The 214,783-nt window shown below is 41.2% G+C and overlaps 1 protein-coding gene across 2 annotated transcripts; it reads right to left on the bottom strand.

Moving 5' to 3' along the window:
- Window positions 1-14,001: 14,001 nt before the first annotated feature.
- glcci1a (glucocorticoid induced 1a) lies at window positions 14,002-203,042 on the bottom strand. 2 transcript variants are annotated; one of them, XM_078238205.1, is made up of 9 exons: window positions 202,364-203,042; window positions 193,984-194,135; window positions 116,465-116,554; window positions 113,253-113,327; window positions 92,543-92,659; window positions 66,655-66,807; window positions 51,313-51,523; window positions 27,668-27,788; window positions 14,002-16,288 (listed from the first exon to the last, which is right to left on the bottom strand). In XM_078238205.1, the coding sequence occupies exons 1-9, from the start codon at window positions 202,761-202,763 to the stop codon at window positions 15,937-15,939; spliced, it is 1,671 nt and encodes a 556-aa protein (XP_078094331.1). In that variant the 5' UTR covers window positions 202,764-203,042; the 3' UTR covers window positions 14,002-15,936. The 2 variants fall into 2 exon arrangements, with proteins under 2 accessions (XP_078094331.1, XP_078094342.1); XM_078238216.1 differs by lacking the exon at window positions 113,253-113,327.
- Between the last annotated feature and the right edge of the window lie 11,741 nt (window positions 203,043-214,783).

Genomic DNA, 214,783 nt, shown 5'->3' with positions numbered 1-214,783 from the left:
TGAGTTATTCATTTGGGTAACCAATGCAGACACGATGAGGTAAAGGGCTTTCCTTTATGCCATAACCAATTTTGTGTTTCTGTAAGCTCACGACTGCCTCACAACGCCAGGAACCTGGGTTCAATTCCAGCCTTGGGTGAGTGTGTGGAGCTGCATGTTCTCCTTGTGTCTGCGTGGGTTTCGTCCCACAGTTCAAAGATGTACAGATTAGATGGATTGGCCATACTAAATTGCCCCCTAGTATGCCTTGATGTGTGGGTTAGTTGGATTAGCAGGGTAAATACATTGGATAACCGGGATAGGGCAGGGGGTGGGCCTGGTGAGATACTCTGTTGGAGTCAGTGCAAACGCGATGGGCTGAATGGCCTCCTTCTGCACTGTAGGGATTCTATGAGTGCTATGTATATATTCAGCAGCATTTCCCATTTCCAAATCTTTCTCTGATCCAGCAATGATATTAGAGTCATACAGTCATAGAGGTTTACAGCATGGAAACAGGCCCTTCGGCCCAACTTGTCCTTGTCGCCCTTATTTTTTTTAAAAACCCTAAGCTAATCTCAATTGCCTGCATTTGGCCCATATCCCTCTAAACCCATCATACCCATGTAACTATCTAAATGCTTTTTAAAAGATAAAATTGTACCCGCCTCTACTACTACCTCTGGCAGCTTGTTCCAGACATTCCCCATCCTCTGTGTGAAAAAATTGCCCCTCTGGACACTTCTGTATCTCTACCCTCTCACCTTAAACCTATGCCCTCTAATTTTAGACTCCCCTACCTTTGGGAAAAGATATTGACTATCTACCTTGTCTATGCCCCTCATTATTTTATAGACCTCTATAAGGTCACCCCTCAGCCTCCATGCTCCAGAGAAAAAAGTCCCAGTCTATTCAGCCTCTCCTTATAACTCAATACATCAAGTCCCGGTAGCATCCTAGTAAATCTTTTCTGCACTCTTTCTAGTTTAATAATATCCTTTCTATAATAGGGTGACCAGAATTGCACACAGTATTCCAAGTGTGGCCTTACCAATGTCTTGTACTACTTCAACAAGACGTCTCAACTCCTATATTCAATGTTCTGACCAATAAAACCAAGTATGCTGAATGCCTTCTTCACCACTTTGTCCACTTGTGACTCCACTTTCAAGGAGCTATGAACATGTACCCCTCGATCTCTTTGTTCTGTAACTCTCCCCAATGCCCTACCATTAACTGAGTAAGTCCTGCCCTGGTTCAATCTACCAAAATGCATTATTATTGATGTGGATGAAGGGAAGGCGATGGATGTTGTCTACCTGGATTTCAGCAAGGCCTTTGACAAGGTCCCTCATGGGAGGTTAGTTAGGAAGGTTCAGTCGCTAGGTTATACATGGGGAGGTAGTAAATTGGATTAGACACTGGCTCAATGGAAGAAGCCAGAGAGTGGTTGTGGAGGATTGCTTCTCTGAGTGGAGGCCTGTGACTAGTGGTGTGCCGCAGGGATCGGTGTTGGGTCCATTGTTGTTTGTCATCTATATCAATTATCTGGATGATAATGTGGTAAATTGGATCAGCAAGTTTGCTGATGATACAAAGATTGGAGGTGTAGTGGACAGTGAGGAAGGTTTTCAAAGCTTGCAGAGGGATTTGGACCAACTAGAAAAATGGGCTGAAAAATGGCAAATGGAATTTAACGCAGACAAGTGTGAGATATTGCACTTTGGAAGGACAAACCAAAGAAGAACGTACAGGGTAAAATGGTAGGACTCTGAAGAGTGCAGTTGAACAGAGGGATCTGGGAATACAGGTACAGAATTCCCTAAAAGTGACGTCACAGGTGGATAGGGTCGTAAAGAGTGCCTTTGGTACATTGGCCTTTATAAATCGGAGTATCGAGTATAAAAGTTGGAGTGTTATGGCAAGGTTATATAAGGCATTGGTGAGGCCGAATTTGGAGTATTGTGTACAGTTTTGGTCACCTAGTTACAGGAAGGATGTAAATAAGGTTGAAAGAGTGCAGAGAAGGTTCACAAGGATGTTGCCGGGACTTGAGAAGCTGAGTTACAGAGAGAGATTGAATAGGTTGGGACTTTATTCCCTGGAGCGTAGAAGATTGAGGGGAGATTTGATAGAGGTGTATAAGATTTTGATGGGTATAGATAGAGTGAATGCAAGCAGGCTTTTTCCGCTGAGGCTAGGGGAGAAAAAAACCAGAGGGCATGGGCTAAGAGTGAAAGGAGAAAAGTTTAAAGGGAATATTAGGGGGGCTTCTTCACGCAGAGAGTGGTGGGAGTGTGGAATGAGCTGCCGGATAAAGTGGTAAATGCGGGGTCACTTTTAACATTTAAGAAAAACTTGGACGGGTTCATGGATGAGAGGGGTGTGGAGGGATATGGTCCAAGTGCAGGTCAGTGGGACTAGGCATTAAACTGGTTCGGCACAGACAAGAAGGGCCAAAAGGCCTGTTTCTGAGCTGTAATTTTCTATGGTTCTATGGATACCTTTCCCAGAATGGGAAAGTGGGAGGATATGGGGCAGAAACTTCTTAAGTTATCTGCCGAGGGTGGCACAGTGGTTAGCACTGCTGCCTCATAGTGCCAGGGACCCAGGTTCAATTCCTGGCTTGGGTCACTGTCTGTGCGGTGTCTGCATGAGTTTCCTCCGGTAGCCCCGGTTTCCTCCCACAGTTCGAAAGATGTGCTGTTTAGGTGCATTCTCCTTCAGTGTACCCGAACAGGTGCTGGAATGTGTCGACTGGGGGATTTTCACAATAACTTCATTGCGGTGTTAAGGTAAGCCTACTTGTGACAATAATAAAATAGATAGAAAGAAAGATATAACGGGAAAACAGTATGAATTGTAGGTTGTAACATTGTGCTGCAATACTGGTATTGTAATATTGATGTCAATGACTTTGCAAGCATCCCAACTAACTGGCTGAAAGATGTATTTATCCCCTTGCATGTGTAAATCAAGGATTTAGCAGCTGTTTTAGATCCACCCCACCCCTCACTGAAATGGCTCAGCAGAGCAGCTGGAGGAATCTTCACCAGCCTATGCGGTAACCAACAAAACACAAGTATTAATTTTTGCTCCACCTCACTCCTCTTGGGACTTATCTTTGGCCACTGCAGAAGAGGCAAATGGCCAGATATCCCTCCTCCTCCTTCAGGGACCATGCCGTAAGAGGATGTTGGATTGATCCATGATTATGCTTGGCAAAGTGACTTGGCCTGTCACCTGCTCCTTTGTGCCAGAAATGAACATAATATTCCAAATACATTCTCCAGTATGTTTTACCAGTTAAGCCTAACTGGTTTTCACCTTTAGCATGCGATTGGGCCACTGTTCACTCGCTAGTTCCATTTTGGAATTTGACACTGATCCAAATAAACGGAGGAAAAAAATTACAACGAACTAACTTTGCTACCTCTTTGTGTGAAAGATTAGTGATACGCACTTTAGTATGGATCTGACATTGGTATCACATAGGACAGGTCTTAAGACTTGTTATTCTTGCTAAAACTTGTAGTGTCATTGCACCTACCTGTGAGAATCATACAGCTCAAAATGAAGCCATTCAGTCTGTTGTGTTTATGCTACCTCTTTCAAAGGGCTATCCAGTTAGCCCCATACCCCTGCATTTTCGTCAGAGCACTGCATTTCTTTCTCCCCTTATCCAATTCTTTTTTGAATATTACCAATTAATCTGCTTCTTTCACGCAGGCCTGAATTTTAGAGAACTAAAGTTTAGACTTTCTGCCTCACTGCCAGCTACTTTATCCCCTCCCAGCACTTACCTAGACAGCAAAAGGTGGGCCTAGCATAATGGGGCAAAAAGGAATGCTGTGTAAATGGAAACGCCTTCTGGCTCCATAGCTCAGCTTTAAGATTTTTTTTTTAAAAGAAACATTTTATTAAATTGCTACTGAAGACTGAGCAGGTGAGGCTGGATTGAAATTCAGGTCATTTCCAACCAATTTGAGTGATCGTCAAACAGCTATTTAACTTGCCCCACCTCTCTCTTTCTCCCCCTCCCCTCCCCTCCCCCCCCCCCCCCCCAGTTACAAACTGTCAATGTTGATGGTAACATTGTCCCAATTTCAGGTTGAGTATATTTCAGGCTATCTAGGGGTGTGGGCCCTCAAATTTACCTCTTTCTCATTTTGTCTATAAAAGGGGTGGAATAAGGTCCAATTTCTACCCCTATAGGTATTATTCAAAACAAAAATAGAAATCATTTCAACCTTTAACAATTTGATTTTTGTTTTACAATATCAAAGCATATTCACAAAATTCAACTATATGAAAGCCATTGCTGATGAGGTTTTTGCAGAATTTTAATTAACTCATTCTATATGTAGAAACAGTTACATTTTATCATAAAATATTTCATAAATTGAGGTAGCAATGTGTTAGAGTTGAAGAACTGATGATTATTGAAAAGTTTTTGTCTTAGGTTCCTAATTGAGCCGTGATTCTAAACTCTGTCTGTCTTTGATGAAACTTTTAAAGAGATCAATGATTATCCTTAAAATTTTAAACCAACATAATTTCAAATGCTTGCTTTGGAAAATAAAGGAGTGATTCAGATGGAAAAAGACTGGTTATATCTTTAGTAGAAATAAAACAAATGTGGTGACTTATACAAGGCTGCTTTTGATTTCCATTGAGGGCTGGTTCGTTAGATATGTTCAAGAGGGACATGGCCATTGCGGCTAAAGGGATCAAGGGGTATGGAGAGAAAGCGGGAATGGGATACTGAAAGTGCATGATCAGTCATGATCATGTTGAATGGTGGTGCATGCTTGAAGGGCCAAATGGCCTACTCCTGCACCTATTTTCTATGTTTTTATGAGGGCCTCTCAACCTAGATGATGTATACTAGCAACTATTCAGTCACTGGAGCATCACAACTAAGTTAGATATATGCCAACAATCACTGATAATTCAGAGTGTCTTTCTCCTCCTTAGCTCCAGCGACATAGGCCAATTGTAGCACTCTTACTGGCAACCTGACTGAGACCAGCTAACAGCAGCAAACTGTCTTGCTGGTCTGTATAGTTCAGCACCAACATGGCCACACATTTACCCACAGGATTTTTGAAACACTTTAAATGTTTTGGTGTACAGCTGTTACTTTAATTATTTGTACAGCATACTTTACAGAACAGTATTTACTGGGTCATATTTTCAAATGCTTTACAAAGCTGCCTTCCTTTGACAATTGGATCATAATTTTAACAAGTGTACACAATACATTTTGCACATGAAATATTAGATAATTATCTTGTAATTCAAGTGCAACTTACGATTTAATAGTTTAAGCTTGTCATTGACAGCAGCCAGTTCTATTCAATTGAAGAGCTGGCTGCTCTTTGCTGGTACAAATCTGGTAAGTTTTGAAGACTTTAAAGCCTGTAATGACAATGAATAAAAAGCTATGAATGTTTAATATGCTGATATTGAGTGAGAGTTTATTTTCCTTTGGCAAAAACAATTAGCTTGCTTTAGAATTTAATTCAGCCATGAAAGTAGCAAAGAAAATAGTTTGATGCCAGCACTTTAAGCTTTGGAATGGTAATACCATACTAATTTCTGATATTTGTTTGTTTATGAACATTATGAATTTCTAGTGACATTTTCTTTAAGCCTTAAATGCAATATGTTTTTTTGACCATTTTGTTACTAATTAATGAATATTGTTTAATTAAGGCAAGCTTCCACAAAATGGTGGCTCAGATTTGGTTAGCATGGAAACATTACAAAATGTTAATAGGTGATCATTTATGTATGGTTTTATTTTCCATTTGATATTTAGCTAATTATTCAAAATATATACAAGTTTAAAACTTACATGTAGAATAGCAAAGCAGCCAAAGCAGTTTAGAAAATGCCACCAATATGAATATCCTAAACAAAAATGTATTAACTTGATGCCAACAGTGAGATGTATTTAAAGAAAATCAAGAAAAAAAATTATTCATGGAGACAGTCATTAAAAAGTCACTTCTTAATTGGGTGACTTTGTTTGAAATTGGGATTCTTCCTGTGGTTTTGTTTTGACTTACTGAAAATAAAATGAGAATTCAGAAAAAAACATTTTTTCTTCCATTATTTTATCAGATTCTTCTACAACAGACAGCTCAATTAATGAATGAATGAATGGTCATTGCAGTAACGTGAATGACTCCTCTTTCTAGTCCAGTAACTTGTATCTCCACATTTGGTGCTGAACTCATTGACCAATGAAAGCTTGGATCCTCATATGGAGTAACACTTAGCAACAAATGATTTTATAAATGCAAACTTTTGTTAAGGAGCCGTAGCTGGTGGTAGTGTATCACAATTAATGACAACAGTTTTCTGCCTTTTTTATTCCTTGTGCAACAATTCTGGGAGCGACCACTTACTCCCCACATCACTTGGTATAATTACAGATGCTAAGTTGGCCAGTTTGTCCCTGGAGGCAAAAACTAAGACCTAATGGACATCCACAATGCTTCTTCCTTTCAGTGCAGAAACACTTAAGATCACCAGGTAAGACCATAAGACCATAAGACATAGGAGCGGAAGTAAGGCCATTCGGCCCATCGAGTCCACTCCACCATTCAATCATGGTTGATTTCAACTCCATTTACCCGCTCTCTCCCCATAGCCCTTAATTCCTCGAGAAATCAAGAATTTATCAATTTCTGTCTTGAAGACGCTCAACGTCTCGGCCTCCACAGCCCTCTGTGGCAATGAATTCCACAGACCCACCACTCTCTGGCTGAAGAAATTTCTCCTCATCTCTGTTCTAAAGTGACTCCCTTTTATTCTAAGGCTGTGCCCCCGCGTCCTAGTCTCCCCTGTTAATGGAAACAACTTCCCTACGTCCATCCTATCTAAGCCGTTCATTATCTTGTAAGTTTCTATCAGATCTCCCCTCAACCTCCTAAACTCCAATGAATATAATCCCACGATCCTCAGACGTTCATCGTATGTCAGGCCTACCATTCCTGGGATCATCCGTGTGAATCTCCGCTGGACCCGCTCCAGTGCCAGTATGTCCTTCCTGAGGTGTGGGGCCCAAAATTGCTCACAGTACTCCAAATGGGGCCTAACCAGTGCTTTATAAAGCCTCAGAAGTACATCCCTGCTTTTGTATTCCAAGCCTCTTGAGATAAATGACAACATTACATTTGCTTTCTTAATTACGGACTCAACCTGCAAGTTTACCTTTAGAGAATCCTGGACTAGGACTCCCAAGTCCCTTTGCACTTTAGCATTATGAATTTTGTCACCGTTTAGAAAATAGTCCATGCCTCTATTCTTTTTTCCAAAGTGTACGACCTCGCACTTGCCCACGTTGAATTTCATCAGCCACTTCTTGGACCACTCTCCTAAACTGTCTAAATCTTTCTGCAGCCTCCCCACCTCCTCAATACTACCTGCCCCTCCACCTATCTTTGTATCATCGGCAAACTTGGCCAGAATGCTCCCAGTCCCGTCATCTAGATCGTTAATATATAAAGAGAACAGCTGTGGCCCCAACACTGAACCCTGCGGGACACCACTTGTCACCGGTTGCCATTCTGAGAAAGAACCTTTTATCCCAACTCTCTGCCTTCTGTCTGACAGCCAATCGTCAATCCATGTTAGTACCTTGCCTCGAATACCATGGGCCCTTATTTTACTCAGCAGTCTCCCGTGAGGCACCTTGTCAAAGGCCTTTTGGAAGTCAAGATAGATAACATCCATTGGCTCTCCTTGATCTAACCTATTTGTTATCTCTTCAAAGAACTCTAACAGGTTTGTCAGGCACGACCTCCCCTTACTAAATCCATGCTGACTTGTCTTAATCCGACCCTGCACTTCCAAGAATTTAGAAATCTCATCCTTAACGATGGATTCTAGAATTTTGCCAACAACTGAGGTTAGGCTAATTGGCCTATAATAGGTAAGCAGTAATAAGGTGTACCACACATTATATGTATGAGCAATAAAGATTGCGAAGACTAAGACTGCAATATGTCCCAATTGTTCTTTTGATGTGATGCAAACTATATCCATATCAAACTTCATATCCATACCTCAGCACATCACTATAGAAACTCTTATCCCCGTCACCAATTTCTCTATCCCAACAGCATCAAATGCCTCCCTCTCCTGTGGTTCAATCAGTTCTTCCACAAGAGACTCAGCAGCCTCAAGTGGAGGAATACCCTCAATGGCTTGACCTTTGTCAGCAGTATATACCATCTTTTATGATTTGGCTGAACTGTTTGACAAAGCATACTACCAAAGGAAGCAAGGGGAGGAACAGGTGCTAAAAGAAACCAAAGACGTGCAATTAATCATGCACATAAAAAAGACAAAAAGTCCATTTGAGGGTAGCATATGGGAAAGGGTGAGGTCAGCCTCCTATCATGGACAGCAAACACAGTCTCATGTAGCCCCTATGCTTTGTAGTTTTTAAAACATGAGACTGTGAAAAATCTTATATTTCTTCATTAATCAAAACGTGTTCAGTATTAGGTCAGATTTCAACTTAAAATGACCATAAGAATGGTGATTGCATTTAATAAATGATCTTCATGCAGGATTATGTAGAATTGCATGGGACTGTTGCCATGTTAATAGAATGGCATTTCTATTGCTTAGAAAATAATTGGTATTTTGTAATGTCATAGTTAATGTGAACCATTATTAAGATATTTTATTTCGCAGCTATTTGACAGAAGTACAAACAAATCTTTGCATTTGCAAAACATTCTAAAAGATTACTGAACGCTTTTACATCAAAGGTGTTTAAATACCCAGCAATCAAATTATGACAGATTAGAAAATGTAAGGGTTCCCAAAATTAAGATTTATATTTTTAAACTCTAATGATCATCACTCTGTAACAGTGCTTGATCAAAGACTACCCATCACACAGTGCATTATGTTATTTGGATTGTTGGATAAAATCAGGAAAAGAGATGGTGGCACAGTGGTTAGCACTGCTGCCTCACAGCTCCAAGGATCTGGGTTCAATTCCCAGCTTGGGTCAGTGAGAGTGGAGTTTGCACATTCTTCCAGTGTCTGTGTGGGTTTCCTCCCACAGTGCAAAAATGTGCAGGTTAGATGATTAGTCATGCTAAATTGTTCCTTAGTGTCCAGGGATGCATAGATTAGAGGGATTAACAGGGCAAATATGTGGGGTTTGGGCCTGGGTAGGATTATGGTCAATGCAGACTCGATAGGCCGAATGGCCTCCTTCTGCACTGTAGAGATTCTATGATTACCTGTCTAATGAGGAAACGGATTATTGATCAACAAAATGATCCATAGTCTCTTACACAGTTGACATATCACTTGACTAATGTCTTGCCATCAATGTTCACCATTAACATTGGTAAATACACCTACATCACATGGACTGCAGTGTTTCAAACCAGCAACTCACTTCTGAGACAATTAGGAATAGACAGTGAATGCTGGTCTAGTCAGTGATGCCCACAGCCCATGGAAGAATAAAAAAAACACCCTCAGCGCTATAAGGAAGCAAGTTCCAGAATTTTGATCCAGCAAAAGTGAAGGAACAGTGACATAGTTCCAAGTCAGCATGGCTTGGAGAGGAGCTTACAGGTGATGGTGTTCCCATGCATCTTCTGCCCTTGGCCTTCAAGTTGGTAGAGGTTGAGAGTTTGGAGGGTGCTGTCAAAGAGCCTTGATGAGTTGCTACAGTGCATTTTGTATTTTGATACACTACAGCCAATGTGCGGAGTTTCTATCTTGCAGCAACTGACAATAACTTCAGGAGTTCACACGTGTGAAATAACATGGAAATCCAGAAGTTGCTGTCAGTGAACCCATGCTCCAGATTCCCCTGAATTGCGCTTCCTAATCACTGAATTGACAAAAACCTCCACTTGAGCTTAATTTTACAGTAAAAAGAACTTTAAAAAGATACACCTTAAACTTCCTAGTTTGGAGTATGAAAATACTTTGTGATTAGCTGTTTGTTGATAATGGTGCCAGTTGTCCAGCACCAGTTTTAAACTGCTGTTAAGAAAGAGACATACCAAAGCTCATTGACAACAGCTTTCTTAAACAGATCAATAGCAAGAGTTCTTTCTTCACCATCAAAGTCTAACAATATATCAAGACAGGAATTCTCAACTCTTCTGTTTTCAAGACACTGCCTACTGTTAGAAAAATTCCATGGACCATTTAACAATTGTTTTAAGATTGGCTCCTGTCACATGAAACCAGCAGTAAATTTAAATACAGCAAAATCCAATAACAGAAATGGTCATTACAGCACAGGAGCAGGTAGTCTCCCCTTCACGTCCATGTCAATTCTCTGTAGAGCAATCTACTCAATCCCATTCTTGTAACCTTACAAGCTTATTTCCTTTAAGTGCCAATTTCCTTTTGATATCATCTTGCTCTCATCATCCTCCAAGGAGAATTTATCTTCATATCCCCCCTGCACCTTTTCCCCAAAACTTTAAACACATGTACCCCAGTCTTTACAACATCAGCTGAAAGAACAGCTTTTCTTTGTCTGCCTGTCATAAACTTGTACACCTCTACCAAGTCTCCGCTTAATCTCCTTCAGTCTAAGGAAAAGAACCCCAGCTTTTCAGACTCAACTTCGTAACTAAATTCCCTCACCATGGAACCATTCTGGCAAATTGCCACTGCACATCTTATCATCCTATATCCTTCTAAAATTGTGGTGGCCAGACTCTTGGGTCTAACTACCCCACTTTCGTACTCGATACCTCTATCTTTGAAGCTCTAAGGGAAGCCTATATGCTTTGTTAGCCATCTTTCAACATGTCCTGTTATCAAAGATCAATGCACATGAACCCCAAGATCCTGTTTTCCATGCACGCTCTTAGAATTGTGCCAATAAATCTATATGCCTCTGCCCATCCCTTCTGCCAAAATGCATCACCCCATAATTATCTGTATTAAATTCCAATTGTCACTTCTCTGCCCATTCTGCTACTGTATCCATATCCTATTGCTGTCAATTTGTATTAGATGAATCACCATATACAATGTGCATCTAAGCTCTGGGCCCATACAAAAAATGTTAACTGGCAGAGCCATCTGCACCTTGTGTGACACTTAGCCTTGGGACCCAGATCTGGTCTAAGTGTTCTTGGCAGCCGCTTGATCAGCTGCATGTGCCTTGCCTTATTCTGCCATGAACAAGCAGTGGTCAGCGCATAACAGCAAAATGTGAAGACAGCCAAACATTAGCCATCCTGCAGCAGGCAATGCACAGAATTCACGCATACATTCCCACCACAACAGTGTCTCCCAGCGCCGGATTTCCGGTGGCACCTAGGATTTAAATTCTAATTTTAATATAATTTAAATGCTATCAGCAGGCCTGGTACTGAAGTCTCTGGGCCTCCTAGTATCCCCCCACCCCTCAACCATTGGCTAGGAGTGGTTCACTCCAGTGGGGATTACTATAGCTCCCCGCTTTTGGGGAATTAGCGGCCTGACCCCACTGGAGTTAAGGGGGGGGTGCAATCAGGCCCCCAGGAAGTCGGGTGGCAGGGGGGTGGTGCTGAGCATTGGCACCAGGGCAGTGCCAACCTCTGCCCAAGGAACAAAGGAGGCACCTTGGCACTGTCCATCGGCATGGGGCAGTGCCATAGGGACAGGGTCTAGGGCAGATTGGTGGGTTGGGGGTCCCACTGCCACTCTGCATAAGGATAAGGAAGCAGGGAGGCCAGTGATTGGAGTGGACTTTAGGGTGGGGGGGGCAGGAGGTCAGCCCTGGCTTTTGTGGGGTTGGGGGGTTGTGAAAAGAGAGAGAGGTGGGCCAGAGATCGCGGCGGGCTGGGGGGTCAGAGATGGGCCAGCGAGCAATAGGGAGTCCGACAGTGCGGATGCCATTGGGCATGCGCTGATCTCGGCACTGACAGATTGGCACGTGCACAGTAGCCCACTCAGAGCACTGATTTCAGCCTCTCCAGTGCACAGTGTGGGGGAGATTCTTCTCTGAACTTCCACTGCAAAACAAAAGTGTGTGAATTACTCCAGTTTTCACGCGAATTCGCACTTAGAATTTTTTGGGGGGAGAATTCCACCCTTTGCCTTTTGGAATAATGGACCAAGAATTAACCAGAGTTAACCCCATTGACCTGCTTACCTGATTTAAAGATGCTGGGCATGAAAGTGTGCACCGTGCAGCCTATCTGGGGAACAATCCATTGCCAACGGCCTCGAATGGATCTGGGAGAAGAGGGGATATCCCTCCTTCAACATCATGTCAGTCCAACCTCACATCAATGCACAATGGAACTTTTAAAAGTGATTATTTTTTGGAAGATACTGGCTTGGCAGACTCTTGAAATCCTAAGGGCTCACAAATTGAGAATCCCTAAATTAAGGTAAACAATCACTGCTTTCTACAAAAGATTTTGACGATATAGATTTATTGATATAAAGAAATGTTATATTTAACATTTTATGGAAAAGAACCATTATGAAATTAAAGACTAAAGTCCGGCAATTATAACTTTACTCTTGAAATTAGCGTAATGTTATTCTTCATCTGTCTTGACCCTCACTGGGATAGTTCAATTTTAAACAAGCCAATATTCTTTCACCCCTTATAATTTGTTGCTTCCAGACCTCTTCTGCAATACGACACTCGAAGCGACTTATTCCAATGCTACCCTGGTTGGCCTCCCATCTTCTACACACAAAGTTTCAGCTCTTTTAAAACTCTGTCGCTGGTATTCTAGCTTTGACCAATTACTGCTTTCTGACCTACACTGGCTCCCAGTTCAGAAGCATCTTAAATTTAAAATTCTCATCCTGGTGACCAAATCTCCTCAGCCTTTCCCCTCCCTAACTTTCTCCAGCCCTACTATCCTCAGAGATAAAAATCTCTTCATCTATCCCTTTTCACAGACGCTCCTGAAAACCAACTTCACCTGTTACGATTTCCTTAAACCTGTCTCTATTTATTAATGATGCAATTGACTATTTATTAAATGTATTATAGAATGAAATTCACCAGTTTAACATAGTGATCACATAAAATTCAGAGCACAATCCCTCAACTGAAACTTAACATAAGCTTTATCTGGGAACTTAAAATGTGTGATAGGGTATGTCAATGTCTCTATTTATCCAACCCTGTTTTTTTGGGGGAATCAATTTTGTATTTATAAATTTAATCTGTAGATAAATATATATCAACTTGTATTTATATTACATTATCAAAGGAAAATAGGGGTACTCCAAAGAAGTGAATAAAACAACAGATATAAAAGCTGGCTTCTCCAGTTGAGACCAGTGAGCAACACTGCCAGAGCCCAATTGTGTCATTGGACCCTGATTAACATAGTAGTGAATGAGAATGCCCAGCAACTTTAAGCACCCAGTTAGCTGCTTCCCCATAATAAGGTGCCATAATTGGAAAGGATGGGATCTGGCAGATTCAATGGCATTTTAACTGGCTGCCTGTCCAGTATGTGCATATAGATTTAAAAAGCTGCGCATCCCTCTCTAACCCGAGGTATTCAGGCCAATTGTAGCATCACAATATTAGCCAAGCTGAAATCATTCAGCTCTGACTAAGGTCATCCAGACTCAAAACATTGACTCTATATTCTCTGTCCACAGATGCTGTCAGACCTGCTGAGATTTCCCAGCATTTTCTGTTTTTGTTTCAGATTCCAGCATCCGCAGTATTTTGCTTTTATCTGAAATCAGCTGGGCTCAGAATAGACAAGGGATTGAATATGGGATCCACCTGGTCTGTAGTTACTATGGGCTGATCCATTCCTCCCAATTTTTTTAAGCCTTCAGTTTCCTCACCAATTTCTTTCATGGTGCAAAATGGGAGGCAGAAAATTATGGTAGTCAAATAGCACTTTGCAAACCAAGAATTTACTTTGTGATGAAATTGTTGTGGCCAGTAGCAACCTTGGCAAACCTTTGACTTTAACATCTATGCTATACAAAGAATTTGTTGCCAACTAAAATTATAACTAAAAACCAAATGTGATTATAAAATTGCCAGTTTTTATTCATGCTGTTTGCTATAACTTTATTTTAAATAAGACACAAGAACTATATACTGAAAAAAAATACAAAACAAAAGCCACACTATGCATTATTTAAAGAAACATTGTGTGGAAACTCATAAATACTGTTTAGCACATGGCTAGAAATAACAGCAAAACTATGTACAAAATTTGAAACAAGTTTTTAAACAATGTGTTTGACAAACAAAATTTCTACATCTGGATGTAGGATACACTCTGAGACCAATAATGTTTTAAATTTACATTTCTTTTTAAAGTTCAGCTAATTTTCAACCTATTTGGTTTAAAACCTTTATAAAGATCATAATCAAAACTGATTTGCAACAGTGTTTGGTAAAAATTAATATCTAGTTTCTCAAGTGAAAGATCAAGTTAAAAGGAATTTTGGACACCATGTGCCCCAGTAAGTTCTCTCATAGATATTCACCTTACGTCACTTGTACCAACTTAGAGTGGTAAAATCCAACACTGGCTGCAAACTTTACTTCTGTAGTTGAATGCTGAGTGCTGGGTTCTTGTTCCGCAAAATAACAGGCAAGTTTTTTTTATCCTTTCCAGTGTAACACTTTTCAAATAATAAGTCATTTATCAAACTGAATCCTAAAAAGATAACCAGCCATGCTGAACCTTAGTCCGTTACATTTCTGTACCAAAGTACATTTTAGATAAATAAATACGAAATAACTAGTTTAAAAACTCCTTTAAGAAATGCTACTGTATAGTAGCCACAGAAAGTTGTGCAAATAATGGTTTTAACATAAGAGGTGGGGTCAAGACGAGAAACTAAACATTAATTTTATTTAATTTTTGAAACATCATTTTACTTTGTGTATCTGCCAATTCCAAATTTCACACACAGAAAAGGGAACATATCTAACAAGAGAACCTGAAGAGTCTGGTTATGTAACTTAAACATTTGATCATTGAGATTTCTTCACAACATGGAATGTTTCTTAGATACAGCCCAGTTTTCAACACTACTGTATTTGTAACAGCTTAACAGTCTTCAACACCTGAAACATTTTTTCTTAAATTCTGAAATGTCACAAAACGCTGATACGTTTCAAAACAATGGTTTATGTAAGTTTGTGACCGAATATCCATGAAAACAAGTGATGTCAGACATCACAGTAATGCTGGTTCTTCAATATTCACGCTCGTCCAGGTCTGCCCCGGATCAGAATGCACTTTTAGTTAAAGAAAGTGGAATGTAATGAGGAAAGGTTAATGTAGAAAACTGAAAGGCAAGAGAGTGATGCTTACCCTAAACTCCCCTTAGCTTGTTCAGCCACAAATTGGTTAAAATCCTATGTGGATATACATTCCAAATTACCTGAGTTTAGACTTCAACTGAAGTACCTGAAGCTAGGCCATAGGGTGGGCACTGTGCAACTGTTGTGGCCATTTTTCTTTTTTGCATTGTATGTGTTACAGAATTTATAAACTTAAACAACCTGGATTGTTTGTAAACAATATTTTTTTTCTCTGCTGGACATAACGCAACACAACATCTATTTTTTCTATCTTTTAGACAGGCATATTTTATATATATATATATATATATATATATATATATATAGAGCTTATTTTTACTGTAGGAGATGGAACAGAACACAGGACAACAGTACTAATCCATCCAAACATACCATGTAATGCATAGTCTGCACTTTAAACACTCAAGCACATGTTTTGCAAGCATCACTGCTTCTCACAAACATTTCCTAAAAAAGGAATTCTATCCCTGCCAAGAACAGTGTAAGAGATGCTAAAATTCTAAGAACCTTTGTTCAGAATGCAGGTGCTACTCCATGCAGACGATCAGATATATAGACTACCCCTACACAAGGGCAGAGGCCTGCTCCACCATGGGGAGGGGCAGCAGTGGGAGGTGCACGGGCTAGATTATCACAAAGTTCTGAGCTGAGGAGAATTCTTCTGTTTGAGACTCGTGGAGCTGTTGCTGTGGACGCGATGTCTGCTGCACCAAGGCCTCGGAGTCCCTCATGCTGGTGTCGTCTGACAAAGGTGAGAATGAGACCTGAGATGGAAGCTGCTCAGCAGTAACAGTGTTGGATGCTATGATGGGACTGAGGCCAGAGATTGATGAGCTCTTGAGTAACAGGTCAGAGGTGGAGAACAGAGGTCGGCTGACAATACTTACAGGAAAGAAAGCTGACCCTTTAGGAATGAAGTTCACTTTGTTTCTGTCAGGACAGGAAAACAAAGGGACAGAGCTGGAAGGGCGAGATCTAGGAGAGAGCAAAAATATTAATAAATAAAGGAAACGTATTCATCAAAGGCTCTTAGTGCAGTTTCCAATATTTAGGGGAAAAACATCAGTGAAAATGAAAACAATTCCATGGATATTACATTACTGAGAGATTGCAACACAAGTGGCACCACAGCAGTTTCAACCAAATAACCATTTTGCAAAACGAATCGACAGGATCAGATACAACATGATCATGTCCAATTAGAGGTGAAAGAAAGGAAAATGACATGAACATATAACCTAAATAAACCAGTTTTTTAAAAAAAAAGATTAATTTGACAATTCAAGATTTGAAAATCAAGTATATTTGAATTATTTTTACACAGCATAGACAAGGAGGGAAAATATCATATCACTGAAGGAAGTCATGCAAATAATGGCCAATGGCATTGCCTTCCCCAGAGAAAAACAAAACATACTGCATAGTAATTTTTAAGATTTGCAACATTGTTTTTTTTAATGATTTTTTTTTCGTTCCAGTATATATTAAATGTCATTGTAACATTAAATTCATTGCAGCGTTAATGTAAGCCTACTAGTGAAAATAATAAACAAATGTCTTCAGCTTTTTATGAAAATTAGCTATTTCCACAATGCTGGCATCATGAAAAATAGCAACATTTGGTATTTCAATGTTATGGGCAATCTTGGGAGGCCTTCACTTACTACTGTTCGTTCTATTCTTTTCATATGTTCACAAACCGTATTTACCAATGGAAAACATGTCAAATAAAATTTCCGGTCAATTGGGCTGAGGTGTGGCAGACTGAGAGAAATGAGGGAGGGCTCAACAAAGAAAAGAAAGCTACTTTTGGTTTTTTTTGCTCATTGCAATTTGATGCTTTGTTGATCTTAACAGGTGAAGTTGATTTTAAGGAGCATCTGTGAAAAGGGGCAGATGAAGAGGTTTTTATCTCGGAGGGTAGTAGGGCTGGAGAATGTAAGGGACATTCTTAGCACTTCTAAAAGAATCAGGAAGCCTTTAATGAGCAAAATCACAATGTTGCAACTCCCACCATCTTTGTTGCAGTTGCACACTTCAGCATGGTGAATCACACTACCTTTCTTTGATTGAAGGACATAAAAAATGGGAGCAGGAATAAGTCATTTGGCTCCTCAACCTGCTTCCCATTCCATAAGATTGTGGCCTCAACTCCACTTCCCTGCCTGCTACCCATAACTCATGACTCCCTTGTAGATCAAACATTTGTCTAACTCAGCCCTGAATATATTCAATGACCCAGTTCACACTGCTCTTTAGGGTACAAAATTCTAAAGACTAATGTTTATTTTACATGTGCACACTAAATGCTAACATTGTGGTGACCTTTCACTCCAAGCCACATTGTTTACACCAACAATTCCATGACAAATCATTTTTGCAATGATCTTAAATCAGACAAATATTCTAAAAACAGCAAAGCCAAGTTTCTGAACTATTTGTTTGAAATTACCTGACACCATGATACATACAGATAGGACCATTCTACACCAAAGTATCATTTTACTTCTGGTGAATTGAATAGTTATGGCACGGTAGAAATACTGAAATTTTGTTTACCAAACTGTACTTCAATCATATTAGAAAACTAAAGACTGAATAAAAGTGCTCGTCCTGGATTTATTCGAACAATTCCACAGTAAACAATCTGCATTTTTTTTCTTTCCATTGGTATTCAAAGATGAAAGCAAAAAAATGCAGACTTCAAATACATAACCAACCAGAGCTCTAATTAAAGAGAAATTTTGATTTCTAATTTATTTCATTACAACTAAAGCAGGATTTCCTGTTAAACAACATGCCATGTAAAAGGCACAGAAATGCAATGATGGGATTTGTTTTAATCTTGCTCATACCAAAGGTCTCTATTGTACATTTGTCCATTAATGACAAATCTATCACATCAGCAGGAAATGCACTGGATCGCACACAATGTGGAGAAATCAAACTAGTTTGTGTGTCACATTCTGGGTATGCTCATCTTACCAACAGCGTCATAACACATCAGGTAATAAGCTTTTCCTTGACTCAATCTAAACCCAGTGAACATGAAAGAATCATGCCAGAATGGTTTTTACAATGTTAAATGTACCTTGCACAGAAATTAATTTAGCACACTTGGAACATTCTTTCGGGTTGTCACTGGGGATTTTGTTTCTGTCATTATCCTATTGGATCCAGGTGTTTTCCTGAATCCTGATTTTCCAACCCATCAGATGTAATCTGCAGATTTCCTGATTGATGCCTCATTTGCAATCAGCCTTCAATCCCATGATCTCATTTATTTGATTTCATTGTGCCAAGAGATTGTGACCAAAAAATTCCACAGGAAACAAACTTTGCTGGAGTCAGAGTTGAAGCAAAAACAGGGTTGATGTTTTCTGGTGTAAGGGACTGAGGAAAATTTGTGGGGAAGACATTTACCAGTGTTCTTTGTCCCTTGTGGGTTTCAGTGTCCTGTTTGCCGGGCGGGTGCTGTGAACAGGATGCTGTTGGTTGAGTGATGTGGGCTGGGCCAATGGGATTGCTCTGGGGGCGGGAGGAAAAAAAGGCGCCAGGAAGTGAAGCAGCTGCAGAGCTGAAGAGGCAGAGCTGAAGAGGCAGAGCTGAAGAGGGAGTGTGAAGAGAGAGAGCTTTTTCCAGGCAGTGAGAATTCGGTTTGGAGTGAGAGGCAGCCAGGCGTTCCCCTGCCTGTTCTTTTCATTACTGCCGAGGAGAACTGCCTTCAGCGCACTCGACCTACTTTGCTGCACGGATAGCTCGTGGCACCTCTGCCTCCTAAGGCATCATCTTCCACACGTGTCTCTCTTCTGGACTGTGTGTGTGTGTCATGAGTAACTGGTGGGGACTATACAGTCCAACTGGAACAGTATCTACAAATGTGTTACTGAGGATGAGTTTCCCCATGTGTGCACCAACGGATGGGCCCCAATGGTTATAGATCAGAGCTCACTGTTTTATATCTGTTAATGATGTGTTATTAAATTTATTTTTCATATTCCGATTACAGTACTGACATTTATGGGTAAACAGGGAATTAGCCAAATCAACATCAACCGCTAGGAATTCAGGATCCTGTTGATTGAATATTTAAATAGTAGCCCCATATAGTGGTCAGCAGGGGGTTACACTGGTATTTGGATTACAAAGTTTCCTTCAAGTATTTACGAGCCGATCCTGCACATTTTGCATTGTTTGGGGTTATTAATTCCCTAAGCAGTCACTTTGATCGGAGAATCTAACTTAAATAGAATGCCAATTACCTTGTTCCATTTATTTAAGTAACAAAAAAGTCCCCTCTGATCAGACAGTGTAGTTAGCCACTAAGGGAAAAGGACAAATCAACAGCATATATTCTGAAGTATGCATTCTTTCAAATAAAAGGCTTTCATACCAAACTTCAAAATACAGACTCCTTTAGTTAGATCACTGCTCATAGATTTATGTACAAAACCAAATATTTTGATTTGGACAAATATCACTTTTGTCATTCTGTGGCCACCAGTCTTGTCAAAACTATAGGCAGAAAAACAGCACTAATGAAAATGAATTAATTGTGCCTCAAAATATCTAACTGGGTGATTTCTTTTAAAGTAAAATCTTCCCAGTATAAGGATGACAAAAAAATTAGATCCAAGTATATTCTGTTCTGATGTCTTCAGTTTTATGCAAAACTCTGTATAATGTTGCTTTTTGTCATGAGTTTACAATATGTTAATAAATTATAAAATATTCTGTGATAACTCTCAAACCAACACTACAGTCATTCACCAAACTTGTCAGTGAGCCCTGAAGTCCAGCTCCTTGGAGGACCTTTATGCAGTTTATACTCTGATAATTTTTAATGTGTCCAACATTCCTCTAGGTAAACATAGAACAGTACAGCACAGAACAGGCCCTTCGGCCCACGATGTTGTGCCGAGCTTTATCTGAAACCAAGATCAAGCTATCCCACTCCCTATCATCCTGGTGTGCTCCATGTGCCTATCCAATAACCGCTTAAATGTTCCTAAAGTGTCTGACTCCACTATCACTGCAGGCAGTCCATTCCACACCCCAACCACTCTCTGCGTAAAGAACCTACCTCTGATATCCTTCCTGTATCTCCCACCACGAACCCTATAGTTATGCCCCCTTGTAATAGCTCCATCCACCCGAGGAAATAGTCTTTGAACGTTCACTCTATCTATCCCCTTCATCATTTTATAAACCTCTATTAAGTCTCCCCTCAGCCTCCTCCGCTCCAGAGAGAACAGCCCTAGATCCCTCAACCTTTCCTCATAAGACCTACCCTCTAAACCAGGCAGCATCCTCGTAAATCTCCTCTGCACTCTTTCCAGCACTTCCACATCCTTCTTATACTGAGGTGACCAGAACTGCACACAATATTCCAAATGTGGTCTCACCAAGGTCCTGTACAGTTGCAGCATAACCCCACGGCTCTTAAACTCCAACCTTCTGTTAATAAAAGCTAACACATTATAGGCCTTCTTCACAGCTCTATCCACTTGAGTGGCAACCTTTAGAGATCTGTGGATATGGACCCCAAGATCTCTCTGTTCCTCCACAGTCTTCAGAACCCTACCTTTGACCCTGTAATCAACATTTAAATTAGTCCTACCAAAATGAATCACCTCACATTTATCAGGGTTAAACTCCATTTGCCATTTTTCAGCCCAGCTTTGCATCCTATCTATGTCTCTTTGCAGCCTACAACAGCCCTCCACCTCATCCACTACTCCACCAATCTTGGTGTCATCAGCAAATTTACTGATCCACCCTTCAGCCCCCTCCTCTAAGTCATTAATAAAAATCACAAAGAGCAGAGGACCAAGCACTGATCCCTGCGGCACTCCGCTAGCAACCTGCCTCCAATCCGAAAATTTTCCATCCACCACCACCCTCTGTCTTCGATCAGACAGCCAGTTACCTATCCAATCGGCCAACTTTCCCTCTATCCCACACCTCCTCACTTTCATCATAAGCCGACCATGGGGGACCTTATCAAACGCCTTACTAAAATCCATGTATATGACATCAACTGCCCTACCTTCATCAACACACTTAGTTACCTCCTCAAAAAATTCTATCAAATTTGTGAGGCACGACTTGCCCTTCATGAATCCGTGCTGACTATCCCGGATTAATCCGCATCTTTCTAAATGGTCGTAAATCCCATCTCTAAGGACCTTTTCCATCAATTTACCAACCACCGAAGTAAGACTAACCGGTCTATAATTACCAGGGTCATTTCTATTCCCAAGGAATTCTGGGTCTCTTTGACCATAAGACATAAGAGCAGAATTAGACCACTCGGCCCATCGAGTCTGCTCTGCCATTTAATCATGTCTGATGTTTCTCAACCCCATTCTCCCACTTTTTCCCTGTAACCTTTGATCCCCTTACTAATCAAAAACCTATTTCTGTCTTAAATACACTCAATGACCTGGCCTCCATAGCCTTCTGTGGCAATGAATTACATAGATTCACCACCCTCTGGCTGAAGAAATTCCTGTTCTAAAGGGTCGTCCATTTACTCTGAGGCTATGCCCTTGGATTCGAGTCTCGCCAATAATGGAAACATCTTCCCCACATTCACTATATCCAGGTCTTTCAGTATTCTGTAAGTTTCAATGAGATCCTCCCTCATCCTTTTAAACTCCATCAATTACAAACTCAGAGTCCTCAAACGCTCCCCATACGTCAAACTTTTCATCCCCAGAGTAATTTTTGTGAACCTCCTCAGGACCCTCTTCAAGGCCAGCACGTTCCCCCTCCTCTCTTCCACCACAAACTCTGTTCACTGGTCAACTCGATTCCCTGCCCAACATAAGACTAAATAAAATTATTTGTAACCTTGTCTGCTTGACACTGGAATCATGTTTCTGACCTCATATTCCCACGTTACAAAGAACATCCAGATTCAACTTGCAACATCAACTTTCAGTCTATCCACTGCTAAAGCTCTCATAAATGGTTTTGCCACCTCCAGACTGGAGTACCTCAATGCCATTTTTCAGGCCTCTGATCCATTGCCTTTCATATACTCGAGCTTGTCCAATCCTTTGCTGCCTATATGCCATTCCTTAGTCAGTAGCTCTTGCCGATCATTGTCTCCCAGCATTTCAAATTTACCGCTGGGGAGAAGAACAATGTTGGAATCTTGTCTTTGTTCCCTGCTCTATTGCAGTGACCTCTCCAGTCTTATAACCCCCCCCCCACCCCACCAGCTCTGCACTTCTCCGACTCTGATCTCTTGCACATTCCCCCTCTTAACCACTGGCAGTCTTCAACGACCAAAGTCCCAGTCTCCTGAATTCCCGAAGCCTCTCGATCTCCAAAATCCTCCTGTCAACCCATTTAGTATTACCAAGGTTACAGTAACATAACGATTAACATATTGGACTCAATCCAAAGGCCTGGTAGCTCACCGCCACTTTCAAGGGTAATCAGGATAGGCATCAACTGTTAGCTCACATTCTATAAATGAACACAAACAAGTTAATCATCTTTCTTAATATGTCTCTTAGTCTCTCAATTTTTTTTCATGCATGTTGAATTTATTATCCTCAATATGCACTTGATCAAGACAGTCACTGCACAAAGAGTATTCTTGAAATGAAAATCATCTCAAATATCTTTATCAAGTAAATTTACTCCTGCATTCTCCATTTTTGCCATCCTATTTCCATCGCACCATTTCATTTATTTTTCCTTTAGTTTGTATATTTTTTTCAAATAAATCCTTTTTCTTTCATTCACATTTTATTGAACTGCCATCTGTTTTTTGCTTTTAGATTAACTGGTTCTTCCTTGCCCTTGACTGCACATCCTCATACAATGTTCATTAGTAAATCATGTGATATAGAAATTAATGCGCTTTTATAACTTTTGCAAAGAATGCCATAGGGAAAATGTTAATTAAGCTCAATGCTGCAACCATACAAATGTGTATTGCAGGACGACAGTGTGATCAATTTGTAAACGTGTGCTATAATTTCTGAGGTAATTATTTTATTATTCCTCTTACAGAAATCAACAAGAAATGTGCGCTGTACCTAGTCCTATAAGTTTCTAAATCTTGAAATACTAATACCACAGAAGTGAATGGCTTCCTATAAGAGCCAATCAGTTCACTATAATGGTGGCAAATCTTTGCTAAAGCAATAAACAAATCCCCAACCCCATACTCCCTCCCAGTCGCCCTGCACCACACTGGTGTCTAGCTTCTAGAGTGTTGTTGCAGCTTCACTGAAGAGACTATTGGAGAAAATTCCACCATATTTCTGACTTGAAAGTTGTAGATAGTGGACTGACTATGAGGAGCCAGGAGGTGAGTTATTCACCACAGAATTCCCAGTCTTTGATCTGCTCTTGTAGCCACAGTATCAATGACTTGCCTTCCATTATAAGGTCAAAGTGGGGATGTTCGCTGATGACTGCATAATGTTTAGCACCATTCGTAACTCCCCAAATACCGAAGCAGTCCAGGACCAAATGCAACAAGATCTGGATAATATCCAGGCTTGGGCCGACAACTGGCAAACAACATTCACACCACAAAAGTGCCAGGCAATGATCATCACCAATAAGAGAGAATCTAACCATCACCCCATGACATTCAAAGGCATTACCACCACTGAATCCCTACTATCAACATGTGGGGGGGTTATCATTGACCAGGAACTTAACTGGGCTAGCCATATAAATACTGTGTGTTCTAGAACAGCAGGGCATAAGCTAGGAATCCTGTGGTGAGTAATGCACTTCATGAATCTGCAAAGCCTGTCCACCATCTACAAGGTACAAGTCAAGGTTGTAATGAAATACTCTCCCCCTGTCTGGATGAGTGCAGCTCCAACAACACTCAAGAAGTTTGACATCATCCAGGAAAAAGCAGTTTACTTGGTTGGCACCTCATCCACAAGCAATCACTCCCTCCACCACTGACGCACAGTACCAGCAGTGTGTACGATCTACAGTCTACTAGGGGAGGCGGTGCCATAGTGATATCATCACAGGACACGCAATCCAGAGATCCAGCATAATGCTCTGGGCTACTGGTTCAAATCCCACCACAGCAAATGGTGAAATTTTAATTCAATAAAAATCTGGAAGTAAAGTTGAACGATGACCATGAAACCACATAGGGCAGCACAGTGGCACTGCGGTTAGCACTACTGCTTCACAGCACCAAGGACCTGGGTTCAATTCCCTGCTTGGGTCACTGTGTGGAGTTTGCACATTCTCCCCGTGTTTGCATGGCTTTCCTCCGGGTGCTCCAGTTTCCTCCCACAGTCTGAAAGACGTGCTGGTTAGGTGCATTGACCTGAACAGGCGCCAGAGTGTGGCGACTAGGGGAATTTCACAGTAACTTCATTGCAGTGTTAACGTAAGCCTTACTTGCGAATAATAAATAAACTTTTTTTAAAACTTTGTTGATTGCCGTAAAAAACAATTTGGTTCACTAGTGTCCTTTAGGAAACTGGTCATCCTTACCTGGTCTGGTCTACACATGACTCCAAATCCACAGCAATGTGGTTGATTGTTAAACATTCTCTGAAACTGCCTTGCAAGCCACTCAGCGAATTAGGGAAGGGCAATACTTGCTGGCCCCAGCCATTGATGCCCACATCTCAAAATTAAAAGAAAAATGCACTGCAGGAACTCACCATGAAAACACCAACACCTGGAAGTTCCTCTCCAAGCCACTAACCATCCTGACTTAGAAATACATTGCAGTTCCTTCATTGTTGCTGGGTCAAAATCCTGGAATTCCCTCTCTAACAGCATCGTGAGTATACCTACACTACAAATACTGCAGCATTTCAAGAAGGTAGCTCATTATCCCCTCAAGGACAATTTGGGATGGGCAATAAATGCTGGCCTAGCCAGTGAAGCCCACATTCCATGAATGAATAAAACAACATAAATTGTAAAAAGGTGTTCAATGGATCAGTGGAGTTACACATGGACACAGGAAGCATGGCTGAGATATTAAATTAATACTTTGCATCTGTTTTTACCAAGGAAGATTCTGCTATGCAGGTCCTGGTGGAGTTGGCTCAGACATTCAAATTGATAAGTGAGGAGATATTAGAAAGCTGTCTGTACTTCAAATTGATAAGGCACATGTAATGCATAGGATACAACCAAGAATACTGATGGAAGTGGGTAGAACTTGTGTAGGTTTGACCATAATTTTTCAGTCTTCTTTAGACCTAGGGGTGGTGCCAGAGGACTGGAGAATTGTAAATATTATACCCTTGCTCAAAAAAGTTGCAAAGGTAAGCCCAGGAACTACAAAGTGGTCAGTTAAATCTCAGCCATGGAGAAAATTCTAGAAATGATAATTCAAGCCAAAATTAATAGTTAGCAAAGAAATGTGGATTAATAAAGGAAAGCCCACATTGATTTGTTAAATGTAAATCATGTTTAACTAACTTGGAATTGTTTGGTGAGGTAACAGAGAAGGTTGTTCAGGGTAATGTTGGTGATGTGGTGTTCATGGACTTCCAGAAGACGTTTGATAGATTGCGACACAACAAACTATTGGGAAAAGTTATAGCTCATGGAATAACTAGGACAGTGACAGCATGACAGAAGACAAGAGCAATTGTGAATCAATGTTTTTCAAACTGCAGCAAAGTTCGTAGTGGAATTCTCCAGGTGTTGCTGTTGGGAACCTCTTCTCATTTATTAATGATGTAGACCTTGGTGTACAGAGCATCATTTCAAAATTTACAGATGATATGAAACTTGGAAGTAATGTGAACTGTGAGAAGGATAGTGTGGAACTTCAAAGGTTGATGGAATGGGTGGACAAGTGACAAATGAATTTCAATGCAGAGAATCATAAAGTGATTCAATTTGGTAGGAAGAATGCGAAGAAATAATATAAAATAAAAGTTACAATTTCAAAAGGGGTGCAGGAGCAGACAGTCCTGGGTGTATACGTGCATGAATCATTGAAGGTGGCAGGATAGGTTGAGTGTTTTAATAACGTGTACAGCATCATAACAATAGGGGCAAACAATATAAAAATAAGGAAGTTATCTTAAACTCGTACAGAACACTGGTTCAGCCATAACTGGAGTATTGTTATCTGAGAACGAACAATATGCAGGGATACAGGGAGAAGGCAGGGGAATAGCACTCAATAAATTGTTCCTACAGAGAGCTGGCATAGACACATCTGGCCTTTTCCTGTGCTGTAACAATTTGGTATGATTCTATCAATACTGCTCTTGGTGTGATCTCTTAAGAGATTCATATTCTGCAAACCAGTTTGCTTTCAATTTAAGATGCACTTATTAGTTCTACCAGAGATTTCATTGCAGAATATTGCATTGGGAATAGAGTTCCATTCTTTGGTACAAAAGAATATTCTATATCATAGAAATCATAGAAACCCTACAGTGCAGAAGGAGGCCATTCGGCCCATCGAGTCTGCACCGACCACAATCCCACCCAGGCCCTACCCCCACATATTTACCCGCTAATCCCTCTAACCTACACATCTCAGGATTCTAAGGGGCAATTTTTAACCTGGCCAATCAATCTAACCCGCACATCTTTGGACTGTGGGAGGAAACCAGAGCACCCGGAGGAAACCCACGCAGACACGAGGAGAATGTACAAACTCCACACAGACAGTGACCCGAGCCGGGAATCGAACCCGGGACCCGGGACCCTATATGTTCCAATTGTGGCCTCTAATGTGGATGAAAGAGTAGTTACATATCAGCACCCCATTGAAGTTAGCATCATACTTACCAGTAAGGAAATCAGCAGGCATTTATGCTTTCACACTTACCAAATATTTCAAAATGTGCATGTATAATAAAGAATTTGAACTTGTATTTAGCTATGATAACACCCATGTAAAAGTAGTCTCCAAATGACCTGTAATTCTTTTTTTCTTTCCTAGATTATAATAGCATGTTTTCATACTTTTTGCAAGACTCTAAAAACATAATTTATTTATTAATTCCCAAATGGTGCAGTGTGTTTAGATCATTTCTAAAGTTAAAAGTTTGTTAGTCACAAGTAAGGCTTACATTAACACTGCAATGAAGTTACTGTGAAATTCCCCTGGTCACCACACTCCGGCGTCTGTTCGGGTCAATGCACCTAACCAGCACATCTTTCAGAATGTGGGAGGAAACCGGAGCACCCGGAGGAAACCCACACAGACACAGGGCGAATGTGCAAGCTCCGCACAGACAGAGACCCAAGCCAGGAATCGAACCCAGCTCCCTGGTGCTGTGAGGCAGCAGTGCTAACCACTGTGCCACCCATAGTAATTGGTAATAAAATAATTTTAATCGAAAAATAAAGGGAATAAAAACTTACGTAATTTCCTCGAAGACCTTCACTTTCTCACATCCCTCTGGAGGTTCTCGTTTGAACATGTAGCTGTTGTTTGGTTTGGGTGATGAAGCATACTTGGGGAGTGGCGAGTTACTACCACTGTCTGTAAACACAAAAAGATTACAGAAGATTCTCAGAGTAAAGAAACAAATTAGTCCAGATATGGGTAGTCTAAAAATCAGACACACAGGAGTGGGATTAAAGCCTTGCTTTTGACAAAAAGCAATAATACCCATATGATATAGCGCAAGATATCATCTGTTCCAAACAAGCTTAAGCTTCAAGATGGTATTAATGTAGCACAAAGCTGCATACAGTAAATTGCTTCAGATTTAAGTATTTCTTAGCTGTTTACCATGAACACTTCAAACAGGACAGTGTACAGAAAATTTGGGAAGCTCTATCAAAATAAATGTAAATGCTAGAAGATGCAAAGGTGAACATGGGCCTACATAAAAATGTTTTGTTCTGAAATGTAAAAATAAAATCTAGTTGATAGATAGAAATGTTGAGAGGAAACACAAAAATTCACTGAGAAGGTGATTCTTCCCACCATGGGAAGGACAGCAGCTGATCACAACATATCAATTTATCTTTTAAAAATCGGAAAAGTGCAGAAATTCAGATAAATTTTTTTTGCAATGAGAACAGGATATTAACTGGCAATAAAATGTCTGCCAACACATTTGATGAATACCAAACCTTCTAAAAATATTTACTTTGAATGTCCATAACAGTAATTGTGTCTTTTATTTCACAAAAAGAAAACTAGACTTTAATTTGTTTTTATACTAAACATTCTGCCTCAATGTTTAGCATGCAGCTCAATGGGCTTCACAAAGCTTCTTTTAACAAGGTTCTTGGGGTAACTACATTGCAACGTAACACAAGTGGTACTGAAAATCGACTGTTTGAACAAAAAAAGAACAGCATGCACGATGGAGACAGCCAAAGTAGGTGGAGTATTCAGCACACAAAAGCCAGGGCTGTCATTTTCTTCCTAATAGCAGGACAGTCAGTGACCTTTTCCACCTTCAGTGTAAAGATCCATTCCTGCTGAATACTTAGTTACAAGGTCCTTTGTTACAAAACGCACACAACTCAATACTGCTATCAGCCCAACAATTCTTTTTATCCACTGCTATAAAAATTCTAAATTTAGGTGATGAATATTTTTCACTATATGCATCAGTAAAGAGTTATATTTGAACTTGCTCATAAAAGTGCAAATTGAACTCAGGTAATGGAATTTACAACCTTTTGTCCATTTGTTCATTTCTTTAATGTGCTCATTCATCAGCAGGTACAGAGCAGCTGGGTCAGTCTGTTGCCATATTGAATTTGTGTAACTCTATACATTGTCCCAATTTTACTGATGTTTTTGGCCTCAACATCATCTAAATATTAATCTACTGTAAGTCTCAGTCTCAAAGATTATTTGGAAGAAAACATTCTGAAATAAAAAGTGAACCTGTTCCACACTCACATTTTCTACACACTACACTATTTTCTTTTCAACATTCCTCAAGTATGGCTAAGTATGCTTTTAAGTGTGATTGATTTCTGCTACACTGAGCACTGGCCTACTTACATGTACATGCAGTTTTATTCATAAATTTTGAATTTTGCACACAAGAATTTCATTTTGTACATAATTTTCAATTGAGGACAATCAATACATACAAATATCAGGCACCACCCTAAATGTGGTGCTGCCTTGTAAAATCAGGCCAACACCAAATTAGAATTTTATCCTGTGATTCAAAATGTCAACAATAACAACAGTGTATATGTACATAGTTCCTTCAATGTAATGAAATGTCCCAAGGCACTTCACACGAATGTTGTAAAACAAAATGACATTGAGCCACAAAAGGAGACATCACGTCAGATGATCAAAGGTTTGGTCAAGGAGGTATGTTTCAGGAATGTCAAAGGAGGAAAGCAAGTTAGACAGCCAGGGAAATATAGGGGGGGTACTCCAGAGCTCGGGACCAAGGCAACTGAAAGTCTGGCCCACTACTGACTGAGTCACTGGGGATTCACAAGAAGCTAGAATGAGAGGGGTACAGATATCTGAGGGCTGTGGGCTGGAGAAGATTACAAAGGCAGTGAAGGATGAGGCCCTGGAGTAATTTGAAAACAAGGGTGAGAATTTTAACATCAAGGTGTTGTTTGACCAGGAGCCAATAATGGGGGTCTGCAAGCCCAGGGATTATAGGAGAGCAGGTCTTGCTGTGAGTCAAGATGAAGACAGCAAAGTTTCTGCAGACCTCAAGTTTTTAAAGAGGGTAGACTGTTGAAGACTAGTCTGGAGTGTGTTGGAATAGTTGAATCTGGAGATAACTAAGGCATGAAGAAAGGTATTGTCTTCAGCTGCTTCAATGGCCTTCCCTCCATCAGGTTAGAAATGGGGATGATTGGAGTGTTCAGTGTCATTCACCACTCCTCAGGTATTGAAGCAGTCCTTTATCCATATGCAGCAAGACCTGAACAACATTCAGGCTTGGACAAGTGGCAAGTAAAATTCAAGCCACAAAAGTGCCGGGCAGTGATCATCTCCAACAAGAGAGAAAGTAAGAATCTCCCCATGACATTCAATGTTAAGTTTATTTATTAGTCACAAATAGGCTTACATTCACACTGCAATGAAGTTAGTCTGAAAATTCCCTAGTTGCCACAATCCGGCGCCTGTTCGGGTACACTGAGGGAGAATTTGGCATGGCCAATTCACCTAACCTGCACATTTTTGGACTGTGGGAGGAAACCGGAGCACCCGGAGGAAACCCACACAGACACAGGGAGAACGTGCAATCTCTGCACAAACAGTGACCCAAGCCGGGAATCGAACCCAGGTCCCCTGGCACTGTGAGGCAGCAGTGCTAACTAACCACTGTGCCTCCGAATTCCCACTTTCAACATTATTACTGACCAGAAATATAAATACTGCACCAAGAGGTAGAGGTTGGGAATTCTTTGGCAAGTAACTCACTTCCCAACCCCTCAAAGCCTGCCCATCATCTACAAGGCACAAGTCAGGAGTTTGACGGAATATTCTCCATTTGTCTGGATGAGTGCTGCTCCAACAACATTTAAGAAGTTCACCACCATCCAGGACAAAACAGCCAACTCGACTGGGTCTCCATTCACCATCTTAAACATTCACTCCTTCCACCATTGATGCATAGTGGCATCAGTGGGCATCATTTACAAGATGCACTGCAACGTCATACCAAGGCTCCTTCAATGGCACCATCCAAACCCGCAATCTCTACCATCTAGGATAAGGGCAGAAGACGCATAGGAACATCACTACCTGCAAGCTCCGCTCCAAGCCACAAACCACACCTTCCCTGCTGTTGGTTTAAAAATCTTTGAACTCCCTCCAACAAGTACTATAGGTGTAGCTACACCAGATGGGATGCAGCAATTCAAGGTGGTAGCTCACCAACAGCATCTCCCCAAGGGCAAATAGGGATAAGCAACAAATGCTGGCCCTTGCCGGTCATGCTCACTTCCCACAAAATAATAAAAAATGAACAGAGACAGGGATGAATTTGGGTGATGTTATGGAGGTGGATGCAGACAGTCTTAGTGATGGCACGAATAGGAGGATGGAAACTCATCCTGGGATCAAATATGACACCGTGGTTGCGAACAGACTGGCCGAATCTCAGACTGTGTCCAGAAAGGGATGGAACTGGGAGTTAGGGAATGGAGTTTGGACCGGGGACCAAAGACAGTAGCTTCAGTCTTCCTAAGGTTTCACTGGAGAAAATGTTTGCTCATCCAACATTGGATTTTGGTCAACCAGTCTGATAATTTAGCAACAGTTGATGACTCAAAAGAGGTGATGGTGAGATACAGCAAGGCATCATCTGTATTCAAGTGAAAATTAACATTGTACCTTTGGAAGGACATCAAAGGGCACCATTCAGATGAGAAGTAGGATTCTTATCCAGGTGACAATTTCTGATACTCGAGTTCTGTTCTAGTTACATTCAAAGAAAGGGACTGAACAATGGAGAAGTAGCATTTAATGGAGAAAAACAAAGCTTGCTTTCTCAAGACGAGTTAAAAGAACAGCCCTCATACTGTAATATGTGATCTCCCTCACCTACTTGTATAAGAAACAGGGTTACTGAGCTGGCAGCAGACACTCCACACAATGGAGTATAAATTAGCACATACTTTGGCTGCAAGCCACAGTGTAATATAGTTACAGGAGACTCTAACTTGTTACCACAACACAGCAATAGCTAGGATTTACTGGTGTGCTTGTTGACTCTCAAGCTGGACATTAAATAAAGTGGCAGCATCAAGGTGATTGTCCATGGTAAATTGCCCCTTAGTGTTCAAAAATGTGTCGGTTAGATGGATTAGCCATGGTAAATGTACAGGGTTACAGGGATAGGACAGGGGAAAGGGCTTGGATAAGACACACTGTCAGAGAGCCGGTGCAAACTCGATGGGCCAATTGGCCGCCTTCTGCACTGTGGGGATTCTGATTCTATATATTTAGACTGCAAATCTCAAAACATTTTCCAACATTATTACTGTCAATACATCAACAGTTTACAGAAACAGAATATTAAAGATTTTCAGACACAAGTTCATTATTCCAAGCACGCCATTTAATGCAGAGTACCTTTCTTAACGACACCACGTAAGCTTGCACATTTTATTTCTTGAGCAGGCTAACTAAAGAAAAAAAAATTACAAGCTCAGCCATAAACGTTACAACTGTTCCAGGTCAATACATACATTTCACTATATATTGCTTTTTATTGTCACTGAGTGTGTAAGAGGAAACCAGATTCTTTCCTTTTTCCCCATTTTAGTTTCTAAGAACTCCTTTTTCTCAGGGAAAAATGGCAAGCAAGATTCCTGAAGCAGTTTTTGCCAGCTATTGCTGGCTATTCATTGGCACAAAAAAGATTCTTCTCTTCAAGGGTGAAGACATTATTCCCAGTTTAAACTTATGGGAAATTAAACTCGATTCTTTTAAGTTTGGTGGAGGAACAGGAGAAATGAAGGGTTTAGCAAACCTTTTGTTGTACGGTACACAAGTGAATAGTGGTGCATGATAATCATCACGTCTTGTATTTGTAATTGAAATATATTGCTGATACTCGCCGTCCAGACACTGATTGGGAAATCACTGCCTGAAAAGATTCAATAGTAACTTGCAAAATAGGATTGTACATATAACTGAAAAGGAAACATTTTCAGGGCTTTAGGGATAGAGATGGGGAGCAGAACTAATTAGAAAGTTCTTTCAAAGAGTTGGCACAGGCACGAAGGGTCAAGTGGTTTCCTTGTTTTTTGTATGCTTCCGTGGCATAAAGAGGAAGAACATGTCCCAGCATGCGTCAGCATGTTGAGAAAGAAGAGGTTGTCTCAATCTGGGATGGATGCAATACATCTTTATAAATGGCAATCTTGCATCTTCCTCAATACACACGTACTGACTTTCACATTACCTTGCAGTTGAAGTACCGATTTTACAGAATTGAACCGTTTACTGTTCGGAATACCAACACATCACAAAAATAGATATCGAGTTTGCACCCACAGTGTCAGGGCTCACATCACTGTTTTACACAATTACTGACAATGCAACATTGTTAGATCCTTGATGTACAAGTATACATGCAAGAATCACTTTACTACATTCCCTTGAATGGAGAAACAGTTCCACTGAAAACAAATATTTCTCAAATGGACATACACTGACAGAATGATCAAACTATTTCTACAACAGGGAAGAGGGAGACGAGAAGGTGATGGTGAATATTTCTAAAATACAGACAGTTTGACCAAAAAAACACAGGATTCAAATATAAATTTTAATAACAAATTATGCCCATTTTATGGTGTCTAACCTTCAATAGTTGACTGAATAAAGGGAGGATACCTAGTCCACCTATAGTTTCAATCTTCTTAGCTCCATTTAATTTAATTGTGGCCAAGTAGCACCTTTTTGTTGTCTCTGATTAAACATTTCATATTCACTTGCAATCATGCACGCTAACATGATAATAATCTAACTGGAAATTGCTGTTTGCTACACAGTTCTAGCTAAATAAACAATAGCAAGGGCATCTGAAAAGCATCTTTACCTGCCTTGATGGCACGCAGAAATAAATTTTTCACTGGAGTGCCTCATTCATGAGTCTTTGCCTCCGGTTTCCGACTGCTAATGCTGCCCTTGGCAGGAGAAGCGGAGCTTCCTGAACGTCCACTTGGATATCTGGGTTGCAGGGTCACAAAGGATGGTGGGGCAGAATGCGGATAAACACAGCAGCCGCCAACACAGTGCTTCATTTTTAATGGTAGCAGCGAAAGTTTGAATAAATCTTAATATAAAACCATCAAATGATGCACTTATTTTGAGTTTTCAACAATTGCTAAAGCTCAAGTACTATACTATCCATTTGTGGGAAAGAGTTATGAGAAGGTATCTTATAATAGTAAGTGTACAGAAATAATGTAAAACTGGGAAATACTGAAAGCACTAGCTGTAAACTTTAGCCATATAATTTTGCCAGATTGTTCAATTTTGAACTTCAGTACCTGTCACACAGATAGGTAAAAGGAAATGGTGCCCTCGTATTCCATTTACAATCATTAGCATTTTTCCCCCTTTCTAATTTTCCACAAAATCACTTTCTTTTTTGCATGCATGGAAAGTGATCAACATGGAAGGCTCCAGAACTACATTGCTCTATCCTCAGACGTTTACAGCGTTTCTGGTTTAAAAGATAATCTCTCATGGGGGTGGAGTGGGTGGTGTCATATTAAAATAGATGTGTGCATTGTTTTGTATTCTACATATACATAGCTTTCATACTATGTGCAAACCACTACAAAATTAATTGATTTACATGAAAAATTAAAATTGTTGCTTGAACTACACTTCTATTTGAAATCCCATTTCCGTTGGAAAGTTTCTCGAATGCTACACATGCACAAAACTTCTTATTTAATACTGATAGCAATCACTTCAAGCACTACCACAATTTGTGTTTGCTTCATAGGGGTCCATCTATTCCAATGCAGAATTAACTGAAAGCAGTTTTGGCAGCTAGTCTGTACCCTGCAATGGAATCAAATTTGTGATTCGCTTCACATTAGGAAGGGGACTTTCATTGGTTTGAAAGCAGAAATTTTCATATCAATCATATTCCAAAGAAAGGAATATTCTAGATAAAGTTCTTGTGTTGGTGTACAATAAGGTGAGAAACATGATTAGCCTCAATGGAGACTCATTTAGAAGCTGAACGGATCCTGTCACTTAGGAATCAGTGCAAAGTTGCTCAATGTTAAGTGGTAGCATAACTTGAGACTATTTCATACTGTTGTGATTTTCTAGAGTACGTTATTTATTCAGCCTAAAATAGATTGTGAGAAAGCAAAATGAAACAGTCCAAAGTTAGTGAAAACCAAGAGATAAAATAGAGAATGGAGAAGGTAAAATTTTGCTTGTTAAAGATGGGAAAGAATTTATTGGAGACAGAAGGGGAAACATTGTGAATGGCTTCCCATACAACAGCAGCTGCTTTCTTCAATCTTGGTTGGCAGAATTCCAGAAAGTAGATTTTAAGATGCAGCCTGGCTATGCGAGTATGGTCATTTCTTGCACAACACATATTAAACTTGTGTAAGCATATGCAAAAGCTTCAGGGATGTTTAATCAGGGGATCCTATCTTTAATGGCAACAAAAGAAGGAGTGGGTGGGAGGAGAAGAAATAAGGAGGCAAAGGCCTAAGGTTCTCAGCTGAATGTTTGCAACTGCTCTAGGAGTATCATCAGATAAAAAATAGCTTTCCCATCACCAGGATGTGACACCCTACACGACTGCTACAGACAGGCAGATAAAATGGCCTTGTTTGTTCACTACTTGGGCATTCACTTTTTTGCTACTCTGGTGCATTCACACTGGCAAAATTGATTTTTTTCCAATTTATTAAAGTCTGTCCCAGAAGAAGTTATTACTTTGCATTTTACTTAATTTTCTAGCATTTCTACTTTTTAAACTTAGACATAGAGCTAAGTGACTATTGTCATAACAATGTGATAGAATCTACTTATTGTGTCAAACTCTACATTGCTTTCAGGATTCAATGTGACTCTAGGTGACTCTTAAGAGCTTACAGCATTGTCAAAGAAAACTGAGCTCACGAGTGCAACAAACTTTCTATCTTTTACTTTTGCTGATATGGGGGGATTTTCCACCCCCACCTTTGATGACGGGGGGACCGGGGGGAGATTCCCAAATCAGCTTTTGTGCTGCCAGAATTTGCCTGCTCAATTGTCCCTGCGCCCCCCCCCCCCCACCCACCCCCGCTAGTGACACAAGAGTTAATCTAATTATCAGCAAGCCCCCCCGCCCCCTCCCAACGTGATATCCTATTGGTGGGATTTACAAATATTTTTTTTATGGGGAACTGGGGAACAAAACCCGCCAGGGACGCAGAGGTAAGTACAGCTCCCAGGGGCAAGTAACCCGTCACTGTCCCTTGGAGATGGTGCTGGGGGGATTCTGTGGTGTGTTTGGTGGGGTCGTTCCTCTTCTATTTTTATTCTTTTTACATCGGGGCCACCTTCAGCAGCCGAGGTTTTTGGTGACGTGGGTTCATTCAGAGCCAGCCCTGCCAGCTTCATGGGACTTCATCCCACTTCATGGGACCCACCCCTTCACTTTTTTCTGCTCAAATCTTTAAAAAATATGGTGGAAAAAGCTGCCAGCGCAGCCAGCGGTCAACACTTCACTTTCCCCGATCGAGGTCAGACATGGACCAAAAACGAGAAAATTCTGCCCAGAGTCTTGTATCGAAGAATTATACATAGTGATCTCTTGGAGATTAGATAAAGTCTTTTGGACAACTTTTTTTTAATTAACAAAGTAGCATAGGTGTGTTTCATGTTGTGAAACAAACCAGTTTATTAATTCAACATAGACAACACAATGTTAGTTCACAATAATAGTTCAAGTTTAAGTTAAAATTTAGCACGTCATATGTTTTTCATGAAATGCTCTCCAATATATTATGTACACAAGAGGTTTGTACCATATTGAACAAGTTTTACATGCTGTGTTGTAATTTCTTTCAGCAGTAAACCTCCCATAATAAATATACATTAACACCTGACAAATTCTAGCATTCCTCATGAACTCTCCACTAGTTCAATCTAACACAATTTGAAACATAAGAAGCAAACAGTAAATTGTACTTGAAAGTTAATGCTGGTGCTTTTACGAGCTTGTGTCTCGGATAGTGGATCAAACTACAAAGCAACTCTTAATATAGATATCTACACAAATATATATACACAAACACGCTCTTATGACAATTCACATTAAAATCATTTAGGTACAATAAATTAATCTAGAGCATCCATAAACATAAGTTGGAATTTGAGATATGAGGTGGTGCAGGGGGTAATGTCTTGTCAAACATTCAACTTCTATAACCTGTACACAAATCCGACATGCATACTATCTGTCTATAAAGGTTGAAATACTAGCAAGACTAAAATCTTAATGCATGCACAGTGAGAGAATCTTGGTCTTGAGTTCCATTATCTCTGCATCCAGCCTAATCAGCAAGGGCACCATCTACCAACAAGACAAATGCATATGTCACCCAGTTTCCTACGCAGGTGTTTATTGCCACCACTACTTACACTAATTCTCTGAACACATGATTCCCATTCTGCTGCTTTCCATTTCCTTTTAGAGCTATTCCTCATATCCTATGGACGCGACATTACCAGCCGTTCACACCACATTCCCGTTGCAGCAAAATTGCCATTCAATGCAGATGGATGGGAAAATCTCGCCGGCGTGAATGGCCGTAACATCTCAGCCTGCTGTCTCTCAAGTAACTGCAGATTTAAACAATCAAATTTGTGTTCTGTATTGGGTCAAACATCATTAAATTTACTCTGTATTTCAGTAATTACCTACATTATTAAACTAATGATTTTGTGGGCAAATCATCATCTAAAAGTATTTGTCTCCCATGTAATTTTCTATTCATGGAGCTGGATTAGTTTGTGATTTCAAAAGCTTTGTTCCTCTAATAGCCAAGCAAAACCATTTGCACTCCACACCAACAGTTCCAAAGAATTGTATCTAATGAAAGTCACTTGTATATTTAATGGTTCATAGCTACAATTCTCCTCATTTACTTGCAGATATTATAAAGTAAGGAATAAGCAGAATGTATCCTGTGTCTGCCTCAGAACAACTTTTGTTTTAAAGTATCGGCAATGAGAGAGAAATGCCACCGTGAGGATTCCTTCGAAGTCATGCAGAAATTGCAATTTTATCAACAGGATTCAATTGCTAGCCACCTGTTCATGGCTGAAGATCAGACAGCTGGCAAAGAATAATCTGTCGGGGGTTTGTTTGCTTGCCTGATTCAATTTTCCAGGCAGGGATAGCCAACACTTGTATCCAAAACAGTGGGTAGTGACTGCTTACATATGCCAATCGGGTCCTAAGCCTGTTGCAGAGTTCCCAATTGCCATTTTGTCCCAGGTGTGAAGTAACCTAATCAATGCTCCTTAAAAGATACCACTGGAAGCCACTCCAAAACGATCATTCATGTTCTTCCTGGTCCCACAAAAGTCTTTCATCCAACGAAGCCTGTTCTTGCTCCCACTCGATGTTAAAAAAAACTCCTTTTTCTTAGAACCCGAGAATCCCTGCAGTGCAGGAGGCGGCCATTTGGCCCTCAGAATCTGCACACTCCCGCCGAAAGTGCACCTTACGCAGGCCCAAACCCTACCCTCTTCCCCATAACCCTGCACATTTATCATGGCTACACATTTTTAGGCACTGAGGGGCCAATCCACCTAACTTTGGACTTACAAAGCCAATGCGCAGAGTAGACAGAGCAAGCCTCTCATTAATCTCCATGCTAGCTTCAAAAACCAATTCAAATTCTAATTGAATCCAATTCATGGCCCCCACAAAAGAGATCCAAGCTGACAAGTGCAGCTGATTTCACCTGATCTCTCACTTGATTCTCTGCCTGATATTAGCCAAGTGTTTTCATTCCCTCCAGATTCACTCCCCAACAACCTATTCACTGGGGTTGTGCAGAAACTGACCAATTTTCTGTCACACCAAAATAGCCAGGTGTAGCAGAGCATCTTCTTAGTGCATGAAGCACAACAATCAGATTTAAATGTGGCTTGAATTCGAAAATGGTCCCAATATCCTGACTGTGGCCATAGGCTGCTGTCAGGAACATAGAAATGTCACGCCTACTTTGGACCAAACTTGAAAATCTCTAGGATCCTATTCACAGCCTGTCCAATTAATTGCTCAGCCTATATTCAATCTTGGTCCCTCGCTCTTTCTCTGGACCTCCAGGAAGAGGTACAGGCATGTTGGTTGGGAATAGCATTAACCTAACTTTCACACAGCAAGTGATATGATTAAATAGAAATACCTGTTAAGTCACTTTCATTTTCCCGTTGTAGAAGTGTAATCCTGCATTTGCCAACTCAGCACGATAGGAATGAGGAACTCACCATGTCAGGAATTACAGCCACAGGTCTGCTTGCTTTCAGCATAGGTTGTAACATTCCAAAAACCAGCTCTCAAGTAATTTGTCAGTCAGAAAGTCGATTCAACTTCATTAGTGCAAAATATTGCATTGATGTATCCTAGCTTCTCAAGAAAACTCTTCAACCGGCAGTGTGCCATAGTCATTGAGTCAATATGCAACCATGTGTGTAGATAAGTGGATTTACAAAATAATAAGACTATGACCTATTGAACTGGCATGCTCAAAAGCAGGGATGGTAACATGATCATAGCGGCCTGTGTTGAATTCCATGAAACAATTCCATTATTAACTCAATCAACATACAGCATTGTGATTTTTTTTCGTCTATTGCACTCCTTAACCTCCAATCTTCATCAAGAGAGGCCAACATTTGTCAAACATGTAAAAAACCATTTAGATAAGATTTAATGCTGCCCATATCGGAGACAGCATGAGCAGCATTAAATCTTATCTAAAGATTTAAAGTACAAGAGGAAGATGAAAAGCGATATTGAAAAGGGATCTAGACATCAGCTTGGAGTTTGTCAATATTGGACTATACAAAAAGAGACGGAAAGGAAAAGAGGGGGAGGGGAGAAACAAGGGAAAGAATAAAAGGGGGAGGGGGAGGGAAGTTTTAATACTACAGGTGTTGAATAGTCTATCTTGTTATATTCTGCATCTTATATGTTTGTCACCAATTTTAGCGTGTAATTATCTCAGTCAAGTTATCATGAGCTTTAATCGCACCAAAGGTTGCAGGAAAATTAGAGTCAAACAGAATTGTCTCATGACAAACACTGATTAAAGTATTATCTGTAACCCCATCTGCCCAGAGTACTGTCTTGCAACCACTCCTAGGTTATTCTGCGAGTTATACCAGTGAATATCAGATGTTAGCTGATATTTGTTGGGGAGTGGAGTTATCATCCAGAGAAAACACAAAGAGAAACAGGTTCAATCAGTCTAACTGTGATTGTTCCACAGCACACATTTGTTCTTCCAAATCAACATGTAGATGTGTTTCTGGAACATAACAGGGACAAATTTCACATCCAGAGGCCGAGTCATATTTCACTGGAGCACACTGCACCACCAGCCGATTCCAGAGGGCCTGCTCAGCAAACTCACTTGAGAAGAGGTCCCAGGCCAGTATCCCCAGAACGTGTTGAAGAGCTGTGAAAGAATTATCCTCTTTTCAGACAGCTCAACTTGCTAATGCTGGGACCACACAGGAGGCAACGATTTTGCATGTCACTCTGAAAAACGCAAGTTCCAAACTGCAAGATGGGCCCAGCACTACTGCTGCCTAAAGGTAAAGCACCAAAATTGAAGGAAGGTAATTTTTAGAAACTTATGCTTTTGCAAAATGTCTCTGGAGTGTTATTGGAGGCACTGTGAATCCCTGGATTTACCAGTGAGCATTGCTTCAACCCCAGTAATGACAGAGGAATAGGTGACCAACCCGCACAAGGGCTGCACATGCTCTGTGCGATGCCCTTTACCAATTTGAAGCCAGACTTCGTCATGCTCCTTGAAAGTCACAAGAGGCTCTCTGGAAGGCCAACCAAGCCACCCAGCATTTCTCTGCAAGAAGATCAACGCTCTCCTACATGCTGTTCCATCAAAGTCCTCTGCAGTTTAATTCATTTGTGACCACATCTCCTGTGAGCTGGCAAATGAGTTAACCTTTCACCCTGGGCTGTCTGCAGCCTACTTGTGTCACGTGTTGATCCCAGATTCAATACACGCCTCCAAGAAATGTGCAGTGCCAGTATCTGAGCAGGTGGCTGTGAGTGTCAGATCAAGTGACAGGGTCTCCTCATTAGTGCTGTGCTGCTGCTCACTCTCTCCCTACTGGGGTTGTAGTGTTTGAGCAGGAGGCAGCTCCTGGTTGTCTGAATGAGGGAGATCAGAAGGTTGGTTGGTGTGGGAAGGGGGAGATGAGCGGAAAGCAAGAGGTCCATGTCACATCATCTGCAGCATGTCCATCAGGATGAGGGCAAGCTGGGAGTTGAGAAGGGACATGAGGCAAGAAAAATGTTAACATCTCCAACGTTCTCAGCGATGCCGAATACCACAATCGGAGCTCACTCCATGATGCTGAGAGTTGGGCCCAGGAGATGCAGAGGTCCTTTTAACCTGGTTATGTTCTTCTCCCTCTTGTGTTCCAATTTGTACTGCAAGAGAGAAGACAGAATATCAGTGATAATGTGCTGCTGTGTTTGGTTGGTGGCTCTGCCATAAGACAAATAGCTGGTGATGTGTGAAGGCGTCTGTGAGGCTGGCAACATTGGTAGGTTTGCGAGGGTGATGTGGAGTGTGTGACTGTTCGGAGTGAGTCCGCAGTGCCAGGGAGTGATGCAAGGGGGTATGTGTGCATTGAACAGCCTGAGGAGGTTGATGCTGTGATGGGCAGTATTGTGTCAAAATTAATTCACTGACCTTGGCCACCCATAAGGTCATTTGACCTCTTGTGGCACTGCTGCGTGGTCCTCTGGTCCAAATACAGGGAACTGACATCCCTGTCTATCTGGTTCCACTCTCTGTAGAGGATGGTCCTCCAAAACATCCTGAACCCCAAGCAACCATGGCACCTCCACTTGCCCAACTCCACCACTAATGCCTCCTCTGCTGATACATCATCTTGGATCTTGGAAGCCTTTCTTTGCCCCGGTGTTCCATTTTCAATATTGTAAATTCCAGCAATATTATTCCGTACAACAATGTTTCCTTTAAAAGGGGACATACTACCTTTAGGAAGGGCAGCTGGCTGCATCATTTACTCTCTCAATGTTGCTTGGCCCCTGCTGAAAGCAGAGGCAGACAGCAGTGCCACGAGGACAGCAGCAGTCAGAAACTCACGCAGCCTGACACTACAATTCATGGTAGCTAGGTCAGAGCACCAATGTTTTGGGTTGCCCTCCTCCAATGGAACTGGTGCACACAGGTTGTAAATCATGAACTCCATGACTGAAAAACAAGGCAGACAAATTTTTTTATCCCAACCATTTCTAAAACTAATGCTTCAAGAAAATTAATTTGTAAGTAAAGCCCACCAATTGGCGTTCCTAAGGAAACGCATTGAGAATTCAGTACTTCTAAAAAAAAATTTCATTATGGACAGGTTGACTGCTAATGGTTTCAGCAAATTGAACATTTCATTACTTTTGACCTGGGAACAGTCATACAAACAACAATTTGTACTTGTACAGAATCTTATTGGCAGTGTGAAGACTAAACAATGGACAAGAGGTCAGCATTGGAAGAAGAGGGTTCTTGCAGAATTGGAGAAGGTTACAAAGCTGGGGAGAGTTGAGGCTACAGAAAGGTTTGAACACAAGGATGAGTACTATAAAATGATGACATTCAGACACACACACTAAGTCAGCGAGCACAAAGATGGTGGAATGTTGTGAATCAGGATACGGGCAGCAAAGTTGAGCGAGCTCAAGTTTATGGAGAGTGGAAAGTGAGGGCAGATTAGGGAAGCATTGGAATAATCAAGAAAGAAACTCATCAATGCTTATGTCTATTGAAATTATTTACACTTTCTGACAGACTAAACTATATCAAATTAATTCATCTGGCACTTCACGTTGAAAATTTCCTTCCTGTTACTATTCTTAGTTCACAACAGTTATATGAGCAGTGTGGTGGCATAGCATTAGATACTGTCAACACACTGAACTACAAAGTGCTCAGATGTTGGTTAATAACCAACATTTTCCAGTGGGTAGTTTACTGATCTTGGTGATAACATTGTAGGAAAGTCACAGAGAATCACACTGAAGAGCTCTGCTGCACTTGCAAACAGTACAGTATAGAGAATGCTTAAGAAAACATGATTATAATAACGCCTTGTCATAAGGGCATGGCAGGGGGTGGGAGGGGAAAAGGAGAAGAGTGGGAACAAATGAAAAGGGCGAGTGAGTCAGCCAGGACTGATCTCTTGCACTTTCTAGTAGTCAGCTCAAGAGTTGGCAGATTCCTGGGAGAGAGAAAGAAAAGAAACATTTCATAAGACTTAGAGACTGCAACAACTCATTAAAGAAAAGGAGTGACAAACAATTCTTTTCAGCCAGTTTTCCAGAAACAGACACTCTGAACTTACAAAAATAAGATGAACTTTCTCCTCCAATTATTTCTTAAATTTTAAATTATGCTTATAACACAACTTCATCTGTTGAATAATCTGTCTCTGCCCAAAACAGCCTCGCCCAAAGTTTCCCAATTTGTTTGAGAAAGAAACAAAATTAGGCTGGCTGATTTTGTGCTGCATTCAACATAATGTCTTGCCACTAACGCTGCATCATGAAAAGTTGCAGAGGATCATATGAAACATATTTTATATACAGTAGCCAATTTTCATTAAAAAGTAGCCGCCTGGTTGAAGCAGTGCTGCAATTTTGTTATTTTTTTCATTTTTGAAACAGTCCTGTAACATTTAATCTGTTTGTAAATTGAGTCAGTCTAAACTGATATGTTCAGGCTTGCCTTCTTATACAAGTCACTATTCCCACTGTAACTCAGTGTAACCAGGCTTACGCTGAACATGTTCATCGTTGTTTGTTTGATTCATCACATTTGCCAAAATACTGGGTAACTCTAGCTGATCTACACTGCATCAATCAGGAAATTATTTTGCTGTAGATAACAGAATTTTCCTATTCTATCAATCCACCTTAGGCAACTAGTTTAATCAAAAGTACACGGGCATGTAATCAAAACCTGCAGTTTGCAATTTGATGCAGAAGTTATCAAATGACAGAGGAAAAATTACTGACATAACCATTAACTGTGAATTAATATTGCGTGCAGGGGTAGAAAAGGAAATTGGTATTAAAAGAGATTTTTTTTTTTAAATTAAAAAGCACCCTATCCACCTCATTGGATGAGATTGCACCTCAATGTCAGAAGGCCAATTTTGCCACAGAGGCACATCCCAGTAAGACATTTCTGATGTCAATTCCTAAACATATTGTAACACTTGTGTACATCTCTTTACATACAAAATGCACACTACAATATTATTTTTATTCCAATGTCATGAAAGTAACTCATACTGGCTTGACTTGCTCCATGTGATTGACAGGTGGATATGTCATATGTTGACATTATGAAAAGACAGATCAACAGACCCACCAAGCTTGCTCCATTAAGTAAATGGGGTAACTTTGCACCCACCGATAATGCTATCGCCTGGAGACGCAAAGAAATTCAGAAAAAATATTGGGTTATTCTCCAACGGCTCAATCAAGCTCCATGGACTGATGTCCATGAAATTTCAAATGTTAAACTACTTATCCTTATAATACTTTCCTGCATCATCAGCAACTGTCGAGATAGATGATGGTTTTGAATCAACAAATAAAGAGCTGCATCCTATACATAGCTCCAGATGCCTTGGGAAAAGGAAGACAAATAGCTTCCTGGATAGGAGAGACTCAAGCTGCCAGGACTGATCCAGTGTGAAAAGATTGCCAGAAATAGATATCTCTCAAAAGATGAAACTGTACAAGAAAGACAGGGGAGAGAGGAGAACTCTTGGTCCATTGAGCTGCTCCTATCAGAGTTCTTGCATCCTTCATTATTGCCCTAGCTTTATTTAAAGGTGCAGTCAGTTTATTTCCCTACTAGTCATAGAGGTTTACAGCATGGAAACAGGCCCTTCGGCCCAACTTGTTCATGCCGTCCCTTTTTTTAAAAACCCTTAAGCTAATCCCAATTGCCCATATTTGGCCCATATCCCTCTGTACCCATCGTACCCATTTAACTATCTAATTGCTTTTTAAAAGATAAAATTGTACCTGCCTCTACTACTACCTCTGGCAGCTTGTTCCAGACACTCACCACTCTGAAAAAATTGCCCCTCCGGACACTTTTGTATCTCTCCCCTCTCACCGTAAAGAAATCCCAGCAGCATTTTTCACACATCTATAATCCTCAAAATTAAACATACATCAATTCAACAGCAAAATATTGTAGATACTGGAAATCTGAATCAAAAACAGAAAATTCTGGAAATACTCAGGTCAGGCAGCATCTGTGGCGAGAAACAGGTCAATGACCTTCATCAGATTTTGGCCTGCTTTGTATTTCCAACATTTTCTGTTTTTATTTCAGTTTACATATTAATCTAAATGTGCTGATTGACTCTGGTTCAAATACATTCAAACAGTTTGTTCTGGGAGGAATGAAAAAAACCTTTTCTAATTTCTACCTTTACTCAAACTTGTAACTTTTGTACTTGCATTCTTGAACTGTACTTTTTTGGTCAAGTTACCGCAACTTTTCCTTGCTGCAAACAACATGTGATAATAATAGATAGAATGACATTTCCATACTCTTTTCAATATTGCTAGCAAAGATGATACAATTCCACAAATCTCAAAAGCAGTTGCTGGTATTAGATCAAAAACACAGACTTGTGTTCAACTGTGATCGACCCTGTTTTTTGGGATAAATAAAGTGAAGACTGTAAACTAATGTGAAAGAAGATGGATTGGAACCAGGGTTCGGTGGTAGATGATGTATCCTGCTTTTTTTTTAATGGAACTATCATAGATGGAGGGAGATACTTCAAAAACTCATTCATGTAAATACAAACACATTTGCAGTTGAGCTGCAATGATGGACAGCCATTTTAGGAAAACAGGAAATTCAAATAACAGAGGAAATACTGTTTTGTTATATTCTGCAATGAGGCTAAATTGCAATATTTTAAATTTGACCAATCAGCCTCTTGGCTGAGATTTTCATACCTAAACTGTCTAAAGTTTGGGCCAATCCCAGAAGCAGCATCTCATCAGAACTCCCACTCCACTATAAATGAACATTAGCAAACAGAATTGAAAATCCCCCATTTTGAGAGAACAGTGGTGTATTTGAACAGGAAGCTGTGGTAGCAGATTCTTAATGATATCACCAAAGGTACATGGATGTTTGAATAACTGAGCAATGGATCTTTCTGGGATCCATTCTAAACACACTGTGCTTTCAATAGCTCTGCAAGGAAATAAACACACAAGGGTAAACAAAGGCCTGAGCATTAAGGCTCAAGGTTTCACTGCAATGAAGATGGAGGGAATATAATCTCCATTAATCAGAGAATGGGGATAGCAGGATGAAAAACTATGATTATAAGCTCGGCTAATGGTTATGCAGGGAATATAGCTGAGCAACTGACTTTTGAGAAGACACATCTCAACAAGCAGTTAACAGCTTAAATAGAGAAGGGGGAAGATGACAAGAAAGAGAAATAAAAACAAATGAAATAAGATTCAAAGAAAATTGCAACTCTCAAGCATGACTAGAAATTTTAAGAATTTGTTTAAATTTAACTTTAATTCTCTATGGATATACAAGGTTGCTGGATCAAAATCCTGGAAACCACCCCCCCACCCCGCTCCCTAACAGCACTGTGCGTACCTACGTCACATGGCAACTCACCATCATCTTCTCAAGGACAGTTAGGGATGGGCAAAAAATGTTGGTCTAGCCAGTGTCACACACATCCCATGGAAGAATAAATGAAAATGTCAGGGATTGGAAAATAGCCAACGTAACATCACTATTCATGGAGACAGGGAGGTCAAGCCAGGTAGCTATAGATCAGTTAGTCTGTCATCATGACAGGCCAAATGGAGTGAAGGATAGTCAAAGAGAGCCATCATGGATTTGTTAAAGGCAATTCAAGTTTGACAAATTTGATAGGTATTTTCGCTGAAGGTTTTTTTAATATGATAACTGAATGTAATACATGTTGAGTATGTGAATTTGCAGGTGATCGATAAAATGCCATAGGAGCTCAGCTGCAAAAGGTTTGAAAGAGAAAAGTAGAAAATGAGCACTCAATACATGGAGTGGAGGAACAGTGGCATAAATCGCTGAAAATCTCAATGAAACTACTTAAATCTCCAAAAAATAGACCAACAACATTTTGCATTTTATAAACTGGGGCCAAGTGTACACCAGCAAATAGTCATGGTTGGGTCACAATTAGGATAATGAGAGCCTATTTGGACCTCACATTCTGGAAAAAATAACCATAGACACCATTCAGTACAAATTCACTGGGATGATGCCAGTGAAAGAAACTATAGCAGTGGAGAGGGATAAAAGACTGGGAGCATTTCCACTAGAGCAGAAAAAAAGGTTAATAGGAGATTTATTGGAATATTCTGAAAAACATTAATAGCATGAATAGGACAAGGCTGTACCCTCCAGTTGAGGAGTCAGTGACTAGGGATCATCAATTTAAAATTATGAGGAAAGGTCAGAAAAAATATATTTATGTTGTAAGTATGGAACATTTAATCACAGGGCATACCTCAGCCAGTAGCCACCACACATTTTAGATGAAAAATAGGTCAACATTTGCAGAAAAGATCAATCTCTATAGGAAGAGAGAAGGGCAGTGAGATTAGTTTTAAATTACTCGAGCAAGAAGCAGACCCAAGCATTTTGGTCAAATTGATTTCCTTCTGCTTTGTAAAATTATATGGCTCCCATAAATTTGGAAGGCTAGAAAACCTTCAATAATGTTCCATATGCAAGGCTACAACACAATTTGAAGGGATTGAATAGTTTAATTAACATGAGGGTGGGTAAGAAAATGGCTGCAACAGAGCCTGGTCATACCGGTTGAGGAAACATCAAAACAAAGTCTGAGTCACCATGATTTAGTTGTACACAGCTCTGATCATACTTCTTGAGCACAACAACTATTTATTTACTTTGCATCAAGGCAGTTCACTGGGGCATTATTATGCATGATATGACACTGAGCCACATACGGTGATATTAGAGCAGATGGCAAAAAGCTTGGTGAAATAGTGTCACAAGTAGGCTTACATTAACACTGCAATAAAGTTACTGTGACAATCTCCTAGTCGGCACACTCCAGTGCCTGTTCGGGTACACCGAGGAAGAATTTAGCATGGCCAATGCACCTAACTAGCACGTCTTTCGGACTGTGGGAGGAAACCAGTGCACCCGGCGAAAACCCACGCAGAACGTGGGTAGAACGTGTAGACTCCACACAGACAATGACCCAAGCCAGGAATCAAACCCGGGTTCCTGGTGCTGTGAGGCAACATTGCTAACCACCAATAGGTTTTATGGAGTTTATTAAAAGGAGGAAAGTGAGATAGAGAGGCAGGGAATTCTGGAGCTTAGTTCAGGTCTGGTCACCAAGACACAAAGGAAACATCTTCAAATGACTGGGTTCATCCCTAGTGCAAAATATTAAGTTATGCGGAAAGCTCTGATACAGAGGGAATGCAAGATGGCCTAAAACAGATTTACCAAATATTAAATGGAATAAAAAATATTTATCTAGAGCACTATTTCAAATTAAATGAAGAGTGCAAGATACAGGAACTAAAGTACAAATTATTGAAAGATAAAGGACAGTTAGGAAGCACTTTTGAAAACAATATATGGCTTCCTCATTAGAAGAGGCAAATATCCTGCAGTCATTCAAGAGGTAGCTAAATATTTGATGAGGATCATACATGTCCACAGAACGATGAGTTAAATTAGGCAAAAATGGTTTCTCCATCATCTTTAACCTATACATATCTGAAATGAGTTTCTTTTAAAAGTATACAATGGGGGAAATGGTTCAGAATAAAGGCAATGAAGGACAAAAGCAGTCTAAAATAGTATGGTCGAGGCAGGTTTTGCAGAATCTTACCTCAGGACAGTGAGCAATACATTTAGGAGGGCTAACAAGGCAAAGGATTCCACAGTGAATGGTAGGACTCTGGAAAATACTGAAGATTAGAGGGACCTTGAAGTTCATATCCACAGACCCCTGAAGACAGGATGATTAAGGAGGCATATGGGGTATTTACTTTTATTAGCCGAGACACTGAATACAAGAGCAGGGAGGTCAGGCTGATATAAAATGCTGGTTAGGCCACAACTGGAGTGCTGCTTGCAGTTCTGGTCACCACATTATAAAAAGGATGAGATTGCACTGGAGAGGATGCAAGAGAGTTACCATGATGCTTTCTGGGCTGGAGGGTTTGAGTTACAAAGAAAGATTGAATAAGCTGGGGTTGTTTTCCTTGGAGCAGCAAGGGTTGAGAAGGGACCTTATAGAGGTATATAAGATTAAGAGGACACAGATACAGTGGATAGAAAGGCACTTTTTCCAGGGGTCAATAACCACGGGGCATAAGAGGTAGAAGGCCAAGAGGGAAGTAGAGGAGAAATCTTTTCACATAGATGGTGGTGGGAGTCTGGAATTCATTCCCTGAAAGGGTAGTTGAGTCAGAAACTCGCAAAACACTTGAGAACTATTTAGATATTCACTTGCGCTGCCATAACCTCCAGGGAAAAGCCCTGGAAAATTGAATTAGTGTAGGTAGATCTTTGTTGACCAGTGTGGACACGATAGACTCAATGGTCACCTTCTCTCCTGTAAATGTCTGTGAATCTATGAAGATGCTGAAAAGGATAAGTGAAAGAAAATAGAATGAAAAGGGCAATGAGAAGTACAAGAGAGCCAATGTCAAAGCATCAGAAATAATAATCCAGGAACGAGTAGCATTAATTAGAATGAAGGGTGGACCTGATGTTGCAGCCTTGATTAAATGGTTCAGCTTAAAACTTTCAGATGAGAAGAAAAAAAGGAGCAATGACATTAATCAAGGGTAAAATAATAGCCATTAAAAAAAAGTGTTAGTCTGGATTGAGTTAAGAAATAACGTGGGGCCTGTTAACTCACTGGGAACAGGTTATATACCACTGATGAATTACACTATTTAGGTGGTTTGCAGGCAGTTTAGAAATGCTTGCAGCATTAACAGTTTTAACAACAGGGAATTTGAACTAACCTAACTGGACTGAGACAAGACAAAGTTCGAGATCAAAATAGGGGTGGTTTCTGGAAGGTATTGAGGATTTAGTATGTTGAATGTTCCATGAAGGAGGATGCAGAGCTAGATGTGGTTGAGTAATGACGCAGAAAAAGGTACGATAGCGGTCAGAAATAGTGGGAAATAGTAACAAAAACGTAATTTGTTTCATATTTGCAAGTAGGTTCATATTGAAACAAGGTAAGGTTAACTCAATTCCTTAAAGTTCTTTATACTGGATTAACTTCCCAGGTCATGAAGAAACATCGTAGAACTATTTGAATTCTGGAGTTATCAACTCTCAGTCTATTTCTGGACTTTCAAATCCCACCAGAAAGAATGGCACATAAAAAAGGAGCCATTCTGAACTACCAGCCTTCTCAAAACACCATCAGCCTGGGCTGCCCTATCTGGACTTTTCCAGAGCCTTCATAACCAATTTAACCCTCCTCTCTGCTGATTTCCTGTTCTCACCATGACAGCTGGTGCTGCTACAACTGCTCTCGACTTGAACTTGAAAGTATTTACACATTTCGAATTAAGTCTAAATTTTGAGCAGTGGTAACAGAAAGCTGATGGAAGAGTAGGGGTAATATGGTAGAGGAGACCCTGAGGTGCATCTTCACCTCATAAGTGGTAATGTCATGAAATAGATTGCCCATTATAGTACTCTCATCTTAAGATTTCAATGGGATAACGGCCATACACATTCCACATGATCTGCTCTCCCCAATTACTTTCCCTTCTCTCCTCCCTCGCCTCTTGTTAGAAGTCCACTCCAGAGTTAGCATGGTCATTTCAAGAACCTGAATGCCTGATACCTGAAACTTCAAATCTTGGATGTTTACAACACTTTCTAATAGCAAAATAGGATTTGGTATTGCCCTCTTTACAGCAATAATAACTTCTCTTACTGAGTGTATAGGACTGATATTGTTTAGTTTGACAGGCAAATGACCATGTGCAATGATAGAACAATCTTTGTGTAATTTATTTATTTTTACTCAGTACTGCATGGATCATTATCTCTACACATTTAAATAATGGCTGGTAGGATCAACCCATGTAACATTTTGTAGTAAAGCCCACACCAAATTAGGCAACAGTCCAGTCTAACCGTGTGCAGGTCGTCAATGGGAAGTAAAATCATCAACAGCATTCAGAGACTAATTTTGAAGCCTATTCTCTCACCTTTGTCCCTGTCATACTGAAGGTCTTCTGCTGAGCATGGGCTTCCCTCCTGAGATCCATTCGGGTAGAAAGGGGAGACACATGGAGAGTGGCTGCTGCAGCTACTGCTGCGCTCTTGGACAGAGGGTGTCTGTGTGTCAATACTGCGAGTACTGCTGCTACGGTAGTGGGAAGGGAAAGGTGCTCGGTGGCCATCAGGAATCTCCAGGGGCTAGAACATAAATGAACAGTGCTACATTATTATAACAGCAGCAGCAAGGTTAATGCTAATCTTTCCACAGAACTCAAGATTATAAATCCTCCATGTGCAAGAACTCACACACACAACACGTGCATGTCTTACAGGGGGCATACTTCCCAAAGACCTAACCGTGTCAAATTAAAATCTGTTACATTTACTGTCAAACTAAAGTTCACAGATGTAAAACTAGCCTCAACCGTATTTGTACGAAATTAAGGCCAAAGCAGAGTACTGAAACACAAACAGTGCCCGCCTTACCTTTAATGATTATTTCACAGAAAACCACACAATGATGTGAACGTAACAGATGGGATTTCAAATAAATGCACTCACCAAAATGCCTCATATGATACAATTCTTTCTGAATACTGAGGCATTTGTGCTGGTCTGTGCGCTAAAGGGACATCAACAGACTTATGGCTTTATTCTACAGTTATATTCATGGACATTAATTTAATCGGCCTTCAAAAGGTCCCAGAAATGCAATTAATCAGAAATGCTTGACCCCTTTAAAAGATAAATGACACTCTACACTGCTAAGATCACTACTCAACATGACCTGTAATGCAACAACTTCAAAGGGAACGACCCCAATTTTAGAATGCAGATTAGTGTCACTCATAATGCAGTAAATCCCATTTGACATTGAGTTTGGGTAAGTGTTATCCTTTAGGCCTTATGGCACCTCATTGCTTGCAATACTCATTGAGAAGCACTGGTGCAAATTTTTCATTCTACCTTATTCAAAGGTTTCCAGACAAACCAAGTAACATATTAAGACTTCATCAAGCCCCCTTTCAACTAAGGCCTGTAAATTACAACATCTCAGCAGGGGTGCAATCCATTTCAACAGATTGCCTCAATCAAAGCCTACAGACACTCATTTCAAGTGCGCTGGAAATGAACTGGTACCTGAAAAACATCTCCCTTAGCAGGAACTAACTGAGTTATAAATCCTTCCCTCCAATGCTGCGGTTGGTACATGGTGTCAACAGGCAGACACCGAAGTGAAGCAGTCATATGCAATGCAATTTCCAGTCTCAGCCCCAGAGGGCAGAAGTGGTTTATTATTTTAATATAAAGCACATATATCAATGAGGTGAAAATGCAATCAAACCCATTTTGATTAGTAAAATACGATATGGCAGGAAGATATCTGTACATACCCATAATTCTAAGTATGGAGTGACGTCCAGATATGCAGACAGATTACCTTTCAGCAATTCTCCATTAAGCTGGAGTCATTTGACTTTAATACTGCAATTACTTAGAACAAGCTTAACATCTTTACTCATTTAAAATTCACCAAAATTGAGAAAGCAGAGGCTAGCTTTAAAGGAGAGATACTGTTATAAGTAAAAAACATCACAATAGTATCAATAAAAGTCTACAGTATAGACTTTTCTCATGAAGGATTAATGCCAGGAAGAATTTGGGACTTGCATTCTCCCTGCTCCCAACTGAAATACAGTTTTCATCTATTAAAACACAACTTTCACATACTGTTGGTGACCTAGCTTCAAGTCTCGAAAGAGATGAAGCTACTCACATGGCAATACTAGACTTCTCGAAAGCCTGTAACAAAGTTCCTCATGAAAAGCATTTGTCTGAGCTCCACTACTATGGAATGAGGGAACATTATTAAATTGGATCCGGTACTTCCTAACCAACAGAAGACCAAGAGTGACGTGTAATAGGGAATCAACCTCTCAGAAATCCTCTCCTGAGTACCCAGGGAACTATGCTGGGATCTTTACTTGATATACATAAAGGACTTTCCCAACCAGCTAAAAAAGAGACAGGATGTTTACTGGGTAGTTTACACATCAGGAAAAACTCAAGATCATATCAATTCACTGCATTATCATCTTCTGGAATTGCAAAACTGACAGGACCAATGGGAGATGACATTCAATATCAAAAAATGCTGTGTGCACTGCCAACAAAAAGGATCCACCAACAGACAGCTTAAAGGTTTGTCTTCAAATTATCCAACACTCAGATACACAATCATACCTGGGGGTTGACAATGTTCAATGAGGATTCCACATTCAGCAGATAGCATCTAAAGCAAACAGGGTTTCTAGATTTCTGAGGAAGAATCTTTTGGTATTGCAACAAAAACATTCAAATTGTAGCTTACCAAACATTTTTTTACCTAATCCTGGAGTACACAGGTTGTGTGCGGGATCCTTATATAGTCAGAGATATAAATAAGATTGAAGAGATCTAAAAATTTACTGCATGATTCTGCAGAATTTGAAATGGGAATGGAAATCACTGCAGCAATAGAAGGAAAAATAGACTGACCATGTTCTACAAAATATGGAATGGACAGGTGGGAACTGACAGAAACAAGTACCTGGTACTCTACAGCAGTGATAAAACACAAGGTAGCCATCCACACAAACCACAAAGACTATTTGTTTCCAAGACATTGCTGACACAATCTTTCTTCCCAAGAACAATCCCAGAGCAAAACAAGCTGCCAAAGGAAATGGCCATTGTTCCAATCATTTCAAATCTTCAAGATCTACCTTTAGATTATTTCCATTTATAAATTTTCATCAGGATAACATCTCAGTAGGTCATGTTAGGTTTAGCTAGCATTACCTATATATGAATGTTGGCGCAATATAGATATTAGTCTGTGATGCTGACAGAACTAAAGCAAAGGCAGAACCCTGTTCTGTAATTGGCCAGGTGATGTTTCCTCCATAAACTGATTTAAATAATGTTTGGTTTTGAGGGCACTGTAGTATACCATGTCAGATGGACACTGGAGGGGAAACCCCTTCCCATTTGTTGGTTCCTTTTGCTTACAGTAGACCAAGTTGCTGATAGTAGCTACTTTTTTGGGTGAAAGTTTACCAGCCCCATGATGACAGGCAAGCAAGCCTCTGACACTTTGTGGGACCTGTGAGTCCCATAGGAAATTCAAGTTTTGCAAACTCAGTTGGTTGCCCACCACTGTCCTGTACATTCTCCATCCAGCTACTTGACTGGGAAATTTGCCTGGCCACGGGAAAACATTGGGGACCCACTCCGATAATTCAGCTATATTATCAAGAGGAGGCATATGAAAGGGCATAATTAATATTTAAATCAAAAAGTGACCAGATAAACTTGGTGGACGATTACAGAGAGAGATCATTTACTCAGTCAGAATTGGAAGAATGATTGGAATAAGAAAAGTCCAATGGAAAATTGGTACAGCCCCCCTAAACTGCATTGTTGATAGGTCCCCTTTCACCCATTCAGAATCCTTGAGAAAAGGGAGGTCACACTTGTCCAGAGCCAGCTGATTATGTGCAACTGGCTGGGTTTTGTTTCCAAGATACAATTTTCCACAATTTCCAACAAAGGAGAGATTAAACCTATCAAGTGTTTATTAGAAAATTGGGCAGGAGCTTGAAACATTTATTCATGACTTTCTACAGTCCTCAGATATGCTGCTCTTTGACATCAGGCTCATGCTGCGATTATGTTTCATACCAATTGAAAACATGTAGCACCATGTTACTGGTGCTAGTCTAATCTCCGCTTTACCAACCCTATCATACACACTTTTACAAAAGGAAAAACTTGCAGGATCTCTTCTCCACTCATTTATAATTGAGCGAAATATAGAATACTCATCTACTATTTGAGTCATAGGGTCAAAGGTTTACAGCATGGAAACAGGCCCTTCAGCCCAACTTGTCCATTCCCTCAGTTGGTTGCCCACCACTGTTCTGTGCATTCACATTTCACTAAGCTATTCCCAATTGCCTGCGTTTGGCCCATATCCCTCTATACCCACCTTACTCATCTAACTGTCCAAATGCTTTTTAAAAGACAAAATTGTACCCGCCTCTACTACTACCTCTGGCAGCTTGCTCCAGACACTCCCACCCTCTGAAAAAATGACCCCTCTGGACCATTTTGTATCTCTCCCCTCTCACCTGAAACCTACCCCCTCTAGTTTTAGACTTCCCTACCTTTGGGAAAAGGTGGTGAATATCTAACTGATCTATGCCCCTCATTATTTTATAGACCTCTATAAGATCACCACTATGTCTCCTAAGCTCCAGGGAAAAAAGTCCCAGTCTTTCCAACCTCTGCTTCGAACTCAAACCATCAAGTCCCAGTAACATCCTAGTAAATCTTTTCTGCCCTCTTTCTAGTTTAATAATATATTTTCTACAATAGAGTGACCTGAACAGCACACAGTATTCCAAGTGTGGCCTCACCAACGTTTTGTACAACTTCAACAAGACGTCCCAACTCCTGTATTCAATATTCTGACCAATGAAACCAAGCATGCCGAGTGCCTTCTTCACCACTCTGTCCACCTGTGACTCCACCTTCAAGGAACTATGAACCTGTACCCTAAATCTCTTTGTTCTATAACTCTTCCCAACACCCTACCATTGACAAAGTCCTGCCCTGGTTCGATCTACCAAAATGCATCACCTCATATTCTCAGATCTCACTCTGTGTAAACATTTAGCATGTATGCAAAATCTTTATCTTTCACTAAAGCAGTGGTCTACAACTTCGGGGTATCCTACTTGTACCACTGCACATGTTGCTGATGTTCATTCATCCATTCAATTTCTTCCCTACCCCACCACCACCAGCCAGATGAGGCACATAATAGAAATAAATAGGCGCCAAACGCAACATTTCCTGGTCAAAATTAGTTTGGCGGCTTTCAAGTGACTTTTGAAATCAGATCTTCTTACAACAAGATCTGAAGCGCTCAATTCAGCACTTTTGACTGCATATTCTTTCGAGAGATGCTGTCCTTACAAAATTCTGCAGCTATGGCTCACATGCAGGAAGAACATTCACAAAAGCCACTTTCTATCTTGCTAGGAAGAGGTTTCAGATGTAATGACCAGGGAATGGCAGCATAAGTGGCAAAATCAGATACTGGGGCACTGCATCCTTGTCTCTGCTTTTCAGAGGACCATCTCAGCATTTGAAAACACAGAATGCAGCATAACTCCAGCCCATTGCAAAGTTTAAATGTGTCCAGGTTCCCCAGAAGTCTCTTCTTTAAATAACGATGATGGAAAATTTATAATGTCATAGAAACCCGTCGCTCCTTTCTCGGGAACAAGGTTTGATTGCATACACATGCATAAAACATTTTTGGCAACAACTTGAATATCTAAGCACTCTAATGACCATTTTGAAATGATTTCTAATGCTTTCATATATTTTATGAATCAGTATATTTTTGAACAAAAAAAAGCATGTGTTTGTTAGGAGCATATCCAGTCTGGCCACTGCGTAATATACATTACAAATACCAGCCAGTGACCAAAAGCTTCAGTATAACTGCCACCTAAGTATACATCAGCCAAAGCAGTGTGTCATAATTAAAACATTTCAGTAAGCGCAAGTGTTTGAAGAGGTTATTGGATTAACAAACCAAATTCCAACTTCACATTCCAGTTGCAGCACAGAAGTCAGTTTTGGAAATTGCCACAATAAATCACTTCACATTTCACAAGTTGAAAGATTTGAGCTTGTAGCATTTGCAAACCAGGAGCTGCACAATCAGACAAATGAGGCAAGACAAGGTGCAATGTCGTTCGCAAAACAACAGCTTTGCATTTGAAGTAAACTGACAGCCATTCAACACAGGCCTTTTAATTTTCATGGCCAGCATCTTATACAACACTATCACCTAATAAATACATATCGATGAAACAGTAATCACCCATCAGTGTTGCATGAAAATATCATTGTATAAATAAAAAGGTTGCATCAAATTACAACAGAAAACAAGGCAATTAAGTTTACAATTGATACCACAATAAACTTTATAAATGCAGTCCATTCTTTGAGGAATGCGATTACTCAGGATTTTCCTGGAAATATCATCATACAACATTAAAAAAACCACTTTAAGCACAATATTTATGAGAAGCGCGAAGCAGCAAACCACATTGAGAGAAAATTGTGACTTATCACTTGGAAGAGTGTTTTTTTTTAAAAAAGGAATCTATCTGTAATGGTACAATCTACACATTTTTTAAAAACTTAGCAGATACTAACTTACAAAAACAAATCATCTTTTAACAGTCATAGTCTTAATAAGTGAATAAATGTTGAACACTGTGATATAGTGTTGTAGTGCCAAAAAACTTGATATCTCTCTACCCACAACCACCTCCTCAAAAAAAATGTAAATAAACACGAACTGGTGGATAATGTAGCTTTTCCTCCCAAAAAGCAAATAGACTAAGTCCTGTAGAAAGAAGTTATAGACAGAGTTTGAAACAGTCTTCATACAGATATACAGATCAAAAACCCAACAAACAAACTTTTAAACAGACCACCAATATAAGGACATAAAAACTGAGATAAGAGGAGACGACCAACTGGTTGCTTTTGCTTGTACTGCCATTTAATAAGGTCATGGCTGATCTTCTACCTCAACTTCACCTTTCCACACTATTGCCATATTCCTTAATTCCCTTTATACGCAAAAATCTATCACAATCTTTCTTGAATTTACTCACCATAGTTCTGAGATAGAGAATTCTAAAAAAGACTCACGAGTGAGAAATTTCTGCCACATCTTAGTTGCAAATGGCCAACTTCTTATTCTGAAACTGTAACCCCCCTCACATCCTAGATTTCCCAGCCATGGAAAACATTTTTGCAGCATCTGCCCTGTTAAACCCCTTAAGAATTTTACATGTTTCAATTAGATCATCTCTCATTCTTAGAATCATAGAATCCTACAGGAGGCGGCCATTGTGGGGTTGGAGTCTGCACCAACCACAATCTCACCCAGGCCCTTTCCCCATAACCGCATACATTTACCCTAGCTAGTCCCCCAACACTAAGGGCCAATCCACCTAACCTGCACATCTTTGGACTGTGGGAGGAAACCGGAGCGCCCGGAGGAAACTCATGTAGACTCGGGGAGGATGTGCAAACTCCACACAGACAGTGACCCAAGCCGGGAATCAAACCCAGGTCCCTGGCACTGAGAGGCAGCAGGCCCCAAGGCAATCTAGCCAATATGGTATGAGCCTCTTCATACTCTCCTCATAGGACAATCCCCTTATCCAGGAACTAGTCTAGTGAACCTTTGTTGTATGGTTACACGGAGGTTTATCAGAATTGCTAGAAAAAATAACATTGCTACACAGTCCACACCATAACTTGGAACTGAAGAACAATCTTTCTCAAATGGCCACACGATGGCTTGCGTAGGAAATAGAAATGCCACATTGGTGCAATAAGGCTGGGTTATGATCCACATTGTTGGGAAGAACAGATAAAGCTTTATTCTATGACTAAGCTTTGTTATACGCAATGTGATGTATTAGCATGGATAGAGGATTGGTTAACAGAAAGCAAAGAGTGAGGGGTAAATGGGTGTTTTTCTGGTTGGTGATCAGTGGCTAGTGGTGTGCCTCATGGATCAATGTTGGGACCGCAATTGTTTACGATTTAAACAGATGATTTGGAGTTGGGGACCAAGTGTAGTGTGTCAAAATTCACAGATGACACGAAGATGAGCGGCAGAGCAAAGTGTGCAAAGGACACTGAAGGTCTGCAAAGGGATATAGATAGTCTAAGTGAATGGGCAAGAGTCTGGCAGATGGAGTACAATGTTGGTAAATTTGAGGTCATCCATTTTGGCAGGAATAACAGCAAAATTGGCTATTATTTATATGATACAAAATTGCAGCATGCTGCTGTGCAGAGAGACTTGGGTGTCCTTGTGCAAGAATCACAAGGAGTTGGTTTGCAGGAAAAGCAGGTAATTAAGGCGGCAAATGGAATTTTGTCCTTCATTGCTAGAGGAATGGTGTTTAAGAACAGTGAGGTTATGTTGCAGCTGTATAAGGTGCTGGTGAGGCCACACCTGGAGTACGGCGTACAGTTTTGGTCTCCTTACTTAAGGATATGCAGGCACTGGAGGGGTTATAGAGGAGATTCACTAGGTTGATTCCGGAGTTGAGAGTTTTGGTTTGAGGGGAGACTGAGTAGACTGGGGCTATACTCATTGGAATTCAGAAGAATGAGGGGAGATCTTATAGAAACATAAGATTATGAAGGGAATAGATAAGATAGAAGCAGGGAGGTTGTTTCCACTGGCAGGTGAAACTAGAACTACGGGGCATGGCCTCAAAATAAGGGGAGCAGATTTAGGACCGAGTTGAGGAGGAACTTCTTTACCCAAAGGGTCCTGAAGCTGGAATTCCCTGCCCAGTGATACAGTTGAGGCTACCTTATTGAAAGTTTTTAAGGCAAGGCATTTTTGAACAGTAAAGGAATTAAGGGTTATGGTGAGCAGGCAGGTAAGTGTTGCTGAGTCCACGAAAAGATCAGCCATGATCTTTTTGAATGGCGGAACAGGCTCAAGGGGCAAGATGGCCTACTCGTAGTTCTTATGTAAACAGGGGGTGCTTAAACTGGAGGCTGAATGGCAAAATTGAGAGTGTTCCTTTTCCCACTATTCACATCTGTCACTCTAATGAGCACAAGGACAAACATTTTTAATTCATTTATGGGGTGTGGGCATCACTAGCTAAGCCAGCGAATGGGATTTTCCACCCCCTCCGCCCCCACAGCAGAGCGGCAGAATCTTCTGGTCCCGCCGATGTCTACGCCATTGTGTCTCACACCCATCCCACCGCTGGAAACTCCACCATGAGGAGTGACCTTTGGCAGGACCAGAGGATCCTGCCGGCAGGAAGGGCTGGAAAATTTTTCCCAACATTTATTGCCCTCGAGAAGATGCTGCTGAGCTGACTTCTTAAACCACTGCAGTCCTTCAGGTGTAGGCCTTTGCATTCCATATCAGGCAGTATGCCATTGGCTGACAGGATCTTCCGGTCCCGCCGATGTCTACACCATTTTGCGTCTCACACCCATCCCACCGCTGGGAACTTCACTATGGGGAGGATGGTGGAGACAAGGGAAATGCGTCAATGGGCTTGGTAATTGTTTGGTGAGTCTTTGTTCACTAGACAAAACTAGACACAAGAATAGGATACTCGAATGACTGATTTATCTTCAAATCCATCAGCTGTAGTAAGTCAGATATCCAAAGTAAAGGAGATGAACATCAATCATGCACTATGAATGAAATATATTTTATTCCATAGAACTGATGCTTCCATATTTGGAGCCTGCTTTAAATTCCATTTCTACACAATGTAGATGGAATATCCTGTCGTATTTAAAGTATTTCTTCTTTCCAGGAAGGATTTTTAAAAATTCTCTTGATGTGGACATAGCAGGCCTGCTTTTATTGCCAATTCCCAATTGCTTGGAGGTGATAGTGGTAACCAAGTGGCTTGCTAGTTTGCTCGAGAAGGGCAGTGAGAAGTCAACTATGTTGATGTTACTGGAGTCACATGTAGGTCAGACTGGGTAAAGGCAGCCAGTTTCCCAAAGGACATCAGGGTTTAAATGACAATAGCTTCATGGCCCAAGCTTCTTTAAGAAGTGTCTGGCAAACCTGTCTTGTTCTTGGTGGCAGAAATGCTCTTGGATAGAGACCTGTCATGGAAGGATTTGCAGCCCAAAGTCATTAGCAAACAGATAAATTAAAATAAAATGTATTTTAAGGAAGTGCTTGCTTTGACTAAATTAGTCTTGTACCCAATGACCTATTTCACCTGGGATCTGCTGTTGCTTGGAAGCTGGGTACACAATTGGGAAAAAAAAATGCTACTCTCCTGGTAGAGATAGATTCTTTCATGAGCAGAATTTTCTCCAAACAAAGACAGCAAACAACATGACATCAGTCAGTCTCAAGGGTAAGCTACTGGAAGTTACTATTTTTCTCACATTACTTAACTCCTAAAGTAGTGTGTGCAGGCATGTCTAAAACTGGTCAAGGAACTTAAGTTGATTCATATTTGATACTGTTTCCTTGCCAGAGAGAGAGGAGTACGTATGGCCTACTTGGATTATCCTGACTTATTTTTAGTGATGCAGAGGTTATACAAACAGGAAAGTTTCTTCCAAAATAAACCTTTCCGCCTTTCATTCCCACTGTCATTGCAGCTACCCATGTGAACGAAGGCAAAGCTGTGGTTTACTCCCCATCAGTCCTTTTGTTTCTGCTTGGCTCTTCCAGCTGCTTCACGTCAGCTGGGGAAATGAACTTTTGGAATTCTACTGTTTCTGTGCTTTGAAGTAGAGTAAATGCAGAAACATGGATAAAAGCTGCAGAGTTTGGCAACACGTATACAGGCAGCAAAACTACCAGCAGATACTCACTCCAGAGGGTCCACAGACCAAAGCAGTCATATATGGAGCTTTCCTACACTGTACAAGACAGCTGTAGTCCCCAACCATGTACTCGGTGGGTTATGCCAGTCTTTGCCACCAGAGCTGCACATGTGTTTCCACCCCCCCCCCACCCCACATAATACCTGGGGTTTCTCTTTGCCCTAACCTTGTTAACTCCACTAAATCCTTTGAGAATTTTAGCGCTCTGATGCTCTTGTTCCTCTTCTGCCATCTGTAACCTTCTTTGCTCTCACACGGATTCTACAATTTTCCATGCATCTGATCTTTAAGCAGCAGCATCCTTTCATTGCTACAGATAAACCAATTCACAGTTCCTCTCAGCAGGGAGTGGTGAAGAGAGAGACATTTGCCTTAGGCATATCCTACATATAAAACTAGGGCCCTTGTCCCAAGGAAAATGACCTGACCTGCAGGTAAAATTAGGACCCTTGTCCCAGGGAAAATGCTATCAGTGGAGGTGGTAGTGGCAGAGGGTTGCAGTCATTGAGGTGTACAAATTCCAACCCTGCCATATTTTCAGCGGATCATGACACACACTCAATTACTAGAACGTAAACTTATTTTGCAATTTGTTCATTCTGATCCTATTCACCTGGAAGATTCAACTCTGTAAGCAGTGCAGGCTCCTTTTAACGGATCACAATATTTGACATTTAAAAAGCTCAATTACGTTGGGCATTTTGGTATTCAAATTCGACCACAACTGTCAAAGTCCGAGGAGTGACATATCTCAACATCAACAGTATCCACCCTCCAACTTATTGAAAACACAGCACAACAAGTGAGCACATGGAAAAAGTGACCTGCACCTTTGTATTTGTTTCGATATAGTTTACAGGCAAATCCAAATCCATCCCAGTGCACAATGATCATTTCACTTTTCCTGATGGGATTTATTAAGTGATCAGAACAAACTGGAAGACATATATTTGTTCAGAACCCTAATAATAGAGGGGACAGTCCACCTTACCAAAGTCATTTTCCTAATAACCTGATGCAGTGAATTCCTCATTTGACAATCGTTACGTTCAAGTTTGTTAACAAATCATCAGTTACTGTAATTTATGCATGTTTTGCGCATTTGATTTTTCTATAGTTTAATTTTTCATTTCTTTATCATCTTATCTTCCCCCTACCCCTCAAAAATTGCTAAATTCAGAACTGCACTAAATAACCCACCAGCACAACGTATAATCTACTCTTTTGGCCATAACTGACATGGTTCTGCTGAAATATATTTTTGACATATTATTTAAAGTTTTCCACTAATGTTTTCCTCTCTTGAAGACCATCAAGAGACCATTTAGATTTGGTCATGGGCCAGGCTCAGATGGAGGAGCAGAGGATGCCAGCGATGGCTCCAGTCGAGGCGGGGAAGGGCAGCCACTGAGATCTCCGTGCGCTGGGGAGGTTTACTCAGGTTCTGATCGTGACTCAGTTTAAAGATGGCGCCCCGATTTCAGTGCAGCTGGGTTTTGCTGGTGTGCTTAGGCTCTGCCCCTGCATGATGGAGTGAAACACAGCCCCTTGATGGTTTTTGGCAGAGTGTCATAAGGTCTGGAGAGAAAACGGACTGGTTTTCTGGAGAGGAACATGCCTGTTTTCCCACTGGAAAAACCAAGATTCCCCCCATTTTTTAATGTTTAAAATTAAGTGCAACTAAGGAAAGGCTGATATCTAAACATTATTGACCAGGTGCGTTAATTTCAATTCCCCAGCAAACCATACTAAAATAAGGTTTAGTGGGCACCAACCACCTGATTCAACTGGCTATTCATAACAGAAGAAGCAAAAAAGTCAAGTCAATCATGGGAAGGCATCACAACCAATTTTTATTCTCACTCAATGTTCAGACACATCCACTTTGTAATCAGGAGTGCCAACACTGGAGACTACACCTTCATTCTTCTCCTTGACAGAAATGTTGGGGCTTCATTTGGGATATAGTACCATCATGTCCAGGTTGCAGGTCACAAATTTCTAAACCCATACATGACATGTACGTAAAAAATGTAATTTCATGATGAGTTTCAGTTTGTGGCTTGCTATATTCATGTGTGCATATGCAATTGATTCAAAACTCACTCCTAGAGAAGCAGGAAATACCTGTTCATTGAATGATGTGATTGCCTCCAGAATGACTTATATTTACATATCCACTTACTGTAGAAAACATCCCAAAGCACTAAGAACATAACTAAGAAGAGAAGGCAATTTACCCCTCCAGCCTGCTCTGCTTTTTAATACGATCATGGCCGATATCATCTCGGCCTCAACTCCACTTTACTGCCCGTTCACTATAGCCCTTCCAACCCTTACTAATTAAAAACCTGTCCACATATTCCTTACTCAAATGTTCCGGCATCCACCACATTCTGGGGTAGTGAATTCCATAGACTCTCCAACCCATTGAGAGAAGTAATTTCTCTTCATCTCTGTTTTAAATCTGCCACCCCTTATCCTCTTCTTCCAGATCATTCTCCCCATGCCGACTTTGTCAATTCCCCTCATCTTCTTATACACCTCAGTTAGATCCACACTGATTTTTCTAAACTCCTCTTAAACAAGAGCAATATCTAGAAATGTATGTGGGAGGCAGTGGCGTAGTGGTATTGTCACTGGACTAGTTATTCAGAGACCCAGGATAATGGTCTGGGGACATGGGTTCAAATCCTACCATGGCAGATTTTTTAATACAGAAAATATCTTTAAAAAACCTCAGTGGCAAAATTCTGCTCATCCTTTAGGAAATCAATCCAATAGGTTTTGCTGCCAGAAATCTGACATCTCAGTGGTAGGGATTTGAGTCTTAATCGTTTTGTGCAGCATGCTTTGTTCCGCTATTCCGTGACATTTCACCTCCTCCGCCCAGTGCAGTACTTGCCCAGCAGAGCAGGCCATTCCAATCAAAAGTGCTATTTGTTACTTGGAAGCCATTCTGGGTGCAACATCGCTGCGCCCAGTTCCAGTCGGCTAAAAGTCTCCCTGCGACAATCCCAGCGCTGACAGGTCCACCGTGAGTCCACACAGTCAGCGGGCTTGCTTACGTTTTCCAGCAACACTCTAGTTTTGTGCAAGCCCAACCAGAAGCAAGAGCTTAGCCAAATATCCATGAGGACTTGTCTTCAGTAATGCAGCTGTAAGATCAAGCGAGACCCATGAGAAAAGGTGATGGGGTTGTGGTGGTGGGGGTGACATTGTAGTCGAACAAAGCACGCTGCAGAAAATGATTAAGACTCAAGAGGTGATAAGAGCCTCTTGAACATATGCTTAGCAAAATTATAATTTTTGCGATCAAACATTACCATTTTCTGGGGCACCAATCCAACTCTCAATACACCAGCAGAATGTGATATTTTGGCAAATTATACAAGTGAATGTGTTTTCATTTAAACAAAAACAATCATTGGACTGAATAAAGAGAAAACAACTCAATGAAGAGCAACGAGGTGAAAAAGGATTTTGTAAGTTGACAAAATTGACATTGAAAAAATTGCAAAACAGAGCCAAAATGAAAAGAGAAATATAAAGAAATTCCTTTCCCCAATATGATCCTCTCCCAATGGCGGCACGGTAGCACAGTGGTTAGCACCGCTGCTTCACAGCTCCAGGGTCCCGAGTTCGATTCCCGGCTCGGGTCACTGTCTGTGTGGAGTTTGCACATTCTCCTCATGTCTGCGTGGGTTTCCTCCGGGTGCTCCGGTTTCCTCCCACAGTCCAAAGATGTGCAGGTTAGGTTGATTGGCCAGGTTAAAAAAAATTGCCCCTTAGAATCCTGAGATGCGTAGGTTAGAGGGATTAGCGGGTAAAATATGTGGGGGTAGGGCCTGGGTGGGATTGTGGTCGGTGCAGACTCGATGGGTCGAATGGCCTCCTTCTGCACTGTAGGGTTTCTATGATTTCTATGATTTTAGCCAGAGTCCTGTGGCCTAAGGCAACAATTTATGACCTTTGCAATTTCTGGGCACATCTCTTCTCTGGCTAAGCATTAACATAGAATTCAAAGCTAGTGTGGAAAAGTCCACCAAATATGACACCCAAGGTACGTGCAGAGGGAAACGTGCCACATGAACGGTAAGTCATTAATTAATTCGCTTACCGAGTAGTCTTCATGGAGAAAGAAACATGTCATGTTAACCCAAACAGATTAGATCAATGGCCACAGTCATAAGATCAGTGCAATAACAAGCATGTTAAAAACATTCCCACTAATTAAAAAAACAAAAGGAGAATGATGCAATCAAATTAATGATGTCACCACTGGGATTTAATTCACCCATTACAGTTCTAACAGGATCCAGGCACTTGGAAAAACAGAATCTCACTAGTGATCGAGTTCATTTGTGCAAAAGACTACCGTAGCACTGGTTACTGCACAGCTAACTACATGGGTCTTTGAATATCGTGTTACAAAGTATTTAATCAGCAATGGCGCATCATCTACACTTCTCCGAGAAATAAGGATGCCGCCAAATCAATACATTCAAATCTACAGCCAAGGTGGAACTCACTATTCAAATAGCTTTTGTGAGATGGTTCAACTGTAGCATCGTCAATCTTTTCAATCCATAATAAAACTGGAAAAAGCTTGACTCCTGAAAATAGGTCTGATGAAGATTTCCTATTGGAACACTAACTGATCTTTCCTCCTTCAGATGATGAAGCATTCCTGCATTTCAATAATTTATTTTATTCCTAGCATTTGTACATTTTCCTTTTCTCTTTATAATAAGACTGGCTTGTTTATACGTAGATATAGATAGAGTCATTTATCTCAGCTACATAAATGCATTGGCAATAAAGGCTAAGCCTGCACTTACCCTTGACAGTTCTTCCTTTTCTCCACTGTTTTTAATAAACATTCTTTCTATTTCTTGATTTATGCCTTCAACACTGTTCTGGACCCGTGAAATTGCCGATTTTGAAACAGTAATGTTTGATGCTGGACCTGGGATAAATCTTGCTGCAGTGGCCTACGAAGAATAAAAACATTTTGAAAAGGATTTCAGAATACTAGCATGAACATTCACAAAGCAGCAATGGTACATTCCTGCAAACTAACATATTAAAGCTGATATTGTGTAAATCACAAAACCAATATATTGAGATACGGAGTTCGGAGCCATTTTTGAAATGTAACACATCTCGTTTCACCAGCATTAACTGTGGGCAACTACTATCGGAAGTATGTATGTATATACACACAAAAATCACTCGCACAATTGTGGCACTGAATGCTGAGACTGGCCAAACCAAAGTATAAGGTTGGAGGTCCAGCAAGTATTTTCCCCAAATGATGAATTCTCTCTATCTGGGCTCTAACACTGGGCAGAAGGAGAAGCAAGAAAGTCAACAAGCAGAAGATTTGTCTTTTAAATGGAGGCTTGTTATCACACACCTCCTCATGCCCAGGATTAAAAGCTGCATGAGAAGATGTTTGCGAGAAGGGTGGGTGCTTCTCTGCTGTGTCAATTCAGGAGTATTGCAAGTGTATTTAAAAGGATGTTTGGAAAGTTAGGCAGGAAGGAAAGGAAAAGCAAAGAGCGCATACTATTGAAAGTTTTTATATAAATTTCACACCACTACTCAATTGCGATAGCAACATCAACATGAAACATAGAAACTCAGAGCAGGAGTAGGCCATTTGGCCCTTTGAGCCTGCTCTGCCATTCAATATGAACGCATCTGATCTTTGATCTCAATGCCATATTTCTGTTTTCTCTGCATATCCCTTGATGCCATTAAAATTAAACAAATTATCTATCTCTTTATTGAAAGCATTCAGTGACTTGGCCTCCAGTCTTCTGTGGTAGAGAATTCCACAGGTTCACTACCATTTGAGTGAAGAAATGGTTCCTCATCAGTCCTAAATGGTCTATCCCATGTCCTGAAATCGTGTCCTCTGGTTCTAGATTCCACACACCGGGAAAACCATCCTCCCTGCATCTAGTCTGCACAGCCTGTTAGAATTTTGTGCGTTTCAATCAGACCTCCTCTCAGCCTTCCAAATTCCAATGAATACAAGCCCAGTTGAATCAATCTCTCCTCATAAGACAGTCAAACTGCACGCAATACTCCAGGTGTGGTCTCACCAAGGCCCTTTATAACTGCAGTATGACATTCCTATTTCTGAACTCAAATCCTCTTCCAATGAAAGCTAACATACCATTTGCCTTCTGAATTGCTTGCTGCACCTGCCTCTTTCATTGACTGGTGCGGCACGGTAGCACAGTGGTTAGCACTGCTGCTTCACAGCTCCAGGGACCTGGGTTCGATTCCCGGCTTGGGTCACTGTCTGTGTGGAGTTTGCACATTCTCCTCGTGTCTGCGTGGGTTTCCTCCGGGTGCTCCGGTTTCCTCCCACAGTCCAAAGATGTGCGGGTTAGGTTGATTGGCCATGCTAAAATTGCCCCTTAGTGTCCTGAGATGTGTAGGTTAGAGGGATTAGCAGGTAAATGTGTAGGGATATGGGGGTAGGGCCTGGGTGGGATTATGGTCGGTGCAGACTCGATGGGCCGAATGGCCTGTTTCTGCACTGTAGGGTTTCTATGATTTCTATGGTGGACAGGGACACCCAGATCCCCCTGTACATCCACACTTCCCAATATATCACCATTTAAATAATAATCTTCCTTTCTTTTTTCACACTCAAGTATAATTTCACATTTAACCACATGGTACTGCATCTGCCATGTGTTTGGCCACTCACTCAACTGGTCAAAATCATCTTGAAGCCTCCTTGCATCCTCCACACAATTCTGCCCAATTTTGTGACATCAGCAAACTTGACAAAAATGTTCTCTTTCAAGATGGTGCTGGAGCATGGAGTCTTTTTGCAAGCTGTTCCCAGCATACCCTCAAACTCAATCTTTTACTCTTGTTCTCAACACTATATTCTGCACCCTCTCCTTTCCTTCTCCCCTATGTACTCTACGAATATGTTTATCTGTATAGTGCACAAGAAACAATACTTTTCACTGTATCCCAATACATGTGACAATAATAAATCAAACCAAAAGCCTTCTGAAAGTCCAAATACACCACATCCACAGGTTCTCCCTCATCTATTCTACTAGTTGCATCTTCAAAAAACTCCAATAGATTTGTTAAGCATGATTTTTTTGCCTTTCATAAATACATGCTGGCATTGTCCAATCTCGTTAATGCTTTCCAAATGTTTTGTTATAATGTCTTTTATAAAAGACTCTAGCATCTTCCATGTCAGGCTAACTGGTCTGTAATTCTCCCTTTTTTCTCTCCCTCTCTTTTTCATGGGGTTACATTTGCCACCCTCCAATTGGTAGGAACTGTTTCAGAGTAAATATGGTATAAATTCTAATCGTAAGATCATAAGAAATAGGACCCCACTCAGTCCATCAGGTCTGCTCTGCCATTCGATAAGATCATAGCTGATCTGATGGTGGCCTTACCTCTACTTTCTGCCAGCTCCTATAACCTTCAATTGTCTTGCTGATCAAAACCTTAAGTACATTCAAGGACCAGCCTTCACTGCTCTCTGTGGAAGAGAATTCCAAAGACTAACAACCCTCAGAAGAATTATCTTTCAACTCCATCTTAAATAGAAGACCCTTTATTGCTAAACTGTGCCCCCAGTTCTAGGTTTCCCCACAAGAGGAAACATCCTCTCAGCATCTCTCCTGTCAAGCTCCCTCAAAGTTTCAATAAGATCATGGTTGTTTCAAGTTCCTCTCTCTCCTTTGCTTCTTCATTTTCGATTATCCTTGGCATGCTTTTTGTGTTCTACTATGATGGCGGATACAAAATACTTGTTCAAAATTTCTATCATTTCCTCGTCACTAATTCTCTTCAGCATCTGTCTGTCTTTTGGGTGGGGGAGGGGGGTGCGGGTGGATGATGGACTATGCCCATGGTGTACATCACTTCTAGATTGAACATCTGGTCCAGCTGTAGAGACTTCTTTGCAAATGGCAGTCTCTTCTGCAGTTGGCACAGATGAATGGCATTGCCCGGACATTGATTTTTTTCTTTATTTCCACTAGGTTTGCTTTTTCGCCATCTAAACAATTCCTTGTGCCTCTGCTTTTTCCCATGGCCTTCCCAACTGCAATCCAGTCAGAAGCAAGTACTTCCCATGTATTGACTCTGAAGTCAGACAACTTGAAGTTTCACTTATAGATGTCCTTGTATTATAGATGTGAATGGCCTGTTTATCTTGTACTGACAGCACGCTCACCATTAAGCATGTCTTTGGGGATGTGGCTGTCATCCATTTGCCACACATGACCCAGCCATTGGTGTCATTCCTGACTTCAGAAGGCAAGCATGCTGGAATCCCTGCATATTTGCATACTTTGTATTTGGCATTCTGTCCTGTCAGGAGATAAGATTACGATTGTTTCAAGTTTCCTTCTCCCTCTTCATTTGAGGCAATTCTTCATTTGCTTTGTCCAAGCTTCACTGCTGTAAAGGAGGGTGCAGAGAACACACATCTGGTACACAGAGGATTGCATTTGCAATTAGTTTGCTATTGCTCCACACTCGACCCCTCAACTTTGACATGACGGCTGCTGCCTTAGCAGTCCTGATGCTGATCCAGGGAAAGGTAGATGGGTGGTAATTGTTACTCCGATGTGAAGGCCTGAGCAACCCGCAGAGTGAGGTTGTCGATGTAAGGTGCAGTCTCTATGTCCTGGACCATAAAGTTGGTCTTCCTGTCGCTGATTATCTGTCTAAAGTCCTTGCAGGACCAGGAGGACCCATCTACAAGCTGCTGCAAGTGAGCTTTAGTATGGGATGCTAACAATGCCTCACGGGCAAACAGCAGCTCACAGACTAGAATGCTACACATTTTTGTCTTGGTCTAACACATCTTGCAACACAGCTTGCCATCAGCTCTGGCATTCAGGTAAACGGCCTCGTTTGAGTTGTTGAAGATGTACAATAACAGAATGGAGAAAAAAAAATCAAAGACAGTTGGCACAAGGACATGGCCCACCCCACTGCTGATCTTAAAAGCATCTAATATTGCTGCATTGTAACTAACGGAGATGTGCAGGTTCCTGTGGAATGAAGAAATGATGCTCAGGAGTCCAGCCAGGTAGTCAATTTTCCGTAGCAATTTAAAGAGTCTGTCTCTACTGAAGAAATAAAATTCCTTGATAAGGTCTATGAAGGCAATGTAGATTAGTCTACGTTATTTGTGGCACTTCTCCTGTAACTGCAAAGTGAGAAAAGACCTTCCCCGTGATACTTAAAGAGGCTCCTCAGTAATTGTTGCATTCTACTGTGACTACAAACACAGGTCAAAGACAGGAAATTCTGCTGAGAACAATTCATCACCTGACTTCGCAAAGCCTGTCTACCACATACAAGGCACAAGTTGGCAACGTGATGGAATACCCTCCACTTGCCTGGATGGGTGCAACAACCATCTAGGACAAATCCATCCACGACTACACCCCATCTAGCACCTTAAATATTCACTCGCTTCACCAACAATGCACAGTGGCAGCAATTTATGACACCTACAAGATGCACTGCAACAACTCACCAAACATCCTTCGACAGTACCTTCCAAACCTGTGACCTCTACCACCAAGGACAAAGGGAGAAGATGCCTTTGGTGGGAACACCACTACTTGCAAGCTCCCTTCCAAGCCACACACCATCCTGATTTGGAACCATACCACCGATCCTTCATTGTGGCTGGGTCAAAATCCTGCAACTCCCTCCCTAACAGCACATGGACTGCAGCGGTTCAAGGTGGACGCTCACCACCACCTTCACAAGGGGAATTGGGGATGGCCAATAAATGCTAGCCTCACCACGAATGAATATTTAAAAAATTGCTGCATATCCTTATTTCCAACTGACATACTGAATATCAACTCTGAGGCAGGAAGAGAGCAGGTGGGGAGGATTATTTTTCAGGAAACTCAAAAAATGGGTTTCCCAAAAGTCCTTTAAAGGTAGCATCTGATCAGTATTTTGCGCCTCTGCTCCCTGGTCACACCCAGATTGAAGAATTGAGTCTGCAGCCTTGGGCGAAGCGGTTACTTGCCTGCAACACTCTCACCCCGGACCACCTCGGCTATAAGCAAAAAAGTGAGTAGGTTGGGGTCAGGAGTTATATTTGTAACAACATTTTTTGGTGTTAAAAGTACCCACAATATTTCCATTTTTCAATGGTATATGCACATAACCATCTTGGCTGTCCTTGAATTGCATTGGATTATTTCCATCAGTGTAATATCATCTAACAAGGCTGCCAGAAGGAATCAGTGATCAAGCATACAATAATGGCATTGATGTAGGCTATCCACTTAAAATCTGTTCTTAGCAATAAAACAGAAATTTAGCGCACATCAAAGAATCTGTAACATTACCAACACTGACTTCAGGCATTTTTACCAACTGTTCTGAGCATTTAATTAGGTCCCTAGAGTTACGTCATAACAGCAAATGTCAAATTACATTGTCCTCTCTGTACTAAAAACACAAATCATAGTGGAAAAAAAATGCACCAAGCTTCTAACAATGCTTCAGAACACAGACAGTGTGTTCAGCTACTTATGCAAAAACATTCATTCAGATACACCTCAAATGCTCAACATTGATGATAAAAATAGAATAAGTATGATTACAAGATAAAGATACAGTTCTAATAAACGGTCTCATCCAAAACATAGATCTGGCTTCCCATTTTAAATACTCTTAACAACTTACATTAATATAGTACATTCAGTAGGCTTGAGTGTTCTTGTACAAGGAACACAATGTGAGCATGCAGGTGCAGCAAGCAATTTGGAAGGCAAATGGCATTTTGGTCTTTATTGCTAAGGGATTGGAGTACAAGAATAAAGAAGTGTTTCTGCAAATGCACAGAGTTTTAGTGAGACCACATCTAGGATACTATGTTCAGTATTAGTCTCCACATTTAGGAAAGGATATACGTACGGTGGAGGCAGTACAGCACAGGTTCACTAAATTGGTCCCTAGGACGAAAGGTTGCCTAACGATAGAGGCGGAGTAAATTGGGCCTTTATATCAGGAGTTCAGAATAATGAAATGCCATCTCACTGAAACCTACAAAATCCTAAAGAGTCTTAATAAGGTAGAGGGTGAGAGATTGTTTCTGCTGGTCAGAGAACCTAAAACAGGGGGACACAGTCTCAGGATAAGAGGACAATCATTTAAGACTGAGATGAGGAGAAATTCTTTCACTTAAAGGGTTGCGAATCCTTGCAATTCCCCACCCCAAAGTGTTGTGTATGCTCCATCATTGAATACATTTAAGGCTCGGACAGGGAATTAAGGGATATGGGGAGCAGGTGGGAAAATGGAGTTGAAGCCGAAGATCAGCCATGATCATATCGAATAGCAGAGAAGGCTCGACAGGCTATACGACCTATTTTTGCGCCTATTTCTTGTTCAACATATTAAAACGTCCCGAAGCATTTAACAAGAGTGATATCAATCAAAACATTTTGGCATAAAGCTACATAAGACAACATCAGGACAGAAGACTAAAATCTCTGATTTTAAGGTGCATCTTAAAAAAGAGAAGAGAAATGGCAAGGCAGTGACATTTAGAAAAGGTTTTCCAAAGCTTTAGGGTCACAGCCTGCACTGTTGCAGTGATTAAAACTGGGTTTGTGGCAGAGGCTAAAATTGGAAGAGCACAGACATTTCCAAGGCTGATTACTTATGAATGTGGAAGACTTCATTATAATATGATTCACAACTTTTTACAATGTGCTTTAATAAAGTCTGGTTTTAAAATAAACATCAGGAACAATTTGTATCAATGTCTTGGATGAAGGACCAAATGTATGGATGCTAAATTTGCTGATCACAAAGATAGGTTGGAAAGTAAGCTGCAAAGATGACAAAGAATACACAAAGGGACGTAGATTGGTTAAGTGAGTGGGCAATAATTTGGCAGATATAATGTGGGAAAATGTGAATTTGTCCTTTTTGGCAGGAAGAATAGAAAAACAGCATGTTATTAAAATGGAGAGAGATTGTAGAACTCTTGAGGTACAGAGGCACAGTCCTAGTACAATCAGGAAAAGTTAGCATACAGGTGCAGCACATGATTATGAAGTCAATTGGGAAGCCATTGTTTATTTTGCGAGGGGAATGGAAGGATGTTTTGTTACATTGCTACAGTTGTACAGGACATTGGTGAGAACATATCTCGAGTACTGCGTGTAGTTTTGTGTGGCTGCCTTATTTAAGAAAGGATACAAAGGTGTTAGAAGCAGTTCTGAGAACGTTCACATGGCTGATATCTGGATGGGGGCGGGGGGGGGGCTATCTTACAGGGAAAGGCTGCACAGGCTGAGCCTCTATAAAATGGAGTTTAAAATAATAAGAGGTGACCTTCAGATCCTGAGGAAACTTGACAAGGTGGATGCTGAAAGGATGTTTCCCCCTGTGGGATAGATTAGAACAGTTTAAAAGTAAGTGGTTTCCCATTTAAGATAGAGAGGAGAAGAAATGTGTTCTCAGAGGCTTGTGAATCTTTGGAACTCTCTTCCCCAGAGAGCAGTGGAGGCAGGGTGAATTAATACTTTTAAGGCAAAGGTAGATAGATTATTGACTAATAAGGGAATCAAAGGTTATCAGCGTAGGAGGAATGTGGAGTTAGTCAAAATCAGGTCATATTGAATGGTCGAGCAGGCTCAAGGGGCCGAATGGTCTACTCCTGCTCCAATTTGTATGCTCATTTGTAAATGTGTTGGATGTTGGAATACCCTTAAAACAGTTTTACAAATAATTCTTACAAACATATTTTCTGAGGAAGAGTTCTATTCAACTCAAAGCACTAATTCTGTTTGTCTCTACATATGCTGCCAGATATGCTGAGTATTTCCAGCACTTTGTTTTTATTACTATAAAGCTCCTGTACTTGCTGACCAAAGCTAATGTCTGTATGAATGGTCCCTCTGAGGACTCAAAGCACAGCAGGTTGCAGTAATGGAAAGTCAACTTACAAATATGTTGAAGAAATAGATGGAAAATGTGACTATAATGTGAAAGATTGCAGTAGCATTTTCTATTGTATATAAATGACAATCACACTGTTCACAACTTCCAAATGCAATATTAAATCATTAAAAACTTGCCACACCTTTTCTCTATTAGATCAAACTGAGGAAGGGTTTGTTGCAGGAAATAAGATTATTCCACAAAGCTCGCTACACCTCACCTTGCTTCCTTTCTCCAGGCCTTCAAAATCCTCCAAAAACATGTCCTCATGTTAAAATATTTATTTTCATGCACGGTGCCTAACTTCCCATCCTGTGTCACATTTGGGTTTTCTTTTATGCAAACAGTGTTGGAGTAACGTGGCAACAGCATAAAATCCAAGTAAATGACATTTCCCTGCTCTTTTAATCTAATTATTGTTATACCGCTTTGTCATTGGTTTTCAAACTAGGGACCCCCAGACACAGAGCTTCCAGAACATAAGATAAGAAATAGGAGGAGTGGCTTGCAAAGGGAATTGGATCTGAAGAGGAAAGATTTGCAGGGCAACAATGAAAAGCAGGGGAATGTCACTAGGTGAAATTCTCTCACAGAGCGACACATAGTCTCCTCCTGTGCTGTAACAATTCTACGATTAAGATATTTATTTCCACAAGCTCGCTCCACCATTCAATATGATTGTAGGTGATCTTAGTCTTCAACTCCACTTTCTTGCCTGCTCCACTTATTTCTTGATTTCCCGAGACTCAAAATCCTGGTATCCGAGCCTTAAATTTGTACGGTGATGGAATAGCGGCAACACTTTGGAATTCAATTCCAAAGATTCACTACAGAGCGAAGAAATTTCTCCTATCTCAGTACCCAGAGGCTGTGTCCCCATGTACACCAAGGAGAGGAAACAATCTCTCAATTCTATCCTGCCAAGCAGAATCTTGTATGTTGAAAGAAGACCACTTCTCATTCCTCTAAACTGCATAAAATATAGGCCCAATTCATTCATCCTCTCATTCTAACTACCAATTGAGTGGGCTTTACCGCCTTCAATGTAAGTATGTCCTTCCATAGATATGGAGACCAAAACTGTATACCCTACTTCAATTAGCATCTCACTAAAGCTCTACACAATTGCAGGAACACTTCCTTATTCTCGTATTCCAATCTCCTGGCAATAAAGGCTAGCATGGCATTTGCTTTCCCAATTGATTTCTGTATCTGCATTCTGTTCCTTTGTTCCTGATAAATCCAAGTTCCGATGAGCATAAATTTTCAGACACTCCCTGCCTTTCATAAGAACAGCCGGGATAAGAGCAAGAGCAGACCATATGACCCATCAAGCTTGTTCCGTTATTTAGTACGATTGTGGCTGATCTTAGGCTTCAACTCCATTTTCTTGCCTGCTCCCCACATCTCTCAATTCCCTGAAATACCATTTGTCTATGCCAGCCTTAAATGTGCTCAACAATGGAACATCCACAACCCTCTGGGACAGAGAATTTCAAAGATTCACAACCTTTTAGTGAAAGAATGTCACCTCATTTCTGTCCCAAATGAATGGCCCTTTATCCTGAGATCGTGCCCCATGTTTAGGTACCCTAACCAATGGAAACAATCTCTCAGCATCCACCCTATCAAGTCTCTTCAGAATTTGGTAGGTTTCGATGAGATTGCCTCTCATTCTTCTAAACTCCAGCACAAAAAATATTCTGTTTCCAATTCTTCCTGTCACAAACACTTGAAAAGATGCTTCCCCAAAGATGCCCATGAACAATATATTTGTATACATGTCTGTGTGTATTTTACCCTTGGAGAGAGTGATTCAATTTTAAGATAACCGTGCAGCAAAGCCTTTTTACTTAAATCGGAAACACTTTATCTCACGTTATTGCTCTGGAGGTTACCCAAGGATAGTCACTAACATGTGCACAATGATTAGTTACACAGGAAGATAAAAATGATACTTATAAAGATTGGATCAATTCAGTCTCTGTTAGTCAGTGCAGGCCTGATGTGTTGGAAATAGAGATGTTGCATTGTCTAAAGTGAAGGTCTTGAGGTTGTGGAGATATCTCTATAGCTGCAAAGACTTCCACTAACAAATTGCTGAAGGTTGTTTTAGCAGGTTAGCTTAATAGGTGGAAACAGGAATTACAGGGAGGGGAGAAGAGTCATTTAGTTGTTAGTACAACTTGAATATCGCCGGAGACATGTCGCCAAAATATTTTTTCCTACACTCATCAGAACAAATGCAAGAGTGCCAAATTTCAAATAATCACAACAAGCATACTACGGGATAAATTTGTGCTGATTGGTTGGCAAGTTGGCCCTGATTGGCCAAGACGTTGCCAGGAGAAAGCAATGGGGAACTAACTATAGGCTCCAAGTGCTTCCAAGTAATTCAAAGGGGCACAAAGTTTGGATTTTTTTTATGTTTTCAAAGAACAGCTCCCTGTGTATGAGAGTATTTTGCTTCTAGCAAGCATAAATGAGCCATATAATGAGCTCAACTGATTATCTGAAATTGGTTGCTGGTGCAGTTATTAAAGCACTCAGGACTATTCAGTAAGTGCTTCCCAATTGTAGACTTGCATCTAACAGTAGATGTTTTGTTTTGGGTCTTGCAAAAGCAGGGCTAGTTGAGTGTGGTCAATACTCTGCCTATTATGAACAGCTGGAAGATCATATTTTATGTGATCGGCCAATTAGTGGGGTGTTCGGCCTGTAACGATCTTATCCAAAACTTCTGTGAAAACACAGCTCTAATTTATTTTTGATGAGACAGTGTGTTCTTTGAGCTATGGTTACGCATGATATTGTATTGTTAAGCTTCTATCCTTTGAAACATGACTTGAATCAGAAAGCCAGCTGCTATATAGCATTATATTTTAATCAAATTAAACGCAAAATATCTTCACATTCTCAAAGACAAAACCTTGAGGTTTTTGGATCTTTTCTACCTTTAATTAAACTTTTCAGCTTCTGTATTACCTTACAGATGAGTCACAGCTCTATCACCAACGATATCTTCACTATCCCCGATATCTAGATAGGCTTTCAGTAACATGCCCAGGACAACATACAAAAAACCTCAAGTTAATCACTTCAGCTAGTGGAATAATTTAAAAGCATCATAGGATCTTTCTCCTGTTTATGAAACCGACAGAATTACTACAGTGCACATTGCTTTAGTCCAAAAAAAACAGTAAGCAGATAAATAAACAAATACATTTACAGTAGAAATTGTACTATTTAGCACACAGGATAACAGAGCCACAATATCAAATTCATATTTAATAATTATTTTTAATCAACATATATGGTGTCCCTTATTTTTCACCAGCCTATCAACTATACTGGCCTGAGTAATGATTTCAAACCAAAACTCTAAATTTAAAAATCTAATTTTGTTAAATAGCTCGTCAAGAAAATCTGTCAGGAACATCCAAGATATTATAATATTTTTCTGTTGGTTATATTGTCATATTTTTAAACTGGAATGTGAGAGTTGTAATTAAAGACACAGTGACTGTGTGAATCAAAACTGTGGGAATGATATGGTAATAAGGCTAGCAATACTTCAAATAGATATTCACCCAAGATAATTTAGTAAGAATAGAACCAAAGAATCCCTGTAGCGCAGAAGGAAAATGGTCACAGATCAGGAATAGATTTGAATGGATTGTTGTGATTCAAAGAAGGTATGCAAGGTGTGAAAGAAAAATGGCATAGGTAAAGTACGGACAGAGTGAGTTTAGTTTTGTTTTAACACTAAAAGCTATAGAGATGAAATTAATCAATTCTGGGAGACAGCAGTTCAAAACAGGCTGGGTGAGACAATGGTGAGATCAAAGGAAAGGACTATTTAAGGAGAGCCTATGGAAAGGGCTGTTTTAGATCTCAGCAGACAGCAGAAATTGCTGGTCAAACTCCCAGAAAGCAGTGTGAACGAAGCCAGATCTGAAAAGCCAGCTGTTGTTAATCTCAGAGGGCATTGCAACAGAAATTAAAGGCACTTTGGGGTAAAGGCTACTGGACTGTTATAAACCTTTAAGGTATTGTGGAACAGATGGGGAAGGTTTGCTTTGAAGGTAGTCAAATTAAGATCATTTGAAACAGTTTTAAAATATTGGTACCGTGCAAAGCCATTGTCGTACTTAAGTGTAATTCTATTTTATTTTTTCCCTATTTCTTAATAAACTTTTATTTTACTACAAGATCACACGTAGTCGGGAACATAATTTCCAGACTTCAAAACCTCTCATGCTATACAAATTACAAAAACATAAACGTGAAGACGGTTGTTTCAAGTTTTCCTTCTGGAATATGAACAGCTCGGCATTTACCATCAGACGTGCCCTTTTTAAACACGCAAATCTATAGCTAGGACCTCTTTCTAAATAACCAACTCAGCTCAAAGGAAGCTTTCAACAGTGCATGTTACTAAATTAGACATCTCTATTTATATTTGGATTAAGTAGCTTATATCCGCTCTCAATCCATCTTCAACATTTGCTTTCATGGAAGGTTATGGAATGTAACATTTGCTGGCTTTTATAATCATAATAAAGATAAGGAATATATTTTAAAAAGTCCAGCAAAAATATATAATTTGTGTCACAAAACATAGCTTACTGCTTTTCTGACTAACCAGAGAATGCTACAACACAGAAAGAGAACAATTAATCCATCAAATCTGCACCAGTGCTTTCTCCATGAGTCACCTATCCCATGCTCATGGAATCCTCTGTTTCAAAGAACTAATTTTACTTGTAAAATAATTATGGACATAAACAGGGACACTGCAGAGAATTTCCCATTCTCTCATTGTTTTGCAATAATCGCTGTTTAAAAGGTGTGTATGTGAAACAGGATAGGGCTCATGCAATATCCTTCTTACAATTTATGATGCCTCCAAGCTTCACATCATCAAATTTTGAAATTCTGCCCTTACACCAAGTTGCAGCAGCCCTGCCATTTCTCTGTTACTAAACTTGCTACTATTAAATCTTAATGCTGCGAATAAACATTTATCAATACTAAGAAACCTAACCAATACCAATAAACATTACTAGTATGTATAATTCCTCCTGATACGTGATACACCTGCTTTAAAAAAAAAGTCTCACCAGTTTATTGGAAAATGAATTGGAAATGCTCACTAGTCTATCACCTACTGACCTTTGATATCACACCTCAATTTTGCTTTCTTAATCTGTACACTGACATGAAACGGTCCCATTCCTGCCGCTCTCGCTGCTTTGATTGAACTTTCTCCTTCCCTCTCCATTCTCTTTGCATCCCTGCTGCTCTTGTTGTTTCTTGCCACTTGGACTCTATGCTTTCCTACTGGTGAGGATTCTTCAATCTGTTTGGTTGATTGGCTTCCCTGGTGCCTGGCCACTGCTGGGAGCTACAAATTCCCTGCAGATGCTGTCAAATTCAAACCGCCATTGGAAAAGAAGGCGGCCGAATTATCATTTGCTCATTTTTATCATAACTTCAGTGGGGCCATTGGCATTGTCTTGCTTCTGCTCTCTGGTTTTCTTCAAGCTCATGTTTCAATGTAATTCACCCATTTTTCTTCCTCTTCTGCTTTAACTCTCAGTTTCTCCTTCAATTTTTGCCAGGATAAGGCCACTGGGACTTTATTTCCAATGTCTGTACTTGGTTATCTTTCTAATTGTATTTAAGTAATCCTTGAGATTCCGGAACTACTTCTCTTGATCTCATCCACTCATTTGTCTTTCTGTCCATCTAGCTGATTCTGAGAATCCTCTGCCATACCTACAATGCCAAAGCTGTTATCCTCCCCTGATCCTCTTTCAGAGTGCAATACTCTACACTAGTAACTATAGTAGATATTTTATCATCTTCACACCAATACTGTTGGAACTTCCAGCTGCTACTCAAGTTATTGGTTATGTCTCTCACTGTAGCTAATCTAAATTGGATTTCATTCTTGGATGTGACTTTGATGTTTATCAGCAAGCCAAGATATTTGAAATTGTCCACTGCCTCTATCTCGGTGCTTCTAAATTTGAGTTTTCCATTGCCATTTACAGCCATAACTCATTTAAGTTCAGTCCAAAAGATTCTGTTTTGAGTAGGCCTTCCATAGTCTCTAGATTTCCCTTTGTTCTGGCGATGAATGTGGTGTCATCTGCATACCTGAGATTCTGTATGCTATGGCCTCCTTCAATGCAGCCACATCTCTCTGATTACTCTTCCTGCACCATCCTCATTATCTTCTTTCCCACAGCATTAAACAGCATGGATGACAGAAGGCATTGCACCATAAAGCCAGCTAAAACTTTTTTCAGGCGAATGCCAAGCCTCATTTCTTCACTGCTGACAGCAAAACCTTAGCTTTTAGTTGAGTGAATCTTCACCGAGCTTTCAATGGCTTTAATATCCTTCCTAAAATGTGATGCATAATAATGTCGACAATGCACCAGCTCAGTTTTTCCAATCCCTTTAATTTTACCATTCACTCCAATTAAAATTGCTTTCAGTTTTCTACACCTGTAAGTTCTGAAACAAAAAGCAATTTGCATCGTTCACAATGTTTGCGGCAGAAAGAAAGATAGATCATTCACTGCTTTTCTGTGAAGCAAGCACACATTTATTCAGATGCTAATAGTTATTCAACAGCAAGTCTTCTCCCGCTGGTAATAAACACATCCTAGCTACTGAAGCATGGAAAGCTGCAACTTGATGGGGATTGTGGGGCAAGCTGAGGCATGTGGATGCCATCCAATGACAACAACGCTTTTTTTAAATTAACAAACCTAGCAGAAACTTTTGAACAAGCTGCAAATATATGGTTTGGTTTTTTTTGTACTTGGCTTCCTTATGTAAATCTGGATAATTAATGTTGGATCAGCTAATACCCATCTATACATACAATCTTGTTCTTTAAAATTAAATGAGCGAATAAAAAAAGATTGAGCACCATGTCTTTTAAAGTCATGGATTGCCTAAGTGTAAGCGTTTTATAAAAAACTGAAACACGAGCCATTAAGAACAATAATAATTAGGAAGGTACAGATATTCAGTCTTCAAAACATGATTGAAGCTTTTTCCCCATTTAAGATTTGTGGGGTTTTTTGTTGTGTGGGGGCGGGGGGGGCGCGATGGAAATGTAACCTGATCAGGTTTAAATATTATTCATTGAAAGTATGAACAAAAGCTCAAGGATTTGAATCCATTATCTTTGAAGGTCATGCATACATTTCAAAGAGTTTATCTTGCTAGGCTTCATCCATGCTTATTCAGTTCTTCTCAGTGAATTTAATTGAGTCAGGTTTGGAAATGGAACACAGTCTCCAAAGAAATGATTCCAATGATACATTTTTCTACAGCCAATATCAGCATCAGGATCATCATTCTTGGGTACTAAGGGGCTATAGTTATAAAGAGAAATTTGGGCTTTTATCAGTAGAACCGAGAAGGTAAGGAGAAGTTAATCAAGGGCTTTCAAGATTCTGAATAGCGAACAGAAAAGGTAAGAAAATAAAACTGTGTCTTTCATAACCTCTGGATGTCTGATGATGTTTCAAAGCCAATGTGAACTTTGAGTCAGAACTGTGATCCTCATTGGTACGAATGACATAGGTAGGAAGAGGAAAGAGGTCCTAAAAGCATGTTAGAGAGTTAGGAAAAAAATTAAATGACAGAACCTCAAAAGCAGGAATCTCAGAATTATGCCCAGTGCCACGTGCTAATGAGCACAAGAATAGAAAGATTGAGTAATTGAACTCAAGGCGGAAGAATTGGTGTAGGCATTTCTGAGGCATTGGGACCAGTTCTAGGGCAGGTGGGACCTGTACAAGATAGACAAGTTGCACCTGAGCAGGACTGGGACAAACATCCTTGCAGAGAGATTTGTTAGTGCTGTTGGAGTGGGTTTAAACTAGATTTGCAGGGGGATGGAAACCAAGGGAAAAGCAAAGCTGGTAACTGGAAGTTTAAAAGTAATAAGCAAAGTTAGAAGGCAGACGAAATGACGGCATGCATCAAATAGGATCAGAATGTGGAATAATGTTAAAAATACAAAGTTAAGGGCACTATCAGAATGCATGCAGCATTAGCAACAAGGTGCAAATAGAGGTAAAATGGATATCATTTTGATTTGATTTATTATTGTCACATGTAATAACAGTGAAAAGTATTGTTTCTTGCACGCTATACAGACAAAACATACCATTCATAGAGAAGGAAACGAGAGCGCGCAGAAGGAGGTGTTACAGTCATACCTAGGGTGTAGAGAAAGAGTAACTTAATGCAAGGCAAGTCCATTCAAAAGTCTGATGGCAGCAGGGAAGAAGCTGTTCGAGTCGGTTGGTACATGACCTCAAATTTTGTTTCTTTTTCCCGAAGGAAGAAGGTGGAAGAGAGAATGTCCGTGGTGCGTGGGGTCCTTAATTATGCTGGCTGCTCTGCCAAGGCAGCAGGAAGTGTAGGCAGAATCAATGGATGCGTGATGGATTGGGCTACGTTCACGACCTTTTGTAGTTCTTTGTGGTCTTGGGCAGAGGAGCCACACCAAGTTGTGATACAACTAGAAAGAACACTTTCATGGTGCATCTGTAAAAGTTGGAGAGAGTCGTAGCTGACATGCCAACTTTCCTTAGTCTTCTGAGAAAGTAGAGGCGTTGGTGGGCTTTCTTAACTATAGTGTCAGCATGGGGGGGGGACAAGGACAGGTTGTTGGTGATCTGGATACCTAAAAACTTGAAGCTCTCGACCCTACTTCGTCCCCGTTGATGTAGACAGGGGCATGTTCTCCTTTACGCTTCCTGAAGTCGATGACAATCTCCTTCATTTTGTTGACATTGAGGGAGAGCTTATTGTTGCCACACTAGTTCACCAGATTTGCTATCTCATTCATGTACTCTCTCGCGTCATTGTTTGAGATCTAACCCACTACAGTGGTGTCGTCAGCAAACTTGAAGATCCAATAAGGAGGCATGGTCACAAGGTGACCAAGATTGGAACTGAATATTCGGCGTTTCGGAAGGATAGGCAGAAAGGAAAAGGAGTTGGGGAAGTGCTGATAATAAGGGACAAGATAAGTACATTATTGAAAGGATCTTGGACTGAAGGATCAAGATGTATAGAATCAGTTTGGATGAAGCTACGAAGCAGCAAAGGGCAGCAAATATTGATTGGAATTGCTTCTAAGTGACCAGTGGTGATAATGTTAGGCATGGTACAAATCAGAAAACTAGAGCTGCAGGTAACATTAGTAATGCAGTAACAATTGGCAACTTCAATTTACATATAGACTAGGTAAATCTAATTAGCACAAATGCTGTTGAGAATGATTTCTTGGAGTGAGTACAAGAAGGGTTTCCAGAGTAGCACATTGAAGTACCAACTAGGGCGGCACGGTGGCATAGTGATTAGCATTGCTGCCTCAGTGTCAGGGACCCAGGTTCAATTCCTGGCTTGGGTCACTGTCTGTGCGGAGTCTGCACGTTCTCCTCGTGTCTGCTTGGGTTTCCTCTGCGTGCTCCATTTCCTTCCACAGTCTGAAAGACGTGCTGGTTAGGTGCACTGGCCATGCTAAATTCTCCCTCAATGTACCTGAACAGGCACTGGAATGTGGCGACTAGGGGATTTTCACAGAACTTCACTGCAGTGTTAATGTAAGCCTACATGCAACACTAATAAATAAATTTTAAAATTTTAAGCTATTTTAGATTCAGTATTATGTAATGAGAAAGGACTAATTAAGAAACCTTGCTGTAAGGAAATAGTAATTATGTGATAATATTTTACATTAAGTTTGAAAGTGATATAGTTAATTATGAAACTAGGATCTTAAATCTGAACAAAGTATGTAGATATGGGGGGCAAGTTGGCTTTGGCAGATTGGGAAAATACATTAAAGATTTGATGGTAGAAAGTCAATGGCTAGAAGTATTATACAATCTTAAACAAATATATATTCCTCAAAGACACGGTTAACAAAAATTAAAAGTTTTCAACAGTTGTCAAAAAGTGGTAAATCCGTGGATTGGGAGCAGTTTAAAATCCAGCAAAGGAGGACCAAGAAACTGATAAAGAAAGAGAATATGAATGCAAGCCAGTGAGAAACAAAGGACTGTAAAAGCTTCTTTTGGTATGTGAAAAGGAAAAGATTAACAAAGACAAATGTGGTTCCATTTAAGGCGGAGACAGAAGAATTCATAATGGAAAACAAGGAAACGGTAGCAAAACTAAGCAAGTGTCTGTCTTCATGGCAGAAGATACAGAAAGTCTCCCAGAGACACCAGAGAACCAAGGGACCTTATGAAAATAAAGAACTGATAGAAATTAACAGAGATAGTACTCAAAAAAAAATTAGATTGAAGGACCAGTTCAGCTACGTGTTGAAGGAGGTTGCTATAGAGATAATGGATGCATGGTGATGATCTTCAAAATTCTATAGATTTTGGAAAGGTTCCGACAGACTGGAAAGTGTCAAATGTAGCCCCATGATTTAAGGGAAGGAGAGGGGAAATTGAGAATTTCAGATTAGGTGAATTAGCCATGGTAAATGCAAGGGGTTATGGGGATAGGGCAGGGGGTTGGGCCTGGTAAGGTGTTCTTTGAGAGTCAGCACAGACTCAATTTCCTGAATGGCCTCTTTCGGCACAGTAGGGATTCCATGGTAAAGACCTGTCATTTGACATCAGTAGTAGGGAAAATGATAGAATCTATTAGAACAGATGTGTAAACTAGACATTTAGAAAATAATGATATGGTTAGGCAGAGTGGGGGCCTGGAATGCGCTGCCAGGCAAGGTGGTGGAGGCGGACACACTGGGAACGTTTAAGACTTATCTAGATAGCCATATGAACGGAGTGGGAATGGAGGGATACAAAAGAATGGTCTAGTTTGGACCAGGGAGCGGCACGGGCTTGGAGGGCCGAAGGGCCTGTTCCTGTGCTGTATTGTTCTTTGAACATGGATTAATGAAAAGGGAATCATATTTGACAAACCTGTTGGGATTCTTTTAAGGATGTTGCCTGTAGCATAGATAAAAGAGAAACAGGTGGATCTGCTGCCTGGATTTTCAGAAGGCTTTTGATAAAGTCCCCCACAGGAGGTTAACAAACAAAATTAGAGTGCATGGAATTGGGGGCAATATACAGATTTGGATTACAAATTGATTAACAGACAAAAACAGGAGTGTAGGAATAAGCAGGTTATTCTCAGGATATCAGGCGGTGACGAGTGAGGCACTGCAAGGACGAGTGCTGGGTCTACACCTATTCCCAATCTACACAAATTATTTGCACGTGGAACCAAATGTAATATTTCCAGATTTGCTGATACAAAACTAGGTGAGAAGATAAGTTGAGAAAGATGCAAAGAGGCTTCAAGGGGACTATGATAGGCTAAGTGAAGGGGCAAGAATGTGGCAATGGAATATAACATGAAGTGTGAAGTTGTCCACTGTGATAGAAAAACAGAAAGGCAGAATATTTCTTAAATGGTGACAGGTTGGGAAGTGTTGATGTTCAAAGGGACCTGGGTGTCCTTGTTCATGAGTCACTAACAGCTAGCATGCAGGTGCAGCAAGCAATTAGGATGGCGAATGCCCTCATCACAAGGGGATTTGAGCACAGGAGTAAAAATGTCTTGCTGCCTTGGAGTAGTGTATAGTTTTGGTCTCCCTATCCAAGGAAGGGCATACTTGCCACAGAAAGAGCGCAAGAGGTTTACCAGACTAATTGTGGGTGGCTGATTATCTTATGAGAAGAGGCTGAGGAAACTGAGCTTGTATTCATTAGAATGGGAGGTGCTTTCATTGCAACTTACAAAGTGCTTACAGGGTATTACAGGCTAGACATGGATAGGATGTTTTCCCTGGCTGATAGAACCAAGAATCAGGGGACACAATCTCAGTCTAAGGGCCAGGTTATTTAAGACTGAGATGAGGAGGAATTTCTTCACTCCTGGTGGTGGGTCTTTGGAATCCTCTACCCAGAGACTGTTGGCAGGATATCTGGCACTGATTTGCAGACAATGATCACACACCAGTTGGACATTTGAGGGAGTGGATGCACTTTGAGTTCCACTACATCAGAATTGCCATGCAACATCCACAAAGTGACATGCATGCAGTTAATGGCAATGTGCCTCATGAGGAAACCTACAATCATACCAAAGCAGCTTGCTCACTCTTGGCATGAAAGCATAAAGTGTAGTTAGCTCTCATTGAATAGGAAGCCACAATGACTTCCCTGATAAAAGAGTTATTGGGAAAATGCAAGATACTGTGAATATCTTTAACAAGGAAGGAGTCAGATGAACAAAGGTTTATCATCACAGTCACTGCCATAGCTACTGGCAATGTGGTCCTTTCCCTGCTTTGAGTTTGCAGGTGACACCCTCACTGAAGCACATTTGACTCAAACTATTCCTTGCTGAGCAAAACTGCTCATTGAACATCCTGGGTTGATATGGCCCCTGCCAAATGGCCTTCTTCCCCCAGCTCTTCTCGCTCTTCCAGCAGATTGCCTGCTCTATTCTTTTGCCCTATATCCAAAGGGCAATGACTGGGAGCAGGTTGTTTATATAGAAGCCTTGACGCAAGCTAAAAAGCCTTCAGCACTTGACACAACACCTCCTGTAGACTTCAGCAACTTTAAAAGGAAACATCAAATATTGGTAAAATCAAAGCTACAGCCAGATTGAATCTAATAACTAATTGATGGTTCTTTTAAATAGCATTGGTGAGGGGTTCCTTTCTGCTGCTGAGCATGAACTCAGCTGTGTAAGGTTAAGAGAGCGTGCGAGCTGAAGAAATTATTTTTTCTTGAGCTCCAAAATGGCAGCAGTGGCATCAAATCAACGTTTCACACCAATTGATGTTTTGATCTGCCTGCTCTGCATACTTTCAGTCAAAGTTCACCAAGCATGCACTGCCCGTGATCAGTATGTTTCGTATGGAAAGGGGTGTGTCTAGTCTTACTCTTATGAGTGCGTTTTTCATTATTCATTCATGGGGTGCAAAACATTGCTGGCTGGGCCAGTATTTATTGCCCATCCCGGAGAGCAGCTGAGAGTCAACCACATTATTGTGGACCTGGAATCACATGTAGGCCAAACCAGGTAAGGATGGCAGATTTCCTTTCCTAAAAGGATATTAGTGACTCAAATGGGGTTTACAACAATCGACAATGGTTTCACAGGTCATTAGACTTTTAATTCCAGATTTTTATTGAATTCAAATTTCACCATCTACTGCGGTGGGATTTGAACCCAGGTCCCCAGAACATCGATTAAAAGCAAATTTCTGCGGATGTTGGAATCTGAAACAAAAACAAAAAGTGCTGGAAAATCTCAGCAGGTCTGACAGCATCTGTGGAGAGAGAACAGAGCTAATGTTTCAAACCTGGGTATCTCTTCATCAGAGCGAAAGAGGCCGTCAGACCTGCTGAGATTTTCCAGCATTTTCTGTTTGTTTGCCCTAAAACATTGCCCTGGGTCTCTGGATTACTGGTCCAGTGACAGTACCACGACGCCACCTGGAGTGTGCATACCAATTAAATACTTCAGCAGCAGAGTTTGGTGAGTTTAAACAAGGTTATTTACACGTTCACATTTACCCCAAATTAAGAGTAACATCTCACACACACACACACACAAAGATTGGATGCAGATGAAGGTCATGCACCTTTATTCCAATTTATGATCTTTGGTCTCCCTCATAGCAGGCCTGTGGTCTTTGGAATTAATTTTAAAGTTAAAGTGAGGGTCTTGTAAAGCAAAGGCTCACAGCAGGTTAAGAGGTTTCTTGTAGTCGAATAGCTAGGAAGTTGGTTCTCAGGCAAACATTAAACTGGACTAGGTTACATATTCTAGTGCCTGGTGTCTTGCAGCTTGTTTGAGTCTGGTTCGCAGGTTGGCTGAACTGATGCTTCTGACGTTTTTGGTGGAACTGCCTCCACACAGCTCTTTCAAACTGACACAGAAAACATGATGGTCTCCATGGGGTTTTTCACAAGTTCAAGGCTTTTCCAAATAAGACACAGATTCTACATCCTGTGTTGTTGGTGAACACCTCTGATGATTTGCTTTAGAATGACCCTTTCGCATCCGGTAATACTTTGATTGCTTTTAGGAAAGGGTACTGACTCACATACAGTGTGGTTCTTTGGTTCCCTCAAGCCAGGGGGCTGATTCTAATCCACAAAAGAAGTCAGGTGACCTTGAGTGGCCATTTTTCCAAACTTTTTCTTCAGTTTTTAAAAAAAATATTAGAATATGTCATGCACGGTACTGGGCATGACACAATTGCCTGCAGTATCCCATCCTATTTGCAGCTGAACCTTCTGGGTACAGACCAGCTTTAGCAATCACCTATGTACTCCCTGGAATCCTACCAACCCAGCCCAGTGGATGAACATGGTCACAATCAGTGCAAAGGACAGACAAGGTTCAAATAACATATCCCATGAGCTTATATAAAAAGGCGGTTTAGCAATCAGCTTTTCCTTGTAAACCATGGGTGGGATTTTCCGGCCGCACGTGCCCCAAGACTGGAAATTTCCACCGGAGGTCAATTGACCGTTACACGGTCCGACCGAATCTTCTGTCCTGCCCACTATGATTCCCACAGTGGGTGGGATGGGAAAATTCTGCCCATTCAATTATAAAAAGAAAAATAAAGTGTGGAAATTTTGCAGTTTATGCACCTGTCAGCAGCAAACATTCCTACACAGGTGCACTACAACCAGGTGGAGAGAAAAGCAGTTTGAGACTTCAGCTTCCCATAACTAGCCATGTGATGCAATCATAGAATAAAAGATACCCTACAGTGCAGAAGGAGGCTATTCGGCCCATCGAGCCTGCACTGACAACAATTCCACCCAGACCCTATCCCCGTAACCCCTGCTAATCCCCCTGACACTAGGGGGCAATTTAGCATGGCCAATCCACCTAACCCGCACATCTTTGGACTGTGGGAGGAAACTGGAGCATCCAGAGGAAACCCACGTAGACACGGGGAAAATGTGCAAACTCCACTGACAGTGACCCAAGGCCGGAATTGATCCATCTCTGAATACTGCTGTCTGATGAAGAAAAATGTGAAGCCAGGTAACTACCAACAATAGTATTCAAACAACCAAACTAAGGAATAAGTGACACTCCCAGTTCATTATACTTAAAGCCCTAAAGGCCGCAATTGAACCCAGGTCCCTGGCACTGAGCAGCAGCAGTGCTAACCACTGTGCCACCGTGCCACCTCTAATCTGTGCGTGTAGTTAACACTAGCTTAATTCCATGTCAAACCTTTCCAAGTATGAAAAGAAAGGTACAGGTTTTCATCTGGTCTACATGTTTTCCTGAGCTGAATTCAAACTGGTCCAGGAATTTAAAGGCGAATGTTCCAACTATCTCCGTTTCCCTGGTACTTTTAAAATAAACACATTCTGTAGAATGCTGTGTTCTATTACTGAAAAAAAAGGCTGTTTGAAATGGCAATGTATTGAATTAACCTCCATGTAACAGGTCTTACTTAATTCAAATGTCAACAGAAATTACACAAGCACAAATATTAAAGTTATGACAGGTCCAATACTGAATAGACAATATAGCATTAGAACACCTTTAGGACTTTAAGTATAATGAACTGGGAGTGTCACTTATTCCTTAGTTTGGTTGTTTGAATACTATTGTTGGTAGTTACCTGGCTTCACATTTTTCTTCATCAGACAGCAGTATTCAGAGATGGATCAACACTAACCTGCCCAATCCTTCATAACCCTTCTCATCAGTCACAATTCAATTAAGCATCTGCATAATTTAACTGGCTTAAAGTAAATTTGGATTTGGTGAATTTAATACTGCATTTTTAACTGTGTTTCTTCAATTTAACATGTAGATTCCGCACGCACCCCGCCCCCCCAACCCCACAGACAGCAGACTGAAACGGGCATGCACTACCCAGTCTTTGCAAAACCCCACCACCAGCAACTGGGAAGAACTCTCCATGTGGATGCATGAGCATCTGCTGGAGTGCTGTGAGAGCAACAACTAATATTAATCCATAGACTGCCATTGCATAATAATAGCACGTACTTGTGCTCCACTGTAAAGTTCAGTCATATTAACTGGCAACCACAGTCTGGAACATAAAATATGTATTCTTTTTTTAATGTTCAAGACTGAAAGCAAGACTTAAAGAGGCATTCAGCTTGAATTGTGTGCATTTTGAGTGATCGCATTTGGCAACCGAAGCACATTTTACTCGATATTCTAATGCAAATTATGCTCCAACAGTAACGTAGCTTTGCATTTGTTTTTACAACAGCCAGCACAGCCACTTGGCAAGAGCTCGATTTTACATTCATAGGGTTGGACATGTTTATTCTTGAGCAGTTCTTTTACTAGATACAAGGAATGCATAACATATTCCAACATCGCCTGGATTACTAACAAAGTCCAAAGCAGTTTACAGTGATGTGCATCTCTTCAGAGTTGTAGACAATACAAATTATAAATATTTCAGTGCTAAAAAGGCAAGACTTTGTTCTGGTGGTGAAATGAAATGGTTACTAAATTGTGCACTTGGATATTCTGCTGTGTGAAACCACCAACACAGTAACTCCCATTTAATTGCATAGTGATTATATCTAAAGTTCTGATCTTTCTCCAGTGTTCAGTAGCCAGGGTAGCAGGCTTAAGTTGTTTACGTGCATGAAATACCTGTTAAAACACAGATTGGCTCATCACATGAAATTTTAACCTAGTTGCACGTTCCACCAAAAATGTGCTCTCAGAATTCAGCAATCAAACTGCATTAATAAGCAATACAAGATAGCAGGCGACTACTCGGAGATAAATTCACAAAGAAAATCCAACAAAAGTCTATGTGCTGCATCATTCAATAATTTCCTACCATTTCTTTATATTGTTTTGCAATAGTAGTCCAAACATCAACCTGTTTAATATAAACTCATATCTATATTTGTTCTCTAAGGATAGCCAATTTTCTCTCTCCCTTCATGGGTCCCAAGACATCTTAGATGTCTGGGGGAGGCAGCCAGTTCTCAGGTTGTAACTGCTTTTATTTAGGTAAAAGACACGTTTGTCTTATTGCAACCTTGACAACCAAGTGCACTGTTGTCAACTCTAAAGGAAACCAAGGGAGCGAGTCCATTTTAATGCAGAAATTGAGTATGGACGGTTAACCTTGAGGCAGTGCTATACATTTCAAAAACAAATGGTCTTAAAAAAACCAGAATCACTTGAGGTACATCTATGGCTCAATACGTGCCCGAAGTTACCTTCACCTTTAAAAATGCATGATCTATACCGATATCAATGGTAAACAAAACAGAAATTAATCAACTATGATAACTCACAGGAAAATCAGTACAGGAGATGAAAAAAAACTGAAAATGCTAAAATCCAAAACAAAAATAGAAATTGCTGCGAGTGCACAGCATCTGAGGGAATACAATCTGTTAGAAATTCTAGTTGGAACTATACATCAGAATTGCTGAAAGCTCTCACCCAAAATATTAGCATAGTCATCACTAAGCTGTTTACTAACCAGCTGTGTGTTTACAACATTCACTGCTTTTATTTTACACCAGAAAGCATGTCTTTAGCGTGAAAACGTCAGTGTGATGAAAAACACCTAACTGTATACAGACAAAACACAATTACACTGGGAGAAATACAATCGATTTAGAAGATTTTATACAATTGCAATCTTCCAAAGCAGCTTACCTGAGATTGATTGATAGCAGTGTGATTGCCGTGGAGTGGAGACTGGCGGTCCTTCTCCTTATTGTGCCGACTGCTTTGCTTACTGCGCTGGAGCTGCTGCCTCAGTTTGGCAATCTGCTATAATAAGTGGATACAAATAATGCAAAGTAAGAATTTACAAGCTGATAAAGTAATCGACATTATGTATATTGGTAATAACTTAACCAGAAATCATTTCCATGACACCTTGGCAGAATGGTATCATGGCTGAAGCCAACATTCACCAGAAACCACCCCACCTCCCTCCCCAATAATGTGAATTAACAATTATACTGTCAATATCATGGGTCCCTCTCCTCACACATATTCAGTTACATCATTTGCAATAAATGCAACTCCAATTGCATTCAGAAAGTTGAATAACTTTTTTTCTTTAGTCTCTCTCTTCCAATCTAACTGGCCACCATTTTGAAAATTCCCATTGCATCATCAAACATTTGACATGTTTATAAATATGACAAAACATATTGCAACAATATACATCACTTAATTTGAATTGGCATCTCCATGACGATAAAGAAAGCATCTGTTTTGCTCTGCACAGATGCTGCCAGATCTGCTGAGCTTTTCCAGCACTTTTGTTTTTACAAGGAAAGCATGGTTCTTCTCTCTCTCATTCTCAAATGAAAATTATTTTTCTAAATGCTTTTTTCTGCGCCATCTCCACCCACTGAAGGTTTATCTTCAATTTCAGACTTATTCATCCTGTACTATGGGATTTGAAATTATTGATGCTTGCACCATAGAAGGGCACATGACCCATTCTATCTACACTTGCTGCTTCCTAGCACACTATAGCAAATCCAATTCAAATAATTTGTTCTCTTTCCATTGCCAAGTTATGGAACTACTGTTAAAAATAACTGCATGCACTGGAAATCTTAAATAGGAACAGAAATGACGGAAGAGTTTGCTGTTCCATAGAATCAGGACAGGGCTGGGCAGACAAGATGCAAGGAGGATGCTTTCCTCAGATGGGGAATCCAGAACTAGAGGACACAGGCTCAGGATACAGGGTCAGGATACAGGGTAGATCATTTAGGATTGAGATGAGGAAAAATGCCTTCACTCAAAGGGATAGTGAACCTTTGGACTTCTCTAGCACAGAGGCCATACCACTGAATGTATTCAAGAAAGAGATAGATTTTTTTTAGATTTTAATGACATTATGGGATATGGGGAGAAAGTGGGAATATTGGCATTTAGATAGAGGATCAGCCATGATTATATTGAACGGTAGAGCAGATTCGAAGGGCCAAATGGCCTACTCCTGTTCCTAGTTTCTATGCTGTATGGTATGAGGCCTTTCAGCCCATTGTGTCTGCATTGGTATCATCAATCATCCCTCTTGCAGAAAAGCACTTGACTTCTGCTTGGTTGCTATACTCATTCACACAGCTAAAAATCACAACTTAGGGCATGAAAAAATCCAAAGCCCAGACTCTGCTGTGCAGCATTGACAAACACAGTGAAATAAATTTACGTTAGCCCATCTGCAAACATCTGACTGGGTACAAAGAAAGTAACTCATAAAACAATCATTTAGATTAATATTCAATATGCCAGATACAATTATTGTGCCAAGACAGTAAGTATATCAGCCTTTAACAGTATTTAATGCAATAAAAGTACCACATTGGATGCAAAATAGAAACAGGATAGATGACATATAGCAGTCAGCAATAGCTTAATATAATACAACTAATTTAATCAGCAGGATTCAAAACAGTGCTCATTTCCCAAGGGCCACCCTGAGTAGCTCCAATTTAATTGAAATCGAATATGTTATTTTTGAGCAGATGCCATGTTAGAACAACCACTGATGCACATAAAGAAATTAAAAATACATTTCTTGGGGGTGGAAGAGTAGAGGCAGAACAGTTGGATAAATTCAAACAGTCAACTGTCACTTGCTGAACCCAGATTACTGCAGCATTTGTCACGATACGAGAGATCCAAGTTGCTGGCTTGTAACAGTACAATTAACATCTCAAGTTGTCTTTTGTCTGTATTAATAATAAGCTCACCAGATCAAATTTATGTGACAACTGTCTCTGTAGGCGCCCCAAGCTGTACTTTTGAAACACTGTCCTGCAAAAAACTAAGGGCCACAGTTTACATTAATTCTGTTCTCACCCTCCAAATTCTGGTTTTAACCTACTCCAGAAAAGAAGAAATGCAGTGTTCCATTACTGCTCCAATTTGTGGGAAACAGATTTGCATCCGCAATTTACTCATCTGTTCCAAAGAAGAGGAGCGTACAATATTGAAGGGTCGCTCTCTGTCTCAAGCTATTCTGAGCAGAGACATTGATGAATGTTAGGTGCCCAGCTGACTGGGAATTGGCATAATCTGAATAGAACATGGAAAACCCGAATTTGCTAGCTGCTCAATTTAACCATTGACCAGCTCCTGGATGACTGAAATAGTTGCGCAACAGGTCAGAAGCTAGATTATACACCAATTTCACTGTTCTGGGAGCGATTTTAAGTTAAGACAATAGTTTAACAAGATCAGCTAGTCAATGTTTATTAATGGAGTTACTCTGCAACTCAGAATAGCCAGTTCTTACACATACTGTATGGTAACAACTTGTATTTGCATAGTGCCTTTAACTTACAAAAAATGTCCACAATGGACACGACTGCAGCTGAGAAGAGTGGAGTTTGTTGGGGTAGGCATGTGAGATTGTGATCTAGTAGGCAGTAGCTGTCAATCATGGAGCTGGAAGCAGGGAAGCTGGTTAGAGATAGAGTCATAGAGGTTTACAGCATGGAAACAGGCCCTTCGGCCCAACTTGTCCATGCCACACTTTTTTTTTTAAAACCCCTAAGCTAATCCCAATTGCACACATTTGGCCCATATCCCTCCATACCCATCGTACTCGTGTATCGTACCTAAATGCTTTTTAAAAGATAAAATTGTACCCGCCTCTACTACTACCTCTGGCAGCTTGTTCCAGACACTCACCACCCTGTGTGAAAAATTGCCCCTCTGGACACTTTTGTATCTCTCCCCTCTCACCTTAGACCTATGCCCTCTAGTTTGAGACTCCCCTACCTTTGGGAAAAGATATTGACTATCTACCTTGTCTATGCCCCTCATTATTTTATAGACCTTTATAAGGTCACCCCTCAGCCTCCTACGCTCCAGAGAAAAAAAGCCCCAGTCTACCCAGCCTCTCCCCACAACTCAATACGGAAACATTCCTGCTCCTCCAGCCCAAACAAGGAATTGGTCCTTCTCACCTTTCACCTGTTGTTTTCCCCAAAATAGGTTAAAAATAAAAAGCCTGTTAAAGAAAAAAAGAGGTTCGCAGCCTCCTTAAAAACTCTACCTGACCTGTTCCACCCTCATCCTCCGTTAAAACTGGAAATGAGTGGGCTTGAGATGGGTTGGGATTGTGTTTGAAATCTTTACTAAATTCAGTTTCTCACTCAAGCCAAACCGTCCCATTTTTGGGGGGTTTAAAATTATTGCCCAACATATATAAAAGGTTATTAAAGACACAAAAAACAAAATGCTGGAAAATCTCAGCAGGTCTGACAGCATCTGTGAAGAGAGGATAGAATCAACGTTTCGAGTCTGGATGACCCTTCATCAGGTTAAAGAGCTTAGAATTAATATTTAATGGTTTTTACCAGGAATGGCTACAAAACACAATCAATTACTTTTGAGTTGGAACCTAGTAGGTCATCTCCAAGGACCTTTATAGCAACATGTCAATTTACCACAGCAATTTAGAAAGAACTAATCATTTTAAAATTAAATAGAATATCTGACTGAATTCTCTTTAAGTGATGCAGATTAAAAAAGGTGATCTTGACACCCCGTAAAATCCAATTGTCTCGAACAAATGGACCAACCACAAATCCAGATCTTAAGATACAAGACCTGAAGAAATATACGTGCGTGCGTAAAATGGGTTATTATATTTCAGTGTCTGCTGGAAAAAGACGTTGTCAAAGCTTTTCATCTTGCAGTCATCAGGGCAGTCACAAAAATCGCAAAAGGAAACAATTTACACTGCATAAGAGGGTGCTAACTGGTTGGGAAGTGGACTGATTGGTTGAGATGTTGCCATGGGGAATGCAACAGGGAACAGTTAAAAACCAAGCTTTCCAAATAAATTGTTTTCCCCTTTGAGATTTAGTATTCTTGCATCTATCCTGATGAGTGCAAAATAAAAAGCACGCCTCTTTCAGCAATACGGTATGATGACTATTTCAGCTGCTACAATTTCCAATAAACTTCAGATCTTTTGCTCAAAGTGCAAGAATTCTATTTGCAGGGATTCTCAATCTTGCATATATAGTGTGAAAATGAATGCGGGTCTACAACTTTGATCAGGGGATGAATTTGTGCATAGTTAAGTGATAAAGTGAAGTAAATAACAATCAGTCTAGGTGCAATTGAGGGACACTAATATAAACGAGAAATATTGAACACAATTTTAATTACTTTTTGATGAAGCAAAGAATCAGAAGAGCCTCAGAACACATTGTTGATTCAACACCTCATCTCCAAGAGTTTAAACATTCTTGAGAACAGAAATATTAGAAAGTCTTAGAAGCAATTTTAAGCATTAGAAATTCTTTTGACAATATCCTAATGCATGTTTAAATCAGTCTCCAGGCAGGCATGAACTTTTATTTTTAAATTCATAGACGGGCATAGTCATCTTCTGTTTGAAACTAGGTCAGATACAATTTTGGAATATGTGAAGAAAATCAAATGGATTTAATAGTGGAGTTGGAGAAAACCGATGAAGAAAAATGAACAATAAGGCGGCAGAATTGAACTTTATCCAGTTCAATTCTTGATAATGCACATCTTTGAGTCACAGCATTATAGAAATACCTTGGGCCGAAAGGTATGTAGAAACCAGGAATATCCAGCAAGACAACTTTTATTTTGGTCAGTTTTCATTTCAAAATTGTTTTATTTTGTAAAGGAGGATGTGATACTTCTGTGTTCTTCTGTTACAGACAACAGCGCAGTATAAGTTTATGGTGCTGTGATTCATCCATAGCATTTACTAATTGAGCACAACAGTGAAAGATTACCATATTATTATTCCAGACAATCACAAGGGAAGTGAGATGTCTTTATTTCACTTGGGTTAAACCACACCACCCACCCCTGCCCTCTATTTTCAGTAACTTGTACACTGAACTTCCAGCTCATTAGTACAACCCAATGCTGATTCTTTTCACAAAAGATATTCCAGTATTACTTTAAAATCCCAAAGCCTCACATTGTTCTGCATCAGCAATCTCCGCATGTCATATGTGCCTATTTGTGCACAAGCTAACTTTAAGGCCAGCCTTCTCCTTGGTTCTCTATCAATGACTGTTCCTTCAGCCCATCATGTGAAGCATTCTTCCAAGCACCTCTGTTTTGTCACCTTCCTTCCCCAACTCAAAACAGGTTCCGTTAACAACACTGAAGGTGAATTTGCTATTGTCTGCCAAATACCTCTAAACTCCTTTTCTTTTCCCTTCAATTACTACCCCTTGCTATTTGATCTTTGTCCATTTCCCTGTAAAGCATTTTGAAGCTGCTCTCTAAAAGGAATGCTACAGATAGAAAGCAGTTGTGTGGTGGTTGGTAGGGACAGTGGCATGCAACAAGGTATTAGGCTAGTCATCAGTATGGATGTCTGGAATGCAAAGTGATCATTCTTCAAGGGGAGTAGGGCTAATTAAAATACACACATTCCAGGCAAAGCATACGGCAACAGATGATCTCCTTTGGTCAAGTACAAAGGCTCTTAAAAAGAGGTTCTTCAGCTCAACTGGAAAACTATTTTTACAACATGTTCAAATCTGAACATGGCACCTCTCAATCCTAATGCAGTTCAGTAATAGATTACCCTTTTTCCATCATCCTCCTTTCACATTGCAGTCATGTCAGTGTTATGAGAAATTGTTAAAAATTCTGATAATAAAGGCAACAAGCCTGCATCAACCAGTCATAAACCTTTCAGCTTCTATTATTGCTTGGAAGGTTGCCAAGTCACCCTTACTATTCAAAGTTTTATATATAAACCAATGATACTTTTTTTTTTCCAAATGGCTGTTACCTGAACAAGGCTCTAAAGTAGACATGCAAGATGAAATTGATCTTCAGTTGCACAAAAATGGACTATAACATTAGCAGTCCACTTTACACTATATCAGATTTATATGGGAAGACTGCAAAACAGGCCTTTTTTATATGACTGCCAAGTTTTACCCAGCCCTATTTCTATATGATAGAATTAACATTCTCCAGACAGATGGTTTATCTATCAGATGATCTTTGGCAAGGTAGATGAATGCTACACAAGTCTGAATTGCATTTGATTTAGTTAATTTTAAACATACTGCCTGTCATCCAGCCAATTGGTAACCATTCCCATACTCTTCATTAACATTTTTTCAGCTGTTATATTAGCATTGTGATATTACATTGGATTCTACAACTTCACCAGAATTCACTGGGCAAATTTATGGCAGCACTAAACGGAGAATGAGAATGCACTTGGAGCTTGATGTTTGAACCTACTCCTTTTGCTGAAGTAAAGCCACAGTATATAATGCAGTTGGTTGGTTGAGAGTTACAATTTCAAGACAAATCACACCATGGTTTCAATCATATCACAAGAAAGGACTGCATTTGAAAATATTACATGTTAAAAGAATTAAGCAAAGTTGAAACTAACGTCCTAGTGGATGCTCAGCTACATGGAGTCTACAGCATGGGTATCTGAAACCCTTTACTATTGAACGCCAACGTCCTCAAGATGTTCTCTTAATCAAAGTCCTTTACCTTCCAAATGATAAAATGTAAAATCACTATCTTAATAGATGGCTGAAAAAATGTCAAGTGCGTGCATGGGAATGCTTACCAATTGGCTAGATAACATCCAGTATGCTTAAAATTTACTAAATCAAATTCAATTCAGTTTCATGTAGCATTTGTCCATTGTGCCAAAGATCATCTGGCAGATAAACCATCAGTCTGGAGAACGTTGATTCTTCCACATACCTGGAGTGAAATTTAAATACCATAAAATCCAACATAAAAAACATTTTAAAAATGTATCCCAAGTTGCCCACAGACAGTAAGATGCACACAATCATTCTACTTCACATCGACTCCAGTAATCCAGTCCAGCAATAATATTGCTTAACTACATCAAATATTAAAAACAAAAATAAATTATCTGTGGTGCATTCTACATTACAGCTGCAGCATCAGTCCAAGCAGCTTGGTTTACCACCAGTGTTGCAGCACAAGGTATACGGGTTCAACTCTGGCCTTGAATAACTGTCTGTGTGGAGTTTGCACATTCTCCCCGTGTCTGTGTGGGTTTCCTCCAGATGCTCCAGCTTCCTCCCACAGTCCAAAGATGTGCAGGTTAGGTAGATTGGCCATGCTAAATTGCCTCTTAGTGTCCAAAGATGTGTAGGTTAGGGGAATTAGCCATGGTAAATGCGCAGGGTTTTGGGGATAGGGCAGAGGGAGGGCTAGGTGATATACTCTTTTTGAGTCAGTACAGCCTCAATGGGACAGATGGCCTCTTTCTGCCATATTTGGCTCAGATGCTGGGAGAGCAGGATAATTACTCATTTTAGCCATGTAGTGTCTAAGGTAGAGTTAATGGACTTTTGTTTACAAAACAAAAAGGTTCCGTTTTTGATTAAAGGAATGAAATGTGGGTTTAGATAGGCAAGGTTGTGTGATGATGTGGTTAATGGGAGGAGCTAGGTCTGTAGCAGAGAAACAACTTTTCAGTTCTGGTTGGGAACTGCTTGAAGACAGAGGTTTCCTGCAAGCTGCTGAAGCTCATTAGGCTGAATTTTACAGCTTCACTCGTCCCAAAATCATAAAATCTCACGTGATATCAAAGGACTTTCCCATGGTCTGCCTGCCACTCGCTTGCTCAGGTACCCATGGTCGGCGGGGAGGGGGGGTAAAATTCCGGCCAATCTCTCTCTCTGAAATCTTCAAAATGGACTACACGTGATAATTAGCATATTTATGGGTGTTAACTGTATTTAAAGTGGCACTGTAAGCCTGTAAGAGTAATGTTGATTATTTGGAACCAAAACAGTGATAAGTTAGAAATTAAAGTTATTGCCTTTCATTTTTAAACATTGTTGAACTGCTAATAGTTAAGCTGCTTCATTTGTTAGAGGTATATTTAAACCGTGATATTGAATAAAGTTTATTTTACTATAAAAGATCCCTAATTTGTCAGTGGAATTACTCCTGGAGTGAAACATTCTAATATCACATTTATGCCAAAATAGAAAAATTGTTGACGTCTAGTCTGGCTTCATAATGTACCTCCAAAATCTGTTTGAATGTGAAAATAAAATACAAGCTTCAACGTTACAAGAAGAGTACTTGCTGTTAGAGCCCTGAAGGCTATTAAGAACAATGCCACTATAACATGGTAAACCATTTGTAGTTAACTCTACTTCTATTACTAGGGAAATCATAATTAACTTTAAGAACAGAGGGTCACAGGATCTAAATCTCCCTACAAATTCTTACTTTAACTCCATTTCAAATATCAGACAAAAATTTCTTTTGCAGCATTAAAACCAAAATTGCCGCGTGTATTGGGCGGCACGGTAGCACAGTGGTTAGCACTGCTGCTTCACAGCTCCAGGGACCTGGGTTCGATTCCCGGCTTGGGTCACTGTCTGTGTGGAGTTTGCACATTCTCCTTGTGTCTGCGTGGGTTTCCTCCGGGTGCTCCGGTTTCCTCCCACAGTCCAAAGATGTGCGGGTTAGGTTGATTGGCTATGCTAAAATTGCCCCTTAGAGTCATAAGATGTGTAGGTTAGAGGGATTAGTGGGTAAAATATGTAGGGATATGGGGATAGGGCCTGGGTGGGATTGTGGTTGGTGCAGACTCGATGGGCCAAAGGGCCTCTTTCTGCACTGTAGGGTATCTATCTATCTATCTATCTATTGCAAAATAGGCTTGCAGTTTCACTATTTGTTTATGCGCTTCAAAATGGTTCATTCTTATAACTATACTCAATCTTCTTTGGTAGTCTTCCATCTTGAGAGATGATGGTTTGAACCTGGGGGGCCTGGTGCAACTCCAAAACCCCCCTCTCTGGCATTGCAGTCTCTTGCTGCAGTGGAAGACAATGGACTGGGAAGGTAGAAGATATGTTGTCCTTTGTTTTCTCTCACAATTATGCAAACACAGTTAGAAAACAATCCTATTGTGCCTATTTTGAGTAATCTTGTGTTATTACTACCAGTATCTGGGAAACAATTTCAACTTCATTCAACCATGAAAAGGCCTACCATCTCAAATTCACTCCGTCACATTTTGGATGCACCAAGCCTCTATCTTCAATTCAGGACTCTTCTGATTGCGATACAGTATTTATATTTTTGAGAGTTAAATCCCACTTGATTTAAGGCACATATTATTTAGCAGTTTCTTATTTCTCTTACAGTAGTCACTTAACTGGCACAGGCACTTGAGTTGCCATAATTTTTGTCCCTGCTAAGAAAGCTTGCTCATATAGTGTACAGGTAAGTAGGTATCACTGGGCCACCATCATGTATCTTCTTGTAAAGGTCAAAGAGTATTGTAAGCAGAGGTCTGGAAAGTTACCATGTCATCACATCAATAACAGCGATTAATGGACCTGGAAAACCAAAGGGGATTGAAAGAAGCTGCAGTCCCTGCCCTTATTCAAAAATCACCAGAGGAAATCAAATGTATTTTCAGAGCTCAGAAGAAAATCTGCAGAACCATCTCCTGCTGATCTAAAAGTTGGAGCAGTGAGAGTATTACTCATCAGTGAAGAAGTATGTCTGCTTATTGGTGTGGGAATAAAGCAGGGGAGGAAATAGAAAGAATAGAAAGGGAAATCTCAATAATGAAAAGTCAGAATAAAACTCCTTTAAAAACATTATTTATAACACTTAAACCTTGGGTGGGACTACGAATCACTTCTTCAATTGGTTTTAACTCTTTCTCAAGATAGAGACACAAAGACTGTTTTTCTACTGTACTCAAATTGGAAAACGTAATTTTTAAAAATGTAAATTAAAGTACGATGTCAAGAGACCAATTTAAATTGCAAGCCACATAACCCAATGGCCCCATTAAAAACATCAGTTCAAGAGGCTAAATGGCTGATGGAAATTTAATTTTGGTCGCAATGTCATTTACAAAAGGCTCATGAACAGTTAATTTCTGTTCAGCTCAGAATCTTTCCAGAATATCTAATAATCAAGGGAAAATTGTTCAACACTACCAGTAATTAGGTGCATAAATAATGTTTTGCCGTTTTATTTCAATTGGTACCAGTCAATTGAGAAGTAATAAGATAACCTTCAGATTGGCCACGAAATGTTACAAAATGCTGTAAATACAATGAATAAATGTCACTCTAAAAATGCACGTCTTGGTACTTGAAGGTGCATATTGAGCATTACTCAATTCGTCTCATTTTGTACTCAAAGTAACTCATTACTTTCTTTAAAAATTGTTTATAGGATGTGGGCATTGCTGGCTAAGCCAACGTTTATTGCCCATCCCTAATTGCTCCCAGGAAGGTGGCAGTGAGCTGCCTTCTTGAACCACTGGAGTCCATGTGTTGTAAGAAATACAATGCTGTAAAGGAGGGAGTTCCAGGATTTTCCAGTGGCGGTGAAAGAATGGCGATGTATTTCACAGTCTAAGAATAATGGGTAAGCCATCCAGGACTGAGATGAAGAAGAACTTGATCACTCAGAGTTGTGAATCTGTGGAATTCTCTATTATAGAAAACTGTTGGGGCCAGTTCATTGGATATTTTCAAGAGGGAGCAGGACGTGGCCTTTGTGGCTAAAGGGATCAAGGGATATGGAGAGAAAGCGGGAGTGGGATACTGAAAGTGCATTATCAGCCATGATCATATTAAATGGTGGTGCAGGCTCAAAGGGCCGAATGGCCTACTCTTGCACCTATTTTCTATGTTTCTAAGTCAGGATGGTCTGTAGCTTGGAGGGGAACTTGTGGGTGGTGGCGCTCCCATGCATTTGCTGCCTTTGTCCTTCAAGGTGATAGATGCCATGAGTTTGGAAGGTGCTATCGAAGGAACCTCAGTTACTATTTGCATTGCAATAGCCATGTCACCCGCCCCAGTAAAGAGAGTTAAAAAACACGCTTGAGCGTTATTTACATGGCATTCTACATAGGTGATAGAGTTACATTTTATGTGGATACTATTTCAAAACATGATAGCAATATATTTGCAAGATCACCTTGAATTCAGTTTGAACTTACCAGTTTACAATAAAACTTTAATTAGTCAACTGCTTTCCTACAACTCCTGATACATGTACAATATCATAATTTATTTCATGTATTTCTTCTTTTTAAAAAAGTTCCTACAGCTGTCTTCTTCCTTGCCTTCTCCTTTACCAATTTTCTCAAGGCATTAAACTCATAACTGCGTGCAATTTCAAAAACGGTGGCACCCTCCTCTACCTTATCCAATAAGTCATTCTTCAGGTGAAAGTCTAGACTGAATTACTTCACAGCCAAATCACCCAATCTTTACCAAAAATTCAATGACATCTACTAGGAGGTATTACTCATTGGCAATCAAGAGGAGGAGCAGACTGATTTACTTCCCCTCTACTGAGTCCAGGTTGCAGAGGTCAACTGCAACAAAATGGAAACCACATTTTACACTCATTTATTATACCACCAATTTTTAAGATAATATGACCAAAGTTGCCCATTTAACTTTTGCTTTTATCTCTTGTATAAATGTCTTGATGGATGGTAACTAGAATCAAATTCATTTCACCAAAATTTATAATTGTCTAATCAGCTGAAAACCACTATGCAGAATACTTTCATAAAAATAAAAATAGCAGGAAACCTTCCACAGAGCTTCCATCATTGAGCGCTACAGCTTTTATGTTTACCAAGCAGGAGGTGCCCTGCCAGTCCATTATTTACTAGATTAACTGACTCAACAGAAAGAAACATGAAACTTAAATACTCATTAGCTACTCACTAATTCAAATAGTGACGTCACTATTTTATAAAGAGTTAACTCTTACGACCGATATTCCGATTATAATTTACTCAAAAATTCAGAACTCTTTACAGCTTTCAACCGACAATGTTCTTTTTTTAAATTGTAAACCATTTACAATTGAACACAATATCAAAGTATGGCATGTCACCTCAATACCCATTGTGAAAAGTCATACAATCAACTCTAAATTTAGACTACCAGCTGACTACTATTGCTGTTATATGGTTACCAGAACGTTCCTCCCTACAAGTGAAAAAAAATTAGTGCATTGTTGTGATGGCCCATATACTTTGCATTCAATCTTTACCACAAGGAGTAGTATTTGAGAAAAAACAACCAACCAGTTACCCACTATTTAAACTTCTAGCACCAAACCCCATGCACCCATGGCTGGAATAGAAATCATAGAAATCATAGAAACCCTACAGTACAGAAAGAGGCCATTCGGCCCATCGAGTCTGCACCGACCACAATCCCACCCAGGCCCTACCCCCATATATTTTACCCACTAATCCCTCTAATCTATGCATCCCAGGACACTAAGGGGCAATTTTAGCATAGCCAATCAACCTAACCCGCACATCTTTGGATTGTGGGAGGAAACCGGAGCTCCCGGAGGAAACCCACGCAATACTATTGCAATTCACAATCTCAGCTATACATGAGTGCAGTTCATTGTATACCAGATCTTTTCTATGCCCAACAGACAAAGAGACTCAGAAACTGGGGACAAAAATACAAATTACTGATTAGATACACTTTGGAAAAACACTGGACCCTCTCGCTGACGTCATTATTGTCTGTCGTCATCTGCTTTCCAAAATCTCCCATTCCCTCTGCTCTTCCTTCCCACTCTCCATTGTCTATTTTGCCACTCCTTTCACCATTTTCTTTGTTGTCCCTTCCTTCTCGAGCAGGCGGCGGACAATCTGGGTGGGAGGAATCAGGAAACATGAGGAAGCTGTGAAGGGTCTGGTGTAAAAGACGAGAGAGCCAAGATGTGGGGGGAAGAAGCAGAAGGAAGCAATAGCAGCATTGCCAGTGTAAGTAAAAAAAAAAAATCCATTCTGAACATATCTCTGAAATGGCTAGTGCCAAATCCATAACTGAACAATGCTGCACTTTCTTCCTTCAGCACAGATTTAATAGCTTTGGGGAATTAATTATCAGAAGTCATCAGACCCTGAACCCAACAACTAGAAAGTTCAACTACACTGCTTAGACATGCACAGGCATGCTGTGCTCATGTCAATCAATTTTACAGTTTAAAAATAGTGGAGCCTTGTACAAACAATATTAAATTGCCTTTTAGAATTCTGCAATTGTGTTGATTACCCAAGCTGACATTGACCTTAGCTTGAGATACCAAAAGCAAACAATTAACCTCGTCTATAAAGAATGAACACGGTCTGTTCTGTCTTCACATCCTGCACAATGAGTGTCATTCTGCCTTGATAGTTAGCGTGCTAGCTCTAATTTTATTAGAATAGTTCTCAAATCAAGGCTTCGGTCATTTAGAAGCTCTCAAAGAGACATGCACCAATTAGACAGGGGAAAAAATTGAAAGTTTCCCTCTAACCTCTTCAGGTGATTGAAGCTAGTTCAAGAGTTCTTTTTTGATTTATATCACAGAATGCCTACCTTTTATATGCTCGACTCGATCAGAAATGGATCAAACTCTTTCTTGAATGAATATAGCCCAACATCCAACTTTACCCAAGTTACACTGATCTTGGAACAGGCACGGGGAGAGGGGATCAGGTGGGGGGGGTGGGGTCAAAATATGGGACAATCCCTTAAAATACATACATGACTGTTAGTCACCCAGCATGAAAATGTTGCAATCTGATGTCATCAGCACAACACCACCATTTGAAAGAGAAATCTCGCAAATCAAATGTGGCGCCAAATCTGACAGCAAGACCTGGTAGGAGCCTGTGGGTGTGGCCAGAGGGGATCATGATAAATATCATAATTTCAGATTTCTGAGGAAACCTTATGGACCAAGATGGGCAGAATTGCAACCTATTTCTAGAATTTAGCCCCTTAAGCTCAGTATTTATTCTGGGAAGCTGCACTGTGCCTCCAAGATCAATGTTCCTTCCTAAGGCACAGTGCTCCAAAATAAAGAGATCACCCATTGATACTCCCCTACCCACTATCATACTGACCTCCTCAAAAAATTCAACTAAATTAGCAGTCATGACCCACCCGTCACAAGTTCTTCAAGTGTTTAATCACTGTCTCTGGTTAAGTTTCAGTTTCTCCCCAAAGCTGATATTAAACTGAGGAGTGTGCAGTTCCCAGATTTACCCCTCCCTTTGTAAATAATTGGCTGATATTTGCAATTTTCATTTTCAAAGTTCTCGTTTCCAAATCTACAGAGCTTTGGAAGATTTGTTTTTACTCCTTTCATGGAAGGTGAGCATTGTTGGCTAGGCCAACATTTTTATTGCCCATCCCCAACTGTCCTCTAGAAGGTGGTGGTGAGCCACTGCAGTCCACAGCGCTGTTAGGAAGAGAAAGTCATGATGTGGAGATGCCGGCGTTGGAAGAGAAAGTGCAGGATTTTGACACAGCGACAGTGAAGGAATAGCAATATTGTGCAAGTCAAGTGTGTGGTTTGGAGGGAAACCTCCAGGTGGTAGTGTTCCCCAGGTACCTGCTGCCCTCATCCTTCTGGGTGGTAAAGGTGAGAGTTTGGAAGGTGCTGCAGAAGGAGCCTTGATGAGTTGCTGCAATGCATCTTGTAGATGATACACCGTGTTGTCATTGTGGAGGGAGTGGATGGGCTGTCAATCATGCATCCGCAATTTCATCACCTATTTCAGGTCCTGGAAAACTGTCTATCTTAAATCTCTTTATGTTTTCAATTAGTTTTCTTACTTATGCTCCCTGTATTAAATCGAAAAATTCCCTCGCCACCCTAACCTTAACTTGTATGTGGTTCCCTTAAACCTCTTCCTCCACCTTGAGATGGGATACAAGATATTTGTTTAACAGAATATTTCCTCATTATCTATTACAGTATCGCAGTACTGAGGATAGCATTCGTACCACTGTCCCTTATTGCATTTAATAAAACTTTTATTGTCTGCTTTGCAAGTCATTTCCATTTCATGTTCGCTGCAGACTGTCTTGGCAGGAATTGGTAAAAGCTGATGACAAATAGTCGATGGAGGAACATTGAAAACAATAAACCTTTGATTCAGAAGCACCAGAAAATGCAAGTTTGACTGAGTTATTTTTATTCAAGGTGGAACCCAGTAGCTATATGCTCAGCAGGAAGGGGAGTATTTTCGGCCTGTGATGGGGATATGGTTGACACTGGCCCCCAGCAGTAGCCAGATGAATTTCTTCAGCTGTCGAAAAGTCCTGTAGCTGTTTCCCTCGACTCCAAATAAGATACACTGCAAAATAGGGCAAGGAGTGACAAAGTACTAAGCACTGCCTCAAATACAAAAAAATAGTATTCACCAAATCCTTAAAGCAGGAAAATAATTTTATTCCAAAAGCAAAAGATAAATCCCCATCTTAACAGCCTGTCAGTAAGACCAAAGGCAAAGCTGCTCAGGAAGCAGTAATGGCAGGTTTTTATGAGGGGGGGGGGGGGAAAGATACATTTTCTGATCATTACTGGAGGAAATCTGTGCAGAGCCATCTGCAGGTACTTGGCACAGCTGCAGCCTCTCAGGCACAGTTAAGCAGTTGCCAGAAAAGCCAAAGGAAATTCAGGACCAACAGTAGTCAAAAAAAAAGTAGGTTGTGGAAAATCATTAGCCCTCAATTTCCTAACAATGGATTGTTTTTTGGGGTGCTATCTGGAACAGGGAAGGGGAAAATCTACCATTTCAACTTTAATTTTCTCTCTGCGACTCAATTTATGCAGAACTGATTTTATTCCCTCTGAGGAAATTCAAATAATTACCTCCCTTTAGTGTGTAGGTTGGGAACTTCGGTTCTGGACAATCTGCAGGTCTCCTGTGCATTCACTGGCCGGCAAGTGGCTGCACATGCTCAGTTCAATTGTTTGAAAAGAGAAAACACCATGAAGAGGCAGGTCAGATGATCTGAATGAGAGTGCCACTGAAGTGAGTGTGTTCCAGGGAGCAGGACGCAGCTGGGGAACAGAGAGAAAGTCCCAAACCAGGGACAAGCCACGGTCCCTAAAGGTAGTCCCAGATAATCCACGGGGCAGAAATAGATTCATTGTGATGAAGAAACAGCATTCTTACGAGTGTTAGGTTTTGAATTCAAGAAAGCTGCATGGAGCAGACTTTAGGCAAAGTGGACATTTAGAGCAGTGGTGGTGTAGAGTGGTGTCAAGACTGCTAATTCACATGTACCTCATACTTGCCCCGAATGTTAGAGCATAGGATAGATGTCCCAAATTGTTTCATCTTTCTGAACCTGCATAGTAAAGTTTATTTTCATTTGTTCAAATTCCATGGAATCTTGTGGCTTTATTTACTTAGCAAGTATCTTGAATCTCAAACTTTTCTTATTTCAAACAAGGCATCATTGATCCTTAACCCGATCTCCCCCCACGTTCCGGGGTCTGGCCAAGGATCATAACGCCTTCTTTAAAAGAAAAAAGGAAATACGTTGCTTAAGAGTGCACAATAGTAATACAGAACCCACCTCTAAATACTTAAGTTATTTAAGATGTCACACAGGAAAAAAAATACCATGTTACCTAGCTGAACCACTAACCATGTGCTCATCAAATGAATAGTTATTTGTACAATTTACAAATCTGAAATATTCAAAAACTACCTGTATTTACATAGTGCCATTAGCATAGAAAAGTACTCCAAGGCTCTTCACAGTAGGTGGAATGATTGAAGTCAAAGTGCATTGAAGGTAAGATTTGAATAATTATATAGCAACCACAATGTACTGAGTTAGTCTCGTAAACATTACATTTCAATGAAACGGCTGCCAAACTGACTTCCAACAATCCAAGTATCACACAAACATTCATTGTAAGAGGAGGAGGACATGAAGCTTAGCACCTATAGCAACTGAAACTATAACAGCCAACAAAACATCCAAGGGTCAACAAGCAATTTAGAAACTTAAAAAAGGTATGGATGGCCTCTCAACAGTAAATACATGCAATCACTACAACCAGAGCAAGCACAAATCAAGTGGTAAAAATAAAGCACATGCATAACACTCATCTCTTTAACAAAGAGGGAATTACAACCCAGCTCACCTGTGGAAACCAGGCACTCAGAACAACTAAAATGATGACGATTTGCTCTCTGGTTTCCCACCCTGACTCTGATCCTGGGAAAATTTAAACTACAGACACCGAGGACGCCCACACATAGCCAGCGGGATCTTTCTTTGGAGGATAGATTGGGTCTAGGTCCGAGTAGTAAAGCTCTGCAACTTTCCAAAACAGGCTGAAGCTTGTGGTAGGATCAATTAGAGGCTTTCTTCAGGTAAGCTTACTTAATGAGAAAGGTTAATTCTTTGCTTGGTTATTTCTTTACTTTGTGGATAGGAAGATTGGAATGCTCCTCCAAGCCCCCCCCCCACCAAGGAAAATGTATGCCCCCTCTGCATGGACTCCCCCCCCCCCCCCCCCCCCACCCCCCCCCCACCCCCTTCACTCTCTCACACAACCACTCAAACTGTTGATCTTTCCACTACACACGGAACAGGCCAGTGGCCTTCCAGATTAGCAGCTTCTAATCCATTCTCTGGTTGTTTGGGTCAGAGAATCCACCACTGGCACATAATGATGTCTGGCTGTTAAAAATCCCCTACACCTTGCTGCCTTTCCTGTACAAGTCTGCTGGTTGTTGGACTGCTTTCTGGCATCGAATTCCCAGAATCGAAAACTCTTGTATTCAAATTCTGCCAGCTCAGAGACTAGGAATTAACATGCTACTAAGATTTTTAATGGTTTTCATTTGGCAGAACAATTTGCTGCAGTTGAACATCCAGATGCAGCATGGGACAGACACCGTATTTTGAAGAACGCACAGTGAAAATCCTGTTGCTGCGCGTGCAGATAAAGAGGAACTTCCTCCTTTTCTAAGACACAATTGTGGCACATACCTTGGCAGGTGGCTCCTGATGGGGGCTGAATGTGAGCTCCACGGATCAGAGGATGTGAAAAGTTAACAGATTGAGCTCATCAGGAGTGGCATGGCAGGGAACCTTACTCACCAGGCACTGCAGTAAAGACATTGGCTAAACGCCTCCCCCTCGTGCACTTTGTGGTTTCTAATGTCCCATGGTGGCTGTTTTGGCTACACAATGCACTTTACAGCATCTCGCATGCCCAGGACCATTCCTTTCATTAGGGAACTATTTAACTGAAGGCCCTGCTGACTTATTCATGTTGTAGTTTACTGTTTGATAATACCATTGTATGAATTTAGGGATGGGACCAGTCACTAATGTTAACCACTCATTGCAAGCCTATTTTTCTCGAAGTCAGCACATAACAAGGAGAGGACAAGGATGGAATGAAGCATTGCCAAACTATATTTTCTCTCACTTTGAGGAGCGGGTTCCTGTATAAGGTCAGGTCACACACATTCAGGAGAATAACGATCCGCAAGGGTTTTTGATTCAAGGTGTTGGCAACTCCTTTTTACAGAAGTGCATTGGGGTTGTATCGATGCCATCATATACACCTGGATATTCGGAAATCTAATATATTCTGATACTATTTCCTCATTCTTTTAAATGTCCCTTTCAGATGGGTTCTTCCTACACCTGCCCATCCAGCATAATAGGTCACCCAGAAAGCTCCAGGGAAAGGTACAAAGGAGACATTTCAATTAAGAAAATTAGCCCCTTTGTCTTGGGTGGCGACTTTTTTTTACAAAAAGCAAAATTGAATTTCAACATTTATTACATTCAACATCAGCCATAAAAGGAGTAAAATTTTAGTTCAGTGTTGTGAACTTCCAAGAAGGAACACCACCATGAACATAAACAAGCAACAAATTTGAACCCATTCCAGATTCTGACATCTCCGTGCATTTGATACGTTGTGGGAATTACAAGATGAGATCATTTTGAAAACAGGTACTATGTAGTCAATAAACAATTGGGACGTGTTTACAAACCAGCAAACTTCAGACATTGGAATGACATCATACAGCACCAAAACTCAAGAGGCAACTATCCCAAGAGAGCTATGGCGTGGAATAAACTCTCGCAGTCAGAACAGATAGTTTGTTATACCTTACTTATCAGAGCTTTCCCCATGAGGATGCTTTAACGGATTCACATCTTTCCATCACTCCTGCTAATCAACACCACTCAAGTCACTAATGGTTTATTCTGCACAGTTCTGCCACACGTTAAAAGGGGAGACCATCGCTTTGCGGCATTAAAAACATTAATCATTGAATATAATGAGAATCAAAGCTTTAGTTGAGATTCCCATTTCATAATGGTTTGACATTTATTATTTATAGAACAATTATCCCTATTCTTTGTACCTTTACATGAGGTAGCTGCAACTGAGCTCCTTCAAAACAATCCAACTGAAAAAGCAATGTGGAGCACTATGACACAGCTTTTTAGTCAACTACATTGCCATTGGGAAACATGACCAAATATCATGGAGATAGAAATTGGCGTAGAGGAAAAAGATGTCTTATTCTGATTTAGTGCAGCAGTATAATGGAGTATAATGTGGGAAAATATGAAGTTGTTCATTTTGGAAGGGAGAACAAAAGAGCAGAGTATTATTTAAATGGAGAAAAATCTACAGAAAGCTGCAATATAAAAGGGACTTGAGGGTACTTGTTCACAAAACACAAAGCTAGAATACAGGTGCAGCAGGTAAACAGAAAGACTAATGGAATGTTAGCCCTAGTTCAAGAGGGTTTGAGTAAGAGAGTAGGGAATGTTTACTGCAACTGTACAAGGTACTGGTGAGATCACATCTGGAGTATGGTGAGCAGTTTTCGTCCCTTTAAGGAAAGATATTATTTCATTAGAGGCAATTCAGAAAAGGTTCACTAGGATGATCTCTGGTACGGAGGGAGTGGTCTTATGAGGAAAGATTAAAAAGGTTGGGACTCTTCTCATTGGAATTAAGAATGAGAGGTGATCTCATTGAAATATATAGGATTCTTAAGGGGCTTGACAGGGTAAATACGGAGGATGTTCCCCCTCATGGGAGAGTCTAGGACCAGAGGGTATAGTCTCAGAATAATGGAGCACCAATTTAAGACTGAGATGAGGAGGAATTTCTTCTCTGAGTGTTGAGAATCTTTGGACCTCCTTGCCACAGAGAGCTGTAGGGACAGAGTCCTTGTGTATATTTAAAGCTGAGAGATATTTTTGATCAGTAAAAGAATCAAGATTTACAGGGAAAGGGCAAGTAAGTGGACATAAGGAATGCTGGGATAGCCATGATCCTACTGAATGGTAGAGCAGACTCAAGAGACCAAATGATCTACTCCTATTTCTTATGGTCAGTGACAATGTGGTCTTCTATCTGTCCTTGGGGAAGAAGAATGAGGTGCAAGATCCAGCAAGGAAATAGGGACAAAGCACTGTTGGTATCAAATACAAGATTTGGTTCTTTGAGACATATTTTGTGAAAAGTTCTCAAAATAATTTCTTACATGCATTTTAGCTCTTTTCTCTCCTCCCCATGATTTTCTCTCCTTTTCGCAAAAAGATAACTGGAGTGAGAAGTTCTATAGGTCAAAAGAGACATTCCCATCAACATACATGCACAGAAAAATGGCAGGCAGCAAAATAACAGTTGGTCTTTAAGCATGCCAGCACCCATGACTCCAGAGTATCATGACTAGACACTGCATACACACCCACTGTCATGTGATTACCTGGGCTAGGTAACAAAAGGCAAACCCAGTCCCAAACAGTAAAGGAATTAGAAAATTCCTCACAACCCCACAAATGATTGAAACCAGTCTAGGAGATCACAATGTCCATGTCTGCAACTAGTTATCCACTTACATTTTACATATTATCTCTGCCTCAGCCAAGAATTGGTGCAGCTTCCCATTAAAAACATGCACAAAGTCAGCACACTCTACACAAGCCACAATGCATTCCAGAGGTTCACTGCTCTCTGGGAAAGAAAATGCGCTCATCAACTGGCCTATTCCTACTATACAATTTAAATGTTGGTCCCTGATCCTCCCGCTTTTTCAAACAAAAATAATCTTTCAATAGGTATGCAAATCTAGCTCTATAAACCCCATCAGGTCACCTCTAATTTTACACAGCTCCGAAATAAATAGATCCGGCTTTTGAAGCCCAAGTATAACTGAGGTTCCTTAAGCTAGCAAACATTCGCATAGTCCTTCTCTGAACTTTTTCCAAGGCTATCATATGTGAGGGATAGGTCAACATGTAAAGGATCCAAACCTGGGCGCAGCACACCAGATGCAATCTACAGTCCAACCTGTATAGTTGATTTGTAGTGAATGATTCCATTAACGCAACTGTTTGTTTTGGCTATGGTTTCTGTGAACTGGTGGCAAACCTTCAGTGATCTGTGTAAAATGATACCTAGATGTTTTTCTCTCCCAACAGACTAACAGATAACAATACTGAAAGAAGTACATTCTGTATTGATTCCAGCTACGTGCATGACACTATTTACCTTAGTTAAATACCATTTGTCATTATTTGAATCACTCCCTTCATGCATCTGAATTGATGCACGCAAGACTGTTGATATGAAACCATGTTTTAAAGCAAGAACTGTTTTTTTTAAATTTACTGGCTGGAAACCACAAATTGAAATATTTAGAAGACCAAGGACTTGAAATCAGAGTCAAAGGTGTATGAATGGGGGAGGAGGATGGATATCTGCTATCTCATTAGCAAAGCATTCAGATAATCACCTGTGTAGAGACAAACCATTAGGTATAATCATGTGGACAATGGGACTCTGGCTGAGAGAGCAATTTCCAGCCATGATCTAATCAAGTTACAATTGGAATACACTGACCATATTTGTCACTGGGCAATTGGAGAGAGGGCCATGTGGCAAACCAACCCTTTGTGCTTTCAAGCACCCATCATCTCTGCAGATTGAACAAGCAACTGAGATTCTGAAAGAGCAAGACTGACCACAAGTGGGTTCTCTCTCTCTCTCCAAACAACTTAAATGTTGAACCCTCTCTGCTGAGTTTGACTATCCATAAACTGCAGACAGATTTGAAAAGAAACTCAATCCCACAGCTATCTTCAGAAGAATAGATAAATCACCCATCTACTTCTTTAAACTGCTTCAATGCTGACCTATAGGACCACCAAGTTCAGCCAGAAAAAGTCAAATCAACAACCCTCAAGAACTGTATATCCTGTTAACTTTAAATTGCTTAATCTGTCCTACCACATTGTAATCTTGCTTTTATTTGTTTTTTTAGACTGGGTAAAGTACAAAAAATATTATTTTTCTAAACCAAGGAAACTTGTGTGTCTCTTTTATAGTCACAGCATTTCAACAGTTAAACGTTTACTCAATTGGCAGAATATTCTTTATATAAAACCTGGTGCAGTCAACAGAGAAGTGGGAAAAGAGAGGGGAGCACCTTACTACCCCTCCTCACCTGATCATAACACTGTACTCCTCTACCGTTCTAACACCACACAAATTTTGGTATAATTTGCAAACTTACTTATCTTACTCCTAGCAACATGGCATAGACAATCAATAAAGACAGTGAACAGCAGAAGGTCTAAAGAGCTACATCAGTAGCATTCCTCCAAACTGATCCACAATTGCTGGCTTTTTAAGCTGCTGAACTGGGACAATTTCGAATACAGCATATCAAATTCACGTAGATACCCAAAAGTTCTATCTTGTGACATAACCTATAAAAGCTACCTTATCAAATACTTTTTAAAAAAAATCTAAGTAGACCAAGTCAACTGGATTACTAACCTAGTACTCAATCAAGTTTGTAAGAAACTATTTTATTTTCCAAAACCTATGAGAATATCTATTGTCCCCTTCACTTTCCCAGTGATCCTCTATTAGGATTACCATCAAACCTCTCAATGCTGGATGCTAGGCTGTTCATTACCTGTCTCTGATTTGTCTTTTTCTTTGAAAGATCAGATCTACTTGAGTTAAATTCCAAGGTAACAATTCTGACCTCTTGTTGAAGGGGCCCAGCATACCTGTCCAATCTGTTAAACAGCCTTGGGTGGATATCATCTGGACCTGAAGCCTTCTCTATTCTAAATTTATCTTTTTAGGGAAACTCTGTTATCTTTGAGTGATGAATACCCCTTAAAATAACACACCAGACAACATTATCTCAATTGCACATCACAAGATACACCTTCACACCTTTACCAACAATTATAATTTTTAATCCCATCTTTAACCAGAGGTTGACTCAGTGCCCACTCTCAGTCAAGAGACCAGGACAATTAGCCAACTTCTCAGTGCTGTTATTGATCCACCATTACTTGCCGAAAAATCCTTTAATTTGGACATGGAGTGAGAACAGGGTTGGGCTTAACTGTAGTACCGTAAAACCAAATAACCTAGCTATACTTTTTATCTAATTCACACTGATTGATAAAAACTATCACAATAACTAAACATCGCAGTAAATCAAGCAAGGAATAGATTGCAACTTTAAATGGTATTTTTCACATAAATCAAACACCTGGTACATGGGAGCAAAACAGGAATGGAGTAAGGATTTGGCCTACAATATATATTTATAGCACTTTCGGCCCATTTCAGGATCTACTAAAACTGGAAAACGCACTTTAAGAAATCCAACTGTGGAGATTCACAGTTCAATAATTTAATACTGTTTTTGGACTGCTTGCTCATTACCTCTTTCAGCTGATCAGCACTTCCCCATGAAGCAGAGCGCTGATGTGTGCTTTTCTTTTCTGTTCCTTCATCTGACCAAAAACTGGGTGTCTGGAAAGTGAGAACAAAGCCATAGTTTAAAAGGAGTTCAGCTAACAGGTTTTACCATCAACTGGACTGGATCCATCAGCACGAGGAACTCATATTGGTAGCAAGGATAAAATGTCAGAATGATTTCTGAAAACGTAACAAATTCAAATGGTTTGCTTCATTTTTCATTTTGGATGATTTTTAGGGTTAAATTAAGAAGTGTATGTGAACCAAAAGAGTATGCATTACCATTTCCTGAATTACAAACACTATCCTCCCTTACAATATTAGATTACTCATATCTGATTAATTTCTTGTCAACTTGCTGGCACCTTTTTCCAGCCTTGACATTCTAAATCAGTCAAACGGAATACAGGATCTTATACTGAACTTGAAGTTTCAGGTGTTTAAAAGGTGGAGTGTAAAATTCCAAACACTTTTTTTTTAAACTCCCCTTTGATGACAAAGTACAAAATATTAATCAAAACAGAAAAAAAATTAGTAGTCCAAGAAAATCAGAAGAAATCATAGGAGGGTGGGGGTTGCATTAACCTAGCCAGTACCTAAATTGTCCTTTTTAATGAGGAAAGAACAACAACAGGAGGGAGAAATCTATGCGTCCAGTCTCACTACCAGACTTGTGACGATTCCTCAGGGCTGCCAGCAACGCAGGCTGGTTTTTCAATTATATCAATGAAGAACACAGGACAGGCAGCCTGACATGCTGAATGCCCCTGGGGAACTGAAGCGAGTCTGGGAGTGCGAGAAGCTACGTGCACCAACTTCTTCTCCCTCCCAATCCCTTATCTCTACAAAACACATAATGGTCAAATAGAGTTATTTCCTGATTTGTGTTTTGTTTTCAAAAGGAGCATAGTCATTCCCTGATACGCAAATACCAGAAGATCCAAGCTGTCAGCCATGCATGAGCATGGAAAAAAATTCTTGAGACATAACTTATTGCAGGGGAGAGAGGTGGAATTTGAGAGTGAAAGGTCTTTAAGTCCCCAGAAGAACAAGGAGGGGGAGGAAGGAGGCTGATGAACTGTTACATGCAATCATAGCAGTTCCAAGAGAAAGTCAAAAACATACTGACTATGGAAATTATCCAAATATGAATCCAAAAGCTAAATTAAGTTCAAGTGCCCAAACCAAAACATGTTACAATGCTCATTTGTAAGATCCAGTAGAGCTAACACCCCTTTCACCACCATTCTGTCACAATCTCTTAGAAAACAAAGCAACTCGAACTCTGAAACACAAATGGAAAATTTAATTTCCACAAAATTACACTGAATACACAGGTGAGATTTCAAGTACATTTCCAAACAGATTGTTACAAACTCCAAACACTTGATTAGGTAGATTTTGTTTTGCATAAGGACTCATTGTTCTCAGAGAAAGCCATCTTCTTTTTATTAAGTATGTAGCTATTGTAGTCTGGATATGTACAGAAGTAAATAAACAATGGAAACAGTTTCGAAAATGTCAATACCAAATAGTACAAACAAGGTGTACCATAGGTGGTTACAACGTAGGCATCATACTAGAATCTGAAAGTTGAGTACAACCATACAGATTATTAGAAACAAAGATACATGGGAAAGACAGGTATTTGAGAGAGCAAGATGGAGCGAGAGCGAGTGTGAAGATTGGGAATTGCACAGGGAAATCAAGGGCATGATGGTTTGGGGGGGGGGGGATAGAAATGACTATTCAAATGAGGCAGGTGGGCAAGCACGCAAAAAACGGTGAGATGAAGAGCAAGAGTGAGCAAAGAGAGATGGGGGGGGGGGGGGGGGGGTGGAGAAAGAGCGCAAAAGAGAAGGGTATTTCTTATCCCTAGACATATAGCGCAAACTGAATTCGAGTCAAGTTACAGATGCAGCTCCTTTTGATACACATGCAATATAATGATATTGTATTCAAACTTATCCCAACAGAGCAACTCGGGCAACCACAAAACATGGACAGCAGGGCTCTGTTACAGACCTTTTTAGATGGGAGTGGAAAATAAAATTCCCTTCTTAACTAATTAATTAAAGGGATAAGAGATAATCTGGTCAAACTCATTTAACATTCCCTGGAGCATCAACCATTTATTGGCTGGACAGTCAGCAAAACTGGGTTGTGCAATTATGAAAACCCGTGGCAAATATATTGGTTTACAGTGCAAGTCAGAGGCAACTTTGATTCCGTAACTTTCTGGCTCCCCAGCGTAGGATTTAGGGGGTGCCCCAAAGATGCACTGGGGAACCCCTCTCGGAAGTTCTCAGGTAAGGGCTTATCCAGCAATTTTCCCTGGACAGTTCCGCTGCTCTGGGAACTATCTGACAAAGCAATTTAAATCACCAACTTCAGGAGGTTCTGCCAGTTTTACACTCATTGTTACTCGTTTAACATCGTTAAAAGAAAGAAAAGCACACCTAGGGCCCGATTTTCCCATTGCGACCCGCAACGTTTCTGGTGGGTCTGGCTGGGAGAATCGCGTACCGGCCATTTTGCCGGATTCACGCATGCGGGTCTCCAGGAGTCGGAGAACAGTCGCAGTCGAGACCGCGCTGAAAACCAGTGGGAAGAGGCGCAAGTCATTTGAACCTTTAAATGTAGTTCAAATAGTTTAAATGTATTCTGCATGTGATATCAGGCTCGGCACGGAATGCACAGGATCTGATAGCATCTCCCACTCCGCTAGGAGTACTTCATTCTGACAGGGCTTAGAGTAGCTCCCCATGTTCAGGGAACTAGTGGGAGACCCCGCCGGAATGAAGGAGGAGGGTAATCGGGGCCCGCCGTGGGGTCAGGCGACCGGGGGGGGGGGGGCATTGGAACCCTGGCACTACCCAAGGGGCAAGGTGCCCATGCCCTGGGGGCACCTTGGCACTGCCCACTGGGCATCTGGCAATACCAAGGGGGTGGGGCATCGGTCTGGTCTGGAGGGAGGGCAGCGATTGAGGCAGGCTTGGGGTGGGGGCGGTGGTTGCCTGCCTCCCGGGGGAGATCTGCTGGGGTGAGGGGTTGGACATCGGGGCAGCACTGCAGGGGTCCCGGGGAGACCGACAGATCGGGGCCACTGCACATGCGCAGAGTTCCAGAGCTGTCAGACTCCAGCACGAATAGGCCCCGCCCCCTGTGGTTTTTAATGAGATTCACAATTGTGACCTCTGCATTGCACATAGTGGCGAGATTCAGGTCTGAAGCAGCACTGAAGAAACAGTCGTGATCAAGAACAGTTTTCCCACCAATTCAGCACTTTTGGGACAATCGCCACCCTAATTTCAGTGCAACCACTTGAAATACCTGCGCATCCCCAACCCCAACTAAGCACTCTATCCCCAACGATACCCACCGCCCCATACGGGATTCCCCACCCTGCCCCTCAAAGTAAGGTCACTTGTCAACCATTTTACAATAAAATAATCGATGTACAATTGCTCTTGATACTTACTGCCTCAGTTTTGCTATCATACCCTTGTAGTTTCACTGCTCCCTCTATGATCTTTTTATAACATGAGGCCAGAGCTGTGCACTGTTCTCAAAGGGTGGTCAAGCCATTATTCTTTACAAATTTAACATAGCTTCACTGCTTTTCAATTTTCTCTCTGGAATTTAATGTGATTGCATTGTTTGCTTTTCTTAAATGGTCTTCAATTACACTGTACCTTTTACTCTGATCAGTGTATCAATATCCCCAGATCCATTGCTCCTCAACTCTATATATTTCCCAAGGTGTGTGGCCTCATTCTTCCTAACAAAATTCATCACCTTGCACTTTGAAATTAATTTGCTAATTACATACCTATTCTGTAAATTTAATGTTTTCTTAATGTATTAATCCATGGGCAAATGTCAAACCCAATGTAGGTATTTGCTATTCGTAGAGGATTCACAGGCCACCCTCTATATTGCAATTTACTTGTCTTAAGAGCAATGTTAAATTGCCCCAGTTGCCCCAAATTTTTACTATCAAGTATTATTTTCAAGACTTTAAGATGCACCCAGCTTGCATTGAACTTGATGGACTCAACTCTCCCAAAACAGTATGTATGGCCTTCCTATCAATTGGACATATTCAACCTGCAGCTTGAAACCCCAGGTAAATCGTGATCATCTCCCATTAAATTCCAGTGTGCATCCATTAGCAGGAAGACAGCCTTTGGATTATACATTCCCATCCCATGTATGGCAATCATTACACTTGGAATGAAGGACAGCATGATACACAAGTTAAGACATCAATGTCCTATATTTTAATACAAAATTTCCCTCTCTCGTGTGCCCATTGTACATTAAGTTTTTCCATTTTGATTAGCATATTGCAGAAGTATAATAAGCACCATCTTCCCAAAAGAATTTCTAAGGGCACGATCCTACTGGCCATTCATGCTGGTAATGGGAAAATCCCACGGGAGTGACATTCCAGCCCAAGTGTCATAAAAGTCTGAAACAGGAGTGTTCCACTCCGGTTTTTTAGGCAAATTCGGCACTGTATTCTTCGCACACTTTCAGTTTTTCTGACAGCATCGGACTTCCCCCTCACTGGCGGCATGTTTGTCCCCCACACCAACACTCAGGCCCCACCCCCTTGGCGCTGCCAGTGAGGGGGAAGATTCCAGGAGGCTGAAAGATGCTGCGCAGGACCAAGGCAAGTGCTTTTAACTCTCATTGATCGGTTTTGCAGCCTTGATCTCACCAGCAGAATAGGGCCAGGAAGAAAGCAAACCGATTTTTATCTTCGCTTGCGATCTTCCCAGCTCACCCCATCAATCAACTGGCGCAGCAAGCCAGTAAGATTGTACCCAACATGTTTAAGTTCTAGAGCTGCTGTACAGAAGAATGCATTAATTGCACAAACATTACAAAAAGAATAGCATAAAAATTTATACTAAACATTTTATTGTGGATGATTGATTCCATGAAATGTCTCTACATGTGCAGGAAATAGAAAGAAAATATTATATTCGAAAAAAACTGCCCACCTCCTGAAGTGCCCACCATAACAAATGCCAATAACCATAAAGGAGCTTGATACTATCCAGGATGGAGCAGTTCACTTGGTCAATATTTTACTCCTTGACCCCCAACATCCACTCTCTCCACTTGATGTACTGTGGCTGCCGTAACTCAAACAGCTCAATACCTTCTAGAGCAAAACTGTCTGGTTGACCCACATTTCACCCACTTGCCTAAATATCTACCACCAGTGTACTAACTGCAAGATACTCTCCAGAAAGTCAGCAAAGTTTCTTTGGTAGCACCTCCCAAACTGACGGCCTCCATTATCCAGAAAGACAAGCGTAGCAGTTGCATGGGAACACTGCAAGTTTCCCTACAAGTTGCACACCATAACAACTTGTACATATAATTGCTGTTCCTTCATTGTCATCTGGTCAAAATTCTGAATGCCCTAACAGCAGCATTGTGGGAGCACCCCCCCCCCCCCCTCCGCCCCATCACACAGGTTGTAATGGCTCAAGTATCAACCAGCAACATCAGTCACTCCCTATCAACTAGGGATGGATAATAGATGTTGGTGCCAGTGACAGGAATTTTTACAATCCATTCTCCTATCACCTGAAAAGTAAATAATGGTAGAGTATACTATACCATCATGGCCCAACAGATCCTTGCCTCCTGCAGGGAATTCTGACTAACGGAGCTGGACTTTGCAGTAAAAAGAATGGTGAGCATGAGGCTCAATGCTCAGTTATTGAGCGAACCGACAACAATTTCCATTGTCTGCACATGCGCAGCTAAATGCATAAATTGGGAAGTTGCTATCCTATTTGCCATTCTCCCCACATACTATGCTATAACAGTGTCGCATCGAGAAATTCAGCATCTAAATACATGCAATACTATGAAGTTGAAATGCTCACCCACTAGATATCTACTAAACTCACCAGAAAAAGTTAAGACTTGTATTCTTAAATCTGATAGGTCTGAATTACTGACAAACAAGTTAACTGTGGGGTCTCATTTCTGCAGAATTTAATTTTGTTGAAAATTTAAAATAACATTAAAATCCTTTTATTCATTTTGACTTTAATTCTCTCCCCTGTTATTAACTTTCTGTATATATGATTTTACAGGAAATTAAATATTCTAATTTACATTTCCAGTTTAGATTCTGCAGGTCACAGTAAGGATTCTTCAATCTGATTGGTTCAGGTGAAACATTGCTGCTTGCTCGGTTCACACAGGTCCCCGGGATCGCTTGTAGAGGGCATGGCGCTATTTCAGCTCTAACACAAATCAGTGTAAAAATCCACAGAAACTCTGGGCAAATGTAATGAACAGCAAACACTGTCTGTTGAGCAAGGCAACTACTGTGTACAGCAGCATTTCATATTTAAAATCAACAATACCCTTTACTCAAACCACAGGCAATTCATTAAAAAAAATCAAAAGACAAGTCTATATCCTAAGTGTTAACAAGTAAACATTGTTACAATTCTTGAAATCCAGGAAATAAAGACTGTAACCACTAACTGTTGCACTTTTCATCAGTGTTCTTAATTTAAAAGGAAACTGGGATTTTGCATGTTGGCTGTGGAATGTTAACAAGGATATACAGGCATGTAGATTTTTTTTTAAATCTGTAACAGTGTAGATGGACAGCTTTTGCAAGCCAGTACAGGGAATAATAATATAGCTCTAAACAAAATACAAGAAAAATACCGCACTATCAATCCATGGCCTCTGGCTGCCTTTCTCAGGAAGGGTGGTCACCACCAGAATACCAAAATCTAACAATGCACTAAACTATCAGAGAAAAAAAAAGTTATAGATGAAAACAAGTTAGTTACAAAAGTGAGCAAACAAAAAAAGTTAGGAAACCGTCTGACTAATGAACTTTTTAACTGTTTCATGTTAGAGTAGAAATTCCTGCTTGGCTTTGGCCAAAACACAGATCAGCTAACATCAAAAGCACAAAACCCATAGTACCGTACACAAATACCACCAGGGCAAAGGATTTAGGTTCCCATGAGGGCGGCACAGTGGTTAGAACTGCTGCCTCACAGCACCAGAGGCACGGTTTAATTCTGGCCACAGGTCAGTGTGTGGAGTTTGCACATTCTCCATGTCTGCGTGGGTTTCCTCCAGATGCTTCAGTTTCCTCCCACAGTCCAAAGATGTGCCGGTTAGGTTGATTGGCCATGCTAAATTGCCCTTCAGTATTAGGGGATTAGCAGGGTAAATATGTAGGGTTACAGGTATAGGGTCTGGGTAGGATTGCTGTCAATGCAGGTTCGACTATGTACACAAAACATTCAAAACTAATGTACAGCTATAAAAAAAATAATCAGATAGGCTAGTGGAACGTTGGCCTTATCTCAAGAGAGTTGGAATTCAAAAGTGAGGAAATGATACTCCAATTGTATAGAGCCTTTTTCAGAATCCAAGATAAATACTGTATGGCTTTCAGTTCTGAGCAAAAAACCTCGAGAAAGATACAATGACTTTGGAAAGCGTACAAAAATGAAAAAGACGCCAGTGCCACAAAAGAGGCAACACCAGGCTGTCCACACGTTCCAGAAATACTGCAGCAATAGCTCTCTCCTGGCAATAAGCTGCAATGAGAGAGGTCCCATGATTCTTGGCTCAGCCTGCAGTACAGTACTTCAGATGAATGATACTTAAACGTTTAACGTTCATACTTAAAGAATAAATGATGGACAAATAAACAACAGGAGGAGAAGGTCGTCCAACAAGAACTTAGATTTGTGTAGTGCCTTTCATACAATAAAGCACCCCACTCAAGCCACTTTACAGGAGTATCATGAATCATAGTCTGACACTGAGCCACATATGGAAGTATTGGGTTAGATGAAAAAAGTTTGGTAAAGGAGGCAAGTTTCAATGAGTGTCTTAAAGGATGAAAGTGGGGTAGAGGTGTGCAGGGAGGCAATTTCTGAGCTTAGGGCCGAAGCAGCCCGGCCACCAGTGGTGAAGCAATTAAAGTCAGGGATGCTCAAGAGGCCACAATTTGATGATGAAATACCTCAGACGGTTGTAGGGCTGGAGGAGTATACAGAGATAGGGCAAGACCTTGGAGATAATGGAAAACAAGGATGAAAATTTTAAAATCAATATGTTGCTTGACCAGAAACCAAAGTAAGTTCAGGGTGCTTGGTATTTGATGTGACTCAAGGCAAACAGCAGAGTTTTGGATGATGACCTGTTCTGATGGAAGGTTATCGATCTGAAATGTTAATCTGGTTCCTCACTCCACAGATGCTGTTGAGTGCTTCCAGCATTTTCTGTTTTTATTTTAGATTTCCAGCATCCGCAATATTTTGCTTTGGCATTAGAGTTAAAACTTTTAACGTTTGTTCACATTTGCTGAACGAGTGGATGCTCTCTAACTTGTAATGCATAAGCATTGTATAGTCCAAATGCATATTTTTAATTTGCTCACTGTTACAATTACATTTTGCATTATTTATAGAATAGAAAACATTGTTATGCCAGCATAACTGGAAACAGCCAGGTTAGTAACTACAGTCTTATTTTCTATTCTGATTGACCTGCACCCACAATTCGTACTCGCTGCAGTTAAAATGATTTAGTTTGAATGGGCAACCTTATAATGAGTCACATATACATTGTATTACAGTGTTGCTCTGTTCCGAGGACAGTGCAGAAACAGGTGCAAAATAATCTATTTCTGTAATCTTCTATTGGAGAAAGCCTGCTGATCTCTCCGATTCTGTTAGAAAACACAAGTTTCCAGCTGTCATAAAAAGCTAAATGACCTGGGCTGCCAGGTGGCAATACCTTCATCTGCAGACTAGACCAAAAAACTCCCCTTCAGACAAATGAAATCATGTGGCTAGGCAAAAATATTTGAAATATGAATTGGCACCAGTTACAAATCGATCACAAAATAACAAATTGATCAAAACAAATTTACGACACTTAATTCTAAATTGTGACTCAGGATTTTTGCTGCACACCATGCATTCCAGACAAGTCTGGAAAATTATAAAAAGTGGCACTGAAATGAATTTAATTTTAAATGTTTTTAAAATTCATGGAGTTTCAATCTTATAACAAAATGACATTTGGACTTTTAACAGACCCAAGGATTACCTGACCAGCCACACTGTCAACCAACTCCTCACCCGAGTCCAAAGAGGGTAACCCAGTTAGTTTCAATTTAAAGACACATTAACCCAGCCAACTCCCCAATTCTTTCACCAAAACACTCGCCCCTCCTGCAACCCTCCCAGCTCATACCATCACTCTTTAAGCCTCAGTATCTCCCTCCAAAATGACCAGTTGCTTTTCTACCCTATAACCTAGTTTTAGCTGATACGCTTCTTCCGTATCTCTCCTGTTCAATCTGACACAATTATTTCATGCCCCTTCCCATTCCAGCTGACACACACTTCTTCCCTTTCCTGCCATATAAAGTAAGGAGAAGGGTATAGGAGATCATAGCGATGATAAAAATGATCAATTAATTGGGGAAATGTTATTTCCATTGCTTGTGTGTATTGGTAAAAAGACAAACTTATCAAAAAAACTAAAGTTGGAAAATATTTATTTTTTAAACAACTGTTAAGACATGGAATCCCCTACCTTAAACATAGACAGAAGCAAAATCCATATGTAGCATTTATGATAGAATATGGTTTTAAAACTTGTATTTTTTTTGAGACTGACACTAATTGAAAAGAGAAATTGAGTAAGGAAACTTATCCTTCCAATTACTAAGGAAATTAAGACTGAACCTTAGATTGGAAACCAAAACTTCTGGAGAGACTGAAACTGGTCACAACTACATAAAATGACACAGAGCCAAAGCACAGATTATGAGCCCAATGGAGCAGTACAGGTCGGGTGAAGCAGTCAGATGCTAGATGCAGAAGCTGAGAATTGGCTGGGGATCAGGCTAAATCCAAGAAGAGGAGGTGAAATGCTTTGAGGAAGACAACGTTTTGAAGAACTTTCCAATGAGATTGACGACAAATGCTGAAATGACTGCTGAGCCAATTCATAAAATCTGTTGCATCTGCCATTGTGTGTCATTTATAGTTTATAATTCCACAATTTGCCCTGTTAATGCACATTTAACTTGCGTTGATTTGGTGTTTCAGAGTATAGGTGGTTACCCATAATTTAGTGTTTAGTATGTAGTGTTCCCTGATTAACTCTTGGATAGTAAACATTCTTATGGTTTAAAATTGGAAACTTATGGCTCAATTCTTTCAATAAATAGCTGGGATTTTGGACGACTTTTTTCTTTAAAAAAAAAGTTACCGGTCTCGCACGAGATCATAACACATTTAAAGACAAGGATTGTACTGCGCGATTCCAAAATACTTTCAAATATGATTTTGTTTTAAAATCGGGTCTGCAGATGAAGGATTTAACCCAAATAATTAACTTGCCTTCTCTTTCAAATACTGGAAGAAATGACAGCATGTTACAAATGTTTCATGCCTTCACCAGATTTTAAGCACCTTGTATTTATTTCCCCCTTTTTATTCTCGCAAGCTGCCTGGACTACTGGTTTTTGCAACTATTAAGTATTTCACTTTGAGGTGTAGGCCGAGATCCTGACGATCTTTGAAATTTTCCATTCTTTAAAAAAAATGGAACTCGCCAAGGTTCCACAGACAGCAGCTTCCAAACCCACAATCGCTACCTTCTAAAAAGGACAAGAGCAACAGATACATGGAACACCACCACCTGGAAGTCCCCTCCAAGTCACTCATCGTCCTGACTTGGAAATATATCACCATTCCTTCACTGTCACTGGGTCAAAATCCTGGAATTCCCTCCCCAACAGCATTGTGGGCTAACACCAAATGGACTGCAACAGTTCAAGAAGGCAACTCACCACTACCTTCTCAAGGGCAATTATGGATGGACAATAATCGCCAGTGAGCGACGCCCACATCCCAAAATGATTTTTTTTTAAAGTGCAAAGCTGAGAAGCATCTGTCTCTAACAGTGAGACACACTGGCAATGGGCTAGATTACCAGCTCTCGAGTCAGGTTGGGACAGGAAGCCTCAAAACAGTGGCAGAAGACTTCAGGAAGGGAGCCGATATCTTCCCATCTTCATGGGATATTACCAGCAGTGGAAACCTCAGTGACTCGCCAACCCACTGACTGGAGATGGGTGGCCAACTACATCAACTGTGGTTAATTTAAAGGCTACCTCTTGACCAGTATTGATGCTTTTGCCAGCATCGCATGGGTCCACAACCATGTGGGCTCTTGGGGGTGGTGGAGTGGACCTCCTATTTGGCTGCTCAATGGCCCACAGAAGGCCCCCCACCATGGTAGCAATGGAGAAACCCTACACACCCTCCACAATGCAAGCAATGTACTTAGTTTGTGAGGGCCCCTCACCATGGCAGCATCCTCCTCTTTGTGACCTCAGCAGTAGCCTCCTATCGCTGGCACTGCAAAGCTGCCTGCCCTTTGACTGGACCAACAGCTCCGAGGAGCAGGCTTCCATCCTCAATCAGTCTTGTATTTCGCAGCTACTGGTAAAATACCACCTGGGATCCCTTTGCCCACCCACACAGACATGGATTCTACTTTCAGTCCTCGCGACCGGTCATCTTATTTTGATAAGAATCCAGTCAATAAAACACAGAACTAAAAAGGATGTGGAAAAAAAAGATAGAATTGATTTTACAAAATCACTCTCCCAACTGGGAGCTCACACTTGCTGTTCCATTGTACAACAACAAACTGGTTTATTCTACAAGTTATAATTGAATAAATAAAAAATAGCTTCCAATATATTTTAATCTATATTAGAACACCCTCACAACATATTTTTCTGTGATATATTTCCAGGAGTCTGTACATTTCCAGTGGATTTAACCTCCGAGCTAAATTTCACTCAACAGCATAATAATATCCCAAATCACTGTTAGCTCGAAGAATAAAAATTCGCAGTGACAGAAAAGTCCCTAATTTATTTCCCTTTATTTGTTCAGCTTTGCTACAAACAATGCACTTTATAACTGAAGAATCTATAACTTTGTTTTCAAGAGTATCTTTTTGCAGAGCAGTAAGCAAGCATTAGGGGTCAGAGTCACACAGAGAAATTAACCCTCACGACATGGACACTGCCTACAAGGCTGGCATTTTGTGCCCACCCTTGCTTGGCCTTGAAAGGAAGCGGTGGTGGTGTTGCCTTTGTGAACCATTGCAGTCTCCACAAGATAGATTTTTAGAAAGGTGGCTTCACATTGCTAATGGTGGGAAGTTCGACCCAGTTATAAAGGCACGGTTCGGTGTTTAGCATTGTGTGCACCTTGGAGGGGAACTTGTTGGTGACAATATTCCCATGAACCTGCGTGCTCCTCTTCTAGATATTGCAGGTTGTGGGTTTGGTTACAGTGTAGCCTGTGAACAGTACAGGTACAGTGTTGCAAAATCAGCGACCTCACTAAGGCTGTGCCGGATTTCTGATCATGCCAGATTTCAGGCCAGGCAATTCGGGGCAAGTTGGATTGGATGAGTCGAAGATCCCTCAGAGTGTGGGAATAGACACTCAGAATAAAACAGATAATTAGTCCAGTGCCATGTTGCACCATTGCAGGATCTAGCCAAATTGTTAGGTTAAGTTTCTTTTTTAAATTTACTCAATTAAAATTGATGCATGGTATATTCTAAAAATGTCCAGTTTTGAAACGACCGGATTTGAAACACTGTACCTGCAGACACTGTGGTCACAGTAAGCCTCGTGGGGGTGGGTTGGATATTTTGTTGCGAGAAATCTGAGACCATAAGACATAGGAGCAGAATTAGGCCACTCAACCCATCGAGTCTGCTCCTCCACTTTTCTCATCCTCATTCCCCTGCTTTTTCCCCATAACCCCTGATCCCCTTAGACAAATGTTACTCGGTAGCACAGTGGTTAGCAGTGCTGCTTCACAGCTCCAGGGACCTGGGTTCGATTCCCAGCTTGGGTCATTGTCTGTGTGGAGTTTGCACATTCTCCTCGTGTCTGCGTGGGTTTCCTCCGGGTGCTCCAGTTTCCTCCCACAGTCCAAAGATGTGCGGGTTAGGTTGATTGGCCATGCTAAAAAATTGCCTTTAGTGTCCTGGGATGCGTAGGTTAGAGGGATTAGTGGGTAAATATGTAAGGATATGGGGATAGGGCCTGGGTGGGATTGTGGTCGGTGCAGACTCGATGGGCCGAATGGCCTCTTCCTGTGCTGTAGGGTTTCTAAGATTCGAATTTGCTAAATGCTTAAAAATGTGAAAAATCAGTTTTTTCAGAAGAAAATTGCCTCATTTCATTTTATAAAACATAGTAAAGTGTACGACACTGCAAATATCGTTTTCTTTTATTTTAAAGAAACTGTTTAATCTGTTTTTTTCTGGAAAGTGAAATATTCATACCTTTGAGTTAAATTGTAAACTAACATTTTCCATCCAACAAAACATTCCCCTCCCACAATTTGTTGCCCTCAAGTGACTCTGTTCACTCAGAATATGTTGGGTTAGATACCTCCATAGTTATGACATGACGTCAAAAGTAGTAATTCATGCAGGAAAATTACTTTTCTCTTCCACTGGAGATGGAATTGCTCGCTGCCAAGCAACATTCTAATTAAGGAACCCAGCTGAGACCAGAATGGATGAAATTCAGTAATGGAGCAAAGGAGAGGTCAGTGACTCACAGCCAAAGAGCAAACTTGCAGCTTTCACAATCAATTATGTGAAAAAAATGAGCCATTGTCACCCAGTTATCCTCGTGCAATAGAATCAATCACTCAAAGTCTTCAAAATAGCAGTGAAGGGAACTTATGAACTACTCCTGATCAGACTTGGTCAACAGCTGATAATGCCTAACATCTCCACTCCATCACTTCGCATGGTTGCGTGCAAATTATACAAGCATCAATAACTGTGCTGCTCAACCAGATGTCTGTCCACAGAGCAATAGCTGATATTGTGCAGGCATTTCCCTCACAAAAACTTGGAACGCGTTCTATTTTCCCCACCTAGAAATGAAACGTTAGTGATGCCAAACACATAATTCATTTGGAACAGCTCAAAGTTTCCGATCAAACGGATTACAGGCCAAATGTAGAAATCAGGCTGGCAGCTCTGGAAGGTCAGCTTTTGTTAGAACAGCTGTGCTACAGAGTTAGCATCACTGTTCAACATAAATATATCATTTCAAAGAACAGTTTCCAGCCAGGACAGTCAGCGAATCACGGCAGGTTTTTAAAACTTGGTTCCTGTCGTTTGACCATTCTGGCAATTTCAACTCAGTAGAAAAACTGATTACCAAAATTGTGTTCACTATCCAGAAATATTCACTTTACACTGCAGACTTTGACATCTCATGATTATAAAGTCTTTACTGGGATTAGAGATAGATTTAATGGTGGCTAGAATGAAGGCGAGTTCTACAATTACACTGATTACATCCCAAAGATCGTCTTTAATTGATTTTGTCAATGTCAAAGCTCAGTTTCAAAGGCAAATATTGTTTTAATGAGCATTCCTATAATTTAGGAATGATATGAGGCACTTTAGCCATGTGAACACATGATCAGCATTGTTAATCCCTCCCAGCTTGTTCAGGAATCTGCCAGGGTGGAAGGTTGATCTCCCAGACAGTGCTGCTGGGAACCCAGGAGAAAACTACAGCATGTGCTATGCTCTTTCACTCAAGACTCTGTCATGCCACCTATTCCCACTTCCGAAACATCAGGTTTCAGGTCGTAACCTTTAGACTCAACTATTCCAACACACACTGAGCCGGTCTCCCACATTTCACTCTCAGTAAGCTTGTCATCCAAAACCCTGCTGCCCAGATGTTAACTCGCAGCGAGTTCCACTTTCCCCATCAGCCCCACACTTGCTGACCTATCATAGTGAAGCAACGGTTTAAATTTACAGTTTTCATCCTCATTTTCAAATCCTTTCAATGCCTTATCCCTTCCCATCTTAATAATCATCAACCCCACTTCCCAAGATACCTGTGTTCCTCTAATTCCGGTCTCCCGTGCATTCCCAATCAGGATTGCTCCACCATTAATGGCTCGGTCTGCAATTGTCTTGGCCCCGAGCTCTGGAATTCCCTCTCTAAACCTCCCTGCCACTCCTGCCTCCTTTAAGGCGCTTACTAAAACCGTCCTCTTCAAACAACCTTTTGGTCATCTGACCTAATATCTCATGTGGCCCGGTATCATACTTTTGTAATGCTCCTGTAAAACACCTCGAGATGTTTCCTAATGTTAAGGTACTACATATATTGTAAGATCAAGATCTTTGAATTATTTCTTTACCAGCTGCAAATCATCATGGTGATCACGTTCCACACCAACGAGACGATACACCATTATTTCCCTGAAGAGATGCACATTGAGAGGTCTTTCCTGAACTTCAGCAGCAGTGCTCCATCTGGTTCTGCATTAAAAAATACCTGCGGCCAGCTACCAGCCCATGCTCAACTCTGTGTGGGAGATAGTTGCTCACTACCACGATCTGCAGTCAAACCACAGTATGTTTTACACAGGCTTTGATGAATAGTTCAAAACAATTTCTGGAGTTGCTGAAAGCAGCAAGAAAACACCTCCAGTTTAGAAGAAACCACAAGCAAATGTACTGTTACAGAGGACCAAAACCAAGGTAAATGCAATAACATTTGCAAACAACAATGTAACACAATTGAAGCTCCAAGAATATGTGCAACCAGAGTTAGCTAGCAGATATATATTGCATTCAATACTACAGGCCTTTGCACATGACAAGAGAGTCAGCCTCTCTCTCTCTCTCCTGACATGTTCAGTAAGTGAGAGCAGCATTTGGAATTCTCTGAGACTCATTTCTTTAAAAATATCATTGATTGGGCTTTTCTAATTGTCTGAAAGATGTACTCAGGCTCAGTTTGTCCAACCAGAATGACCACATTGAGTCTAGATTCAATCCCCAGTCTGCTGGATTTCCTGGTCAGAACTGGGCAATATTGGCTTCAGAAGCATGGATGTAGAAAGCCATGAGGTGGAGATGCCGGTGTTGGACTGGGGTAAACACAGTAAGAAGTCTCACAACACCAGGTTAAAGTCCAACAGGTTTATTTGGTAGCACAAGCTTTCGGAGCGCTGCCCCTTCATCAGGTAAGTGAGAGTTCTGTTCACAAACAGGGCATATAAAGACACAAACTCAATTTACAAGATAATGGCTGGAATGCGAGTCTTTACAGGTAATCAAGTCTTAAAGGTACAGACAATGTGAGTGGAGAGAGGGTTAAGCACAGGTTAAAGAGGTGTGTATTGTCTCCAGCCAGGACAGTTAGTGAGATTTTGCAAGCCCAGGCAAGTCATGGGAGTTACAGATAGTGAGACATGAACCCAAGATCCTGGTTGAGGCCATCCTCATGTGTGCGGAACTTGGCTATCAGTCTCTGCTCAGCGACTCTGCGTTGTCGTGAAGGCCGCCTTGGAGAACGCTTACCCGAAGATCAGAGGCAGAATGCCCGTGACCGCTGAAGTGTTCCCAACAGGAAGAGAATACTCTTGCCTGGTGATTGCCGAGCTGTGTTCATTCATCCGTTGTCGTAGTGTCTGCATGGTCTCCCCAATGTACCATGCCTCAGGACATCCTTTCCTGCAGCGTATCAGGTAGACAACGTTGGCCAAGTTTCAAGAGTAGGTACCATGTACCTGGTGGATGGTGTTCTCACGTGAGATGACGGCATCCGTGTCGATGATCCGGCATGTCTTGCAGAGGTTGCTGTGGCAGGGTTGTGTGGTGTCATGGTCACTGTCCTCCTGAAGGCTGGGTAGTTTGCTGTGGCCAATCGTCTGTTTGAGGTTGGACGGTTGTTTGAAGGCAAGAAGCGGGGGTGTGGGGATGGCCTTGGTGAGATGTTCGTCTTCATCAATGACATGTTGAAGGCTTCGGAGAAGATGTCATAGCTTCTCCGCTCCAGGGAAGTACAGGACGACGAAGGGTACTCTGTCCACTGTGTCCCGTATTTGTCTTCTGAGGAGGTCGGTGCGGTTTTTCGCTGTGGCGCGTCGGAACTGTTGATCAATGAGTCGAGCGTCATATCCTGTTATGAGGGCATCTTTCAGCGTCTGGAGGTGTCTGTTGCGATCCTCCTCATCTGAGCAGATCCTGTGTATATGGAGAGCTTGTCCGTAGGGGATGGCTTCTTTAACGTGTTTAGGGTGGAAGCTGGAGAAGTGGAGCATCGTGAGGTTATCCGTGGGCTTGCGGTACAGTGAAGTGCTGAGGTGACCGTCCTTGATGGAGATGCGTGTCCAAGAATGCAACCGATTCAGGAGAGTAGTCCATGGTGAGTCTGATGGTGGGATGGAACTTGTTGATGTCATCATATAGTTGTTTCAGTGATCGTTCACCATGAGTCCAAAGGAAGAAAATGTCATCAATGTATCTAGTGTATAGCATCGGTTGAAGGTCCTGTGTGGTGAAGAGGTCTTGTTCGAAAATGTGCATGGAGATGTTGGCATATTGAGGTGTGAATTTGGTCCCCATGGCTGTTCCGTGTGTCTGGATGAAGAACTGGTTGAAGGTGAAGACATTGTGGTCCAGGATGAAGCGGATGAGTTGTAAAATTGCATCTGGAGATTGGCAGTTGTCAGCATTGAGTGCTGAGGCCGTTGCAGCAATGCCATCGTCATCGGGGGTGCTGGTGTAGAGTGCCGAGACATCCACTGTGACGAGGAGTGCTCCTGATTCAATTGCTCCATGCGTGCCGAGTTTCTGTAGGAAGTCTGTAGTGTGGTGACAAAAACTGGGGGTTCTTTGTACAATGGGTTTCAGGATGCCCTCGACATAGCCGGAGAGGTTCTCGTACAGGGTCCCATTGCCCGATACGATGGGACGGCCGGGTGTGTTTGCCTTGTGTATCTTCGGGAGGCAGTAGAGATCTCCAACATGGGGAGTACGTGGGATGAGAGCACGGAGGATGCTCTGAAGGTCCGGATCAAAGGTCTTGATCAGTCTGTTGAGTTGATGGGTGTGTTCTTTGGTCGGATCTGCAGGTAACTGTCTGTAGTGTTCCTCGTTGTTCAGTTGTCGGTCCACTTCTTTGCAGTAATCCATTATGTTCAGTATGGCGATGGTCCCTTCTTTGTCTGCTGGTTTGATGACAATGTTGCGGTTGGTCTGGAGCACGCGGATAGCGTTGCGTTGTGCTTGGGTGATGTTCGGAGCCGTCTTGCGAGTGCGGCTGATGAATCTGGTGTTGACCCAACTCCTGATGGCTTGGGCATACATGTCAAGTCGAGGACAGCGGCCTTCCAGAGGAGTCCAATTCGACACTTTCCTCTTTGGATGCACTGCGGATCTCTCGGTCAGCTGTTCCGGTTCATTGGCAGTCTCATAGTGTTCGCTGTTGGCCTCTTGGGGTTTGTGGAAGAACTCCCTCAGCCTCATTCACCTGATGAATTCCTCTGGGTCTGCTGCGAGACTGATGGGGTCTATTTTGGTGGTGTGGCAGCCTGCATCCTGAAACCCATTGTACAAAGAATCCCCAGCTTCTGTCGCGACACGACGGACTTCCTACAGAAACTCAGCACACATGGAGCACTCCTCGTCACAATGGATGTCTCGGCACTCTACACCAGCATCCCCCACGACGATGGCTTTGCTGCAACTGCCTCAGTACTCAACGCCAATAACTACCAATCTCCAGATGCAATTTTACATCTCATCCGCTTCATCCTGGACCACAATGTCTTCATCTTCAACCAGTTCTTCATCCAGACACACGGAACAGCCATGGGGACCAAATTCACACCTCAATATGCCAACATCTCCATGCACATTTTCGAACAAGACCTCCTCACGGCACAGGACCTTCAACCGATGCTATACACTAGATACATCGATGATATTTTCTTCCTTTGGACTCATGGTGAACGATCACTGAAACAACTATATGACATCATCAACAAGTTCCATCCCACCATCAGACTCGCCATGGACTACTCTCCAGAATTGGTTGCATACTTGGACACACATATCTCCATCGAGGATGGTCACCTCAGCACTTCACTGTACCGCAAGTCCACGGATAACCTCACGATGCTCCACTTCTCCAGCTTCCACCCTAAACACGTTAAAGAAGCCATCCCCAACGGACAAGCCCTCCGTATACACAGGATCTGCTGATGAGGAGGATCGCAACAGACACCTACAGACGCTGAAAGAGACCCTCATAACAGGATATGGTGCTCGACTCATCGATCGACAGTTCCGACACAGCGAAAAACTGCACCGACCTCCTCAGAAGACAAACACAGGACACGTCATCCAGTACTTCCCCGGAGCGGAGAAGCTACGACATCTTCTCCGGAGCCTTCAACATGTCATTGAAGACAACGAACATCTCACCAAGGCCATCCCCACAGCCCCACAATCTCAAACAGACCATTGTCCACAGCAAACTACCCAGCCTTCAGGAGAACAGTAACCACGACACCACACAACCCTGCCACAGCAACCTCTGCAAGATGTACCGGATCATCGACACGGATGCCATCATCTCACGTGAGAACACCATCCACCAGGTACACGGTACATACACTTGCAACTCAGCCAACGTTGTCCACCTGATACGCTGCAGGAAAGGATGTCCAGAGGCATGGTACATTGGGGAGACCATACAGACGCTACGACAACGGATGAATGAACACCACTCAACAACCACCAGGCAAGAGTGTTCTCTTCCTGTTGGGGAACACTTCAGCGGTCATGGGCATTCACGAAGGCGGCCTTCACGACACACGACAGCGCAGAGTCACTGAGCAGAGACTGATAGCCAAGTTCCGCACACGAGGACGGCCTCAACCGGGATCTTGGGTTCATGTCACACTATCTGTAACCCCCACGACTTGCCTGGGCTTGCAAAATCTCACTAACTGTCCTGGCTGGAGACAATACACACCTCTTTAACCTGTGCTTAACTCTCTCTCCACTCGCATCATCTGTACCTTTAAGACTTGATTACCTGTAAAGACTCGCATTCCAACCATTATCTTGTAAATTGAGTTTGTGTCTTTATATGCCCTGTTTGTGAACAGAACTCCCACTTACCTGATGAAGGGGCAGCGTTCCGAATGCTAGTGGCTTGTGCTACCAAATAAACCTGTTGAACTTTAAGCTGGTGTTGTGAGATTTCTTACTGTGTAGAAAGCCAGCCAGGGCTCCTAGAAATTTCTACCCAGCCATCTACACTGGAAGGTCACATGAGAATGGGATGTGACATTGGTGTGATGCCCCTGCAGTGAAACAGCTGCTTAAGGCAACTACACTACTTGGTCAAACTGTTAAAAGCAAATTACTGCGGATGCTGGAATCTGAAAGCAAAAGAGAAAACACTGGAAAATCTCAGCAAGTCTGGCAGCATCTGTAAGGAGAGAAAAGAGCTGACGCTTCGAGTCCAGGTGACCCTTTGTCAAAGCGCTTTGACAAAGGGTCATGTGGACTCAAAACGTCAGCTCTTTTCGCTCCTTACAGATGCTGCCAGACCTGCTGAGATTTTCCAGCGTTTTCTCTTCTGGTCAAACTGTTTCTGAACTTCAAAGAATGAACTGACACTTATATGGGTCCTTTCAATTCAGGTCTTCCAAAAATACTCTGCAGCCAATACAATATATTTTATGTATATTTTTAAGTGTTATCACTACTGTAGGAGGACAAGACAAATACTTTGGTGCTTGTGGGGGTTGTGTGCAATGTGATAAATCACCAGTTTTAGTGTGGTATGCGTGGGATAAATAGGGAAGTAACTAGGTTTTTACAAATTCAATTCCTTAAACTGCTATGGTGGAGATTGATGTTAAATTCTCTGAATTTTCAGTCTTGCCTCTGGATTACTAGTTTGTTGTCATGCCTGTAGCTGATGATTCAGATCAACAGTTACACTAACTACAACCTACAGTATCGTGGTTGGTAGTTGCTTTTTGAATTTACAAGATACACAACACGGTATCAAAGTTTTCACAGCAAGTGATTATGAAAACCCTATAAAGTCTGGAAGCGCGAAAACAAAAAACTAAAAAAGCTGGAAAAAATCAGTAGTGCAGATAGTATCCGTGAGAAACCAAATCATCTGATTAAGCCTCTTTCATCCTTTGTAAATTAGCTAATTTCCAATGGAGTAGTTTGATCTTCAACAATTCTTTTTTTCTTCTTTCTATATTTTCAACATGAACTTAATTATATTGTGGTCATCAGCGCCCTGTGTTCTTCCACATAAAGTATGTTTTCTAAAACCAGATCTAATACTCCCTCCTTTCATCTTGAACTCCCAACATAATCATCGCCTCTAATTTCTAGACTTTGGGGCAGTGGGGATGTTACCAAAAGAAATTCTAAGTGCCAAGTGAATATGAAAACAGGAGAGAATCGCACCCATTCTTTGGGCGAGCTCCCAGACAGTTAGAAAAAGAAATGTGATTTACGTCAGTAGGGGGAGTGCACGGTGATCACTGCCACCAATCCCTCCACATACTGGGCAATTGCTGCCCCGAACATACTTCAATTCCCTTCTGCTCTATCTAGTTGAAAATCATTCACAATGAAGATGGCAGGACACGTTGAGAATGCAGTTAGTAAAGCATACAGCATACTGGGCTTTATCACTAGACAATGAAGACAACAAAGGCATTCAAGGGTGCAAAAAAGATTCATGCATGTGGTCCCAGGGATTAATAACTTCAGTTACGTCGATAGCGTGGAGAAGTTGGGTTTGTTCTCCTTGGAGAAGAGAAGATGGAGAGGAGATTTGATAGAGGTCTGCAAAACCATGAGGGATCGAGACAGAGTGAATAGAGCAAAACTGTTCCCATTGATTGAAATGGGAAGATTGCAAACCAGAGGACAAAGATTCAAGATAATTGGCAAAAGAAGCTATGGCAACGAGTAAAACCATTTTTCACCCTGCGTGTGGTTAAGATCTGGAACGCATGCTGGAGGCATGGACAATTGAGGCTTTAAAGAGGGAGTTGGATCATTATCTGAAAAAGCTATGGGGAAAAGGCACTAAGTGAATTGCTTGTTTAGAGGTTAAAACAGACAATGGGCTGAATGGCATCATTCTGTGTTGTACCGATTGTAGGATTCTATGATGCGTGCCAATAATGGTACACCCCTTCAAAATGAAAGTGATTACTCTCACCAACTTGCTTGTAAGCCAAGAGTTTAGTGAAGGAAACTGTGTCCATAAAGCCAACATCTCACTATTTGAAGTCTTTGATAATATTCTATGTAAAACTTTGTTTATCCTCTAGGAACTAGCATCACATTCTATTCGTCAGTGAAATTGTGAATTAATAGTTGCCTGTTTATCATGAAACAGCGTGCCTGACAGTGTCATTTTTGCAAATATCAGTCATCTCTAATGAGCATGAAAATAAGCAGTTGTTTTTCCAATTTTCAAACAAAGCAGCACCAACAGGTTAAACAAATCATCAAACAAAATGGTACTTAAATTGACAGTCTACAAATTAGAAAGATACTGGGGGCATTTTGAGCCCACGATAGCCGTCACCATAAAGGCAATGTGGGCCAAAATCTCAAGAGTCAGGAAACAAGGTTCTTGCCGGCGAGATTTTGTTTCCTGATTTTCTGCGCCCCTCATCTGTGATGAGATGAGATTCCCACTGAGAAAAGGCGGGAATCTCATTTCAATAAATGTTATTTAATTCAAATATTATAGGACTTCCCCGAAATATGCTCGGCCCTCACTGAATATTCATTCCTGGCCGACATGGCATCAGATCGGCGAGGTTTATAACAGGCTCTTAAAAAGTTGCAACAGTCGAGGGGAACCCACCGGGTGCAAAGTATAGTCCCAGGTAAGGGGGGGGGGGGGGGATGAGAAAGACATGGAAGGGGGTGCTTGAGCGTCCCAATGCCTGAGGTGCGGGGGGGGGTTTCTTTTTAAGCACAGTCCGGGACACCCTTTAAAGATGGCCGTGCCAACTCTATAAGGCTCTGCCCTGCCGGAGTGACTGCAAAAACTACGCCTCCTGATTCTCTGCACACAGAATGCCAGAGAATCTGGAGAAAATCTGTGCAACTGGAGACCCCGTAAGAAGTTTACCCCAGTCCATCGCCGGCATCTCTACATCATAACTGGAGACCTACAGGCTGTTTTTCTCGCTGAAACCAACACTGAAAAAAAATGTTGGAAGATTCCGCCACTAAGCTGCTAAGAAAATACAACCATGCATAATTTTCAGTTTAGAATTGTGATTAGACCAGCAAGCCTTCCTAATTGGGTGACACTGTATTGAATGTCAGTGAGTCAACAAATGTGATTACTTAATACAGCAAAGACTGAACATACTTTGAATATCCTGAATGTAATCCTTAAGGGATTACTGATGTTTGTATAGTGTGTAAACAATAAGTGAATGAAAGTTCAATTGAGATCTTCCTATTAACTATGTCTAATCTGACAATTACAGTTAATGGCCTAAACCTGAATGAACAAATTTGGTAGTGGTGCTAAAAGATTAAATTTAAATTTTAGATAATTGGAGGAAAATTTGGCCTTTGTTGACTTCAATGGAAAAGCAAATAATAGTGTAAAAAGGGCAGCTGATTTGCTACTGTCCATTTTGGGCGGCACGGTAGCACAGTGGTTAGCACTGCTGCTTCACAGCTCCAGGGTCCCGGGTTCGATTCCCGGCTCGGGTCACTGTCTGTGTGGAGTTTGCACATTCTCCTCGTGTCTGCGTGGGTTTCCTCCGGGTGCTCCAGTTTCCTCCCACAGTCCAAAGATGTGCGGGTTAGGTTGATTGGCTAGGTTAAAAAAATTGCCCCTTAGAGCCCTGGGATGCGTAGGTTGGAGGGATTAGTGGGTAAAATATGTGGGGGTGGGGCCTGGGTGGGATTGTGGTCGGTGCAGACTCGATGGGCCGAATGGCCTCCTTCTGCGCTGTAGGGTTTCTATGATTTCTATGATTTTGCAGTTCCACTGGAGGCCAGTTTCATCCCTTTGACTGACCAGGATCGACATTACAACAGATATAATACATCATGTAGTCTAAAGGTGTGAAGATATAATTCACATGTCATGATTCAAAAAGTGAAAAGCTGGGACACAATGACATTTTTGAGATGCCAGCATTGAGTAACTAATTGGGTCATAACAGTATAGACATAGAATTGTCTGCTAATCACAATTGGTACAGAATTCAATAGACCCTGAAAAAGGCTACTGAGATTATGATGTGCAATTAACACACCCACTGAGAACAACACGCACCTCACAAATTTTGTACTACCTGGTCATTACAATAATTTCAGTTCAAGGCCTCCTGCTGAGAGCCATTCTTTGCTGATCTTTGTGCTCTTTATTCATTCTCCGAAATACAGCAATCTGAAAAGAATGACTACTAATGCACCAATGACAGACAGTAAGTAGCTTGTGCTAAAGTCTGGGTTGGAATTTTTGATTGTAGGGGGGGGGGGCGGAATGAGAGAGAGAGAGAGAGAGAGAGGATATCAGTCCGAAAAGACAAGTGGCATCAGTCTGAAAATGCAAGTAGCAGCAACACATTGGTCTATCACCTGCTCTGAAAATGGCTAGGGCACAGAAGGGGATCAAGATGGTGCCGGGAGGTGGTCATGGAAAGCTCCCTGGTTTTCTAATTCATCCCTGGAGGTTGTGACCGAGACTGTGGCCAAGAGATCGTTTTCCCAGCCTCTGGTCAAAGTAACCACTTCTGGGAGGCCAAGAGGGCATTGCTGGAGGTGGCAGAGGGAGTGAATAGCCACTGTTTCATCAAGAAGACTGGAGTCCAGTGTCACAAGAAAAGCACCTCAAGATCTGGGAAAGAGAGGGGCAAAGGGCACCTGAGTGACAGACCCCTAAACTAAGCACGTCAGCTCAGCAGGGTGCATGCCCATAGAGCGACCTAACATCATCAGAGCCAGTATCCAGTGGCATCACTGAGATGTCAGCCACCCTCACGTGGCAAAAATATGAAGGGGGCACCACTGAAGAGCATAGCAGCTCATGCCAATGTCATGTTGTCAGAATTGAAAGAGGCTGCTCATACATCATTCTCTGCTCATCATTCAGGAGGACCATGTGCATAACAGCAGGGAGATGGCAAAGACAGGAGACCAATTCTCAACCAGTGGGGCAGCAAGGCTAGACACTGGCCATCGGTGAATGCCACAAAGCCTGCCAGCAATTGCAAATCCAGCCCTCCTTTAGCACCTGCTACACTGCTCCCTGGAGACCATTACAAATTCAAACAAACACAGAATCCCCCAACACTTGTAGAATCAGAACAAAAGCTAGAAGAAATCAACCAACAACTAACCTGCATGTAGTTGATGATCCCCTTCAATAGTGCTGGTGAGATGTCCTTCCTGTTGCTGAATGCATGTTCAGCTGTGTGAGATTAAGATAAGGCAGGAGCTGGAGTGTTTGACCTCCCAAAATGGCACCACTGGCTTGAAATCTGAGTGATATCATGATCATCCTGCACTCCACACTTCTGGGAGATATTCTCTGTGCACATGCCACCAAAATGGTGTCCGGTGTGATTCAACCCCAAACTGTATGCATGCTGCAGGTGCCATTTTGAAAGTCTAATGTAGGACCCACAACACAGTCACAAATGATTGCAAAATGAAAGTATCCAGCAATTTGTGGTACACATTATTACAATACTGAGATATGCTAAAACTTTACAGGGATATGCATTCATTTTCCTTATTACAGCAACTTTATTCCCACACTGGTACTTTAACGCAGAACCATCTGCAGTCCTTTAATTTATATTATAAAAAATAAAATTTGGAGCACTGAGATCTTGATAATATTATAACTTTTTGTCCCAGAAACAATGCCAGAGAATTGGATTTAGCTCACTTCTGTGGGATAAGTACTAACTTCCTGCCAGAACCACCAATAAAAGGGTTATACAGATGTGAAAAATTTGCAGCTCTCGTTCACATATGCTGGAAATCTCTAATCAGCCAATTACTTAAAGATAGCACTGCAAACTCCAGTGACTAAAACACAGCTTTTATGAAGGCTTGTATAAAAGTATCTCCCTGGGATAAAGTGTTCAGTGTTTAATTAAAAAAAAGGATTGGGATTCCTTTGTATTCCGCACGTATGAATAATATTATGCAAGTTGCATAAAAAAATGAATAACTACTTTAAAATTGCTTCTCCTTCGTGCGACTGATGTGCCTGTTCTTTAAAGTTTCTTCTCCGAGCTGGACATTGGGAGCCATCCATTTCAACATACACCTTGTGCTTCATGCTGAAAGGACATTTCTGGCAATTATATTATTCACAGACTCAATTGCTATCGCTTCAATCCACTGTTTTTCTCTAATTACATATATTTTCAGGTCTACCACAAAACCGAACTATAGGGATGGCCTGGTGCCAGATTCCAATCTTTATTTTGAAAAAAACTCTTTTTTCTACTTCATAATTATGTTCCATTACTTCAGAACCCCTTATGATGTTTATGTCTTTCTCAGGAAATACTTAACGGTGTAAGATTTGGCAGATTGCAATTCTATTCAGGCTATTTAAGGCTTTTTCAAAATAAAACTGAACAATACCACTGACATTTTATTTATTCATAACTTTCACGAAGATATTGCAGCATACAAAGATTAGATTGTTGCATTATCATCCATTTCCAAACTCAGTATGTTCATCTATTAATAGCCTTATTAATTCTATTCATCAATATTATGTTAAATCTCTCTCCCGGGACTAATACTAAAATTGCCTCATGCTAGTTCTTTTTACATTATGACAGATTTCCATACTTGAGTAACTGTAAAGAGACCATTCTTCTGGACCGTAAGATTTTATTTTTCCAAGCATGCCATATGTGAAAGGGACTCTGCCTCTTTTGCTAATATGCCTCCACCAGTCCCACTATTTTGCCACTCTTCAGCTGACTTATGGTCTATGTGACTTCAGGTTACAATGGGCTTGCTTTTGCCTCAGGTTGGAATTATTCTTCAGCTTTCCTTCTTCCTTTTGACCGTACAAAACCTTTCAAAGTTCTTCATTTGTAGCCAGAGTTAATCTATTCTGGTTTTAGAATAATAGATTACAAAGGTGACAAGCTATCCGGCTCGTTATATTTGCGTTAACTCACTGAAAAAGTTTTGTGCTCCCATGCCACTTCACTATACCTTGGCCATAACTATTTGCCCACTTCCCTTAAAACAGGAAAAAAAATCCTCAGCCTCGTCCTTCATTCTTTTGAAGATCTTAAATCAATTCATAATAGTTTTAGCTTTTGATCTAATTAGGATTCTTGATCATTTGAACATCTCTATCAGATCATCATTAACTTTGTGTTCTAAAATGGTCAGAGCAAACAGATTCTGATGACTCAGCCGTGACCTGCTGAACTGTCGGTCTCTGATTTTAACATTATGACTCCTTGTCCGAGAACTCCCGAGCAGCATAGATAACTTGCCTCTATTGAGATTATCAAATCCTTTCAAAATCCTAAAACGTTCAATTAAATCACTTCTCAAGTTTTGATATTCCAGGGAACACAAGCCTAGTTTATGGAATCTCGCCCCATAATTTAACCCTCCGAGCCTTCATTACATTCTGGTGAATCTGAATTACACTCCTAGCAAAGCCCATATATCCTTGCCAAAATATAGTATCCAGGAGTTTTCACAGTTCTCCAAATGTGGTCTAACAAGAGCTTTGCACAGATGTATCAAAACCTCCTCCCCATTTATGCTTGCATTGGAAAAAGAGGATCAGGCAAGCTAGGAAAACGTTTATATGGAGTAAGGGGAAATATGAAGACGTAAGGCAGTAAATTAGAGAAGTAAATTGGAAGGAGGTATTCTCGGGGAAATGTACTGAAGAGAGGTGGCAGTTTTTCAAGGAATGTCTGTCTAGAGTTCTACAGGACAACGTTCCGAGCAGACAGGGAGGAGTTGGTAGGTTAAAGGAACCGTGGTGCACAAAAGCTGTGCGGGACCTAGTCGAGAAGAAAAGGAAAGCATACAAAAGGTTCAGAGAGCTTGGCAAAGATAGGGATCTAGATGAGTATACGGCTTGTAGGAAGGGACTAAAGAAGGAAATTAGGAGAGCCAGAAAGGGTCACGAGAAGGCCTTGGCAGGTAGGATTAAGGAAAACCCTAAGGCGTTCTATAAATATGTGAAGAGTAAAAGGATGACACATGAAGGAATAGGGCCTATAAAAGGTGAAGGCGGGAAAATCTGTACGGAACCAGTAGAAATGGCAGAGGTGCTTAATGAGTATTTTGTCTCGGTTTTCACAGGGGAGAAGGACCTGGGTGGATGTACTGCGGGCTTGTGGTGGACTGAAAAGATTGAGTATGTGGACTTTAACAAAGAGGTTGTGCTGGAATCTTTGAATAGCATCAAGATAGATAAGTCACCAGGCCCAGATGGGATGTACCCCAGGTTACTGTGGGAGGCGAGGGAAGAGATTGCAGAGCCTCTGGCAATGATCTTTGCATCATCGATGGAGATGGGAGAGGTGCCGGAGGATTGCGGATGTGGTTCCTATTTTCAAGAAGGGGAATAGGGATAGCCCAGGGAATTACCGACCGGTGAGTCTAACCTCAGTGGTTGGTAAGCTGATGGAGAAGATCCTGAGGGACAAGATTTATGAGCATTTGGAGAGGTTTAGTATGCTCAAGAATACTCAGCATGGCTTTGTCAAGGGCAGATCATGCCTTATGAGCCTGGTGGAGTTCTTCGAAAATGTGACTAAACACATTGACGAAGGGAAAGCGGTAGATGTGGTTTTTATGGATTTTAGCAAGGCGTTCAATAAGGTCCCCCACGCAAGGCATCTAGAAACAATGAGAGGGCATGGGATCCAAGGGGCTGCTGCCCTGTGGATCCAGAACTGGCTTGCCCAAAGGAGGCAGAGTGTGTCTATAGATGGGTCTTTTTCTAAATGGAGGTCGGTCACCAGTGGTGTGCCCCAGGGATCTGTTCTGGGACCCTTGCTGTTTGTCATTTTCATAAATGACCTGGATGAGGAAGTGGAGGGATGGGTTGGTAAGTTTGCCGACGACACGAAGGTTGGTGGGGTTGTGGATAGTCTGGAGGGATGTCAGAAGTTACAGAGGGACATAGATAGGATGCAAGACTGGGCGGACAAGTGGCAGATGGACTTCAACCCAGATAAATGCATAGTGGTCCATTTTGGCAGGTCAAATGGGATGAAGGAGTACAATATAAAGGGAAAGACTCTTAGTACTTCTGATCCTTGGGGTCCGGGTCCATAGGACTCTAAAATCAGCCCCGCAGGTGGAGGAGGTGGTTAAGAAGGCGTATGGTGTGCTGGCCTTTATCAATCGAGGGATTGAGTTTAGGAGTCCGGGGATAATGATGCAGCTATACAAGACCCTCGTCAGACCCCACTTGGAGTACTGTGCTCAGTTCTGGTCACCTCATTACAGGAAGGATGTGGAAAAGATTGAAAGGGTGCAGAGGAGATTTACAAGGATGTTGCCTGGATTGAGTGGCATGCCTTATGAGGATAGGCTGAGGGAGCTCGGTCTTTTCTCCTTGGAGAGACGTAGGATGAGAGGAGACCTAATAGAGGTATATAAGATGTTGAGAGACATAGATCAGGTAGACTCTAAGAGGCTTTTTCCCAGGGTGGAAATGGCTGCTACGAGAGGACACAGGTTTAAGGTGCTGGGGGGTAGGTACAAGGGAAATGTTAGGGGGAAGTTTTTCACAGAGGGTGGTGGGCGAGTGGAATCGGCTGCCGTCATTCCTAAAAGTTGTTATGCCATCAATCTTTATTTTCTCAGCAAACTTGCAAAAATGACTTTCAATTGCATTATTTAAGTTATTAACAAATGCAGTAAATAGTTGAGGTTTCAGCACAAATCTCATGGGCACCAAGAAGTTACAATTGGAAATTTAGCAATTAAATTCCATTGCTTCCAATTCAAGTATTTATTCATTATCCCTACTCTGACTTCTTTCACCTAACCAAGCTCTCAATGAGGTCAATAATTGCCCTCAATTCCATGAGCTTTTATTTTGGCGAATTGTCTCAGACAAAACCTTAACAAATGACTTCTGTAAGCTCATACGAGCAGTCCTAGACTTTCCCTCGTTTATTACTCAAGTTTCTTCCTCGAAAAATTAAACTAGTCTCAACAGACATGACATATCCTTTGCAAAACTTCACCAGCTCTCTCTCTAATCAGTTTAAAATTCCTCTAAAGGTTTGGCCACTCTCTCCTTAAATACAGATTCCAATAACTTCTACACAACCGGTAGGCTAACAGGTCTATTATTTACAAAAGTAAAATACTGCAGATATCAGAAATCTGAAATAAAAACAGGAAATACTCATCGGGCCTAGGAATAACTGTGGAGAGAAACAATGTTAATATTTCAGGTCCTTTTATCAGAAATCTCCAAATATTTGCTTTAACAGCCACGAGTGAGGGCTTGGGAGGTGAGTGGCAAGGGCTGTCGGGGTAAGCTGTAGTCAAATGGGTCGGAGGTGACAGAGGTCGGAGAGCAAATGAGCTGCCCCAAAATGGCGATCAGGTCACATGACCCTACATCAGACTCAGCACAAAATGTTAAAAGGTATGCGTATATTGGACCCATTAGCCACGCAATCTTAAAATGGAATGACATAAAAGAGAATAGCTGAAAACAGGATTTACTATACTATAGGTACAAACCATATGATGTAAGCAGGTAATTCAATCTTGGTGTCTCTACTAATGTCCAGCTGTCATACTGAGAGAATAATTCGGAGCCTTTAAATTCCCCCGCAGTGAAAAGTTCCTTCTCGCAGTATCAAATTAAATTTAATACCTCATTAAAAAAACTCACATGGAATATATTTTAATCTAATTTCAGCATTTAATCAACAATCCCTTGTTACTTATATTAAGTGGCTTAGGAGTCAATCTGGTGGCATGGACTGGAGTCACATATGGGCTAGACCAAAGTAGAGATGGTACTTGAAGGACATCAGTAAACCAGTTGTTTTTTTTCTGATCATATCACAGTACAATGGCCATCTTATTTCTGATGCAAGTTAGACAAATTATAATATTGATTACAATTTATCAAATTGCATCATGGCATTTGAACTCAATCTCTGGTAGGTCATAAAGTAATGCTCAACTTGGGTTTAGAATCCCGTCAACATCAACAATTGCTTTTTTCATAGTTTCTATTCCACAATTCAGACAACTGGAAGTTACTATAAAAAGTTGGTTTTACATAGCTACTTTTACATTTACCATCCTATTTTTGTATGACATACAAGATTCCAAGTAGACTGTATTATGCATTGTCATTCATATTTGCAAAACTGCTCCCCATGTTCCCACCCCTCCTTTGACTGTTTTGATTACCAAGATTTTTTGATTACATGCATCTCCATTAAGGACGGTCACCTCAGCACCTCAATGTACCGCAAGCCCATGGATAACCTCACGATGCTCCACTTCTCCAGCTTCCACCCTAAACACGTTAAAGAAGCCCTCCGTACACACAGGATCTGCTCGGATGAGGAGGATCGCAACAGACACCTCCAGACGCTGAAAGGTGCCCTCATAAGAACAGGATATGGCGCTCGACTCATCGATCGACAGTTCCGACACGCCACAGCTAAAAACCGCACTGACCTCTTCAGAAGACAAACACGGGACACGGTGGACAGAGTACCCTTCGTCGTCCAGTACTTCCCCGGACCGGAGAAGCTACGGCATCTCCTCCAGAACCTTCAACATGTCATTGATGAAGACGAACATCTCACCAAGGCCATCCCCACTTCTTGCCTTCAAACAACCGCGCAACCTCAAACAGACCATTGTCCGCAGCAAACTACCCAGCCTTCAGGAGAACAGTGACCACGACACCACTCAACCCTGCCACAGCAACCTCTGCAAGACGTGCCGGATCATCGACACGGATGCCATCATGCCACGTGAGAATACCATCTTCCAGGTACATGGTATCTACTCTTGCAACTCAGCCAACGTTGTCTACCTGATACGCTGCAGGAAAGGATGTCCCAAGGCATGGTACATTGGGGAAACCATGCAGACGCTACGACAACAGATGAATGAACACCGCTCGACAATCACCAGGCAAGACCGTTCTCTTCCTGTGGGGGAGCACTTCAGCGGTCACGGGCATTTGGTCTCTAATCTCCGGGTAAGCGTTCTCCAAGGCAGCCTTCACGACACATGACAGCACAGAGTCGCTGAGCAGAAACTGATAGCCAAGTTCCGCACACATGAGGACGGTCTAAACCGGGATCTTGTCACACTATCGGTAACCCCCACAGCTTGCCTCCTGGACTTGCAGAATCTCACTGGCTGTCCTGTCTGGAGACAATACACATTTCTTTAACCTGTGCCCAATGCTCCCTCCACTCACATTGTCTGTATCTTTAAGACTTGATTAGCTCTAAAGATTCGCATTCTAATCAGTATTCTGTAAATTGATTTTGTGTCTGTGTGCCTTGTTTGGGAGCAGATATCCACTCCATCTGACGAAGGAGCAGGGCTCCGAAAGCTAATGGCATTTGCTACCAAATAAACCTGTTGGAGCTTAACCTGTTGTTAAAACTCTTACTGTGTTTACCCCAGTCCAATGCTGGCATCTCCACATCTTGATTACCAAGAAACATACTTGATTTCATTACTGATTCTTTAAAAACTTGTGTCAAGTTAGGATTAATTGCCTGTACAACTAATTTTTGCCAATAATCCATTGAATATCATCCCAAAAGTGAACTAGATTTGCCATTTTCAAACATACAAAAACCATAACAATGAAGGTTAAGAATACAATTTTCATTAAAAAACCAACAATCCATGAAGAAATTAGTTGGAACCTCTGCAGTCTATTTCAGCATGAAATGGGAGGTCTATTCTTCTACCATTCCATTTCAATAATTTGCTTTCTTCCTTTGAGTGGAAAATGGTAAACCAGCAAAATTTAGTTCAAATTACTCTGTGGCTCTCCAGCCGAATTGAAAAAAAAAGGTATGTTAGCAAGATAGTCCATCAAATTGAAATGCTTCTTAAAAGTTTTGCAAGCATTCACTCATTTGAATTATACAATTATGTTGCAAGAAAGGAGGAACTAGAGTTTGTCTGTCAGCAATTACTGAGTATTTGTGCACTTTACAATGGCCAAACTAAAGCAGAAGGTCATGACCATCTGAAAGGTGCCTAGACCTGTAGAGGCAGTGCAAGGCCAGAAGCTAGAAAGGAAAACAAGTGACAGAGATCATGGAAAGGTGAAGAGGTTGAGTCAAAGGCAGAGGGAGAATCAGTTGTGGAAATTCAACACTAAGGCAGTATGATGCTATGGAAAATGTTTTTCATTAGTTACCACTGTGTTTCCAATAACATGAAAAAAATATAAAACATGGTACAATACAAGTTCACTTCGCAGAAGTTGAAAATACGAGATTGAAATAACCAACCATAGTTAATCTATGTTTTTAAAAAAATACACCTCAAACTCAATTAAGGTAGCACTCAAGCCCATTAATTAATCTGTTTTAACTCATTGTTGAGCCACATAACTAGAAAGGTGCCAGATTCAATACCTAAACTGAGGTCAGCTGCCTGACCTGCTGAGGCTCAGTAACTGATCTGAGCCAGAATGGCAATGAAGGGATCACAAATTGTTCAAAATGTCTTAGTGAGACAGAGTGTGCAATAAATTAGCCAAGGTTCACTAACCTGAAGATAATAACAAATAGCAGCTGAAGTTCAAAATTATAACCAACTGGATTCAATGAAGTCTGTACTTTATTAAGCTAAATTACATCGGTAGCTTTCCACTTGTGTAAGAGTAATTTCTTCTTTACATGGCAATCAAAGAACAAAGAAAATTACAGCACAGGAACAGGCCCTTCAGCCCTCCAAGCCTGCACCGACCATGCTACCTGACTTAACTAAAACCCCCTATGCTTCCGGGGACCATATCCCTCTATTCCCATCTCATTCATGTACTTGTCAAGACGCCCCTTAAAAGTCACTACCGTATTCGCTTCCACTACCTCCCCCGGCAACAAGTTCTAGGCACCCACCACTCTCTGTAAAAAACAAATCTGCCTCGTACATCTCTTAAAAATTGCCCCTCGCACCTTAAACCTATGCCCCCTAGTAATTGACTCTTCCACCCTGGGAAAAAGCTTCTGACTATCCACACCTCTCAATCTTGTAGACTTCTATCAGGTCACCCCTCAACCTCCGTCACTCCAGTGAGAGCAAACCAAGTTTCTCCAATCGCTCCTCATAGCTAATGCCCTCCATACCAGGCAACATCCTGCTAATCTTTTCTGTACCCTCTCCAAAGCCTCCACATCCTTCTGGTGGTGTGGCGACCAGAATTGAACACTATATTCCAAGTGCGGCCTAACTATAAAGCGTCATGACTTGCCAATTTTAAACTAAACTCAATACCCCGGCCGATGAAGGCAAGCATGCCGTATGCCTTCTTGACTACCTTCTCCACCTGCGTTGCCACTTTCAGTGACCTGTGTACCTGTACACCCAGATCCCTTTGCCTATCAATACTCTGAAGGGTTCTGCCATTTACTGTATATTTCCTATCTGTATTAGACCTTCCAAAATGCATTACCTCACATTTGTCCAGATTAACTCCATCTGCCATCTCTCCGCCCAAGTCTCCAACTGATCTATATCCTGCTGTATCCTCTGATGGTGCTCATCGCTATCCGCAAATCCACCAAACTTTGTGTCGTCCGCAAACTTAATCAATCCAGTTACATTTTCCTCCAAAACATTTATATACATTACAAACAGCAAAGGTCCCTGCACTGATCCCTGAGGAACACCACTTGTCACAGCCTTCCATTCAGAAATGCACCCTTCCACTATCACCCTTTGTCTTCTTTGACAGAGCCAGTTCTGTATCCACCTTGCCAGCTCACCTCTGATCCCATGCGACTTCACCTTCTGCACCAGTCTGCCGTGAGGGACCTTGTCAAAGACCTTACTGAAGTCCATATAGACAACATCCACTGCCCTACCCTCATCAATCATCTTCGTCACTTCCTCGAAAAACTCGATCAAGTTCGTAAGACATGACCTCCCCTTCACAAAACCAATCATACGTTTGATGGGAACAAAAACTCATTGCGCTCTCAAACTACTAACACAACCTATTCAAATGTCCTGATAACTGACCAAAGGCACAGGCAAAGATCCACCAGAAATAACTGCGCTGAGCAGGAGCAAGGACTTAATCTCCTTGCAACATTTAGCACTCGGGTTGTTTAATTGACAGAATGTAGAACTGCCTCAAACTGTACAGAACCAAGCTTTTTAATGCAGCCAACAGGAGATTCTATAACCAAAAGAGAAGGCTGTGACAAAGCTTTGACAATGGGTCATTTGGACTCGAAACTTCAGCTCTTTTCTCTCCTTACAGATGCTGCCAGACCTGCTGAGATTTTCCAACATTTTCCCTTTTGGTTTCAGATTCTGGCATCCACAGTAATTTGCTTTTATCCAGGAGATTCTATAATAACATCCTCAGGGTTTTAAAAAAATCTTTACTGGGCCTTCAGGCAGAGAAGCCAAGCAGAGGCCTGGCAACTTCACCCAGTAAAAGAGCAGCATTTTTGCTTTAAACCTTTTATAAGTCACATTGAGTTGGTTTATTTCTTGTAAAGTCCCTAATACTCATTCCATTGGCTACATGCCTGGTGCCAAGAGGGTGAGCAGATGGCCTGCTCAGATACCAATGCCAATGTTTCTAGAGCCAGCATAAGGAGATGCCACAGAACCAGCTCCTTTGACTTTCCCTTTCCAGTCTGGGAGATGCTGCAACCTACAACAGTCAGTCCCTCCACTTCCAATTCAGATTTAGAATTGATCAAAGCAAAAGTTGATCAACTGTCAGATATACTCCCTTGACTGTTGGGCAAGTGTTTGGAAGTGATTCTAAGCTCACTTTACCCAAAGGAATTAAGAAAGACACTATACCAATAATTACAGCACAGCTGACTTGCCTCAGTACCTCACTAAATCATTCTTCAGACTAATTACTATCCAAGAAGTAGAACAAAAGAATGACTATACAAGCATTATTCTTCCATTCGTTATTAGTGAGGCAATCAAGATGAAGCCACGAGTACCAGCAACCATTCTGTATCTCATCCAAGTGATTCTTGTAAATCACACACAGGAGGCCATTCAGCCCATTGTGTTTCTGCCATCTTATTCTAAAGAGCTATCCAATTAGTCCCATCAACCTCCTTTTGCCCATAGCCATGCAACTTTTCTTTAGCTATACTGTGCATCTAACTCAGAAGTATCAGTAAATAATGACCCGGAACATAAATTTTAATCTATACCATCCTTTAGCTGTTGAAATACAGTAAGGCCAATTTTAGCACACTCCCACCAAAATTATTTCAGCAACAATTAGGCATTAAACAGCTTTTGTACTCTTCAGTACTCCTACGAGTCAAGTCACTTCTTAACTTCCATCATAAAATTGTTAACTCGTCACCTTTAAATTTAAAAAACACCAGAGATATTCCAAGAATTTGCAGCTAGAGCAGCAAGAAAAAAAAATTAAACACCTGGCTTGTAAAATTAAAACATGAGTAAATGAATTTAAGCATTGATTTCATGACTAGGCTCAACATGAATAAATTGACCAGATCTGTTCTTTTGTAAAGCGCGTCATCTAAACTTTACTATCAGATTCCTGCTTATTCACATATTAAGATCTATTTAATGATTTTGGATGATTATTTGCTTCCAAAAGAATCACAGTTGGCATAAATTTCACAGCTTTTAGGAAGGTGGCATACCTCTGCAAATTTAATAATTTGTTTGATTTTGGAATATTGGGTTACACGCCATAAAAAGTAAAAAGATAGAGGGTGAATTTCCTCGAGCCTTCGTTCATTGCACCCACAGAAGTTCAGTGAAAACTCATTGGTTTAATCCCTGACCAGCCAGAGAAAACAGGAAGAAATTTATTCCTGCGTTTCAGAGTAAAATTATTGATGGCACAGTCTGCCTAGAGCTTTTGTTCACATACTCAAGTTCGGAGATTTGCATATCAATCTGCCAAAAAGTCTATCTTCTCGTTTCCTATATTACAACAGTGACTGCACTTCAAAAGTACTTCACTGGTTGTAAAGCACTTTTGAGATGTCTTGCGGTCATGAATGCAAGTATAAATAAGTCACTTTTTAAGCTGCAAACGAACAAAATATCTGGGAAGTAGGCACATTGATGTGGTATTATATCACATGATTATTATCCATGTTCTATTCAGGGTCTTACCAGCAGCAGCTACTTCAATTTTGACATAACATTTTCCACAAAGCTAGAATTTCTTTGAAAAAAAAATTACACGGTCAAAAGCAAATTGCATGCAGAAGTTTCTATCTCTAATATAAAATGAATGTTGGATTCATTTTTTTCATATTTATCTGATATTTTTGCACAGTATCAGAACAAAAAGGTTAACTGATCCAACTTCTCAGTGAACATTTTTTTTAAAAAGGGGCAATAACCCAAAATTTTAGTCAATTTGTTTAATTGATTTTTACCAAAAAAGTGCCCTTAAACTATTACAACCAATTCTCCACATGGGAAGCGGAGACTCATGTCCTGAAGCATAAAGTCATAGAGGTTTACAGCATTGAAACAGGCCCTTCGGCCCAACTTGTCCATGCCGTCCTTTTTTAAACCACTAAGCTAGTACCAACTGCCCACATTTAGCTCGTGTCCCTCTATACCCATCATACCCATGTAACTTTTAAAAAGCATTTACACAGACAAAATTGTGCCTGTATTTTATAGACCTCGATAAGATCACTCCCAAGTCTCCTACTCTTTAGGGAAAAAGGTCCCAGCCTATCCATGTTTTACAGTTGCTAAATGAAAGGGGAACTAGATACCAAGAACTTGTAATTGGCACTCGGATGACACACTGACACTGCAACTGAGCACGTGCAGGAAATGCTCCCCTAAACGTTGCAGCACAACAAACATAACCATAATACATCTTATTTTAAATTTGCGTGAACAATTCAAACCTGACTCCATGCTTGCAGCAGTTAATTTTCATAAGATCACAAGTAGCCCTTAAACCTGTTCCACCATTCATGGAGATCATCGTTGATCTGTGACTGATCTTACCCATCAGTTCACCATCTTTGCTCCATATCCCTTAATATTTTTGATAACAGAAATCTCAGATTTAAAATTGACATGATCCAACACCAACTGTCATTTTTGGAAGAGAATCCCAGATTTCCACAACCCATTCTACATAGAAGCGTTCTCTAATTTTCAAGACTGTGGCCCCTAATCCTAGACTCCCCAACCAGCAGAAATAATTTACATCTACCTCACATTTGTTCCCTTCAATAAAATCACCCATTACCTTCTAAATTTGAGGCAATACATCCCTAGTTTGTGTAATCTCTAAGTTTTTTTAAAGTTTATTTATTAGTGTCACAAGTAGGCTTACATTAACATTGCAATGAAGTTGTGAAAATCCCCTGGTCGCCACACTCCGGCACCTGTTCAGGTACACTGAGGGAGAATTTAGAATGGCCAATACACCTAGCCAGCACATCTTTTGGACTGAGGGAGGAAATGGAGCAACCGGAGGAAACCCATGCAGATACGGAGAACGTGCAGACACCGCACAGACAGTGACCCAAGCCAGGAATCGAATCCCAGTCCCTGGAGTTGCGAGGCAGCAGTGCTAACCACTGTGACACTGTACCACCCCATAATTTAATGCTCAAGAGTCCAGACTTAATGCTGGTAAATCAATGCTGCACTCGCTCCAAGGCCATTATATCCTTTCTAAGGTATCGTGCCCGGAACTGGTCTCAGTACTCTAAACGTGGCCTAATCAGGCCTTTGCGTAGCTGAAGCATGATGTCTACCCTTTATTTTGCTAGATAAAAAGGCCATTCTGATTATGGCATTTTAATCACCTATTTAACTGGTCCCTCAAGTCTTTTTGGACCCCTGCCGTTTCACCATTTAGAAATGGCCCTTTCTATCCTTTTCAGGTCCAAAGTAGATGACCTCACACATATGCCTATGCTGAAACCCATTTGTGACCATTTCCCAAATTCACCTAATCTCTGCCACTACATGTTTCCACCTATTTTGTTTACATTGCTTACCTTTGTGTCATTAGCAAATCTGGACAAGTGGATTTTTATCCCAAAGTCATTAATAAGTACTATCGATACCCTAAGACAGATCCCTGTGGACACCACTAGTCAATTAGAATACTTTCCCAAAATCACTATTCTGTCTCTTGCTGCTCAGCCAATTTCTTCACCAGGTGAATAATTTGAATTCAATTCCCTGAGCTTCAGCTTTAGCTAGCAATCTCTTTTGCAGGATTTTATAAAACATCTCTAGAAATCCATGTAAATAACACCCATAGACATCATTGTCCATTACATTAGTCACCTCTTCAAAACAATATTCAATTCAGTTCATTAGGCATCATTTATCCTTTATAAATCCATCATCACTCTCTCCATTCAGCTGAAACTTTCAATTACAGCTTCGAGTAATTTCCCAACCATAGATGTTAAGCTAACTTTCAGTACCAGAGAGGTTGACTGGCAGTAATTAATACAGGTCATTAAAATGGCACTTAGACTTGGAATTACATGACAGCTTTTAGATTACCTTGTACCTATAGTACAAGTACAGGAACTTCAACGCATTTGAGTGGGTGAGAAACCAGACACAGATGTGACTTTCAACAAGCTAATGGCAGAACGATTCATTTCCAACAGAATCTTTTAAAATTTTGCATTTAATGGCACTTCCGCCCTCACCTGAAGCTGCTGTGGCATTTGTATATATAATGGTCAAGGCCATTGGACTCAATGTTCCTTCGACAATAAATTTCGGGTCATTGTTCTATAAATTCTATGCCATAGAAACATAGAAGTTCACAAAAACAAAAGGAGACCAGTTATCCATTGTGTTGGCTAAATTACTCCAATAGTTCAAATCTCTTTCCATAGACATGTGCCATTAGTGGCATTGATAGTCTGACAAAGTTAATGAAGCTTTTTGACAGAATAACTTAGCATATTAATGAAGGGGATTCTGCATACAATTGTCAAAACACATTTAATATGGTGACACTGAGAAGGTATGCCAAAATTAGTCTTGTGATGTTGAAGACAGTATGATAGAGTGGACAGCAAGTTGACATAAACAAAATAAAATCAAATAGTGATGAATGGAGTCTTACAAATGGAGGGAGATAAACAATAGTGTCCCCAGGGGTCAGCGTTGGGACCTTTGCTCTACTCACTGTTTATCTAATAATTCTGGATTTGGGAATAGGAGGCACAATATGAAAATCGAGACAATAAAATTCAGGAGTATGTTTAACTATGAAGAGGACTGTCAAATTAAAGAGGCCACTGATGAGTTGGTGGATAGGGCAGATAAATATCAGATGAAATCTTATATGGTGAAATGTGAGCTGATGCATTTGAGGAGGAGTAGGGAAAGAAACGCTAAAGGGTAAAGATTTAAAAGGAACAAAAAGACTTGGGACTCAAAAATGCAATTCTGAGTGAATGTACAAGTTGATTCAGCTACAAATGAAAATTACATGGAATCTTTGTTTATGCATTCAATACACCTGTCTATAAAATCTAAGTGGTAATGTTAAATCTACACAAATCATTGTTAGGTTACAATTAAAACAACTTCTCCAGTTATTGTTGCCTTACTTAAAAAATTTGAAAAGGTGTGAATAGACTTTGAACACAAGGACAGACTACAGACTCATTAAAACAAAAGGTTAAGAGAAATTCAGAAATTTAACAGTATTCAAAGTGGAGGTTTTATTATTTGGATACCTGGAGGGCGTAAACTTAAGATCAACGCCAAGGAACATATGTAAGGGTTGGAAGCAATTTGTTCATCTTGCACAGGTTGACAGAATTATAAAATACACTAGCGGAAACAATGGCAGAAACGAAATTAGTATTTTTTTCCCCCCCACAAGAAAAGTGCATTCATATTGCTTCTAAAATCCAAAAGAGCTTAGGGAAACAATGGGGGAAAAGGGGAATAAGTGGATAGCTCTTCAGACAGCCAACACAGATATGATGGACCAAATGGCCTCCTTCTATGCTGTAAATTTATAATGATTCTACAAACGTTCATCTTCCCTTTACCAGCTCAGTTCTGTGGAGCAAAGCATTCCACATTCTAATGGTTCTGCATTATCTTTGACAACATACATTACTGATTCTCTATTCAAAATAAATAGGCTAGCAATTTCCTTGGAACTGCTATTGCTGCTCCATTGCCATGACTTCACCAGATGTGCAGTGGAAACTCTTAGTGTTGAAGAAATTTATCCTCATCTCGGTCCTAAAAGGTTTACTCCGTATCCTTAGATTATGTTCCCTGGTTCTGGACAACCCCCATCATTGGGAACATCCTTCCTACATCTATTCTGTCTAGCCCTGTTAGAATTTTATTGGTTTCTACGAAATCTCCCCTCATCCTTCTAAACTCCAGTGGATATAATCCTAACCGACTCAATCTCGCCTCATAAATCAGTCCCACCATCCCAATAATCAGTCTGGTATCTTTCCTCTGTAGCAAGAACATCCTTCCTCAGGAAAGGGAGATCAAAACTGCACACAATATTCCAGATTTGGCCTCAGCAAGTCCCTATATAATTGCAGCAGGACATCCCTGCTCCTGTAATCTAATCCTCTTGCTATGAAGGCCAACATACCATTTGTCTTCTTTACCGCTTGCTGCACCTGCATGCTTACCTCAGAGACTGGTGTATGAGGACACCCAGGTCTCATTGCACATTCCCCTCTCAATTTATAAAGTAAAGTTTATTAGTCACAAGTAAGGCTTACCTTAACACTGCAACGAAGTTACTGTGAAATTCCCCTAGTCGCCACAGTCCGGTGCCTGTTTGGGTCAATGCATCTAACCAGCACATCTTTCAGAATGTGGGAGGAAACTCACGCAGACACAGGGAGAACGTGTAAACTCCACACACAGTGACCCAAGCCTGGCGCTGTGAAGCAGCTGTGCTAATCACTGTGCCAGTCAATAATAATCTGCCTCCCTGTTTTTGGTACAGAAGTGGAGAACTTTACACTGATCCAAATTATACTGCATCTGCCATGCATTTGCCCACTCTCTCAGCTTGTCCAAATTACAGTGAAGCATCTCTGCATCCTCCTCACAGCTCACCCTCCCACACAGCTTTGTCACCTGCAAATTTGGAGATATTACATTTAGTTCCATCATCTAAATCATTCATATATAATGTGAAAGAAATGTTTGGCCTTTAAAGTAATTTAATGGACTGAATGGGTTTTTAAAAAAATCAATGAGAGCGCTTTTCTAAAAATATGACGTTTGAAATAGATACTTAAAAGCTTTATTTTATTTCATCTCAGCATAGCTCTTGAAGTCTGCCCATGGTAGATACTGGGTGAGTGGGTATGGAGAGTGCACAGGGTGGTGGGAAGGTGCATGAGTTGGCATAAGGTTTTTTTAAAAAATTAATTCTTGGGATGCCAGCTAGGCCAATATTTATTGCCAATTCCGAATTGCCCTCAAGCTGCCTTCTTGAACTGCTGCAGTCTATGTGTGCCTGTACATCCACACTGCTGTTAGGGAAGGAGTTCCAGGATTTTGACAGTAAAGGAACACTGATATATTTGAAAGTCAGGATTGCAGGTTGCTTGAAGGGGAATTTCCAGGTGGTAGTGTTCCCATATATCTGTTGCCCTTGGGTCATGTGTTGGAAGGTGCTGCCTAAGGACCCTTGGCGAGTTCCTACCGTGCATTGAGCAGATAGTATACGTTGCCGCCACCCTGCGTTGGTGGTGGTGGGAGTGTATATTTGTGGATGGGGTGCCAATCAAGCAGGCTGTTTTATCTTGGATGGTGTCAAGCTGGAGTGTTTTTTTGCTGCACTAATCCAAGTGGAGAGTATTCCACCACGCTCCTGACTTGTGTCTTGCAAATGGCAGATGAGCTTTGGAGCATCAGGAAGCGAGTTGCTTGCAACAGGATTTCTAGAGTCTGACCTGCTCTTGTAGCCATGGTATTTATCTGGCTAGTCCAGTTCAGTTTCTATTCAATGTTAGCCCCCAGGATGTAGATAGTAGGGGCTTCAGTGATGGCAATGCCATTGAATGTCAAGGGACAATGTTTAGATTCCCTCTTGTTGGATGTGGTCATTGCCTGGCGCTAAATTGGATAGGGGCTGTAGAGGGCCAAGTGAAGAGCGGATTAGCATGGAGCATATGAAAAGCCATGCATGGATGGGGCTTGGGGAGTATGTGTAGGACTAAGGGAATAGAGAGCTGTTTTTTGTTTTAGTTACAACTGGACAAAGCCCCAGAGCACTGAGGTGGGCCTTTCAGACAGCTCCTGGGGCTGCCTCCACACGGTTTCCAGCAGCAGCTGGCCCAACCACAGTTAGCACCAGCTTCTGCAGAATGAACATCTAACCGGTCAAGCTTGTGGAATCAAGAAATTTACTGACTGTGTACCCAACTTGAGTGAAAATTTTGTCTTAACACCTTGCGCAATAAAATCTATGATTCGAGGTAAACTGTAAACACAAGGCATTTATCAAGATATTGAAAGCAGATATATTATCACAAACTGACATCTTTCAGTTTCTTGCATTTAGTTTTGCTTTACAATAACATGTGACGTGCACACATTAAGTACAGTATTAACTTTTAATTTGTAGTTGATGCAATGGCAAACACATTCCCTTCAAACTGTAGAATTCACACTCTTCTCAAAATGATATTGGAAGCAGGTCCTTCATATGTCAATTCCTCAATTGCAGAGAGCCTCCTTTAGCAAGTTATTATAAATTCCTGTGGCAGAATGACCTGAAGTTGTCCCTACAGAAATGTTCAAGCATTGCATGCAACACAATTGACCATTTAAAAATGAGAATGAAAATACTTGATACAATACTGCAAGGTGTGTACAGTACAAAGAAGTGAAGATCCCAACTCAGTTTCTTCATAAACTACAGTCTGGCGTTGCACTATTGTAACCTTTGCAAAATTTTGACAGAGATCCACACTTTTTTTTTAAAAATGTTTCCCTTTCTTGCCGAATGGGTTTTTTAAAAATGTTGAATTGTCAATAGAATTGAAATAGCTGATCCGTTTTGTGTATATTTCACAGCTGTTGACTTACTAATATAGAACTAGAGCAACAGAATTTCTGCAAAGGCCATGTGTGCATTCAGATGTTCATACCAACCAGCCTATCTATGCAGCCTGAACAAACACAAACATGTGTAGGGCTCCATGTACCCCGCCCAGAATGTGACATATATACTTGGCTCTTCTTCAAACAGGAACCTTGCTCATTTCTGTGGCATATCAAAAACAGCAGCAAATTGATTCAATGTACTGCTAGATCAGGACAGCTCCATATAATAGATGGGCATTCACTTCAAACAAAAAGATAACCAACTGAAAACATCCTGTTGATTCCAAACATACCCAGGCATTGAAAACATACATACATTTGCAGATGTTATAAGGAGCACTGAAGGGAAGAGGGTAGTGGTTTATGAAAACACAAGTGGCACAAGATAAGGTTAGCCGGAGCCAGAATTGAAGTTGACTGTGGTAAAACTAGTCAGACATGAACCAGAGGACAAATTACTAGTGTTTGGGATTCAAGACCTAAATCGTATGCCTCAGAGGCTGACGCTGCTCCAGTGCCAATGTTTGATTCACATAGAATCAATTCCTGTGCACATTACCTGACACAAGTAGCTCACATGCCAAAAGCTAGATGGTTAGGTCCAGAACATGTTATGCCTGTGGATACAACATGTGCAGATTCATATGCACTGACAGAAGAAATACACAGTTGATCGCTCAGCATCTGAAAGAGAAAGATACATTAAAATTTCAGAATCTTACACCTTTAATTCATGTTTCTCCTCTGGTTTTTGATTGACCCCCGGTACACTTTCTGCATTCTACTTTATATAGGGGAAGGCGATTACCTAGTGATATTATCGCTAGACTATTAATCCAGAAACTCAGCTCATGTTCTAGGGCCCGGGTTCCATTCCCACCACGGCAGCTGGTGGAATTTGAATTCAATAAAAAATATCTGGAATTAAGAACCTACCGATGACCATGAAACCATTGTCGACTGTCAGAAAAACACATCTGGTTCACTAATGGCCTTTAGGGAAGGAAATCTGCCATCCTTACCTGGTCTGGCCTACATATAACGCCAGAGTCACAGCAATGTGGTTGACTCTCAACTGCCCTCGGTTAATTAGGGATAGGCAATAAACGCTGGCCAGCCAGCGATGCCCATGTCCCACAAGCGAGTATTAAAAAAAAAATCAGCTTTATAGCACTTGTTTTATTTTTCTGTTCATTTCTAATAAAAGCAAGAATTGCACTCTGTTTGACACACTGCAACTATTTTGCTTTGAACTAGCATAATGCCAGTGAGGTTATTGTAATAAACAGAAGAATTAATTGCTTTTCCAGATTTTGGCTCCACAGTGGTTTCATTACAAAACACTACAGCATAAACCAGCATAAACCACTCCAGGTGAAAATAGAAAGCATCAGTGTGTATACAACACACCCAGGCAAATGGGTTAAAAGATGCAAGCTCAGTGCCTGGGTAATCTTTCATAACCTCAAAAATTGAACAAAGAAAACAAATTATCAAAAGGAAAGATGTTTGAGAATTCATTGCCTAATAATTTAAGTATGTACCCTTATACACTAAAAATCTGGTATCACAGTACAACGATTGCTAATTTTCATATTTTGATAATTTTTTTAAAAAACAGCCATTGCCAGAGAACAACTTTGAACAGTTCTGTTCCAGTTCCAACATGGACTTCTGGCATTTTCTCCAAGGATTTTTCCTCGACTACCCTGTTATTTCTCATCTACTTTATGTCACAGCCCTTTGTGACATAATCTACAAACATTTCAGGTTCTGCATGCACGCTTAACACCTATTTCTTATCTTACTACCAACTGTCTTGACCACCTGCCACTGTCTCCAAATTGTCAGACTGCTTGTACAACATCCAGTACTGGATTAGAAGAAATTTCTTCTAACGAGTTGTTGAGACCAAATCATAGTCTTTGCTCCCCACCACAAACTCCATTCCATTATCACTCACTCCATCTCTCTCTTTGGCAACTATCAAATGTTAAGCCAAACTGTTCACACTCTTGGTGCCTTTCTTGACACCATGAAGAACTTTCAATCACCTATCCACCAACATACCACCTACTTTTACCACGCAGATTTGTCCCTCCTTGAGCTCATCTGCTGCCCATGCCACCTCTAGACTTGACCAATCCAATGTTGTCCTGACCAGCCTCCCATCGTTCAACTTCAGCTCATTCAAAACTCTGTTGCTTATATCCCAACTCTCACCAAATGCTCTTTCGCTCAGCACCCCTGTGTTTGCTGGCCTACATTGGTGCCCAGTCTGGAAATGAAATTCCTCAATGTTAAAAATGTCCTCAATTTTTAAAACTCAGCATTCTTTTTCAAATCCTTCCAAGGTCTCTTTCACCCAATATCTCCGCAATCTCCTCCAATCCTAAAGCCTCAAGAATCTTGGTGCTCTTCCAAATCCCTGATTTTAATCGCTCCACTTTCAGCTGCATTAGGGCAGCACGGTGACACAGTGGTTAGCACTGCGGCCTCACAGCACCAGGGACCTGGGTTCAATTCCCAGCTTGGGTCACTGGTTGTGTGGAGTGTGCAATGTTCTCTGTATCTGCGTAGGTTTCCTCACACAGTCTGAAAGACATGCTGGTTAGGTGCATTGATCCGAACAGGCACCGGAATGTGGCGACTAGGGAAATTTCACAGCAATTTCATTGCAGTGTTTACGTAAGTCTTACTTGTGACTAATAAATAAACTTTAAAAAAACCTCTCTAAACCTGTTGCCTTTCTCTCCTCCTTTAAGGCACTCCTTAAAAGCTAACTCTTTTCCAAAAATTTGGTGAGCTGTCCTAACATCTCGTTATGTGGCTCAGCGTCAAACTTGTTCTGATAATCCCTCCGGAGGATTACTTTGGGACGTTTTACTGAGTTAAAGGCACTACATAAGGGTAAGTTAAGTTTAGTAAGCAACATTAGAACATATGGGATTTGGGTAATATACTGGCAGAGTGAGAATTGGTTGCAACAAAAAACAATGAATAAATGGACCATTCTCAGGTTGGCAGGCTGTGACTAATGGGGTACCGCAGTGTTCAGTGCTTGAGCCCCAGTTATTCACAAACCATATCACTGAGACATAGCATTTTGCCACATATCCCATCTGCTAAGAAAACCAGGAATGCAGAGTATTCCCCAAATGGAGAGAGACTGGGAAGTATTGATGTCCAAAGGGACATAGGCGTCCTTATTCATAAGTCACTTGAGATCAGCCATGATCTAGTAGAATGGTGAAGTAGGCATGAGGGGCCAGGTAGCGCAGTAGGGCGGCACGGTAGCGCAGTAGGGCGGCACGGTAGCGCAGTGGTTAGCACTGCTGCTTCACAGCTCCAGGGTCCCGGGTTCGATCCCCGGCTCGGGTCACTGTCTGTGTGGAGTTTGCACATTCTCCTCGTGTCTGCGTGGGTTTCCTCCGGGTGCTCCGGTTTCCTCCCACAGTCCAAAGATGTGCGGGTTAGGTTGATTGGCCAGGTTAAAAATTGCCCCTTAGAATCCTAAGATGCGTAGGTTAGAGGGATTAGCGAGTAAATATGTGGGTGTAGGATCTGGGTGGGATTGTGGTCGGTGCAGACTCGATGGGCCGAATGGCCTCCTTCTGCACTGTAGGGTTTCTATGATTTCTATGCCCCACTCCTTTCTATTATGTTCTGATGCAAGTTGCTATTGGGTGGAAGCTTAGAATTCCACAGGTTACAGCCATCAGAGTGAAGTATTTTCCACTCATCTCAGTCTTAAATGGCCTATCCTTCATCCTGAGATCATGGCCACTTGTTTCAGAGCCCTCCAGCCAGGTAGATCATCCCTGCGTCCAATCTGTCCAGCCCCGTCAGAATTTTACATTTGTTTCAATTAAATCCCCCTCATTCTTCTAAATGGGAGTGAATATAGGCCTAGACAACCCAATTTCTCCTCATACGACAATCCTGCCATCCCAAGAAACACAATCTGGTGAACCTTTGCTGCATCATTTTCTTTTATTCATTCATGGGACATGGGTGTCGCTGGTTGGCCAGCATTTATTGTCCATCCCGAGTTGCCCTTGAGAAGGTGGTGGTGAACTGCCTTCTTGAATCGCAGTAAGAAGTCTCCCAACACCAGGTTAAAGTCCAACAGGTTTATTTGGTCGCAAAATCCACTAGCTTTCGAAGCGCTGCCCCTTCGTCAAAGGGGCAGCGCTCCGAAAGCTAGTGGATTTTGCTACCAAATAAACCTGTTGGACTTTAACCTGGTGTTGTGAGGCTTCTTACTGTGTTTACCCCAGTCCAATGTCGGCATCTCCACTTCTTGACTCGCTGCAGTCCATGTTCTGTGGGTTGACCCACAATGCTGTTTGGGAGGGAATTCCAGGATTTTGACCCAGGTGACTGTGAAGGAACAAAGATATATTTCCAAGTCAAGGTGGTGTGGGGCTTGGAGGGGAACTTGCAGGTGGTGGTCTTCCCATTTATCTCCTGCCCTTGTCTTTCTAGATGAAAGTAGTCATGGTTTTGGAAGGTGCTGTCTAAGGATCTTTGGTGAATTGCTGCAGTGCATCTTGTAGATAGTATTCATGCTGCTACTGAGCATCAGTGGTGGAGGGATTGAATATTTGTAGGTGTGGTGCCAATCAAGTGGGCTTTGTCCTGGATGGTGTCAAGCTTCTTTTGTTGTTGGAGCTGCACGCATCCATGCAAGTGGGAAGTATTCCATCACACTCCTGACTTGTGCCTTGTAGATGGTGGATAGGCTCTGGGGATTCAGGTGGAGAGTTACTAGTCTCTGTTACTAGTGAGTATTCCTAGCCTCTGACCTGCTCTTGTAGCCACTGTTTATGTGGTGAGTCCAGTTGAGTTTCTGGTCAATGGTAACCCCAAGGATGTTGACAGTGGGGGATTCAGTGATGGTTACACCATTAAATGTTAAGGAGCTGTGGTTAGAGTGTCTCTTATTGGTGATGGTCATTGCCTGGCATTTGTGTGGTGCAAATGTCATTTGCCACTTGTCAGCTTTTTGCCCATGTTTGAACCAAGGCTGTAATGAGATCAGGAGCTGAGTGACCCTGGTGAAACCCAAACTGGGCATCACTGAGCAGGTTATTGCTGAGCAGGTGCTGTTTGATAAGCACCGTTGATCACCCCTTCCATCACTTTACTGATGATTGAGAATAGACTGATTGAGCGGTAATTTGCCGGGTTGGATTTGTCCTGCATTGTGTGTACAGGACATACCTGTGCAATTTTCCACATTGTTAGATAGATGCTAGTGTTGTAATTGTACTGGAAGAGCTTGGCTAGGGGAGCGGCAAGTTCTGGAACACAAGTCTTCAGTACTATTGCTAAAATGTTAATCGGGCCCTTGCCTTTGCAGTATCCAGTGCCTCAAACTGTTTCTTGATATCACGTGGAGTCAATCGAATTGGCTGGAGGCTGGCATCTGAGATGCTGGGGACCACTGGAGGAGGCCGAGATGGATCATCCACTCGGCACTTCTGGCTGAAGATTGCTGCGAACATTTGAGCCTTACCTTTTGCCACTGATGCGCTGGGCTCCTCCATGATTGAAGGTGGGGATATTTGTGGAGCCTCCTCCTCCAGTGAGTTGTTTAATTGTCCACCACCATTCTCGACTGGATGTGGAAGGACTGCAGAGGTTAGATTGATTGTGGGATCGCTTAGCTCTGTCTATAACTTGCTGTTTTTGCCATTTGGCACGCGAGTAGTCCTGTTTGGTAACTTCACCAGGTTGACACCTCATTTTTAGGTGTGCCTGGTGCTGCTCCTGACATGCCCTTCTGCACTCTCCATTGAACCAGGGTTGATTACCTGGCTTGACGGTAAAGGTTGAGTGGGGGATATGTTGGGCAATGTGGTTCCAGATTATGCTGGAGTACAATTCCGCTGCTGATGGTCCACAGCGCCTCATGGATGCCCAGTCGAGTTGCTAGATCGGTTCAAAGTCTGTCCCATTTAACACAGTGATAGTGCCACACAACACGGTAGAGGTTATTCTCAATGTGAAGGCAGGACTTTGCCTCCACACGGACTGTGCGGTGGTCACTCTTACCGATACTGTCGTGGACAGATGCATCTGCAGCCAGCAGATTGGCAAGGATGAGGTCAGGTACGTTATTTCCTCTTGTTGGTTCCTTCACCACCTGCTGCAGACTCAGTCGAGCAGTTATATCCTTTAGGATCCGACCAGCTCAATCAGCAGTGCGGCTGCCGAGCTACACTTGGTGGTGGACATTGAAATCCCCCATCCAGAGTACATTTTGTGTCCTTGCCACCCTCCGTGCTTCCTCCAAGTGTTGTTCAACATGGAGGAATCCTGATTCATCAGCCAAAGGAGGACGGTGCGTGATAACCAGTGAGAGGTTTCCTTGCCCATGTTTAATCTGAAGCCATGAGACTTCATTGGGTCCGGAGTCAAATGTTAAGGATTCCCAGGGCAACTCCCTCCTTACTGTATACCACTGTGCTGCCACCTCTGCTGGGTCTGTCCTGCCGGTGGGACAGGACATATCCAGGGATGGTAATGGTGGTGTCTGGCGTGTTATCTGTCAGGTATGATTTCATGAGAATGACTGTCAGGCTGTTGCTCGACTAGTCTGTGAGACAGCTCTCCCAACTTTACACTAGTTCCCAGATGTTAGTAATGAGGACTTTGCAAGGTTGACAAGACTTTGTTTTGCCGTTGTATTTTCCAGTGCCTCGGTCGATGCCAGGTGGTCCGTCCATTTTCATTTCTTTGTTGAGACTTTGTAGCGATTGTTATAACTGAGTGGCTTGCTAGGCCATTTCAGAGGGCAGTTGAGAGTCAACCACATTGCTGTGGCTCTGGAGTCACATGTAGGCCATACCAGGTAAGGACAGCAGATTTCCTTCCCGAAAGGACATCATACAAGGTTCAAAATTTTTCTTCACCATCTTATTGCTTATCACTGCCCATTTTGTTTTGAGTTGTGAAACAAATATGCAAGGAATCAGATTTCCTGTAAACTAACTGACAATGTTAAAGCTCACAGCACATGCAGTATGGTGTAAAGTCTCACTGTAACTCGAGTGGTCGGAGAGAAAAGTTATTTTCGTGTGAAAAACTTTAAATGCAAACATAGCACTTTAATTTATAGCCTATATTGTTATTTTCTCAGCACTACTGCTTTGTCTCAGCATCTTACTGACAGTCTCACTTTCTATTTGGGTTGCAGTGAGTTTTCAGTAATTACACTCAATGCATCAATAGCATTTCAATGAACCATCAGCAGTTTGTCTGCGAGCCTGCAAAAGGTGAAAATAGATCTGAAGACTTGTCTAGTTTCACTTCCTCAGTTGACTATTATATGAAAGGATGAAAACTTTATCACAGATGGCCTAAAACTAAAAATAATTTCACAACAATTTTTTAAAAGTTGTGTTACTTTGATTAAATTTTGCACTGTTGCAACCCTATAAATTTATTTTACTGTTGTTCAAATGTATAAAACACCAGTAATTGTGTCAAAATCATTTAACAATACTAGCTTCAAAAATATGAACTTGGCTTTTGTTTTAAAAAAAACCAGGAAAACATCCATCTTTACATTATTTTCTAAAACAAATCTCAGGCTATCTCTAATATTTCCAACACACAGATGTCATCAAACCTGCTGAGATTTTCCCGCATTTTCTGTTTTTGTTTCAGATTCCAACATCTGCAGTATTTCGCTTTTATCTCCAATATTTCCATTTAGCTTTTAAGTCAAAAGGTAATAAATAGCAATCCATTTATTTTACTCCACTTACTATACAGATTGTAGTGGTGTCAGTAGGACGTACAACATTCAGAAAACCAAGGTTCTCTCATCAGCAAGCTCCAAATGCACATGTCCCAGTCCCATTGATTAGGAATCATGAGTGCCTGGAAAACGTGGGACAATTCCAGTACCTTGGGTGTTATCTCTCACAGAAGCCTGACATTGACCAAGAAATCTAACATCGCCTGAAATCTGCTGATGCTTTCTCGGGTGGCCAAAGAATGCAAGTGTTTGAAGATCACCATCAAAACTGAAACCAAGCTCATTATCTACCTTGTAGCTGTGATCCTTTCCTTACTATACAGGGTCAAAACAAAGCACCTCCAAACACTGGAGTCATAGCATCAGTGCCTCCAGAAGATCTTACGTATTATATGGAAGAACATATGCATCAACATCAGTGTCCTCTTACAAACATCAAGTCTACAATCATTCATCAGCCATCGGCTTCGTTGAGTTGGTAATATTGTTTGGATTTTTGAAAAAAAAATTACTTCATTCTTAAAGTTACAAAGCAAATGCTCAAAGTGAACCAGGCAAATCTGAGTCCATTCCTTGCTTGTTCCAAAAAAAAATTCAAATTCCAATTGAAGCCAATTCAAGGTCCCCACAAGAGTGAAACAAGATCCAAGCTGACGAGATAAGGCATTGCACCCCATCTTGGGCTTGATCTTAGTCAAAAGTCCAAGGAGCTGTTTGGATCTCAGATACTGCAAGAAGTCTCACAACACCAGGTTAAAGTCCAACAGGTTTATTGGATAGCACAAGCTTTCAGAGTGTCGCTTCTTCTTCAGATGAGTGAGGAGTTGTGTTCACAAACAGGGCATATAAAGACACAAACTCAATTTACAAGATAATGGTTGGAATGTGAGTCTTTACAGGTGATCATTTCTTAAAGGTACAGACAATGTGAGTGGAGAGAGGGTTAAGCACAGGTTACAGAGGTGTGTATTGTCTCCAGTCAGAACAGTTAGAGAGATTTTTCAAGCCCAGGCAAGTCGTGAGGCTTACAAATAGTGTGATATGAACCCAAGATCCCGGTTGAGGTTGTCTTCATGTGTGCGGAATTTGGCTATCAGTTTCTACTCAGTGATTCTGCGTTGTCGTGTATCATGAAGGCCGCCTTGGAGAAAGCTTACCCGAAGATCAAAGACTGAATGCCTGTGACTGAAGTGTTCCCCAACAGGAAGAGAACGCTTCTACCTGGTGATTGTCAAGCGGTGTTCATTCATCCATTGTCGTAGCGTCTACATGGTCTCCCCAATGTACCATGGTACATTGGCGAGACCATGCAGACGCTACGACGATGGATGAAAGAACACCGCTCGACAATCACCAGGCAGGAGTGTTCTCTTCCTGTTGGGGAACACTTCAGCGGTCACGGGCATTCGGCCTCTGATATTCAGGTAAGCTTTCTCCAAGGCGGCCTTCACGACACACGACAACGCAGAGTCGCGGAGTAGAAACTGATAGCCAAGTTCCACACACGAGGGCGGCCTCAACCGGGATCTTGGGTTCACGTCACACTATTTGTAACACCCGCGACTTGCCTGGGCTTGCAAAATCTCACTAACTGTTCTGGCTGGAGACAATACACACCTCTGTAACCTGTGCTTAACCCTCTCTCCACTCACATTGTCTGTACCTTTAAGAAATGATCACCTGTAAAGACTCACATTCCAACCATTATCTTGTAAATTGAGTTTGTGTCTATATATGCCCTGTACGTGAACACAACTCCTCACTCACCTGAAGGAGTGACACTCCGAAAGCTTGTGCTACCAAATAAACCTGTTGGACTTTAGCCTGGTGTTGTGAGATTTCTTACTGTGCTTACCCCAGTCCAACACCAGCATTTCCACATCACAGATCTCAGATACCCAGCCCCCAAAGCATGTCTTCTGATCCCAGGTCAGTTAGTGCAGACACACCAGAGGGCAGGAGATGCATTTCAAGGATGTGCTGAAAGTCAACATGAAGAAATGCAACATTGACAATTCCTGAGAGGCCATCACCTCGGATCAAACCAGATAGTGGCAGAGTCTGTGGGAAGGATCCCAGCATTTTGAGGCCCAACTACGACAAGAAGAAGAAAGGTGACAAAAAGAACACACCTTGACCCAAACTGATAATATATGACCAAACATCCCACATGACAACAAATGCCTGATGTGGCAGAAAGCCTGCAGATCCCGAATCAGTCTCATTAGCCATCTTCAGACTTGTGGAAGGCAATTATCCTTGCTAGCGAGGGATAGTTTATAATAATGCCACATGTATAAACATCATGACTGAAATGTCATTCATGAACAGCAAAATCAGAATTGAATAGGTAGGAAACAATACACAAGCAATCCACTCATTCACAAAGTATACAAGTCATTCATCCCACTGTCACATGTACTAATCTTGCAGTGCACAAGATCACTGGTAAACTTGCCAGAACTTCTTCCAACATAAAATGCATGACACTGACAGTTTCAAAGCTGTTACACCTTTCACTTTGGAACAAAATGCTTAGTGCAATTCTCAAAATTGGTATCTCAGATACTCTATTGAGAAAAATCTCTTGCAGTAAATAATTTTCCCTTGGCCTCAGTGAAACTCAAGTACATGGAGGAAAAAGCAGTTAAAGTCCTGAAAAAGTCCTAGATGTTGTCCTCCTTGCTACTGTCCCCATTTCTTGAGTTCACATTTTTGTGCCTTAATCCTTTCCCACCAATTAGTGGCGCTCTCACATCTGGAGTTAGAAGGCTTTGGGATCAAGTCACACTCCAATGATTTCAGCACAAAATCAGGCCAATCGAGTGCAGTCACTGTGGGACTATGGAACTTCTTGGTTAGTGCCATTACTTTGGTTGACAGATGTTCTACGAGATGTCAAAGCCTGTGTACAATCCCGGGGGATGTAAAAATGACATGACGCTATTCTGAAGAGCAGGGGAGTTCTCCCCAGTAACCTCACCAAAATTTATCCATTAACCAATAGTACAAACAAATTACCTGGTTATGAATACACTGCAGTTTATGGGATTAATGTGGCAAATTGGCTGCCACATTACCTACATTACAACTTAAAAGTGCTAAACTGGTTGTAAAATACTTTAAGACATACTGTGATCCTGAAAAGTGACATATAAATTTAAGTATTTTCATTGTTGCATGGTGTATGGCTCCTTTTCTTCTTGTATTATTTGGATTCCAATGACTACTTTATTATGCAGCTGCACAGTTCCTGTAGCTTCTCTTTTACCTGCTGTGCTATACATATATTCCTCATTGCATGTTCCAGAATGATTGAGGATATCAAAATATTAGACCTTTTAATGCTGTTAACTATTCTTTTGACTCTAAGCTACTTGTTAAAAGGCTTTTGCAATCAATTTTTGAAGGTATGCACGGTAACCATCTTGAGGGGGAATTAAATCTCTAATTGTAATTTCACCAAGTAAAAGATTTTTTAAAATTTTTCCTATTCAAAATATATGAAACAATACATATTCCAGCACATATGTGAATTATGACAATTCAAATTAAATCTTATAGTTTAGCGCTAGTCGTAAAAAGCAGACAAATGTATATATTTTGATAAGATTCACTTTAACTTTGAAGAAATAGGTAGGAAGAAAATTTGCATGTTACTGCATAAAAAGGACATGGCATGGGACCATCTGACAACACTGGCCACACCTGCCAGGTGAAAAAATGTGTTTGCAAGGAACTTCTACAATAGTGAATGGTATTTACAACAAATTCCTAAAAAGCTGTTCTTGGTAAGTCGATGGCAATCACCAACTAACTATGGAATTATTCCTCTGAGACATTTGTAATTTTCTCACATATGGGTCAGTTGATACCAACTTCAGTCTGGACATAATCCATAGGGACCATAGAACCGTAGAAAATTACAGCTCAGAAACAGGCCTTTTGGCCCTTCTTGGCTGTGCCAAACCATTTTTTGCCTAGTCCCACTGACCTGCACTTGGACCATATCCCTCCACACCCCTCTCATCCATGAACCCGTCCAAGTTTTTCTTAAATGTTAAAAGTGACCCCGCATTTACCACTTTATCCGGCAGCTCATTCCACACTCCACCACTCTCTGCGTGAAGAAGCCCCCCCCCTAATATTCCCTTTAAACTTTTCTCCTTTCATCCTTAACCCATGCCCTCTGGTTTTTTTCTCCCCTAGCCTCAGTGGAAAAAGCCTGCTTGCATTCACTCTATCTATACCCATCAAAATCTTATACACCTCTATCAAATTTCCCCTCATTCTTCTACGCTCCAGGGAATAAAGTCCCAACCTATTCAATCTCTCTCTGTAACTCAGCTTCTCAAGTCCCGGCAACATCCTGTGAACCTTCTCTGCACTCTTTCAACCTTATTTACATCCTTCCTGTAACTAGGTGACCAAAACTGTACACAAAACTCTAAATTCGGCCTCATATAACCTTATATATGCCTTGTATAACCTTACCATAACACTCCAACTTTTATACTTGATACTCCGATTTATAAAGGCCAATGTACCAAAGGCACTCTTTACAACCCTATCCACCTGTGACGTCACTTTTAGGGAATTCTGTATCTGTATTCCTCTAACCTCCCATGAGGGACCTTGTCAAGGGCCTTGCTGAAATCCAGGTAGACAACATCCACCGCCTTCCCTTCATCCACTTTCCTGGTAACCTCCTCGAAAAACTCTAATAGATTGGTCAAACATGACCTACCATGCACAAAGCCATGTTGACTCTCCCTAATAAGTCCCTGTCTATCCAAATATTTGTAGATCCTATCCCTTATCACACCTTCTAATAACTTGCCCACCACCGACATCAAACTTACCGGCCTATAATTTCCCGGGTTTCTTTTGGAACCTTTTTTACACAATGGAACAACATGCCACCCTCCAATCATCCGGCACCTCCCCCGTGAATACTGACATTTTAAATATGTCTGCCAGGGCTCCTGCAAGTTCAACACTAGCTTCCCTCAAGGTCCGTGGGAATACCCTGTCCAGTCCTGGGGATTTATCCACTGATTTGCCTCAAGACAGCGAGCACCTCCTCCCTTTTAATCTGTAAAGGTTCCATGACCTCCCTACCTGTTTGCCTATTTCTGTAGACTCCATGCCCATTTCCTCAGTAAATACGGATGCAAAAAAACCATTTACCATCTCCCCCATCTCTTTTGGTTCCATACACAGTCTACCACTCTGGTCTTCAACAGGACCAATTTTATCCCTCACTATCTTTTTGCTCCTAACATACCTACAGAAGCTCTTTGGATTTTCCTTCTCTCTGTCTGCCAAAGCAACCTCATGTCTTCTTTTAGCCCTCCTGATTTCCCTCTTAAGTAGCTTCTTGCACTTTTTATACTCCTCAAGCATCTGATCTGTTCCTTGCTGCCTGTACATTTCATACAACTCGCTCTTCTTCTTAATCAGTGTTACAATCTCCCTCGAGAACCAAGGTTCCTTATTCCTATTTACTTTGCCTTTAATCCTGACAGGAACATACAAACTCTGCACTCGCAAAATTTCTCCTTTGAAGGCCTCTCACTTTCCATTTACATCCTTATCAGAGAACAGCCTGTGCCAATCCACACTTCCCAGATCCTTTCTCATTTCATCAAATTTGGCCTTTTTCCAGTTCAGAACATCAACCCGATGACCAAATCTATCCTTATCCATGATCAGGTTGAAACTAATGGCATTATGATCACTGGATCCAAAGTGTTCCCTCACACTCATATCCATCACCTGTCCTAACTCATTTCCCAATAGGAGATCCAATATCGCATCCTCTCTAGTTGGCACCTCTATATACTGATGTAGAAAATTCTCCTGGACCCATTTTACAAACTCTACCCTGTCTAAACCTTTAACAGTATGACAGTCCCAATCTATATGTGGCCTGTTTGGTGAAAGCCTGTTCTGGCCTTTCACAACTTCCTCAACAGCAAAATCTGAATGCAGACTAAATTTACAGCACACATTAATCCAAAAAGTTCTTTACAGTTTAAAACACTTAACCATGCATGGGACTCCTCTGACGCTTGTGCAAAATCCAGGTCCAATTTATGGGATGGATTGGTGGCAATATGAGCCCTCACCAACTCCCCAGACGGAGAGACAGTCTCACAGCTTGCCTTTTCAAAAGTCCCTTACAAAGACTTGAATCAGGCAGGCAATTAGCAACTTTGGTACTTGGCACAAAACTTGGACATTTTGGAGCATAAGGTGGTTTGCACAACACAAGCTACCATATGGATTATGCTGAAGGCAAATACCTGTTGTAAGCTGACGGGGAAACTCCAATTGGAAAGGCAGTTGCTGAAAAGAATCATCTGAAGACTGGATATGAAATAGCACACACTTGTGTACCCAAGGATTGATAACAACTACAACTGAGTCATAGACAGGCAAACTACATTGAACAGTGTTTTTCAAACTTTTTCCCAGCAGCCCTTTTTTTTAATCCATTCGTGGGACATGGATGTTGCTGGCTGGCCAGCATTTACTGCCCATCCCTACTTACCCGAGGGCAGCTGAGAGTTAACCACATTGCTGTGGCTCTGGAATCACATGTAGGCCAGATCAGGTAAGAATGGCAGATTTCCTTCTCTAAGGGCTATTAGTGAACCAGATGGGTTTTTCCCACAATGGTTTCATGGTCATCAGTAGATTCTTAATTCCCGATATTGTTTACGGAATTCAAATTCCACCAGCTGTCATGGCAGGATTCGAACCCAGGTCCCCAGAACATTAGCTGAGTTTCTGGATTAATAGTCTATCGATAACACCACTTCGCCATCGCCTCCCCTTACCAAATGGCCGACCCTCACGGCCCATGCCACATTCCCTTACTACTTAAGGTGACAGGCGAGTCTGCTTAGTCCTCACAATCCCATTCCAATTAGGTTCACAGGATGAGGGAGCAACACACACCACTTCAAGATTGGATGGAATACCTCTATGTCAATGTCGCGCGGTGAATAAAGCAATGATTCCAACCAATGCCCCAGTCAAATTCCTCCTTAATCCTTATTATAACTAAGCTATTTTTTCCAGTCACGTTGGCTGCCCCATCACTTGATTCCTTTGCAATTAACCCAGTTAAGTCTACACTTGACAACCACATATCTATTTAACTCTTCAAAGATCTGTGCCCCAATCATGCTGATCAGTAATGTCAAGCAGCACAACAAATCCATTGTGCCAAACATACCAAAGGTCAATTAACATGATTGTGCAATCTGTAACACCTGTACTTTAATCGAGTTATATAGAGAAATCCTCTGCTAACTTAAACCAAAAAATAAGCTGTATTTCAAAATTCTCATCAACATCACAAATTCAACAAAACATTTATCACCAAGTGGGATGCATTTCAGTTTGTCAGCTGACCTCTCATCGAAGACCTTGCGAACCATGTCTAATACTGCAGGGAGAATTAATTTCTGTTTAAAAGTTTAAAGTTTTTTTATTAGTGTCACAAGTAGGCTTACGTTAATACTGCAACTGATTTACTGTGAAAATCCTCTAGTCGTCACATGCCAGTGCCTGCTTGGGTACACTGAGGGAGAATTTAGCATGGCCAATGCACCTAGCCAGCATGTCTTTCGGATTTGTGGAACGAAACCGGAGCACCTAGAGGAAACCCACACAGACACAGGGAGAAGGTGCAAACTCCACACAGACAGTGACCCAAGCCAGGAATCAAACCCAGGTCCCTGGCGCTGTGAGGCAGCAGTGCTAACCATTGTGTCACCGTGCCGCCAGTTTGGGGCATTTTCTCTTTAGCTACATGTAAGCTACCTCATAGGAGGCTAATTGTGCTTTGTCAATGTTAAATTTCTGATAAGAACGTGAGCTGATGATTTCAGTTCTTGCTACATCCTATGAATAAAATCCAAAGGTTTGTTCTCCAGATTGCCATGCTGAGCCTTCAGACATCTCTGCAGTTGAGGGTTTTAAACTCTCATTCACCAACATTTGACAAATGCGCTTTGCATCCTGATTTGCATTGACAATTGACAAAACCACATCTCAAAATCACCTTTGGAATGTTTTGTTCTTGATTTTAGTTTCTTCTTTGCAGGCAGTTCACCAGAGGCCCTGGCACTCTAACATTAACACTGCTTTATCCTGTCGTGCACCCGGCAGAGCAGCTAGCTCTCCCTCCAGCAGGTTCAGAGCGAGATCCTGGCCACTAGGTTTATCGGCTATTGGTATCTCTGGCCCTCTTTCACAAAGTGATCTGTGTCTACAATTGGCTTACTAGAAAGGGGAAAAAATTGGCACCAAATGAATCGGTGCCAAGTACACATACAGAGCACGCTAACCTGCTTATTATTGCCTCATGTGGTCATAGATTGTCGCTGCAGCGACAATCTATCTCGAGAGAAAATGGAAAAAAGGTCAGGTGATCTTCGGGAATCATTGCCGATGCATATTTCAACATCCCATGACCCACCTGTATTTGTTGAACAACAGAACATCTTTTAATTATAAGTGTACACATACAAGACGTGGTTTGTTTTTGCATGTTTGCACCTACTGTGAATTAATAATTTTTTTTGTGGTTTAATTCTTCAATAAAATAAGGATGTTTCTCAGGGTACCTTCAGTGCTCCTAGAAGGTCAAAAGGTCCCACGGCTGGAAAAGTTTGGAAATCCCTGCGTGAGGCAATGGAAATTTGAAACAAATACATTTACCTGTGGCAAAACCGATAATGTGATAATTGAACCAGGCTGTTTCACAGTATTCCATGGTAATATTGACTAACAAGCTACTCAGCCATACAACTGAAATCTCAGGCAGAAAAAAAGTAATTTTGTCATTAGGGTCTGGATTCTACCTATTCAGGTCCAACTCTGCAAACCAATGCCCTAACAGATAGGGGGATCTTACCTGAGAAACTTACCCATACTCTGTATTAGAACACAAGAAGCAGGAACAGGAGTAGACCATATGGTTCAATCGCCTGTTCTGCAATTTAATATGATCAGTGCTGATCCTGGGCTTCAACTCCACTTTCCTGCTCATTTCCTCATGTCCCTGGATTCCCTGAGAAACCAAAAACTTTTCTATCCCAGCCTTCAACCCTCTGGGATAGAGAATTCCAAAGATTCACAACTCTGAGTGAACTAATTTCTCCTCATCTCAGCCCTAAATGATTGGCCCTAAATCCTGAGACTGTACCCCTATATCTTAGATTTCCCTACCAGCGGGAACAATCTCAATGTTTACCCTATCAAGCCCCTTCGCAATCTTGTATGTTGTAATGAAATCACCTCATTTCTCTAAACTCCAGATAAACTAGCCCCAATTTACACATCATAAGATAACCCTCACCCCAAGGATTAATTTAGTGAACCTTCGCCATAAAGTCTCCAATGCGAGTGTATGTTTTCTTAAATGCATAGACCAAACTGGACACAGTACTTCAAATATGGTGTCACCAAAATCCTGTACAACTCGAGCAAGATTTATTTATTCCTGTGTTCCAATCGCCTTACAATAAAATGTCCAACATGCAATTTGCCTACATAACTGCTTTCTCTATCACTATGTTAACTTGTTAGTGCTCCTTGTACGAGCACACCCAAGTCTCTTTGAACATCAATATTTACAAATCTTAACATTTTTTTAAAACCAGCTTTATTATTTCAACCAAAGTGAATAACTTCCCACTCCCCTACATTATAATCCAACTGTCATCTTGTTTCTCACTCAATTAACCTGTCTACATCTCTTTACAGCCTTTCTCTGTCCTCCAAAAGCTCACCCTTCCAACTCACTTTTTATCATCAGCAAACTTAGATATATTACACTCTGTCCAAGTCATTAATATTGGTTGTAAATAGCTGAGGTCCCAGCACTGACTCCTGTGGTAAATTGAGAGATTTTAACTGATTAAACTCCAGTACACATCAAGCCTGGATATGTCTAAAAGGGGCATGTGCAATGCACATCAGACAAACAGGAACTTTGCAGGAATTGATTTCCTAATCAGGTAGCTTGAGGAGATTATTAAAACTGGGAATGGGTTTCTATGCCTAGATTGACAGTTACTATCTGTAATCCTTCATATTTTGATAACTAAATTCAGCAAGAAATAATTTGCCCTTTTTGTACGTTCATTTGAGTGTATAGAAGGGTCTCCATGACCAATAAGCATTGAACATGACGGCCAGCTTCCATCCACTATTTGTCGCAAACTCAAATTATGAAATTCTGCCCTGAAATCTCATCTCATTCAAAATTTTACAGATATCTGTGCCAAAGTTATGAAATCTAACCAATGTATGAAAACACTTTAAAAATGTTCTGTAACATTCAGGGCTTAACATTTTACATCTTAAACATCCATTCACCATTCCAAGGTACAAAACCACTAACTAGCAAATATTAATTCTGAAACTCAAAGTACAGCTATAGATACTTGAAAGACACTGTAGGCGTCCATACGCATTTTTCAGTTAGGAAGCATACGCCTACATGTTATTTCCCTGCAACATATAACTGGTAAATCCCAGTCTCCCAAGCCAAATACCCAAAGCCAGTTATTTATATTTCAATAATACAACACTGTGGAACACAACCTTGAAAATAAATCATCTTTTACACATTTGCCTTTCTCTAATTGTAAAATATTGATTTAAAATGGTTTGCTTCCTCTTTATGTTTACAATTTGGCACTAAACCATTTCTCATCATCCTGTCAAACATTTTTGTTTTATCTCGTCTCTGTCTTCCTGTCTCAACATTCTCTGAAGAGGAAGGTCTGAGCTACAGAAAAATCATCAACAGATGATGTAACAACATGAGGTGGGATAGGTCACACTCAGCCAAGCATAACAATTATTCGCAAATTCTGGAAAAAAAGACCATCCGTACAATCAGGAGGGTAGCCAATAACCAGAGAAACGAGCATTTGCACCAGGGCCATTGACATGGGAACTCGCTCCTTTTTCTACAAGTTATTGCTGAAAAGGAGAGATGTCAAAGCTTTTCATCTTGCACTCATCAGGACACTTTGCAAGAATAGCAATACAAGGGGAAAACAACAATTTATACTGCAAGTGTTGATTGGTTGGCAAGTGGACTCTGATTGATACAGGTATTGCCATGGAGAAGGCACGAGTTAATGGTGGCTGACAGTTAACTGCCAAGCACTGTTTGAAATTTGAACCAAGCAGCTTGACCCTGATTGGCCAAGGCATTGGCTGAGAAATGGCTCTCACTTTGATTAGCTGAAACAGGCACAATGTGAGTACATGTTCTTTTGTCCACAGAGTCCACTTGCAAAACAATCAGCACTCTCTTGTATAGTAGAAATTGCTGTTTCCCCTTATGTTGGTATTCTCATGAAGTGTCCTGATGAGTGCAAGGTGAAAAGCTTCAACATGTCTCTTTTTAATCAGCATGCTCAAGTTCTGTACTACCAAACAACTTTATATAGTTATTTGATCTTAAACATAATTAATGAAGATTTTAAGATCGAACATTACATTACAGTCACACACACCAGACTATCAGGTTCCAAAAATACCACGGTTGTAAGTATTTTAGCCCCCCAAAACAAGATTCTAGATAGAGATCAGTAAAACTTTTTCAGTAATAAATTACCTTGTATAATGATACTTTTCCAGATCTTTGATTGCTTGATATTCAATTCTAGCTTGATTAACACAACAGATACCTTACGAATAAAAGTCGTTTTAGATCAGTTTGTCCCACAAACATTCCCAGAAATTACTGTTACGACCAGTCCCAAGGCAATGTTCCCCAAATTTGTTATCCCAGCCGAGATCCTTCAATTTATTAAATTCTGGATGGAATACTCAAATTTTTATGCCCCACGTAGGAAAGGGTGCACTGGCTCCCTTTCTTAATTCAACTCCCTCAGTTGGTCGCAACAAGGTTAATTTAAAAAAGGATTCCTTCATTTGCTGATACCTTTTCCCAGCTGAGTGTGTGTTTAAAAAGAGCCAGTTTAGCCAGGTTTCCTTAAAGAAAGAGTTTATTAGTGACTAAATGCGAGAAAAATGATAAAGCACATGCATATACATTCATGCAGATTAGAAATGTGAATTGTGCCCAAAGGTTAGTACACGAATCAGTCTTTGACTTGTGTCCATGAGTAGATGGTGTAATGTCGTGGACATTACAAGTTGCAATTCCAGTGGCTCAGGCGCCAGCAGTGCATAGTTGGTTCTGAGGGTTGAGAGAGAGCAAGAGTGCAAGAGACTGAGTTACCTGCAAAGCCTTTGCAGGGGCCTGTTGCTGTCTTTCCTTGTGCATTAGTCACTGATCAAGTTTTGCAGCTGACTTTTATCTCAGTCTTTGTATATTCCTGGTAGACAAAAATCCACAAACCAGTTTGGAACATTGTCATCTCAGCAGGAGTGATATACTGAGGACAATCAGCTTCCAATATTTCCACAAGAGATAAGTTTTTTCTGATTGCTTTTGTGCAATTGATGTGTCCTTGTCTGGAAACAGGGCATGATTCCATTGTCTTCCTCTTAGTATCACCCACCAGCAATTCAGTCAATGACTGAATTTACATCCTCAGCCATCTTTGGTTTGCATGTCCATTTTTAAAACACAGTAAGAAGTTTAACAACACCAGGTTAAAGTCCAACAGGTTTATTTGGTAGCAAAAGCCACACAAGCTTTCGGAGCTGCAAGCCCCTTCTTCAGGTGAGTGGGAATTCTGTTCACGAACAGAGCATATAAAGACACAAACTCAATTTACATGAATAATGGTTGGAATGCGAATACTTACAACTAATCAAGTCTTTAAGAAACAAAACAACATGAGTGGAGAGAGCATCAAGACAGGCTAAAAAGATGTGTATTGTCTCCAGACAAGACAGCCAGTGAAACTCTGTGGGGGTTACAAATAGTGGGACATGAACCCAATATCCCGGTTGAGGTCGTCCTCGTGTGTGCGGAACTTGGCTATCAGTTTCTGCTCAGCAACTCTGCGCCGTCGTGTGTCGCGAAGGCCGCCTTGGAGAACGCTTACCCGAATATCAGAGGCCGAATGCCCCTGACCGCTGAAGTGCTCCCCAACAGGAAGAGAACAGTCTTGCCTGGTGATTGTCGAGCGGTGTTCATTCATCCGTTGTCGCAGCGTCTGCATAGTTTCCCCAATGTACCATGCCTCGGGACATCCTTTCTTGCAGCGTATCAGGTAGACAACGTTGGCCGAGTTGCAAGAGTATGTACCGTGTACCAGATGAAATCGAAGTTCTCAGCCGAGGGCTCAACTTTTGCCCCACCACCAAAATAGACCCCATCAGTCTCGCAGCAGACACAGAGGAATTCATCAGGCGAATGAGGCTGAGGGAGTTCTTCCACAAACCCCAAGAGGCCAACAACGAACACAATGGGACAGCCAATGAACCGGAACAGCCGACAGAGAGATCCGCAGTGCATCCGAAGAGGAAAGAGTCGAATTGGACTCCTCCGGAAGGCCGCTGCCCTCGACTTGACATGTATGCCCAAGCCGTCAGGAGGTGCGTCAACACCAAATTCATCAGCCGCACTCACAAGACAGCCCCGAACATCACCCAAGCACAACGTAACGCCATCCACGCTCTCAAGACCAACCGCAACATTGTCATCAAACCAACAGACAAAGGAGGGGCCATCGTCATACAGAACAGAACGGATTACTGCAAAGAAGTGTACCGACAACTAAACAACGAGGAACACTACAGACAGTTACCTGCAGATCCGACCAAAGAACACACCCGTCAACTCAACACTCTGATCAAGACCTTTGATCCGGACCTTCACAACACCCTCCGTGCTCTCATCCCACGTACTCCCCGCGTTGGAGATCTCTACTGCCTCCCGAAGATACACAAGGCAAACACACCCGGCCGTCCCATCGTATCGGGCAATGGGACCCTGTACGAGAACCTCTCCGGCTATGTCGAGGGCATCCTGAAATCCATTGTACAAAGAACCCCCAGCTTTTGTCGCGACACGACGGACTTCCTACAGAAACTCGGCACACATGGAGCAGTTGAACCAGGAGCGTTCCTCGTCACAATGGATGTCTCGGCACTCTACACCAGCATCCCCCATGACGATGGCATTGCTGCAACGGCCTCAGTGCTCAGCGCCAACAACTGCCAGTTTCCAGATGCAATTTTACATCTCATCCGCTTCATCCTGGACCACAATATCTTCACCTTCAACAACCAGTTCTTCATCCAGACACACGGAACAGCCATGGGGACCAAATTCGCACCTCAATATGCCAATATCTTCATGGTTCGAACAAGACTTCTTCACAGCACGGGACCTTCAACCGATGCTATACACTAGATACATCGATGACATTTTCTTCCTTTGGACTCCTGGTGAACAATCACTGAAACAACTCTATGATGACATCAACAAGTTCCATCCCACCATCAGACTCACCATAGACTACTCTGCGGAATCGGTTGCATTCTTGGACACACGCATCTCCATTAAGGACGGTCACCTCAGCACCTCGCTGTACCGCAAGCCCACGGATAACCTCACGATGCTCCACTTCTCCAGCTTCCACCCTAAACACGTTAAAGAAGCCATCCCCTACGGATAAGCCCTCCGTATACACAGGATCTGCTCGGATGAGGAGGATCGCAACAGACACCTCCAGACGCTGAAAGATGCCCTCATAAGAACAGGATATGGCGCTCGACTCATTGATCAACAGTTCCAATGCGCCACAGCGAAAAACCGCACCGACCTCATCAGAAGACAAACACGGGACACAGTGGACAGAGTACCCTTCGTTGTCCAGTACTTCCCCGGAGCGGAGAAGCTACGGCATCTCCTCCGGAGCCTTCAACATGTCATTGATGAAGACGAACATCTCGCCAAGGCCATCCCCACACCCCCACTTCTTGCCTTCAAACAACCGCACAACCTCAAACAGACCATTGTCCGCAGCAAACTACCCAGCCTTCAGGAGAACAGTGACCATGACACCACACAACCCTGCCACAGCAACCTCTGCAAGACGTGCCGGATCATCGACACAGATGCCATCATCTCACGTGAGAACACCATCCACCAGGTACACGGTACATACTCTTGCAACTCGGCCAACGTTGTCTACCTGATACGCTGCAAGAAAGGATGTCCCGAGGCATGGTACATTGGGGAAACTATGCAGACGCTGCGACAACGGATGAATGAACACCGCTCGACAATCACCAGGCAAGACTGTTCTCTTCCTGTTGGGGAGCACTTCAGCGGTCACGGGCATTCGGCCTCTGATATTCGGGTAAGCGTTCTCCAAGGCGGCCTTCGCGACACACGACGGCGCAGAGTCGCTGAGCAGAAGCTGATAGCCAAGTTCCGCACACACGAGGACGGCCTCAACCGGGATATTGGGTTCATGTCCCACTATTTGTAACCCCCACAGAGTTTCACTGGCTGTCTTGTCTGGAGACAATACACATCTTTTTAGCCTGTCTTGATGCTCTCTCCACTCATGTTGTTTTGTTTCTTAAAGACTTGATTAGTTGTAAGTATTCGCATTCCAACCATTATTCATGTAAATTGAGTTTGTGTCTTTATATGCTCTGTTTGTGAACAGAATTCCCACTCATCTGAAGAAGGGGCTTGCAGCTCCGAAAGCTTGTGTGGCTTTTGCTACCAAATAAACCTGTTGGACTTTAACCTGGTGTTGTTAAACTTCTTACTGTGTTTACCCCAGTCCAACGCCGGCATCTCCACATCATTTTTAAAACCACAGGGCTTATTTAAAAGATCAATATTTCCATATGTAATTCAGGGTTTTCCTCTAACATCATGACACTAACTTTTTTTTTGAAAAGACGTCAATGCATTTCCTTCAGATTATTAGTACATGCACGATTCATTTAGCATCTACTGGAGAAGTTAATTTAATTTAAAAGGCAAAAGTATCATCCTAATTTAAGTATTAAAATGAAAAGATCTGGAGCTCAAAAATTAAGTGGTTTGTCCTATAGTTCAGCCAGTATAAGCAGAGTAGCTGAGCTACAGAGACAAAGCTCCTACTCCAGAGTTTGGCTTGTGCCAAATTAACTCATTTCAGGCAAGGTAGCAGTTTGGGAATTACAACTGGCCTCTGTGTTATCGAATGGGGGTAGAGAATTTTCTCCCACTCCCGACAGTTATAGTCAATGATCTATGATAGAAATGTATATGTGTAAGCCAATGAGAACTGGATTGAATTAAATTGAAATACCCCAATAACTGATTAATCTGCTGATATGCTTCACCGAAAGCTAAATGTGAGCAGTACCCCTTTAAGTGAAGCACCCTTTCAGCTGCCCAATGTCCATGAAACCACAACTCAGCAAGGAATCAAGCAGAGGAAAGAAAAGTGATGAACAGAAAACAAAACACTTCCATTAATTCCTGCTAAATTATGTGGAAGTGATCTTCTATTTCTCTTAAATAAATGGTCAATCTGTTGCCTGTTTTACTGACTTTACAAATGTCTCACATCCTTTTACATTGTATCAAGTACGAGAAACTATTGGGTGGAAACTAATTGGACTGCCACGCTTAATAATAAGCAGATTTCAATTGAATAAACAGTAGATGTCCTGTGTAAGCAGAGTTTGAATCCATATTTCATGAGGCTATCCCTCCTGGACTTTAGAAAAATATACCATAATCTGCATATAAAAACTGACAATCTTTGCAACATACAAGAGCTTAGGTCCCTGTTGATTATCATGAAATGTACCCAGACAAATCACGCTAAGACAAAACCTACATGATAGAGTCATAGAGGTCTACAAAACAGAAAAGACCCTTTGGCCCATTGCATTCATGCTGGGTATATGCTAACGAATATTACATATGGTAATGTTTCTACTGCTTTCCACTAAAATAAATCAGCCAACACTAGCTGAGTTCAACATGCATGTACACTCACTCTTAACTATAAACTAATAATGAAAATTATGTAGTGTTTTAAAGACTCTGTTATTCAATGAAGGCGCCCAAACCACAGCCTATATTAGTTCATATGCACCTTGCATTTCCCTGGCTTCTAGCCTTCGCGTGGTTCACTCAAGCTATAATTTCAAGCAGTAACAAAGTCTATTAGTTGCCAATTAGGTTGGGGAGGTGCATAGGGAGTGCCTGTTAAAATAAATTGTGCTCACCCAATGTCTGCATCAAGCAGGTAAGGAATACAAGCAAGTAAGATGCAAAGTTTCTTCCGCTCTGTGCCAAAGCCCCAGTCTAGGAGAGTAACCCCAGTTGCACTGGTATGGCACATTTTCATGCCTCTCAGCAACACTTTTCAAACTAATCTGAGTGGTACCACCATTAGTGCTAAATTGGAAGCAGTTGTGTGTTAAATACCAGAGTCACTGGGAAGTGGATAAAGGCTGCCCAAACTCAGATGAACTGATATGACTCAAATAAAACTAAGAAAAGTTCTTTGTTCTAAGACTTTGGGCTGAATTGTATCAAGAGTCAAAGGCCAGTCAGTGGCTTAACATAGTTCATCATCCAGTCCAAAACAGCTTTTCTTGGTGTACTTCCATGTGTATATGTCATTACAAAATAAATATTTGAAGTCAGTTACTTAGCTTGTATGTAATATTTAGTATATTTGCCTTATTTAAATGTATTTGGTATTGTATATATGTGGCTCACTGTACATAAAGTGGCCTATGAAAACAAACATTTTGACACCTCTAATAAACAATTTCTAAAAAATTACTATATTTTGTCACATGGACCAAGACTGTCTGACAATATTCTGAAAGATGCCTAGGTCAGAGTGCACTGTTACTCAGGGAGGCTGTGTGACTATTTAAGAAATTCATATGGGAGTAGTTCAATTTTGCATTCAGGGTCCCTAGATACCATTCATAAACCTACACCAGCATCACTGGCCAGGTTTAATCTAGGGCATGAGTAAAAACATTACAATTGGTTTTGGTTGCCTGCATTTTTGGAGCTGGTGCCAGAGTGCAAAGAGGAGCCATCAGGAATCCTATTCCTCATTGTTATCCAGTTACCGAACCTGGGAGCTTTTATAAAATGGCCTCAATCATTCAGATGTCTCAAAGTCTTTTACAGCCAAATTTTATATTTAAGTTAGTCACTGTTGTAATGTAGGAAATGCAACAAACAATTTTCACACAGCGCGTTCCCACAAACAGCAGTGACCATGACCAGAATTTTTTTTTTAGATAATAATTAAGGGTTTAATATTGGCCAGGAAATTGAGTATTCCGTGGCAGCATGGGAGCACAGTGGTTAGCACTGCTGCCTCGTAGCGCCAGGGATAAGAGAAAAAAGTTGATGCAGAGGCCAAGTGTGAAATGTAGTCAGTTACGGAACTGAAAATAAAACCTAGTCTTTAAATTGGTACTGGGCATGGTTGATGAGCAACCAGCAAGGGTGGGTATGTGGTTGGAGGGTGCAAGACAGAGAAGAACAGAACAAATTAAGTCAGGTAACTAGTCTGTAGTTAAAGTGGATAGAAAAGAAAATAGACTACCACAACCCAGAGAATGGAAGTGGTGGACAACTTGCTGAATTGCAAGAACCCCTGAGTGAGTGATACTGAAACATGTCCTCATTTTTAAACTCAAGAGATATGTCATTTAAGACATGTGGTGACAACATCCTTTCTTTACCCACCACCATTCCATCCAACTAGTATCAAACTGTAAGCTGGGAGGTCTTGTTCCTATGATCCTCCTGGTTTCTTCATGTCTTGTGCTTGTTTCACTTCAGACAGGAGATGCAATGAACATTTATGTAGATTACAGAGGTATTAGTCCAATGCAGCACAAATGAGCATGGCCTTACTCGAGTAAAGAACTCAATGCTTGGGAAGGTAAAAAACAGGAAGGGGAAAAGCAAAACATGACAAGGACAAATAAAATTTCTGCAGGGAGTGCGGGAAGCTAGAAATCCATGGAATCAGATTTGGCCATCAACAATAAATACTTTTTTTTTAAAAAGCTCTACTTTTGTTGCATTCAAGATGGGTTATGGAAAGAAACATTTAGGTCAGTCTAGAGAGAAGGGACGGGTTACATATACAAAACCATCTATAAAACTCAAATCTAGGTAAATCCCAATCACAAACTATGTCACAATGGTAAATAATGAACCAACTATTAAGACAAGCCTACTTTCCACAAATGGAATCAATTTGGTGTTGTTTTCTCTCCTCACCAACATCTTATCATCAGCATTAAAATTCTTCAATACCATATGTTGAGGCAAAGGTGCACATAAAGCAGCCATATAATTGTAAAATATTCAAACACAACATGAAACATCACAGATAATACTGGAGAGAAAATAACATTTGACATACAGACCAGAACAAGGGTTAAGGATTTTAGGGAGTGACAGTTGCAGAATCAGTGATGTTCTCTATGTTGGACAAACATAAGCATCATCTTTGCTTCAATAATGCAACATGTACCCAAAGAGAGTTATTTGTAAGGTCCACTACAAATGATTTTTAGACAACTTATTAATTACAGTACAGGAAAAAGTAAAAACATGCTTTCATGGTAAATAAAATTGCAAATAATTGCACCACTAAATCCACTTTATTTAAGAACTTAAGAAATAGGAGCAGGATGAGGCCATTTGGCCTCTCGAGCCTGCTCAAAGAACAATACAGCACAGTAACAGGTCCTTCGGCCCTCCAAGCCCATGCCGCTCCCTGGTCCAAACTAGACCATTCTTTTGTATCCCTCCATTCCCACTCCATTCATATGGCTATCTAGATAAGTCTTAAACATTCCCAGTGTGTCCGCCTCCACCACCTTGCCTGGCAGCGTATTCCAGGCCCCCACCACCCTCTGTGTAAAATATGTCCTTCTGATATCTGTGTTAAACCTCCCCCCCTTCACCTTGAACCCATGACCCCTCGGGAACGTCACCACCGACCTGAGGAAAAGCTTCCCACCGTTCACCCTATCTATGCCTTTCATAATTTTATACACCTCTATTAAGTCTCCCCTCATCCTCCGTCTTTCCAGGGAGAACAACCCCAGTTTACCCAATCTCTCCTCATAACTAAGCCCCTCCATACCAGGCAACATCCTGGTAAACCTCCTCTGTACTCTCTCCAAAGCCTCCACGTCCTTCTGTTAGTGTGGCGACCAGAACTGGACGCAGTATTCCAAATGCGGCCGAACCAACGTTCTATACATCTGCAACATCAGACCCCAACTTTTATACTCTATGCCCCGTCCTATAAAGGCAAGCATGCCATATGCCTTCTTCACCACCTTCTCCACCTGTGACGTCACCTTCAAGGATCTGTGGACTTGCACACCTAGGTCCCTCTGCGTATCTACACCCTTTATGGTTCTGCCATTTATCGTATAGCTCCTCCCTACATTATTTCTACCAAAATGCATCACTTCGCATTTATCAGGATTGAACTCCATCTGCCATTTCTTTGCCCAAATTTCCAGCCTATCTATATCCTTCTGTAGCCTCTGACAATGCTCCTCACTATCTGCAAGTCCTGCCAATTCTGTGTCGTCCGCAAACTTACTGATCACCCCAGTTACACCTTCTTCCAGATCGTTTATATAATGCTCACCATTCAATAAGATCTTGGCTGATCTGAGTGTGGCTTTAACTCCACTTTCCAGCCTCCATAACCCCTGGACTCACTTCTCGATCAGAAATCTAACTCAGACTTGAATATATTCAATGAGCCAGCCTCCATGGAAAAGAATTCCAAAGTCTAACAACCCGCTGAGAAGAAATTCCTTGTCATCCATCTTAAATGGGAGGCCCCTTATTGTTAAACTGTACCCCCTAGTTCTAGATTTCCCCCGAGGCGAAACACCCTCTCAGCATCCACCCGAGAACAATATAGTTTCAATATGATTAAATTTACACGTGAGTTTTCTTTCAAAAATGAAATGTAAACCGAGATCCTCATTTTAAGAGATGCTTTTGTTACATTCAATATATCAGTATTAATGATCTGAACTGGCTTATTAAAATAATGTAACAAAACATCTAGTGCAAAAGGGGGAGAATGAATGAGAAAGGGAAGAATAGAGAGATAAAAATAACTTTAGAAGACCTAAATGGACAAAGATCCAAAAGGGTATTGTTGTGACTGTTAAGGTGACTCTTCCTAAAATATTTATTTTTAATTTGCCATCCTTTTAGTGTCCCCAAACATTCAGAGGCTACAATTAATCATTTCAATCTCATGATATATATACGGTCTCTTACAGCATGTCTTGTTACACTTCCTGTCCTGTCCTTTCCTTTATGGCTGATCAAATCACTTTCCAGACCTTCGGTCCATCATATTCCTGCTGCACAAACGGTAGTGTGCAGTCCATTTCTCAGCTGGTTAAGTATCTCCTCTGTCTCTGCTCTCAATGGCATACATTTTGGTTCCACGGAAGTGAATGACATTCCCAGCGCCAAGGTCTGAAAGCAAGAGGGATCTAGAGTCAGGGCTGGCAGGAACAGAGCTTAGAGGCCAGGAATCTAGGAGTAAGCCCATAACTAGGCAGGGAATAGGGCAGTTCAATGATCCCGGACTTCAGCCTGGATTTCCACTTTGACATTTGCATTCATCCCAAGTCTCCAGGGCTCCTCAAAAAGGAACAGCAAATGGACAGAGTGAAAGATCCAATGCTAAGGCTCAAGGTAGCAAGAGCACTGGTGGGTCCAGATGTTGACAAAATGGGCTTGGGTAAGAGCATGCATACAAGTGATAATTTAAAGAGATAGAGAAGCAGAGTCAAACAAGACAAACTACTTAAGAGATCAAACATCTGCTGAAGTGCTACAAGATTGGTTCCAGAGTTGGGCAATGAGAGTTGATCTGTGGTAATAAATGATTTTGCCATTCACATGCTTTCCATGGGTAAGCCAAGTCCCTAAAGTAATGATTGTACCATGTAATTCTTGTGGACCATTTGGACCTGATGATTCAATGGGCCAGTCAAATGGTTAAAAGGGGACCTAGATTCATGGATTTTAAACAACTACAAATATACAGCTGATAGTTCAATATGCCATAAATTACCAGGTGGGATTTTCTCCCCCTCTGTGGCATATTTGGCGGCAGCGGGAGGTGGCACGCTACTCACCGGCAACGGGATCTTATGGTCTCACCATCGCCAAAGGGGTATCAGGTTGAATGCACCCCTCACCACCAGGAAGCCTGTGGTGGGAGTGTGCTGTCGGCGAGACTGTAAGATCGCGATGGTGTGAATGGCAATAAGATTTCGGCGGTGGTTCCAATTAAGGACTTACTAAAAAGAAGTTTACAGTATATTTCTGCTGTGAGTGGAGGGATGTTAACTTTGTGTAAAAGGGAACAATATTCTACTTTTATCCACATGTAGAGAAAAGCTCCCTGTGTCATGCCTTAAAAATGCACCTGGCCACAACCCTAGAGAATAATCTAACTTCTTAGCTATACCACAACAAATTGCACTTTCAATAACCTATCCTCTCAAGTGTGTTTCCTGCTACAAACTTAATATATTGTGACTGCCTAAAGTTAATTCATTCACAATCCTTGGAGCCAGAGATAAAACTTACATTTCATCAATCTGGATCAGATTCAACCCCAGCCGCCTCCAAGTGAAATTCAATCGGCCACAAAATGCCCTACATTCTATGTATCAGACATCTAAAAAAAAAATTAACATAAAACAAACCACCCAGAAAATACTGTATAGCACAGGTCAAAATACATCATACATCAGATCACAATTTTATTTTTTTACTTTAGACATGTATCCAGTCCAAGACTGCCAGCAGTACTGTGAAAATAACCTAATTGAACACTTGAGAGCCAATGACACAACTTGTTACAATGCATTCAAATACAATGGAATTTTCCCAACCAGATTTAATGTTCACCATCAAAAAAATTACAAGAAATTTGTTTAAACTAATATAAAGCCCCTGTTAGCAATGATTTGCATATGATCAATAAACTCCTACACAAAGTCAGACATTTACAGTTCCTCACCTGCAACTTAGCAGTAATCTAATTCAAGGGATGCAATCTACAAGCTGTCAATGTCACTTACAATTCTCAGATGTCAATTGTTAACAATATAAATTCATTATTAAACAGCAAAATATACAGACACGTGATTTTATTAGAACTCAGTCTGGAAGATCATATTTCCCTGCATCTAAACACCCTCACAGTTTATTCATATACAAGCTCAAAAGCCCTGAAAATCCAATGGCATTGGAGGAGTATTCCAATATTAGTGTTAAGGTGAGCCAGCTTGGTACATTGATTACTGTCTCCAAACAGATATTGGATTGAGCTCCCTTGGTTTTAATATTACTGGAAGGTCCTGAACTGCTGAGGGCACATCTTTGCCCACAAGCCAAAAGTTGCAGCACAATCTGACCTGGCAGAATTTCAGGTAAGAAAATAACCTCATTGAAATGGTTTAATTTTTCTTCAGGCATCCAGACCACAATCCTAGCCTGGACTTCCAGATGAAGCCAGCCTCTGCCACTCGATGACTGAGAATGACTAATTCTAGTTGGCACAGAGGTGGGTCACTGGGTCTATTGGAGTGTTAAGGAAACAGGAACATCCAATGTCAGAAACTTCTGCTTTCTCACCATCACTGGCTTTGTTTGGCCTGGGCAGAGTCTCTACCACCAACAGGCCATTCAGGAAACCGTCAGGCAAGGCCAGACAAATCACGTGGTCCTGACCCAATTGGAAGTCCTTCCAACACAACACCGCATTGAATAATGGCGGGCGTTTACCGGATAAGGCACAGATTGTGTTTTCAAAATATTTACACATTTAATATAAGTGGGCATTTCAAAATAGTACCGTATTCCAACTTATTAAAAGCTTGTCACACCAATCTGATGTCTGTACAAATCCCTGAACAAGAACATTAGAAATAGGTGTATGCCCTCGTGCACAGCCTCCCATTCAGTAAGACCAGGGTTGAATTCCTACCTCAGTTACATATTCCCATGTTATCTCCATATCCCTTAATTCTCTTAGTATCAACAGATGTAGTGATCTGTTTTGACTATACTCAATAACTGAGCATCTATCTCTGGGACAGAGAATTCCAAAAATTCACAACCCTTACAGTGAAGACATTTCTGCTCATTTTGGTCCTAAATGGTTGAGCCCTTATCTTGAGACTGGGGCTTCTAGTTCTGGATTCCTCAGCCAGGGGGAAATCATCTTCTCAGACCTATCTTGTTGAGCCCATTAAGAGTTTTACATGCTTCGATGAGATCATCTTTCATTCTTAATCCAAAGGGAATATAGGCCTAGTCTACTCAATTGCTCATCTATCTCGTGAATCCTTGCTGTACTCTAAGACAAGTATATCCTTCCTTAGGGCATACTTGTCTCAAGATGGAAGCCAAAACTGTACACAATCCTCTAGGTGTGGTCTCACCAAGTTCACATATAATGCAATAAGACTTCCTCACATTTAACACTCCAAAAAGCTTTTGTAGTAAATAAAAATACTTCAGTCCACTCCTATTTTTTCTCACTCATCTTGAATTTCACGAGGTCATGAATCAGGAACACCATTCTCCACAACCAGCATCTCATCATTACAAGAGCAAGAAAAACCACTGAGCATTTTGTTACCCAGCTATATCACACTACAGCAGTTACAAACTTTTCTGCTTCTTAGACACTGCAACAATATAGCACCCTATTAAGTCTATACCCTTGACATAATTATGCAACAGGAGAAAGGTATTAGCAATGGGCTAAGAGAAATACATCTGTCGGCCAGAAATGCTACAGAGAGGAGGAACCCAAAAAATCAATGACACATGCAGATGAAAACTAAATTATAACTTCAAACAAGAATTGCAGTGCAATAGGCCCTATAATTAAGGTGAAAAGCAAAGCCACTGATGAATTTAGCCCTCAACTACGTGGAATCTCCACAAAGACACCTTATTACTGTACACAATATAGCAATTATTGGTTCCTACGGAAACAATGCCACCATGTTAGACATGATGCTTGATCATGACACATTTTATTTAATAATACTAATCATGTCTAACATTTCAAATCTCAGTTCTTTAATTATCAGAAGATAATGATAGTGACAGTAATTCTGGACTTATGACTAAGAAAGTGGCATTAGTACTGGCGCATCTAGAACTTTCTGAAACCCAATATAGATAACAGCAGCAAGAGTTGAACAACAATTTTTTTTTTTTTAAATCAGCATTCAAAATATGCTCAATGACTAAATAAAGATGCAGCAAGTATTTTAAAAATGAATGGTGGTCATACACTGATCAAGGTCACAAAACATCAATATAGTATAACAAACCCCAAATCTCAATTTTGCTCTTTACCTGTGTAGATTTGTCTTTCATAGATGATGGGTAGTGTATATGGGGATCACGTGGCCACTGTCCTGTGAGATAGGGTCCTGTTATGGTGTCTAGAGATGAGGTGCGCCGGATTGTATTTGAGGTTCTCATCTGTTGAGATTTGGACCTTTCAACTGTGGAAAGTGAAGGAGCAGTAAATAGTACACAGTTCTTGCCTGATGACCAAAATGATTCCTCAGAGAAAATGTAAATCTACTATAAAACTATGTTGTGCAAAATAAACTTCCATACATATTACTCAAGTACATTTGGCTTATTAAACACCCTGCTCAATATTAAAAGCACAATGCACAAGGAGATACTTCATGGTTACCATTGCATGACAGCAAAGCTTTTTCCTTATACTGTGTGCACCGATATTTAAAATAATTGACTGCAACTTACTCCTCCATATCAACTTAAATATGGATAAAATAAAATTAATGGCTGTGGCAACATTCTGGTCCCTTTTCTTCGTCAACCATTACAATTTAAATATGCAGAGTAACTGCAATTCACCCCCGCCCCAATGCTTATTTGCCATATTCCATGATCATGGTATTCTTCCCCAAATTAAAACATATCCTGCAAGCTCCTCCTGCATCCTAAGGTCAAGGTCAATGCTCCAAAGCAGCCTGACCAGAGTGTTTGTGATCGGAACGTCAATCAAATTAGTGACTCCCAAAGGCTCAAATTAAAACACACATTACCCAGGGCCTTTTGATTAAAAACAAGTTTCTCAATTCAGTTAAGTACCATGCAACAATCGATTTATATTCATGATTCACCTTTTGTGAAAGTTTATGTTCACAAATGTCATTCAGAAGTTGAAAGCAAAACTTCTGCCTTCTAACAATCAAGAACAAAGATGTTTTCAAAAAGACTTAGTGTTTTAGTACAGGCAAAGTAAATGTGAACCATGGCAGAACTATTTGATTAATCAGCTAACCACTGATAAAAGATTTTGGCTACTGTATTTACTACAAAAGATTATGCTTCACCTGTGCTACAGGAAAGAAGTCTTGTTGACATGAATTAAAAAGGCTGTACTTTGCAATCAATGGGGAGTGAGGGGTACAAGTGTTCAAAACAGCCCCCAGTATTTTTTTTTAAAAATCAGTTCACATGACTGCTGCCAAATAGATCAGTGTGTCTTCTGTACAGCAATAACCAGCATCATTAACTTCTGGCACCATTGCTCTACTTCGCATTGAACTATAAGAACTGCTGACACAAGCTGGACAAATCACCGACAAAATTATGAGAACTTTCACATTACCAAGAAAGCTTAGGTCATTCTGAAGATGCCATAGGAGAAGCCTGCGGACATACTCATTTCAATCATAACCAATGCGCAGTAACTGGTAACATAGTAACTACAAAAACTCTGTCACTGTCATTCAGTCTGCTTCACTGCCCCTAGCAAACATTCACATGTAATTGGACATCATCTTTGAAGATTACACTGTTAGCATCCAGAACAGACATACAGTATTGACATTACTTTCATCATGTCAGTTCTTGTGACACTGCTAGCAGCAGGCCTCACATGGCAGGACAGCATATTCACACATGGCTGGAGATCATTTCAGAAAGCAAAACAATGAAACAAAACTCATTGTCGCTCCAGTGCGTTTTGCCATGGAACGATGGTTATAATGGCACAGCCAGGAATAGGGATCAAACAACGTAGCAGCACTTCAGATAAAGCGAGTAAAAACCAAAAGGTAAAAATTACGCGCCACTGAGTGGAAGCCTTCCACATAGTAAGCTGCCACTCTGAGTTATGCTATCAGGGAAATAACTTCCTCCCGTCAAATGATATTGTAAGGAAGGAAAGAAAAAATGTTAAAAAGACAAAACAAGGGAATCCAAGCAGCTCTTGCACCTACACCTATCAGCAAGAAGGAAATGACAGTGGCATTGGTTTGGCAGCTAATTGCCTACTAAATAAATCATGCTAAGCAGCAACCTAAAAAAAAGTGTTGAATAGCTACAGAAACAGAAATTATTTTGGCGTTTTCTCTCAAATCACAAGCTGAATGATTTCCACTCCCTCCAATTCCTGCACTATTGCGAGAAAAACACGAGTCCAGAAAATAGAAATCTTCATGGATGTCATTATGTCGGTTCCTTTGACAGTCCCCATGTGGGAACACTTCCAGTCCAGAAAATCAGGTTGACATTTCTTCCCAAATCAATGATAGTCAAACACATCTCGCTGTAAATTCTTATTGAAAATGTTCATTAAGGCTGCAATCAGAATGAACTGAGAATCCAATGCTCCAACATACAGCTACTGAGAACATTTTAAACAAAGAGAGAATGATTAATTAATAATTACCAATGGTATACTTGCAAACAAAACTGGCTTGCAAGGTCAAGTACATTATACTCCAAGTCTGGAGATCAAATTGCAATATTTATACATAAATAAAGTGGGTGGAAATTTAATGTTGTGAACAATACCATGCTAAAAAGAATTCAATTCAAAACACATTTTTCAATGTTCAACAGTTTGAAATGATGAGAAATCGGAGGACAAAGTTGAAATGCTTGTGCATTTAATTTCCATCAAGGTGGGGACAAGTTTGAGCTTAGAGCTATACATCACTAACTCAGTCAGTTCCATGAATTTACAACCGGACAACTACATTAAATGGAGCAGCACAAAGTAGGAATTATTTCATCTTGGTTACCAGTTGGGACACCTCTAAAAATCATCTCTCCCACCTAAATTGGACTTGAAGGAAAAAGGGTGTCCATAGAACCATTTGATCATGGTAAGACAATTACTCTCAATACTATCCTGTGTCATGAGATCTACCACAAAAAGATAATTTAAATAGCCCTAGCTGTGACGATGTTAAATTTATAATTCACCTCAAATATTCTCATGGGTGTGTTCTGAAGCTGTTGCCCATCAACCTAAACAATCCCCAGAAGAATTACATGTTGAGCAAAATTCAAAGCATACATAAAATTTGTTTGACATTTTACATTAGTGATGTTTTAAAATCTGTTTTAGCACTATGCATAAATAATTAGGGTGTGATAGTCAGTACTATGAGACCACCACCACCTAGACATTCCCCTCCAAGTCATTCACCATCTTGAACTTATAAATATATCACCATTCCATCACTGTCACTGGGTCAAAATCCCAGAACTCCCTCCCAGACAGCTCAGAGTGTACCTACACCACAGGGACTGCAGCGGTTCAAGGCGACAGCTTACAACCACCTTCTCAGGCTATTTCAGGATGGGCAGAAAATGCTGGCCTAGCCAGCAACACCCACATCCCATAACCAATTGCCATGGCTCGACTTCTGCAGACAATACTAGCCTGCATACTAAAATCTCATGCAAAAGGAACACTGAAATAGCTCTAACTGTGACATTTGACCAATGTTATAACGCAACACTGGACGCAGAGACAAAGTCCTTAATATGTCTAAGCACAGCCCAATGTCATAATAATATAGCCAATAACAAAGGTTCTTGAAATCATCAGAACCAATCCTAAATCAGTTTGTCTTCTAAGCCTTTTACAGTCCTTATTGTGCATCAAATCTCCTACTCAAGGTTTAGCAAACGAGGTGGTGAATATGGAGATTTCAAGAAAACAGGTTGTTTAGTAGAACGGCCAGGCTGGTGAGTGTGTTCCCTCTAAGCTGCACAGCAACCTGAAAGGTCCAGTGGTGCCATTAAATCACCACAGGTGCAGGATAAAAATTTTTTAATGAGCTTCACACTTGAAGAAATCACCCATGCACTTCAACAACAAAAAATTACAGGGAATGGTGCTGGTGCAGATGCAATTTAACATGGATAATTGTGAAGTGAAGCATTTGGAGGGGCAAAAAAGAAATTGGGAGAATACACTTGCTGGAAAAATATGAACAGATACTTAGGGGTTTAAATACACAATTCCCTAAAGTGCATGGATTCAGAGTACATACCATGGCCATTCAGCTCTGAAATGTTTCTGATATTCAATTACATTAGGTCAGAGATATACCTAAACTCCATTTACTTCCCTTTGTTCCATATCCATTCGTATCCTTACCCAAAAATGTGTCATAATAATTTTGAAAATTTCAATGCATCCTGCAGATTCAGATCATCTGTAATCTAATGGAACAGTGTAATAGGCTTAGGGAATTGGATGATCCACTCTGCAATCTTCCTAAACGCGCACTTGTGTATTTGAACCCCTAGGTGGCTCTGTTCATCAACATCATTTTGTGTCATTCCACTTAGTGCCTACTCCAATTAATTCTTTTATCCTTCCCAATGCTTTATTTCATATGTTTGCAGGTGACATCCAGATTTCAACTACTATCCCTTGCCAGAGAAAATGCTTCTTGATTTCACTCCAAAATGAAATAGCTTTAATTATAAGATTACGCGCTCTTGTTCTAGATTCCCCCACAAGAGGACACTTGTTTATTTGAATCTATCTTAGCAAACGCTTTCATCATTTTGAACAGCTTAATTAGGGCCCCCTTCAATCTTCTAAATTCAAAGGAATACAAACCAAGTTAGTATCACCTGTCCTTATAATTTAACCCTTTAGACCTGGTACTGTTCCAGTGAATTCACACACTGCTCTTCCAAGGTCAAATTTCTTTCTTGAAGTTTGACGCTCAAAATCGAATGCAGTATAAAGACCAATACAATTTTAGATTTTATAAAGTGAGGTAGACTAGAAGAGTTCATGATACCGTTGTGAATGTAATCTAAGCATTAGAAATACCACAGTTTAGGGTGTCATATTCTGTTTTAGCCACAGTTATAGTAGGGACTTTGAAGCAACAGAATGCTTAAAACAATTTCCATCCTAGCATGTCTACAATTATGAGAAAGGATCCCAGATATCATGATGACTTTATTAAATCTTTCCTTAGCCTTTGCTACTGTCAGCCTTTGTTACTCTAGCCAAAGTAGATAAGATTTAATAAAGATTTTTAAATAGTGATGGCGTTGGTAGAGATGAGAGAAAGTAGTTCATCTAACCGTGAAGTCAATAATAAAGGGTCAATTTAAAATTAATCACCAAGACAGCAAAAAGAAAAGGTAGGAGAAATCTCTAAACAGGCAGCTGTGGTTGAAGTAAAGACTGTTCCACTGTTTAGAGGAAAGTTGGATAAATATTTGAAGAAGGTAACATATGACTCTAGCGAGAGAACAGAACACTGATTAGATTTGGGTCATTCTAGCAGAAAGCTGGCAAAGACACCATGGGCCAATTGGTCTCCTTCAAAGCTATAAACTTCTATAGTTTCCATCTATAAATGCTTTGATGTTAATTATTGTGTTAATTGGTACTAGGCCAAATTATTACTGAGCAAAGGAATGATGATATTTTACCCCAATACTGCCAAGCTCTGCCTGTTGCTTGCAAAAGCCCAGACCACAAATCAACTGACCAGTATAGCAAAGTGTGTTTGTTCACCAAAACGCTCATTTGTTATTCGAAATAACTTACACCTGACTTAAATTTAATTAGGTATTCTTTTAAATTAAAGATTTTATCTCTGCACCAAATGCCGGCATTTCCAACCATCACGTGCGTTTATTTCTATTTAAAAGGGGAATTTTAACAATATTTTAATCCAAAAATTGATATTTTAGTTCTGAACCTGTATATAAAAACTGATCCCAGGTATTTATTTCAGTCAAGCTCCGAATAAGATTGCAGGATCGAGGACTCGCATCCCATCCCACACAAATAGCAGGGAGCTGAAGAAGTGCAATATTCCCATATAAAATAAACAGGAATGAAGTGGGGGGTTTTGCTATCCCTTGTAAAGCAGCAATCACCTCGAAAACCATTGTTAAAATCTTGGTTTTCTGCTTGCAATCAAATCTGAGCCCGTGGGGTTATATCCAGCTCCTTCAAACGCTGTCTTAAAAGGTTGAAGTGGATTTTAAAACAATAAAAAAGTGCTGGTGGAATGACATTCGCCTCCAGTTCCCACACAAGGAAACCCATCTTCAGCCCCGCCTTCATTCACTGGCTCCCGGCCCGTCAACATGCTCACAGCCCGAGAGTGACAGCTAGCTGCGGCTTCAGACAGAAAATAACATTTGCCTTTGTTAAAAATGTTTTGTCATCAATGGGGAGATTTGCAAAAGGAGAACGACGGGTCGAACTGGACATCCGTGCAAATTTCGCCCCGATTTAATGTGTTTTGACTTTAAACGCACGAATTTGTAAATTTAAAGGGAAAAAAAACACCATCACCACCAAATGTGCAATCGAGGTTTGCACAGGGTGGCTGATGTGTTTAAAGATGTATGTCGGGGAGCTTTTCTGGAAGCAGTGGGATTACTGCATGAGGGCTCCCCGCACAGACTAGAAAGGCATCAGGAGATCAGAAGAAATTAATGTCCGATTCATGGAAACCAGGTCAGGCAGCAAACATGTTATGTAAACAGTGAGTGCGAATAAACCACCGACTTCTCCTTAAATCACAATATCGAGAGGAGGAAGTGACTCCGGTTAAGTGACCTGAGTCGGCACCAATTAATGCAAAAAAAGTTACCGAATTCAATTTTTATTAAAATGCAAATCGATAGTTAGGCTTGTGTGTAAATTCCACAAGTGTATGGCATTTCACGCAAGCTCGATGTTGCTGCGCTTTAGTGGAGTTTGCGTATTGTCCTTTGCTACGGCCCCCGAATGAATTAAAATGCCACAAGCCCTGGGTCCATGTGTTACTGTCTGAATGCCAAGTGCATTCGGCAGCTCTGCAATAAAGCAGCCCATTCTCTGGCACTGAATATCATTATCGCTCTTTAAAATATATTCTCCCCCTACTTAAATGCATTGCATTGGCAAGGCTGTAAGTGATTAGGATCAGATTTAGAATCGCATTTTATCACACACGTCTGTACCGGGCAGAGACATTTAAAACTAGCGTTTTAATTTCATTCATGTTTTTCTTCGCCTCCCACTTTTTAAAATGATCTTAAGTTTCTGCATCAGCGGGCGTGAACCTGGAGGGGGAGGAAAAATACTTTGCCAGAACCCCAGTAATCGTACCTTGGCTTCATTGCTGCAGCTGGCTCGTAAACAGCCTGAAAGCCAGTGGGAAAATGTAATATATTTTAATCCAAAGTAAATACCTAATACAATGAAGTCTGACATTAATCAAGTCTTGAACTGACCAGCTATGCATATAAAAATCAGATTCCAGGTGAATTACACCACGAGGACATTTTAACCTGCTAACACTATCCAGCTTCAAGTTCAACCGTATACAAATGCGAGATACCCCAGCCATTTATGGTTGTAAGACATTTCATTTTTACAAATATAAGCTTGTCAGTCACGTTGCATTGATGCACATGTCAACATTTCACCATTTCAGAATGTACCTAATTTAATTTCAACGTATTGCTTTATTTAACCTCATTAAATATCTTCTATCTAGTGTTCCTGCCGCTTTGAAGTACGGAGCAAAACGCTGGCGCCTGTACAAAGTGAAAAGCCTTCATCATAACACTGGCTAGAAAGGCAAAGCCTCTCTCCATCCAGTGTCCCCCGCCCGCAGCTTTTCAAGCGGGTTTGGTCTTCAAATCGAGTTTTGCTTTATATGGACGGTGAAAGTGGAATCCGAAATGATGGACACAAAACAATTGGGAAAATATTGAAATGCTGCAAATTGGCATTGAATTTACATTAATGCATTTTGAGCCGTCGGTTGTATTTGCTGGGAATGTAAAATGCCCTGGTTGTAATGTGCGAGATGGATTGCTTAAACTAACATGTAGGTAACCCAACTGTTTACAAGACCAAGAGCTGTTTGAGAGTTAATTAAAAAACCGTTCCAATGTCCTTTATCGTCATTAAAATAATCTGCTCCATACATGCTGGAAAGCTGACATCATGTGGATCAGCCCCAGGAAAAAAAATCCTTCTGGGTCTCTGCCTCGCCTGCATACACAGAAACCCACATGTCATTTAAACCCCCTTCTGCATCAACAAAAACATCACCAACCCTGCAGTCATTTTTTTGCACCATCACACACAAAATAAATATAATTGCAATTTCTTACCCCTTACATTTAAACAATACCAAGCCCTATAGTTGCAATGCTTTTGTGTAGCTTTACAAACTGCTACATGGGTGTTTCTTTACCTTTATTAATTAGGTGGAAAAACATCCCAATTATTTTTTTTTTTAAAGTCTAGGCTTCATACATTTGTACGGCAATAGACGAGAAAAATACTAACCTTTGTAAACAGGTTTGAAGGAAAAAAGTGGTAAATACCCTGACAAACACGCGTTCACATAATGGTATCGTTCTTTTAATTTAACTGTGATAACAATAGACTGCCTTCCTTCTGTACCTTTATAAACAGGAGAGCTGGGGCTCCTTCTCTCAGGTGAGCTCCTACTGTCAGGAGACCGTCTGTGTCTCATGCGTCCGTCGGCGGCGACAATCGCAGCCGGAGCCCAAAGCGAAGAAGTGGGCGACGAGGTCGGGGAAAGTTTCTGTCCGTTGGAGGTGGTGGATGTGGCTGCTGTTGAGGTCGAGGTGGTTGCTGTTGCTGTAAATGCAGAGTGAGTTGCTGCTGCCACTGCCGGGGAGCTGGTGCTGCCGCTGCAGGAGGAGGAGCGGGTCGGGCTGTTATTGCCTTGTCTCAGCTGGAAGGGCACGGTGGCCCTGATGGGCTGCAGGCGGTTCGAAGTCGGCGACCCATTGCGCCGCACTCTTTGAGACGCTTGTTGTGAGGAGGAGGAGGACATGGTGAAATCGCTTTAATACAGGCGCGTTCTCCAAATTAATATCAAATGTATTGTCTGAACAAACTGCAGGAAGGTCTTCACTCCGGGCACGCTGGGGAGCTCAGGACGCTCAAGGATATTTTTTTTGCTTCGGCTGGTTATTGATTATTGTCCTAAATGGTGTTATTTTGTGAATGATTTTGCTCCTTCTTCCCCTCTCCTTTTGCTTGAAGCGGTGCGGTTGCAAAGTGACTCTAGTTAATCCCCGGCTCTGTGTCTCACTCATTCGCCTTGCTGTCCTCAGCCTAGCCTCACAGAAATGACAAGCCAGCTGCAAGTGACAACACAGGAGCCCAATCAGAGGAGAGGCTGCTCTAATGGAACTCTGATTGACACTGCTCCCGTCCAATTAGAAGCCAGGAACTTGGGGTAGCGCGACACCCCCCGAAAGCCCCTCATTCCATTGGCCGATAGCCTCCGGTGTCGTTGTGATGGGCAGTCTTCTGGCCAATAGGTAAATGGGATGGGCGGACCTATCTCCCGACCTTCCTCTTCTATTGGCTGTTCGAACAGCATAATCGCAGCCTGATTAACGTCCCCATCCAATCAGGGCTGGGTGACCAGCTCCGGCGATTGTGACGTCACTGTGATTGACACACTCAACCCAGTGCCCCGAGTGAGAGGTTGGTTCAGGGCCTGGGCTTCTTCTTCATTGGCTGCAGTGCTGCTGATTACAGGAAGATATCGATGTCTTACCCGTTTGCCTTGCATTGTCAGTTCAGTTGTTCAAGTGCCTGGTACGCGAGCTTGAAATGCACGGTATTTTTTTTGCAAAAGTTTACCCTTTTCCCCAAAGGTTCTCACAATCGCAGAATAGTTACAGCCGAGGAGGCCATTCGGCCGATTGTATCTGTGCTCTCTCTCAAAAGGGAGCAATTCACGTTGAGCCACTCTACCAGCCTGTAGTCCTGCACGTTCTTCCTTTACAGATAATAATCCCACTTGAAAGCCTCGATTAAACCTGCCCATGCCACTCCCTCAAGCAGTGCATTCCAGATCCTAACCACTTGTTGCACAGAAAGGTTTTTCTTCATGTCCCCATTGCTTTTTGCCAATTTTTAAAAATCTATGCCCTCTGATTTTTGCTCCTTCAATCCAGAAGATCAGATTCTTCCTATCTACTCTGTCCAGACCCCTCATGATCTTGAATACTGCTGTCAAATACCTCTATCGCCTTCACCTTTTTGCCCCCAAGGAGAACAGTCTTAACTTCTATCTATTTATGTAGCTGAAGTTCCCCATCCCTGGAACCACTCTCATGAATCTTTTCTGCACCCACGCTAATACCTTCTCATTCTTCACAAAATGCCACAACTGGACAGAATAATCCAGTTGAGGTTTAACCTTAGAAACTAGAAACAGGAGTAGGCCATTTGGCCCTTCAAGCCTGCTCCACCATTCATTTTGATCATGTTTGATCATCAAATTCAATATGCTGATCCCCCTTCCCTACATATCCTTTGATCCCTTTAGCCCCTTGAGCTATATCTAATTTCTTCATGATATCAGACAACGGTTTGGCCTCAACTACTTTGTGGTAGTGAATTCCACACATTCACCACCCTCTGGGTGAAGAAATTTCTCCTGACCTCAGTTCTAAAAGATTTACACCCCTTATCTTCAAACAATGACCCCTAGTTCTTTACCCCACCATTGGGAACATTCTTTCTGAATCTACCCTGTTAGAATTTTATAAGTTTCTATGAGATCCCTTCTCACTCTTCTAAACTCCAGTGAATATGATTCAAACTGACTTAGTCTCTCATGTGATGTGGATAACCTCACATTTATTCACATCATACCTCATCTGCCAAGCATGTGCCCACACGCTCAGCCTATCCAAATCATGCTGAATGAAGCATCTCTGCATCCTCCTCACCACCACCTTCTCAAGGGAACTAGAGATGGGCAATAAATGCTGGCCAGCCAGCAATGCCCATGTCCCACGAATGAATAAAAGACCTGCCATACCTGGTAAACCTTCGCTGTACTCCCTCAATAGCAAGGACATCCTTCCTCTGATAAGGACAACAAAACTGCACACAATACTCCAGATGTGGCCTCATCAACACCCTATATAATTGCAGCAAAACATCCCTATCCCTGTACTCAAATCCTCTCGCTATGCAGGCCAACATACCATTTGCCAACTTTACTGCCTGCTGTCCCTGCGCGCTTACTTTAAGCAACTGATGCACTAGGACACCAAGGTCTCACTGAGTATCCACCTCTCTCAATTTACACCCATTCAAGTAATAATCTGTCTTCCTATTATTGCTACCAAAGTGGATAACCTCACATTTATCCACATTAGACTGCAACTGCCATGCATGTGCCCACATGCTCAGCCCTGTCCAAATCACGCTGAAGCATCTCTGCATACTCCTCACAGCTCACCCTCCCACCCAACTTTGTATCATCTGCAAATTGAGTCAATACATTCAGTTCCCGCTTCCATTAATATATAATGTGAACAATTGGGGTCCTAGCACGGATCCTAGTGAAACCCCATTAGTCACTGACTGCCAATCAGAAAAAGACCCATTTATGCCAACTCTTTGCTTCCTATCTGCTAGCCAGCTTTCTATCCATCTCAAGACATTACCTGCAATCCCATTTACTTTAACGTTACATAGTAGTCTGTTATGAGAGTCATCGACTTCAGGAAGCGTAGTGGAGGCCATGCTCCTGTCTACATCAACGGGTCAAAGTGGAAATGGTTGAGAGCTTCAAGTTTCCAGGTGTCCAGATCACCAACAACCTGTCCTGGTCCCTCCATGCCAATGCTATAGTTAAGAAAGCTCACCAACGCCTCTACTTTATTGGGAGGCTAAGAAAATTTGGCAAGTGCATTATGACTCTCAGCAACTTTTACAGATGCACTATAGAAAGCATTCTTTCTGGTTGTATCACAGCTTGGTATGGCTCTTGCTCTGTCCAAGACCATAAGAAACTACAAAGGGTCGTGAATGAAGCCCAGTCCATCACACAAACCAGTCTCCCATCCATTGACTCCGTCTACACTTCCCGCTGCCTCAGAAAAGCAGCCAGCATAATTAAGGACCCACACACCCCGGACATACTCTCTTCCACCTTTTTCCGTCGGGAAAAAGATACAAAAGTCTGACGACACATACCAACCGACTCAAGAACAGCTTTTTCCCTGCTGAATGAATCTACCTCGTATTAAGTTGATCTTTCTCTACACCCTAGCTATGACTGTAACACTACATTCTGCATTCTCTCCTTTCCTTCTCTATGTACGGTATGCTTTGTCTGTATAGCACGCAAGAAACCATACTTTTCACTGTATACTAATACATGTGACAATGATGATTCAAATCAAACTTTGTCAAAAGCCTTCTGAAAGTCTAAATAAACTACATCCACTGGTTCTCCTCAGTTACATCCTCAAAGCATTCTAATAGATTCATCAAGCATGATTTTCCTTTTGTAAATCCATGCTGACTTTGTCTGATTATACCACTGCCTTCCAAATGCTGAGTTATGAAATCCTTGATAATGGACTCTAGCAACTTCCCCAGTACTGACATTAGGCTCATTGGTCTATAGTTCCCTGTTTGCTCTCTATCTCCCTTTTTTAATAACGGGCTTACATTAGCTACCCTCCAATCCAACCAGTGTCTTATACAGGTTTATCATGACTTCCTTGCTTTTGTGCTCAGTGCCTCTATCGATAAAGCCCAGGATGCTGTATGATTTATTAACTGTGCCCTCGCTCAACATATACTGCCAGTGATTTATGCACGTATACACCCAGCTCCCTCTGTTCCTGCATCTCTTTTAGAATTGTACATTTTTTTTGAATACTGTGTGTGTTCTATCAAACAAATCAGTTCACACTTCTTTGCATTAAATTTCATCTGTCACTTAGTCACCTATTCCACCAAATTGTCTATGTCCCTTTGACATTCTACACTATCCTCCTCACAGTTCATAATATTTGTAAGTTTGTATCATCGCAAATTTTGAAGTTATGCCCTGTACACCAAGGTCTAGGCCATTAACATATGTGAGGAAGAGCAGGGGTCCTATTGCCAATCCTTGTGGAACATCACTATAAACCTTCGTTCAGTCTGAAAAACAACTGTTAACCAGTACATTCTGTTTCCTGTTACTCAGCCAATTTAGTAACCATGATGTTGCAACAAATCCTTTTATTCCATGAACTCTAACTTTGCTCAAGTCTGATGTGCAACTTTGTCAAATACCTTTCAGAAGTCCATGTTCCTGGAAAGTATTTGAAGTATTGGGCTCAGCAGACCTGTCAATTGTTACTATTGAAGTTTAAACTGAACCCCTACGTGCACAAGTAACGATAATCCCAGTCTGCAGGTATTGTATTATATTGTCCAACTTCAATTCTTTTTTCAGACTTCATGCTAGCCCTTTATAATCAGAGAAGTGAAGATCACATAAATGTTTACCTTTCAAATAGTGAGTGGCACAATTGCAAACATGCTCATTTCACTTTGTCTCCATTTGCTAGAATTCCTCTCTTTAAAATTAGCCAGTTTGACATAGAAATTAGATGATCTCATTGTCATTTGGTTGTACAGAACTTGAATACTGCTAAAAAGGGAGACATTTTGCTGAAGACTTTCATCTTGCACTCATCAGGACAAACAAAAGAAAGGAACATTTTGCATTTGACCTAATGAGTGCAAAACAAAAAGCTTTAACAACATGTCTCTCATCTCATTGTATGCAGAATTGCACACAAAAGCGTGCGAAGAATAAGGATGTCACAGAGCTTGGAAAGGAAGGGGCACAATTCATGCAGCAAAAGAAAACCAGAAAGGAAGATCCATACTTCTTGATGATAATTGCTAATATGATGGTGTATGGTCCCAAAACTATCTTCTTGTGTTGGAAGCAGGCAGAAACTACTTGAGGAAAACTGATGATATTAACACCAAAAGCGGGGAGCAGTAGCATAGTGGTAATATCACTGGACGAGTCCAGAGGTCTAGGCTAATGTTCTAAGGACATGGCTTCAAAGTCCCACCAAGGCAACTGGTGGAATTTAAATTCAATTAATAAACCGGTTATATAAAACTAGTTGCAGTAATGGTGACCATGACAACTATCACCAATTGTTATAAAACACATCTGGTCCGCTAATATCCTTTAAGGAAGGAGAACTGCCATCCTTATCTGGTCTGGCCTATATACTACTCCAGACTCACAGCAATATGGTTGACCTTAACTCTGCAATGGCCCAGAGAGTCACGCACCTTGAAGGTCCATTAGGGATGGGCAACAAATGCTGGTCTTTCCAGCAACACCAACATTCCATAAAAGAATAACGAGAAAAACTAGCCAAATTGTTGTTGTAACCAGTTGAATCATAGAGCTACTTCACAGCAGGGGGAAAAGCTCAACTGCCACCAATTGCAGAGGAGTGATTAACTTTGGTAGGAAGAATGCAGAGAGGCAGTGAAAAAAGGGTACACTACAAAAGGGGTGCAGCAGTAGAGAGACGTAGTTGGAAATGTGCACAAATTGAAAAAGGCAAAAGAATTTGAGAGAGTGATTAATAAAGCATACTGCATCCTGGGTTTTTTAGTAGGGGCACCTTCCAAACCTGCAACCAAGAACAAAGGCAGTAAATTCAAGGAAACACCACTACTTGAACGTTCATCTCCAGGCCGCACACCAGCCAGACTTAGAAATATATGGTAATTCTTTCATTGTCACTGGGTCAAAATCCTGGAACTCCCTTCCTAACAGCACTGTGGGTGTATCTGCACTGCATGGACTGCAGCAGTACAAGAAGACAGCTCACCACCACCTTCTCAAGCGCAATTAGGGATGGGCAATAAAAATACTGGCTTAGCCAGTGACACTGTGTCCCATGAAATAATTTTTTAAAAGTACAAAAGCAAGGAAATTATATTAAACCTGTGTAAAGTATTGGTTCGCTCTCAACAGGAATACTGTATCCAGTTCTGGGCACCACACTTAAGAAAGATATGAAGGCATTAAGGAGGGTGAAAAAAAGATTCATGGGAATGGCTCCAGTGATTATGTAGATAGCTTGGAGAAGTTAGGACTGTTTTCCTTGGAGAAGAGAAGATTGAGAAGTAATTTGGTAGAGGAATTCAAAATCATGAAGGGTCTGGACAGAGTGGATAGGGACAAAAGGTGTTCCCATGGGTGAAAACATCGAGAAGCAAAAGGTGCAGTTTTAAGGCATCTGGCAAAAGAAGCAACAGCAACATGATTTTTAACATCACAGCAAGTGATTGGGTCCTGGAATGCATGGCCTGTGAATTGCTGAAATCAGGTTCAATTAATGAAAGGAAAAATTTGCAGGGTTATTGGGAGAAGGCAAGGGAATGGCATTAGGTGAATTGTTCCTTTAGAGGGTCAGCAGCAGACACAATGGGCCAAATGGCTTCCTGTTCAGCGACCATTCTAAGATTCAATATTCCAGCTCTCATCATCTGTTCTAAAATAACATTTTTGTTATATATGCATGAAACAATTCATTCTAAACATTGTTTGATAAAGATGCTGCCTCATACATTAATATGCAGTGTTTAGAATGGTGCTATATTATTCCAAAATGATTTAAGAATTATATTGTTTATACAGCTATTGTCAGGATTCCAGATCACTCACTACATTGGTCTTTGCACCAATGCAACATTACATCATTCTGCAGCGCATGACGAGAGCTGGAAAAATACATTTAATGCAAGCTGTGGTATTTTTGTCTAAAAGTGTGATTAATTCAACTTCTGGGAACTACAAGACATAACATGGTGGCAATAGGTGTTTGTGAGCAAACCAAAGTATTAGAAGCAAAATGAATGCTGAATTAGAAAAATAAACCTGAGTTAGTGCCACAAGAGAGAGAAAAAACAGAGCCAGTTGTGTAAAAACAATATGGCCATCACTACAGTGATGTAAACACAGTTTCAACCCATAATGAATTGAGAGACCGACAATTTTGTAGAGGCATTTAAGAAGTCTAAACAAAAGCGTAAATTGACATTCAGTAGTTTTCAAACAGGCACAAGTGAAGACGAAAGTGTCAACTAAATACAGGCTCACAAAATAGTAGACTACTACTGACACTGCCGAAGCACACAAAGCCATTAGTGAACAGATCAAGATGCTGACTGCCCAAACTTCACTTAAGTCAAAGGAAAGACAGCAGCATTTATACAATGAAGCAGCATCAAAGGGATGCACACCAGACAGAGAGGAAGATGTAGAAGAGCTGTGAACAACCACAGATTCACAGACAGAAATAATTGTCCCAGATACAGATCAAACTGCAGAACCTGTGGAAACCCCAAGCACTGAGAAAAGTTGTGCAAAATTGCACAAATTGCTCTTCCCTGAGGGTGAGCAACAGGGGAATGAGAAAGAAAAACAAAACATTTATGCCCTGGATGATGACAATGAATTCAAGGATACAATAAACATAGGAAACCTACAACTGCAATAGATGTCCGAATGTTCCCAAAGAAAATAAATTCACACAACCATTCAGATCAGGAAAAAGCTGAGAAATAAGCCCACCACCATAAATTTGAAGTTGAAGTTGGATACCGGTGCACAGAGTATCAATCCACTCAGACAGAAGATCTTCCCTGAAAATTTGAAAGAAAACGGTGAGCCAAAGAAAGATGCTCTGAAATCGAGCAGTATCATGCTGACAGCATATGGTGCACCTAAGATTTGACAGTTAGGAATGACCCAAATCAGACGGACACACAACAGAAAAGATGTTAACTGTATGTTCTACATTCCTGTAACAGATGGTCCTGCTATCCTGGGGTTGAGCAGTTGCGAAGAGCTGCAGCTGATCTCAGTAAACCATGAGATGAAGGAGGCGTCACTGAGGGTTGAAGGTTGTACACCCACTGACAAGCACCCGCTGCTCTGGAGCAAGAAAGATTTGGTCCAAATGAATCCAGTGTATTTTGATCAGATGACTGAATGTTTTGAAAAATTGAGTATCATATCACCATAGATTAAAGAAGAAACCAGTAATTCATCTCCTATGTAAAGTAGTAATAGAACTAAAAGCAAGTTTGAAAGTGAGCTCCAAGAGAGAGAGAGAGAGAGAGACAAGGAAGTGAATGCCAGAGTCACAGAGTTTACAGATTGAGTGAGTTCCATCTTTATGAGACGGAAGTCAAATGGATAGCTACAAATTTTGCCTGGATCCTAAAGATCTTAATCATGTCAGAAAAGGAATTATTACCCTGCTGCATCACTGGAAGAGATCATGCAGCAAAGATTTTCAGCCAGAAAATTCTGGTGCATGCAATGGCTAATGGAACATGAAGCTTGACAAAATAATTTTGGCTATTGACAATATTCAAAACACTGTTTGGACTGTAAAAATTCCTGCATCTGTCTTTTGGCCTTAAAGTGAGCCTGATGATTTGATGGCCTGATATAACAAAGACACCCTGTGATATAGCAGTATTGGTCAATCAGAGATGACTTTTTACTAGGAGATGGTGTTCTGGTGGCCGGATCCAGAATAATCCAAGATGATGCAAAGAGAGCTTGTCTAGAAGGTACACGAAGGCCACATGGACATGTAGAAGTGTAAACTCATCACTAAATCAGCTGTGTACTAGATAGACAGAAAGACGATGTGTACATGCAGTGTATACCAGAAGTATGGAAATACACAGCAGAAAAAGTGATAGTTAGTGAAGTACCATGGAAATCATGGTATTGTGTGGGAGCCAGTTTGCTCATGTACAAGAACTGGTATCTTATAGCAGCAGACTATTACTCAAAGTTGCTTTTTAGAAGAAAGATGAAAGATTTGAGAGCTACAACAATCATCACAGCAGTACAAGTTCTGTTTGCTGAGCAAGGGATTCCACAAAAAGTAACCTGTGATAATGGAACTCAATTCACCTCGAGAGAGTTTAAGGAATTTGCTGAAATGTATGAGTCAACATCATAACCTCATCACCATCATAACCTCATCATCACAATATCCAAGGGGACATAGTTTCATGGAGAAACGCATCCAAATGATCAAAAGAACCCTCAAAGTGCCAGGAGACAATGGGCGACCCAAACCTTGACTTATTGTCATTCCAGCTGCACTTCTCAAGGCTGAGATTAAATTGCTTGCAGAGCTATTGACTGGCAAAATGCACAAGACAGGTAAGATACAGCTACCAAATGATCAGGAGGAAGAGAGACAAAAACAACAACGGTTCTGGGGCAGGTGGGACCTGAACAAGATGGATGGGCCGCTTTTTGCAGGACTGGGACTAACACCCTTGCAGGGAGATTTGGTATTGCTGCTGGGGAGGATTTAAATTAGATTGGCAGGGGAATAGAAATCTGAGAAGGAGCTCAGATTCGAAGGAAGCAAAACCAGTAAAGGGAAGTAGGAAAGTAGAAAACAAATAAAGAAGACAGCTGAAGCACAGGCAAGCATCAAATAGGATCAGAGTAGAGAATAATGTTAAAACATAGAATGGAAGGTACTCTATTTAAATGCATATGGCATTCACAAAAAAGGTTAATAATTTGAATGCACAAATCAAAGTAAATAGGTATGATTACCATTACAGAGATGTGGCTACAGGGTAGCCAAGATTGGGAACTGAATATCCAAGGATATTTGACATTTAGGAGGGCTGGGAAAAAGCAAAAGGAGGTGGGGTAGCATTCTTAATAAGGGACAAGATCAGTAAACTAGTAACAAAGGATCTTGGATTAAAGGATCAAAATGTCGAATCAATTTGGGTGGAGTTAAGAATCAGCAGGGCCAGCAAATATTGATGGATATGATTTGATTTATTATTGTCACATGTATTAGTATACAATGAAAAATATTGTTTCTTGCGCACTATACAGACAAAGCATACTGGACATAGAGAAGGAAAGTAGAGAGTGCAGAATGCAATGTTACAGTCATAGCTAGGGTGTAGAGAAAGATCAACTTAATGCGAATCAAAAGTCTGATGGCAGCAGGGAAGAAGCTGTTCTCGAGTCGGTTGGTACATGTCTTCAGACTTTTGTATCTTTTTCCCAATGGAAGAAGGTGGAAGGGAGTATGTCCAGGGTGCGTGGGGTCCTTAATTATGCTGGATGCTTTTCCGAGACAGCAGCAAGTGTAGACGGAGTCAGTGGGTGGGAGGCTGGTTTGAGTGATGAACTGGGCTTTGCTCGCAACTCTTTGTAGTTTTTTGCTGTCTTGGACAGAGCAGGAGCCATCTCAAGCTGTGATACAACCAGAAAGAATACTTTCTATGGTGCATGTGTAAAAGTTGGTGAGAGTCCCGAAACTGTCGTGGTAACGTTGAGCATGATAAAAATTAGGAAATTAGGGATGCATGTAACATGAGTAATGCAGTAATAATGGGTGACTTCGATTTACACATAGGGTAAGATTTTAAGGGTGGTGAGCAATCAGCACTCAATATCCTGAGAGTCGATGACTCTTGAACCCTCACTACCATTTAATGCTCAATTGAGTGTTGATTGGCAGTGGGCAGAACTTTTGTCCACCCTTGGAAGGAAGTACGCCCTTGAGAGCTGGCACAGCACTGCAGTGGCCAGAAGCAGTACTGCAGCACTCTGCCTGGAACTAAGTGGCCACTTGAGGGCCTTTTCCTACCCAACCTCAATTTTTAGGCTGGTAGGCACTGGTTAGGTTAGGGTGCCAAACAAAAAGTCTTCATCCTTCATCTCTGTTGGGGGGGTAGTTCAATCTGAAGACCCTTTGAGATTTGGGGTGCCCTCCCTTCAGGAAATTGGGAGCTCCGCCACCCCCCCCCCCCCCCCCCCCGTGATCACCCCCACCCGACCGCAGGATATTCCCTAATCACTACACCCCTCGCTCGGGACCCCTGATACTTGGCTGCAGTGTGGTCTCAGGACAGCCTCAGGCATGGCACTGCAGTACCTCCTCCCACCACTGCAGTGCTGTGTCTGGAGGATATGGAGAGCTGACAGCCAAACTCTTCAAGGCAGGACGTCTGTCCAAGGGCAGACAGAAGTTCTGCTTGCAGCCAATCAACACTCTGAGTGTACCTAGCTTTATTTTTATTTATGACTATGGGAAGATTCATATGACTTAAGGAATGTCGATGGACCACCTCCACATATGCTGTACTGTAATTGTTTTATTATTTTTATTATAGAAACCCTATAGTGCAGAAGGAGGCCGTTCGGCACATCGAGTCTGCACCGACCACAATCCCACCCAGGCCCTACCCCCACATATTTACCCACTATTCCCTCTAACCTACGCATCAGGACTCTAAGGGGCAATTTTTAACCTGGCCAATCAACCTAACCTGCACATCTTTGGACTGTGGGAGGAAACCGGAGCACCTGGAGGAAACCCACGCAGACACGAGGAGAATGTGCAAACTCCACACGGACAGTGACCCGAGTCGGGAATCGAACCAGGGACCCTGGAGCTGTGAAGCAGCAGTGCTAACCACTGTGCTACCATGCCGCCCAGATTGTATCAGATATTGTTGCATCAGCATTGAGAGAATATCCCAAAATATACTTTTCAGTGCATGACAAGGTTAATCATCAGAAATATTCTTTGGGATCTCTTTCTACTGGGATCACTGAAGGTTACTCTCCATGATTTTATCTGTCATTTGGACAAAATGAATCCAAGTGGTGTTTGCACAAATATAGCAGTCACTTAACAATAGTCACTCATTGTAGGGTTTAACAAAATTTCTAACCAAACTAAATGTCAAGCTGACAGTTACTCAGACTGAATAAACAAACATCTACACAGTTAGCTATCTGATCTGGTCAAATCAGCATTGATGACTTCACATTTAACAGGTAAAAGTGTCATGGTAGCAATATGGCATGTTAGACCTGTTCCTTCGCATAACCAATTTCTAGCCAAACCTATGATTCTGCATACTGCTCAATAAAGGGACTTTATTTTTATTAATTAAAGGTGACCAGCCACCTGGTCACAGCTA

This window comes from Mustelus asterias, chromosome 2, assembly GCF_964213995.1.
Source record: "Mustelus asterias chromosome 2, sMusAst1.hap1.1, whole genome shotgun sequence".
In the NCBI taxonomy this organism is placed as follows: domain Eukaryota; kingdom Metazoa; phylum Chordata; class Chondrichthyes; order Carcharhiniformes; family Triakidae; genus Mustelus; species Mustelus asterias.
The sequence above is the reverse complement of the archived record's forward strand: the minus strand, read 5'-3'. Positions and strand labels throughout refer to the sequence as shown.

Excerpts from the sequence above, each read along its gene's own strand:
- glcci1a (XM_078238205.1), bottom strand. The coding sequence starts at position 202,763 with ATGTCCTCCTCCTCCTCACAACAAGCGTCTCAAAGAGTGCGGCGCAAT. Across the intron at positions 116,555-193,983 it reads TGAAAGACAAATCTACACAG|ACACCCAGTTTTTGGTCAGA; the intron begins GTAAAGAGCAAA and ends CTCACTTTCCAG. Across the intron at positions 113,328-116,464 it reads GTGCTGATCAGCTGAAAGAG|AACTTCTCACTCCAGTTATC; the intron begins GTAATGAGCAAG and ends TTTGACCTATAG.